At 45.0% G+C, this 274,922-nt stretch overlaps 5 protein-coding genes across 20 annotated transcripts; 3 read left to right on the forward strand and 2 right to left on the reverse strand.

The window, feature by feature from the left end:
• Window positions 1–2,347: 2,347 nt before the first annotated feature.
• PUSL1 (pseudouridine synthase like 1) lies at window positions 2,348–31,623 on the reverse strand. Of its 2 annotated transcripts, none has more exons than XM_075172366.1 (8): window positions 31,397–31,623; window positions 30,139–30,196; window positions 22,700–22,887; window positions 14,942–15,091; window positions 12,521–12,694; window positions 7,695–7,749; window positions 3,523–3,685; window positions 2,348–2,498 (listed from the first exon to the last, which is right to left on the reverse strand). In XM_075172366.1, exons 1-8 carry the CDS (start codon window positions 31,453–31,455, stop codon window positions 2,467–2,469), a joined length of 879 nt encoding a protein of 292 aa, XP_075028467.1. In that variant the 5' UTR covers window positions 31,456–31,623; the 3' UTR covers window positions 2,348–2,466. The 2 variants fall into 2 exon arrangements, with proteins under 2 accessions (XP_075028467.1, XP_075028468.1); XM_075172367.1 differs by lacking the exon at window positions 31,397–31,623 and adding an exon at window positions 31,264–31,338.
• Window positions 31,624–34,391: 2,768 nt separating this feature from the next.
• ACAP3 (ArfGAP with coiled-coil, ankyrin repeat and PH domains 3) lies at window positions 34,392–138,778 on the forward strand. The gene is made up of 26 exons (XM_075172370.1): window positions 34,392–34,477; window positions 79,131–79,188; window positions 82,960–83,079; window positions 83,592–83,645; window positions 96,523–96,581; window positions 99,674–99,857; window positions 104,581–104,625; window positions 105,081–105,176; window positions 105,519–105,593; window positions 106,926–106,937; window positions 115,109–115,221; window positions 119,426–119,477; window positions 119,930–120,030; window positions 120,440–120,551; window positions 121,131–121,339; window positions 121,646–121,715; window positions 121,849–121,943; window positions 122,484–122,698; window positions 123,304–123,408; window positions 123,820–123,921; window positions 126,076–126,168; window positions 126,328–126,548; window positions 126,689–126,798; window positions 127,183–127,293; window positions 127,409–127,470; window positions 137,429–138,778. Exons 1-26 carry the CDS (start codon window positions 34,431–34,433, stop codon window positions 137,533–137,535), a joined length of 2,628 nt encoding a protein of 875 aa, XP_075028471.1. The 5' UTR covers window positions 34,392–34,430; the 3' UTR covers window positions 137,536–138,778.
• Window positions 138,779–141,960: 3,182 nt separating this feature from the next.
• SCNN1D (sodium channel epithelial 1 subunit delta) lies at window positions 141,961–151,820 on the reverse strand. The gene is made up of 12 exons (XM_075172065.1): window positions 151,501–151,820; window positions 150,380–150,632; window positions 148,765–148,958; window positions 147,212–147,315; window positions 146,627–146,790; window positions 145,946–146,044; window positions 145,206–145,323; window positions 144,579–144,657; window positions 143,878–143,935; window positions 143,046–143,101; window positions 142,647–142,722; window positions 141,961–142,374 (listed from the first exon to the last, which is right to left on the reverse strand). Exons 1-12 carry the CDS (start codon window positions 151,818–151,820, stop codon window positions 141,961–141,963), a joined length of 1,935 nt encoding a protein of 644 aa, XP_075028166.1.
• A 17,858-nt stretch (window positions 151,821–169,678) lies between these two features.
• UBE2J2 (ubiquitin conjugating enzyme E2 J2) lies at window positions 169,679–179,341 on the forward strand. 6 transcript variants are annotated; one of them, XM_075172379.1, is made up of 8 exons: window positions 169,695–169,913; window positions 171,131–171,286; window positions 171,800–171,930; window positions 172,154–172,194; window positions 173,037–173,139; window positions 173,253–173,391; window positions 173,876–173,956; window positions 175,887–179,341. In XM_075172379.1, exons 3-8 carry the CDS (start codon window positions 171,800–171,802, stop codon window positions 176,169–176,171), a joined length of 780 nt encoding a protein of 259 aa, XP_075028480.1. In that variant the 5' UTR covers window positions 169,695–169,913; window positions 171,131–171,286; the 3' UTR covers window positions 176,172–179,341. The 6 variants fall into 6 exon arrangements, with proteins under 6 accessions (XP_075028484.1, XP_075028485.1, XP_075028480.1 ...); XM_075172381.1 differs by having other exon boundaries at window positions 171,134–171,298; XM_075172378.1 differs by having other exon boundaries at window positions 171,134–171,286.
• Window positions 179,342–179,496: 155 nt separating this feature from the next.
• On the forward strand, window positions 179,497–211,291 carry C1QTNF12 (C1q and TNF related 12). Of its 10 annotated transcripts, none has more exons than XM_075172373.1 (10): window positions 179,497–182,877; window positions 183,479–183,796; window positions 184,491–184,750; window positions 194,489–194,608; window positions 195,786–195,897; window positions 196,158–196,387; window positions 200,999–201,107; window positions 202,745–202,835; window positions 207,081–207,159; window positions 207,771–211,284. In XM_075172373.1, exons 3-10 carry the CDS (start codon window positions 184,580–184,582, stop codon window positions 207,867–207,869), a joined length of 1,011 nt encoding a protein of 336 aa, XP_075028474.1. In that variant the 5' UTR covers window positions 179,497–182,877; window positions 183,479–183,796; window positions 184,491–184,579; the 3' UTR covers window positions 207,870–211,284. The 10 variants fall into 10 exon arrangements, 6 of the variants coding, with proteins under 6 accessions (XP_075028474.1, XP_075028476.1, XP_075028475.1 ...); XM_075172375.1 differs by lacking the exon at window positions 179,497–182,877 and adding an exon at window positions 183,867–184,245 and having other exon boundaries at window positions 182,885–183,796; window positions 207,771–211,285; XR_012677050.1 differs by lacking the exon at window positions 179,497–182,877 and having other exon boundaries at window positions 182,884–183,796; window positions 202,745–202,859; window positions 207,771–211,291.
• Window positions 211,292–274,922: the final 63,631 nt, after the last annotated feature.

Below are 274,922 nucleotides of genomic sequence, written 5' to 3' on the forward strand. Positions count from 1 at the left end.
CATCTGGGTCGCCAAAACTGTCACCGAAATCGGGAAGGAACCTCGTAACACCAATGTAGTGTTAAAAGGCAGGCATTCTTTATTAGCAGCGCTGGGGACACGGGGGATCGCTCCACCACAGCGTGTCCAATTTGTTGCACCTTTCACCATAAATTTATACAACAAAATCATAAATATACATAGCATTACATCATTTACTAATACATATGCATGACTAGTCTTCGCTTCGTATTAAAATGAGCTCTCCTCCCATTTGCGCCTGCGCACTGTTGCTTGGTGGTGGTCGTCAGGGGTCTTGGAGATGAAGGCCAGTGACTCCTCTTCGTCACCGTTGGCTGACCCTTTTACTTTGCGCAGACTCAGTGGCCTTTTGGCTTCTATCCGACCTAGGTGATTTGCTTCAACTGGTTTCTTCTAAGCATCAGTTGCTTCTTACAATAGTATGCTAAATTATCTTCTAATATTTAACAAACCAACAGTCCCTCATGTTCCTAAATTTATTTGTACTGTACTGTACTATAGAAACATGAACAGAACACTCTACCTGAATTTATAATAACTATTTGTTTCAAACATCTACTCCTAGCAACTAGTGATTTCTTTTGATCATTAGTTTGATTGGAATTTAACCCAATCATGGTTTGGGGCTTTACAGAGAAATTTAAAGTAGCATAGCAGCACTGCTTTGTAACTGTGTGGTAACAGATGGACAAGCCCCACTGCTTGTGTTGAAAAAAGCACTGCAGCATGTTACAGCATCCCTGCCTCTGGGTACTTACCCAGCAAGGCTGTACCAGAAAAGCACAAACAGGTACCACACTAGCAACACAGCAGCTTCAGCTCTCCTTTTCCATGGCAGAGACGCAGGACTCCTCCAAAGTTCTGTCGTCTTCTTCGGGAATTAGTCCCTGAAGGAATAAAGCAGCTGGCAGGCAGCACAGGAAGGGAGAGAGTGACCAGAAGTATTTTGCCTTTCCTTCCCAAGCTGTCAAAAGTAGGTCTCTGGCAAAACTGCTACCTGGAATAGAGTGGAGAAGAGATGCATCACTTCTCATGAGGGGACACCTAGAAATGGGCTGTCCTATTCTCTATCAGGACCACTCACTAACTTGATCCCCACAGCCGAAGGCAAGGGTGGCCTCAAGAGAGGTCAAGAAGAACTGCTGCCTCCCCCTCTGCCCACCTTGTGGCTCTTCACCATGCAGAAACTCCATAGTCTCTTAAGGGGTTATCAAGATTCTTCCTTTATTTATCTGAACACAATAGTCAGTATCACTCTGAATTGCCACATAACAAAGAACATCCTCTTACCAGATCAAGTGGGCTGTCTGCTCTGACAAACTGGCTTTCTCTGTAATTCCTCTCCTCCTCTCATGGACAAAGGGGAGATTCATTATGGTGGTGCCAGGCATCTCAGCTGCACATTGCTTCCACTGCAGGAGAGTGTTTAAACCACTGTGAAGAAACTTCAGAAGTCAAAATTTTCATCCTGGCACTTTAACAGTCATTTTATAACCAAAACAGACAGAGATTCTGGTGTCATTCATGAGAAAAAAAACCCCAAGTTACCCAATGTGTATTTTATTGCTTGGGCAAGCAGGCAAAAAAAAAAAGAAAAAAAAAAAAAAAAAAAGAGTTCTCTCTGCCCCCTGCTCTGTACTCTGATTCACACTGCCTTAGATCACGCACGCCCTGCAGCACCGCCGCACCAACAACTATGGAAGAGCAGAAGTCGGCCACAAGCAAGGAGCGTGGCAGGCACCTTCTGGCTCGAGCCTCCACCGCCCAAGGTGCTTCGTTTCACGACTAGGCTGAGGCACGCCTATAGCTGCTCCTGTGCTACTGGCCCAGGTGCGACCACTGAAACAGGTTTTAAGTGACCTCAAAGGAACTTTGCTCTGTAGGTGCCACATCCTAAGTGCAACAGACATGACTTTGGAGCAGGGGACAGGAGAATGTAAAAGCCCCTACAGATCAGTAAGAGTGACTGGATGAGGAGAGGAAACGGCGAGTACTTTCAGAGGCTGTTTCTGTAAGTCCCTGCATCAAACAGCAACAGCTGTCCCTTGCGCTGTGCTGTACAGGGTTACAGAGGAGAGGGGCAGAGAGGAAATGCCACCTTCTCCTCCGTTCTGTGTCCCTCCCACACACACCACAGAAGGAAAAAAAAAGACAAAACACAAACCCCAAGCCCCGCTCCTTCCTCCTCCTGTTTGAGAGAGAGGCACCAGAATTTCAGAGGGGGAAAAAAAAAAAAAGCAGTTATCTGAAAGCAGCGTGGAGTTGTTCTTCCTCTCCCCTTGGCAGTCTCAGAGGGCAAGAACAAATGATAGGAAGATGCCTACAGTCACTGTCAATGATTTTTATTGAGACAAGACCGTGTATTGTGTAAAGAGCGCTTGGCAAACCTCCATCACATATCCACAACAACAGTCCTTTCAGACATGGCTGTATCTCACAGAGCTGCTATTCTCCTCGGGCAATTGTAGTGTCCAAATCTGAGAGGAAAAAAAGAAAACATTGATTTAAGGAAAAAGATGGCACTGAAACCACCTGAAAGCACTTAAAATCTGTGGTCATTTCCCGCCTGGGCTCCCTCCCCACTGGCACAGGCAGCTCCACAGCCAGCACTATGAGGAAAAGCACCATTGGAGAGGGCCAAAACCAGCAAGCAGCAGCAGCTGCCTTTTCAAGGCCAGGCCAAGTGCTCAGAACTACATTCAAGCTCCTTGCACAGCTCTTTGTGGCTTCCCTTTCCCTCCTGTCTTCTTTAAGCCCCGGTGTGTGCACTGCTGCTGCAGCAGAGAGCATGCTCTAAGCCCACCTGTAATAGGTCTGTGGTCTGGCTGAGACAAGGCAACCTGGAGAAGGTCTGCAGTATGGTGGAAAGTCCTTTATATCCACATTTCACAGGCACTGGATTAATCAGAGACAGATTAATCCTTGCAGCTGTAAATACTTTCTATCCCTAGCAGGGATGTCAAACTTCCATGACATCCATTTGCTATCTTCTGCAAATTTGTCCCCCTCCCTTTTTTTTTTTTTTAAAGCTAAAAAACTTAAGTAGTTTAGAGAGCCACCATATAAGCAAAAGGATGATCTGTCCTCCAGTCTGTACAATCCTCTCATAAATACCAAGGGAGAAGCGAGTGAACAGAAATGGATCTGTAGGCACCTGGATACCAGAGACGATTTGGTCTTTATACATGGTCAGGGACAGAACAAGAATTGATGAGAACTGAAAGTATCATTCATGTGAGATCTTAAAGTCATTGTCAACACAACTTCTCTTTTACTACCCTGCAAGTAAAAGCAAGAAGTCCACCAGGAAAAAAAAGACACAATTTTTCCTTAGCAACTGCTGTAAACACCTCTACAGTCCGGGGCATTCACTATGATGTGGGTGTCAATGAACAAAGCTGTGAGCCATAGGTCGGACAGCACATAAAGGAAGACTGTGGGTGTTAATGCTCCCTTCAGTATTGGGGGACAAAACCAATGCCATTCCCTGCATTCACCTACCTGCTTCATTATATTCCACTGATTTTAGAAAGAGTCCAGACGGCGGAGCCATGGCATTTGATGGAAAAGCCCGTGAATCTTTTATCTCCAGTAACTCCTTTATATGATGAGGTGTTAACTTTCCCTGGCCAACTGCAACGAGAGCCCCAACCATTCTTCGGACCTGGAAAAACAGAGAATACAGCTTAGGAGCTGCCCTGGTAAAACTTAAAGATATTAGGAAGTTCTGTCTGGAGTCCTGCACTCGTGCTATCAGCAGTGTTGCCCTGTAACAGCCCACAGTTACTACTGATGGCAAGTCAAGCTAGAAACCTAATCAGAGAGTTCAGTGCCTGTCACTCAGGAAAGAATGGTATCACCATGATTTCTTAATATGAGCCTGCTCCTGAATATAGGGACATCATTATTATTAAACCCATAGCTCCCAGAAAGCCTAATTCCTGGTGTCCCTAGTACTATCAGTTGATCCCAGTGCCATGCACTTTGCTTCTAGTCCAGCTGGGTGTTAAGAAAGAAGCAAGCATCTCCCCACATAAAGAACGCTTTGACCCTCGTTTCAGGTGCCACTGAAGTATCCCAAGTCATGCCCCAGACTCACCCATCAGGGTTCAAGCCAGTCCTGGCTGCCCCTTGTATGCCTTTGGTACCAGGGAGCACTTCCAGTGCTTGCTTTATTTCTTCAGAAAGATCATGCTCCCTTAGTCCCCGAGCACGCCCCAGCAGTCACAGTCACCCCACGGCCTACCGAGGAAAGGTGTTCTTTCCACTTTTAGCAGGGATTGCATGGGCTGCCTAGGTTCTGCACTGACGTGACAACATGGGGCAGCTAAGCTTGTCTGCAACGCACAGAATCTTCTAGTGACCAAAGCTGGCGGTAGGAAAGGGAAAAGAACTAGCAAAATTACCTTGCTTCCTTTAAGTCTTCCCTCCCTACAACTAAAGACATTCGTAAGAATGAAATGAGGACCTGTAACACAATGATCTCCAGCTACACAGCGCTGCCTTGGAGCAAGGCTTGTTCTCATCACGTGTGGGAAGAGAGCCGAGCAGAGGATGGTTTCTCTTTCAGAAACAACAGCGGCACCCACACATCTGTCTGTGGCAGGAAGCTTACATGCGTGCTGGGAAAGCTGAGCTCACAGGTGGTTCTTAATACATAACCAACTTAATACATAGTCCCACCACTGTTTCCAGGTGGGGGACTATGTAGGGGCTTGCTTCTCTCTCAGAAAGCCGAAAAAGTAAGAGGAAAAAAAACCAAGTAGGACAGCCCACAAGACAACATCCCCCCAGTGCAGCAAGCTGGTATTTCAAACACCTCTGCATGTCACAACTTCCCTTCCCTCCCTCCACACTCAGCCATTCCAGACTTAGTGGGTTAGCACAAATTTCACACCACAGTGCTCACCTCCTGCGTAAACACCCCTCACGCTTCAGCATCCTCTTTGCTAATGAACACCCTTTCCTTCTACATTTCTAGAAGACAGGCTGTTCTAGGAGCGCCAAGACTTGTATCTGCCAGTGCCACCTGCACACCAAATGCTGGTTCCCTATGACTAACTATCTATTACATCCCGGGGTGGTAGCTACATTTCTCTCCACCCCTTTCACGAGCTGAAGGCATCCTTCTGAAGGCAGAGTACCCACCACTAATCTTCCTGGTACCTCTTATGTCAAGGCAGCCTCATGAAGCTGCTGTCGAGGAATAACTGACAAGTAAGAGCCCCTCAACTGGTGCCAGAAGTACTCTCAGCACTCCTAGAGAGACTAGTATATAGGCAATTACCTGCTTCCCGTAGGCATCAAGAAAGCTTGTGCAAGAAACATCTGGGGATGGTTCAGGGAAACATCTGTTTCCCTGGGGAAACAAAGGATGAAGACAGAGAAGGGCAGTGCTTTTCAGGCTTTTGTTCAGCAGGAGATAGAGCTCAAGCAAAGCTAGGCCCTGTCCCAGGGCCGCTGGAGCAAACAGGCTGGTATGAACAGTCCCATCATGAGAAATGCCTCTCTGGGGGGAAAGAACTCACACGACGCTATGCACTTGCCCAGCCCGGTGGTGTCCAGCTAGGCAAGAGCTGAACCCCCTCCCAGCAGCTGCCGGCACTTCGCCTGGGCTTGCCCGTACTCATTTTCACAGGAGAGCTCACACAGCCTAAGGGAACGTGCCACAGATTTTCTGGGCCCGCGCCTTATTTGACAGAGGAGCCACACTGAAACTCAGCCCTTGCCACGGGCTGATCCCGAGCCACCGCACTTCCACCATTTCCTAGTCACTCTTCTCTGTCCACACGGGACAAACTGTCCTCCAGTCTCAAATTTTACAGGCAACAGCAGTACCAGCCCACGTGGAGGAAACTGGTCAAGCAGACACTGTCCTGTCCGATTCACCTTCTCACGCTGCTGCCAGAACACATCCCCACTTGCGCAGGCATGATCAGTCATTTGGCCTAAATAAACATTCATTCTATTCATGACCTTTCAAAGCATACCAAGCTCTCCAAAAACTTCAGTGTAGCGCTGTAATGAAGCATTGGTCTAAATGTCTGATCCATTAACATTTACAAAAGAATAAACCGAAGTCCACTAAGCAACCTGATCATGTTTGTCACCATTAAGGAGAAAGGTCCAACAAGCCAAGATATATTTATCCAAAGGCAAGCACTGTCTCTCCCTATGTGCTCTGATCTTAAACTGCACTGTGGAGTGCCAAGAGCCCGCCTTTAAGCAGATGGTGCAGAGAAGAAGCAGAGATTCTTGACATATGTTATTTTATCTATCCCTCACTAGAGGTCATTGTATGCTGTGACTTTAGCTCGGATGTCTCCACACTTGGAGTTAGCTAGTGTAAATGCAGATTAATGGTATGCATCTGAAATAGCCACGTGCTTGGTGTCTCCTGCCTTCTGCATGCTAGTCAGCAAAAGTATATACATACAGTTTCTGGGCCTGTTTAACCCTTTTCTCTAATAAAAATCTCCAGATGTCAATACCCATCATAGCAGCTATATGAGGTGAGGTATGAGGTCCACCTAATCTAGTCTCCTCTTTATGATGGAGGGCAGACGCAGATGCTCAGGTAGAAGATGCAAGTTCAGCGTGTACAGCCTGTTCCTGCTTCACTACAGCCCGCCAGCTCGCTGTAAGGCGGCTGCTGCAAACAAGGTTCAGAGAGGGCATTAGGCTGAGCTGAGTATTATGGGTAACTGTTCTCTCTGCACAACGTCACTAAGTAGCATTTCCGTTCTAATGCACTAAATGGGTTACCAGCATTTTCTCCTTGTCACAAGAGCATCTCATGAAGCAAATCCCTGCTGCATATCAAGCCCTTCTCAAGCATGTTGTTGTTCTTCCCTTGCTCATATCCAGACACCCACTGTCAGAGAGCCTACAGAGCATTGCTTGGCACAGGATAAAAACAAATTTGGTTTGTCAGAACAGAATAAAAAATAGCTGCTTGCTGTTCCCACAAAACACCCCCTCCCTCCTCCAGAAAACAAGCCCTCTCTTGCCTATTCTCTGTCTCCAGAGTGTGACCATGGCCAGGATAGGCAGACTGAGAACAGCCAACTCTTCCCTAACGAGGTGATCCATTAAGTTGTGGAGAGAGCCGTCTCCCCTGAGGATAGCAGCAAAAACCCCACTGGAGTCATTTCAAAGAAAAGCCAGTGGAGGCTAGACAGCATGGCAGAGGGAAAGATCCTGCAGTCATGCCGCGTAGCTGAATCAGGTCTTCCCATCTCTCCTTTGTGCAACACTGAGAATTACTTCATGCTCCAAAGCCAGAAAGTAAAATTCCAGGCAGTCTTTGCTGGGCCCAGTGCCATTCAGCAGAGCAAGAACATATGTCTGTTGGTTTTTACCACTTAGACTGCAAGGACAAAGATTGCGGAAAACAGAACTTTCCATCCTCCCACACGATTCTGTGACTTCGGACATTTATTTTAGAGACAAACTTAAGAGATTCTGGTTCTACCAGATCAAACAAAGAATACAGAACCTCACCTTCCTGATGCTAGGTCCCCGTGTGTGTCACACAGCTGTAACACCAGCTCTGCAAGAGGGATGGCACTACACAGGGATGCAACATCGCTAAACTGATCAATAGTTACAGTGATAGCAGCACTTTGATTCTTGGAGGCAAAGTGTGTGCTGAGTACAGCACCAAACAGTACCTGTCGGTAAAGAAATGATCTGCTCCGGAACTTCAACTCCCAGAACTCCAGTCTTCTAAAGAAAGGAACAAAAAAAGCATTTAAAAACATATTTCAGATGGCTCTTCTACCCACAAGAAAAGTATAAATCACAGGTGAACGCGAGTAGAATGAATAAGAAGCTGCACAGCCCCCAATTAACCTGAAACAGCATCATGAGCTTTCAAACACCAGACTGCTCATTTGCTACTCAGATGCAGACATTTTCTGGGGTGAAACAATTCCTGCCCCTTTTGTATGTACCCAGTTTTATGGCTTGATCTTCCTGCTGCCTTACACCTAAGTATATAACCATTCAAATAAAAGGGAAAGGGCAACATAAAACAAGGTGCAACTTAGCAGTCTGCTAAGGTACTACTGATTTGAGGAATGCAGTCTGATGCCTCCTGGAGAAAGAAACAACCAAGCATGGCAAAGCAACTCCACCATTTCATTTGGAGCTGGCTTGAGAGAATCACATGGTCCTTACAGGCTTTGCAGGATGAATTTCAACCCTCAGCAATGCCTGCTGTGACATCCACGTGCTACTGGAAAGGCCAGGACAAGCAAGTCAGGATACAGACATGCCTGAGGAATCCAGCTGCAGCTTCAGAACACAGGCAATGGCAGACAAGGAAGCACTCCAGGCTAAGACTGAGCAGAGCAGGAAGCGGCAGATGAATATTTGGGGATGGATGGATGGATGGATGGTACTACGCAAAAAGACATCCTTTCCCCTCACCAAATCTGTCTGTTCATACAGATACCATTTTCCAGAAAGTTTTACGGTAGTAACCGATATTCCTTATAAGAACTCTACTGACGCTAACTATTCCAATACTGCACCGACACTTGCATCCTCTGCTAAATCTTCACAAAATCTTTCTAAATATTTATGTGTTTTTGCTGATGTTCCAGTACCAGCTCTAACACTAAACCCCAATGCAAATCCATTCTCAGGAACAGTCTGCAGGGAAGAACCTGTACGCACATTTCCTTCCTACGAATAAAAAAAAAACAACCTGATATGCACATTAGATATATATAAAAACATATAGATACACGTGTATCATACATCAGATATGCCAACAGAGCCTCAAAACGAACAGGTTTTCACTTCAGTACCTGCATCCCCAAGCTTCCACGCTACCAAGCAATCCTAGAAGTCACTTTAGTAAAAGGAACAATAAAATAACAACAAAAACCAAATAAACTCACTAACAGTTTATAAGTGCTCCTTATATCCCATAACATTCCTACAGCAAAAAGAGACAAAGTTTACCTCGCATAATCCAGAACAGCAAATATTTACATGCAAACCCTCTCCTCTCCTCTCCTCCCTCGCAATGAGCCCAGTAAGGGGGTATCAGAGAGCTATGGAGATTTGAATCGGCTGTGAGAAGAGCACAGCTGCAACGTGTTTGTCTGGAGGGTTCAGACGGACAGGCTGGCTTTGCTGGAAACACCTGCGTATGAAGAAAGGGGCTGCCCCTTCCCTGGCAGGGGAGACAGCTCTTGCGAGCCATAGAAGAAAGGTGAAGCAGGGACAATGTGATTCACAGGCCCACACAGGGCATCAGGGCAGGGCTAGCAGGAAGAGAAACTGAAATAGTCACTGTAGGGAGCAGCCACAAGCTGTTTTCTCACTGGATTTACAGTGATTTATAAATTACTGCTTTTAGCCCGCCCTGCCGTGTATGTTGGCATATGCAACGGCAGCTCCTGCCCCCGGATTCCTCTTTATGTCAGGAAATGACAATGTTTCTATCACTTATGTACAGTCTGCTCTCCCCCCAGCTCGATGCGTGGCATACAGACACGTGCAAATACCCAGCACATCGAGGTCATAATTCAGCTCAGCTCCTTAGCAAAGCACAAGAGACAATTTTTTCAAATAGGGACAAACCATCCTCTCACCAAATTGCATGCGCCTTCTTTAGCCAGGATTCTCCTGTCTTGGTTGTCTTGACAAGATATATTAAGCTACAAAAGATGGGTCAAGATACTTAGGAAAAATATCTTGTAGACTTTGAAAGAGAACAAGGTATTTTTCTTTAAGAGAGAAACTTTGTTTTTCTTGTCAATCTCACAGATAATTTTGCCTACCAGCAAAAAATCCAGCTGCCTTTTTCCACTTGGCAGCAGAAGCTAGCACCTTGCAATGAATAATACATATTCAGCTAGAAAACAGGTGACAGAGCAATCACTCCCCAGAAATAAGTGATGGGGCTAAGTCACTGAACACATCCTTAGCATTCAAAAGCATTTTGTATGGATGGGACACTAGCTCCACTTCCACTGTTGCTGAGCAACTGAATTTGATGGAAGGAATCATTTTAACAGTTAACCTTTTAAACAGACAAGTGGTCAATTCAGAAGATTGGTTTAAGTTCAGAAAGAAAGGAAAGAATGAGAAAGAAAAGCTGCATTATTTAACTAAGAGACCATGGTTTATCACTCTATGGATTCCTCCTTCTGAAACAGAAAACAAACCTCCTTAGATTAGGCTAAAAAAAAAAAAAAAATCTATTTATAAGCTTTTACTGCTATCCCAGCCCTTTCACTGCAGGAACAGTTCATTCTGCTACTGAAGAAATACACATGCACTTCAGGCATATTTGCCGTCTTATTTGCAGAATGGGCAAACAAACACCAAGCTCCATGACTGCAACTGTTCCCATAGGGAGACTTTTACAGATTAAAAGTAACTAGGACACTGTAATTAAAAAAAACAGAACAAACAAAAAAAAAACCCCAGTAACACCTAGCCTGTCACAAAGACCCAAACCCCACAGCTTTTTTCTCTAGATCAGAAAACTTATGGTTGTGGTTATTACTAAGAAAGTATTCTAAGAGAGTTAAATGCCATTTAAATGCATTGAAACTAGGCTTCTCAAAGCCATCCCCTTCAGCCTAAACATTCATTAAATCAATTAATATCGACACATTATAAAAATGACTCACTATAAAACACAACTTTGGATGCATGTGTCACCAAAAGCAAAAATATTCCATCAGCAACTAGCTTGATGCTTTTGATCTAGTTTTTAGGTTTACCCTCTCTCTCGTGAGCTGTTTTTGGCCTCATGTGGGATGGGTTTATGCAGCGAGTTATGCAAGAAATGGCAAATTCCTTTTTAAAATTAAAATTTAAGACATAAAAAAAGAGCTGATCCGTATTAAATCTCAGAGATCAGTCAAGTGACAATAGCAGGTCTGGATTTGGAAGGTAACTCGGCCCATATGCACTCACAGGTGACCTAGACAAGCCTGTTAAGGGATATTTTCAGGTTAGCTCGGGTCCCTGCCAGTTACAAGGCTACTCATCATAAAGGACAAGAGAATCTTGTGGATGAAGCACTTCACTGTTACTTGTGTCCCTGAGCATAACCACACTTGACGGAGGGAGGCCAAGCTCTCCACTCAGCAATGGCAACCCAATAAAAAACAGCAGGAATGCAGCCACACGACAGCACCCATTTTCCTCTCCAACCTTCCTTTTCCCATCAGGACAGCGTTTCTTACCTGCAAGAAGGCGGGAAATAAGTGTTTCATCTGGCACTAACTGCCCGTGTCCTTGTGCTTACACAGCAGAGAGCAGCAGTGAAGTGCCATACCCAACTGGGTGGCTCTTTGTAACATGGCTGTGTACTGACAGGCACCAACGCTGAGCAGGAAAAGCAGGAATCAGAGAAGACGGGAGGAACTGGGAGGAACTGGGAGGAACTGAAAGACCAGGGTTACTCAGAGCATACAGATCTCCCTCTGTTTTTGCAGCTCCCTTTCGGTTTTTGTCTTACACTTCTGCTGGCAAAATATGCCATTCTAAGACATGGCGAAAGAAGCAGTGGGCTATTTGCAAACTGCAGTGAGGCTCCCAGGCTTGGAGCATGGCACTTACTGTTACAGACAGCTCAGTAGTATTCAAATCTAATGGAGGGTCGTTGGGGAAATCTTCAAAGAAAAGGGTTTTCTCCTAATCAGAAAGCAGGAAAACGTGGCTTGGAGACAAGAGGGTCTCCAAGAGACAAGACAAAACAACAAGGTTTGCTTTCAAGCTAAAACACAACAGCCTGGTAAAGAGGCAGCATGAAAGCAAAAGCCATGTTCAGATGATAAATACCCATGATCTTTCTGGGAAAAAACTTCAGTTTCTGCTGGAGAGAAAAATACATCCAGCCACTTAATTTCAATACTTGCAAGACCTGGTCCTGAAGGAACCTGACACTCAACAATCTTTTGTTTATGTAATGACTGAGGAATATTGGATTTTCCTTCATCAACATCCCCTGGGAAGACAGTAGAAATTACTGGTATGAACTGAGCAGATCTGCATAGCTACAGCAGTGACCTAGGTGGTGGGTGGGTTTTTTTCCTTCTATTTGCAGCCTTCAGGCAAAGCTAGGACAGCAGCGGAGTGGGGGAAAAATACCATCCCCTGGCAGAGCTGGCCTTTAGCAACCAAAATGAGTGTAAAAGCTGGAAGCACGTCATAGGAATTGCTCTGTTTCAGATTCCACACACCAGTTTGTAACATCCTGCCTTCTAACGTACAAACAACTGGACCAGTTTCCCTGCCCTTATTCCTGCTCATCTTTCTCCCTGAGGACATTGGGGAGGCGAGGGAAAGAAATGTCCTTTCCAAGCTGTCACTAGGCAGAACCCTGCCGACACCATCACAGGACTGTGAAGGCAATGCACAGCAAACAGGAGGTCAGGTCCCAAAGCAGTGCTGGAAAGCAGCTTTTCAGACAAGGCGAGCGCTAGCTGACCAGAGCAGCTCCTCAGCTGAGCATCTAGGCTCTCACCTGTGTTCATAGTGCTGGGACAGGAACCCAGAAGAGGGTCGGATGTCTGCCTGGAGGATGGTTCTGACTGGAGACTGAAACGGTGTTTCGGAGTTAAGTGAGCGAAAAGTGCTGAAGTCATGGGTTCCCAGCAGGAACTGTGCTGCATCCTGCATGGCAGGCACATTCAGGTAGCTGAAATTAAACACGCAGAGCAAAAGGAAAGGAGCATTAGGTGGGACCAAGTATGTTAGGTGGGTCAAAGTCCAATTAATTGATGAGAAGCTTAAACCTGGCACGCCGACTTAACATTGCAGCATTGTGGAAACACATTTTGCAAGATGGAGTTTGTCTTGTAACGGCCCAAACCACAAACCAAGATGCCAAGTGACCTGAGGTCTGAAGGTATTCAAAACCCCAGGCTAGATGAGGAGTTGACAGGCACACGCTTTTACACAAACCTTTATCCTGCTGTGCTTCTTATAACAGTTCAATTCAAATAACTCTGTTCAAATTGCTGGCTAGAGCACAGGGCAAAAGAACCAAAATCCTTCGCAGTATCTGGATCTTATAAACTGAAAAAGGTGTTGCCAGGTAAGAAAATATCAAACACTATGATGATTTTCCAAACCTTAGATTTGCAACAGCCAGAAGATGAAATTAGGAAGTAGCAGAAATGGAATGAGTGAGCAAACTGTCAGAGATGAAGCCAGCGTAAACCCAAGGTGGAGATGCAGAAGAAAGGGCCAAGGGTGAAACTCAGAATGTCAAGTGTCATTCAGATTTCTTCATCTAAAGTATCTAGGTCTGTCCAAAATAGTCTCAAGCAAAGGAATTTAGACAGATTTACTGATATATTTGCTGAATTATTTTTATTCTATTTTTGCGAATTTCTCCTAAGAAAAGCCTGAACAAATATGCATGATCTATGGCTTAAATCTTTCAGATCTTACCAGAAGTCAAAATGTTTCTGAAGAAAACAAAGAAAAAAAAAATCAAGATGACATTTTCCAACATCATTAAATTTTTTCACTGTGTTCAAGAAAAATGACTAGCACTTACAGAATCCTGGTCACATTGAGAAGCGCTGATGACACCTAGTTGGCAATTCAGACGCCTACAGAAGTTTAATGTGTATTATGTGTTTTATACACCAGATGTGCTCAGTAGCACACACACTATGAGTTTCTCCACCACTAGTAGTCCAAATATCCCACCTTTTAGTAAGACACTCCCAATCAGGATTTCTAATATGCTCACCCTATCCTTTATGTGGTATTGCCATTTGAGAAAATTAACTGCAGTGTCTGGACTAAATTAACTGCTATTTCATAAAGCCCGAGATTAAGGCACGTTGTACACATAATATCTAATTTTGCAATTTTGTATTTTTTTTTTCCCTTTCACAGCCCACAGAAAAGAAAGTCAGCAACTTAATATTAGGACAATGTCCTCTTCATTCCTCTGCGGGGACAGTTGCGATTACATTTTTTTCCACTACCCACAATTGTTATTCCAATAGTGGTGATGAAATACCACAACTGGCTACACACCTGTTTTTCTATAACGTTGTGGAAAACTCCAGTTTTCTTGAACGTATGTTTATCTCAGTACAATGTAAACTAAAGGACAATAACAAATTATCTTCTGGGTTTTGTTTGTTTTTTCCTCACCCACTGGTTATCATGCCCTAAATTTTTTTTTTTAAATGGCACTGAATTTGTTTTTCTTCCCTTGCATATACAAGCACTGATTTGTTATGACTCAGTGGCTACTCCAAGAACACAAATGAATACTGAGCTAGATACACTGGTTTGTTATTGTGGGGTTGCTCAGAGTCATTGGCTCTCACTATTCAAACATACAAGCACTCAGACAGGGAATGAGAAAGCAGATGTACATGCAGTCGCTACCAGAAATAGGACTAGGAAAAAAAAAAAAAAGAAGAATTCTCAGCCTTCATTCTTGACTGCCTGTATGGTCACACCTAAAACTCTGAGATCTGCTGTGCAACGCATTTCTGCCTGCCTGCATCACATCAGAGCACTCTTCCTTCAGCCAGCTGTCCGAACGGGTTTGCTGTGTGAATTGGCAAGGTCATCTGAGGAAATGCTCATCACTTCCACGGGGAGGACATACAAAGTTGTTGATGGACTCTACCTGGAGTCACTGAGTATTTCAGCAGTGCTAAGCATGTTTATCATGGGTACAACTGACAGTACAATTAAAAAGAGCTGTACGTCTCAGGTCTCAGTGAATATAACTCAGTGCAGTTGCACTGATTTCAACAGGGAAATCTTGTCAATACAAACAGGGAATCTGGTCTCACATGTAGAAATTATCCCCTCCCCACTTCCCTCAAAAGCCAAGCCTTTCCAGAGTGTTGATGAGGTAGCTCCCCAGGGAGGTTTAATGGAACAAGGTTTAATGGAACACACTTACCCTCCCACAGGAGCCCAGCAGAGATCCCTCTCGAACACTGGTATTTCAGAATAATGACTGCAGCCCATCAACAGCCGATAAATGTAGGTTCTTGACAGTGCAGAGAAGCGTGCGTGGAAGCTATTGGTCACTCGATAGGCATTCAAAATGCTGTTAGGACAGAAGAGAATAAAAGAGATGGAGAGAAATTTCATACACTAATTCAACAGCTTTTGCCTGGTCACCACATAGATAGGAACTGAAACACGCAATGGATTCTTTGAGAAACTGCACTTACAATTAATTAATTATCATTCTCTCCTGACAGCCAGTGACTAACAGGTGACCAAGGATTTGCACCTGTAGGCTGCCACAGCACCTGTCAACTAGAAGAAGGCAGGAGAACCTTGGCATCACCCCTCTCATCAAATACACAGTAAAACTGACTTTGGGTCATCTACCAACAAGTCTTGGGGACGCTTACACCATCACAAGAGGCTAAGACCAATCAGTCCTTCAGCTGACAAACGGCAACTGATAGCATGTGTTCTTTGTTGCATGTGAAACCAAATACCCCACCCAGCCCACCAAATTGTATTGCACCTGGCTGAGGGCACATGTGTTCCCAGCCATGCTTAAGGTGAGGGGCAGCAACTTCCCAAAGCAAGCTGACCCCCTCCATCTCCAGCTGAGGAGCATACCTTACAAACACTGTGCCCTTCTGCTTTTGCAGAACCATGGTCCCAAATGTGAGTCCCCCAACAAGAGATACCTCTGTGTTCCCTCTCAAAGGTGGCTACGCAGCTCGTTGTAGCAGATGGAGATAGTTGAAACTGGGCCACTTCCTTCCTTCCCACCTCCCCCCACAACCTCCAAGACAAATAGGACTTTGCTGCAGCAAGGAAAATAAAGATGCATCCCACCATCACCTAGATTGAGTCTATCTGAAAACAGCAGAATGCTGCATGCAGGAGACCTCCTGGGAACTCTCTCATTTCACGTGTGCAGAAAATGGCTTTTGGGAATGTTCACCTCTACTCATCATCCTCTGACTCTGGGCAGTTAACTCAAGAGGCAGCTTTCGAGGCAGCTGAACCCCCCTGTTTTCTTCTATAAGCAACAGGGAGAAATTGTCTTGTTTTTCTAAGCCAATGCCACCATAACCATCAGACAGTTTGGTAGCCAGAAGGGAGGGTACAAAGGCTGTCAGAGGGGAAAACACCCTTCTCTCTGGCAAGGGAGAAGGTAGAGCTTTCCTGTGTTTCTGCACCTCCCCCAAAGTGTTATCATTGATTTGAACATGTCGGCAGCAGTTTTTACTGGGTTTGAGTTTCCCTTATCCCAGAGTACTGGCTACTCACCATACTGCAGGGAGCATACAGCAAGGAGTCACTATCACACAGGCATAATCCCTCTGCAGGTGTTACTTTAGAGGATACTTCTCCTCAGAAGGTAGTTTTTCTCCTGCTGTGTGTCTTCCTGTCTTCGGAGTTTGGCATAGTGAGGAGAAGGGACCCAGGCCAGCCAAAAAAAAAATGACACCTTTTGGGACCAAGTAATAGATAAACCTATTTATTTACTTTAGAAAGGTTGGTGCTTCAGGGATTTTTGCCAGCTCAAGTGCGTCTGGCTCACATCCCTTGACTGCGAAGGCTCAGACCACAGAAGAAGAAATTGAAGCGGAGCCACAGGCCTCCAAGAAGATTTGCAATAACAAGCCCAGGAGATTGCTCCACTGCTATAAACTCTCAGCAGAAATGCAAACTACATCCTCCAGGCCTGCAATGGAGTTTGAACCTAGGACTTCCAGCCTCTTACAAACACAATAATATAATTATTACATTTATTTTTCTCTGTCTACATGTCTCCACAAGCATTTCATCTATCTTGAACTTCTCTTGTTAATGCTTATGGGATTTTTATAAATACCCATCCTTTTACTCCCTCTGATAGACTGATTCTTTCAGAAAAGCCTGTTTATGCTCACATGATTCTACAGCACAGGCATCCTTTCCTGCCTCCCCTAGCAGATGCAAGAACTAGGCTCTTTCTAGCTAGGAATGTCTTTCCAGCATTTATTCCAGCAGCTCTTCAAACATACTACATTTCAGGCCTTGTTAAGATCCCATTTTTTGAAAGACTGCTGGCAAATAAAGACTCATAGCATTCTTTAGCTTTTCAATAGAGCCTGAATTTCAGAGGAGGTTGAGGGGAAAAAAGCCTGAAGACATCTAACTAGCAATGGCAATATATGAGATACAAAGATCTCCTCCAGAAGTACATCCTTCTCTCTAATGAAAGGAAGTTTCTCTCTCAGAAACTAAATGCCAATTTGCAGGGGGTGGGAGGAATCCCAGCTCTGTCTTGTTGTCACCCAGATAGCTTTTATTATGTGCTTACAAAACTGAAACCAGAAATAGAAGGCTTGAGTCTACTGTATTACCATCCCTACTTAAGTGACAGCAAAGTCCTCCTAAAGTTACCCCATCTATGAAATACACTCTGATCTTTGTGGACAAGATCCTTTCAAATATGCTTTGCAAATCTAAAAGACATATCAGTTGATAGAAGAGACCCATCATGCTACAAAGGTTATTATTGCTGATGATACAGTCAGCCAGCTTGGAATCTCGTTTCCCTTCCAAGCTCTATCGACAATAATGTGTTCTCACACAGATCCCTCTCTCCATCACCCCCTGCTTGCAACCACATGAAAGTGCTGAGTTTTCTCTTCAGCATTAGGAGAGAATTCTTCTTGGCAAAGTAATATTTACAGAGGGAGGGGATGGTTGCTGAATACGCTTAGACTCATGCCCGTCACCAAGCTCCTTAATGGAAAGCAGCTGAACCATTTTTAAAAGGTTCAGCCCAAGGGAGGAAGGAGAAGGAGAGCTGACTGCATTCTGATAAACTCAAACTCTCTAACTGATCAGGACTGTATTGCATTCTATCAGAAGGTGTCACCGCCTGATACGTACCTGTCAGATCTTAGCGCGAGACAAAGAACTTCTCCCGTCTGTGAGATCCCACTGCTGCTGCCTTTTGGAGATGCTCTCTACTTAAAACTTTCTTCAGCAGCTATCCTGTCTGCTCTTGGACTGATCAGTCAAGGTATCACAAAGCTAGCTGTAACTAAGAAGCTGTATGACTACTAGTATTGAAAGCGGCAGGGTCACAACAGTACTTTTAGCTCTCTAGGACAACTTACTCCATTAAAGCTAGACAACACAACTGACAAGTTACAAGCCTAAACTCAGGGGAGAGAGACTGAGATTCAGTGGCTGATGGCACATAGAACAGATTGGTTATTGCACTGGTACATCCAGTATAAAATCAGCTACTTTTGACTCCCAAACAACTGCTTTAATCTTTTAAGGAAGGAAATCAAAACTATGACCTACTTCACGTTCCCTGTTACTGCTAGAACATCCAGAAAGGGTTTGACTTCCAGGGTGTATAGATTCTGACCTAGTTTTCAGTCTGAGCAAAAATAACAACCAAAACCCCACATAAGTCAAATTCTATTTCAGAATCTTTTTTTTTTTTTAATTGACACAGCAGTGTGAAAAGAAATCATCTCCAGCCCCACCCCACAGCAGCTGCATTGGACTCTTTACACATGTCAAAGAAGGTGAAAGCTGTCAAGGGACAGTAACTTAGCACGCAACTTAGCCAGTTTGAGAGATTTGCTTTGTGTTCTGGCCTCTCACTGCAGAGGAATCTAGTTCTAGTTTAAGAGGCCAATGGAAGAACTGGATTTGTAAGTGTAAAACTGTCAATCCTATATTATCATGCTAATATTCAATCTCAGGTTTGGGATGCATGATCTGACTTGTTACTGCATGGCTCTCCGTGGGCTGTGTAGTAAAAGCAGTGAAATCAGTATTTGCTTTTCTTTCAGGTACCCACTGTGAAACCTTTGCTTTCAGAGAAAGACCCAACCAACTCTGCAAACTGCTAAAACACATTTTTGCAAATAAGGGGGGTGGGTGGGGGAGAAGAGAAATTTCCCTTACGGATTTCTGGGGACCGACAGTCGTGCATTTCTAATGGCAGCCACATTCTGTATCAAGCCTAAGCAGCATAACAGTCACCTCGCGCTGCCTTTAGGTTGAGCTCACCCCACTCCAAGACATCACAAGAGGGTCTCATGGAGAAGGGACAGCAACAGCTAAGCTAACACGGACAGTCAGAAAACATAGGAACAAAGGGGAAAAGCGGTGTGGCCTTATGCTGTTCCCAAAACTGTCTGAGGGCTGTCAAAGGAACGGTAAACATCCAGGGAAAAAGGTCAGTTAAAACAACAAAATAAACAGCTACTAACAGGAACTATGTGCCGCTAGTAATAAGGCTCTCACAGGGCCTTCCTGCCCTCTTGCCTGAGCTCAGATTCCAAGGATTTTACTTCCTCTTCCCCTTAACCCTCTGATGGCTCCCCTGGTGCTTGTTCGGAGGTGAAAGAATGCAGCTGGCTCCGAGACAGCTGCTGCAGCTTCTGCTCCAGTCACTGACCGAGTTGAGAGGCTGCAGATAAAAGGTCCCACTGTATTTAAATAAATGCAAAGCATCACTGACATACAACTCCAGAAACACTGCAGGAAAACACCGCAAAACCCAATCCTGAGGCCGTGAGAGCTGCAGGTGCTAAACGCTTCTTTGGCATAGGCCTACAGAAGGGACATAGGTGGGATCCCAGTCTCAACTGACCTTGTTAGAGCAGCAAATGTCAAGTCGCCACTGTCTCACACACTCATGACTGTCAGCATAGGCTGGAATTTGTTCCCTGGAGTTAATATGCCCTCTAGACATGACATAGCAGAACTCTGGAGGCAGAGTCCCTCCACCTAATACTGCTCCTTGCACCAACACAGCACATGGTCTAGGGAATGGCCAGAAGCTGACCCCTTCAGTCCATCTCTGATTCACGCTGAGTCAGTACAAGGTCTGGAGCAAGTTGTGTCAGGGACTGCTAAACAACACAGCACTTACATTACTCCAGGTAAGCTAGTGGTGGAAAAACAAGCTAGTTAACCTGTGTTTCACAAAATGTTAATGCAGATGTAGAGTTTCTGCAGCCTAGCTAGACTCTGCCCAACACTGCAGCTGTCATTGGCATGTCCATGGCATGCTGGAACGTCTTACCGCCCAGTCACATCTGTGGATTAGCCACCTATCTCTACTGCCAACCAGAGGAAGACAATCTGCTTCGTTCCTCTAAAAATAGTGGCAGACACCTTGGAGAGTCTGATCCTGGGGGCCTGGTTTCCAGAGGTACTGAACACCCACCAGTGTAGTCAAAGCTAGAGAAGACTCTGCCACCTGGCACTGCTTTCTCAGGTTCCTTCCTTTGCTCGAGGTTTGAGTGTTTGCAATATGCTTTGAAAAAGTCAAACCAGCTGACTGAATTGCAGATCAAGACTTTCTGCAGAGCATGCCACAGCTTCAACCAACTCATACTAACTCACTCTTCCCTTTATATAGCACGGGGAACAGGCATGAAAGACCTCCTGGGAAAAAAGCAATACCACCATTCATCTCTCCCTCCCTAGACCCCAAACTACTTGAGCACCTGCACGTTTAGAGCTGGATTCACCATTCCCCAAGTCCTGGAGAACTAGAATCCTCCCTTGCAAAACCAAGAACAGATGCAAGTATGATGTCAGTCCTCAAATCCCAGGCCTTGCTATGTCAGCATTTGGGTCAGACCCTGTTTCACAAAGAGGAGATTAGAAAATAAAGCAGACTGGGTGAAGCGGGAAGGGGGAGTGTACTTCATAGTAATGTTGCTATTCTTAGAACCCCTTCATTGGGGTGGGGAGGGATGTGCTTTTTTGTCCTGGGCTCTTGCTCTGGCATCGGGAATTTGCCTCCATTATCTTCCTTTACGTTCACGCCACCAGACATCAGAAAGACTGCAGTTATGTGAAACAGAGCAACCTGGGCCTCTGAGTAATTACTAGCTGGCATCTTGCATCAAAGTTCTTTTGCTCACCTAAATACCTCCTATAAACTACCCATCTTCTTGCACAACACTCTGAATTGCTTTGACACACTCTTCAGCAGGGTACCGCACAGAGATTCGAGTCCTATCGTGCCAAATACTGTATAGACAAAGACAGTCTGTGCCTTGAAGAGTTTTTAGTTTATGCAAATCATAGAATCATAGAATCATTAAGGTTGGAAAAGACCTCTAAGATCATCGAGTCCAACCGTCAACCCAACACACCATGCCCACTACACCATGTCCCTAAGGGCCTCATCTACACGGCTTTTAAATACCCCCAGGGATGGTGACTCCACCACTTCCCTGGGCAGCCTGTTCCAAGGCCTGACCACTCTTTCAGTAAAGAAATTTCTCCTAATGTCCAATCTAAACCTCCCCTGGCGCAGCTTGAGGCCATTTCTTCTCGTCCTATCGCTGGTTACTTGGGAGAAGAGACCAACACCCACCTCGCTACAACCTCCTTTCAGGTAGTTGTAGAGCGCGATGAGGTCTGCCCTCAGCCTCCTCTTCTCCAGACTAAACACCCCCAGTTCCCTCAGCCGCTCCCCATCAGACTTGTGCTCCAGACCCTTCACCAGCTTCGTTGCCCTCCTCTGGACACGCTCCAGCACCTCCATGTCCTTCTTGTAGCGAGGGGCCCAAATAAGACAAAGTAACACAAGAGAGAATACAGTGCAGCAAAGCAGCTGCGGGCGAATGGCATGTTGATTCTATGACACAGCACAGATTTGGCTTTTAGTCTAAAAACCCCAATGTTTCATTCAATTTACACTTTAACCATAAAAATGCACCCATGTCTGGGGAAGAACACAGAAACTGACAGCTGACAGAGAAACTGCACAACAGCTTGGGAAGAAAAGCAAGGAACGTGAAATTCAATCCACTTTTTCAAAAATTCACAGGGCATAGTGATTTCTTGCGTAATTGATGCAAATTCTTAACAGAAACTGTTGGTTTTAATGACCATTTTTTTCTGCCTTTGGGGGTGGGCTTTTAGACCTAGGTGTCATGCAGAATAAGCTCACTCTGAAATTCTGCAAGAAGTAATAACTATTAGAAGAGAAGAAAACAGGAAGAAGAAATGGCTGTTCTGCTCTCTGTAGATTGTTGTATCAAGGTCCTCACTACATCCATATGCAACTCTGCCTAGTCGTTAACAGTTGGGTATAGCATGAAAAGGACTTTATCTTGCTACAAAAACACTGAACTGGAGCTTTTGATGTAACCTCTACAAAACATGTCAAGCAGCAGCCTTGGTCTAGCAGGGAAGAATAGAGGCTGATCACATGGGAAGGGCGGAGTAGACTATGCTAACACTAACAGCAATTTTGTTTGCTTGTTCTTTACCTTTTTGCACAGATACAGGTGAGAGGCAGTACTGCAGCCAAGTTTTTGCTAAGTGCTAATTCAATAAACAAAGAAAATTAGGGAGTCTGGGGAATAAAGCAGCACTGAAAGTTAACGTACTAATGTTCTGGCTCATGTGTGAAACTAGAGTACTCCCAGTGGATTCAATACTTACATGGTGACCCCAATCTCTCACAACAACTCTTGTTTTAGTGGTACTAGCATAGATGATCTTCTAACAACAACAATGGTGGAACAAGACTGATCTTTAATGTGCCAGGGGTCTGGTAGTAGCAGAAATACACATCTGCATGGGAGGGGTTTGCCAACACATATAACAGGGGAAAATATATCTTGTGGGTGAAGATGGGAGATCGTTGCTGCATTTCCTCCCTTCTCCAACAAGGGCAAAATAAAAGATAACTCACCGGATTGGCTCAGGCTTCAGGTGGTGATTAAGACTGTAGATGAGCTGTTTCTCATTAAACGCTGGCTTCCCCGGTGCCCTGTGGATGTCAAGGTGAGCAGAGTTGCAGAGTGCATGGACGCCAGCATCTGTTCGGCTGGAGATGTGGAACTTGATGGGAACAATGGGTTTTAGGTTCTGCGCTGCCTTCTGAAAGCCAACACGAGATGGATTCATGAATAGCGGACTCACTTCGAGCTAGCTAGGAAAAAACATCCTCGTCCTTGCTAACCACATATCTCTTTATTGCTCACAGAGAGAAGTAATTGGGAGTTTTACCATGGTATGCAAAGAAAGGGATGGAGAGGAGCCTATTTGGGCTTCTCCCAGCACCAGTGGCTTCTCACCTTTTGTCCTGAAATCACCTCAGACAGAGCATCCAAAATGCCATGTAAGCTTCCTTACAAGTACAAAATAAAGCAAAAAATGTTCATCTCCCTATCCTTTGCTTTATATCATTGGGTGAGTGGGAAAGAGGACAGAGAATTACCCATTTAAACCCAGACACCACCCTTGCAATTTATTGCTAAGAACTGGACTCAGATTGCTTCAGCAGCTCTTAAACAGCTGCAGAACCCAAGCCTTAAAGGGATGGAAGCAGCACACAGGGATATCTGAATGACATCAGCCAAGACGCCTGAAGGAGCTCGGGCTGCATCTTTTGCTTCCAGTGCAGGCCAGAACGGTGTAAAATACTATGGCCTATTGCTGCAGGCAGAAGTTCTTTTCTATCCACAATGGGAGCAGGGCTACAGAGGGCAACATGCTTCCATTAATTGTTGAGAGCAGAGGAGGAGCCAGGGGACCAGACGAGTAGTAGCATAGCACTGATGTAATGCATTTATTAGTCCCAGTGAGAAATATAAAGAGATCTAAGAATCAAGACACAGCTCATAAAACACACCAGTAGTCAAGGAGCTGACACTGAGCTACCCCAGCAGGTACAAATAACCACCAGACAAACGCACGCCACCAGCAGTCACAAGATGGAACTTCCTTATATTTGTCGCTTCCACAGTTGCGTTAATGCAGGACTTGGCTAATCCTCGAGACTACTGTTTTCTTCAGGAGCTAGAGTTGCCTTAATATTCAGGCGATGTCTCACTCATGCTAAGACCTCTGCCATAGCAAGACTAAAGCAGAAAACAAACATTATTTACACCATCACAGAGTTCAAGCGTATTGGAGCCAAAAGGTCCTAAAATTACACTGCAGCTGAGATGGACTTTAAAAATTAGTTAGCAAACTGTATTGCAACAAGTTGAAACTTACTATTCTTAATGCAAGGGGAAGGACAGCCATTGAGATCCTCTAGGTTCTGCATATGGATTTTGGCACGGATTTGCTGGAGAATCCATCTGTGGCTAGGATTGTCTTTTCCCTTTCCCAACTGTTCTTCTCCACACAACTGGTTTTTATCCCCACCCTGTTTCTGCCTTTCCATTCTGCCTACTAACAAAGGGCTGGAAAAACAACTGGGTGAATTACTACAGGTTCCTGCTGGGAAAGTAAATAAAACTCTGCTAAATGAGTCACTAATATGGTGTCTTTTAATCAAGATGTGCACACAAAAGAGAGAGAGCAAAAGAGATGCTAACACGGTTAATTAGATGCTATATATTTAAGGGTCTGTCTAGACTGACCTAAGATTAGCAAAGCCAGGGTGGGTTTTGATAAGGGCCAAACACGTGTAGGTCAGAAACCTTGGTATTCCAATAACTTGCTAATGCAATGTTAAAACCGTAGTAGGTCTTACCTACAGTAAGGTTTTAAAGTAGGTTGCTGGAGCACTACAAAATACAACTTTTTTCTTTGTGAAGACAAGCCCTTAAGACAGAAAATCCAATGTAATTTGTTACAGTGAATGAGTGAAGCATATCTGAAAGACTGAAAAACAACAAAAAAAAACCAGAAAACTAGATGAATTACTAGAAATTTCCTTCTCTTTCCCATCTCTACTCCTGAGTAGTGAGCCCAGCAATGGTCTTTATTAGATTTTAATTTGGTACCAAGAGTCAATAAAGTTTAAACTGCTGACTCACAAATGCCTTCCAGACTCCTACTATCTGAGCAGACAGGATTCTGGGCTCTCAGAAACACACTGTTAAAATGCAGAGGGAGACAAGGAAAAATGTAACTGAGCTGCAGGGGAAGGCCTGGGAAACAGAACAAAAATGACCCCAGCCTTTTCCCCTTCCTAATCCTTCTATTTGGAGTTCACATGTGGTTACAATTAACAATGAAAATCTTTATTTATCACTCAAGCAGAGAGAAGCAGACAGAAATTAAATAGTTTTCTGCAGTAGACCTTGGCTTGTGCCTCAGCAATTTGTCTTACAGCAGAAGCTGCATTTTAAGAGCAAACTTTCTGCAAAGATATGTTTGGGTTTTGCAGGCTCCTCCCTCCCTCCACCCTCTTCTCCCCCTCTTGTCGCATTCAGGCAAAAAACAGCCAGTGGGAACATAGTTGAGTGGGGGTAGAGGGAGAGAGAGAACAGGAGAGAGCATGGAAAACATCCTCCTTTCTTGTTATGGGCTTGGAGAAGTTTGGATGCAGCATTCCTTTGGATCCCACACTACATCCCATTTTAAGCACTGCATCTGAACAAAGCTGGATAATAGGAACAGCGTTTGGATCTCTTCTCCTCTGCCAGCGGCAGTTGAGCCCTACTGGAGAGCAAACTGGAGAGGAAGAGAGGCCTGCAGACTCCAAGGCAAATCTGGTTGTTTCCCCTGCGCAGGTCAGCCAATGAATCCACAAAGGTGCAGGGCTGAATGACAGGTTCAACAAGTAGTATTTTCACAGCTGCCCTTCTCCAGCACAATGTTCTCCCAGGCACACCTCTCTGGAGAGATGACTGAAGGATATATGTGCTGGGCATCCAAGGAGGAACGTGACCACCGTCAACAACAAATCCCAGTTTGTGAAAGCTGAAAGCTTTGTTTGTGGATTCTTCCTCCAGCCTAACAGGCATGCAGCTGATAATATACTATCAGCTGCTGCCTCCAGTTTCAATTTTAATATTTCATTTATATCCCATCCTAATTAATCTCCTTAAAGAGAGAATTTCTGAACTGCTGAACTTCTTTGCAGGCAATTCAGAAGCGACCCCTTCACCTATGCAAATGTCTCATATCTGTACCATTCAGATGTCCTCTGAGCCTATAGGCAGCTGATGGTTTCCTCCTCTTGTTCCTGTATACTTTAATCTGTTAAGATCACCCACACGGAATTTCAAAAAAGACGCATTATTTACATTTAGTAATTGCTTGAATAGCAACCAGTGTTTCCCACCCTTTCAGAAAAAACAAGCCCCTAAAACAAGCAGGCCTTTCATCTGAGGAACTCAAAAAGCTTTACTGCTATTAATCCAGATCCCTACCCTGTTGGTATCATCTATGGATTCCTATGGGGGAAACTGAGGCAGAAGTTAAGCACTTTACCCATGGGCACCCAGATAAAAAGCAATAGAGAAGATACAGGAATAAAGGAACTGGGCTGTCCTCCCAGCTCAGAGTTCACAGGTCTGTGCTCCCTTCCTTAAGCCACAGAGCATGCAAATGTTCTTCTCTTTAGCAGGTGTTACAAACACTGAAATCTTGGCTTGGCACCTGCTGAAGGCCGTTCATTGGGACAGATCTCATCCATTTTCATTTAGCCTTTACTTCCCGAGTCATAGTCCTTCCAGACGACCATATTCCTGGAGCAGCAACAAGCACCCTAGGGCATCAGTTTATACCTCGTAACACCCCGCATACCAGTGATGCAGGGGAAAGCATTACTTGCATTTAGTAGGTCTGTTCTGCTAACAGGTTTCATTCACTAAACGCTTCCATATTTTGAATCACACTGAAATTTCCACTGTTGTGTGCCAGAATGATATGGATCCACATTCCAGATCGCTATTATTACTCGCAGCTCTGTTCTCTTCTCACTCTGTACAAATGCTGGAGAGGCGAGATGAAGAACAGGCCCATTAATGTATATCACCTATGGCAGGGAAGCAAAAGTTCATCCACTTCTCCCCCTGAAGCCTAAATAAAAAATCCTCAAGATACTCAGCCATCAGAGCTCTACAGAGCATCTGGGAACCACAAAAGGAACCTGTGAAATCAGTTGTGGATGGGTGTGTTCAAGAGAAACTGTGCATTAGGAATGTTTTGGAAAAGTAAGTGTCTATTTCTCTTTCACAGCAGCTGGATTGCTTACTGGTTTCATCATGCACAATGGCGTGAGTTGCACAGACACAAGGGATTGCACTGCGTTGCCGGGGATGCTGCACGATTTATAAGTTGCTGTGTTCTAATAAATAATAATGTGCAAGCTTCTGGTTGCAAGTCATCACAGCCTCACTGACTCAATGGGTGCTGTGTCAACTGAAACTAATTAAAAACCTAACTCATTTTTAGTGGAATAGATAAAAGTTGAAGTGAAAGCCAGGAAGAAGCAGCTGAGAAAGTGGCTTCTGCTAGAAGAAAGGGTTTCCAAAGCAATCTCCTATGCCCCTGAAATTATTATCCAAACAGGGGTTGAAGATGACAGTTCTCTGGGTCCATTTTCCTCTCTCTCTTCCCTTTTTTTTTTTTTTTTTTTTTGGCAGGGGAAGGGGGGATGGTGCAGGAGGTTGTACCAAAGCTGCCTTGCATAATAAGGAGTTTGTGTATGTTCTCTTTCTCTCCTCTCCTACTTCCCCTTTTCCTTTCATGAGGAATAGTATCTGGCCTTAGCACAAGGCTGCTGGCCAAAGCAGAGCTTCATGCGGGGAAGATTAGTTTTGGGCAGCATTCACCAGCAAAATGGGCAACAGCACTCTCGGGAGATGGTTCAAACCAAACGTGAAAGGGAACTTAGTTCTGTAGATCCAAGCAGGCCTCGCATATGGTGCCTGTTAGCACCAGCTACTCACTTTAGCAAAAGGTGCTACACAGGGGATCTTCCTTTACAGTAGGAACATTTGTAAGAATTGAGACTAGAGCACGAAGTCCTGCATCTTGTAAGTGTTCACAAGGAACTGGAGGGAGCCAAGTCACAGGATTCAAACTTCCCCATCCGGGGAAGCAAGGTCTGGAATTTTGGTTTGGACCCATCCCTAGCAAGCTGGGCTTCCACGTGCTTCAAGACAAATACGTTGTCTCCAAGAAAGAAAGAAAGTGTTGTCTGCAAAGCTCATCCCCCGCAAAGATATTTTAAAAGCTCCTTCAAATATCTACATCTGTCCCTGAACTAAACCAAGTCTCCATTTCCTCCAGACAATCCCAGGGCTCTGTTACATAGCAGTAGTGAGGACTACAAAGGCTTCTGTCTCCTGTATGATACAGTGCTTTATGGTGACAAGGGGCTATAGACAGGCCTTCGGCTCAGCTCCAGTCCAGCAATTTTACTTTGTCACACAGAGGGCTGCAGTACACACTCACACACCAGTCCATTACACTTTAATGGCACAGTTGTTGAAACACAAGGTCTGCACCTCACAGGTTATTTGCTTGTCTGTAACTGCAAACAAATGTCTGAACATATTTAGAATACAATAAGGATCTCATTACAGATTTAATTTTGCCCTTCCCTTTGGTTGCCTTCCTGGCTTTGGAAAGTTGTGAAGTTCAAGGCTGCACAGAAATGGAGGAAGATAAATTCCTACAGGCCCCAGAAGTTTTCTATTAAAGTTGCTTTAAGACTTCCCATGTGGTTCTAATAGACACAGCCCTGCTCAGCAGTGCCCAGCATCAATACCACCACATGAAAGCAAAGCACATATCCCAGAACTGGCCTGCAAAGTGCTGATACTGTGAAAAGACAACACCAAATAAGTTTATCTTTTTTCTTTTTTTCTTCTTCTTTTCTCCTTTAATCACCCATCCTACCCATTCGCCTATTAAAACAAAGTTACTTGGATAATGCAAAACAACTGCTGGGCTCACCCAAAGTCCGGCGCCAGGGGCTGAGACACTGGATGCTTCAGAGGATTAGATAAATGAGATGGAAAGTCCTTTGGGGCTCTTCTTTCAAGATCTCCACAATATTTATACACTTTCTCCACAATGGTCTCAGGCAAGAAGCCATAAAAATACACCCTGAGAACTCTTATTCAAACCATAATTCATCACACTTTCCTTCTGCAGACTGCTTAGCAAGAGCATGCGAGAACTATCACCCTGACAAGGCACGGTGTGGAAATGTCTTGGCCATGGTCACGGAGTGGCTGGGTCCCAGACCAGCTCTTCAACAACGCTGCTCCTTCACAACACCGGGATTGTAGCTAATGCAGGCAGAGCACAGACCATCACAAACAACAACCTTCAAATTGCTGCAGTTTGTGATCTCAGGTTAAACAGTCTGACTGAAAATGAGAACCGAGTAACAAAAAGGCATGATCTGACCTAAAGCAATCAGCTTCAACTTCTTCAACAATCTCTTATCTTCTAAATGGGCACAAGCTTCGTTCCAAACTACACAATGCTTCTAAGAGAGAAAAATAATGCAGCTTCCTTTTGATTCCTGCCCTGCACAGGAACATGGGATTTACCAGCAAAATAAATTCACCTCTGCTCAAATAAATGCAGCTCAGCAGCAGCTTGTAATTAAATTACAGTTGGGTTACACAAACATCCAGGTGTGCTAAGCATTTACCCTATGCAAGTGACCCACTCTCTACCTGCTAGTGTAACGGTGGGTCTTTTGCACTCCTATTGCACACTCACTCCAAGCCCAAACAGCATTTTGGTCCTGAAAGCCCTTCTTACATCCTGGGAAATCCCTGGGAACAGCACAGGAACAACAGTGATGACAGGATCGTACCTTTTTTCCCCGACATATTAGAAGGACTCCAGAAGAATGGAAACTAAGCATTTTTTTTCTTTGGAACAATGGATATCCTGCTGTGCTTTGTTCTGTGTCTGAAAACATCTATCAGAGACATCCTCTCCCAGGAGGATGCAGCTTCTAGTTTCTACGAAGGACTTAGATATGAACTAGAAGCACAGCAGCTAAGCCTGCTCAGAACTGAGGCAGTTCTAAGAATAAGTGGAGGCAAAGCCACAAGTGCTAATGAAGCTCACATGATTAAGTACCTTCAGGTGGGCCAGCACCTGAGCTGGGGCTCTCAGAATCGTAGTTCTGGACTCAGATACCTCAATTTCAAGTCTTATTGAAGGGTTCACATCTTTTTCAGGATCAGGATCTTAACGTCTCTGACTTCACCCTGACCTATTTCTCCCATCCGTATACTGACATCATTTCTAAAGCACTTTGATTGTTTTGAATATTACAGTGTTTAGTATTATACAAGTGTCTTTTATTGAGTGTCAATCTAAAAATACTATTTATCCTTCGTAATATCTGTAGCTCAACGATGTGACCCTAGAAGTTTCATTTTAATGACAATATGATTAGCAAGGACCTACCTCCAAGTAATTCTGGACTCCAACCATTGACTGATCATTCGAAGTCTCCATAACCCCACTGCAGAGCAAAACAAATACAACAGTTATTGATATGTGTCAAGACCCAAGGACTTGACACAGAGTCCACCAACACATCCCGAAGTTAATGGGGGACAGTCATCTAACTGTTTGCTATTGAGTGACCTGGATCTTTTTACAGAACTTGCAGGGACCAAACACTTTGATGACTGCACAGGAAAACAGATGCAGCAGTTATTTGCAAGAAAGGAGGCTGGAAATAAAAATCATCCTTCAAATGTTACTGTCTGGACTAGCCCTTCAGATGGAGGCTGACGTGTTGGGAAGATAAGGCAGACAAATTACACCAGAAAAGAATTTGCAGATAAAACTATTTCAGGGCCAGGAGCTGGTTGCCAGTTGTAGGTCCCTTTCTTGCAGGCTCTGTGGATGTCATAAAGGGGCTAAAAGACCATGAAGACGGTTTGTGAAGAGCTTCCTTCTCTACTACAGAAGTCGCAGCCATTCACAAAAGCTGCTGAAGTGCAGAGAGATATGTCCTGAGGCTAAACCCAACCTACCTGTAACTACGCAGAGTAATTTAGGTCAGTACCCACAGCGACACAGACCGCGGCACTGCGAAAGAATTGTGGGTTTTGGCACACAATGGTATTATTCTGTAAAATCCTCATGAAGATAGGCACAATTCCATGTGCTGGAGCTGCACAAGTTCTCCCACACGCTTTTGTTTTTTGAATGTAAAAAAGCACAGCTACACATGTGGGATGTTTAAGGCCTGGGGAAACCCAACCTCAGCCATCCTCCTGCAGGACTCACAGATCCCTTCACCTGCACCTCCGGAGCAGTGCAGGTATCTGAACCACTGAGAACTGGCCACACCACCGGGTGCCCAGCAAACCACCACCACTGCAGGAAATGCCGTAACTTGCCCTCCCTCCCCAGCCTGACATCACAAGTTTGCCTTCTTCCCTGTCCTTTGATGTTTTCTCTTTGTCCATTTTACGCATTTCCTGCCCAAACCATCCCCTTACTTATACGCAACAGCAGAAAGCCGAGTCCAGCTCCCCGTCCGCGCTCACCTGCTCAGCAAAGGGATTTATCACTCACCAAAACCACTGCGCTCGCCCTTCTCCCTCCTTGCAGCTCTCCCACCACCACCCATGGCTAGCCCCCCCCGGCCCGCAACGGGCGCTGGTTCACTTCCCCCGCACGTGGCTGACGAGCCAGCTGAGGCACCTACCTATATTTAGTGCCAAAGTACTGAAAGAACACTAGGTATCGGCTCGGGGAAGAAACCATCTTTGCTGCCTACGGCCCAGGCTCTAGGTCCGGGGAGGCGGGCACCCCTGCGCTCCCCAACGCGCTGCTGGCAGCGGGGGGCGCCGGCGGAGCTCCCCCCTCGCGCACCCCCCCCCCCCCCGGGCAGCCCGGCGGCCTTCCCGCCCCTCTGCGCGGCGCAGCCGCCCCGCTTCCCTCAGCCGGCTTCCCGCCGGCGGCCCGCCCAGCACCGCCCGCTTCCGCCGCCGCGCTGGGTGGGCCCCGCCAAGGCCTGCTGAGGCGGTGCGGCGGCGGCCGCGGTGGCTGTGGCCGGGCGCAGTTGCGGGCCCGCCGGGGCCTGGCTCCGCTCGCCGGCAGGGCCTCAGGGCCCGGGGCTGGCCCGGGCCGCGGGGGAGGCGAACGACGGCGGTTCAGCTGGGCGGCGGCGGGAGCCCGGCCCGGGCCCAGGCGGCTCTGCCCTCCGTCCTCGGGTGCCTGTGACACCTCACCCCGGTCTCGGAGGTTTTCCTTCTGCCTGGAGGGAAGCCGAGTGACTGACTGAAGGTGACCCAGCCAGCGATCGCGAGGGAGCAAAGCCCTCTCGAATCCTGTGCTTTTTCTTCTCGGCTGCTCTTCGGCTCTTAAGTTTTACTGCAGGCAACCGTCGTTTGGCAAGTGGCTTTGTTTGCCTTACCGTTTGCCATTAGGAACCACCTGAGCTGGACTTCTTGTTTGGTTTTTTGTCCGTTTCTAATGGGAATTGATCCCTTGGGCTATTCCTAGCACGGTTCTGGGGGCTTCAGTTGCCCCAAGTCAGATAAGCATGCCAAAAAATTAAGACTTGGAGTCCTAGAGCAGGAATGTAACTCCCACAGAAAAAATGGTTTATGGGGCCAGAAGTTTACAGGGCGAAGACCAGAGCACGGCACTTACCGTGGTGAGTGGTCCTCCACGCTCTCCTGCGTTAAGGTTATTTGTGAGTTTGGGATTGTTGACTCAAAGGCTCTGATGTTCCCAACCTTCGGTGAACCTACCCCGCGTGAAACTGCTCCCGGCTCTGCCAACAGCCACGTCAAAGTCCCCGCAAAAACCAGCACAGGCAAGCCCGCGTTCATCTATTTCAGCCTGCCTGTGAAAAGATGTGTGCAGGCTACCACTTGCTGAGGGTAAATAACAGCTACAGGGACGAAAATAGGCTACGATAGCGATAAATTCTGCAGATGTTCTTTGTGACTATGTTCTGTATTTTAAAATCTTTATTCATCTTTCTAAAATACTGAACTGCAATATCGGTATGTACAATAGATAGCCTAAAATCAGTATAAACAATCACCCGACTCATTAGCAAAATGGAGAGCAACAGAAAAATCCCTGGCCCCGCCATACAAATCTGAGATCTGTTTTGAATGGAAAAATCCAACCAGCTTTGAATTCACACAATGGCATCCAGACTCTATTATAATGAAACTGATGAATCTCAGCTTTAAAGAGGATGGTAATTTCTAATCCCTGAGCTTGTGCATACACACGCAGGCAGAAACATCCACACGCTTTCATCTATGGTGGAAGAACCAAAGAAAATAAAAACTGTATTGATTTGACCTTTATGAAACCATATGAAGAGGCCACAAGAGGTCACCTTGCCCCTTCTTCTGGACCGAGGTGATTGGCGGGGCTAATTTCTTTTCCTGCGTTCCTCAGAACCCCTCAGCGTCTGATAATTGTGTTAAATAAGCTAGACTTTTGCTCACACAAAGATACTCTTGACTGTGCCTGACAAATCAAGCAGGTCTGGGAACTCGGATGGAAACAGGAGCCTGGCCTAGAGCTGAATCTTAGCTGTAGTTTGTGTATGGAAATGGCATTGAACATCTTATTTCGTCTCATTTCATCACAGTTCTGTCCATGGCTGAGGTAAGGCCTCATCGTGACATTTTGTCATGGATTCAGATGCCCCTGGCCCTAGTGTTTGTGTGACTCTTGGTTTTAGTTTAGGTCCATATTACACAGGATGCATTTTCTTAAAACGTGGCGATTTACACTCCAGGCCCTTCTCTCAGTCTTAAATTCATATAAAACTTGCAGTGAATGATGCTGGTTATACTGTTCTACTGTCTGTGGTGCTCGATGGGTGGAGGATCAGAACTAAGCCCCTAACTAGAACTAATTGTAATTAGCCTTATTCATGCCACATTACTGCTATGTCCTGCAGCAAACGTGATCTGTTCAGCTGGACCCACAGACCCAGATGTCTTTCTTCCTTGCGTGATTACATTGGCTGCAGAGGAGTTACCACAGATTTACTGCATGGCTGATGGCAGCAGCAAATCCACTGCATACCGAAAATTAAAAACTAGATTAAGTAGTAACAGGATTGATGCCGATCCTTTTGACACTGCCGGTATAGAATCGCACTCTGCACCCTGGACAGTTTGATTTTTTTCTACAGTGCACACAACCTGATGGCAATCCTACATGCAAATGACCGGCTGCACCTCCAGCTAATCGCTCAACCACGCAATTAGCGCGAGTTGGCGTACGAGGCGGTGCCCACTGTCACAGCCGGCTCAGCTCAGAAACGCACGCTTCAGACAGTGTCACGAGTGTCTGCTGAGAACCCATCCTCACCTACAACCAGCGAGGAGAAAGCAGAGGCGAGGAGAGGCGAGGGAACCGTGTTTCCCAGCCCACCGGCCCCGCGAGGCAGCCGGCAGCACGGACCCCGCCGCCGCCCGCTTGCTCGGCGACTCGGCGGCGGCCCGGGAGGGGGACCCGCGGCCCGGCGGCGCAGCGGCCCTGCCCGCCGGCGGCCCCGCGCTGGGCCCGGGCCAGCCCGGCCCTTGGCGCGGCGGGCGGCGTTGGGCTGCGCGGCGGCGGGCGGCGGGCGCGCTCATCCCCGCCGCGGCAGCGGGCGCGTGTGCGGCGGGCGCGGGGGGCGGGCGCTCGCCCGCGCGTCCTTGGCTGCCGGCGGGCGATGCGCTTCCTCCGCTGAGCGCGCCGCGGGCTGAGCCGGCAGGATGACGGTGGAGTTCGAGGAGTGCATCAAGGACTCGCCCCGGTTCCGGTAAGCGGCGGAGCAGCGGGGCGCGGGCGGGGGCGCGGGGCGCCGCCACGCTCCGCTCCGCTAATCGCTTTAGGCGGTGGGGGGCCGCGGTGAGCCGTGCGGGGACGGGCCGCGCCCGGGCAGCGCTGGGCCGGGGCCGTGGGAAGCGGGGAGCCCGCCCCGCCGACCCCCGGCCCCGCCAGCCGCTGCGGCTGGGGCCGGGGCTGCCGGCCCAGCGCTGCCCGCCGGCCGCTGGGGATGCCGCCGGGCTGCAGGCGTTGCCCTCTGGTGCGCTGCATCTGCCCTGCTCGCCTGGTTGCCCCGCTCGGTTCGGACGCTTTGCAGATGAAAAATTGCTAATGGTAGCAGGCGGCAGACAGCGCCGGATCCCATTCCTAACAGGGTAAACTGGCATCACCCTATGGGCATCAGCTGGACGGTGCTGATTTAAACGGCCCGAAGAGCCAGTGCTAAGAAATACAGTCATTTTCCATGCAGTCACATTCCCGTCTCTCGGAGGGTGGATTTTTTTAGCGGTCTTGAAGGAATCCGGGCTATGACAACAAAGACTCCGTCTTGGCTGTGCTGCATTTAAATCAGGCCGTTTCAGAAATGCCCAGGGCTGGAGAGGAGCCTCCAGATTCTGGGTACAGATGCTCCATTGTGCCAGGAGCATCCTGGCTAGGTGTCCAGATGGGCTCGGATGTCCTGATGCTGTAAAGGGAAGATCGGAGCTTCCATAGCTAATAATCTCCTGCTGCTTTCAATACTGTGCCTGGATGGGGACAGAGGGAAAGAAAGACAATAGCCTGCAGAAGCAAGTTGGTCGACTGTGTGTACAGGGAAAGGAGTTATCAAGGGGTCTCTCCTTCCCTGCAGACATTCCTTGTTGCTCCTTCTCAAAACCTTTTTGTTTATTAAATAGAAGAGTTTGCATTTTCCTTTAAGTGCATTTAAAAATAATTTCTTGGAATGCAAGATTCATAGGAAAGGCTGCAGTGGTCCGTTGCTGTGGCTACTCTGAACAATTGTCATTTTGTTTATATATGTATGTGGTTGTGTACAGCTGCAGGTAATGCGAATACCTGGGCAAGTGCATCTTCTTTATCCCTGCATATGGGAATATGTAGGGCTGTGGAAAGGGTCCTCCTCCACACATTTTAATTTTAGTTGCGTGGTAAGATCCTGCTCTTTCTTGTTCCAAAGCTGGTTCCGAAAGTGTAATGGACAGTATCGTGAGATGACAGGCTGGTCCTATTTGTGTGCCTGGTTGGAATCATGGGAGTTTTTAATCAGGAGAAAGTTAGATGCATGGACAGGTTTGCAGAAGATATGAAGCTCCTTCTTTAAACCTCTGCTCACTTAGCATCAATTAGCATCTACCCGCCCCCCCTTTTTCTTTTTTTGACTGTCATTTTATCCTATTGTGCTGCAGAGCATGTGAACGGTTCAGTGGCATCCTTCCAGAGCAGTGACTTCACTGTCCAGATGTCTCGTTCCACATGGCAGTGACCCTTTTCCTGGTGACGTCAAGATTGATTGATATGTTTATTTATTTATTTTGCCTTTGGTGTGTGTGGGCTTCAGGCCAAGTTTCTTAGTATGCAGGCAACATCATTCTGCTCTGTCTGCTCCATCCATAAAAACAAAACAGCTCTCAGAGCACTGTGTTGGACCTTTATCAAAAGCCAGTTATTTAAGCATGGAATTATGAACTATTTCCCAAATGGCCAGACACAGTCTGCCTGTTACAGGGAGAACAAGAGATTAGACTAGAGCAATAAGCCTGTATATTTCAGGAGGGCTGAAATATAAGTAGCAGGGGAATATGTAAACTACAAACACCTCAAACAGTAATACTAGCAGGCCTATGGCAAAAAAAAAAAGAACAAAATAGAATTCTTCAAACTTTCTCAAAGGGTACAGATTTTAGCCTCCTTTTCTTCCTCCCAGCTTTTTAATTAGTTCTTCCGTTACAATTATTTGTTTGTAATACAAGAGAATCCTTAGATGCCTGTAAGGGACAGGACTTCTTCTATAGTGCATGGCAGAGATGCTTACTAACATGTCCCTAAAATCTTACAACTATAAAAAAAGTAAAATACCATACAAGCTAAACTATATACAAAAATACAGATAAAAATGAGGTGAGAGAGGTAGCGTATAATCCACTTTCTCAACAGAGACTGAGATAGCAATAGGTAAAGTTCCTTGCCATAGGAAACATTTGTGGAAGAGGCAAAAATTTAATTCAGATTTCCCATAGCAGTCCCTTAGCTAGGGATCACCCTCCCTTTCCTGCTGGCACCCACTGCTGCACAGAGCCCCTTTGCACTTCCCAGCCAAGGGTTGTGCCGTGTTTTACAATTGGCTTATTCCCCTCAACAGCGAGCCTTCGAGAGAATCAAATTGTTTTCTGTTTGTAATACACAGGGAGAAAAAAAAACTCCAAAAAAATATTGCGCAGGCATAAACAAGCACTGTATTAAGCATCCCATAATAAGACTACAAAACTAGTCTACTTTAGCAATCAAATCCAATTACATGTTAAAACACTCCGAATCAATACTCAATATACACTCAATCCATCATTGCTTCCGACTTTATAGGGACCAGTTGCTACAAAGAAAACTTTTTTTAAAAAAATTTTTGTTACTTAAATATGTATAGATCTTTAGATTGGTAGATAAGCCTTATTTCTGTAAGGCATCTTGTAGAGACATGTATATTCAATTCCAGTAAACAAGTATAATTACCTTGAAAGACCAGTTCTAGCACATTTGAATGCAACCCCAATAGATATTGTGGCTTTCATCTCCCTGACATGCAGAGCCTTCTGTTTAACCAGCAGTAGTCTGGGAAATCTAGGAACACGTTTCTGACTTGTTCCACTCGGTCACGGAAGCCAGTGGTCTGGAGTGATGCAAAGAAGAACCCATTACTGCCCTTACCCTTGCAGATCTGTTAAGCAACAGTGCTAGATGAGTAAATTTGGCTCATTCTTGCAAAATGGAAGTCCTTGGGCATACTGCCAGCTCCCAAGGCTTACCCCCTACCTTTATTCCTTCCTCGCTGAGGGAAGATTCGCTTAGTACTAAGGGACGGGTAGGGACATGGTTCCTCATTCTGGGTGTGAATGCTCTCTAGGAACAATCAGGAGGACAAGGGAAGGGTAGGAACAAATTGCAGAGCTTGGACCTGGCTGTAGCACTCTGTGGGTCACAGAAAACCCCAAATGCCTCTGTGGTAATTCCCACAAGGGAGGGAAATAAGCGGTGATTTCCTTAACTAACATCGCTGTTGTAGTTGTTGTTGCTATTAACTAACGTTATTAATCAGACATGTTGTGAGGTCAGGGTTACCCACGGCAGAGCGGGCTGCACGTCAGTGGGGTGAGCCAGGAGGTGCTGTGCTCCGACTGTAGCACAATGACTCAGATGCTGGAATCTTCTCACGAGGAGCCCTTACAGCTACCATGACCTAAAGGAACAGACAGCTAACAGCATCCCTCCGTACACATCCAAGCCCCAGGCCACCGAGGGACCTCTGTGCTGCTTAGCAAGCAGGAAAAGGAGACCTGCAATTGAGGCATAGGCTACACAAGACCATGTACGTGCCCAGGTCTGAGGGGTGCCAGTCTTCACCTCCCCCATGCCTTGCAGCCTCTTGGCTGGCTGTAACGCAGTGGTTCAGAAACTCGCAGGACTCCCTGGAGCAGCACTGTCATCAGGCAGTGACCCAGGGACATAGGCAGAGATGTTTGTTCTAGCAGTGTGCAGCACTGTCTGCACATTACTGCGGCCTTCATTAGGCAGAGAAAAATGCAGGCATGTAATTCTAGCTCCATGAAAGATGCAAGAAAAAAATATTTGCCAGAGGAAAAGAAAGTGGAAAAACAAGTACATTTAGAAAATATTTTCTCTTACTAGGGTGTTTCAAACAGAATGGGAAGAATTAAAACCCTTAGTCAAACTGATCTTGCTAAGTCTGATAACAGATTGAATGAGACAAGTTTAAAGCTAGCTTAACCAGTTTTAATGCATCCATACTGTGTGAATGTGTGTTAGTGAAGGCCTCTGCAGAAAAAACTTTAGTGGCTTCTGTGTGATTTGTGTCAATTGACACTGCACACCATCGACATGCAGTTTGAGGTAAGCCAAACTTATTAGCTTAAGTTACTTAAAACCAAATTTAAATTACACCCAGAATGGCCAAAGAAAGAATCTTCATCTGTTTAACTAAATCAATTTAACAAAAAGAGCACATGCATTGATTCGAAATTGGTTTTTGTTACACAAGGCTTCTTATGTAAGCAAGATCCCTGATGCTGATTGCAGTTGCATGAAGATAACGCCTACACAGAGAGCTCCTTTTTGAATCAGAGACTAATGAGTACAATTGCCATCACTTGCTGGTTTAGTTGCACGAGAGAGAAGATATTATCACAAAAGCAGCATGATATTATCTATATCAATCATAATACCTCTCTTTATCTGTTTATTCTATTTCTTATCTCTTTATCATTGCACTTCTAAAGTCAAAGAGTCTGAAGTATGTAAAGGGAGAAGTCAAAGCAAAGATGTCGCCATATAGTTACTTCCTCTCACAGTACATGAGATGCTCTCCCAGTTACAGCAATCCATCCTGTCCATCCAGCCCCTGAATATCTGTACATCAGTGTGGTGCTTTCCGAATGCAGTGAGGCTTTGTTTCCCCTCCTGGCTTTCAGCCTCCCTTTTTCGGCATCACTTTACAGTGACCCCAAGGCAGTAATACAGGACCAAATCTGGTCTTTACTGGGGTTGTACTGGGGCGTGGTTTATGGTGGGGTCTATCCCTAATCTATATGCGTATTTGTGGCAGTTTGAACGTGAGGTGCCATACCGAGACTGTAGTTGTGACAACTTCACCCAAAGGGCCCTCCTTTGCAATCGAGGCTGCATTACATTTCAGCTGCTCTTGTGTCGGGTGAATCACATTCACAGCAGGACCCTCACGTGGCACAGGTTTTTTTTCCTCCATAAGTGGTATCACAAAAGTATATGGAAACAGAAGTCCCTTAATCTGAGGTTCCCTGTCATCAAAACTACCATGTGAATCCTGAAGGACTTAGGAAAAAGCTGCAGTCCTTCAGCCTGCATTACTGTGGGCAGATCTGAAAGTGTTTATTCAATGTGTAGTCAGGGAAGATCCCCTGGTATGAAAGAACTGACTGAGTGATAACTGACTTGAGATCTCTGGCTTGGTTTCATGAATGGTATTTTTTGCCAAATTTTTGGCAAGCAGTTTCCATAGTAACTTTGAACTGTGAGCTGCGTAAGCAGGGTACCCCAAAGGGCCAAGGTTCTGAAGCTAAACCCCCACTGATCCATCCCAACTCTCCAAATCAGAAAAGGATTTTTAAAATTTTTTTTTCCCCAAGATAAAACTGCCCAGACTTACAGGCTGAGTTTGCAGTGGATGATATTAAACTCTGAAACACAATCTCTCAGGCTGCTCATGGGAGCTATAGCTCATAAGTTTCATGGTGTAGCACACGGACAAGGGAAATTTTGATATTTCATAATTTGATGATTGACTTTGTTACTAGAGTAACACTCTTGTAACACACCTTGCTTTGTAACAGTATGTACCCTGTAAGAACATCTGCAAATTTTGGAATGTTTCTAGTTGTCTAACAGATCAGTTTCTGAGTTGGAAGTTGCTTGCTTTCATTTTCAGTGAAAATGAAAAGACAACAGTAGCTGTTCCTCTCTGTTGTCTTTCTGCTGGCTGGGACGTACGTGGCTACAGATGAAAATCATCTCTTTTGTCAGTGATAGTCTTCTGACATTTTTCTCTCTCCATGGCTCTCCTTCTGGTTGCCACGACATAAGTGCAAGGAGAAAGCTGTTCAACCTGAATGATTTTGCAGGAGAAGTTTTTGCAAAGTTTAAAACTCTGGCTGTCACATGCTAAGGGTGCGCGTCTGGACTGCTTTCCCTCAAAGCCTTCCAGAGGGCAACACCACAAGGAACCGTAGGCCTTGTCCTATTAGGATGGCCAAAAGCCATCCTGAGAAGGTCAAGATCAGGGTGTTGCTAGTTGCTAGTTTTCTAGCTGCAATAAAGAATGTAAGAGGGTTGGAAGTCAGATGACAAAGCTTGCTAAAAAGAAAAAAACCAAAAGAGCAATAACCCTGTGGTGGAAGAGGGTAATTAGACCCAGAGGTAATGTGGCTGAGAGATGCTGATGCTAGCTTATCTGTGCTATTGAAATTGTCTGTGGGAGAGTCATCCATTCCTCCTTGGAGAGTGCCACATGTCTTGATAATTGTGCTTTGCTGGTTGTCTTGGCACCGTGCAGTGTCTCTGGATTCTAACCCTGGTCCTCGAAGGACTGCAGCATGGCCAAGTGAGCACATAGAATAAGAGTTCAGTGAAACATTATTTGGCATAACCTCATTCATGTGGACTCTACACAGGCTCCTGTTGAAATGTGTGTTATTGCAAAGCCAGCGAGCTTTGCATTCTAGGGATAAGTCAGAGTCCGTTGTCATTCACACTGCTGAAGCTCAGGAAGCTGGAAAGGTGCCACAGAGCCAGTTTCGTGGTAATGGGAAACAGTGGTGTCAAGCCTTCATCTGAAGGGAACCCAGGCTCTTTGCTAGCTGGAGTGGAGAATGGGGAGTCCAGGGGCTGAGGGCTACTGCTTGCTTTGGCACTCGGCGATTCTGAGACTGAGGAAAGTCCTTTTTATTCATTTCAACAGCTCCTCTGTTTTATTTTCCTTAGCTTAGGGAGAGGGACAGGATGGAAGGGTCACACTGTGTATCTGAGTGAAGAGCCTGTGAAATAATTAATGTTTGTGATGACAAAGCACTTTCAGCACTGATTGATTAATCATTCATTTCTGGTGATCCCTTGGGTAGGAAAGTATGGCGTTCCAGCACTGGGCTCCAAGGGGAGGAGGGCTAGAAAGGGGGGCAATGTACTGCTGCCGCACGCACCAGGGACCTCTCCCAGCCTGCGTCAGAGAAGCCATCCATTCACCTTCATTTCTTTATGCCTCCCAGAGGCAGCAAGGCAATGCAGACTCCTGGGGTCAGGCTGGGTTTTTTTGGTCTCAGTGGCATCATCAAGGCTGCTCTCCAGTCTGGTAAGGGAGAAGGGATGCAACAGCGTGGTGGAGAATCCTTTGCCTGGAGGAGCTTGGACTGCGTGTCTGGCAGCTTTCTCTGGCTGGCTTCTCCTGTGCCAGACATCCCGAGATGGGAGCTTGTTGCACGTTACCGATGATATCAGTGACACAGCCTTTGAATCTGGGTGCTTTTGCAAAGTTTTGCACCGTCAGTAGGGCAGTTGAGCTTTGACCTATAATCACTGGATAAGGAATAAAGCACTGTCTCATCTGCTAATGCACAGATCAGGGCATTGTAAATTCCACTACAACTCCTGAGTTAGTTAAATACATGCTGGGGGATCTTGCAAGTCCCTTTCTCCAGTTGAACAGTATTTTCCGATTTGTAGGGCATATATCCTGGGGTTACTAACACATGTACAGGGAGTTGAGAGACCCTATTCAAGTCACGTGGTGGATATAAGGAGGCCAAAGACTTTCAGTTTGGCATTAGGGCTTAACAGGGTAACAGATGAACCCAGGATGGAAAGTGTGTGTGCTGGATTATTTGAGGTTAGGAACAGCATGAAGGCTGAGACCTGTAATCAGAGCTCCAAGAGTGACTTTGGGTCTGGATGCAGCTGTCTCTAGGCTGCGTCCGTACTGTCACGCATAGTTTGTCAGGGCAAACACGCATGCCTAGCCCCTGTTCAGATACATGGGGCTGGTGAGAGAGCCGGTTTCCCAACCACCGAGCAGTTTCCTGTAGCCATTGCAAAATAAGTTTATGTTAACTCCTGCACCTAGGAGCTATCTGAAACTGCTAACCCCATAAAGCCTCGACTCTCAGCGTCCTAAACTGCTCTGTTCTCAAGGGGCAGTGGAAGAGCAGGAATGGGAGGGAGGGATGAAAATCAAGCACAAGAGCTTTAGAATCCCAAGCTTTTCTGAAATGGCGACGGTCCCTTTAAAACCTGGTTTCATAACACTATGAAGTTTCAACCACAATATTAATTTTTTTGCAGCAGGAAGGCCAGTGGAACCATGAGTTTTTCTGGCTTCCTAAGCACTGGCTTTGCTTAAAAAAACAGGCTACTGCTAGCTTTGTAAGTTCGGTTATCTGGGATAAAGAAAAGAGCCCTAGAAACAGACCTGGAATCCAAGTTTGGTTGAATTTTGGGTACAGGACAGAATGCTTCCCTGGAGCCAAGAGTGCTTGCTTGCTTGTTTGCTTACAGTTCTCCTCTACATCAGGGCTGTATTCTGATTTCAGGCATTTACAGTCATTCCTGACTGCTATTTCCCAAGTGTTTGTTACACACACAGATTGTTAGCTCTTCCCATAATTAATGTGGTTCCTGTCTAATGTAAAGCTTGCTTTAAAGGAAGGGTGGAGGAAAGGAAGTGGAAAAAAAGAAAGTAGATTGGACTCTGTGCTAACACGATGCCATGCTAACTTTTCCTGTGGGGAAAGGAAGGGGAACCAAGCGCAGAATTTGTTCCCTCTTTGATCAGCAATTGCAGACTTGGAGGGAGAGGGGGAAGCAGGCATCATGGCCAGTATGGAAGGTTGAGATTTTTACCTGCCAGTAGCTTTCTAATTGCTGCTTTATCTTCTCTGAGGCACTGCAGAGCCTGCTCCGTTAAGATCTTGGAATGGGCAAGACGAGGAATTTAAGCTGCAGAATTCCCTGCATGGAGTATGTTGGAGCACTAGGGAGCTGTATGCCGCAGTCCCGGGCCAAGGGGATGGACTCCATGGCCTAACTGCGGCCCGAGGGAGATGGGTGTATCTTCCAGGCTGCGTGGAGGTGAAGTGTGTCTCTACTCCCCAGTACACAGCAGCTAGAATGTAAGCTGCCAGCCTTCCCCTCTGTAGGACCCCATAGGATAGCGAGCAGAACTAGGATAACGAACAATTATTCCTGCGGACTGCAAGGAGGGTGGAGGCTGATTTCCTGCAACTCCACTGCATCCATGCCTAGCTGCAGCCAGGCTGGCCCTCAGCCCAGAAGGAGCTGCCCACAACTGCAGTCACAACACCCATCGTGGCTGGCCATGTACCAACAAGGGAAAAGCATCATGCTTAATGTTCTGCCCATTGTTGTCTGAGCTGCTAGAAGAAAGGGAAAAGTGTTTCTACTTCTATTGCAACACATTAGAAAAGAGGACAGGGTATGCTGGAGACTCTATTCCTCTAGAAGGCTTAGAGAAGAGTCTTTATGTGTTTCCTCCCGCACATGCTTGGTGGTGAGGAAACTGGCTTTGCCACCAGTCCCGTGCATATGAACAGAGCCTAGGCATGCATGTATCTGCCCTGACGAACTAGGTGAGACAATACCAACACAGGTCAAAGAAGTAGCAAGTAAGCCACACGTTGCTGCAGGAGCTGATTACTCCTCTGAGCCTCTGCTCCCAAAAGAAGAAGATGAGGCAAGATAATTGCCCCTACACTAACCTCTTGGCAAAATGTTCCATTCTTTTCACTTGGTGGGGTACCTGTTTTGGCTTACTGGAGAGGGTTTGTTTTAAAGCAGTGCATCTACAGATCTTTTTATTTTTGCATGTTGCTGCCTCCTCTGGCCTCTCATTTGGTAAAGAAGGGAATTCAGTTCAGAGACTTTGATTTATAGGAAGGAAGAAAGGACCAGAAAAAAATAATAGAAAAGTTGTATGTGTTCTTAACAGCCCATACCAATGCACTGAATACCAGATTAACCAAATGCAGTGTGGTACATTTACAGCAGAGTGTGCCCACACACACGTTACATTCTTGTCTTTCTTCACCTTATCTGCAGGAGAAGTTTACTTTGCTTATGTGCCAGGTCTCTTCTTGAGGGAGGTGGAGAACATTCTGTTGCTCTGATATAGTTAACCATCACTCAATTCACTGTGGAATAACACACATACATGGTCTCTGAGAGGAATTGTTCTAGTACAGAACTTCTACTGGATATAGCGAGGGAATGGCTAAAAAGCAAAGCAGTATATTCATTACAGTGGATTAAAGGGATGATGTCAGAACTCATGGGTGGCACATCCCAGTGAAGTGCTCATTCATTCCTTAAATAAGCATAAAGTGGCACAGTCTAAACAGATTATATAATATCAGAGAGTGAGATAATCCGTTCTCTGCATACCCAGTCTGCTTCATCACACTTCAGCAGGGCTTAATAATTTCCATACTCTTTATTAAATGCTACTGCTAATAGAAACAGCACGTGTGAACATGTGTGTAAATGCATATATGCACGTGCAGTGTTTCCAAAGGTTCGATACATCTGCCTGTTGATAAGGTAAGAGGATGTTTTATGGGAATAAAATTTAGCTGTATGGCCTGCATGTACATGCATTCAGGTGCACAGAGATACAGACATACAGCTTGTAGTCCTTTCTCAGCATCCAAGTAGTTGTGCCAGTCTTTATTTAACGGTACATAGAAGAGACTGACGTGTGGTTTGATCTGCTAATTTTCTGGCCATCGGGCTGAAAATAGAGTATACTACATGTATAGATTTTACTTGTATAGATTTTACAGACGTGGTCTGCGTATATTGCTACAGTGAAGTATCTCCATGGTCATAGGGAGCAGCTAAAGGAGATTTATCTGTACTCCTACGACAAAGAAAAGTTAGGTTAAGCAAGTATACGCACTTGTGGCTTGCTTTGAGGCCATTTTATGCCCATGCACTTGATAAGAATACCAGCTTAAACATCAGCATTGTCCTGCTACATTTGCAATGTTGGGGTAATGCAGAAATCTCCGTGACTATTTTGAAGAACTGCTATTTAAGCATGTCAGTTTTCCTGCTCCATTCTAGCTCAGTGAAACACTGCTGTTTCCCACAGCTCAGTTTCTTTTCAGAATATCACCTCTTTGTTCTCTCTGATAAACCCAGTTTTTGGCAGGAAGTACGGATTTGTCCCCGCACCCTGACCTCGCCCCAGGATGTAGGAAACAGCCACTGTGATAGCACTGACGTAGCAGGAGGCCCCTTTCCCTTCCCTTCCCCACACTTCCCTTCCCCACACTTCCCTTCCCCACACTTCCCTTCCCCACACTTCCCTTCCCTTCCCCACACTTCCCTTCCCTTCCCCACACTTCCCTTCCCTTCCCCACACTTCCCTTCCCTTCCCCACACTTCCCCTCCCCACACGTCCCTTCCCCTCCCCACACGTCCCTTCCCCTCCCCACACGTCCCTTCCCCACCCCACACTTCCCACACGCTTCTCTTCCCACACGCTTCTCTTCCCACACGCTTCCCGGCTTTTCTTGCTTGCACCATCTGGAGGCTGGCACTTCAGATGGTGCTCTCAGATTTGCAGAGAACAGCCTACCTGAAGGTTGGAGGAAGAGAAGGCAGCAAGCTGACGTTTGTAGAAAGATGCCTGCCTTAAGTGTTCAAAGAGCGTAATAAAACCAGTTCTGCCAGATTGAGTTTAGGAGTTTGGAATAACACAAGCTCTTGATGTACCACTGACTCATCTGAATTCAGAGATAATGCATAAAACTATGGGACAATGCCAAACTAGTAAACAGGACTGAGACACTGGAAAACTCCAAGCTGATATATATGTTGATGGGATGGGAAAAGGCTTCTCTCAGAAGTCAAAATGCTATAGCTTCTAGCCTCATGGACTTTAATCTTTGCTTGTATTCACCACAATTATTCATAGTTTAGTACTCTATACCTTTCTTTTACCTGCAGTTCTGAACTGTGTGGGTTGAGATGAGCTGTGTGAGATGCCAAGAAATCAAGAAGAAGTGGAGGTTTCTAGCTACATTTTCAGTATGGAGGATGAATATCTGTGAATCCTACAGGCCTGAACCCTGTTGTTCTGACCCTTGACTTTGTGCTTCAATTCTTTTTCTGCTGCTGAGGCCCAGTTACTACAATGCCAACTTTGTTCTCCCTTGCCTGGGCCATATCATTCAGTACAGAGGACGCATTAATTTTTACTCCAAGCAGCACTGGTCCCTGTTTCCTGCCCAATGATTCCATCTACCCACAACGTTTTGGCTTTTTGTGTGAGCTTGGGAATTTCGTCCTTGTATGTGAGCCCAACCATCCTATCTCCAGAGCAGGGTCTGAGACAACATCGGGAATGCAGCAGGACATTAAGGTTCATCCTGCAAGGATGATTTACTAGCTCAAAGGGATGTGATAGTCCATCATATGGCCATAGAGAGCAGATAAGCAATCTGTAGCTGGTAAAAGTCCTGCTATCTGCACTCAAAAGAATGTTCTTTTCTAAAGCTTGATGACTGAGACACTAATCCTTTACATGAGCATTAATTCCCCAACCCCAGCCACATCACAACAGTTCTGTTCCCTCTGGAGAGGCGTAAGAGGAAGTCAGAGCTAGGAAAATGGGACCATACCCAACCCTTGAGAGTAATAAATAAAAGCAAGGGATGAGCAGTGTCTAGGACACTTATTCATATTTCCCCCAGCAAGCTTCCATGCAGCACCAGCTGAAGTAGCACAGCCATAAACTCTCATCCCTTTAGGAAAGGGTTGTGTTACTTGCTGGTATCAGTACTCTACAGGAAAAAAACAATTGTTTTGTGGCACTGGGACACAGCAAAAAACATTTGGCACCTCCGCGAGGGTGCAAGCAACACCCAACTCTCCCAGGGCAAAGGAAGGGGCAAGGACCCTCCCTTATTGCCCCCAAGTCAGTCAACACTTTCAGCACTTCTGCTGCCAGAGAGGGCAAGACCTTTGGCAGGACACAACACAGGAAAAGCCTTTCAGACAGAGACAAAGGGAGCACAGAGGTTGGGGAGCTCCAGTTCTGAGCCAAGGCCCAGGGGAGGGAGAGAAAAAAAGAAACAAGGAGCATTTAGTGCTGAAAGAGATCCCTGCTGGGGGAGGGTGGATTGAGCTAAACTATGGACTAGGGGAAGTCTCAACAAAGCCTGCTGGAACTTGTCCAGCCCTGTTGGTAAACGGATGCTGCTGAGTTCACTTGGGGAGAATACAGAACTATTTGATAGAAGTTTTTTGATAAATCCATTTTGCTTGAAAAAGAAAGCAAACAAATGTCATCTGAGGAGTCGCATGCCCATATAATATTTCTTTGTTCAGCCCAGAAAAGAATATTCCTGTATTCAGTCTTTGCTGTGCAGCTTCCATATTGCCACTGCAAAAGCTCAATCCGTGCGACCCAGGAAGGGAGATGCTTTCTGATGAGCAGACAAGCAATCTCTGCTCTAAAGTTGCTTAGCAAGCTGGATCAAAGTGTGTAGGAAAGAAAAAGTATCACTCACGGGAAAGTGCAAATGACCCACCTGATGAAGTCTTGAGGGTGGAAAATGTGTGGTCATTAGCATGCCTGTTTCTGGGCATGTGTGTCACTGGAGTCCTGTTTGTGGAACTTGTCAGATGGATGAACTAGCTCGAGAGGGTCAAACGAGGCAAGTTACCTCTCTCTGTGGGAGACACAGCAGGCCCAGGACAGCACAGAGCAAGAGCCAGAAATCTGGTTCAGGAGAAGTCATCTTCTGCCTGCACAGTGCAGTTGGACTGACAGGAATGTTGTGGTGTCTGCTGCCTCACCTAGGTTGCTCATGATGAGTCTCTGGATGATACTTTCTTCTCCAGAACTCTAAGCCCTCTCTTGCATCCTTCTTTTAAGTGACATTCCAGGAACTGAACTGCACAGTGTGACACTCAGAGAGGCCTGGAGAATACTGACCTGCAGGAGTGCGGTTGTCCATGCAGGTTTCAGATGCAGAGAACTGTATCTCTTCCTGGACTTTTCTCAAAGTGTATTAGAGATGTGGTGCTACGATCTATTGCATGTTGAACCAGAGAGGTTGAATCTGGCAGCTGTGTCATTCTTTTGCAAAACAGATATTCAGAATGGAAGGGAAGGCAGAGATCCATTCAGTTTGATTACCAGAAAAATTACTAGCTATCAGCAGAAATAGTGCTATGCTCTGATGAGCTAAAGATGGAAGTTGCTATGTGAAGTTACCAGATGATCTTTGTCAGTTGCTCTGCCAATTCATCAGCATTAGTACACATGGCTGGCCCATGAAATGGTCTGCATGGAGAATCCATCACTTTGAGGTGCTCAGCTCAGCATTTTAGCTGAGAAATTACTTTCAGTGAACTAAAGGGGTCAAGAACAACATTGAACAAGAAATGGGTAGTCCTGACTGCTTTGTCAAGCGGAGAACCCCCTTTGCCCTTAGGATGGTGCCTTTTTAAAGTCAACTGTCTGATTTACTGTCAGTCAGACTGTAGAGTCCCCGAGAGGTTGTTGTTCCTTACTGGTTTTACCATAGTTTGCATGGACATCTGTATACTGCTGATCTGAAACCACCAAAAGGGCTGTGTAGAGAAGAGACGCTACCCTAGGGAAGCAGTCTAGTTCAATACTATTTCCTGATCTGATCTGCCTATCCTCACCAAGTCAGTTTTCTAATGGGATTTTCCCTTCCACACACACACTGAAATAGCAGTATTGGAAGATTAACAGTACTATGACATTATTGGGCTGCTTCCCTTTTCTCTCAAGATTTGAGAAGCTGCTCAAGTACTATGGGCAGAAGTAGGAAATAGCTTGCTGCAACTTCTGTCAGAATTTCCCCCGTAGGCTGCAATGATGAGTGGTGAAAAGTAAACTGCTTGCTTTATAGCATTTCCTCTCTGCTTTATGTTTGCATTATGATCTGGAGATCAATCAAGGTTGGACGGTGAGAGATCCAGATGCTCAAGGTGCTATTGTCTCCTTGAACATTTGGCTGTGAGTTACAAAAGAGAAGCTGGAGGGAAACCTGTTATCATGAGATACATTACATAAGGAGTGCATTAAAAGAGCTAAGGAAGGATTTAATCTTTAAGCCATTAAATCCTAGAGTAATTTAGGTTGGAAGAGACCTCTGGAGGTCATCTAATCCAGTGCCTTTCTCAAAGCAGGTCCAACCAGATCAGGTTGCTTAGTGCCTTGATTCCACAGGAGCTCAGACTAGCTATCAGAAAGTAGTGATGGAGAATTCAGTGTATGGGAAAGTACTTGGTAAACTCAAATATTTTAACAAATTCTAGTGGGCCTTTTTATAATTTGAACATAAATAAGAAGCAATACTGGAAAAAGCCTGTACTTACGTATAATGTATATATAGCAGAGTGCATAAAAGCCATATCTGTCATTGTATGTCTCCTGAAGAGAGGTGTCAGTTTTTGCTAAATATTAATATACTGATTTAAAGTCAATGGAACACCGTGCAACCAAAATATGAAGTCTTATTCATCTTGCTTCAAAACTCTGTCTAAACATACACCTCCAGCCTCTCAGTAGAAGGATAAGAGCCATAAACTAACATTCAGCACGTTTCAGACAAAGACTTGGATATTTCTGTAGCTCTGCAAAACATGTGCAAAACATTATGAACGCTATTACCAAAGCTAGAGCTAAGCTAAGTGTAGGCACAGAATCTCTTCACCCATCAGAAGATGTACTGGAAATGGTTTTAGGGGTTGTATACCTACATCTAGCCTCCATGAAAAACATGAGAAAATAAACACCAAATACCAGCAAAACATCTGTATTCATGTACCAGTGAAAAACAGATTTGGGCAATCTGTTTTGCATGTCTTGATGTACTTTCCCCATTTTAATTGTTTATCTACTTGGAGGTAGCATTCAAAAGCTGTGCTGAGACCACCTCTGACTGCGCTTAACAGCCGAACAGCAAGCTGATGTCACCGGCTGGCTGTACTAGCTTGCTCTTAGCAAACCAGTAATCCAAACCCCATCTTGCAGCAAGACAAGCCAGCGATCTCTTAACTGTACGGCCCATTGGGACTTTATAAGGAGCAAAGATTTGAGTCTGCGAGCTACTTGTAGTTCCTGTAGCAGGAAAGGAGCTGAAGCTGATAGATTTGATGACAAGTTCAAGTGTTTGAGCAATCATTGGGCTCAAAAAGGTAAAAGAAATTTTTCAGTGGAGCCTTTGAACAAAACAACTGAGAATAAAACAATGAGGAGAGAGATGAGGACCCTGCGTCTCGGAATCACTTCAGCGTCACTTACATCGTCAGATCTTCTGCTGTTCTACCTCAGTTTTCTAGTGCAGAAAAGTCTCTCATGCTCTCAGGATCGAAAAGCATTGGCATGGCCTTCCACATCTGCATCATGCTTATAGCCATCTGTAGAGAGATTTTAGTCAAGATTAGAAATACAGCTTATTCCATTATCCTAGAACAAAAATAGGAGACCAAACCACTAAAAACAGCTCTTCTATTGCCATTTCTCCATTAAGCAATTGGTACAGTTTATCCCAAAGACAGATGTATTTTGATGATGAGTAAAATCCCCTCCACACTCCTTAGTTCACAAGAGCGACAGTAAATGAATTACTCTTTGCAAAGCATAACATAAACCTCAGCTAAGGTAATAAAAGCAATTCAATTTTTTAAAAAGTGCCTTAAATGTGAGTAGCTTTAAAACTACTTGCATAATCTGTTTTTACCTACTTCTCCCATTTACTCAAAACACAGCGTAGATTTCGGATTGAGCCAGCAATTTCCACAGGGAGGAGATCAGCAGGGCTGCTGGAAATGGAGTGCTATATGGTTCAATGGAAAGGGAAGCAAGGGGAAGAAGTACACATTTACCTTATAGTAGGAGCTGATGATCCGAGAACAAAATGGCCGCTGGCTGCACAAAAGTAGTGAAAAAGCACAGGTAGCAGAAAGCATTATTGCTCCCGTGAGCAGAAGTGGATCAGACTGGCGTATGGAATTAGCATACCGCTTGCTATAAATAGATTTATCTGGGCCAGAGTAAATCTCAGCCATTTTGACCAGAATGACGAGTCACCTCTAAATAAAGCTGATCCTTGCTGCATTCAACCATAAAGAACTGCTTCAGCCTAAACCACAGTCCGCAGGGTTGATGGGAGGAAGATAGAGCGGGATCTATCACAAAGCCAGAGAGCCTCCCCATTACCTGGCTGCAGTCGGGCTTGATCACGCTGAGGATGCAGAGCTGTAACAGACTCTTTGCAAGGGAAAACTGAACCAACCACAGTTCCCTGTGTCATCCAAGCTCCCAGGAGGGGTGCAAAGAAGCAAGCTTGGTTTCTTAGAGGCCAACGGCAACCGTGTTCTCGTGGCCAGGCAGGTCACACTGGCCTTGCAGGGTCGCTTCGGGGCACTCCGAACTGGAGGGTTCGAGAGCCAAACAAAGCTAGCACCTCACAGACCGAGCACTCCTCGCTCACTTCCCTCCAAACACAAATTCTTCTCAGCTTTTTCTCCCACCCCACAGCCAGCTTTCCCTCCTGCCGGTGGCCTGTCTCCTCGCAGGGTCATTAGGTGCAGCTGAAGCCAGCTGAGAGCTCTGCCCAGGGTGACACTTGGGGAGGTTTAACCCTCTCCTGCTAAAAGCTTTTTAATTATTATTATTTAATTACAGAAGAGGCAGTGGGGGAGTTGGAAGGAAATGAAGAATATAGATATACGTGTATATATGTATTCCCTTGAAAGAGGGGAAGACTTTTAGTTGCCCGGACCCTCAGTTTCCCTCCGTTCTTTGGAGCAGGACCTCTCCCAGCCAAGGTGGAGGTGTGGGTTAGTGCTCACCTTATGGCTGGTTTTACTGGTTCCCTGTTCCCTTCCCCCAGCCCCTCGGCCCATCCTAGTATTTGGCCTTTTGCAAGTTCTCTCTGGATGTTATGCTTTTCTTCTGATTTATGGTTTCCTGTGGGCTTGGAGGAATGTGAGGCAGGAGGTGCGTTCCGTTTTGTCACTTCTGAGCAGAAAGGGAAACAGAGATTAGTAGCAGCAGGTCTTGGTTTTTGAGGAGGTTTGCAGGCTGATAGCAAAGCTTCAGGAAGGATCAGAGCTACCCCGTGGTGACAGGCCGGAGATCGGCTGCCTTGCTGAAGTGCTGAAAGCGCAGTGAGCCACAGACCAGGCAGAAATCATTGCAGCCATTGCTCCCGTTTAGCAATAGCATAGACATGGGTGCTATCAAATACAAAGAGCAGCCATCTATTTCCTATTCCAGATGATTTTTATTTTAGATCATCTGAATGTGCAGAAACCCTCCACAAAGGCCATGGTTAAGACTTGGCCAGCAGAGTGAACCTTCCCTTCAGCTGCAGATCTGAGAATAAACTAGTCGCTGCACAAAGAGCGCCTTAGAAATGTGAAGATAAAGAACACGGAAACCAGGATACTGTGTGTTATTCCTGCATATCCTCCAGGAACATGTGGGGGTTTTGTAGTGCCGTTGGATCAAACCTATGTCTGGGATGGAGGCAAAGTCCTGTTAGACCACTGGCCTGTGAGATGGCTCAGGATACCAACTGCCAGATCAACCTTTGGTTCGGGGTTGGGTGGAAGGCTGAATGTAGTGCCTTTTGGGTTGGTTGGTGTGTCACAGTCACCAGTTCTGAGGAGGTTTTGTCAGTTGTTTTCCAAGTCAGGCTTGTGTGATCTCAGTGATCGAGAATCCAGGGCTGTGGCTTGGCCTTGACTCAGCCTCAAATCAAAACCAGGCACTCCTCCCCACATGAACTCTGTCTCCTTGGCCTCTTTCTTTCCAGGACATCTCATTCAGGGCTCCGCATTCTCATCTCCCCTTTGCAGTGAGAGGATGTCGGCTGCGTGGAGGACGCTGACAAGATTTCTGCTGTTACGTACCTCTGTCTGCCAGACCTGTTGGGCTCCCTGCCTTTTGGGCAAGCATGGGGAATACTTGCAAACAGGGGTCTTCGTAGACTTCTTGATGAGCTGTCCATGGCTCAGGGTCTCTAAACGCAACCTGCCTGCTATTAGAGGCCATAAACTCCTCCCTTGCCACCACTCACCATGCTAAGTACAGCCCAGACGTGCGGCAGGTAGCTGTGTCTGTTTGGGCAGCATCCTTGGCCTGGCGCATGGTGAGCCTGTGGATCACTGTTGGATGGCCATAACGGTTAGCTCTGCAGGTGGATATCCAGCTTGCAGTTACATCTTGCCAGCAGCTTGTATTAGCTGAACGCAGATGTGGTTTTATTTAACTCAGTGCAGTTACATGCCCTCTCTTTGAACAAGGGACATGGTAAAATATTTCCTTTGTTAATCTGCTGTGTGAGTCTTTAACAGAATTTTCATAATAGAAATGCTCATGTGTGGAAGAAAAGGCCTTTTTAAACAATGTACTGATAGGCAGCAGTCCTGCTTCCCAAAGCAAATGAGGCCTTCATTAATTAAATCAGAAGCAGTTGAATCTCCATTCCAGTGGACAGAGATGTTCACTGAAATCATGGCTGATATAAATAGCATTACTCTGCCCACCGTCTCTCCACTTATTAAGCTCTCTCTCTGATGGGAGAATGTGAGTGACTGTGCAGAGCATCTCAGAGGTGCTGTGAACTTGCTGCTTGGGGATGCCTGTCTGAAGGAGGCAGCTGCTCTGCCGGGGATGACATCCTTTCATTCCAGGTGCTCAGCCAGTTGAGAGCAGAATTGGGCCAAGATGTGTCACACAGTGAACTGGGAACCCCTGTCTGCAGGATTAGTGCCAACATCTGGAGTGGTTTGGCTCCAGTTGTTACTGTATCGGCAGAGAAGAGAGCTCAGTGGTCAGGAAGGACTTGCAAGCATGTAGTTAAATGCTATCTCATTTCCAAAGCGAGGACAATGCAGCGCTATCATCTGACTTTACGGAAGGGTTGACAATTCCTCCCACTTTTGGCTTTTCTCCTGTTCTCTTGTGTTCTTAGTTAAAGGCCAAAATCCAGATGTGCTAGGTGCAAGGTAGACAGGGAATGGGCTTCTTCCCAGCATTGCCTGAACCATTTCACCACAATGTGTGTGCATGCTTGGTGTTGGGTCCATTATGGACCAGCTGCAGGCTTGAGAACATCTGGCTTTCTTCCCAACTTCCAGTCTTGTTTCAAGACATATTACTTCCAGCTTGCTTTTGATGATTACCTTTCATTTTTTTAACAGAGATTTTGAGTTATATTTATCTGGCAGGCAGTGCGAAGTACTGGATGAGGGATCAGGCGGATCAATTCTAATCTTCGTTTGGGTGTTGTCCTTTTGTTTTGACTTCTTGGGTCACATTACCTCTCCCGTGCTTTTCTCTACTTCTCTTGCTCTTTACGTGCCTTATCTACTTGAATTCACTGGCAGTGTGACAGTCTCTTTATGTGACATTGTATAATATCAAATATATAGGGGTTTCAGTATGCTTGGAGAATGCAGTTGCTACTGCAAGTAATACCAACACCACCATCCTTTTCTCTCCTTATTTTTCTATGGATGTGGCTTCATATGTATTTTGTAAGCATTAAGTAGTAGCCAAAACGAGTACAGAAAAACATAGCCCCTGGCTTGACTAGTCATGTAAAGATATTAATAACCATGCACACAAAGGAAATGATTAAGGAATAGGCAGTGTTCCTAATTGAATGCTTCTTCCCCATTCATGGGAGGAAGGGTGTGAAATCTTTCTTATGCTTGCCAGCTCTTACTACAGAAATCAGTCATTAGCCATATTTGTGTGACAGGTTAGTCTGCAACACGGAGCCAATTCACAGGGCAGGGCTGGGCTTTCTTCGGAGCTGTGTGAGGAGCTAGGAGTGCAGGTTTGCAGGAATTTCTGTAATTTTTTTCCGATTTTTATTTCAGAAGCGGAATGGGCTGAAAAATTGGTCAAAGAAACTCCTGTGATATGAGATTCCAAAGTAATTTTTCATTTGAAAACTGTCATTCTGTTTCCAGCTGGGTTCAGATCTTATTGTGAAACTTAGAAGTCAAAGGAGCTCAGTTTCAAAGTGGTGGAAGCAGAACATACTGGTCTATCTTTTCCTTCCAGAATGGAATATTCCCAGACTCAGCACTGTCCCATGAAATGTTTCACTCTGATAAATCAGTACTTCCCAATGCCAAGGCATTCCTTCAGAAAATACTTTTTTCTCCAGAAAATTCCCAGGCAGCTCTACATTTAATGTAACACTTCACAAATTCTGTGCCATCCCAGGCTGCAGCGCAGGGAGTTAGCTCTTGGCCCTGATGATTGCATAAGCAAAGCCTTTGATGTGTAATCACTCCTACTCAGCCCTGAGCAGGAGAACCTGTTTCACAGGGAAAGGAAGCATTTGTTAAAACACATCAGTTATATCCAGTGCTTTTCAGAAGTTTCTTCAGCCCTTCCTGTCACATTAGCGCATCGCTGTATTATCCAGACCTTGTAAATGAGCATTAATAGAGTTCTCCCTACAATTCTTTGTCAGATAGGGAATTAATTAATTTTAGAGCTGATGATCCGAGGCTAGAATTTTAAAGGCACTTAAGTGCCTTTGGAAATACATGGGTGGCTTGTGAAGTTTTAAATCCCAATATGGAGTAGACACAGGCTGAAGTATATAAAATATCTTATAAAAACAACAACAAAGGGATTTTAGCTAGTTCTCCTGGATTTTGCACTGAAACAGAGTAGAGCCTTCTGATGACGTGGTGATGGCAAGATACAGAAGTGGAGGGTCGCATGGGTGTCTTGCGAGTTGCCTTTCAGAACAGGTATCTGGAGAGGCAGAGGGATGCGCTCCATGTACTGTGCAGCTAAAAGCACTGAGTAACTCTGGTCATGTAAGTCTGTCCTCACACAAAGGTCAGTGCGTTTAAAGAGTTTGAAAAGTTTATGTTAAACCAAATTAAACAGCATTGGACCAAATGAGAGCATTAAAATTTGCCTTTGTATATCAATGTAACTCCTAGTGGCTTCTGCAATGGTAATTAAATACCAGGCCAGATTTTGGTTGTGTTTACACTTGTGGAAGTTTGCTGAATTTATTGGGCTGGTATAAATGGAGGAGATTTAGGCTAGTGCGGGTGGAAGTGAATGTCCTAAAAGAAAGCCAGAACATTCACAAAAACAAGTCTCATTCAGTCTTAAGTTTGCTTTGTGGTTTCCTTGTGAATCAGAGAAGAAAAGGGAGTGGGAGGAGGGGAGAGAAAAGACATTCAGAACCCAGTCCAAAACCAACCCCCTTCTCTCCCCCCAGCCAATATCTCTCATATAAGACATTTGTTTCTTCTGGCAATAGGAGGAAACCTTTCCAGACATTGTCCTCTGAGAACTGCTCAGTATTTGCAGTTTAAAAGGGCAGTGCACATGTAAATATGTGTGCATTAAGAAAGAGAAAGAAGAAAGAATAACTGTTATTGTAACACAAAAGACAGGTTATTTTATTTTTTTGGCCACAAGAGTTCACACTGCATCACGTACAAAGTTTGATTTCATGGAGCACTTCCTGATCTGCAGAGCTTTAACTGCCTAAAGCGTCAGACCCCCTCAGTTAATTCCTGCAGTGACCCTGATTTCTCTGTCGATGGAGGACATGATGAGGACTCATTTCTTAATGCTTTAGGGCTGCACGTGTATCCCCAAGTCCCAAAAACATTGGATAAGAAGAGCAAATGTTTTCTTATCTGTCTTCATGAATCAGTAACAACATTTCTTCCCACTCTGCTATGAGAGGCCAAGCTAATTTCTTAATCCCCATCCTACTTCATCAGCCTGGACAGGGAGGATGGAGCTTCTGGCATTGAAATTATTTTCCTTGCAAAGGGTGCTGCCTGCAAGCTGTTCTTAGGTGCCAGCTTGGAATGTATCCAGGAAATACGTTGAGCCAGCCAGCCAGTGTATAGTGTTCCTATAGAGCACATCGCACTTGCGGAGAGGCTTGGCTAATTCAGTTGTTCTGAGTATGCACAGCGGGGCTTGGTGAGGGCTGAGGTGATGCAGCCTGAACATGTTCTCCAACAAATTCACATTAAAAGCAAAGTGTGGGCCAGTGGCAACATAGTGCCTGTGGAGCTAGTGATGTTGGATGTCTTGACAGCTTCATGTCAAGCCTGGGGACTACTCTGGAAAATGAGCTTTCAGCCAGCGTATTTTTTTAAATGGCCTATGTGGTCTTACGAGTTAGTCAAAAGAGCCTTATTGGCCTTTAAATCCAGCAAGCTATAATGTATTAAGCAAAGGCCCATTAGTGCTGTGGAAAGATCGGGAGGGTTGGGGCATAACCTGTTTTAGCAGATATAAGAGAAAGCTAATCAACTAATTCAAAGGCACCTAAGAATGACATACTGTCCATTACCCTGGGATCTGTGGCATGGCTTGTTTTAAACTGTGCTGTGTTAAACCGTTCAATAGGATTATTTTGGAGGCCACACTAATGAAGGGATTATCCAATGAAAGTGGTAGATGCTCTCTCTGCCTTAGATAATGGGACACTGCTCCTTCTGTGGCCAGGATAGAGATTCGAGGACTGTGTCTCTGACAGGAATTTGCTTTGAAACCGGTGGTTTTAACTGGAAGCCTGTATGCAAGGGGACTGGCGCATCGTGCAGAGTTGAAACATGGGTACTTTGGCTCTGCTGTGCAGCACTTCCCAGTCTGCAGAACCTCCCAGTGGGTTGTGTGTTTTTTAATGTCAGATTTACTGTTGGCTTCCATGCGCCATGGGCCCACTTCTTTCAATAAAAGCTGTTGTGCTGAGACAAGCTTGAAGTTTAGTTTAGTTTCAAAGGCAAAGGAGACATTGAAAGGGTGGTAATGCAGGGTGCACATAAAAAGGGCATCAGTCTTTGTTCCCAGGAGAGTGAAGTTCTGAATATTGCTGCCCTCAGGGGCAAAAGGGTTCCTTCCTTCTGGAAACAGAGAAACATTTGACACTGGCAAATGTTGGCAAGGTAGAATCAATGAACGGGATCTGCGTTTCGTGGCTTGAGACTGAGGAGGAGGAGGGTGCTCTGCTGCTGGCCTTGCGAGATGACAGTGTGACTTTCATCCCCACGCGATCCCCGTCTGCAGGCGGGAGGAATGCCCTGACCTCCTCTGCCATGTGCTTTAGACCTCCCTGTGCTCTAAGGGAGTGGGGACTGCCCCCCCATCTCCACGTGTAAGAGGTGTTCCCAGTGAGCTAGCACTGCTCTTGGAGTGACCAAGGTAATGCAAGTATGACTGGACAGTCCTAACTGTCCCTACTGCTTGCAGACCGCAAATCTGTGCATTCCCATGTTATTTTGCCATTGATTTTGATGGTTATGTTTATCCTAGAAGCTTTCTTCAGATTTCCCTGTTTTACTAGTATCGCAGCACTTCACCGGCGAGAGGGTTTGAGCAGCAGGGCCAAAGGCACTTGAACCTCTGGGAGGTAGATTTTCCAAATGAGTCAGCGTGATGAGCAAGAAGGACATCCAAAAGGCTGGTCACAAGTGTCACAGTGAGGAGTGCCAAATGTCAAATACCTCTCACAAACCGGACTCCTTTTGGGGTTCGCAAGGAGGAATTCTGGGGGTTCTGTGGGGGTCCGGGCCCCGTTCTTCCAGCAGAATGGGGCGACTCTGGGCTCAGGTGCCGGCGAGAGCTGGGAACGTCGTCCCTGCCAGCGGAGCTGCACCGACAGTGCCGTGCTGGGAAATGTAAAGCAGAACCCCGGCACTGAAAAGGCCACTGAAAAGGCTTTGGCAGAGGGTCGGGAAATCTCGCAGAGCAGGGAGAATCGTGGAGAGCCGGCCAAGGGGAACACAGCGCCAGTGTTGGGGCACACAATGGAGTTCCTGTGGCGGCGGCCACAAGGGAGGGCATTGTCTGCGGCCCCAAGTGTGCCTGGGCTCCACGTGCAGAACCATTAGCAGCTAAGCTAATGAGTTCAAAATTCACCGTCAAGGCAGGGGACAAGTAGCAATCAGTGCAAGATGATACTGTGCCCGTAGAATAGGCCCTGTGTGGTTGTCTGTTCCGGAGCTAATGGGAACAAGAGATGAAGTGTGCGTGAGTGTGTGTTTGTGTTTAGGAGGTCAGGGTGACATTTATCACTGCCATTGCAGCAAAGGGACACCTGCCACTGGTAAATTGGAACGTTTGCCTTGCTCTGCATTTGTGTATGGGACTTCCTCACCACAGTCCCTCTTTCTCTCTCGTTTGGCACTTCAGAGACTGTCAAAGGACAAGAAGGGTTCAGAGCCAGGCCAGGTGCAGGATCAGTGCCCACGGTTCTGAAACGCAAAGGCATAGGAAGCAAAGGCCTGATCTAGTGAAGCCTCATGGCAAAACTCTCTTTGGCTGCAAGGATGCAGAACCAATGCTGAAAGCTCGATTCCCAGCTGGTAGAAATCAGCAGTGCTTCACATCGACTTTGTATGAACTGAAACTCTGCCCCTGAGAGACAGCAAAAGCACTTTTCTCCTGCTTTCTTGCACTTCCCTTTGCTAACCTACCCTTGCCTCTCTGCATCGTTTTCCTGGCTCCCCTCCCTGACTTGCAGCATCTCCTGTTATTGCCAATGTGTCTTTTCCCCTTACCGTTCTCTGGCTCCCATCAATCTCTCTGAAATGCCTTTGTGTTCCAGCTCTAGGTTTCAAACAAGCAGGCTCTGCGTCTTCTGCCAAACTGTGTGTGTGTGCATTGTGGTCATGCATGTGTGTGGGAGAATGAATATTTAGGAGTAAAACAAAGTTTTTTCCGCAGCAATAACCATGATAGACTAAACAAAATCTTGCACACATCTGCAGTCCAGCTATTTCTGGTTCGAGGCAGAAGGCCTGTGCAGCATAGCAGAGTCCACCTAACATCTGCCAGTAGTGCTTTTTTTCCAAAACAACTTTTCTGTGGAATTCTAGTGGGTCATAGGGCCTGCGTCTACCTGTCACTCCACACCGTTACCAGCAAGGTGCAAGGCTGCACTATTTTGCATAAAACAGATTTGTTTTCTAACCAAAAACCTGTTTAATCCCTACTGATGTCAGAAGATTTTCCTCTATGAAATTACGTTATGAATTTGATGTAGATCAGTGACAAGGTATGCAGCCTTCATTTTCAGAGTCTAATTCATCACTTGTGCAGGTAAACATTTAGTATGTGATTTAAGGCCTCCATTTAATGGGTCCTGGCATTAGGCAGTACCAGAAATGGAAGAGACACAATGGTCACGCAGACCTCCAAAATACCTCATCCTCAGTTTTATGCCTGGCTTTACTGTTTGTTCGTTTGTTTGCATAGAAGCATAGTGAACGTATTTTTATTTAGAGAAATTGAGCAACCTGCAGTTTGACCTACTGTGGCTTGAGGCAACAGCTCTTTTCCTCACTTTGTCTAGGCTAGCCTGGGATGCTCTTGTGGGACTCCAGTTTGTTAGTGTGCACACCTCTTGTGCTCTGCACCAAATTGCTCTTGAATGCTAAGCAATGCAGATGGAGCAAGCCTACAAAAAGCTGAGTGCTTCGCATACCCAGCTTAGCGAGAGGCTCTCCATGTCTTTCATCTCATCCTTGGGACAGCAAGGCACCCAGGGGTTTAAGTGTAGCAGTATGTAACATTAACTCCCTAGTTTACTCCTTGCTGGGCATATCTCTGGATCTAGTTCATCCTACTAGCTATACCAGTGAAACTGGTTTTACAAAGACATTTCTTCACTCTGATTCCTGTTCCAATTTAGCAAGCTGGGTGAAGCATGTGCTTAGCACTAGGCACATATGTGAAATCCCATTGAATTTGCTGGGAGTGAGAGACAGGTTTAAAATCAAGTATCTGCTTGAGGACTTTGCATACGCAACGCTCTTTAAACCCTAGCTGGCTCCAGGACTTTCCTCTAAGCCTTTGCCAGTGAAGGCCTTGATATTAACCCACCTTTGGTAGCTTTCTCGCTGGCTAGCTATTGCCATCAGAGCATAAAACAGTGCCCCGGGAGTAAGTACTCTCACGCCTGTCATGAATTGCTGTGTAAGCACGTGTGATTATCTGTTCTCCCTGCCTTAGTCTTTCCTTGTGGAGCATGAGGCTATTGGGCCTTTACTGACCTGCGGTGAAGCCATGTGATGAGACCTCAAGCGTCAAAAGCAAACTTTCTCCTCAGCGAGTCTCTCTCCTCCAGGTATGATGGTGCTGTGCCAAGGATCCTGGCCAGGCGGTGTTTTTAATAAATAGCATTGCTGCTGATGATTTGTGTTGCAGCATTCAGCCAAGGCAAACCAGGCTCCAGGCTGGTGGGTGGTTCATGCACACATGCATGCTTTGGTAGGTCCTACGTAATGCTGGAGCTGCAGAGCTAGCGCGGCATGGCTGGGCAGAGGACGTTTGCTGTGCAGCAAACCGCAACTGCAGAAATGAGTCATTAGAAATATCTCTATCTAATGTCTTTCTCATCTGTCTCCATCCATCTCTCTGTTCAGCTTTGTTCTTCAGTTGCCACGCTTCTCTCTCAGCTTGAAATGCTGAATGGGACAAGCATGGAAATAGCCCCTTTCAAGACCCTTCAAGTCTGATGGCAATTTAATTAGTTTCTCATTCATAGGACCAAGTGTATTTCATCTGAGCATCTCAGAGTTCCTCCCTGACATCAGCACAGCCTCTTGGCTGCCTCGCAGAGGAGACAAGGGCTGTGAATTCTGGTTTCTCAGGAGCTGTGGAACAAGGACAAGCACTTAAGGGAGGCAGCTGTATTCACAGGCCAACAAGCCAGCGAATCCGGGCACTGAATCCCACCCTCCTGACACTTTCTGTGACTCCCTAAACCCACTAAGATGGTCCTGGTGTGTGCTCAAGCAGCCTTTTGTATTTAGCCTGAATTAGCTGGTTCCTGGGACGTTTATTGTTTGCCACTTTTGATAAAATCCCCCAGAATGACCCGGGCCCAGCGGAGTTGAAAGTACTACAGAGATGCCAGGTTCTGCCTATGGAAGCAGTAGCTGATTCATATTGTGCATGAATCTGGCAGAGAAGGGGACAGATCACGCTACTCCCCAGTGGGTTATAATGATCCTAATACAGCGCCAGGACTCTTTATGTTGGTGCAACAGACAACGGAGTGTGTTTGACTGTGTGCGTGTGCGTGAGTGCCTGTGATGAGAGAAAATACCTGTTGGAACAAAATGGTAGAGAAGTCTTTTTTCAAGCTTTTGGGATGGCAGATTTTATTTGTAAGCACTGAGTGGAGAGAGAGTGCTTAAGAGCAAAGCAAGAGGGCAGCAATGGACGGTGGGCAGAGCAAAGGGTAGGAGTCACTCCCGTGTGGTACTGCAGTTCCTCTCCTGCCCTACCTCCACGTGGGTGGGGAGAGTGACTAACCACAATTCTTGCTCTGAGGGTCTGCTCTTGCCTTTTAAAGACAAGGAGAAAGGCTTTTTAGAGCTGGTTAAATAAAACCACAATAAAATAGGAGTTAATTCCTGCAAAGCTTCTAATTCTTTCCTTAGTCTGGAGGGAGCTGCTTGCATCTTCATGGCCTTTCCATTCCTTCTGCGTTGGTCACTGCCCTGTCTTGGGGGTCTGCATCCATGCTGCTGCCAGGACGACAAGACTCAGTTCATCTATACGTGTGCCTGGAAGGAGCCCAGTAGGGTTAAGTTTTTAAAGAGATGCTCTTGTTTAAACTTCATCCTTTGGTTAGTCTCATGCAATTTCTAGTTGCAGAGAGCATTGTGAAGTGCATGCAGATATTATTGTCTCTCCCTCCCTGAAAAGATTCCGTTGGTCTAGCTTTGCTTGAGTCTGCAAGGTCAAGGACCCTCGAGAAATTTGCCATGAGGCTTCCAGCTGCCTGGGGAGCGTGGCAGACACAGCCTGTGTTCTTCCAGCATGGTGTCAGCTAGAGATGTTGGCCTGGCACAGTGGATACGGAGCATGCTGTCTGGGGCGTGGGGAAGGACAGGGCTGTCTGCACCTTTAGCATGCAGTTCGTTCGGTGAATGCATGTAATGGAAGCAGTATAATAACATGTGCCCTCCTGACAGGATGACAGCAGAGGCGTATGGGAGGCCAGCTGCTTTCTCCCACTTCAGTTACTCCTGGTGGTACCTGTGACGCTTCTGTACCCTTCTCAGGAAGGATAGCTCAGCTCAGCCGGGCTTATTACCTCAGTCTGTTGGTCAGGGATCTTCCCGTGCCTTGTATTTTTAAGTTTGCTGCTTTCTTCTTTTCTCGTGAGAGCTGGTGGCTTCTGTGTACCTGTGTCCCATCCACCCAAGGCCAGGTGAGAGAAGCTACTAAGATACCCTCCTTGTTTAGTCAGACTCACTCCATTGCAATCTATTCTGGCAGCAAAATGTGTAATTTTGTTCATATTGTGTGATCTTTGTATCTGGAGAGAATAACCCATAAATACAGTGCATGCACAGAATCACAGATTATTTTCTTTAGCAGACATAGTTTGTCTGATGCTGCAGACTAGCTCCTGTCACTTCTGATTGGCTTTTGCTGTGAGGATCATGTATTGATCTATGAAGAACTGACCTGGGATCAAATACTAGGCCCAGCTACTACAAAGGCTGCCTGCTTAGGAGTTGTTGACTTACCTGTTCAGGAGTGCTCTTTTCCATGGGAAAACTCCCACAGTGATTAATGGAATCCTCCTTTTTATTTCTCACCACTCCCTTTGATAAACCCAAGTTCCCCGAGGCTTACATGTTCAATGTGCCATCTTAAAACAGACTTGACTACTGAACTTTAGTATCACTGTCCTAAATTCAAACATGTGAAGGGAACAGGGAGTTTAATTCAGTGCCATGGAAACATCCCCTACTAACTCTGTATCAAACCTGTTACTTGCCTGTGCCTTGTGATTTTTATTAGTGCCAGAGCCAGCCTGCTGCAAGAACTGCACTGTCTGGGGCAATAGCTCCACGGATGCCCTAAGCGAGCCATGCAGACAAGGCAAGCAGAGTCCCAGTTCTGTGAAGACCAGTATCCCATGAGATTTCACCACCAGAAGCCAGTTCCTTATACAGACAGAAATCAGGAAGGAAATCAATGTTTTCTAGTAACATTGGACTTTTCTCCTTAACCTGATTAAGCAAGAGCAGTCCTGAATATGTCACTAGTGACTTGGCCAGATGAGCTTCTTTGGCATGCACTCTATGACTGAGTATAACAAGACCTAGATCTCAGCCCTTTGTACCTTTCAAGCCTGGCTATTGTCTGCAAGCCAGCAGCCTTGTCCCGGTCAGCACAACGGAGCAATATAGCCTGCATCCCATTCTGAAGCTGCTCCCTTGTGTGGTTCACACATGCGCTATCCATTCGGAATTGAGCTATGACTCCATGTTTTGACCCTTGAGAAGGACTAAGCTCCCTCTTGCTGCACTGTGCACTGCTATTTGGGGCTGTTGTACCAAAAAGACGAGAAACTGGAAGTTCACACATTTAGCAGGAATGGTGGACATATTAAACAATCCTGATTTAATGAGGGGATGGAAAATGGGTAAAAATTCTCACTGTTGAGATGATTAATAATATGTGAGTGTCCCTACACTCAGACACGGTAAGATGAGGTACACTAGCACCGTAGCTCATACCGCTGTTGGCTGTAAGGGTCAGGAAGGAGCTCTTTTCTCTTCTTCTCCATTGACAATCAAACTGATGTGTTACGGGAATTTCTTTCACTCGCAGACAGGTCACTGTTGGCATCACAAGACTCGTCTTGCCACCCTGTGTAGTGATCCCTATGTTCACCCTGTACCGCAGTGAGTCACCTAGGATTTGCAAGCAACACTGCCCTTTCCTGGATGGAAACTGAAGCGTCATGGGGTGTTTCAGACCTTGTTTTACACCTAGCAAACGTCTGCTTCCACTCAAGCAGCAGAGACCTCCGTTTGGGGATGGAAAAAGAGAGAATAATCTTTGGTCTGGTCTTGCTAACACTTTGAAACACTGAGTAGCAGTAGGAAAGAAACAGCTCTGAAACTAAAGGTAGCTATATATTCTCTACTTACAGAATGCTGCTGACTTGAAAGCCAGCGAGCAAAAGCATGACATGTGCCAGTTTCCAGCATAATTACTCAAAATCTAGGTCAGTGTTTGCACTGTGTCGAGCATTTATGCTTGGGAAGGCTATTGACTTGTCAGCACTGGGGGTGTGTTAATAAATCTCTGGCAATATTAACAGTAATCTGTTCACAGTATTTTTGATCTGAAGGTTTTTGAATGTGGTGCAGTTGTCATTAAGAGGAGTTTACAGTACAGCTTTCTGAAAACAGCTCCATTTTACAGATGGGGAAGCCAAGGCAGGGAGCGAGTATGAGTTATTTTTGATGACATGACTGAGTCATTGCCAGAGGTAAGGATACAACCCAGGAGCACTGGCTCCCAGACTCCTGCTCCAAGTCACTAGACAGCACTCTCCCCAGCCGAGTTAGACCCACCCTTGGAATATGGCATTCCAAGGCATTAACTCCAGCTGCAGCAAGACTCCTCTACTGAGCTGTAAGCACAGCAGTGATATACATACCAAAGAACCAGATAAACATTTACTTTTCCTTTGTGTGAGTGCTGCAGCCAGCAGGGACTGCGCGAACTCCCTCCCCCTCTGCACACAAACAGAAGGCAGGGAGCTTGCAGTGAGGGATAAAAGGGGATAAGTAACAAGGGGACAACGGAGCAAGCTGCGTTTCCCAAGAATCTGAAGGAAGCAAATGAACCTGCTCAGAAGCTTGATGAGGATGGGTGAGAGCAGGTAGCAGCAGGCTCAGGGGCTGATGGAGGGGCATTTTCCCTGATGTCACTTTCTCCTGATCCAGACCGCCACCAGTAAAACCAGGAACCCTCACAAGGATAAGAAAGATGGGATCTCATCCTCCTGGTGCTAATTGCAGAGTTTTGCCATTGATCCACAGAAAGAGGAATGAAGCTTGCACTTTGAGAACTTGCTGCTCTGAAATAGAATTTAAGCATTACAGAAGTCATTGGTCTTCTACCCAACTGCGTTTTAATCTAGTTTGTCCTGATCTTGCTGTTGATGAAAGAACAATAGACTCTAAGGCCCAAGGGAGTCAACATCAGCTGAACTGGTTCCTTGCTGGAAGGAAAGAGGGACCAGTAGGAGACAACTGAGGACAGTGCTGTTCAAGTGCTGTGACTAATTTGTGCACATCAGACTCAAGACCGTGAAGCCAGCTCCGTTCAGCAAACTTAAACCCAGGCAACAATTGAATAGTAATACATTGGATCTGACTTCCCTCAGTTGCATGCAGAGTTTTCAATTATCCAGGCTGCTCCTTTTTTCTGGTGCTCCCCGCACCATGTGGAGAGCCAGGTGTTCTGAAGAGAATGAATGGAGGTGTGGAAGAGCAAGGGCTCATGCACAGGTTTGGTGGAAAGGTGATGGGAAAGTCTGGTTTGATTAGAAATTGTTATACAACAGAGCTTGAAAGGAGTGGTGGCTGCTGATTTTTAAACGGACAGCATGATAGGGCTGTGCCTGGCCCACATGTGGGTAGTTGAGGTGAAGGGCTGGTTAGGAGATGTAATAAAGAAGCAAAGGAGAAGGAGATGGCGGCAGCACTTACTACCCCGGACATCAGCCAGGGAGCCACTAAAGCCTCAGGTGCAACTTAATCCCAAATTAACACTCCAGCTCTAGGCATCCCACTGCTGTGTGTGTAATTGGGAGAGGGCAGTGTTGTCTGGTGTGCATGGCAGGGATGGATTAGTGCTGGGTATCTAAGGGCCACGCTTAGCTGACAGAGCAACAGGATTTAGTGGGCTGGGGGTGGGAAGGTTTCCTGGAGGTGGAGTGTGTTTCCCACATATTCTTCCTGGCTCCTGGTTGGTTTCACTCCCCGCCATCCCTCTTCCCACTTTTAGGTTGACTCTTCTAACAGGAGTCCAGTTTAAGACTGGGACCAGGACTCAGGGGACTTTGTGCTTATTTGCTTTTTGAAGTTCCACAAGATAAGTCCCCTTTTTGTACCTCAATTTTCCCACCTAAGCTATATGACGTGTGTGAAGCATGTGAGCATGTAAGGCTCCATTCATGTTTTCAGAGAGCTTTTGGTTTCAGGAATGGCTGGCATTCATGGAGAGAGTATATGGTCTCATCCAGGGTCGCTCTTCAGCCCCTTCTCAGATCCCTCTGGGAGGTACTCCTGTAGGATTGTGCTTGCTGATCCTGGCAGAACCAGCACCAACAAAGTGATTGAAATCTCCAGTATTTTAACAAGTTGGTTTTTGTGTCTGAAATGGCAGTTTGCTGGCATGGCTGCTCTTCTGCCTCATGTTATGAGAACTACAAACTTGCTGCGGCTGTAGCCTTGAGAAGGCATCTCACCTAGCTGTCTTCGCTTTCCAGCCCACGCTCCAGCTGAGGTGGGATGCTGAGCTGGTATTTAATGACACTATCCAGTTTCATCACTCCTTAGAACTTACATCTCCGACACTACCCTGTATACTCTGCGCATTACCCTCAGAAACCTTTGGCTACACTTAACTATCTCGTAACCGGCCCCATGCGATTTCCATGAGCAAATGCAAAAAGCCATGCAAATCAAGCTCTCGTTTTGAACGGGAAGCCGTGGCAATTGCAGGATCTGGTTGTCATGGATACTGTCACCATGGAGCTGTTGCCATGGTGCTGTCTGCTCACAGTGACAGAGAGATGCAAAGTATACTTATTCTTTTGAAGAAAAGAGGAAGAACAGTGGATGCTAGAGGGCACAGAAGCTTTCAGATAGGTATTTAGGAGGTTAATAACTACTTTGTTTTAGAGTTTTGCTGACTCTGCTGTCTGTCTGTGTCAGGTTCCTTATTTTTTGCTTTTGTATACAGTAACAGCCAACAAAAGGAAGTGAGACGAATGTGATTGCTGTAGGGTCATCCACAGCCGTATTTCGCCATGCAATGAAAGCAGCACTTTGTTCTCTTGCAAAAAAAATCCAAAGAGTGACCTCTAGTAATCAGTTCTTGGCTTTTACCTCATCTCAATTTAAACCTCCAGAAATACAGTATCTTGCAGAAGACGAGGATATGGAGGTGGAACTTAAAATCTCATCTTCCCCTGCAGGCCCCCTTTCCTTGAAGGAATACAGTCACCTTATTCTAATTTCTAGAGAAAGCCTGTGCTCCTTTGGAAGGTAGTTTGGCAGCTGTTAGTGACCTTGTCAGGCTGCTGATGGTTCTGGAAGAAGGAGTTGAATGAGAAACGACTTGTGTCTGTGCCAAACGTCCTTGCCTAGTTAAGGGGAGAGCTAATCTCACCGAGGCAAAGCTGGTTTCACTCCATTTCTAATAGAACACAGTCAGATTTAATAAATAATAATAAATCCATTTTGCACACCTACAGCTTCTTACTCTCTGAACATTTTGCCGCTACTATTTATTAAATCCTCCAAACACTCCTGAGAGAGAGGGAAGGATCCATTTTTCTCAGTCTTTTAATAGCGATAATGGGGCACAGAGACTGTGGTAAGTGGCCTCCCATGGATGCTGTGGCCGTCAGGAATAGGATCCAGGAGTTATTGTTTCCTGTCCTGAGCTCTGGAAAGCCCATGTTTCATTCTGTCCACAGCATAAAACTAAGGGAGACCCTGAACATCACTGTAGTGACATGTGGTGTAGGGCCCTTAGCAGTCTGATTTGGAACTATATTAAACAGAGATCTGAATGCTCCGGGTGGCCAAATAACATTGTCTTTGATCTGGATATGCCAGTGGCTCACTTCCAAACACATTAGGCTCATGAGGCAGTACTTTTCCTGGCCACAGAAGATGTTTCTGTAGCGTTGTCACTGCAAGGTATGGATTAGCTATTTTGCTGGATTTCACAGTCATTTTTGTTGCTGCTAGCAAAGTGGGTTTTATGCACATGTGCATGCAGTTAATTCCTGGTGCAAAGTGGGTTTCTAGGAATTACCCAGACCACTCAACATGTTGATCAGGTATAGCACAAGGCACTACTTTGGATGTGGTGCTCCTGTTTCATGTATGACTCATCCAAAGTAAGAGAGATTTGAAACTAAGCAAGCCTGCATGTGTCCAAGCCAGCAGCTGGAAACAGCTGGCTTGCAGGTGGGGCTCTGTTTGGAGTTCAAGGGATACAGCTTCTCCTTCTCTCCAACTGGGGGAGAGTTTTATGCACAGCAATACAGACGGCTTGTAAGGGAGTGGTAACACGATGTAGCAGTTAGATCACATATGTAAGAGTCACAAATCAGCCCGAGTTAGAATTGGCACCAACGGAGGTAGAGGGAGGGAGGCAGGCTCTCCGGAAACATTCCTGCTCCTGCTGAGCTAAAGGAATATCTTCACGTTGACGGCAATGGGAGTTGGCTTGGACCCCACATGTCCTGCTGATACCGCTTGGAGCAGGATCAGCTCATGCAGTGCAGAGCTGTGTGGCCCCAAAGAGATGTACCTACATTTCGTGGGCACTTTTGAAGCAAGAACATCCGAAGCGCTTTTTACATGCTTGGCTGTAAAAATGCAGCTTTTTTGTAGATGGTGAATGAGTTAGCCTTTGTATATAAATGTGCCTTAGGGACAAATGAGCCCTTTACTTGACCAATTTAACAACCTGTAATCTGGTGACCGCATGCAGAAAATAGCCCTGTGTTTTTCCGAACTTCAATATTGAAAAAAAATCTTAGTCTTTATATTGTTATGCCTCAGTTTCCCTGCCAGAAAAGTGAGGAAAACCAAATGCACTTTCCAAGGAAAAAGAAGGGCATGTTTAATTAAGTCAGCTTTGTGAGTTGCTTTGACAGCTGCAAGTATAAGTAGTTGCTATTATAGCAGCTAATAATTTGGAATTACATTTTATGTTCTTTTGGTTCTCTTCTTCATATAGTTGCTAGATGTAACCAAGCATTTTTAGGTCATTTTATTACTTTTTAATACCTAGTTTGGTGTTGGATTTCTGCCATACTTGCCTTCATGTAGAACACGCGTGTCAAAGGCACTCAGTTAAAAAAAAATTTCAAGAAAACCATGACCACTATTCCACCATGAAGAACAAGAAACGTGAAAAATGCAGACAGGCCTCTCTGAGAAATGTCTGTTGATCACTTCATGCCTAAGCTGGTTAGTAATATGATATTGTTCAATGCTAAGGTTTATTAATCGAATACGTGACTGTTCTTTGCTGTAGTCAGCTTGTCACCTGAGGATCCCCCGGAGCTTGCCAAACATGGATTAATCACTGAATACTCACAGCGTCACTGTGAAGCAAATGTTTATCAATTTAGCGATGGGGAAGTCAAGGCTAAGTGATTACTTATGTGGCAGCTAATGACAGCTTTGTTACGCCTGCTCCTTGCTCCGGTCCTCATAAAGCATCTCTTTTGTAAGACTGTTACTCAGCAGTCAGAAGCAAAGGGTGACTGTGATAATCTAACTAAAAAAGGGGCCTTGTGGTTGACCTATCACAGCCAGTGCCCCTCAGTCAGGATGTCATTTAACCTCTGGTTTTGTCCGTCCTCCTCTACCAGTGCTGTCCTCCTAACTGCACCCCAAGCATAGCTTATAAAACGCAGTTCTAGGCACCCACATAATTACACTCAGCCTCAGCTTGTAGTGATGCCAACGACTTGATGTCTGCATCAGTTTGCCAGTGGGACTTTCTTGCTTTGATCACTTTTTGGATGTGGGCGATTATTCTCTTGGTGCTGGGCTAATGGAAGTTTGTAGAACCAAGTCACAAGAGGGGAAAGGCAAATGTGTTCTTGCCACAGACCCTGCTCTCTGATAGCAATATAGCTTATTATTCCTGTCCCCATGGGATACAAAAATGCTTCTGGGAAGATTTTTGTCACATACAAATCATCCTTCTGAATGGCTTCGTTAAAGAACAAAGAAAAATTCACAATGCAAAACCGTCTGGACTGTGGGGAATTGCTGATTTCTCTGAGCGAGGAAACTCAAGCCTCATCTCTTTAGTCGGAAGGGTTCCGCTTTGCATTGAACAACTGGCAGATGAGGTCGTGGATTGTTTTCTCTCCCCTCATGACGGAAATAGCCCAAGGCCTGGAAAAGCATTAGCAGGAAGAGCACAGCATCAGGAAACACGAAGGGCACCCAGCCAGGACATGACTACACAGCTTTTAGCTGCCCAGCAATTGGGACATTGCTTTTTTGGGTGAAGGGATTCAATTCCCTCTTGTCAGAATCACTTCCTTTCCTAGCCAGATGCCTCCAGCTGGGTGAGCGCGTGAGCCCTAAGTGCTGAGCATCCCTGCGTACACACTACAGCTGCTGCCTGTGCCTGGGGCTTTCGGTTTGTGTCAGGAGTCACAAGCGCTGTGGACATGGCAAGCATGTAGGTTCAGTAGGGATCATATGTGCCACTTGCCGTGCCTGCTCATCTCCCCTCTGTGTTCCTTCAGGGTGGAGCAGTGGAGCTCAGCAGTGCTGAGGTGGCATTACTCATCCCTGTGGAGTTATTCCAGGTTCTCAGCTTGCTTGTGTAACTGAAAGGGTTTTTTTGCCTTTTATCTATGACACATTGGTGGAACAGTGGGAGGATTTAAATTTGGGAATGAAATTGGCAGAGAATTTAGCCCAGTGCTTGTGTTCTGCAGTAAGCAGTTGCACTGAAACCTATTATTTCTCTAGGGAAGCGTGACCAGCGGACTCTGGAACTGCATCAGTGAGCAGGATAAGGACATTTTGAGCCCCAAAAGCCCAGGGATGGACTTAGGCATGTTGTACCCTTGAAGGATGGGAAATCAGGTGTTAAAGAATCTGGTATAATCTGTTTCCCCAAGCTTCCTACCTCTTTGGAGCAAACGTGTTGGGCCTGTCCTGGCTGTATGAAGCAGGGCCTGTCAAGAAGGATCTCGGTTAACACTGCTTTAGCTCATTACCAGCTTGTTTGCAATGTAGTGGAATAGCACAGATCATAATGAAGTTCGCTGGCATCCATGCACATCATTCTGGGGAGGGACAGTGGTGAGTTTGTGAGCAAGGGAGTCAGCATCGGTTAATTCTAGATTTTGCTCCCTGGTTTCTCCCTTGACGTGGCAGGCCCTGCATTGACATCATTTGGTCAGGGAGGAGGAGAAGGTGGGGAAGAGGGAGGAACTTGAACTGCTTCTCGTTTTGCACACTGCTGCTCTGCTCCAACCTTCTCCCAGCCCTTAGAGAACTTACTTACATTGCTTTCTAAGATGCAAAGGGCCAGAGCTGCAGAAAGAAAAATCCCTGGCCAACAAGACCAGGTGTATGGGAAAAGACACCGCAGGGTAGGCACTCCTAGGACTGCCCAAAGGACTGAGGTCCTTTTGTCTTCCACTTACAGCTTATCCAAGATGAATGCATGGCTGCACTACCCCTAACCACATCTCAGCCTCATAATTCATCTCCCCAAGGACTTCATTCAGATATAAAAGCACTATGTAACTGGAAAGGATGGATAAATGTTCACCCTTGCTTCCTGTAATGAATCTGGAACTCCATTATAGTCCTGGAACTGAATAGGTCCCTGAAATCACTGTCCTTGAAATCAAACACTTGGAACCTTTTATATCAAGTCCGTACACCAAATATAAAGCTCAAGTTTCGTGCTCTCCCAGCCATAGTCAGTTGTATTCATACCTTAGTGGATACCAGACCCAAAATGTCTTCCTCTTCCACACAGAGTCCAAATATATCAACTCCTTTTCTTAGGGTATGATAAAAATGGGGAGTAAATTATAGATGCTCTCTCCACCTTCTGGCAGGAAGTAAGCTGCTAGACCGCCTTGCTACACTAGCCTCTAGCTGATGTCTGCAGATTAAACAATGGCTGCTGTTGCTTTCCTGAAAAGAAAAGCAACCCCAGAAATCCCAGCTCTCTTTTTTTTAGCTGGATATTATGTCCAGCTATCAGAAGCATGAAGAAACCAAGTGGAAAAATTGAATCTGGCAGTAAGAGTGCGATGCATGAAGGCGCACAACTTCCAAACCCAGAGAACAAAAATAGCTGCAAGAGAAAAAATTCGCCTGAAAGAAGCTCTTTAATTATTCCATTTCTTTCAAAAGCTTTACCCCTGGCACAGCCAGGCTGCCTTTCGTATAGGGCAGCCATATGTGTTGCAGTAAAGCTTGAGCACTGCATTAGTAGAGAGAAAGAAGCTTCTTTTTGGCTGTGTTTTCAAAGAGCTGGTAGCCGATCGATTGTGGCCAGAGCCCTGGGCACAAGGGAGTCTGTACTTTCATAATGAGTCACAGGATTTCATTTTCAGTCCGGCTGATGTGAGGGTGAAGGAGCTTAGATTTCTAGAGGCTGCTCCCAGAGGGCTGCTCAAGGAAGAGGTTGGAAGAAGTGTTGGAGGAAAGCAGAGAAAGGACTACCCGGCACTTACTTTTTCAGTCTGCTGGAGAAAGTTCCTGGCCTGTTGTTGCTATGGCACAGAGGACTGAAATCTTTATGCTGGCGCTTTTTCCTGCTCCTACAGAAAGGCAAAGTCATTTAGCTGTGCTGACACCGCAGTAACCAGCAGCCCGGTGAATCTGTGTTTCAGGACACTGACAGAACACCCGGTCTTCTAGAAGCCACCCATTCCCTTCTGTGGTGTCTAAGTCTTTACATCTTTCTCCAACACTTGCAAATTGACACTTTTGAAGCTTATGAGGAACACTGAGAGTATTGCAAAGCTTTGAAATACTCTTGTGGGTGTTGTTTGTACTGAAGATGGCCATACTGACAGCTGAGTTTTCTCTAATTAGGGAGCAGATACTTGGTTATATATCTTTCTCTGGAATTAAGTCAATAGCAATTGTATGAAACCTCCCTGTTGGCTGAGCTGTTTTGCAAAGGAACACTGCAGCAGGACTGAAAAGTAAAGAAATTCCTAAACACTAATAACCAATCAAATGTAATTTGCAAGCCAATGAAAAGACCACTGTTAAATACACCTACTAAAATAACCTTTTCTGAACAAAGGGGCTTCACAGTAAGATCTGTTTCTTTAATTTTTCTCTGTGCAAGTCCCTTGCTGCCCAGTGGCATGGGTACCAGTTGTACACAGAACAGTCAGGAAGAAGAAGAGAGGGATGCCAGGTCAGGTGGGCACTGCAGCACAGTAAGGGAACAGTGTGACATTTCTTTTGCGCTGAAGCAGAGGCCCTCATTCTCTAATGGCATCAATCTGTTGTCTGACCCTTCTGTAGAGTTTGCAACGTCCCTTTTGGTTATATGGCTTGAGTGAGCAGGCGGGAGAAAAGGAAGTGCAATGGATCTTTCTCTAGTAGGTGCGTGGATAGTAGGACCTGAGCCACCATCTATCAGTAGTGTTGCAGCTTCACAATATAGGAGTCCCTGAGTCAAGCCAGAGCTTAGAAAGATAGTGGTGGCAATGCTGCTGGACATGGATCTGTGTTAGTAATGTTTCATAACGTCCTTCCTGCGTTTCCTTCTTTTCCGAGTGCCTGTGGTGGGATAGAGAGGTATTTGTAGAAAGCAAATGCTGGCATTACAGTGTCATCCCAAGGCAGAGCTTGTTCTTGAAAAACAAAAGTGCAAAAAAAGAAATAGATGCACTATACTTGGTGTTTCTGCTGTTATCACAGAAAATTATACTTGCTTGTAAACCCGCAGTGACCGGTTCCCTCCCTTTGTGTACGGGAAACTGAGAGCCCTGCAACTGCAGCAAAGTCAGGCCTTGGGACTCTGCACAAAAGTAGTCCTTGCTGGGGAGTTGTTTCGATGAATTCCTACGCAAATACGACCTACACACAAAGACTTTCTCCCACCATGGCGGGTGCAGATTTAGTCTCTAGCTATCTGCAGTTTTGAGGAACTACTGATGAAAAAGGCCATTTTGAACATGCATAGTTTCTTGCTTTCTCGCCTGCTCTGTCCTGGTTTCTTACCAGCTTCCTTAGAGATACAGGAGAAGGCCAGGGATCAAGTGCACCCCTGAGCAGCCATGCTGTGTTACTGCAACTTCAGAGAGCCCAGGGCTTGCTCCGTTCAGAAGCAGAGTGCGCGGTTGCCCTCCTGTTTTGCTTGCTCGGGGTGGCTCTAGATGGAGGGTGTCTGTGAAATCTGTGTCTGAAGTTCTGGCCTCACCTTTTTACATTGGGCGTCATGGCAGGGAAAGGGCTGTCTAGTTATCAAGGGCCTAGGAAGAGAGGAGTGATGTGTGGGGCGAGGGAAGGTGTAACAAATATGCTTCATTTAAAGTGCTCAGCAGGTAGCAAACTTTTTTAAAGTACATATTTCTCCTTGCATGGCAGGAAGTAAAGGAGCCAATTGTAGGCAGTAGTTGTATTTTCTTGCATCCGGTATTTTTGAATGAAAGCAAATTCCAGGCTGTCTTCTACGATATATAATGATGATTAATAACCTAGCCTGTTTCCTCTGGATTTGATGTTCGGCTTATGTTAAGATGTAGGGAGTATTGTTTGCTGAGATGACATCAAGAGGTCTTGGATGAAGGGAGTAGAGGCACATCCTTTCCTCACGCAGCATTGATAGGGTTTTGGTGCTTCTCGCTGCTCACAGAGCCAAAGAACATCGCAGCTCATTTAAGAACAGCAGACCTACTCCTTTTTCTCCTTCAGACTCACTTGTTAAAAGAAACCAGATGAGGAAAGGGCAGCAGTGGAGTCACAAGTGGCGTGTAAATGGCCAGCATCCCTCTTCTGCTCTCCCTGGCTGGGAGCAGCATGGTCAAACCACAGGCTAGAAGGAGTTTTTAATGGAAAGGGACATTGATGGAGGAGACACTCCTCTGCTTGTAAGTCATACCAGCTGGGAACAAGAGAGCAGTGGAAGGGGAGGACAGTAGTCTCTGAAGGAGAGTTACAGCTGTTACATCACAGTTCTTGAATATGCAGCCGATTTAGATTCAACAAGACAGTTATTAGACCCACAGTCTTTGAGGCCACTCAGATTCAGGGCTTTCTTTAACTCCCTTGAAGCAGTGATGGGCTGTTTAGAGCTGGGTCCCCAACCAGCAATACTGGACAGCATCTGCAAGGTGGGGATGGGGCCAGTGCATGGAGGCTTCTGCGCTGAGCCAGCTTTGCCCCGGGCTGAGGCAGCAGCCCTCGGCACATGAGGAACCAAGTGTTTCAGACCTCTTGTAGCACATGGTAACAGGTGACCACACCAGCAATGCATTAGGTTGTGTGACTGGGAACTCCCCGTGAGCGCCTCCAGGCAATTAAGAATTGCTTGCAAATGTTTTTTGAGGGTTTAGTGCCGCTACTAGGAGGATATGTCAAATGGACGAGGCATCCAGTGCTCCCGGTCTGCGAGTATCTGTGTGGATGTCAGTAAAAACATCTGAAGTCTCAAGGCAGCAGAAAGGACCTTCCTCTCACAAGTCAGCAAGTCATGAGCAAAGAAAGGATTAACCTTTTTATACTGACTTAACAGAGGCCCCAGGATGCATAGGGCACCGCTGTGCGAAGTGGTGTGCAGTCCTGAGAAGAGATAATCCCTGCCCCAGAGACCTTGTGCTCCTGGCTGCTCCTTTTCCAAAGCAACTTCATTACTTCCAAGTGTTTCCTCACACGCTACTGGGAAAAGGCAGCCAAAAGGGACTGGAGATTTCCAAACTGCCTAGGACTTGGAAAACCAACTCCCTAGGGGGAATTCTCCTTAAAAAGACACTAGGGAGAGAAGTCTTAATTCTCAGTGCAAATCTTAATCTGAACTGAGACGTAAAAGCTGCTTTATTGAACATTGTCAAGGACAAGGATCAGGCGACTCAACAGGAAAAACGTAGTTGATTTCCATGGCCTCCAGCAAAGTTAACAGCCAAGATTGAGGATCTGCTGGGGAAGGGTGCTAATCTGTCACTCTGCGTCACTGATTCTTCATGTGACGCCCAATGTGTTATTTAGCCTTCCCAGCCTTCCGGCTTGCAGGGTGGTGCGTCAATGTCTCCTAGCTCTCCTACCAACTCCAACTTCTTGGGCTTCAATGGTGTTAGAAGGGGCTTTGCTCTGCTCCACCTTGTTACCAGTTACGTGCCACCTTCTTGAAGTACAGATATGTGAAAGGCCAGGCGTGGCGTGCAGGGAGGGGAGTTCCCACGGTCATATGACATCACGTGGCCTTTGTTGTCATTAATCAAAGAGCGTGCACACAGGATGTGCAATCAGCTGGCTGCTCACAGCCCACATGAGGCTTTGGAGGGTGTGCGTGGGTAGAAAAGCTGCTCTCTCCTGCAGTGTTTGTATGAAGCTGCTGAAGATCTCCTGGATGCTAGGGACAGACCTGACAACATCTGGTCTTCTGTTTTACTCCAGTACTGTGTGAGGACAGACTCTCTCCTCTTTGCTCCACCTGGATTACAAAGGACTAGCAAATGTTGGCTATCTCATAGCTTACAGATGGGGACTGCACACACCTGTGTAAGGTATTATACATATTTCCCATTGAAGAATGCTTAGAATAGATGTTACTGAGCGTGCTGTGCTACTTTGGTTACGTGTAATCTTTGTAAGGTACATACAAGTACTATTCTGTTGGTCTGAATCCTTCCTCAGCTTGGCAGAAATTTAGATTTAGACCCCAGCTTTGAGACCTTTTGGGCTTTCTTCTTAAATTTATCCTTCCTTCTCTTAGAAACATGTCCCTTAGTGAAGACAGTCACTATCTTCATCATTCACTAATTCACTGAAGACACCAAGAGCCTCAGAGGCACAGAGTTACTACATACTCTAATGGTTTCTTCGGGACTTGTGCTGTTCCCTTTGGTTTGTGGGTGTCCTATCCTTTTGCTGAGATAGCAGTATTGATTCGTGTGGCTCTAAGTCACATCTCTCCCCTACTGTTCTTTCAGCTGGCACATGTTCAGTGCTGGATTTTTTAAAGCCTGAGTGTAATATTTCAGGAACCAACCTTTTAAATTACAAGCCCACAAACTTAAGAAGCTCTTTGCAGTGAAATTTGGATTGCATATTCTTGGTGCATAAGGGTGGCGTGAGGCTTACCACATTTCCAGGTGTGTGGTTAAAGAAACAACTGTCCAAGTACAGACATATAGCAGTGAGCAGCTCTGCAAGGGAACGCTGTCAGGTTTACAGTGCTTACTGATGGACTCTGGCCTCAGAAAAGTCATTTCATAGCACATGCCTCAGTCTGGGAATGCCTCTTGCAAATGGCTGATGTCATGTTAATATTTCACTTTGTGAGGGAGGCCTGGTGACCTTTGCAGCTGGATTCTACTAGCCTCTTACTGTCACATCTGTCCAGTGACGTGGAAAGAAAACAGATCCGATAATCATGGAGCAGATTTATCCGTATGCAAGCAAAGACCCACGTGTGTGAGAGACTTATGATGTTCAGCGACAAAAGGACCAATATGTGTTTCTGCTTGAGTGATGGTTCCAAAGGTTCAAAGGACATAATTCGCCATGTGGCTGCACTTCAGGAACAGTTATAGCCTAGAAAATGGGTTTTGGTGATACTGAAGCAAGCAGGTTGTGCCTGATGTGAATGGATGGCTAAGGTGTAACAATGGTTATTTCTGTGTCACTTAGCATTACTACCAATTAACAACATTGCCTGCAGAATCAGAACAAGGCCAGTAAATGAGTTTACTGTGTTTGACTACCACAGCACACCTGAATTTCTCCATGACACTGACAGAAAATAGCATAATCTCCACCTCTTTTCCCAGCCCTATGGAATTCATTCCTGATGAGGTGTGATCCTTCTCCTGAGTAAGTCAGTCCCAAGCTTACGTAGCAGCAGGAAGCTCCAAAGTGGGAAGTGTGAATCCCTCCTCCTGTCCACCACCAGCACACATACCGTAGTCCCTCTGATCTTTACTCATCTGGGACTTTCTGGCTTCTTTCCCAATCATCATAAGCAATCAACTAATTATTTCTTTTTGCTGTTGTCATTGCAGGGCAACCATTGATGAAGTGGAAACAGATGTGGTGGAGATAGAGGCGAAGCTTGACAAGGTAAGATGAGGCAGCTTAGTGCATTGGTTTGAAGAGGGACTGATGAGTTCCTGCTTAGGAATATGGCCCCACCAGTCTCCTCTAAAAAATGAGCCCATCTCAGGCTGTCAGGAAACTAATGTATAATACACTGGGCTTGTCAACAGGACCATGTCTCCCTCTACTGACAGGTACCTGTCAAGGCTCCTTTGTGACTGCCAAAGGAGTTAGGACAAGAGGTCCAGGCTTGGGCTGTAACGCTGAATGATGGCCTTCTTGTTCTGCTCCTGGATCTCAGGGGACTGACACTGCTTCTCCTGTTGTGGCAAGTTATTTCAGTGCTCTCTGTTTCTCCTCTCCACCACCTTGCTTGTGATATTAACCTGTGTGGAGTGGGAGTGTTACATGTCCACGCAACACAGGCACCACTGTGTCAGCTCGGGGATGTAAGGAGACACTTGCAGGTGAACAAGGGGCCGGATTCAGACTGATGATGGTGGTTGCTGTCTGATGTTCAGCCAGACGATGTGCCACAGCTCTAATCTGACACTGGAAATATCCTCTCAGGGACCACTTTGGCCATTTTGCATTTATGCTGGTGATTCTTTACATCCAGTTGGTAGTTTGGATGTAAGTCAAAGGCTTTATGATGGAAGGCGGCTTTTCCACCCCCACTCCTCCTGATGTCTGAGACATCAGCCAAGTTGTTTCTAAATGGGAACAGGGAGAAATGAAGAAGAGGAGCCAGAAGAGCCTTTGGCTTTTTATCTGCGAGATTTCCCAAAGCTAGCAAGGGATAAAACTCATGCGTCTGATGGAGAAATGGGCTTTGTTGAAGTCACAAGCCCTAGGCAAAACTATGTCCTATAAAACCTATTTGCTACTCAAGCTGCTTGAAATGGTTATCTGCACAAGCTAACTAGTCTCACTGGTGAAAGCTGCAAAGAGATTTAGGTTATCTGTTTTCCTCTACAGAAGAGGGGAAGGCACTAAAGACAAAGCATGGGGCAAAACTTGCTCTGAGTCTAGCACTACTTCTGTCAGTGCCCCCTGTAGTTAGATGATTTGGTGTGCCAGGAACAATCCTGGAGCGGGGAGGATGGGCTGGAAGTACAAGAGCTGTTCAGGGCTCTCAGCTTTTTATTGTTCAGTGCTTTGTTGCAAATTGATTTGAGCTCCTTTGGGCGAGGACTGCATTAAAACAAGAGTCTCGTGCGATTTTGGTCTTCCCCTGACAGCAGTTATGGGTGATATTCTGGTAGTACAAAGTGGGTGGATGTGTCATTCTGTTTGCGTGCATCATTTCCCCTGTCTGCTGCGGAGATGACCAGTCATGCAAAGTCAGCAGCAGGCTTATAAGGTCTGGGTCCAGGGCAAGTGAGGCTGGAGTCTGCATATGAAGAGCCACTGAAGTTCAAATTAGTTTCTCTGAGGGTAACTTTGGACAAGATTCAATCATCCCCATTCCTAATAAATCAGCCTTGGATGGCCCAGCTCCTCTCCTGTGTACCAGCTGGTGGATGCCCAGGGCAGCCTTTCTAGGGCTTGGTATAACTGTTGTTCAGCGGTACCCAAATAGCTGGCATGACTAGTTCTTTAAGAGCAGCAAGCTGGCAAGGACTGACTCTGTTTCTCTGCCTTTTGCTGTGCCCCTGAGCACTTAGTTTATAAATGATTAGCCTTTTAACACCTGTTTAAAATGGAGGTAAAAGGCAGTGTAAATGATTCATCCAAGGGAATACCAAAGATTTGGGCTGTTTCAAAGAGATTTCCTTCATTCTGTCCTGTGCTCCATCTGCAAAGCCATCCTTGCTCCCCTTGGGAGTGTGCTTGTGCTGAATGGCCCTCAGCTACCAGTAACACAGCCTTGGCCACAAGTGTTTGCACAGAGGTATGCTAGAAACCGCCACGTTGCAGAATAGGCTGGATTTCCTTTCCAGAGGATCTGTCCAAACCCTCAGCGTACGTCTGGGCTCCAGATGTGACAGGAACTGCATCTGTTTGCTTTTCTTCTCTGGGCTTGGATGGGATAGTACAAGTCTGCTAGCATCCAATGCTGTTCTGTCAAATTGTGTGGACAGGAGGGGATGTGAGTGAAAGAGTGAAGACTGTATATACTATGTGTACACAGATATACCACGTGTGACTATATATATATTTGTACGTTCAGATATACTCAGATATATTTTTACAGAACTGCAGACAGAGGCAAGCAAGCTTGTTCTGCAATGCATGCATATAGATTAGACCCCAAAGCCTTGTGGCTGCATAAATAGAACAAGCACCAAGCCTCAAACCAGCACACCATGCTTCTGGGGCTTTGGCATCAAGCCAGACTTGAGAGCTACTCGTTCCCAGCCTGTAGGTGAGGCTGGTTGACAGGCATAGATTTCTAAAGCCAGTTGTCATTAGTAAGATTAATATCCCTAAAAGGCTCCTGGATTTTGAGAATGGAAAACTTCAGTTCTAAGTGTTGTTCATTATCAGCAGCTAAAGTTTTTCACTTAGTTAAAAAGCCTAGAACAGTGGTGATTTAAAAAAAACCAAAAACCAACCAGCCAAACAAAAAATTTTAAAATTGTGCTCAGTGGCCAGCCGTTACTGTTGCAAATCTCTTGGGCCTTTGGTTTATGGATTTATCTTAAGCTGTTTACGATAACCTTTTACAAGGAGCTTTGGATGCAAGAAGATAGGCTAATGGCCAGGAGTTCTAGCTAAGCTAATGCTCCAGTCTTTACATTCAGTTCCAGGCATGCTAAGGCAGTTTGCTGTGGCTATGAAGTCTGGGAATGTTCCCTGCAGCTGTTAAATTATCAAAAGTTAATAAAGGCTGTCTGGAGATGTATACCTGTGCTGCGGCAAACTAATTCCAAAGTGAGGAAGCCAACCCATTTTGCTGCAAGTTCCAGCTAACTTCACTGGTAGCTTCACTATAACAAGGCTGGTGATGAGAATCGGAGCATGTGTAGCTTGCTTAAAGTTGTTAATGTTTCTCCGAACAAAACTCCTTCCAGGTCCATCAGAAAGACTGTACTAGGTCACAGGCAGTCCAGAGATGTATGCTGTAATCCCTCACAGTGCACCAGCAAAGTTTCCTTGGGCTGCAGAATTGTGGGAATTGATTCATAGTTATCTACAATCTTGGCGATTTAACCTGCGTATGAGGGAACATAGGTTTTCACTGGCTGCTCACAGCAGACATGGCTCAAGCAGTCCTCCTCAGTTGGTTTAAGGAAAACATGATACAAAAACATCATGCTGCTGAATGCTGGCTCCCCTTCATGTCAAGGTTGTTACCTTGCAAGAGAAGTCTCCACAAGTATACAGAACAGCCAGCTGGGCTCGACAACCCCAAAGAGCAGCATACTGCCAGCAGGGAGATTCTAGACAGCTTATCACTTCCACCCAGCACCAAGGAGTCTTGCCTCTCCCCAGTCAATCTGTGTGATCAGGTTCCTTTTATTGCAGCCTGATGCCTCAGGGTAGAATGAAAAGTAGAAACCCACTGGAAAAAATGGGCTACTCTGATTCATCTGTCCTCAGGGGGTAGCCTGGAACTGCTATTCTTAAGTGACAAGTGAAATGTTGACAGCATGTCGTACCCTTAGAAGTGCGATTTGCATCCCTGTTTCTGCCACAGTAAGGGTTGCTAGTGTAGCCACACCAGGAACGTGAATGGCATCCTGCTCTAAAGTCGTGGGCTGTGGTGTTGTGCAGATTAAAGCCAGCCTGGCTGCAGTTCAGTTGGATGTGATCAGCTGCCTGTCCGCTCACACCTCTCTCCTTGTGCAGCTGGTAAAGCTATGCAGTGGGATGATTGAAGCCGGCAAAGTCTACATCACCACGAACAAGCACTTTGTCAGCGGAGTCCGGGACTTGTCGCAGCAGTGCAAGAAGGATGAAATGATTTCGGTAAGTCATCCTGAGGGATGGAGCATGGGACACAGTGAGGGCTGGGGAGTGTCAAACTTCTGATGCTGCTTCCTGACCGTATGTCCAAGACCCTTATACTGTTTAAGAAGCCATTTAGTATGAGATTTTATTTTTGGAGGAATGTAGAGACCATTTGATAATGCAATGCTGAAAGGTCAGAGTGAGATTCATTGTTTGCAGGGAGAACTGGACTTCTAAGAAGCCACAGTGCTGGCAAGGTTGTTGGAATCCAGGTCAGTAAGCATCAGTTATTTAGGAAACACAAGTAACCAGCCTACACAAGCGACAACTGACATGATGATTTCAGCACTAAACTGGAAAGAACAGGGAGCCTGTGGCTTCAATGTCAGACGTTTTTGAAACGCCCTCTTACCAAATGGCAGAGTGGCTCTTCAGTGGCTTCAATGAGCATCTCTCTCAGTCGTTGAACCCCTGGGAATGAAGGGCAGCTGCTTCTATTCACTGCCAGTTCTCTTTACCTTTTTTTGCAGGAGTGCCTCGATAAATTTGGAGACAGTCTGCAGGAAATGATTAACTATCACATGGTAAGATGCCGCTGCTTCTTGTCTTTTTGTGTGCTGATGGCAACCTCTTTCTCGAAGCACTGATTAATGGTCTTCTCCGTTTGGTTTACTTGACACTGTGCAAAGGTGGGGTCCACGAAGGGAGTGTCTTTCAGGTTCCAGCAAAGGGCTGGGAGTTATTGTTGCCTCTTGCAACAATATTGACTTGGATGAGCTGTGAGTCTGTGTACTCACAATGATTGGTCCTGATGCATCGTGAACTCCAGGAAATGGGATTTCCACAGGCTTGCAGAGGAGGTGCCACTTAGTGAAAGGGTATGTACTGTTGCATGGGTGCCTTTTGGCTCATTTCAGATCAGAGATGTACAACAAATATGTAGAAGGGTGAGGTTAAAAATCCCTTTGTCAAAGGAAGAGGAGAGCTCACAAAGGTCCCGCACTCCAGATGCCTTGTTCTTCTTTTTGAATAGCACAGGATTTTGTAGTGAGGACAGACAAGGTCCTGAGGAGCTCTGACAACTCAGGACTCTGGCTTGCATGTATAACCTTGTTGCTGCAGCTTTGGAATACACACTGAAGCTTGGCATTCAAATTTGTGACACTAGGACATGGGCAAGGCTGTGAATGGATCAAACCGAAAGGACTGCATTGTTCAGTTGATGCTGGGAGCAGACTCAGTGAGTTGTGTGCAGCTCTGTGTTTAAGGATAACACAGGACATATTAATGCTACACTGAGATGAAAGGAGGGAAATGCCCAGACCATGGCTATTCCCCTGAGCTGACTGTATCTCACTAACAGAGCCCAAGGAGATAGAATTTGCCCTTTCTCCACCCCAAACATCCAGCCATGGCATCTGTAAATCTCGTAGAAGAGGAAGGTGCTTCATGCTTGGTGGCTCCATGCCAGACTCACAATTTTAAGTCTGTAATTCAGTAGAAGCTTAAAGCACAAGTGCTTTAAAGTGAAGGAAGCTTCAGGGTGTCAGAACTGGACTGACCCACTTTTATACCACGATGTCCCTGTCAAAGTACATTAGGCACGATGTTTGCTTTTGGGATGCAAGTTAACCACATGCAGCTGGAGAAGAAGCTGCATCAAGTCCATTTAATTATTTAATGAAGCAGGTGGGAAGACTTGTTTCCTAGTAAAAAATTACAGGGAAAAGTGCTGCAACCGCAGCTCTCCTAGGACTGTTAGTATTTGGGAACAGTCAAACAGCTGTACAGCAACGTTGTTGGTGGGGAGAGAGTGAATAAACCAGTGTGAGCATCAGAGGAAAGGCGAGTTTGTGTCAAAGCAGAGAAATTCAAACCCTGATTTTCTGATGCTGCTCAAATTTCCTCTGAAAACGTAAGGCCTTTCTGCCAAGGAGCATATGAACCCCTGAGAAGCTACCCCTTCATTCCAGGGATCACGTCCCAGCTGCGCTGATAGGGGCTGGGCTGGGGAGTGCGTGCAGCCCAGCCATGAGGAAGCAGTCCCAGCCAGAAACCTCTAGATGCAGAATGCTGTCTGCAGGCTCCGCTACGCCAGCTGTGCAGCTTCCCCTGGATCCCTGGTCTCTGCCAAAAGTGGCACTTCTGGGATTGCTCTTGCCTCAGCCAACTAATAGGCAGAAGGACCCTTCCCAGAGCTGTCAAATCCCCAGCTGATGTGGTGTCACCCTTCCCAAGCACCCCACCCTGTTCAGGAGGGGTGAGCTCCCCACTACATGTGACTCGGGGGTTGTAAAAGGCAGTATTTCCCTACCACCAGCTGCATGCACAAGGGGAAACGTGCTTAAATCCTCCCTCCCCACAGCCTTTGGAGAGCACCCTCCTCCCTTAGTGCAGAGCAGTGTGCGTCTCTCTCCAGGAAATGGCTTCGGAATGACTACTGGATCTTGAGCCCTCTCCGACGGCTGTTCAATTAGCTGAGTTATTTTTAGTGCCTTCTGTTGTCTCCTTTGTGTGTGCCTGTGCGTGTGTGTGTATGTGTATCTTGGCTCATCCATGTCTGAGGATCTCAGCTATGAAACAGTTGTCAGTGCTTACTCTAGGAATGTGGCCAGGACAGTATGTACAACTGGAACAAGTTAAAAAGAAGGGAAAATAGCCCCAAAAAATCAGTTGGAAAAGCTTGTTCTATAATTTTATTGCTAGAGCACGGGGCCTGGAGATGTCTTGATTCTAGTTCAGCAAAATCCAAGCATAAAACCCGCTTGAATGTAGAAGATGAACACACTGAGCTCGAGAGCATTCCCATCTTCCTTTTAATGCACAAGGAGGAAAAAACATCAAAGCAACCTTAGAGGACAGATGACGAGAGAGCTGAGTTCAGAAGAGCTGGAGTCACTGTCCTCTGCCTTTTTTTGTGCTTTTAGCCACATGCATTTGGGCTAAGGCCTTACTCATGTCAAAGCATGCATAGAAGTTAAAAACCTCAATACCTTTATGGATCTGGACTATTGTACATTTATGTCTCAGCTTCCATATCTGCAAAAAGCATTTCAAGTGCTTTCCTGTCTCTGAAGGGCTATTGGGAGGACACGCAGACTTAACGACTAACAGAAGCTCTGCTAATTCATGCCAAGTAAATACAAGGATTGTCAGAAAGATGAATCAATACCTTGGGTAATAGAATTTTTGCCCAAGTTGTAGAAAGGGATGAAACCGAGGAAGGGTAGACAGATAGCAGGAAGAGGGTAGGTTTAATACTGAGACTAAAGATGCTGGGATTCAAATTCTGTGCAGCCACACAGACTTCTAGGAGGTTACACTGACATAACTGGAAACAGTGCTGGGCCCCTGTCTGATAATCAAATTTGAGTAAGAGGGACTGTGGGAGAGCAGCAGTGCTCCAAGGGAACAGTGTCTGTGGAGGATTTCGACCACAGTCAACAGGCTGCTTAGCAAACAGTGCACAGAGCAATTCTGCGTTGTCCCTTCCCCATTCAGATCTGTGTGTCTTGTTTTGGCCTGGTGAGAGAAAGCAAAGCAACCAAATTATAAAGCTGTTTGACCCTTGCAGAACCAAGTGCAGCAGTGCAGAAAGCACTCACACCTTCTGGGTTAGTTCCCAGCTAGGAGACTGGCTTCGCTCAGGAGTTGCTTTAGTCTAAGCAGTTTCCTGACCTCTTCCAGCCAGCACAGCCTAGCCGTACCACAGAGAGAGGCAGTCCTGCCACCTCTCTTGCCTTCTCTCCCTTATTAACTTTTTCCAGCACCTTTGTCATCCCTCCCTAGTGCTGGCTCGGGGGATCACACAGCTGCAGAGGGCACTGGTGTGTGTCCAAACTAGCCGGGTTTTTAGCTGGTTAAAGCCATTTCACAATGCTTCACAAACACAGTGAACTCTTGACTGCAGTGCTAGCTTGTGCTGGCTGAAAAGGTTCATGAAGCTATGGTCCAGGGCTTCCCAGAACTGTGCTCTGGAGGTGACTGCCTCTCCCCATTAAGTTTTAAGTTTTTTGGGCTCCTGGCTTTGGCTGGTCGTGTTGACTGCCTAACATGGCTTGCTTGGGCAGCTGTTTTACCGGGGATGGCTTTGTAGGGGAGACAGGAAAGCTTAGATGGCTCAGACAAACTGATGTAGGTAATGATGATTGAGTAAGAGGTCAAGGAACTAATGTCTCTATCTGGTTGCGTTTGATTTGACTAGTGAGCTGGAGAATGGCACTGCCCTAGCAGCCCCAGAGGACGTGTTTCTGTAACATGCCAACTACTGAGCTGGGAGACTGATTTTGCTTGCTGCTCTAGGGAAAATGGCCTTCTAACTTGGCAATTTTCTTGGGCAATTGGCTTCCTAGGATGTTCTGTTCAGAAACGTATGCTTAGTGGCTTGAAAAAGAGCTTCCTACTGATGTTACAGTGCTGACCTCTTGAGGCATCACTGCAGATGTCGGTAGCAGCATCAGCAGAAAAGCCAAAGGTCCTGCTGGCTGCCATGTCGCCTGGGACTCAGATTCAAGGCAGGGTGCTGTGCATGTATTTCTCTTGGTGGCTGTACTGTGATGAATATTGCATTTTGCTTTAGGGGGCTGTCATTTCCCTCTCCTAAGAATCACGGCAGTGTGTAGGTCCGCTGAATTCCTGTACTCATCTTTTCAGCAATTCAGTAGTCTGATTCTCAGTTGTACTAACGCTACATTACATATCTAAGGGAATAAGGGTCCCCAGCCTCAGGCATCCTAGACCCAAAATTTCAGTTCGTGCAGGAGGAAAATATCTGATGAGGAATGACTGTGACTCTTCCCCATGTTCCAAAAGCAAAATGCCCCACCTTTCCCTATTGACTCTACGAGTCCTGCAGTTGTTAGTTGTCCTAAGGATTTAAAAGCATCAGCTATTACCTCCAGTACTTGTAAAAACAGTGTTTAGGGTAACTGGCTCTTTACCAAACACAAGCAGGGCAGAGGTGCAGGGTCTCAGAGCTATTTAGTTCTCCAAGTACTGCTGGACTCGGTGAAACTGAGGCACTTGGACACCTTTGCAGTGTTAGCTTGTGCTTCCTACCCCTGAAAATGAAATCTTATGCTGAAAAATTCCTTGTACATGAGATCTGAGGGAGTGAGGGGTCTTCCCTCACTGTGTAAACACTTCGATATCCCAGAGCACTTCCCTCCAATAAATGATATGGTCTGTCTGTCCCATTTTTTTTACTGTTCTGTTCTATCACTCCACGACCTGCCAGGAGCCTTTGCCTCAACACAGAACGAGCTGACATTCTGCAGAAGCTCCCCTGCCCATTCTCTGGCAAGTGCAGTCTTTGCAGTGTGGGGCACAGCTGAACTCTCTGAAGGATGCTGTAGCACATGGCCTCATCAGGCAAGCTTCCATGCGCTGGTTAGAGGTGCATGATCCATGACAGGGAACAAGTTTCCAGCTACCTCTGTGAGACCTCTGAGCAGTGGGTGGCAGACAGGGATGCCAGAGCCTTGCAGCAGCCTTCCTGCGCAGCTGCCAGAGTGAACCATTTCCTTTTGTGTGAGCCTGAGTGGCATGAACTGGAATTTTGCTCGAGGGCCTGAAGTCTCCCCTGTGACCCTTCCTCCTCACTGCATACCACACTGGAGCGAATAAATTTTGACTGTGGCTTGCCAAGCTCTTCTGTACTGGAAATGCTCTTTGCTTGTCTGCAGACAGATGCTGTGCTGTCAGCTCCAAAACCTGTTTGTTTGCTTGCCTCCTTCCTTCCTCCTTATCACCCTCCCTAAAACACAAAACAGGTTGAAAGGCATAGTAATCTGCCAGACCATTACATGTGAGACAACATCCTTTCCCTCTTTTTACAGAATCTGATGAATGTAATTAAGTACAGGAGTGTAACAAGGTATCCCCACAGGTAAAGGAGCATAAAGGTGCCATCAGTTCTAGAGCGGTAGCTGATAATTATGGGTATTGGATTTATACTATGAGGCTAGGCAACGGTGTTTGGAATTACAGCAGTGCAGAAGCTTGCATGTTTTTTTCGCCCCATTGCCAAAGACTGTTAAACCCTAGACTTGAAGTGGATTTTGTTCCCCCAAAACTTCTGATTTGGTCAGAGTTCCCTGCGCTGCTTTTAGATGCAGTTCTTTCTAGTGCAGTCACGTACCTAATCAGCACTTGTGAAGGCAGGGTAATCCTCTCCATAGACTTTTAAAGCAGACACGACTGGCTATGCTCCATGCCAACCTCTTGGTGCTGACTAGCTGTCCAGATTAAGAGTTGTACAACTTACAGATAGTTGAAAACTGTCAGCATCCACTTCCAAGGAACTAGGGAAGGGGAGGCTCCAGGTTATACAAGGGCAAGAGGCAGTGAATGTGGGGATGCAATAATCCCTGGCTCTGTCAAAGAACGGAAGGCAGTTTTCCCACCAGCCTATTGCCCTACGCATGCCTTGGAAGGAAATACCAGCATCTGCGGCACCACCTTGTCACACTTGCACATCAAGGCTCTTTCCCATGCAGTTCCCTCTCTCTGTGTCATGAGAGAGATAAGAAAAGTGAAAGGATGCAAGTGAAAGTGCTGTTGTGATAGGATTAGTCTGGCTGAGCCCCTTAAGTACATTTTCAGCAGCACCAGGTATTTTCCAGCTCAGAAGATGTAACATTAACGTTGCCCTCATCAGTACTACTCCAGACAGAGCTGTGTTGAGCTTCATTAAGTCCTAAGCTTTCCTGTCTGCCATAAATCACTGCAGCTACGTCACAGGAATCCTCCAGCAGGAGCAGTAGCAGCTTGCAGGGGAGATTTAGCTGTGCGAGCGAGCCAGGAGGCATTTCCTGCTGACAAGAAGAAAAGCCACCCAGGCTGTGATGAGTCAGTGAGGCAGATGGCAGATGTCATGGGTGGAGGGTAGCGGTGGAGTTCAGGGGGAAGGAAGAAGGAAATGAAAGTGGAGGGTGCTTCCAAGCTGCCTATTCTCCACAGGGTTGGGTGGACCACCTGCGTTTTCTGACAGCACTTGGGAAGGGTCCAGGTGCATCAAGCTACCACAGTAAGGGATATCATTTGTGGATGCAGGATTACCATCTGACAGGGGAGAGGCCTTCTGTCATCTCATGGCTTCACAGTTTTTGCCATTGTGTCCTAGTGCAATGGCATTACACTAGTCCAAAAGACTTCAGTGAGCTGCTGCCCTTGAAGTTTGATACCAGTCTAGCAGTTAACACGAGCTCAGTGCTGCATTCTGAGTTTCAGAAAGACTAGGTTTTTTTCAGTTTCTAGAATATCTTAGGATGTCCGCTTTCTAGTTAGGGGAGAGAAGGAGCTTCAATAATATGTAAGGGGCAGGAACAAACGTCCTTTGACCTAAGCACAAACTGGAGGTCTTGAGCTTTTTGTGAGAGAGACTCAACTTCAGCCTGGTTCAGAAGTTAGGCTTAGGCTGTGTTAACATCCGACATGTAATAGAAGTAGTGTTGTTGGCTTGTTTTGCAGAGCACAAATCCTCAAGTGAGCTGTATTACAAAGGCATCACAGATGGAATGCTGTTCATGGGTGGCATTTATCTGGTGGGCCATCGCTCAAGAGATGTAGGACCAAATCATATAGCCAGACAGGAACAAAAGTCATTCAAGCATCCCCTGCCAAACAAAGGATGCTTGAATTCTGCCTGGCCCCCCTGCCCCTTAGGTTACTATATTCAGCTGCTAGAAGCTGCAATGAAAGAGAAGTAAACTGTAGGAATATGAAATCAGGGGAAAATGTACAGTGTGCTGTCATTGTTGAGTTTTGTTATTTGAGCAGCTGCAGTGGTATCCACATGCTCTTTCCAAAGCTCTGTGAGGCACACCCTGACCTCAGCTTGGATAGACATGCCATAGAACGAAAAAGCACCCAGGTCTTGGAAAACCTCTTTGCAACTCTGCAGCAGGACAGGGAGTTGAAGAGAAGAGGAAGAGGTGGAGAGGCCAGGACAGACTGCCAAAGCCACTGCAGTCCTAACGGTGCCGTGTTTGATCAGCACAAGGGGCTTATCGGCAGAATGGGCCATCTTCGGGGAGCAGGGTGTCTGACAGGAAGGCTGACATAAGGACTGGGGATGATCACCTTCTGCAGGCTGGGGAACGTGGTCACTTTTGTTCCCCAGCAGATGCTCGGAGAGAGCCGACAGAATCGCGTCGGGGCAGCCCTGTAGCCGACCGGCCGGCCTGGCTGTAGCGGCCTCCCTCTCTCAGACACACTGCAGTGCCCCCGGTTTGGGAGACTGCCGCGGGACAGGGTTCCCGAGACCGGATAAAGGATCAGGCTCTGATTCCCAGGCCCCAGACAACCGACCCTCATTTAAATGCAACATAAACCAGTCCCCAGACTGTTTCTGGGGACGTCGGTGAGAAGGAGGCCTCCAGACTGGCCACGAGAGAGAGACGCGCAGAGAAGTGACTCATCCAGCTCACGACTGCCGTGGCTGGGGCGGTGAAGTGGCGGAGCTGGGGAGGGGAGAGCTGCCTTTGTCCACATGTCAGGCAGCTGCAGGGGAAGCTCCACACCCTCCATCTCATCAGCTGGGGCCAGTTGTTGCAGGAGAGTGGCTGATTCTCTTAGTAACCTTGGTCTCATCTGGGCTATGGCTCTCAGTGCACTAGTAGACCTTAATGGCCCTGACCAGCTTCACCTGGGGCCTCCACCCACACCCTCCACCCGTGGGCCCAGGGATTCCATTTAAGCTCTGCCTGAGGTCTTTAGTCTTAGTCTGAGCTGTGCTGTAGGAGCACAGGTCTCCAGCTCAGCTACAGCCATACCCAGCTATGGACCCTGGTGATCCCAACTTCCAGGCTGATTTTTCTAGCTTGATGCTGGACCAGCTTTGTCACCGTGGATCTGCCTGGCAGTCTCTGGGCCTGACTCTGATACGTGGACTGACATCCCAGCTTGGCCTCGGACCTGCCTCATCACCACAAACTTACCTGACGATCTGGGTTCTTGGTTGAATCTGGCCACCATCTCTGGACCTGCCCTGCTTTCTTGGTGTGGTGGTGTGAAGCCTTGGCTGGTGAGGCCCCTGCTCTGCCAGCTGCGTTACAGCTCCTGGTCCAATGGCTTCTGCTGCTCCTTGACAAATTCCCACCGCAAATGCCATTGCCTACCTTTAGTCTCTACTCAAGCGCTATTCCCATGTGCAGCTGCGATGTCCTACTTCTGAACTTCATGCATGTAAGTGCTGAGAGAAGCAGTCCACAGCCAGGCAATCTCACTTCTTTTTTGCTTCTGCTTTGCTTTGGAGCCTGGTGGGATCGCCTCTTCTCTTGTAAGCTCTGCAGGGAGTTGTGTGGGAGTGCTGTAGCAGTGGCATCCCTTTGGATCTCGGATGACCTCTATCCTGATTTTTAGGCTTGCAGTTCCAGGAATAACATCCTCCACCACTGAACTTGCATTCATTTCTTGGGGGTGTGAAATTCCTAAGCCCCCTGTCAAACACAGGTTTGGATTTATCCCATTTCCTTAGAAGCCCATGCTGGGAAAGTGGAATGTAGGATCTAGCCTTTTGCTGCTGTTGGGGGAGAGCTGTGTTAACTCCCTTCTTTCGTGCTGACCCTCCTCAGGCACAGATGTGTGTGAGTCATAAGCTGGACTTCTCATGTCTTGGTGGAAGCTGAGAGAGAGGGTGGGGTGGTATTTGGTCTGGAAAATCTTAAAACAAATTATTTGTTCCAAGTATTTCTGGGAAAGGAGAAAAAGCCAAGGGATGATTTTATATTTGAAACTGTAGCTCTTAAAAATTCTATTTATTTTGCGTTGAAAATTGAATGGAAGACCCACTTGAAAAAATTCCCCTGGTGATCTTGCGTGGCAAAATTAATGAAGAAGCAATAAAAGTAATGCTGGCATTATAGGATGCCTCTCAGCAGAGGTGCTGCTGGCAGGCAAGGCATATTCATTACCTGGTATCCCCTCACAAACCACTTGGCAAACCACTGTATGAATCAGTGCAGACTGGAAGGAAGGGCACCATCACAGTGGTGTGGGGCTCAGTGCATGAATAACAGGAGCAGGGGAGAGGAGTATTGACAGAGCAGGAGATGGATATATATGGCCTGTCTTCCTCGTGTGTGCAGTTCTCCTGTTCTAATACAGATATATTTGAATTAAAATTCCACATAGAAATGTCCCTGTACCACAGGCATAGGAATACTGCTTACGTGGTCACCGCGAGTTCAATTCTCTCTCAGTAAACAGCTTCAGGAAGGAGCAGTTTTATGAGCTCTGATTTTTAAACCTGGAATGAATCCTTAGTTAATTCTTCTTCCTAGGCAGCCTGAGGACAAGCCCGTGCTGTGGCAGGAGAAGAGCATTGCACATAGGCCTGGAAGCGCCCTGCTGGGAGAGTGCCTCCCTGTTACAGGCAGAGACCTTCTTTAAATGCTTCACTTGTGCTGTTCAAAGCGTCTGTCCTTTTTCCAGCCAGACACTGGTGTGCAGAGCCTTTCTGACTACCACAGAAGGGCGAGGGCAGTATCCTACTTCCAGGGTTATCTGCCTGGCTTGGGACCTTGCTTGGTTTGTCCTGCGTACTGAGTGCTCAGCAGATTTTTTGCTTGCTTCTTTCAGTGCAGTACCCTAGGGCACCAGCTAGGAGCTGATTTTTCCAGGCAGGAGTGGTAAGGTGGATGTAGTGTTCCACACTAGCACTGCCTAGTGTGGTGTCTGCTTGTCGTCACACAACAGGGGACAGCCTGCATTTCTGTGAAGCCCTTCAGGCACACTGGTTCCCGTCCGTATCATAGCTTTGTGTAGCCCAGATTTGCTATATATCAAGCTGAGGAAGCCCTGTTCATTAGCTGTGTGGTTTGATTTTTATGTACCCTGGAATCCTTTCTTCCCTGGAATGTCCCAGGGTACTTGTCTGCAGTCCTGAGGATGACATAAGAGTGTCCCTTCCTTTCCCTGATCCTAAGCAAATGTGTCATCTTGGCGGAAACCGATGATGGAAACTTTCCAGATGTAGGTGCAGGTGGGAACCAGATGGCTTTCTTGCTGCTTGCCTATCCCTGCATGGTATCGTGAGTGGAGGGAAGCATTGTCAATGCCCAAACATTACTTGGGGAAGCTGCTTCATGGGAAAAGTTGCAGGCCAATGCGTCTTGGAATGCCGTTGGAGAGAGCGAATGGATGCCAAGAGCAGTAAATAATTTACATTGGTAAAAACACAACGCTGGGTGGTCTTGGGGTTTTCTTTCTTTCCCCCTTGCTTTGCATCTGTTCATATTTAGAGGCCGTTCATGGCTGTTTATACTCAGCTAGTCCTGGCATGTTTCTCGCTTTGTCCTTGGCTGCAGCAATACACATAATGAATGTGTTTGAGGCTCTGCAGCCAATGCTGCCGCTTCTACGCGGAGTGCTTTGCATTCTGTTTGGAGCACCATACCTGTGTAGTGTCAAAAGCATGGCTTGCTTATCTCCTCGTGGGAGATGTTGGGTAGGGAGGACATCGGTGTCTGTATGAGTCTGTTGGCACTGGAAGGAAGGGTCAGGAAGGAACCAGAGTGGTTTTGCTAGGAGATTACTATGGGGCATGAGAAGGTTAAAGCTTGTGACCACCTCAGAGTGTGTCACATGTCAGATCTCTGCAATGCCTGCCAAGATCTTAGTGTTGTAGACAGAGTACTGCTCAGGCTGGGAATCGTGCATTTAGTTTTGTTCTTGTGTCTCACTATCCTCTCTTTTTAATTGGCAATTAATTAAATCAATCTTCCCCAAGTCAAGTCTGTTTTGCCTGTGATGGTAACTGGTGAGCGATCTCCCTGTACTTATCTCAACCCATGAACTTTTTCATCTTATTTTCTCCCCTTGTCTTGCTGAGGAGGGGTAGTGCCCAGGCTTGGTGGGCACCTGGCAGTCAGACAAGGTTAACCCACCACCTCCTCACAAAAAGCTGCTGCTTTAGGCAATGCCGCCTCTTTTTTACTGTAAATGGTCTGATATAAGGTGACTGTTCCTGCCTCTTGGAAAAAGCCAGGTGTAGTGAACTTTGTAGTGAAGCAGAGAAGGTGGCCAGAAAAGGAGAGGAGAGATGGTGGGTGGGGTGTCAAGGGAAGCTGCCCAAAAAACTCCCACTGGAAATCCAAGCTTGCCACAAAGAGGAAGGGGGAGGAAAAAGCAAACTGGAAAAAGCTGTTTGTTTTAATCTGAAGGGCTTCATACAGTCTGCTTGCTGAGAGAAGGTGCCTTGATGAAGTCCTGTGTCAGCCTCACACTCCCTGGTTGAGAACAGTCCCTCACACTGTGGGCTCAGGCAGCCTCCCCTGAAAGGGCTTTGGTCATTTCAGGAGAGAAAGCAAGGCCAAATGCTGGATTGGGAAATGCTGCTCCTGGTGACTCTATCCTCAGGAAGACAGACACAGCTACCATTGTGTGTTCCAGGACCCCTCTGGGTTAAGTTGGCTGCTCGGGACCCAGCGTTGGAGCAAATGAGCCAGGGTTGCTCATGCCAAACAGCTGTAATGATGCCAGATCCCAGCACTGTGATGTTTCAGGGTATCATTAAGTTTTGGGCCAGTGCCCAGGCCTTGTGTTCCTGATGGTGGAGTGAAGTGGGGTCCCTGTCCATTCTTTGTGGGCCACTCTCGCTAGCTGCAGCGTGGCCAACAGCTTTTCTCTGTAACCCCGGGACGATGTGTACTTCCTGCTGCAGTTGCTATGTGGTCTGGGAGCCTCTGCCCATCTGGTCCCGATCAGCCAAAATGCTGTGTCATCCCAAGGCATGTCTGAAATACGGAGTATTTGTAATCGTGCCTGTCGGAGATGATGGGAGGGAGCTGAGCAGACACTACTGTTCGGCATCTAGCAGGGGGTAGGGGGAGAACCTTTCTTAAAGGACGATGAGGAGGGCTGGAGATGAGATGGGCAGAGGGTGTAGAATAATGGGCTTGGGACCATTTTTTTGTGAGGGACAGACAGAAGAGTAAAAGTTAAAAGACTTGTAGGAACTAAGTCTCTTTATATCGTACGCCTGGACCTCTCACCCATGTTCATCAGCGTGTGGCTGGCTGTGATGTACCTTCAGCGATTGTTCCTGTCTCCTTCCCTAAGTGGTGTAGTGTTGAGGTGACAGTGCCCTCCTCTGGCAAAATGAGAAATTCGAGGCTCGGGAGAGAGAGTTCAAAGTGGGGACTATGAAGGCAACTGCTCCTACAAACACTCCTCTTATGAAGGTATGTTGGTGGTATAGGTCTCTCTGAGATATTCAGAGCCCTGGCACAGGCTGTGGAACCTGCAGTGCAGGAATTCTGCACTTGTAAGGGAGTGGTGCAGCTACAGAAAAAAATTATCCGTTAGGACAGCCATCAGGTAATGGACACCACTAAGCCCTGGAGTAATGCTGAGTCTGTCACATCGAAGGTCCTAGAGAGCATTCATGGATTTTCTGACTCCTCAATGTTTCCATGTTTCAAAAATATTTGATATTCTTTTCCCTCTCTCTTCTTTCAGATCCTGTTTGACCAGGCTCAGAGGTCAGTCCGGCAGCAGCTGCACAATTTTGTGAAAGAGTGAGTACTTGTCTTATCAGTTTGGTCTTCAGATTCTTGAACTTCCATTGCACCTGTCTTTTGTGCACTGGAAACAGAACTACAACCTCCACACAACTACTGAAGGCTCTGCTTGGAGCAGAAGAGATGCTGAAGGGCAGAGGAAAGGATCTGGTTTGTGAGATGGCTGTTGCTGTCATCTTGCTACACTATCATTTGGTTGCTCTCTTGTCAACCAGATGTCTTCATCCTGTTCCCAGCTCATAGCTAAAGCTGGACAAGAAGCATACTTCCAGATCAGAGCACCATCCCGAAGTCTGGTAAAAGTTCCTCTGCAGAGCCCATCTTTGCTGCTTCTCACTGATTCCCGAGGTTAAATGCATCCTGGAGTTCAGATCCCTGCAGAGCAGGGCCAGCTCTACATCTCATGTTGTCTTATGTTCAGTGCAGGGTTTCATTAGTGGTTTAAACTAGTGCATGCTTGCAGAAGGGAGGAACTTTGCTGCCAAATGACTTTGGGGTCCAGCAGAATCATTGTTTTCTTAGCTCCCCGCGCATCATGCTTAGTCACTCAAAATTACAGCAGCCCTGCTCTTCTGGAGTAACCTGAGCATCTGTCTGGAAGATGAGACTTACAGACAGGAGGCCCCTTCTTGTGTGGAGGGAGCAGCTAATCATCACTGTGCCTTCAGCTTGGAGCTTGACCACTGAGTTCTTTGCTAATGGAAAGCAAATTTACAATGCCCTGGTGTGAGCAATGCAGAATATTGCATATTAAGGATGTTAACTTGCACATGGCAGGCCTGAGGTGCAGAAGAACTGGGCCCAGGAAGTTAATTGAATGGGACAGTCTGTACCTTTGATCAAGTCTCCCAGCAGGCTGTCCCTGCCATTGCTGCATTAACGTCTTTCCTCCAAGTGCCTCTTCCCCAGGGCAGGTACCTGGTGCAGCACGGGCTCCCGAGTCAGCTGAATGTAGGTCAGGGAGGGAACCCAGGCCTTCAGCTAAGCAGGACTGGTTGCCATGAGAACTGGTAGTTGTGAATCCCTCAGCAGCTGTGTGGTTTGATGGAGGGAGGGGGTCCCTAGCTGACCCCCCAATTCCTCATCCCCATCTTCTTGCCTAGCACTCACCCTACCTCTGCTTTCTCTGTAACCATTTCTCTGATGAGCTCAGGTTTAATCTGCTTAAGACTGGCAGTCGGAAGGGGGAATTTCACCTTCATTTTGCGTCTGTCATCCTTTCAGCATCTTTGCAACTTACTCTTGGGTTTTTTTTACATTCGTACTGCTCAACCCCTGCGCTTGCAGGCCCTGGTGCTTTGATCTTTGCATTGCTCCTGCCCTTGGTTGGGAAATAATTTCTATGCTTGGGACCATTTTGAATAATCCAACTAGGGCCAATCTGCAACTTCCTGGCTGACAATGGGAGCAAAGGAACAACGGGAACTGTACCCTTGCACGGTGATTCATATGTATCTGAAAGGGCAATATTATACCCTCTAACCTGCCCTCCCTGTCCCCAAGCCCTGAAGGTCTTTGCCTGCTTTATTTACGTGGTACACACAGGAGAAGTCAGCTTGCCCTGCCCATGCTGTCACTAGCCAAATGCTCTGTGACTGCCTTAGCATGTTACCAAGCCACAGACCTTGCTGAGTAGGAGGGTTTTATTAGCTAAGTCTTAAGGTTGCAGTCATGCTGCTGCAGCCTGAATTAGAGCTAGCTGAGAATTTCCAGCAGTATCACACGCCTCCAAACTCCTGCGCCTTTCCACTGGGGATATGCACAGATGAGGAAGCTGGATCAAAAGTTATGTAAAATCCCCACAGCCCTTTGCTGCAAGTGACCCAAAAATGCAAAGAGCGTCCCTGTTATTTTCCTGTGAATGGAGCTGATGGCCATGTAACGCAGCAGCCCTGAGCATTGAGGGCAATGTGAAGAAGCAACAACCACCAGAACAGTAATCCAGTCACCTCTATTTTCACTTATCCTTACTGTGCTGGCCCATGGTAGACTCTCTTGGCCAGAGGCTGATCCATACATAAGCATATGCTACTTCAAACAACTTGCCACAGGGCAGAGTTCAGCATTTGCTGTCTGTCATGTTCAACGGAAGCTCATCGTCTTCCCTAGGGCAAAGAATAAGTGGATGCTACTTATTTACTAACAGCTTTTAAGTACTTTAAGTTATAACAATTTATAATTGAGGTAAACAGAGCTCCCCTGGCCAGAAAATAAGTGTTTGTGTTACAGCTGTAAATCGGCATTGCTGCTTTCAACTCTGAGGAACCAGGACCGCTTGTAAGAGCTGATCTTCAGGAATTGCTGTCCTCACTTCTTTGTGGTCATGCAACTCAAATCAAATCCTGCCTGAATGGTACCTGCTATTTAATTAAGAAAACAACCAAACAAACTAACAAAACCTGCCTGTTGCTATGCCTTTATAGCCTCCCCCCTGCCTCTGCAAAGGAGACCCCTGATCCCATGTGAGGTCTCTAGGCGTAAATAAAATTGTGGATTGGGTACTTCCAAATGCAAATGTTAATAAATGTGCCTATTATAAAAGGGGAAAAGAGAGTCAAATGTCTGGATTTTACAGTCAGACAAGACAGAATCAGCTGGAGATGCACATGAACGGCCTGGCTGCCCTAGTTGAATGCCCTGTCCTGAATTTGAAAAGTAGCTGGTTTTATTCCTTTCACAAAGTGAAATATGAAGCATGTGTTTTCAGAGGTAGGTTCTGAAATGTTCTGCTCACCACTTATTCTGAGGGCAATTGTGGACTGTCTTTAGGGCTGGATGCCATCTGGTGTGGCTTTCTGGATGCTGTCCTTAGAGAATTTCCTTAAGGCTTTGAAGGCAATATGTAAGGTCCAGTATCTTTCCTTGCCAACTGTCTCTAAAGGAAGACTATCTAGAGTTAATCTGGAGTCAGTCCAGCTGGACACAGTGGAGCTTGGTGGGGTGGGTTAGGAGCCCAATGGCATCTGGAGCAGGATCTCTGAGAGATCTTAGTGTACCTGGTTGCACTTCTCCCTGCTCTGCTGGTATGAGCAATATTCTGGCTGCTTTGTAGCAATGATTCTCACCATCTCATCTTCTTTGGGTTCCAGTGACGTCCGGAAGTTCAAGGAAACCAAGAAGCAGTTTGACAAGGTGCGAGAGGACATGGAGATTTCGCTGGTGAAGAATGCCCAGGCACCTCGGCACAAGCCCCATGAAGTGGAGGAGGCAACAGGCACCTTGACCATAACCAGAAAGTGTTTCCGGCATCTGGCCCTAGACTATGTGTTGCAGGTTGGTGTCTGTGCCCCCAGCTCTGACTGCATTTCCCAGTACAGAACAAGACATCACCGGCAAATTGCTAAATAATCTACTGTAGGGAATGAAGAAGTTGAGGGATGAGAGAGGGCAAGGGTCTTAGAACTGGGTTCAAAAGGGTACTGGATTACTAATGCATTGGACACTTTGCCCTCTGCCCCCTGAGGCAGGGAGTCCTTAGGACTGGTGAGTGATGGAGCATGAAACCACCGCGGTTTGCCCTAGTTCCAGGCACTGGTGTAGTTGTACCACTATGAACCCATGCATGGCTTTGCAAAGCCCTGTACTGCCGTAGGTGCCAGGGTCCTTTGAGCTGCCTTTTGACATAATCCAACCTGTCTATATGAGACAGTAGGCTGTGCTGGGATCAGAGGACCTTCACTGGTGGGGCTGTGAGTTCTGTAGCTGATCACATCTGCTTGAAATAGTCACAGGATGGTGGTATAAGTGGTGTAAGAGAGGGGAGGCTCTTCCCCAAATCCTTAGCTGCTTTGATCTTTATAACTCTCCAGAGAGTCTGGCAAAACAGTGTCATGAAACTACTGAAAGTGAGGGACTGAACACAACGCTGTCAAGTATTCTCGGCAAATCATTGTCTGCTTCTATGTGTAGAACATGTCCTTAAGGGCAAATGTCTGGATCTGTGTGCACATGTAAACATCCATGTGTGCATACTTGTGTTCATGCCTGAAACTCCAGATGGATGTGTCTGCATGTGCAAATATGCATCTGGATGTATGTATGTGTGTCCATATATGTATGTGCATGGTGCATACCTGCGTACGTTGCAACAGTGGAAATTCCAGTTGAATATAAGGCAGAAAAGTTTTCAGAGTTATGCAGCACCGGAACAGGGACCCAAAGAGATTCACAGTCAACGTGACCAGGCTCTGAGCAACTTCATCTAACTTTGAAGTTAGTCTTGCTTTGCCCAGGCAATTGGACAGATAACTTCTGGAGGTCCCTTCCAACCTGTATTATGCTATATGTCTGTGTGGGAATGTGTGTTTACCTTTGTTTATGCCTTTGCATGGCATTGACATGACTTTTCATGTCTGTGACATGTTCTCCTTCCTAAAAATGCTACCGGAGTGTACCTGAGAAGGGAAATCTTAATCATTTTTTCAGTAAGAGGAATTAAACATGCTGCCTTAGACTGAATTTCTCTTCCCAGTGGGAGATTTCCCGCAGGAACACTCACTTACTGCACCCAGAATGGTCAAGGATTTTTCTTTGAATGGTTCATAGGCTACATGCCAAGTCTGTTCTTTCAGGCAGTGGGTATATTAAGCAGACAAATTCAGTGTTAATATTGATCCATGTGTGTCTCCACTAGCTGTCACTCCTGCAGCACCGAGCTAAGACCATCTGCCAACACGTTCTGTCTGATCATGAGGTAGTCTCTGCCGTCACGTGCTCTGGCAGCTGCGGATAGAAAGGCAATGCTTTCCCCTTAAAGCATAAGTCATGCCTATCGTTGATCCTCCTTTAGGATTGCAATTTTTTGCATCTAGGATTTTAAACATGAATGTAAGCTGTATTTGCTGGCAAGGTCACACTATAGTAGGCTCCCTCCATTTCTCTCACTGACAAAGAGGAGGAGTTCCTTTAATGTGCTGATCCAATACTGGGGAGGTTTCCCTGTTGGTCCACTGCAAGGTACCACTCTAAATCCATCAGTTTTGAAATTAATAGACATGAACTTGTCCAGGCGTACTTTGGTGTTTAATAGAGGATGTAGCGAGGAGAGTTATTTTATTCTTCTATATCTGAAAGGAGGTCTTTTCCTGACCCTGAATGTCCACACAACTGAAGGGCACCCCCTCATAATGAATTAAAACTATATCCTAATTGCAGTAAGTTAAGCTCTCCCACCACAAATCCCAACTCTCATACCTGGGAAAAGGGATAACTTGGCTCACAGCAAAAATCAAGTCCCAGAATTTGTCATGGCGGAATCAGCTGTGGAGGGCACTGTATTGGCCGAGAAGTCCCAGTTGGTCCTCCTGCAAATTTTAAATGCAGAAAATCTTCCAACGAGCATCCTCCATTTTCTCTCCAGCCTCCACAGACCCTGATTTGTGGATCTGTTGCACCTTTCACACCTTACAGAACTCATCTTCATCATCTTTGACTTTGTCAACAGGCCTAAAATTGGCATGGTCAAACTTTAAGGATTACTCGCACACCTTGAAGAGAGCCAAAAGGACCAGGACCCAGTAAAGCACGGTTCAGGGCAAGACTTTTCACTGTAATGTAGCACTTTTCCATTATTATAGTGGCTGTTTTATGACTGTAAATGGCTAGGAGGAGTTACTGCTGTGGAGTGAAACTGTCTGTTGGTATAAAGCAGGGTTACTAGTTCCAGGTTTTTTGGGGGTTTTTTTGTTTGTTTTTTTTTCTTCCTAGTATACTGGGTGTGGAAATGAGGGATCTGGGAGGTGGGGGATATACTTGAACTTCTTTGTCTCCCCTCCTGTGTTGCTGGAGCTGATGACCAGGTTGCCTAGTACAGAATCGGGAGGCGGATCGTGGTGTGCCTCACGGATACCGTTCCAAGCAAAACTGTGACAGGCGCCAGCAAGCTGCCCTTTGGTAACTTCTACCTTGTTCTAGGTTCAGTTACTGCAAGCATAGTGCTTCTAAGCAAACTGATGCTGCATTTATAAATGAGTTATTAACACACTGGAACTGATCGTCTGTCATGGTAACACATTATTCATGACGCTGACAGCTGAAGCCCCATCGAAACCTTCTGCTACGTTTGACAGTTTCTTCAGGGCTAATTTCAGCGCTTGTAAGACTTCCCAGTGTAGCTCCTGGGGTCTGCGGGCAAGCTATTATGTAACTATGTGCTATTCATCTTTTACTTTGAAATTACATTCTCCTGGATTAGCTCTTAGCCTCTTATATTTATTTTTGTAATTTTTAAATCTCAAGGATATTTTTCACTTCCAGATCCTTGGCCCAGTATCAGAGAAATGTACTAGGTCTCAGAGTTTGCCTTTGTCCCCAGTTAAAGGAAATTTGCAATAGTTTTATCTTCATTTCCAAGAGATGCTGATGGTTGTGGTCTCACTGGTAGAGTGATGAACATTAGAATCAGGTACTACCTTTCTTCTTTCTACATACCTCATATTTCTGGGTTATTCAGTCTTCCTGTTCTTCCTTTCAGGGTAAAGATTGTGTTCACTCCAGAACATGCTGTAACTGTGCAATTGCATGGAGTACGGGTTAGCGCTCATTTTCCCAATGGCATAGGACAATACTGGAGAGAGAGAAGGAATCAGGGCATAGCACCTTGCTGCATCGTGCCCGACGTTTTATGGTAGGAATTTTAGGTGGGACTTTCCTGATCAAAGATGCAGGTAGCAAACTGTGAGGTGTCAAAGATGAGCTTCTACAACCAAAAGATGAAAGATGAGATGATAGAGAAGACCGGCCTGGCTGAACAGAGAGCTTGGCTGGAACTCAGGAAAAAAAGGAGAGTTTATGACCCCTGGAAGAAGGGGCAGGCAACTCAAGAGGACTACAAAGATGTCGTGAAGTTATGCAGGGAGAAAATTAGAAGGACCAAAGCCCAACTAGAACTTAATCTGGCTACTGCTGTAAAAGACAATAAAAAATGTTTCTATAAATACTCTAGCAACAAAAGGAGGGCTAAGGAGACTCTCCATCCTTTATTGGATATGGGGGGAAACAGAGTGACAAAGGATGAGGAAAAGACTGAGGAAAAATTTCTTTACCGAAAGGGTTGTCAAGCATTGGAACAGGCTGCCCGGGGAAGTGGTTGAGTCACCATCCCTGGAGGTATTTAAGAGGAGTAGATGTGGTGCTTAGGGACTTGGCAGTGCTAACGGTTGGACTTGATGATCTTAAAGGTCTTTTCCAACCTAAATGATTCTATGATTCTATAACCACTCTGCTAAGCACCTGCTGGAGGACTCAAGAAATGGCCAGGCCCTCCTGTCCTCAAGTAAATGCTCCAGACTGGTTCTTTTGCAGTAGCAGGGTGCATTTCCAAAGCAATGCTATTTTGCTATTACTGTAGTTCTTCCCTGGCCAGAGAAGAACTGTAAGCCTGAATGTGCTGGAAGGCCCCTTCTTCCACCCCAGGAGCTCAAGCACATCAGGGTTGGCACGGGAAATCCTGAGCTACTGCTGCTTCTGTGTGGAAGGGATGTGACGGTCTCTGGGGCAGTCAGCCATGCACTTTTCCCCAAGAAAAATGAGTGTGCAAAGGGTGTGCCCACTGAGAACATAGGCCCCCCACGGGTACCCACAATTTCCTGGCTGGCTTCACTATGATTACTGAAAAACCCCGTAACACTATACTGGTACCTCTCAGCCTGCTAAGAGAAATCAAAGCAGTGACCTGATAGATTAAACATCTCCTTCACGTGATACCAAATTGCACTCTGGGGTCACTGTTTGTTGTCAGCTATGTACAGACATACACCTAGCCGTGACCTTAATCAGTAGCAGCCCAGATGCAGATGCCAAAATGCATCTATGCTGTTTCCCTTTTTTATTCCACCTGGAACTCGCCAGAACTGTCTCTTCAGAAACTGACTTTCTGGAACTGTCCTTGAATAATTTGTGGTTTGCTGCTAGGGGTATTGCAGCAAGTTGCTCATACTTAGACCTCCATGCCAAGCTGCTTAATGCTGCTGATGGTCTTATCTTGATTCCTTCACAGATCAACGTCCTGCAGGCCAAGAAGAAGTTTGAAATACTGGATGCGGTAAGGGCTCTCTGTGTTTTCTGTGGCTGCTCTCAGTGACTCAATGAAAGGCAGCCCTCTCCATTTCAGGTTGCATGGGTCGACATACCGACTCCTCGGTCTGCCCTGGAGATACTGTCTGGGACTGCTCTGGGGGCTGCAGGTATGCTAACAAGAGGGGAGAATGAAGGACCAGCAAGATACTCGGCAGGCCAGAACTGGAGGGGACTTACAGGGGTGAAGGACACTGCTTTTACTGCTCCGTGCTCACAACAGGGGTTGCCCAATAGTGTGGAAGGATTTGTGAGAGGAAGAAAGGAGAAGAGGGAGAGGCATCTAATGGATAGATTGCTTTGGGAAGGGAAAGGGAAGGGAAACTTTGAAGAGACTTGTTTGTGGGTAATAAGGGATAAGGACTTTTCACACTGATTTTGTCCCAGAACCTGTTCTGACCTTGCTATTGTTTCTCTCCCCAGATGCTGTCCTTCATGCATGCCCAGTACACCTTTTTCCAGCAGGGCTACAGTCTTCTCCATGAACTGGATCCCTACATGAAGAAACTAGCCACAGAGGTGAGGGGATAGAGAATATGTTTGACTCAATGTACCTGTTTGTACCCCTTCACCCTGAAAGGACATCCTCTTTCCTATTCAGCTACCACACTTGGTAATCAGGGAGTGGTCAGAGCATCATGCTTGTTGGATGTTTGATAAGTGATGCTGCACTATGGGGTGGCAGCCAAGAGCTATGGTTACCTTCAGTGCACACCCAAACACAGCCCTTTTCTGCTCTTGTGGGGACTTCTCATGTTAGGGAGGGCTGGTGTAAGCGTAGAGCAGGGAAGCAGAGATGGACAGTGGCTCATAAACCTCCTTCCTGACTTTTATACCTGGTGTTCTCCTCCCTGCCTTTAGCTGGACCAGCTGGTGATTGATTCTGCAGTGGAGAAGAGGGAGATGGAGCACAAGCATGCGCTGATACAGCAGAGGGTGAGTCCTGGGGCTGCAGCGTGGTGCAAGCAGCACTTCTTTCCATCAGCGTGGTTGTCTGGATCACACAATGGGAACTGCCGTCTGATGAGGGGCCTTGCTGGGTTAGTCCTTCACAGCCTGGAGCAGTAGCAGCAGAAATTGTTGAGATGAGAGTAATAACCTTGTGGATGCTGGGAGGTCTAGCTAGTAGGTAGGCCAGATCAAATGCAGGGCATTCTGACCCATCTGAGTACACAAGGGAAAGGGACACAGGGAGGACCCCATGGGTTAGGGCACCTGGGTTGTTTTCGTAGCGCTGCCATTGACCTGCTCTGCCTCTGAGCAAGCCTTCCTTCTATGCTTTGTCTCCCTCTTTGCTACTGAGGATGTGGGAAGATTGAAAGATTCATGTTGTGTAAATGGTTCTGAGATAGAGGAGTGGATGTAGTTGTTTGTAATCGCCTGCAATTGACTGCATAGAAGAGCTGCTTTTGGAGAGAGGTTAGAGCACTTTTCTCCCACCTCCTCTCTCTCTCTCCCTCTCCCCCCCCCTGCCCAGTCTCGCATCCTTCCTCTGGCTGAGCAAGCTGGCTTTTGTCTGGCAAGCCCTATGATCTCCAGCTACAGCAGTTTTAGCATGTCCCTTCTGACACTTCTCCCTGCCTCTCACTGCCTTGCCCCATGGTGAGGCAGCAGCATGGCAGCATGCCTGAGTGCCCAGCCCAACCAGATGGCCAGAGTCCCTGTTAAATCATCCAGCAGACGAAGGAGTGGGTGCACTCCTTTGGTACCCAGAGACAGGACTTGCTGCAGGGCCTTTTCGTCATTCATAGGGAACTCACACTGCACTGAAGTGATGTTAATGGGTTGTGGGGAGAAAGAGCAGCACTCTGTACTGCTATTGAGAGAGGAGTATGCTGCAGTGAACTTTTTTCATGCAAGTCTGCTCCGAACAGCAGTTCAGATGATTCTTGCTCAGCTCCTGTGATATGACACGGCTACAGCCTTGAGCAGCATCACTTTGGAAAGGTCCATGGGGACCCAAGCAATAGAGCTGCCGTGGCGGAGCGAGCTGCTGTTTTCATAGCTGAGCTATGGTGACCCACTATGTGTGTGCTCTCACCTGCTGTAATTGGGAGTAACCACCAGAACTGGTGAGATAATAGGATTTATTATCAAACAAGTCTGAGCCTTCAGTAGGGAGGCATCTTTGGTTAATGTGGGCTCTGATTTTCCAGACCATTCATCTGGGAATGATTCCAAATCCGAGGCTTGTAGAAACATCAACAAATATTTTTTTGTTTTTCTTTTCCTTGTCTTCTTCATGGATTGCTGACCTGCCCCCTGCAGACCCTCCTGCAGGTGAGTACCCACATGTATTTCCTTCTTCTGGCATCTTCATTGCTCAGAATTAGCACTTTGCCGCTCTGGATATTTACTAAATTCTGCTTTTGAAAGCAAAACAAAGAAACCTTGCCATGGAATTAGTACTGTATCCTGAACACTGGAGATGTAATTTTAAAGCCCAGTTTCAAGTGAGTTTGGTTTCATCCTCATCAAAGTTGTTTTCAGTCCTGTGCTAAAATAAGATTTCAGTTCCCTCTACTCTGGATGGTGGTCAATAAGATTTCAGTGCCCGTTACTCTGCAGGTGGTCAGTCTTGACTCGGAGTTCAGTACTGCAGTGGCAGCAGTACTTGGCGGGCACTTACTGCAGGTTTGGTGCCTAGGAGCTTTGAGGACCACGGGTCTGGTGGGTGGTGAACTGGCTGCACAGGCTCATAACAGGGGGTGTTGGTGGACTTCTAACATCCACACACAGACACACACACGCTCTCACGCTCTGTGGGCACAGTAAGAGGGGATTTCAGAGAGCCCTGAGAAACAGCTGTTCTTGAACCAAGCCCTGAGTAGGATTCGCTAAGGAGTCCATATCTGGCAGGCACTTGTGTGGATCAATACTTCTCAACAGGAGTAATCTAAATGGCCGTTGTTTTCTTTCTAATGCTCTCTCTCAAAAATGTCACAACCCATGAAATGGAAACGTAACCAGATTTGAAAGCTAATGACAGACATTCCCTGTGAATCGGCCTGTACATATGCTCCCTTTGGTTGAGTGTTCTGGGGGAGGGGTAAATCCATTTGTGAACTCTCAGTTCCCCTGGGACTCTGCTGGAGTGATGACTTCATTCGAGGGAACATGGAAAATTTCTGTAGTGCAGTGCATTTCAGTTAAATCTCATTACGTGGCTTTGCTGACTGGAGTAGCAGGGAATGAAGGAGAGGTCAGGTTCCAAGAGGGAGAACGAGCAATTACTCTTCATCAGGATACATATGCATAGAGCCATGGCATTCTGTGTGCATAAGCTTGTAAGAGAGCTGGACATCCCTACTGCAATTCAGGATTTAAAGCTTCCTGCCTGGAAATGTTATGAGACTGCTTTTAGCTACTCTGAGTGTTGCTCCTCCCTTTGCAATGGAGCATGGCACTCTGCATCTGGTGAGCATCTCGCCATCTCCAAAGGGAGCACAGCATGTATTTGAATATATGTCTTCATGCTGAGCCCAGAATTCCCTCTGGTCTCTTGAAAAATTCGGAGATTTAGTTGCGCTTAATTAGAGAGGAGTGGCAGACGTATCCTTTTTTCCTCAACACAGCGTCTTCCCAAAGAGCCTGCTAAGGCATGACAGAAAGGGAGGGAATCCAGTTTAAATAATACATTTTGAAGTGTTCTTGGAGTGGGGGAGCTGTGCAGATTCTGAAGGTAGGGCCTTGCTCACTGAATTGTCTTCGGGCAGCTTTGTGAGGCCTGGAGGGCAGCCGTCTAAGAGCCAAGTTCATAAGGAAGTGGTCTGTGGCATTTTGTTTCATTATTGTTTTAATTAAAATAAATTTGGTAGGAGAGAAAAACTCAGCACAAATCTTGACTATTTTCTTTGATACTGGGATTCAGGTGCCTTTTTCCTATGCCACCCTGTCCCCATCTTCCCTCACGGAACATCTGCCACCTCTGGGGCAGATGCCTAGGGCAGCTATCATTTCAAGCTGTCATTTTAACCGCTGCCCTCTCTGCCTTCCTAGCTCCAAAGCCCTAAAGAGCTCCATTTGCAGCTTCACACTTAATATGAAAATAATGCTCACTTATACAAAAAGGATTCCAATAAAATCAGCAAGAGGAGAGGAAGTGTCTCAATTTTTATGGGCTACAATAAATATTTGAGTTCTCCTCCTCTTGTGCAAAGAGAGAGGAGAGCTTCAGCGTGAAGGCTGGGGGTGCCTTTCTGCTGACTGTGTGTGGGATGCGTGCGTGCAAGGACTGCAGTATGGAATACATTTCTGCAAAGGCTGAGGAGATAGTCTTGTTGCTTCCCACGTTTCTCTTGTGTGTTGAACTAAAATGTCTTAAACCGCACATGTAATGAGTTTGTAAGTTTTTCTGTGGGCTCTGTTGCTTCAGATGGATGCACAAAGACACACAGGGCCTGGTGTAGGTTGGACCACTTAGAAGAAAAATTTTGGAGAACTTAGCACTTGAACGCACAGGCCTAGGAATTTTTCCCAATGGGAAATGAGGAGAGAAACGGTAACGTTTAAACCAGTCCTCCCTCGCAGATCCTGACCTTCCTGAATCCTTCCACTGCACCAAAACTGACAGGCCAGTCTCTGAAAGAATACAGGGCTGTGGAGGAGCTCCTTCGCAGCCCCGGTCCGGAGTGGTGGGGCATGCAATTGTGCTTCTGTTGCCTGTTTGCACGGGAAGGGAGGATGGAGTGCCAAGGCAGAGCTCTCTGGCTCGTTTCGTTCAGCTGGTAGATAACGAGCGAGGGGCCATATGGCACTTCAACACCCTGATTTCTGTGGCTGCAGTGGAGCAGGGGTGGAATTACTGGCCCGGGGGTGGCTCTGCTCCAGGAAGCTGGGGGAAGCAGACCCTGCTAAAGACAGACAAGCCTGGCTCTGTTAAGGTCAGGGAAGCATTCGGTGACCATCTTCCTGTCAACTTTGCTCTGTGTTGCCTGGCTTCTCCCACTCCCTTCTGTGCCTCCATGACAGCTGTATGATAATTAGTCCTTGCTCTAAGCTGATTGACTGTGAATAGGAGGCACGGGGAGGGGGTAAGCAGGTGGTCCCCAGAGGCCAGCAGACTTCCTTCGCCTAGTGCCCCTTGCTTTGACAGGAGCCAAAGGCAGAGCTTATAGCTTCCCAAAAAGGAGTAGGAGGGGTAAAGGAGAAGGGGTTGAAAAAGAAATCCCTCCTTCCCTGCCAGCCCACGGTGCTTAGCAGAGATGCTACTCTAGAGAGCGAACAGAGAGAGAGAGAGGACACACAGAGCTGCTCCCTGCTCTCCAGGCAAGAGCAGCAACACCTCCCTTGCAGCTGGCGTCATGAAGATTTTCGGCAGGCTTGAATACCTCCTGGTAAGGAGACTCCTGCAGGGTTGGTTTGACTTGGGGAGAAAGTTTAGAGGGCACTTTTCCCTGGGGGAGCAAGGATTATGCCAGTAGGACCTTGCTTGCTGATGTGACCCAAAAGCAAATACAGCTTTATTACTGCAGGAGAGCAAATGTGTTTGGTTCTGTTTCTGGGATGGAAAAGCTTTGGGGCAGGGCACAGATCTCTGTGCATCATCTGCTGGCAAGCTGCAGAGCAGGGAGATCATTTGGCATTAGGAAATTCAAGAAACAAAAGGTCTGTAAATGGGATTTGGCCGGAATGAATGAAAGCTGCGCAGAATGGGAATGTAGGTGGGGGAGCCCTCCTCCAAATTCCATCTGCCTCTGAGGGTCTTGGATCGTACACAGTATATACACAGAGGTAAAAATAGCCAGATAGAGAAAAGCTTGAAATATATTCAGGCACCAGAAGAGAACAGAATGTGCATGCACCAGTGTTTGTGTGGAAGGGGTGTGTGTGCATCTTTAGGGAATTTGAATATTCCTCTGAATTATGTTCTCTTTAGAATCGAATAGCCAAACTAGTCACGTACAATTTTTAACTCACCTCCAGAAGAAGTTCTTTTCAATGCATGGATGTATACATAATGTTGTTAGAGTGTACATAATATTGTTAAATACTGAGCATCACTGGTTACTTAAGTAAAGAGGGCACTTTTGGATAAAGCCTTTGTCTTCTATGAGGGAAAGCATGTATTGCATGTGGTGTTGCTTATCCTAAATGGTATCGATTGAAAATAAAATAACATGGAGGTTTGGTAGTAAGATATGTTTCTCTGAATATCTAAAAACACCTGGACTGAAATGATTCACTGGTCATGATTGCCTAGTTTTGATAGTGTTTTCTATCAGTAGAAATCAAAACATTGTACCAAAAAGGACAGTATTGTTATTGCCACGTTGAATTGATACACTGAGGGAGTAATGCTATGGCTTTTCAGGGAGGGCCATTGCCATAGTGATTGTATTTTAAGAATTTTAAGGAAGTCGGTATTTTACAGAAAGGTTCTATCTGTTCTTAGCCAGGTGTTGTGCCCTTTGGGATAGGAGTGAACCTATAAACAAGACCTTCCTGCTTCGGTGGGTATGCTCTTAGGCAGGGCTCCTTACTTAGAAGCCTTCCCCCCCGCCAAGGATTCCAGGCTGATGAGGGGCATCTTCACTCTTCATATTAAGTCTGTTCACTGAAGCTGGAGGTTTATTTAATTTCATCAGCCATTTACTCTGCATGAAATTCTGGCTTCACAGGAGCGGTTAGAAGAGCTTGTCTGGCCTCTGCAATGCAAGCAGTCTCTGTGCATGCTGTGTGGAGATGGGCAAGGGAGTTCTTCACTGAGTGGTCATGAGGCAACCTTCAAATAGGGTTTTTTCTTTTCTTTTTTTCTTTTCTTTTTTTCTTCTTTCACAGGTCTGTTTGTGCCTGTGCTGGGTTTTTGCTTTCCATTTGCTGGTCTGAAAGTGTCCGCATTAATGTCCTTTTTCACATCCCTATGGATGTGTCTCTTGGAATGTGTTACTTCATTGTTGCTTCAGCAGCATTCAGTGTGCTCCCATGGAAACCATTGTGATGTCATTTCTAAAAGAATATCAGTTACCAGGCAGCCTCGTGTGTAAACTCAGAGTGACAGGAGTGAGAAGGGGATTGGTGTGATTTACTGAAAGTCGGTGAAGGAAAGGGAAGCAGATGATGGCAGAGATCTGGTTTCTTATTTTGGAAGACGTCTGATTTATTTTACCAATGTGTGATCCAACATGTCACTGCTGTTGCTAATCACGATTGCATATGCAGTTGTAGCCAAAGCCATTCAGATCCCAGTCCTAGGAAGCCTTTTCCATGTCAAGCATTTTTTCACATTACAGAGACAATGAGGTGCTAAATGCAGACTTAATAAATCAGTCCAAACTCATTTGGAGCAGACTTGCCTACTCCATGTACATTGCAATGATGGGAAGAATTCAGTAAAAGGTAGTTTATTAAAATCATGTATTAAAATCTCATGTATAGCAGGAAATGGAAAAAGAGGGAACAAGAGAAAGCATATGTGTGCACTCTCTTACCCTGCTTTGTCAAGGGTAAGATTTGAATCAAGAAAGTTACTTTGAGTGTTGCAGAATGACACATTCCTTCTCCACCAGCACCTCCCCGACATGGCGGCTTGGCTTACAAGGTTGGAAGGTTTTTATTTCCTAGTTCTATGTGGAGTCAGTCCACAGATGCACGGCATCCCTTGTAAGAGTCAGACTTACTGATGGCGCAGTCGATGACGTGCTTGGCAGGAGCTGTGTCCATCAGCCAGGACCCTTCGACTTATTTCCCAGAACTAACAGGATCGAAATCTTTTTGTGTCAGTGAATAGAACAGATACAGGGATGCATTAAGGGCAGGTCTGCCAGTTAAGGGGATTCATTGTCACACATCTGTGTGTATCCAGCTGTGGCCGCACACTACCGTGATGTTTCAACACCATTGGCAAGATGATCTCCTCAGTTTCTAAGCTAGCTTTGATCTGGAATCAGGTTTTATGAGAACATCTGTTAACTCTTTTTCCAGAAAGTGGTCCTCTCTTTTCAATGGCTGTGGTAAGAAAGTTCCCTGTATGGGCTACAGCAAGAAGATGTGCCTAGGAATTCGTTGTTTAAGCCCATAGTTTAAGCTCGCTCTAGTGTGCTGGAAGTTTCGCAATAGCACTTGCCATGATTTTGCCTTTCAGCTACCCGAGCCATTTCTGTACATTCCCCTTTTGGCCTTTGCCTGGCACTGAAAGGAAAAATGATAGTGATCAAGGGGATAATTTCTGGATTTTTTTCACCCTCCCCTTTCCCTTACTTCGTTTGTCTCCCAACACTCTCAATAACTTTGTAGCTTCGGGTGCTTCCAAGCAGAGTGCAATGGAATGGAATGAAGTGCCCCTGAGGATCAGACTGCCGCCTGCCCTGGGGATAAGAGGCAGACTGGTCCTCATCCCTCGGATCTCTCCCTTGATTTGAACTTTACAAATCCAGCTTACAGCTCTGATCGACATATTCTGCCCTCAACTGCCCTACAGTAGTTCTGCTGATAGCAGCGAAGTTGCTCAGGAATTACACCAGCAGAAATATGAGCAGAATTTGGCCTGGGGATGTTTCTTAACCAATGAGAGAACAAGGAAGAGAAATATCTTCAAAGTAATGCAAACACAAGCCATTCTTCCCAACAATGTGTTTTTATGTTTGGACGTCATCCAGATGGCTCTTAGCTGTATATGCGCTTGGTGTTTTTGTGTATAATTCTCTCTTTCTGAAACTGGCTTGGTGCAGGTTAGAATTCTTTCAAAGGCAAGGAACAACTCCACGTGCCTTCCGCTGTTCTGCTTTAGCCATGCAGTTTGTAGAGAGGTGTAATATATACAGACTCAATGAGGTTAAATTCACACCTGGCTTGACTCCACTGATTTTTAGTGGATTTACTCTAGTGACGCATATGGCCCATCTGTTCCTCCTGCACTCATCAGCAATATATCCTTCTTACCATCAGGCTGCTCGATTCTATAAGGACAGCTGAAGAAGTCAGGTGATTATATTTAGACCCTCCCCCTTATTTTTACCTCTTCTACAAAGTGAGGCACAGCTAAGTGTTCATTTTTAAGATGTGCTTGGAAGGGTTTTGCCCTACGCTTGCTGTGCACTTTTCAACAAAGTCCAGATTTTTGGATGTTTGCATTATTTATTATAAAACAGTGCAGATGCTCATCAGATTTATAGAATTGTCACTTTGGAGCAGCTCTACAAAAATCACACGTTCAAATATCTACGAGTTAGAGGAAAATTCCTTCTAGCCTTTGTTTGCAATATGTACATGAAAGACATCTGCAGAAGAGGACCCCCATGGGATTCACCCTCTGATGGCAAGAAAATTCGGGGCTGAGCAGACCTCTCTTAATTGGGTGCCTTACAGCAGTTTCTAGTGCCTAATTGGGCATCATGCTGTCTTTCCCAGGAATGACTCAGTCCTGTCCCATTATATCTCCTCCTTCTGTATCAGTATTATTCTTATTATGACACCTCCCAGGCAAGCTTGCATCTCTGAACATGAAAATAACTCATCTTAATGAGAGTGAAGTGCATGTTGCCTAGCAACACAGCATCACAAGGGTCTTCATATGCTGAGCTAGGAAAGGCACTTAAGTTAATGGGGCTGTTTTCACTGCACTGTGGTGTCTTTAAACCAAGTAGTACAGGGAGAAATATTTGCGCTCAGGAGAGAGGGAGGTGTGGGTAGAATGCATCATTAGAGTGGAATCAGTGTTCAAAGAGACAACATGCCTTAGTTCCCCAGGTTAGAGGGGAAAGTCATTTAGGTTTCATGACCTAGTTTCTCTTGGGAAGGAGGCAGACCACTGCCCAGGGAGAAGGATCCCGTGTTCTGTGAGAGCAGATGCTATTCTCTCTGCTCTGTGTCTTGCTCACCAGCTGTCAGAATCCATGAGATCTATCTGGTGAATCGGTGCCAAACCTGACAAATCGGCTCTGACCGGTAGCATAGCATAGAGAATTGGCTGAGCGCAGATTGGAGATGGCATATGATGATAGCTAATGAAAATGGAATTGATGGCTTCCCCTCTAGAAATCGTCATGCCTGTTTTCCTTGTGTGAAAAGGCTGGGGTTTGTTCTGTTCCTGGCCCCTTGCAGAGCAGAGGGGTGGCAGCAGCACTGCTAATTCACTTGGCCGGTGGAAAGCACTTCTGTTGCTTTATTTCCTATTGCAGGCGGCCCCAAATGTTGGGGTTTTTTAGCCCTCACGATGGCAAGCTACTTGCCTTTCTCCTTATCAGCTATCAGAGGGGGGAAATACAGCATGTATAGTACTTTCCTCCAAACAATAGGGACAGATAAGCTTACTGGAATGAGGATAATTCATGACTGCTATTCGTGGCTGCAGCCCACTAAGCATAGGGATATGCTGTGACAGACAGCTCTGCCTGAATCTTAGGATCTTGACATAGATATTTTTCTCTTCTTGACGCTTTGGTTAGGCTCATCTCCATCTTGGTCCTGGAGAGTGCAGTCATGTTAGAGTCTCAGTCTCTTTTTATTTGCAGGACTTCTCCTATGATGACTCAAAGGTGGAGTTTAATGTTGATGCCCCGAATGGAGTGGTGATGGAAGGCTACCTCTTCAAGAGAGCTAGCAATGCTTTCAAAACATGGAATCGGTGAGTAATAACTTGTATTCCATTTGATATTTGGGCTAAGACTCTGAACACAGCTAATACTGCCTACACAGGAACACACTTTTAGTGAGATCTTAGCAACTGTTATCATCACTGGAAGGATTCTGAGCTAAGTAGTTAAAAGCTAAATAGTTAAAATAGTTGAAATGAGTTGGTTTGATAGTTTCTGCATACAGAGACTTTTCTTTTAGGAGCATTTTGCATGCAGGTTGAGGGAGGTGATCCTAGATTACTGTGTCCAGTTATGGGCTCCGCAGCGCAAAAAAGATACGGACTTACTGGAGGTGGTCCAGTGAAGGGCCATGAAGATGATTAAGGGGCTGGAACATCTCTCATATGAGGAAAGGCTGAGAGAGCTGGAACTGTTCAGCCTGGAGAAGAGAAGATTCAGGGGGGAGTCTTATCAACGTGTACAAATTCCTGATGGGAGGGAATCAAGAAGAGGGAGCCAGACCTCCCAGCAGTGCCTAGTGACAGGACAAGAGGCAATGGGCACATATTAAAAATGTGAAATTTCATCTGAACACAAGAAACCACTTTTTTACTGTGAGGACAGTCAGGCAATGGAGCAGGTTGCCCAGAGAGGTTGTGAACATCTATGGAGATGTTAAAAAAACCACCTGGGTACATCCTGGGCAACCTGCTCTAGCTGGCCCTGCTTGAGCAGGAGGGTTGGACTAGATATCTGAAGAGGTCCTTTTCAACCCAGGTGATTCTGTGATTCTGCTCAGAACCTGTTGGCTGCAAGTAAGATCAGAACCTGAAGCCACATTAGCATAACACTGCATCTGAGTGAGTCCTCCCGAGAGAAAGAGTATCTTAAAAGATATTAATGTAGCCTTATCAACACACTAGCCTGGCTGTATGGCACCAAGTCAGCTCAGAGCAAAAGAGGAGTAAGCATCTGCTTGATTGCAATGGTGTTTTAAGACCACGTAAATTTTCTACTAGCATGTTATAACTCATGTGCTGAGCTTGCAAAGCCACTTGCTTTGCAGGTCTTTGATATTGGTGTGTTGGAGACGTACTTTAATCAGTAAAAGAGCTAGATGCTGTGTAGTTTATGTAAGTGATTATTATTTTCCTGGTCAAAAAAAAGTATGCTTCTTTTTGTGAAGCTGTACATTCCTCTTAGGCTGCATCATGGAATGAGCCAGCTCATGTTTTGCTGCACCTTAGTAAATGCTGGGGGAAAAAAAGGAGTGCCTTCCACAATGGAAGAATGACCAGGTTCCATGCAGGAAAGATAGGGCACAATGCAGCTCAAGTATTGCCCTAGGAAAGCTGTAAATTCATAACAGTTAAGAGAAATACCCTAACACAGCAGGACATGCCATGAGTATCAAACCTGTCTATTCTGGGACGGGGAAATATGTGAGAGTGGAAATATCAGCTGTGCTGCTGGGAGCTGAGAAATTACTTTCTGTGTGCTGACCCTGCTCTTAATAATTTATAAATATTTCATCGGATAGGTCACTGGGAATGCCAGGCTCATATACCTCCTGTACTAATCAGGAGTCTCCACAGCTGCCAGAGACCTTGGGAAAGTGGAAGGTTTCATGTTCTAGCCTTGCTCGATATTTGTGTGTTTAGTTTCCCTTGAGATAGTCAATAGGTTTCATACACGGTTGTGCAAAAGGATTCAAACCCTTCCGGTGAGTTTCTAATGCAACGAAATCGATGCCTTTTTGACCTACATTTCCTCCTCTCACATAATGGGGAAACGATACAATATTAAGGTATCTTTTACTTGGCTATGGGATACATTCAAAGTATACATCACAGCAAGGCTGAAATGTGCTGCTGTTAGACTTTGGAATAAATAAACGCTAAATGGTTCAGTGAGCAGTTTGTAGTATGCACAGAAACTGCCTGTGTTTGCATGGAAAAAAGACTTGAAATTATTAGAGATCTCTGAATTGGTTAGATAGGCGATTCCTTCTCTCCGAAGCTTCCTCTAGTACTAAGGAGATTCTAGGCAAATTTGGTATAATTTTGCTACCTCTTAGGCTCTCTGGTCCCCTGACAGTTAAGTTTGCACGTGGAGGAACCAAAAACCAAAACAGCAGCTACAACACAGTGCATCACACTGTTTGGTTTCAGTGCTCACAAGCTGTTGCACTGGGAAGGTCTCTTGCTGCATTTTTATCAACCTTTTAGGATTTCCTGCTTGGTGTTTCCTAAGCAAGGTATAACCTCGGTCCATAGTCTGTCCCATGGCTGCTTTCACTGACACCGCATGTCTTTGCGGAGCAGAAGGTCGTTCCAAAATGCGTCAGGCTAAGGTCAAGACCTGTGCTTGACTCTGTGATAGAAATGAACGATTCCAGGCAACTCCATTCTCCTGGCAACTCCCTTGGCTGTGAATTCAAGGATCAGTCCAAAGGGCACTTATCCTGGAGGGAATGTGACCCTCTGGGACTTCCTGGTTTTCCTGATGTCTAAAGTAATGTTAGTGTGAAGGGTTCCAAGTTTTCCCTGTCCCCAAATCCCAGCTATCCTCCCTGTATCCTACATCCCAGTCATAGACAGTCTGTATCCTCCCCACAGCCATCTCTGTCTCCTCAGGCCCACCCACTCTTAGCCATATCTACCCGCATCTTCGCTATTCACAGCTTCTGTAGCCTACTCATCGCCTTCTCGCTGTCACTCAGCTATGCACTGTTAGTGCCTCCCCCTCGTGAGCGGGAGGGGGCAGGCAGAGAGAACAGCAAAATCCACAGTTCACGGTAGCAGGCTAAGAGCCAGCACCAGGCAGAAATGCACGCTCTGGGGTGGTGAGCGGGAGCAGGGACCAGAATCTGAGAGACAAACTTTCTGCTCAGCTTCATGTGACAGCAGAGCTCCTTAAGCATAGACGCTGCTGTCACAGCAGCTCAGAATGATGCACAACCATATCAGCTCATCAAAATGGGCTCCCACATAGATGGGATGTCCTCCAGTTACCTGTATTTTCCCATTTCTCCACAGACATGTCAAATCCTGTTGTTGACTTTTACCTCTGTTTCATATTTCAGCAATGACAAAAGAAAGAGAATCCTATCTCATCTCATTTTCTCGGGAACCTAGTTCTTTTGCAAACAGAGTATCTAATACATGCTCTAAATAAAAGCTTGCTGCAAGCCTCTTTGACTCTTTAGGCTCAGGTATTCTAGTACCACCTTTGTGAAGCTTAGTGATGGTCATGGCTTCCGTTGCCCTCCATGAAGATGATCAGGTTCCTAAATCTTAGGCTGTATCTTGGGATGAGGAAGTGACTTGGGGGTTTGGATTTAGGACCGAAGATTAAGACACCAGGGAGTTACCTCTGCTTGCAGCATCACATGGACCTTCTGTAACTTGTATTTTAATGGGAAGCTGCTAGCTGGTGATTTGTTGCCTCCTAAGAAGGTAGACTCCCTTCACACACATCTGTCCTTACTGTAGCCATAGGAAACAGGAGCTTTGGCATTGTTTGGCCTCCCATAGGCTGTAGTGGGTACAGAGAAATCAGCCTGGTGGATAGCATAGCCTATATAAACAGCAAGATGTGCAACCCATTCGTATTGTTTTCTCCAACACTGTAGAGCTGCCAGTTAGCAGGGTTTTCTGAGGTGGGCTTTTCTTTTTCTCACCTGGAAGTTTCTTCATGATGTCAAGGAATTTCTGGCTTGCCTTATGACAGCCTGCTTGGAGAGGCAGCAGGCACATTGCATCTGGCATGGCATGTGCAAGGAATCCAACTTTCCCAGTAAATGTCAAGTATGCCCACTGTGCGCATATGCAAGTAGAGGTATGCCCTACCCAGTGCAACATGTCCCACAGGCACTGGATTTACTGCCTGCACCAGGGCCAGTGTGCACACAGACTTCTGCCCCAGAAATCCTAGGCAGTAGGAGGGACTGCCCTACTCCTTTGTTTCTTCCCTTCTTTCCTTCCTTCTTGCTATACATTGACATACCCAGAACACTGGCCATCACAGCCTCTCAATGCCAGGAGTCATTCCCTAAGGCTGTAAATCCTTCGTTTGGTCTCTCAGGGAGGGCACTGGAGAAGTGTGAGCTTTTCTTATGACATTACTTTCCAGCTTCTTGGAATAAATCACACTCTTAAATGCAGAGATATCCTGCTCTGCCGCAGAACAAACTGCCTCTCTGTAGCTCAGCTGTTCACTTGTTCGGATGTCTGTCTGTCTGTCTTCCCTCAGGAGGTGGTTCTCCATACAGAACAGTCAGCTGGTGTACCAGAAAAAGCTAAAGGTCAGTGAGACGGGTGGATGAGCCAACTTGTCGGGTATCCTGCTTTGCTGGGGACTTCTGTACCATGGCGGGGGAGTGGGGTGGAAGGAGTGAGGAGGGGAATTGGATCAGAGGGACAGCAAGCCCATTCAGGCATTATTGTGCTCCAAAGGTAGACTGTACTGAGAACTAAGTGGCAGCGGATGGTGTTTGTGGTCATCTAAATATTCCTGTTCAACAGGGGAAGTTGGTGAAGTCCCCAGGAAGCCTGCCACTTCATGTGCATGTTGTCCATGCTTCGATTCTGTATAACCCTTTCCGATTGCCCTAGAGTTACCCGGTGGTGGGCTGGCTCTGCTCTTTCTGGACTCAGCATATGCTAACCAGCAGGGCTGGGGAAGGAGTTTTCTGAGAGGTCTGATCATGACACAGCTTCAGGGAGCCAACAAAGCCACCTGTTCTCACCCTTTCAGGACGTCCTCACGGTAGTGGTGGAAGACCTGCGGCTCTGTACTGTCAAGCCTTGTGAAGACATAGAGAGGAGGTTTTGCTTTGAGGTCGTCTCACCTACTAAGTAAGTTTGGTGGCTTCCCTAGGCCAACCTCATGGTAGCCGAACTGCATGGAACTGCAAGAGATTAGATTTGAGCAGATGCTGCCCTGGGCTATTAAATGTCGACTGGGAGATACCATTGCCTGTACCCCAGAGTCCCTATGAAGTTCATCAGACATCAGCATAAGCCAGATCTAGGCCACACATACCTAATACACATATAGACAGTGAAACTGGAAATGGTCAGCTTTTCAAACAGCTAGCAGACCTGCCTGGAGTTTTTGAAGAGGGAACACCTCTGACAGTGAAAGCTCGTAGGATTAAGTTTTGCCCCTTTTGGAATGTCTATGCTGAGGATGAAGTGGAACAATTTTGACCAAAACGTGCACCCTGTCCTTTTGCTCTTTCCAACTCATGTCCGTCCTTCACAGGAGCTGCATGCTGCAGGCTGACTCGGAGAAGCTGCGTCAGGCCTGGATTCAGGCTGTTCAAGCTAGCATTGCTTCTGCATACCGGGAGAGTCCTGACAGCTACTATATTGAAGTGAGTGCGGGGTCATGAAAGATCCATAATTGTGTCTCACGGCCCTGATAGCGGGCTTCTGGGCTGTGGCAGGTCCAGTGTGTATGGGTGGACCATTTGGAAATACTCTTCTGCCCTCAAGGAAGGGAGCTGATGTCAGTACTAACTCAAAGGCAACAATGGTTCACCAACCAAAGCCGCGCTTACAAAGCTGGGCTGGGGGAAAGGCAAGACTTTAAATCAGCGTTGTTCTGACATCTTCGCTTTCTTGCCATCACTCTCTGGACTGATGTTCCCCTAGGAATTATGTTCCCCTGGGAAGAGCTTGCTTCCTGGCTGGGACAAGCGCAAGCAAGGCATCATGATAGCAAGTAGTTTGCCAGATGATGCTCTGCGTGCTGCCTGCACCCCCAGAGCAGGGATGGGGTGCAGCGCCGTCTTGTGGCAACAATAGAGATTAATGAGGCTTTACCCGTTCCCTTCTTGACTGGCCCTAGTTTATTCTTCGTCAGGTAATGCTTCCTGTCAATGCCTCTGCTCTGCAAAGCTCTGGTTCATTCCACAGTGCTTTGCAGAATCCTAAACCCTTTTTTCCTGCAGAGACTGGACCGGACTGCTTCCCCATCAACTAGCAGCATTGATTCTGCCACCGACTCCCGGGAGCGCAGTGTGAAAGGAGAGACCATCTTGCAGAGAGTGCAGAGCATCCCTGGGAATGACCAGTGCTGTGACTGTGGTCAGCCAGATCCTCGCTGGGCCAGTATCAACCTGGGCATTCTGCTGTGCATTGAGTGCTCCGGTATCCACAGGTACTGCGTGCATGTGTGCTCTGTGCTGCCAGCCAGGGTGGATTGCAAGCTCCTGGAAAAAATGGTGGAGCCTGAATTACAACTGACTATAACGTTTGTACGGATAGATTCAAAAGTAATTGCTTGCTGCAGTACCTGTGTGGGGGGGTACATCTGTGTATGCATATGCATAAAACTCTCTGCTATAGCTATGTCTGTATAGATAAATACGTAAGAACTGGATAGATCTTGTTCATCTTATGATGCATGAGCAGTTCTGTTTTGAGGCATGTAACCATTTCAGTTTTCTTCCTTTTGGATAAATAGGAGTCTGGGTGTTCACTGCTCCAAAGTCCGATCTCTCACACTGGACTCCTGGGAGCCAGAGTTACTGAAAGTGAGTGTTGGCTTTTAACGGCAAGAGATAGACAAATGGTGGACATGGAGGGAGACTTACTTGGTGGCAAGCGAGACTAGAGGGAAGGTAGCTCCTCAGCTGAGGATTTCATTCTTCCCCTGTTGTATTGCAGCTGATGTGCGAGCTGGGGAACAGTACCATGAATCAGATTTATGAGGCACAGTGTGAAGAGTTGGGACTTAAGAAACCAACAGCAGGGAGCTCCAGGTGAGTCTGAGTGCACGCGCTGGTCCTCGCAGTCCTGTGGAAAGCTATCCATCTACACGGTAAACCCAATACCCTAAGCTCTTTGGAAAGTCAGATCAAGAGCACGACTGGCCCTTCACTGAGGGCCCAAACTACCTCAGGTACACCTACCTCTGCAGCTACCTGAGCATGACTCTCAGAAAGGTCAGTGGGGCATTACCAGTCAGCAAACTGGTGAAACGTGCTTGGGACCCAGGGCTTGCTGGGTTTACACCTGCTCTGAGACCTTACAAATACACGTAACTGAAGCACATGGTGTTGCGTAGGGCTGAACACCACATTTTCCACTCTCGGCTATACACCGCCCTCCTTAGTTTTGCTCTGAAACGGGAGATATTTTTAGGTTTGAGAAACTCTCCCTTCTTAATCCAGACCTCAGTGATTTTTAGGACTCAAAGCCAGTTTGATAAAATGACCCAGAGCAGTTTCATCTCCTTATGGCTGTTTGCTTTAGGTGAATCATGTGACCCTGTGCACGGCTTTATCCTGTTCTTCTCTTAGGCAGGACAAGGAAGCCTGGATCAAGGTGAAGTATGTGGAGAAGAAATTCCTGAAGAAGCTGCCAAATGGGGAGACTCTAACAGAGAACGAGCGGAAACCTCGACGCTGGTGTGTGAAGAAGTGCCAGAGGCACAACAGCACCACGAAAGCACCCACGGCTCGTAGAAAGTACCGCCATGAAGCAGGCAATGCATCACCAGCCATGTTGTCATCAGGTGGGAACCTCCCTTGCCCCACTGCCCGTGCAGAGCTGTGTTGGCCTGCCCACCACTCTTTGTAGGTGTGTACACAACTGTCCTAACAACATGTGTGGCCCTGTCTTTCTCTAGGACCTGCAGCCTGCCAGAGGTATAAGCAAAAATGCTGTTGCTCAAACCGTGTTAACATAGGTCTTTAGAGCCGTTTCCTAACACTTCCCATCTGTTTAAGGAGGTTCTTGTGGCTAAAGGAGGAGATCATTACGCTAGGGTGATCCAGCAACTTATAAGCTCGCTTTGTGCATTTTCTTTTGTATTCCAGCTTCCTGCTTTTTAAAAAGTTTCAAATCCTTTTATTTTTACCTTCCCGGTCTGTAAGAGAGGCCATGCTTATGAAGGGTTCTGGCTGCTCAAAATGCTCTGGGATGACTTGGTCTGCAGTGTATCCCCGCCTCTTTGTTATATTTTGATGGTGTACGTGGGCATGAGTATGGCACTGGACACATCTGGGGTGCATTGGACATGCAAGCTCAGCCTGTGTAAATACAGCTGTAGAACTGTGTCCCATTTGTTCATTTGCATGTTATTAACTATGTAATTCAAAATGTCTCTGTGTAAAATAGCAGCTACGCTGGAGAGGAAATTCCGTCGAGATTCCCTCTTCTGCCCTGATGAGCTGGACTCTCTCTTCTCCTACTTTGACACCGGTGCTGGCTCCGGCCCACGCAGTAAGTACAAAGAAAGAAAAGTGTCTTTGCTTCTGGCACGCTTTACCTCCCAGCTCTTCTAGGGCATGTGCATTGCACCAGACCTAAGGCAAGGTATCGGCCTCGCTGGAGAGGGGGTAAATATTTCAGAAGAGTGATGGGGAGTTAGTTGCACAAACTCCAGCCCATTGCTTTTTTATTGCACTTATTATTTTAATATCCTATCCAGTCAGTCCCTGGTGTTTGCATTCTGGTGGATGGGATTTTTTCCCAACATCTTTTACTCCCAGACTATGCATTCCATTGGCTTTTTTCTGGTTTTCGTTTTGGCTTTTAATTTTTTTCCTTTTTTAGCAAGTCTTACTGCGGACAATTTTTCTTTTTGTGTTTGTGACGATGAACTCCCCTCATATTCCGTCCACCTTCCTCTAGGTGCCAGCCACATCTCTATGCAGCATCCGCTAACAGGTGGCCCATGGAGTGGCAGTGGCTTTGGTCCCGGTGGGAGCGGTACGCCGTTCCTCCTGGACGGAGGTAAGGTGACGCTCTGGCAGCTAGCAGCAAAAGAGACACCCAAATTTCACTTGTGCCAAACCAAGCTTCAGAGGCAGTTATGTATTTTCTTTCAGCCAAATGATTGGAACCCATACATTACCAGTCCCTTGTGGGAAAGGCAGACCAGCAGGCTTTCAAAAGGCAAAAAGCTTCCTAGGGTTTCCAGCAGTCAAGTTATGACATCTTAAAGGAACAACTGTCCCTCAGATGAGATAAAGGATCCAATCCTGTACATGTGGGATCTCACGGCAAATAGTAAGCAGTGTTTACTTCAAGTGCTCCACATCTGTCACAGGCTAGTCCTGGTCCGTTATCATACTCAGCTGAGGAGTGATAACTTTTTAAAACTTAGCTCAGTTGCTTGTTATTTTATGAACTTATGAGAAATATTTAAGGACCTGAGTCAGCACAGCAGAAAATCACAGGCTTTCCTACAAGTACATGTTGTCTCTTGAAATCAGTGAAGAAGGTGCTTTAGTGCTTGTCTGAATCGGTGCCTTAAGGGCTATCCCAGTTTCAAGGAATTTGGCATTATTGGTCAACAGCAACAATACTTGGGAGATGCAGGACCTCAGAGTTGCTCAACAGCCTTGTCTTGCTCCTGTGGAAGAAAATAGGAATTTTATCACTGATTCAGTGGGAACAGAACTGGGAATTTTATGTGATATGAGCCAGATCCTTCTTTTTTGCTTTGATGTAAATCTGGACTAGCGCCATGCGGCCTCATTAGAGTCACTCTTTCCTTGTACTGACATAATGGAGAGCATAGTCTCACGAAGCAGTATGTTTGCTTTCTATAAAAAACAGCAATGATTTTTGTGACAGCAAATCCAAAAAAAGATACGCATGATATGTGCCACTTTAAATCTTTCCTATTGTAGCTTCATTTTCTCCTTTGGCTGTTGAACAGTGCTGAAGGATTGCTTGTGAGCCATGATTTCAGGACCACTGATTTAGAGACTGTTCTTTATCTGGAACCTAGCTGTAGCTGCTCTGAAGGTTTCAACAGACAGTCTTTAAGGTTAAGGTGTCTTGTTCTGCTATGGTTTTCAAGGCTCAGATCTTTAGTTCTTGCAGGCTTTCCTGCTATTACTCTTTGCAAAGGCTACTCAGCTCATATTTTAGAAACACTTTATCAGCTACAACCTGGCTTGTTTTTCTTTCTAGTCACAGTGGTTTGAATGTAGGTCTTGAGGTAGATCATGGGGTCTTAACCTCTTGAGTTCTGGGACGACAGATACTCCCAGCCCTTACAGTCATTGGGAAGTTAAAAGCAGCAAGAAGCTGAGTCCAGCCAGAGTTCCCAAGGGGGCCGGGCATCCCTCAGGACAAAGGTGATGGGCCACGCATGTGCTTCTTCCTTTCTGTCATTTTCTTGACTGCTTTCGGGTGCAAGCTGGAAAAGGTAGAAAGTTCCTCTGCCACTGGCACATTGTATGTCCTCGGACAAGTTGCTTCTGCTCTTCATGACTCCATTTCTTGTATGTAGTCAGCTGTCTTGTAACATTCACCAGCTAAGCAGGGAAGGTGGGAAGCACTGTGGGGAAAGGGAAGGTGAATGAGCCAATGGACAATGCTTTAAGAGTTTGGCTTGAGATACACACTATTGATATTATTTGGCTCAGTCACGGTCAATAATCTGTCACAAGAGCAATGCATTGGCAAGTGCCCCAGTGGCAACTGAAAAACTCTGGGGAGAGCATGGATAGAGTGGAAACTGAGATTATTACTGGTAAAAGCAGAGGGGTGTCTTTATTTTCTTAGACACTGCATAAACCTGCTGCAAAGCTGTCTCTGCTGCTGCTCTGCTCCAGTCTACGTCACGGCGTCCCTCATGGATTGCAGCAAGGGCTGTCCTCAACAGTCCAAAGTGCCATGGCAATGTTGGAGCATCCCTGCATGAAGGGCAGCGTGGGGACATGGACACCATAAAGCTTTGCAGTTTTTCCTTGGGCAGTTTTATTGAGTGGGGCTAAATGGGATGGCAGTCCCCCTCTCCCTTGCCAGCAGTGCCCGGTGCAATGTGTGTGTGACATTCTGCGCAGCCCTTTTCCCCTGTGGTCTCAGCTGTGCCGGGTACTGGAATGCCTGTGTATTAAAATGGGCTTGGTTTGTCTTCTGTTGGCCCTGCAGGTCTGAGCAGTGACAGTGGGCTTGGAGGAAGCACGGATGGCAGCACTGATATCCTGGTGTTTGGCTCTGTGGTGGACAGCGTGACAGAGGAAGGTGGGTGTCACAGGCTGTTGATGGAGGGGTGGGGAGGCAGCTAGTGCTAAGGCAGGATGGATGGTTGGGACTGTCTGGTGCCAAGAACAACAGGGAACGTAAGAAATTGGAAATGCGAAGCTTTGGGGTCATCTCTCTCCATCCTTTTCTGCCTCTTAGAGTGCGAGGTGTCAGAGGAGTCAAGTGGTGAAGCGGAGATTGAACAAGAAGCATCAGATTTGGAGGACCTGAGGGAGCTGCATCCTGGCTTGTTAATCTACAAGGCAGCGCAAGCCCGAAACCTGCCTCTGATGGCAGAAGCACTGGCACATGGTGCTGAGATCAACTGGGTGAATGATGAAGATGAAAACAAAACTCCTCTGATTCAAGCTGTGATGGGGGTATGTTGTGCTAGTGGCTGGGAGTCTTGACTCTAGTTCAGAGTGCACCGACACGGGCAGCTTACGGCCTGGTATGTGCTCATGCATCCTTTCAGTACTGCTGGCTGAATTTATTTAGAAATTCCCCTTTACCTTGCCAGGGCTCCTTGATAGCCTGTGAATTCCTGCTGCAGAATGGGGCAGATGTTAACCAAAGAGATATCCGAGGCCGGGCTCCCTTGCATCACGCCACATACCTAGGGCATACTGGGTAAGTTCTTTGCACATCGCTCTGACATGCTCCGTCACCCTTGGATTGAGATTCAGCGTTAACACTGAGAGCCAGGGGGTGAGGTGGGCGAGGGAGCTGGGTTTTGGTGAATTGGTTATTTGCAAAACATGCCTTTTTATCTCACATCAACAACTTGATTGTCTTAAGGATAATTGCCCCCATGGCAATAGATAGGGGGTAATTGGGCCCCTGTACACCCATTCCTTCCTCCATGCCACTGCAGCATTTCCTGATTTTTTTTTCTTAGACCAATTTAAGTGAAGCTGTGCCTGCCTGTGGAAGGACAGTGCCCTCTGCCCACCTCAGTGTGGGGTGGGGGAGCTGGAATTTCTGCTCTGATGGTCTTTTCTTTCTCTTCTGCAGTCAGGTCTGCCTGTTCCTCAAGCGAGGGGCAAATCAGCACGCGGTGGATGGCGACGGGCAGGACCCACTCAGTATTGCTGTCCAGGCAGCCAACGCAGACATAGTTACCTTGTAAGTGCAGCCAGGACTTCCCAGTGCCTACGCACAGGAGCACTGCCTGTAAATAGCCGTCAGGGAAGGAAATAACCAAACCTCTCTCCCTTGTGCTTTCTCTCTTTCACTCTAGGCTGCGTCTGGCTCGAATGAATGAAGAAATGCGAGAAGCAGAGGGCCCCTTTGGACAACCAGGTCAATATCCCAGCAACAGCCCTACTGAGCTGCAGTACAGGAAGTGTATACAGGAGTTCATCAGCCTTAACATAGATGAGTGTTAGTGACAACTCCCCCACCTCCCTTTTGCTGTCTTGAAGTTGGGCTGAATTTCTAGAAGCCCTGAGAGCCCCATCCTTGGTATATTGGTGTTTCTTGCAGATTGGTCTGTTTTTGATGCCTGTACATGTAGGTTGAGATGCACACAGGAAGGAAAAGGGAAAAGGGGTCTTTCCTGTTAGCGTTAAGTTCTCATGCTTGACTACTGGATGGTTGATTTTGTGTAGGAGACTCCTAGGGCATAACCACAGACCATGGCGTGTGGACTTGAGTGTGTGAAAAGTATGGGAGACGAGTTTAGCATTAAAAAAAAAAAAAAAAAAAGAGAGAGAAGAAAAGGAAACCCTCTATCACCAGGAGAAACCCACCAACAATACGGTCAGACGAACCTGTCTCTGCTTCAGTGTAGTTGCCGTGCACTGAGTTCTCGTCTGAACAGTTTGTTTGGAGGGATTCTGACGCGGAGCCCTCTCTCCTGGCAGTGTGACCAGCAGCCTGCTTTCTCATGGGACTGCTGCAGCGTCTGGGAGCTGCTGGGACCAGTTCAGAAAACTAAAAGATGACCTCTAAGTCAGGAACAGGCTGTTTTGTGGGGCAGAGATATTTTGCTCCAGAAGGCACAACAGAAGAGGTAGGATTGAGAGCGATGGCTACTCCCCTTAATTGCTCTCAGGACTATACCAGCCACGCTCCCCTTTTTTTGCCCTTGGTGGTTAGCTGGTCAAAGCCATAGCTCGCCTGCTTCCTGGGCCAAGATGCAATCTCCACAGTGTTATGGAAGCAGCAGTGCTAATTTGTTGAGGCTGGGAGAAGCTTGTCGCTGGCGACAGGCTTTGTGTCAGGGAAGAAAAGCCACGTCCAACTCCCACTGCCTAAATGGCTGGCTGCACGATGCAATTTGACGTTGGTTCAGTTTGTTTCTTGGTCACTTCAGATTTCTGACTTAGCATCTCTGTGAAGGAGACTTCTGCTTGCATGTGTATCCCTCTGTGCTCTCCCCCCGCATGCGGAAGCATGTGAGTAGGGCATCTCAGCAGCTGGCCCAGGGGCTTTTGAGTTCCCCAATTCCAATGACCGGCAGAATCTTCTTTTTGTTTCTTTCCTTTTTCTTGTATTATTCTTTGCTGGAGTGGGGGAATGTGTTTCTACTTAGAGCACTTTGTTGCTATGTTTATGGACTGTGTTACAGGGATCATGCCACAGTAGCTCTGCAGAGATGCTGCAGCCACGTAATCCTGTCTCAGGAGGGCTTACAGAGCACGCACACCGCTGGCAGATTATCCTCTGGAGGGAATTTGGATGCCAAGCTGAGATGTGCTCCTGTGAGAGCCTCTTCAGAATGCCCTCAACTGCAGTTGATATCAGAGTTTTTTCTCGTGGGTGGCAGTCCAGAACTGGTATTTGGCCTGCCTGGGCACCTAGGCTGCTGGTCTGGGGTTGGGCCATAGTGCCTTACAGATAGCGCTGGGATCTTGAGGGGATCAAGGTCTCGCAAGGAATGCAAGAATACCAGGCAGAGTTCCCCATCCTCCTGCGTTACATCTGCAGTGATACACAATCATATTATTTTTCACCCAATACATGTTTGACTTCTTTTTTTGTATACTGGCTGCTGTCACACTGCAGCCCTTAGTGGATTAAACCTTTGCAGGTTTGTTTCTGTTGACGTAATTGTGTCCTCAGATACTGAAGCAACAGTGATCCAGCTCTTCACTCAAGATACTGCCCTCAGAGACTGAACCAACAGCACTCAGTGTCCACCCACACACTTAAAAGTGGAACAATAAAGAAACCCCACTTAGACTCTCGTAGGGTGTCCTCTCAGTTCACGGGAGAGTGCCTGCTTCCTTAGGAACGTGCTGTCCCGTATTTTGCTGCAGCCAGACCACAGTTTTCTGTCTGTGCAGTCTGGGTATTGAAGCCCATCTCTGTCTTGTGGCTTTCTCATTCCTGTTCCCTTTGGAGCTTTGGGATGCACAGTACCAAGTGCTGAGTTCTGATCTCAGTCCCAACTGTCCGTTGTGAATCTGAAATGGTCCTAGTGACTGTGCTGAAACTGCTGCAGATCCATGGCCATGCAAAATCTGGCCCCAGGGCCTTTCATGCTTCCCTAAATAATAAATAATCTCCTTCCATCAGTCTTGGAAAATGAAAATTAATGAGCTTGGCCCCATCAGCCTTTTTATCATTGGCAATGCCTTTCAAGGCTTTTTCTCCATCTCCCCACTCTTTCTGTCCCAGGAGGCCAGTGCTCTGCACGGAGCACGCTGCTGCTGAACCTGCGCTGTGTAACTCCTGCCTTGCGCGAACCTGCCGATGCACAGCGTGCCGATGGGTTGGGGGGGAGTGCACCTTGCATTCTCCCTTCCTAGCTGTTCAGTGCCTGGGCTGAAACTACCCTGTAGTCTTTGACCAGGCAGTGCTCCCGCTGGACTCTCCTCCGAGTAGAAGCTGTAGGACGTGCCCTTAAGAGTTGGCAGAGGGCAGATCGCTTGGTCTGTATTCGTATTCTGTTCAGCTGTGGCACCCTCAGGAGTGATTCAGGACTGCACGTGGGATGCAGCAGTGTGGCATAAAATGCTATCATTGCTGCAATGCAGTTTCAGAGGAATGCTAGGATGTATAAATCCTTAGTTCAGAGGACAATTCCTTTGTGAGTAGGGACCGTGTTCTGATTCTAGCTCCCACATGTGACTCTGGAGTCGTATCACTGAATGAAGAGGCTGACTCCAGGCGTACACCCGTGTAAGTGATACCAAATGTAGGCAGATGTCCACCGTGCAGAGCTGTTGCTGCAGAGCTGCTACATGGTCTCCTTCAGTTTGCGTTTAATATGCCCTGGGTTAAATACCTTTCTTCCTGATATGCATGTGAAGGTATAGCCAGCGTCACTGCCCACTCAGCATTTCTTGTGCGGGATTACAGGTTACCACTTTACGTTCCCATGGCTCTGCACCGAACTTTGTCTTCTTTCTGGTAAAAGTCACCCTAAATTTAAATGGGCTTCCCCACTGAGCAGGGTGGTGCCTTCACTTGTGTGTCGCTGCCCCATTTGACACCCCTTCCTTGTCAGATGAGCCCGTTTGCAACTGGTGCTAGTGCTACTGTCAGTCTCGGTGGGGTCAGGAGCAAATCCGTAGTCTTGCAAATCATCTGTGTGAAATGCCCTGCAGACCTCGCTGCTGTGCAGAGCTCAGGTGGGGTTGGATGGCGTTGTCCAGTGAAATGAGTTGTGGTGCTGAGCCTGCTAGCAATACAGCAGAGCCCTCGGGCGTGTGTCTGCCTTCAGCAGGGCTGTGCTATGCTTGTGGTTGGACCACGCAGATCACCCTGCGGCATCCAGAACAGCACTTAGAGTGCTCAGTGCAGGACCAATATCCAGCCAAGAACTCGCTCTTCTTCCTGGGTTAGGAACCGAGAGATTCTCTGTAATGAATTCTCTTTGATAATCCTATCCCATTTTATACTGATCTGCATCCATTTAGACGTTTGTCAGTGCTGATGGCCCCTCAAGTTGTGCCCTTTCCTAGAAAAAGGCCGCACTGAATCAATGCTGGCATCTTTCAGGGTACTTCAAAGATCTCGAAAGTGAAATAGATGTTTCACCACTGCCATGGTCCTACTCTGTTAATGAAGTTCAGCATGATCATTGTCTAGCAATGTTTTTTTACATGTACAGCAACTTAAAACACCCCAATTGGTTTTCCAGCTTTTTATGAGAAGTTAGAAATATGACTGATCCTTTCTGTAAGCCCAGGGGAACTGGAGACATGGCTTCCACTTTGGGTCATTTTATTTCACAGTCAGCATTAGTGGCTCATGAGAACAATACAAAAATCATGTACAGTTAGGTCCATTGAAGCTCAGACTCACTGCTGAAGTACATGAAGTTAAAGCATATGTAAATACTGATGCAAAAAGCAGTGTCTTGCAAGACAATTTATCTATTTAACATGTATTGGTACTTTATTTAGATTCAATGTATAAAGCAACTTTGTGCACTTTTCCTACATACAGTATTGGGGGGTTTTATGTTCTTTTGTTATGGATTTTGTGCTGTCTTTTTTAATCAGTGAAATTGTTAAGTATTTAATTTATTATTGATGTGCCCAGAGGACTAGTGCAATTTTTATTCAATACAGTTTGTATTTAATGTCAGGATTTTTTTTGTAGCATTGTTAGGGAATATTTTTCAAAACCTGCCTTTTTTCCCCCCCTCAATTTTCCTTTCTTGCCCCCCCCCCTTCTCTTCTATTTTCATTATACAGATCATGAGGCATTAAATGCCTCTAGTTTGAAATATAATCAAACACTTTAGTACATCCTGCAGTTTCTAAAACAAAAAGGTTCTCCAGGAAAAAAATGCTAAGGAGGCACTTCTCAATGTTTTCTGTGTTTGTTTGATTTTTTTTGATTGGGGTGTATGTGTGTGTGCACGTGGGTGCTTAGAAGTTTGGAGGGGAGAGTGGGGAAGTTGTGCAGAAAGTTTGTTTTGAGCAAAGTAAATGGCCAACCAGGCTCCAGGGGAGACTCGATATGAACACTTTCTTTTTTTCCTTCTTCAAATACAGCTGTATTTGTGTTGTACAATCTTGTTTGAAATATCTAATGCCAAAACCACTCTCTTTTCATTCTTCCTTTCTTTTCAAAGTGTGCGTATGTTATCCATATGACAGTAACTTGGTTGCAACCACAGTTAACGAGGAGATTTGCCTTTGTCTAGAAAGCAACATGCCAGGCATTGTCAAAACACAAATGGGCCCAAACCATTGCCTCAGCCATGCAGATGCTGTCACCTTTTGAGTTTTTGAGATCTGGGTTGAATATTTATACACCTGTCCTAGCTTTTGTTTGCCTCTACCCAAACCCTGTAACCAAGTGCCTGGACAGGTAGTCTAGGTTTGAATCTTTGGGGTCTGCCACACGTCTCCGATTCCAAATGGGATGACTCCAGGTTGCTGGCAAGTTGAAATGATACCCTCTGTGTTCCCTCTCCACATGTCATCCAGGGAAGCCTCAGGTTATTTTAATGCTGTTGTCTCTGAGATGGTCTCGGCAATGTGAAATTTCTTTGAGCAGTCTAGAGGGAAAACATGGAATTGGAAGAATTTGTCTTTAAAGAAAAAGATTTGGCAAGCCGAGACTGTGATCAGCATAAAATAGATCAGTAACATCTCAGACCAGCAAAAACGGCCATTATTTATGCAAGAGAAAACCAGGACCTCCTAAAGAAATGCACTGATTAACTTACTGTCCAGTGGCCACAACACAGCTGCTGTCTACTGCTAAACCGCTGGGGTGGTCCTGCGCGGCTTGACTGTCCTGAACCCACGTCTCTCTCCTCACTGCCCGAGCATTATTGCTTTCAACCAAAGACAAAACAGGAAGAACGGATTAAATGTGATATTAAGCCGTTGGTTAGCGGATGACAAACGTCTGTGTGAGTGCGCACGTGTGTGAGTGTGTGGTGCTGTTGTATGGAGAAGGGGCGTGGGGGAGGAGGGACTGGGCGGGGGAAGGGAGAGTGAGAATTCTGAAGAAACAGGATTTTTTTTGAGGTTCCAAAATATAGAGTGCTGTTTCCATAGGAATGTGATTCATATCAGCCTGCCTGCTGGTTCCTCAGCCTTGCAGGGAATTTGGGCTGGGGCACATCCCTTCTGAGCGGTATACCCAGCACTGTGTTAGTGGGACGACAGGGCAGCTGAATAGTTACGGGGAGGGAATGAGGGATGGAGGTGGGGGTGGCAGCCGAGATAGCTTCCAAGGCACAAGGAGGCCCGTCTGTGTTTCTAGGGCAGCGGCTGGGGTGGCTAGAGAGGCTAGCTGAAGTAGGAGCGTTTGCTCCACAAGCGCGTCTGGGCACTCAGCCCTGCCCTGGCAGGGAGGGCCACGGAGGAGCGTGTTCGGTTTGTACGTCCCTGTGCTCCCGCAGGTGACGCTGGGAGCGGCCAGGCCCTTGCCTTCAGGGTGCCAGCGGATCTGTAGACCTGTCTCAGCTGACTTCCATCCGTCACGTCCCTCCAACAGCGCACGACTGTTAGTGCGGACTCCCCATCCTGGGAGCTCTCTGTGTGCGATCACAGAAGTAGGGAAAACCTTTCTTACTGTAGGGTTACGCAGGCTGGCAGCCTGGAGTGAAAGCCTTTGAGACGAGAAAGCCCAGCCAGCCTTTTCCTGGCTAAGGCTCCCGAACCTTCCTATCCAAACAGCACAGAGAGAAAGAAGTCCTTTAGCCAAGTCAAAGCTGCTAAGTGTGGTTGATCGATACGGCTCTGTCACACACGGAATGGCTGGGCTGCTCTACCAGGGGCTGACACTTGCTGTAAATACGCTATAACCTATTAACCTCCTTCACTTGCCTGCTTTCAGTACAACTTTGTAACACGTTTTTTAATTCCCCCTTTCCCTACACAGCCTGTACTGACTGTAACTATGGAACCAGATATTCTGTATGTTATTATCTTTGTACAATTTTAAAACTGTTGCTGTGGTGTCTGCCTTTTTTTCCCTCCCTTCTCTTCTATTGTCTCTTGAAACACTGTTAATAAAAATCTAGATAAACTCCTTCCCTTCTCCTTCTTTGGCTTGATTTATTTATGTAGAGTTTCTTGCCTTGTTGCCTGTATTAACTGGATCTAGAAAACCATCTCCTTTTAACCTGTTTTCCTTCTCCTCTGCAACCCACAGCTTGATTTTTAGGGCAGTGAATAGATTGGAATGCCACATAAATACTCTGCGGTTTTGTTTGGGTTTCTGTGACGCTGTCTTGTGATAATGTGATTTCAGGGTGCTTTGGAAGAAGGCTGGGGTAAAGGTGACAGGCTCAGGTCACCCCCCCGCCCCACCCATTCATGTTTCTTCAGAGTACCTGAATCAGTTAATGCTTGATATGTTACGAGCTCCGCTGATGGCTATCCTGTAAAGGGAGACCTTGCACTAGATGAAAATCTCAATCTTCTGCACATGGGCCACCATTTCCAAATATCACAGTGCAATCCTTCCCCCGTTGGTTTCTTTCATACTGTGTGTCTGTGGCAGAAAAATAAAAGAAGAAGAAGAAAAGAAAGACTGGCCTGGCCTCATGATTTCTATCACACTTAGCATGGAAAACAAATGCAGAAAAACAAAATTGTGGGATAACCTCTGTTTTCCCCTGGAGGGACAAACAGATCCCAATTAATGAATCGGGGTAGGCTCCTGAACTCAGAGGAGGAGTTAAATAGGAAGGATACTTTGAAATCAGGAGCATTACAGTCACTTAAGGCATTTATGGAAGGAGAGCTGCATGGTCTTACAGTAAATTTATAAGCACAGCGCTTGGGAGAGACGTGGCTCGCTCCCCACCCTGTTACTGACTCCCACTGCCACCCCTTTATTTTACTCCCTTTCTTTTTTCTGTCAAAAATGGAGACCCTAGTCTCACCCAGCCTCACAAGGATAAATACACTGAAGACCGGAATGCGATTACAGAAACACAGATCTCCAAAAGACTGTTTCTTTCTTTCCTTAGTTAATGAGGATTAAATGCTCAAATACCTTCAAAAGTCTGGGACTAATACTTTACTACAACAGTAGGATTCTTCTAATTGGAGTTACATCTGAGTGTTGCCAGAACAAATATTTTACCAGTATGCAGGAGCATTAGTGATCTCTCTGAACAGGGATATATTAATGATTTTACCAACGTGGTCAGGCTACTGCAGGAGGTAACAGCAATTCTGTCCCACGACCACCATCCCGCTGGTGTCAAAACTAAGTCAGGATCAAAGAGGAGAAGTAGCAGCCGTTACCTGGTCTCTATACCAGAACTCAACCAGTTCAGCGCTTACTTACCTGTTGCTGCCAGGTATGCTTAACCATTCAACAGCAGACTCAGTCTAAATAAGCCCTGGAAGATGAGTCTTTATTGTCCTCATAGAAAAGCTACCTGTTTTCTATATAGCATGTAAGTGTGGGGTTTTTTTCTTCTCCCAGAAAAGGAGTCCGTTTTATTTCGGGAAGGTGGGAGGAATAGGTGGCAGGGGAGCAGGTGGAAACGCTGGGAAGCTGGGGTGATGCACGCAGAGAATGAAGGGCAGTGTGGGTCGTGGAGGGTCTGTCGCTGGTGGGAGGGGACGGTGGTCTAAGAGGCTGCAAGGCAGATGTCACCGTAAGGTTAGGGTATATTTGTATGCGCAGGACAGCACTGGCGGGGGCACTGGAAACAGGCTCAGCCCCACCAGTTAAGGAGGGGCTCAAGGGACTATAACTGGAAGCTGACAGGTAGGTCAAGTTGGTTTTGTGGCAGGTACAAAACCATACATTGCCCGAGCGTTGCTGTGCCTGAAAATGAACAGATCCCGATTAACGCCTGCCTGACGATAAGGCTCGTGTTAGAAGCCTTTGCCACGTGGATAACGCTGAAGACTGTTCTCAAGACCTTCTGGGCTGGACACTTCATATGCTGAGAAGAGACAATTCTCACATCCCATGGCGCTCACCCATGAGCTGGGGTGGAAGGGGACACCACGTTCACAGAGGGACCCGTCCTGCGAGCTCGCAGCACAGGAGCGAGGAGGAATGCTCCTTGCAGGAGGCCTCCGGGGCCGGGAGCGCTGCCAGGCGAGCGAGGGGCAGCCGCAAGCCTTCTCTGTCCACTCCCAGCCAGCTGGACACGCGCACGCTCGGACCGGCTGAGCCTGTGAGGCAACATGAAGTTACACTGGATCCTGCTACCGACGCGGCTTTGTGGAACCCAGTTCTTGTCTTAGCTTTTCTCTCCCCTCAGCACTGCGCCAGTATTGACAGATGATGTGCCTTGGAGCTCTGCCGCTCCGAGCAGCCGTGATCTGCCCTCCCGGTGACTCTCCAGGACACGTCTGCTGTCAAACGAAGGGCACAGGAGCTCTGCATGAAAGACCAAAGGTAGCTGCACCTCTGTAGGTGAATACCTGGGATCTTTGCCTTATCTTTTCCCCTCTGGCTACATGGGTTCATCACCGGGTAAAAATGAGCTCAGTAGCCCAGTCCGTGGCAGAAATTGCCCTAGAACATCAAGCAGCAAATGTACAAGCAGAGGTATCGTTAATGGGATGCGGGTGCCTAATTATCTCTAGAATTGCAGCATAAATCTGAAACCGTTCCTGCATCAAGGGAGATTCCATCATAGAACCAGTGCTGGGACACCTGAACTCTTTGCCTTCACTTGTGGTTTGAGGCAGCTGTCACGGAGAATCGTTGTTATCTGATAGTGCCCTTCAGCAGGTTGTTGTTTTGTTCCAGTACAGGGGGACTTCTGTTGCGCCTGCCACAACCAGCTCCGAAAAGCCTGGCTGCCAGAAGAGAAGTATTAAACCACTCGTAAATCACCTTATCCCTGCTCCTGGCTGAACGCTGTCTGCAGCAAACTAACGCCAAGCCCTACGGCCCCGGCCGCACCAAGCTCTGCTGCTGCACAAGCAGCACAACAAAAGACCTTTGCGTTTCAGAGCACTCAGCTTCCAGAATAGCTCTCTCCTTCAAGTCTTAAAAGTCTCTCTACTGTCTCTTGGGCTTTGGAAAAAAGTTCCAATAATATTAAAAGGGAGGAATTATCCCAAATCTGATTGCAGAGCGAGAGTCCTGGGAGCATGTTTACATGTGCAAGCTCGTGAATAATCCTGTTCTTATTAACAAAGAACGGGAAGCCAAAACAGAACCCTCTGAGGCAGTGCAAGGCTAAAGAGCTGGGCCCTGTCTTTGTGTCACATGTAGAGCTGCCTCTTACATCCAGATGAAAGTCGTGAGTTCCGAGTGAAAATGGCCTGATGCACCATCATCTCCATGGGTGGGAAGTATCAAAGCAAGGCAAAGCAAAAATATTGGGACTAATGCCTCTTCCTGTGTATTTTTGCAGGAGATGCTACCTACCTGGACATCTTCCGGGAGTTCTCTCACATGGCTTCGAACAACCCTGAGAAACTCAAAAGGAGGAGCCTACATTTCAGCCACTCCTGCAGATAGCCCCCTCCCCTGCCAGGGCCTTCTGCTGGAAGGTCAAGCTCTGGGCTGCCTCAGCTCCATCAGCGCAGAACGGCTGAGCCCTCTGAGCGGGGGTAACGGGCAAGCTGAGCTCAGCCTCTGAAGAAAGATGTTCTCTGTTCAGACACGCTTCTACTAGAAACCTGGATTTTCCCTGGGGGCTGCTTTTGTGCCCTGACCGGGAAGGTGACAGACGTTCCAGGGTAGTTCCACAATAGGTGTGCCTTCAGCCTGCAGGTCCCATGCCTTGCAGTACCTGAATGCAGTTTAACAGGAGTTAAGTGATCTTTTAGCTCTCAGTGCCCTTTCTAAATTGCTATTTCTGGGAAAATCTCCCCTTTCTGGGTGTATGCAAACATTTATGATAGTGCCACAGTGCCTGCCCCTGAAATGAAGTTCAGGTAAGTGGTCCTGACCCCGAGTACGGCAGGAGGAGACCGAGTCCTAAAACTGAGGAAAAGTGAATGTCGCAGACTTTTAGCTGTGCTGCTTTGTGGCGGTGTCGCTGGAGCCAGTCGGCTCAGCCCATTAACAGAGAGCACCGGCCGCTTGCCCTGCTCTGGGGAAGCACCAGCCTCCCGCAGCGGCGACAGAACGCAATTCCCCGCGGCACGAGGCCCCCCACACGCAGACCTCCCGTCCTCTCGGAGGAGAAAGGCCGCCCAGGACCAGCACCAGACTACCATTACGCCACAGTGGTCCCAGTCCCAACCAGTCCACTGCAAAACCTTTGGCAAACCCCTTGGTTTTGCTGTGCGACCCACCTCTTAGGATACCTCTGCCACCGAGTGCTTTGAGACCTTTGGTTTAGCACGGACCGGGAAATATAATCCCGATTCCATGGAGACTTTACAAGCAATATTGCAAACAGAATCTAGCTATTGCCCTCAGGGGCTCCCCACCTCCTGCTAGTTGTGCATCTCACTGTTAGGAGAGTTGTACTCTTCTGTAAGGCACCGCTTTCAGTATTGGTTTTGTCGGTTGTGTTATTGTATGTCATAGTTATCAAAAATAATAAAAGGTTATGTGTGGACTATACAGGTATAGGCACCATGACATAATAAAATGCATTGTCAGGATGATATATATAAACTATGACATGCTGAAATGTAATATATCTTATGGCAGAAGAAATGTATTTTTTTGAAAAGGTGGGGTGAAAAAATCTCACATGCAAACAGTATCTATGAACTGAGAATAAAGACAGGAGGTTTTTTTAAAATTCACACACATTTCCTCATTCTTTCTGCTTCTAGATCTTTACAAGCCAGGGAAGCACTTTAGTATGCGAAGATTTAAAATACGAAATTTATCTGGCACAGGTTTATGGCTTGAAGAGAGGAAGCTAAATGAACTTTTCTCCAAAGAGACACAAGATTCCAACTCTCTTGGTAGCCCTTCTGTTTTATCTGATTAAGACACGCTCTAATTTCATTAATGCTATTAATGAAACACACTAGCAATGTGGCAGCTTAATAAACACCTCAGCCCTTCTGACGAGATGTTTTGCCTAAGAGACAAGCCTCCAAGCCTCTCCAGACAACAGAATGCAGCTCTCAGGCCGTCACAGACACAGGGACCCAAGGAGAGATGCTACGAGGTGTGCACGGAGCTGCACGTGGGACGTGCCCGGGGCTGGGCAGTGGTTCAGTGATGGGCTTGCAGGAGAGCAGCTGCTTCTTGGGCCGCCACCAGCCTTCTGCTCACATTTGCAGAAGAGCTTGCCCTGCAGCCTGCAGCAGGAAAGGGACGTGAAAGCCTGCTGCAATTCCTGCCGCTCAGCTTGAATTTCTCTCACAGATATCGGAGGAGCTCCCCATCAGGGAAGAACAATAGCCTGGCAGCTGGAGTAGCCAGCGGGGTCTCTGGATTTATACCTTTCTGTGGCATTGCTGTGTGATCCTGAGTGCAACAGTGACTCCCACCTGTGCCTCAGTTTTTGCTCCGCACTGGCAATGCACAGCTCAGATACAAGGAGCTCCAAACAGGACAGATATTTCAGGGATGATATCACAGGCACTAAGGCATGACCCTAATGAAGAATTTGTATGGCTGATTTCTCAACTACAGCAGGCTACGGGAATGTTCTGTAATGAAAAGGCAGCTACTAAACTGAAAATTAGTCCACACCCTCGCAGAAGATTGCTCTAAGCTACCTTCAAACTGGATACCTATTACTTAGGCCTCCACTAGCTTAGAAATCATTATTTTATTCTACTGAAGGTGGCACGAGCAGGTGTGAAGCAAATTTTCCCCATGTCCCTCTCCCATAGTGAACCCCCCCTTTGCCCTTCCAGTCTCATCTCTCCGTACAACCGACAGACGTTCCCTGCCCACTCGCATACCGCGCTGCCAAGGCATCTCCCTCCTGGCTTGCGACACCCCTTGCTCTTCTGGGTCTGCACACGTACGAACCGAAGCACGCGCCCCTGCTAACAGATCCCTGTCCTTACCCCCGCATACCTCGTGTTCCAAAGCTGACGGCGAGACGAGGTGTTGCCGCTTGATCCTCGGTCCTGCACTCCTCTGTCCCCAAATTTGCCCCTTCTGGAAATTCTATTACATGATGCAGAATTCTGCAGTGATTTTTTTTGTGCATCGGGACAGGTATAAAGGTTCTTTCATCAATTTCCTTTTAGCCTCCCCATTTAGTCCCAGTGGTAACAAGTCTGGGAGTTCTGAGAGGGGCTTTCTTTTGCGAGCGAGGTGTATGTGCGGGCACACGTACAGACGTGTGTGTACCTCAGGCATTGTCATCCTGGAGTGATGACCGCATGGCACCACTTACGTGTTGCATTCCCAGGGCATGCCCAGACGTTCTGCTTAGAAGTCTAATTCCTTTTCTCTCTTTCTTGTCCTTAGTGCTTTTTTTCTTCATGGTATCCTTTCTCAACAGGGTCACTGGCAGTACAGTTTTGCATAAAATCACGCTTGCCAGTCAACAAAGAAGCTGTATTTCCCAGTGCAGAAGACCCAGAGAAAAGGCTGAATCACCCACTGCAATGCAGCCCGCGTGTTCCTATTCATTGTAACTTGGCTGGCGTATTACAGCACAATTAATTTGGGTTTGGTCTCCACCTCCGTAGATTCTCCTTGCAAATGAAAAAAAAAGCAGAAGAGGGGCAGGGGTAGGCCCAGGGATCCAGCGAGAAGCGCTGCAGGGAGGATGTCTGGGCTGTGAAAAGGTTCTCAAGCAAAAAAGTGAGACTTTCAAAAGTATCTTGGCGCTTGGCTTCCAATGATGTCAGCAGCAAACCGAAGGCTACGAGGATCCCATCTCCGTGTCTGGAACCCAAACTCTTTTCGTGATTTGGCCCTACGCATTTAGGCTTCTGCAAGTAAGGTCTGGGCATTTTGAGGAAGACTCTTCCAGAGCCAACACTTAGAAGTAAAAATTGACAAATATTGGTTGAAGAGAAAATTAAAGTCAAATTAAACCCCCAGTCATAGTCTGTATTCAGAGCATTTTATTATTTAAAAAAGTTACAAAACAAAGCTCATTGATTTCTTGTTAACTCTGGTTTTCTACAGAAAGTCATAAACAAGATTATAACAGAGTAAAATGCTCCTGTGCAAACATCATCATCATTAAAAATAAATGTGTTATTTTATGTACACGTAAGATACTGTCAAATATTAACATTAAAACATCTCTATTTATAAATGGACTGCAACAAAAACGCAGCATGGTTTTAATCTTCTAAATAAATCAGATGCTTCATCTGTGACATAAAAAAGTGATCATCAACCCCATTTCTTCTCTTTCCTTTCCTCTAAGATAGTGAGTCTCATTTTAAATAATCTGGGTTAAGTCTAAAAGCATCTCAGCAGCAGCATTCTGTGCATTGTCCTCAAAACGCAACGTTAATAGGTTAAGGACAGAGAGGTGGCTTACCAGCAAAGCTGGAATCAGAGCCACCTCTTGTTATTACATTCTCCGTCACCCTCAAGCCAACGCTGACTGACACGAGCACACACTCCTTCGCCTCCATTGGAAATCTTCCCATTAACAGCCAGGCTGGCTTTTCTCTTGCGTACATTTGTGAAATGTAGATGGGCCTGTCTGAAGCCACAGGCTGATTTCCTCACAAGGGTTTAGAAGCTAAAAGCTATGAATAGGCTTTTACGAGGACTCCACGACTGTCCCAGAGAGTAGAAGTGCAGTTCTTCCCTCCCCAGATACTCATTAGGAACAAAAGAACATTGCATGAAGCCTGAATCCAGGACAGACGGATGGTTTAATAACGAACTGGTAATAGCTGAGGAGGATTGCCAAGCTCAGCAGTGTGGTGTTTAGGTGCTCACAGATTGTGGAACGAGAACGTTTCTGCTTGCAATCTTTCTGACAGCACCTGAGCGTCAGGGGAGTTTCAAGTCTCCCTCTTCTCTGCGCACACAACCATATCCTTAGCTATTCAGTTCCCCTTCCAAAGCGCTGTCCTTCGTGTACCTAAATCCATTGAGCACCACACCTGGGCAAAGCTCTGGCATTTCCACCTTGCTGGAGAGAGGGTGAAGATGCAGGTCACTGTTGCTGCCCATGGCAATAGTCACTCCAGAAGGGTGAGTATGAGCAGAATCATCATCTTTTCCAGCTTCTTCTTGCACAACTCGGTAGTTTTCCAGGGTCAAGCTCACGCTGGGGATGGTAGGAGCGTGAGCTACCTTCAACGTCTTCTTTGACCTGAACCTTTGGTAGCAGAAGAGGAGAGACAGGACTAGTGTATCTATAAGCAGCTCAAACATTTCAACTACAGACAACACTGAGGATCCAAACCAGAGACTCCATTGGCTTCCCATGCTGGACAGAAGCAGATTCTCCTGTGGAAAGAATCAAAGGGTTGTGTTTATCAAACACAGCAGAGCTCTGGGAACGTGAAATTATTGCATATTGCCAGCAGGTCAGTTAGCTGCTTGCCATTTGGGGAGTAATTTTGTGTGACTGTGTAAAATGTGAAATTTCCAAGTCTCTTCCTTAAGAAGAATAATCCCACCCCATCTTGGGGGCTGTAAATAATCCTCCCTCCAACCAGGCAGAGCACGCCATAACTACGGAAGGTAACAATGTTCAGAGCTGATGTAGTGCAACCTACCGAGAGTAAAGGAGACTCGTTCACAGACTCGTAGTTCAGTTGCTGGTAGAAGATAGTCACCTTGGCAATATCCTTCCTGTATTGGAGAAAGGGAGCAGTTAGCAACGGAGGGATGTCCACGTGTCATTCACCTGGTGGAAGGTCCTGCTGGCATTCTGGTCTCAATTCTACATGCTGATGGCTAGGCCATAGGTTCCACCACTCACTCAAGCTTTCTTCCTGAGGGTGTTTGACATGAGCTTGGAAAAAGGTTACAGAAGCGACTGTCTTACGGTGTTGTGAGGAAAGATGGAAAATTTATCGGATGACCCTGTACATTTTTCTCTTGTCCTCCCTTTCCAGTCTAACATCTACAAATTCTGCAAGTTTTAACAGGAGTACCTTCTCGCAGTGACTAACCTGTTGCTGGTAGAGTTATATCCATTCTGATGCCTTAGAGCTTGGCGGATCCAGTCCTGCAGCAGAGTATATGTATGTTATTGGCAATCCTGTCTTCTGAGTTTTTGTATGTTTAATACTTTGTAAATGTAGATTTCATAAGCAATAAAATGTCTACTGCACATAATGAAAAAGGATGTATCGGATTGGTTTATAACATATAGTGATAGCTATCTTGTAGTAGCTATTTCGCCAGAGTAGCAAGGAAATACACACTGATATTTTAGGTGTGTATAGTATTCTGGTCTTAAATTCTGCCTTTAATGGCAACGCCACCAAATAATTTCCTCTTTTAAAATGTATTGGTCGTATTTACATCTACATTATCACCTATTTCACATGAATTAATTACCTGGTCACACAGCCTGAATGCCCATTTAATATTAGAACATAGGAAATGGCAAGAGGTCATCTATTGACTCAGAGAGTTTCCACTGCAGCCCTGCAGCACCCCACAAACAGTAATAAGTGAGTTGTTACACCACAACACCCACTGGAAGCAGAAAGTCATTAATGCCATTTTGTAGGTGGGAACTAAGGCAGTGGGGTGAATTGCTTAAAGTCAGAAGGAAGTTTGGATAAGAACTGGAACTGAATGTACCTCTCTAGCATCTTAGTCTGGCATCTTAACTACAGGGTCATTGCCTTGGGCCCAGGTTTTGGACCAGTTTGCTTTATTTGCCACTTCCATTGCTGCTGCCTGAGTCATTGTTTTCACCCTTAACTTTAGTGTTCCAACAGCCACAGTAAATACAGTATCCCTCTAAACACAGCAGTTGTCTGTATGGACTACCTGAGACTTCGCTGATGGCCATTTAGCTGTCCCGGCAGACACCTTGTACAGTGATTCCCTGATAAGATAAAAATGGAGATTATGATCACTATGACTCTTGGCATTTGAAAGTGAATACAGGAAGGAGTTTAACAATGCTAACTACTTGCCCAAAGCAGAAGTTCTGGGGGCAGCTCCTGAGAACTTTGGAAAAAGCTTTGTAAGTCAGCTTAGAAAACGAAACCAGAGGTTGCCTGAAAACTGTTCAGGTCAGGAGGAAAACTAGAATGATTTCAAAATCCTGAAAACTTTTCTTTGATGCATTCAAAACCAAAATAATTTGGTATTTTGCTTTAAAATTATGTCTTTCCATTTGGAAATTGACCCACAATAAAAAAGGTGAACCAAGAAAAGTAATATAGCTTGAAAAATGACACATACAATTTGGTTTGGGCTTAATAGAACATTTCAGTGTGATTAAAACAATTTCCCGTCTCTGCTGTCATGCACACATTAAGTTTTTATTTAATTTCTCTAATGTTGTCATCTTTTTCCTTTCTCAGCATTGGGGTTCAAACATCAGACTGAAATCTCTGGTTCAGAAAATGCCAAAATTCAGTCGGCCAGTTGGTCCATAAATTTTCCACTAAGTTGCCTACTTTCCACTGGTGTAATTTTCCTCTGCAAGCTGACATTTATTGTGCTCTGCTTTTGTGACCTACCGGCAAGGCTTGGGGCACTGATCAAAACAATTCAGGTGATGATTTCTGAGCCTGTTGTACAGCTGGTAAAAGCAGTGACCTGGTGAAAAAAATGGGAGGAACACAGTCAGACACTTCCTCAGGAAATGGAAGGCTACCAAATGGAAGGCTACCAAAACCTCTGCCCTCACTTGGCCTTCCCAAGCATACAGCACTTTCTCAGAGAGACCTGGTTTTGCCTCACTCGCGCTTTGGGATGTTCCACGTGGCCGAGCTAATCACCTGCGTGCAATGCAGGTGCCTTCCCTGTAAGGATCTGCTGAGGATAGGCCAACCAGAAAACCAAGAGAAGTTATTCAAAGCTTTGTCTTGCACCAGCACAGCCACCAATATTGGTAACATGAAAGAGCTTGACCCTATGTTAATGTCCTTAACAAAGGGATGCTTGATAGCATCAAGATTTTTTATGCGTTAACTTGACATCCATGCAAATACACAGAAAGGTGTCTGCCATGTGGCTGGACTCAGTGATGTGAGGAAATAGGCACAACGTAGAAGGGCAGTAGTCCAAGCAGTCATGTAACCAGTGACTACTGCAGGACGGTGTTCCCTTCCCACAGGGACAAGACAGCAGTCTTCTGCTCTTACCCCATGCAGGCTGCTTATTGTAGTTACAGTATTCGGCACCGGGAGGCAGTGGGTAGTAGTAATAACCACAGCCACATTTTCGAACCATTATGTGCTGAAAGCAGGAATGCAAACAAGCCTGGAAAATAAAGAAGGCATAACAGATTGGATAAGCCAGAAATTCTCAAGTGCCCAAATCTTCAGTCTGTAGCATGCAGCTGCTAGGAGACAATGCACAGATTTTGTTGCTGCAAAAAGACACCAGCCATTACTAGAGCATGGTGATGCAAAAGGTTTTCACTTTTCGTTCCCTGGCTTTACCTCTGAAAACAGTATTGAACAGTGAGATAGATAGAATTTTCCCAAGCTCCCTGTTTCATTATGCCCAGTAACATCTCAGTTAAACAGGCCAAGCATCTAGAGCCAGGAGCAACTACTTCCACAAATAAAGACCTGGTGGCCCAAGAATGTCCTGCTAGAACAGTCCAGCTGCCTCGACTGGCTCGCTGTCTGATCTCTCTTGTGTTACAAGGAGGGAAGAGCCCCAGTGCCTGGGACTGAGTATCCCCCACTCAGTAAAACACATTCCAAGTTACAACACCCTGTTTGTGAGCTTCTTTTCAGAGGGACATGGATCTCTCTGTTATCTCCAGCAATGAACCTGCTGATTTGTAAAAGCTCTCTGGAGAGTAAGGAATGACTTGTTTGCTATTCATCCACTCTGAATAAGCTGGGGCCTCAGCCAGCCACTCTGACAATACCTGCAGGGTGTAGGAGTTGTTGTACAGGAGTTTAACATTCACATCATTGCCATTAGTCGTGCATTTCCCATAATTGCCACCCAGGCGATTCACCTCATCCTGTGGACACAGAAAAGAGGCCTGAGTGATTAGGAGCTTTAATTGGACCTAGCCATCACCATCTAAACTTAACTGGATGGAGCATCATATGAAGGACAGGAAGTGTAGTAATAGATGTGAGCAGCCAAGCTATACCTTGCTAATAAAACATATACAGTAACAGGGTAAAGGTAGGTGAGTGCACATGGGCAGTCACTGGTTCAGGTGACAAGCAGCAACTCATCATGTCAAAATAACTAAATCACTTCTGAATGTTTGTTCTCATCCTAATGCAGACATGCAGCCCCCTGTGTAGAGCTGGAACAAGATGTAAGAGGTGTAAGAGCCTCAGTGTAAAACAAATCAGGCCCCAATGTATTGAGGACCAAAAGGGCGCTTGCACATTTGGAATAATTTTGTTTTACCCATGGGAACCTGAGCACAGTGAAGAGAGAAAAGGGGCTTGCATAAATATACATGCAGAGTCAAGAAGTGAACAGGAGTCCCACAAGTCCGTTGTATGAGTCAGTCACAGCGTTCAGCTCCCCACAACTTTCTGCAATCAGAAGGAAAAGAAACAATGCTCTCGAGGAAGTGGCTAACCTGCTGAATGCCTATGGTGGTTGCAATGCCCGGTCTGATGTCAAAGCCTTCATGCTCAAGGAATGGTGTCTGGTTGTGGTTGTGTATCATCACTTTCACACCTGCTACTGTAGACAAGAGTGGGATGTGATCCTTCTGCTCTGCTCTCAGGATAAGGGAAAGTCCTGTAAACCAAAGAAAAGGGAAGCATATAACGACTTATTTTGGGCCAAAATAGGAACACCACCACCTCTTGAATTCTCAGCATGATCAAATTGCTGTCTTAGCTCACAGAAGAGCCATTCTTTTTCCTTAGAGACCCGGTGAGCAGGCAGGTAGCAACTGCACCAGCCTATTCCAAAACTGTAATAATATTCTGCTTGAAAACTAAAATAATATTCTGCTTGCTGTAAGTTAAGAGATGGCTGATATGGCTATTATATACATGTGCATAGTGAAGCAAGCAAACACAGTATATAATTTGTGCCACCGGACTAGAAGAGAGGGCTGTATGTCGGTAAGTCATATACAGAAGACATATATTTAATCCATAGCCAAATTATATTAACTTTAGCTCTTCTTCCCACCCTTTGCCAAATAACATACCGTAAGGAATTCCTGGTTTTGTAGCTGTCCAAAAAGGGTCTGTTCCCTTGCTGTTAAAAGTATAGCAGCTTCCAAAGACTGGGTGGTGAAAGTGAATATAGTCACTGAAATCAAGAGAGATTTTGATGGGTTTTAATTATGAGGGTAGCAATATCTTTACTTCTATGTAGGATGTGTTTTGTGTGTGTGTATGTACAGGAGTGCCTATGGCAAATAGTTGTTAACTCACCGGAGACAAGGAAAAAAATCAGGTGCACAGGGATTCACTGCTCACCCAAGGTTACAGCCAGAGTGGCAAACACAGGAGTCAAATTCAGAGTTCTGACTTGCTTTTCCTTCCACCAAGTAGACTAAATTTTTCCCTGCTTGTTCCAACAACCAGGCAGGTTGAAGTTCTGTGCTCTAATCAATAGGAGAAACACCAATTCTGTGCTCTAATCAATAGGAGAAATAGATTCTCTCCTTCCTTGTTTTCTTAAAAGTTATACCACTTATTATGATCATGCTGAACTTCTCTGGCAAAGTCTACCTCCACATTCCATCAGTTTATAAGGGTTCTTAAGAAGAGTTGGATGAACACACGTACCAAAATGATGATGCTCACCATCAAGTGCACAGAGAGAGATATATTACATGAAAGCATCAGAAACACTAAGTGCAGAAGAATGTAAGAGTCAATTGCCTCCAGAAAAGGTAAGATAGGACCTTATCTCATTAAATGATCTACAACAAACTTTGTAAACCTCTCCTCTTTGCTGAAAGTGCTCAGAAAAACACTTAAGTTTGCCTTCTGCTTATTCTATGTTATAGATGAGTGCATTGCTGTTAACTTTGTTCAAGTCATCAGCTGAAAACAAGTAGGCCAGCAAATGGCTCATGTGTGCCTGAGGCACAGCGTTGTCTTGGGTGGTGTATGTCAGTTGTATTTGGAAGAGCTTCCAACAGTGGAGTCCACAGGCATGCAGGACAAAGAAGATACGCCTTTGCCTTGGTGCGTGCAGCAGGCTCACTTCTTTGCCTCTAGGGACAATAGGATGCCAAAAGACCATCTGACCCTTTTGGCATTAACTGAGTCCTCCTGGCATAATAGTTGAGAACAATCCTTGTGCTCAGGGGCCAAGTGCTACAGTAGAGTTATGAGAGCCTTCTTCCCCTTTTAATTGTTACAGCTTTTATCCCGCTTTTATCCATTGGATATCTGAGGATTCCTGCTCCTTTCCTCCCATGCATATAGACAGTCATCATTTACCATTGAATACAGTCAATGCATCTTTGTACCAGCAAAGGTTTAATTCCTGCTGAATTTCTCTTGGGCTTCTTTGACACTCTAAGACACTAACTCATAGTCACAGAGGTAAGTCATGGCAGAATGCTAATTTCTAGGTTCCTAGCCCCATGCTCTGATCACGAAAGGCTGTTCTTTCTTTCAGTCAGATCTCCAACAAGGGCTCAGCCTGGCAGCATGCCGTGAGGTGCAGTGTAGGCTCAGTTTCAGTCTCCCAAGTCTTTGAGTTCTGCTGAAATCACAATTAGCGTCTCAAGAAGTAACATACCTGGGTCTGCAGGGCTCCCCATCATACTGACAGGAGTAGACCATATCTTCTATTTGCTCCTCATGATCAGAAATGTTGATTATAACCGGTAGCTGGGACATGATATTCATGTAGTGAAACCTGTACCATTCAAGAATTGCATCCATCCCAGATGAATAGGTCTTGTAGAAGCAATTCCCACCTGTGGCATTGCACTGGAAGAAAAGAAGAGAGGGAGCCATTCAGCACAGCCAGGACACAACAGCCAAAGGGTAACAGAGATCAGGGGGTAAAGGCAATACTGGATACAGGGACAAGGGGAGACTCTATTTTTCCAGAAAGTGAAGTCTCTGATCGTTTTAGTTATCAGAGAATCACAGAATGGCTGAGGTTGGAAGGGACCTCTTGTCATGTGCTAAGCACCTTCTCTCCTTGAAGCTGAATTAGCTGTGTTACTTCATCTCAGGAGAATGAGCGCAGGGGAAAAGAGGTGGGAGAAGAGAGCAGACAAGCAAACTCAGGTTCCTTGGGAGAAGGAAGGACAGGGCTGGTGGGAATCCTCTACAACCCATGAATCATGAACCAAGTCCTGAGACGGTTTCTTTGTTCTTCCTCAGGCCTTAGAGAGGTGAACACCCACAGGTTCTGGTGAAAGCGTGCCTGGTGAAGGACTTCAGGATAGGGCAGGACAATAACAATCAGGCAAAAATTGCTGGCCTTTCAAGCCACATCAATCTCCCTCTCATAGCTTCTGCTCTTCGGTCTGTGCTAACCCTGGTTTTGATATGAAGAATCTGAAGCGTTTGCATTCTTCTCCAAAGTCACCGATACACATTTATTGTGTTCATCCTCTTGATTTGTTATCGCCATCTTTCATTTTATCTGCAACATTTCTAGTGCCCCCAGTACCACAGCATGTATTCAGCCAGGGAAGCCTCCCATGTTGTTTCTCCGTTACTTCTAGGCTCACCTGCCAAGTCTAGATGTTTTGTATATTTTTAGAAAGGGGCACAATGGTTCCCATAGCCTGCTGCCACCATTCTCTCCTGAATTTGTCACTACCAGAAGGACCTTACAGCCGTGTAAGACCATTGATGTTGCTATTGTTTCACTTCGCAAGAATCCTGGCCATAAAACTGTTAGAGGCAGGGATGGACTCTCCCGAAACGTCCTCCAAGCCGTCATTACACAGCACTGAAACTGTCTATTTTTTCACCCATATTTTTGAATGTACCTTGTGAGATCTTTGCCTTAAGGCCTTAAGGGCCTTAAGGGCCCTGAGCGGCCTCACCTGGGGCCTGCACCCACACCCTCCGCCCGTGGGCCCCGCAGCCCATTTAAGCTCAGCTCGGGGCCTTCAGCCCCGTTTTGGGCTGCTGCCTTCCAGCCAGGTCCTGCCTCCCCGCGGACCCTGTCGATCCAGCGGGCTGGCTTCACGGCCTGACCTTGAACCTGCCTCACGGCCACGAACTTGCCCGCTGAGCTGGACCCTCGGTCGGACCTGGCCACCCTCGGTGAGCTTCCCCTGCTCGCTGGCTCAGGTACTGCGGGATGGGCCCTGCCCCTCGGGGAGCGGCCGGTCCTCGCTGCTCCCCTCGGCAGCCAGGTCAAAGTCTCCAGGAGGACACGCACTTACCAGCCTGAAGCCCACGCTGGAATGTTTCTTCCCTGACCTGTTGTTGTGGTCAGGCATTCTCAAGAGTGAGAAGTTTTGGCTCAGCTTGAAGCTAGATCTGCTGAGATTTCCTATGCTTGGCAAGTCTTTTACGTGGACGTTTTTCTCATTCATGTGGAAAAAGCTGGCTGATGTGTTGATGCCATACAAAAAAGTGATAGATTCCTCTGCCATGTGATCCAATTGAACCAAATGCTCGCTAACCAGTCCAAATCTGCAGGGAACAGAAGTATTAGCTATTTGTGAATATCCATGTTTCTATTAGGCAAAAGCACTTTATTTTATGTACCCTCACAGTATCTATGGAAAGGCTACTCTCCTGGTCTCTGCAGACCTTGATGTCTGTGTGAGAAAAGCCAGCAGTTATGGTTCCTATGCTTAGCATACCTAACTTCAATAAATTAATATATTAGGAGCTCCGGTAGCTGAATTTCCAGTTGCTGGATCTTCCACTGAAAACCTCAGAACTTGTAGCTGTGCAACATCAGCTGCACGAACTGGCCTTCCTGTCAGCCAATTAGATAATTAATCCAAAGAAATTACATAATTCCTTTACTACGTAATTTGAAACTTCTCGATAACTTGCCACTACTGCGTGAGCCTTGTTTGACAAGCAGGACCACACAGACTTCCATAGAACTTATATTGTTTCCTTAAAGCCACTCTGCGGTACGAAAACCCAAGCAGAATCAGCTCTAGCATGCGTATTCCAGAGACTGGTAGTTTAGTTACAGATGAATACACACAGTAACCATGTTTTTCAGGGAAAGGCTGTTTTTATCAGAGCACAAAATCAGTTAGCAGCTTGAACCAAGTCACAAGGTAGAGTTCCCTCTATCCTGACTCAGTGCATGAAATAAACTGCTACATGCTGTTGCACAATTCCCAGCAAGATCTTATCCTAAAACCAGTTTGGAAATAACAATAGTCCCTTTCCACCTCTGTAAGGCAGAGAGACCTCCCTCTGCTGGCCTCCCTCGAGCTTCAGCCTCCTCCGGGCTGCAGTCATAAGGTTGCTGACCCTTCCCGAACCCTTGTGACTGTAAAGACGTGACTACAGCCAAGGGGAAAGCACCAGTTACCTGTATGGGTCCAGATTGCAGATGGTAATTGCTGGAAACATCTTGGGCTCTGAGTGCATTGACATGGTCAGGACAACAGGGTAGGCCCAGTACTGGCTGAACATCAGTGCAAATTGCCAGTATAACATGCCAAAGCTGGCAAGTAAAAGCAGAGTCCAAAAAGCTGTTTTCATCCTGTTGCTGTCTGAGCATACCAGGCGGATGGTGCCGTGGATTGTTGTGTTCTTACAGAAGAACTCAAACATATCCTTGAAGGAATCATAAAACTCAATCAAGCCTTCTTTCTTCTCTTCTTCTTCTCTTGCCACTTCCTGCTCCATCCTCTAAGTCTGTTTCTGTTCAATAAAAAAGAAAAAAAATCTTCTTAGCTTGTTACAAAGACCATGGCCAATCTATGGACTCTTTCAAACAGGGCGCCTACGAGTTTGTTATTAGCAAAAGCTGAAAATAACTGTGAGCTGAGACTCATCTGTCTGTCCAGAGTTTGGACATCAGGAAGTAGCAAAGAGGTCAAACGTTCTGCATGCTGCTGCCGAATAACTTGAGGCATTCTACCACACTCACACTACGACTTCTCTGTTATATGGATACGCAAAGTTGACGTTACTAACACACAAGCTGCTGAGAAGTCTGCAGCCAAAGGGGTGTGTAGTTTTCTTCTTTCTAAGAACACTAAGGACCAACATTTCATTCTGAAACATTGTGTCACTGTGCATTAATACACACCTGAAACTAATCCATTATTATGAGTATATTGCTAGTAGGCCTGAAACAAGACTGTCTCAGAACTAGCACTATGGCTGCATCCTTATGTCAAGGAATCAGTATAAATCCAACTTCCAAGTGAATGAAAGGACAAATTAGAATTTGGTTTTAATTTTTGCTGAATGATCTCTCATTCTGCAGAATGGAGGTAAACAGGATTAATTTCTGCCGTCCCTGAAATAGAGCCACTTCCAAGATGAACTATAGTAGGTATTTCATAGTTCAGATGAGCAGAATCAGGTACTTAGGAAATGAAGTGGAGAAAAACACCACCTCAACTGAAACCACAGAGGGGATTAACCAAATTAGGATATGGATAAAGCATAGCAGATACTACTTAAAATAAAATGCTCTTGGATTATTTCTGAAGACCACAGAAATATTAATTGCTGCTATTAACAGAAATTTTGCCACCTATCTCTTACATAAATAGTTTCTTCCAGGAATCTAAAAATCTTCTCGTTCTCTCTATTTTACAGAAGTGAAAAGGAAGCGCAGAAACTGAAAATCACCCAAGAAGAGTGGCATAACTGGAAATCAAAATCCATATCTCCTTTGTCACAGTAAGTAAAACATCTACTATGCTACCCTAGATAATTTCAGACTTTATGCTGATGAAAGTGGGAACATTATTTCTGCTCATGTTTTAGCCAGCACAGACTGAAGACATCTTCCTAGGTTTTAGTACCGGTTTGGGACATTGGACTAATGCTGACACACTTCCACTAGCTGAACATGACATCAAGTCCTGTAGTATGTGAGTTTCCAACATTACAGCACTCCGTGAATCACCCTACCTATTATGCTATTAAGAGAAGTTTACTGAGTACAACACTTTGGTCCAACCTTAACTCCAAATAAAAATCTTATAAATACAGTAACAGAGCTTGAAGACAAGACAAGGAGCGCACAAATAACTAAAGAATTGTTGCAAGTGGGCTACGTGATAACGAAACGAAAGGTCAGGCCCTTTACTGAGTTATGGGCCTTGCAGTGTTTGGTGGTGGCTCAGTCTGAGGTGCCGTGAGGTTACCAGAGCTCAGCTGATGCACACTAGTGCCCTGACCTGCAATGCCTTCATCCTCAACTAGACCTCTCCACTTTAAAACGTGGCTTTATTTCAGAGGTCCTTGGAACAGGAGACTTCATATGAAATGATATCTTAGAGTTACACGCTGCTAAGACAGTCTTTTCAGTGTACCTATTCGTGTCAGAAAGATTAGGAATAATCCTTAAACAGCAAAGAGCACTCCAAAAGATGTACACCAGATTAGCTTTAAAATAGCCCACAAAAGTGCATTATCTGTAAAGGAAATCCAGTTTATCACAAGTTATTTTCCCCAAAGACCATAACACATACCATGTTTGTATTTTCTAAGATATTGTTTAACAATAATACAAAATTAACTCAAAGGTGTATGTGCCTCCTTTATACTTCTAAAATTGAACATGACAAATGATTTTTCAAATTTCTTAGATATACTTGCCATTGAACAAGTACAGGAAGCCCAAGCAAAGTGAAATATTAAAAAAAGGGCATGAACAATTAGAAGAAAACATGTGTGATGCAGAAGAGAAACGAGCAATTCCACTTTTGCTACAAGGAAACACTGTTTTTCTGCAGTGCATATATAGTTAAACTGTTACTCCCACACAGACTACACGGAGCAATAGTACTCTGAACCATGGGTTACAAATTTTATCAGCCAACCTTACAGCTGAAGGCAACAGAACATCCTTTCTCCACTGGTTTCCCAGATCAGCCTACCACTAATTTATTTACCATAGCAATTGCAGTCAGGGACGTAACAAAACATGTAGCAGCAACAGCGACCAGTTGCCTGGCTTGCCTGTGGTAAGTGCCTGGAGAGAGGCTGCAGGTTATAAGAAAGTCAGTGGCAGTTATACAGCAGTGGCAAACAAGCACATGTTCGTGTATTATCACAGCAACGCAATGCTCAACACCTGCTAAACACTTCCACATGAATGTCATGTAGTCAAATGTTTAGCCAGGTGTATAGGTGTCTATATCTATATATCAATCAGACATATATACAGAAATACACAGTAAAACAACTAAGACCAAATTGCAAACCACCCCACTGTACCTTGGCAGAAAGTCTATCTTTGAGTGTTTAGAGTATCCACTAAACTCAGCCTTCGGCTTTATCCTGAACAGGAGACAAGTCTTGGTCCAAAGCTTTCAGATTTCCTTTTCTAACTGAAGATACATTGGGAGCTGTCCAGCCTATATGGATCAAATTGATGACATCAAAAGGGGCAGGACTTCAGAAACAGATCATGGAAATTATTCAAAGCATGATCCAGGGAATAATAGGAAGTGAATGAACTGGACAAACAAGTTAACATTAAGGTTACGCTTGAGTTAAAGTTGGTTTGAGTGGTGGTGGTGTGTTCATTTTTGGTTTCCAACGGCTAGAATAGCTTTTTAGCCATAATTTCTACAAATACCTAGGGAAGTAACCATGGATCCTGTAAGTTCTTTCCGCTCTGAACTTTCCCATCAAGGAACTAGCTTTCTGCCTTCTTTTCGTGGTTTCCGGAGGCTTGCATGATCACTAGTAATTGAAGCCATTAAGATTTCCACAGGTGTGCTTGAGGAATTACATACCTCAGTGTAATCTGAAATGATCAGCTACTCAGTCTAAGGCACACGTGGCAGTGGATTTCTTCCTGCTTCTCCAAGAATATTGCTCATCCATAGTGGGCTATCTCATACCCATTAAGAATTTAATTCTTCAGATGTTGACTTGAATAGACTAAATCAACCCTGATACTCAATTTAAATCAGAACGCCCTGGTTTTGTAATACTGCTTAGTTAAGGCTTGCAAAAGTCTGCGTAAGTAATGCAGAAGTAGATTCAGAATTCTGGGACTGCTAAAACACAAGCACCTCAGACTGCTTGCATAATTAGTACTGACATCTGCCCAGTTGGAAAACAGCTCTGCAGTGGTTTTGCAAGAAGCTTGTTATACGAAAATATTAATACTCTGGATATGGATAATGTTTAGAGCTCCAAATCAGACCAGCAGAGCTCCTGCCTGCCTTTTAAAATTGGCTGGAACCAGATTTTCTATTACATTGGAAGTTGCGAAATACTGTCATTTGCAAAGACAATTGAAATTTCTTGTGAAATTGAATTCAAAAAGAAGGGAGAAAGGACAAAGATCAGGGGAAAGACACTCTTCTGATTTTGATTGACTTCAATCCTGTTTACATTTTTAACTATTGCTTTGTGCTGGATTTTGTTTTAGAAAAAAAACCATGTAGAACGTTCATCTCAAATTTTAAAACAATTATTCTAAAAGATGCAAATCCTATTAAACAGCTGCTATTAATGTGTTTTACCCCTCTTTGTCTTTAGTATTAAAAGGAAATGTCACAAAAAATATTTGGAAAATGTTTCACATTTTTAAAAAAGCCAGTATTTTGTGGTGTAAAAATTAAACTTTTGATGAAAAAAAAAAATCCTGTTGGCTCTTGAATGAACAGCTACAGCAGAGCCACTTGTCACTGATCGATGAAGAGGTAAGTAGTTAAACTCTCATTAGAAAACTCAGAACACTGAAAACCTAATTCTGTCACGTCCATTTATTTGTCCCCCACCCTTCTTTCTCTCTTCATTTTATATTGTGCAATAGAAAATGGCAACAATAAATCCTTGACAATGAAATTCTTGCACAATTAACATACACAAGACAAATTCTGTTGCTTCATTATGGCTGCAGGCCTCAGTGTAGAGATTCTCTGGCAACACATCACAACAATACCTTCTGAGCCAGCCATGAATTTTTCCTGCAGGAAATAGAGAAGAACTGGATATGCAGACAACGCTGTCCCTCAAGCAAGATGCCATTTCTGTTTGCACTTGCTCATTTGTCATCCTGTATCCTGAACTGGGAGGAGAGGGGAAGAGAACTCTTTTGCTGGTTAAAAGGTAAGTTGGTGTTTCTTTCAAAATACAGAAACAGATTATGGAGATAACATTCATAAGAAAGTCCTTCTGGGTTGCAAAAAGGCTATGCTATAATTATTTTCAGTGGGGCAGAAAATGATTATTAGCGCTCGTAGTACTGTAGTAGAGGGAAGGGGTAAGTATATTGCATGCCCCATATAGCAGCAGCAAATGTCAATGGTTGAATACACCCTCTGGACCTGTTATGCTTTACACAGAAGGATGCCTCCCACACTGTAAGTTTTCAAACCCCTTTCCCTAAACTGCAATTTTTCCCCCAGTTGAGATTAATGGAATCACATCCCATTTAGTTGACAAAGACAGTACAGGTAAACAAAATAAAGAAGTTTTGTCATTTTGCTTTTAAGCTTTTACACTGCTGTCACATATTGAAGGAACTGTCCAAATTCCACTCCTGACCCTTGGCTCTACACTAACCTCCATTATTGTGCATACTCAGCATGGCTGATAATACAATTCTCACCTATTTGATAGACTGCTGAAACAGAAATGAAAATCAGACTGTACAAATATGCCTTTGAATATGTGCCTGTCTTAGTACCAGCACCAGCTCAGAGTAACAGGAGAGGTACAAAGAGTATCCTGCAGGCAGAGAGAAAAGACTTTAGCTACTTCTCATGGACAAAAGGGTTACTCAGTGAATTAATGTTCCTTGTGGAACGGACTCAGGCACTTAGGGAAGTCTACTACCAGACAATAATCTTTTTTTACCCTTGAATATTTCCTTACAGCTGGTGCACGTGAAAATAGTTTTGCTGTCTATAGAGCAAACCTCTCACAACACTGACTTTGGCTGTTATTAGATACTAAGCAGATGAACAGCACAGAGAACGTTCAGCATGGAGAACATTCAGTGTGCCTGCCCCTTATTACATTTGCTGTTGTTACAGGCTTGAGTGAAAAAGTCAGAGATTAAACTGGAGAAGCTTAGTGATGAACTCTAGCTAGTCCCTCTTGCTGTGACTGGCTAGTCCTCTAGAGCTCAAATATTAATATTTTGTCCAATATCATTTTAAATCTCCAAAACAAGAGGTGCCACAGTGTCTGGACTTCTTGTGAGAACACTGAATTGCAGTGAGGTGAGTCTGACTAGACGGATAAGAGTGCTTTTCCTAATCATGTAAATCACACTCTTTTTGGCTTACACAGGAACAAGAAAGGACACTTTAGCTGCTCATTCATGAAGACTTTCCCAGTTGGTTGAAAATTGCTTGCACTGAGAGGCCTAAAACAAATAGCAAACTGAAATGACACATCAAAATCCCCCCACTTCTAGCAGCTTTCCCTGCTGCCATACCACACTGTAAACTTCACTGTAATTTGCTGTCCACTAACCACCCAAACTGTCTTTCAGTTATTAACTTTCTCCCTTGTTGCATTTGTTTCACATTATTGCACTCTCTCACACTTAAGTGTTTCATTATTTTCTATTATTCCTCAACTCGCCTGTGTCTTCTGGAGATTCCCCTCTTTTTTCTCTATATTGTTCTTCAGTCTGAGAGCTGAGAAAAGCAGCCTTTGGCATCCGCTTCCTCTAGCAGTGGAAGGGATATGGAGCAGATCCTGTACCCTCCTGCCTTCAGCAGGCTTTGTAGATCTACAGTTTAATCTTGATTTTTAGCAAATCTTGCTTTACTCACGTCACTTGTTCCTGCATGAATGGCGTTTATTCTCCTGGAATCCTCCAGGTTACTCTGTCAAACCATCTTCCCACATTTTCTCTCATTACACAGGACACAGCATACCAACCCAGTTTTCCTCTCTCTGAAATCAGTGTGACTTGACTCCTCTGGTTTTGTGGAAACTCCCTCACAGTGCTTTCTTCATGGCCACTGGATGAGCCAGTCTATTCCTCCTCCCACTCAAAGGCAGACAAACTTCTGTGGGCAACTATAGAAAAAGGAAACTCCCAGTGTTTCCTCTTTGCATTTGCTGGTTGGCTGTGTTGTGTATGGACTTGAACTGGCATGCATCAGGCTCTGCCTCCTGTATTTTTTCCCAGTTCTTACTAGCCAGAATCACTTTGTCATCTTTTCAAAGCAGAACACAAAATTGTTTCTCTGCTGTCCTACTGGAGAAAGGAGCAGTACTCAGAGGTATTATGGAAGTGCTGACAGCTTGTTCAGTCCTATGCAAGAGGCAGAACAAAGGCAGTCCCTGCCCTGGAGAGCTTTCAAACATTGCTTAATGTCTCCTTTTGATCCTGTCCCAAATGTTCCTGAACTGACTCTCATTTTCAGGTGTTTTCCTCATCTCCTGGAATCTCTGTGTTGAAGCCCTGTTCACCAAAATTTCTTCTGGGAATCCCAACATTCATTGCTTTGCTTGCGCGATGCTTTGAGCCATGGCTGAGGGGATCTATATCTTGAAACCACAGTGAGCTATGCCTGCAGAAATAGGATAGCATTGGTGTACCTCGGCATCCCTTTTGCACTGGTTTGCATCTAGCCAAAGCAGCTTCAAATGCTGCTGAGGCTGCCAAACCTGCTCAAGGAAGTAGGTAAACACTCCGTAACTTGTGCTGAGCTCCCTACTGCTCTGGTTTTGTCACCAGCAGTGCCTGAGTTAGCAAGGCTAAAGCTAGCTGGCACATCCTTACAAAACCCAGAAATCGCAGCAATGAGCACATGCATATTCTGCTAGTCACCAGCCATTTAAATATTCCTTAATTACACCCTTTGTTATGAAGAGGCCCCACATAACCCCTGCTTTTCATTAAGCCTCCACCAGAGGCGCAGAGGGTTAAAAACGCAGCCTCAGTAGCAAAATCCTGCTCGCTTCCAGTATGACCAAGCATTCATTTCCACTCACTCACCTTTCTGAGTAAGATGTCTGTAGCTGCTCCTGTCATCCCTCTGGGATAACACCTGCTTCTTTGTTTATCTTCCTGTTCTCTGTTCTTGTTTCTTTAGTCACAGGCCTTCATAGATGCTGTTCTACCTGTTCAGACCTGTCAACCCCTCAGCCAATTTCAAAGATTCACAGGCTGGTGAAATCCTGCTTGCTAGTGGAATTTTTTTTTTATCCTACTCCAGCTCAGACGCAGTATCTGTAGGAATGCTGACGCAATTAGGACAGGCAGAGGTTGGAGAACATCAGTAAAAGCTTCTTGTTCTGTGGACATGCAAGATGCAACCATCCTGGAATCACAGATACCATAAGTCCATCATAAATGAAGCCCAAATCTCCCCAGGCAGTTGTCCAAGCTCCTGGAGAAAGTGGTAGGTAGTACTTCTGGCTGCTGTCTTCTGGCAATCGGCAAGCAGATCTCCCCTGGTGATCCCTACTCCTCTTGGTACCAAGGAGAGAGGTTGCAGTGCAATGCTTGGTAGCAATTCACTGGGGTTAATCAATCCAGTAACTTCAGGCTTTCCTATTGGGAACTAGAACAGATGTCAACAAGAGGAAGAGGTACTACAGTATGGCAACTAGGAAGGAGGGGAATGAAGAAACCGGGAACAAACTGCGCAAGGGCAAAACAGTCATTAGCAAATCAGTAACTGAAACTAGCTATTACATAAGTGGCTGTGTCAGCTGTCATACCTCTTTAGATGGATGCTTTTTGGGTTAAATTCAGGTGCAATACTATATTTTCCATCAGCAACCTCTGAAGGATTCCTTCACTTTCTCATAGAAGAGCTCTATCCATGCCTGAGTCAGTAATTGCAAAGTCATAGCCCCGATGCCCATGCATGCAAACAGCTCTATACAGGCTACTAGTGCTGAAAACTTTAAAAAGCATAGTAATAATCCTCTGAATGCAGGTAAACCCTCAGGGAGGCATTGTGGCTGAAGAGAAGACCTGGCTTTAAAAAACAGATAATTTTGTAACCTTTAAATGATGCCAAAGGCGATCCAAAATGCTAGGCCAATGTAAGGATTGCATAGATGACTTATTTTTGATTCATTCAAACTTGCAGAAGATTATCTGGGAGACCCATGAATGTCCCTGTGCTCTGGGTCTGTTTGCTCTGATGTTTGGGGTGTGCTTCTTCACATGGAAAGCACCGTACTTAGCCGGTAAGCCCTAAGATTTGTTATTAATCACTTGTTTTTCATTTTTTTCATGCCTGGGAAAGCTTTACTAGCCAATCAAAGAGTAGAAACGCTGCCACGTGACTTCTACGACCCGCACCTCACCATGAGTAATGTGGAGTCAATAGTCCACCTGAACAGCACAAATATTCCTGGTCTGACCTGTCTGTTCAGCACTAACAGAAACCCTCCACAGAAGTCCCCAAGCAACCCCCAAAAGTAGATCAGGAATGGCTGTAACCCAAAGGAGCTAAACTGGCCTGTTTTGTCACTATTTTCTCACTGAATTTACTCCATCAGCACCATGTAAACCTAAATAAAGGCAGAAGTCTACAAACTCTTCACAACTGTTTGTTCAAAATCTACGTCCTGGTCGCTGGTGGGTCCCTGCTTGCCAAGGAGATTTTGTCCAGTCTCTAGCACATTTAAAACAAACAAACAAACAAAAAACTCAAGCAAAACGAAATGCAACAAGAAGATATTCAATTTTCCCTATCCACCAGAACTGCAAAAGCAATGGCAATAAATACGAAACTCCACCCGCAGACAAGGGTAGAGTCTGCCACAACATGGACAAAGAAATACCAACTTGAAAGCCTTCAACTCTTGAAGTTTTTTCTTCTCTTCCTGTACAATCTCGGGCAAATCTTTCTGCCTCTCTCTCTCTCTGTGTTGCTTCATCTCTGAAACAGACATAATGACACTCTGCAGCATTGTTGAGAGGGTTAATTGGTGTTTGTATAAAGCTTTGGTGATGTAAGCTGCCATGTAAGCACGATGATGACTATTGCTTTGATACTGCTTGTTAATTGCAACAGGATGGGTTGTAGTCATGCTACAGCATTTAAAAGTATGTTTTTAACAGATATTCCTAGATCTCATCTGATATTTTAAGATGATCCGTACTTACTCCTGTATTAGGCAAACAGGTGACAGAATTCTTTGTGCGTTTAACAACCCTGCAGGTACTTTCCAACAACGTGCGAGGGGCGCTGCCTACATCAGATCCCATATATTTCAGCCTTTAGCTTTCAGCCTCATCAAATGAGCTCCTTGCAGTGCCCATTGCTTAACATAATAGACTTTCTTCTCACTTCATCAGCATGAGAGGATAAGATCTTGAGATTATTTTCACTTCTAGACCTATTTGTCATAAAGAGGTCTATAGATCAAGAACACTTGTAATTTTCATTTGCACGCAAGCCATTTAATATGCCTCCAGAAGTGAATGTAGATCATGAGGGCTTATATCCTTTACCTGATATTTTTTCTGAAATTCTCTCCTCTTTGAGAGAATGCATTCACTCGTCACACAAGGACTGACAGTTAGGCCTACAATGCAAGTAATGTATTTTGTATTACTTAATTTTGAAAAGTGTTTTAACATAAAATATCCGTGTTTTCCTCATTATCCCTGGCATTTTTGACTGGAGTCTTCCAGCAGGTTTTGGCAGCAAACATCAACTTCATATTTTATTCCATTAAAAACCTGAACATTGACTTTGACTTGATAGATCAGCAGCAATTACCTGTGAAACTCTGTTCAAGACATTCCCTGCTTCCCTGTGCCCTGCTTTGCCACTGCAGCTAGGTTAGTTCTTTGTCAAAGAATACTGTATACTACACATATCTGTGTACTAAAGATTAAACACAATGGTGGAGCTACAAAGAGGGTAAGATTGGGTTTTTTTGCTGTTGGGATGAGCAAAAGCAGATTACCTTTTATCTGTCATAGACTTCAGAATATGCCCTGAGCACCCCTCAGGAGAAGACTCTCTAGGACACATTGTCATGAATATTCAGTGTAAATTGTGAGATGCAACATCATTCTTTTAGTCTGGGTGCCACAGGAAATTATGCTGCCTTGCTCTTATTTCTGATAATCTGTCTGGCATATATTTATCATTAAGTTGCCCAGAGACTATGCTGGCAGACACAAATTCTGGTGGCATTCAGTGCATGCCCATTTCTCTTCATGGACGTAAAGGAAAAATACAGATCAGAAGGTGGAGTGGGAGAGCAAGGATTTACAGCTCAGGCTAAATTTAGCAGGTACTCTGTGTTGCTTAGTAAGCTCTATAAAGGAAACATTTTATCACTGAAAGGCTCAATTCCTCCTGGCAGTACTGGAGACAATTCCTCTAGGTCAAGACAGAGGCATATTTGTCAAAGAAATTTAGCAAAGCAGCCCATTTGTGCTGAGGCTCATTTTGTGTCTAACCAGAGGAAAACAAACCACTGATCAGCTCAGCCAGGACCTTCCTGTAGTACTAAATTAATATTTTAAGCAAGTAAGAAAAAATATTTGTCATAAGAACTTGCTATGAAATTGCAAATGATCTCTGTGAAGAATGATTATCTGTAGAGATCTGTGTAGAGATTACCTGGCTTTAAAGGAAGTGCAGCAGTAACAAAACCACAGCCATTATAATGGCTTTTGAAGGCATACATCCATCTTGCAAGGTAATAGCTTAATAACGTTCTAATGCTAGGCATGCCGTACTTCGGATATAAAGAGCAATGTAATCATACAAATGTTAAATACTAAAGAAGAGCATGCGGAAGCAGTGAAACGCTCTGAGTGAAAGTGAAGAACAGTAAGGAGAAACTGGTATGTCATACTATTTGTCTTTGCATCTTAAGGTGATGTCATCAGAAGGCCACTTATGGCCACTGATGGTTGTGTAGCAATTATTGTTTGGGAAACACAGGATGGAGAGGTAAATGGGAAGTGGATCCTGGTGATGGAGCTCCTTACCTGGTACCCGTGGAATAAATAAGGAAGAGGACTGACCTTTCCTCTTTCTGACTCAGAAACACGCCAGAATTATTTTCTCAGTAATACTATCTCCTTGTCAATCATCATAAAGGAGGTCACGCCCAACCTTAGCCAGGCAGGAGAGGAAATCAAAGGGAAAAAACCCTCTGGTTTCAGCAAGTTTATCAGGGATTTATCAGTGCTTAAGTTAAATTGCCTGTCATTTTATTTGGGTCATCTAAGGCTGTCTGATTGCCTGCTGCCTCTCCAATTCAGAGAGTAGAAAATGAAGTAAATCACAAAAAGCATGATGCCTGGAAATATTAATCTAGCCTACAAATGAACAACATTGATCATTATCATAACAGCAGTGATTATGGAAAACAAAGATTATGATTCATGTTTGGCACTTGCTGATGTGGAACATTTAGTCCAGAGAGCTCAAAATAGGTGACATTCACCAAATGATTAAGTGTGCAAGCTTCCAGTAAAGCTAGATAAATAGTATTATCCTTTCTTTATACAAGAAGAAAAATGGAGCTTCAAACAATTGAATGATTTCCTCATGATCAACAATGAATCAGTGAGACTCGGGAATCATTATAGCCCTTCTCTAAAACTCCAGATAATCACCCATGTTGAAGCTATTTATGAACAAATTATCAGTTTCCATTAAAAAAAAAAAGATGAGGATCAGTTTCCTAGGGAATCCAAGGGTTTGGGGGATTCTACAAAATAATATAGTTCTGCTAGATAATAATGTACTATACTTCTGTAATACTATGAAACAAACATGCGCTATAGTGACAAAACATTCACTGAAGGCAAGTTACTCAAAGCCAGTATGGTAGTTAAAGCAATAAAACCCCTCAGAAGGACAAGAACCAAAAATAAGAAAAACAAATAAACACACAATATCTCTAAATTGCCTTTTGGCCAAAGATTAAGAAAGCACCAGCTTGGCAGCACTTTATGAGAAAACCAAAACAAAAACCCCTACATTGTTTCACCCATCAATGAAATGGAACTACTTTTAGATGGGAAAGCAGCAAGATGTTTTAATGCAAATGACATTGCTCAGAGTTTAGACCTGGAAGTGATGCATCTCACATGCACTTGAAATTGGAAGGGAATTCAGGAAGGCAGGATATAATTACTTGAACTAAAACTGGCCAAGACTTTAGCATTAATATCCTGTATTCTTATAAAGAGATCTCTGAAGGATTATTGGTCAAGGATATCTCTTGGTTTGAATGCAAGCTCAGACAGCGGAAAACGTGTGATCAGTTAGTGCTTTGTTACAAATATGACTCTGGGACAGCGATTTACTTTTTCAGTGTCACCGTTCTCATCTGCACACAGGTAGCTACAATTGCAGCACATTCAGATATCAGTGATGGAGATTCACTATAGATTGAACAGCAGATATCCTTCTGCCTTTAATAAGGTTCAGAACTGCAAATTTCTTTTGTTAAAAGCCCCTCGCAAAAAAAGAAAAAAACCCCAAACCTCATAAAAGTTTTGCATTCCCCCAAAATGAAGAAATACACTTTAGAGTAAATACAGTTCAGTGATATTTATTAATGCTTAAACACAGTACAAACCCAAAATCCTAACTAAGGCCTTTCAGATAACAGTGTCTGGAACACGTATTTTACCTAGCATAAATGAAAAATGGCTTCACCAGCATCACTGAGCTCCCTGCAACTGTGCCTCGTCTTTGGCAAACACTGACAATAGCCATGCTAATAAATGGTGCTCCCTTGCTCAATAAGAGAAGATGTCTCTGTGGTTTCATGAGCTAAATCACCTGTTACTCATGGAATGAATTCTTCAAGGTGATTGTTCAGCTTCTACTTCTTCCTTAACAACATCCTAAAGATTCATTCTTTCCTTCCCCATGGCTTTGCAAAGGTTCAGCCCCATGCCTGACTTACTTCTTCCAGCCCATTCAGATCAAGGTTGTCACAGTCCCCTTTGTTCTGAGGCCCCCGAGTATTTTTTCCCCATTTGTTCTCTCTTTCTGCGTTCCATCCAAGCTCCTTACCCCTCTGTCCACTCCACCCTCACCTTTACTGTGTTTGGTAATCTCCACCACATCTCTCCTACTTGGGTGTAACGCTACCAAGCCTCCTCCTTTACTGATCCCTGTGGCTTTTGCTTGCTCTGAATCTTGGTTTTATCTTTGGTAATGGAAGAAGCTGCCAGGCAGGATTTGCCCGGCACCTTCAGTTCCCTGAGGCCCCCTGTTCTAGGAGGTAGTTAGGCATGAGAGGCCACATGAGTGTCTTGCATTTATTCACTGGGCAATGATTTCTTTAATGCATCTTGTGCTTGCAGGCAGTAAGCTCTTCCCAATTAGCAAATTATGCCTTTGTACATCCAAATTATTTACACGGTGCCAGTTAGCAGTGGCTTTACACAGCAAACAAAATGAATAGATCAGTAGTCTCGCTATGATACAAGTCAGGGAACACATTATACGGACGTGTAAAGTAAGAGAGCGCATTATAACTGACTGATCTTCCAATTCCACAGGCTATCGAGACTGAAAAACTAGTAAAGGGCCTAGGGGGTAGTTCTCTGTATTCAGGGCAGAAGTAAAGATTCCTGGTTTTTTCACTACTTAAGCTGAGAGACCTATCTTGGTTATCTGAAGCAGCAATGGGTTCAATGGTCAACCCATGAGGTAACTAAAGAAAAAAACCTGCCCATTGAGTACATACGAGTTATGCACTTAGGCCCTCTCCTGATCCCACTGTAACATGGCTTTTGGTAGCAGGACTTGGGGAAATTGCTTCCCCAAGGATATATCAAATGTCTGTCTTGGATCCCAGAACTTTCTGTTTCATCAGCATTCTCAGTTCTGAGCAGCCTTGAGGCATGGCTGTTCTTCCAAGCGTTCTCTGTTTTTCTGGACAATCTAAACAGAGATGCTCAGCAGCCACAGCACTGCCACATTTACTGGGCAAGATTACATTTGAGTACATGTGAACACTAATTAATCCTCACTACCTTCCTCGGGGTACGTTTTCTTTCTCAAATTATTTCTTCATCCACCAAGGTCAGCCTCAAAATACTCATTTGAGTATTGCATGCATGGAGTAGTGCATAAAGTACTACTTTCATTCGATGGAGAAACTGAAGCAAAGGACTTGCCCAAAGGCACCCACAAATAGAACAAATTCTGATTCCTGTTATCTGTATCTGAAAATTTGCAATGCTTTTCTTAAGGTTACAATTAAAGGAAAATTTTCTGCAGTGTGAAAGTCACAGTGTGATGTATTTTAAAAGAATAATACAAAAGGTCTGTGTTCTCAAGCAGATAAAGATGTTTTCATGTCCTGTGACCACCCACATGATCCTGCTGAGCGGCCCATATCAAATTAAAAAACAACTCCAACAATAACTCACTATGAGATAGTGAACTGTCTCATTTGTCTCTCTCCTGGAATTAATCACTTCCCAAGTTAATTTAGCAGTATGTACTTATTTACTTGGTATACTTAATGATTTAAGAACATAAATTTGGAACTTCTAGTGACTTCCCAAGCCCAGGTTTAAAATATGCCTTCAAGACATGATAGCAGTACACCAAAGATACTTTACAGAGAGAGGAAATTCTATAGTGTGATTCATTTGCATGTTGGAAAACAACTGGGAAGAAAGAAACTACTCTGAGAGAGAAGTCTCGTTCTACGCTATCATTAGTGTTGAGAATAACATACCAGAGAGATGAATGGAATGTTAATGACAACACACTTATGCATGAAATACTTTGGGGTTGGGGAACATTAGAGAGAATGACAGAGGTGTAAATACGAGCTCTGGAATCCCTTCAGCATTCTGGGGCCTATATTACAGTCTCCAGGTTCACAGGTTTCTCACATTTCTAGACTTAGATGACTTAGTAGGAATTCCAGTGTAAACACAAAAAAAGGCAAAATGGTGTGGCAGAGGGGGAAAAAAGGTAATTGTCCTCAGGTCAAAGGGTATAAAACTAGGTATGTATTACACTGCATGAGTTGCCACGGGGAATTTATTAGGTGAAATACATGTGGGCTAATACAGCATTCTAATAATACCTTGTGTTTATATAGTGCTTTTCATCTTGAAGTGTAATAATAATTTATTATAAAGAGTTCCTTCTGTTCTGCAAAACCTTCAAGCATTTGTAAACTGTGAGCTCAAATTAGATACAAGGATGAGCGAGTGTAAGAGATTAAACAACTGATCGACTATTACTTCTTTTTGAAGCAAACCATTTTTCCTGGAAGCATTTAATGGCACCAAAACCAAAACAGTTCAAAGAAAAGGATACAGTTTGATAAACTTCACTAACTCAAAAAATTTTGATGTGGCCACAGGTGGGACATGTGAACACTTTGGTTCTGGTTGTAGCGCTCTCTGGGTTCTAATACAACAGGTTGCATCCACAACCCTGCCTCAGTGCTTAGGACGTAAGTGAAAACTACCTACCCCCACTAAAAATGACATGCTTGAGTGAGATATTCTATGAGGACACAATATTTTGCAATCCCCAGTTTGTAGAAACAAAGTGAAATTTAAAACGTACAGGTGGTTCCAAGTTTGGTTTTCGCCCATAGGTACGGACATCACGGCCGTTTTTTTTTCCCCTTCTTGCCGTTGATTAACCTCCACAAACCCATGACCCGGAGTGCAAGCCTGGACGACAGCCTATGCTGCTCTGGCAAGACGACAGAACTAAGAGCTTAAAAAGTATGTGGGCTACCACTGCCCTCTATTGGGTACCGGGGCAGGGGTGCTCAAGCGCAGAGGAGAATCCTGGTAATTGCAGGAACTATTCACATGGAAGATCCTGCGTCTTTTGGAACAGTAAGAAAAATTCTGGCCTTTATTGCAGTCATGCAGTCCCGTCTACGAGTCTGTTGCAAACTCTTTGGGCAACTCAATCCTTTTCTTTCCTGCCTTTTCGTTTCACCTTAGGCAATAAAGGCAGATTATTAGCCCAGCGACAGAGGTACACTTTTCCTTAAACCAGTACATACGCTAATAGTTAATGAATACAATACAGCAGCTATGCTCTACACCTAGAGCGCTAAACACAGATGTATAAATCAGGAGCCAACCTCTTCCTTATGTTTGTTTTTTAATTAAATCTTGGATAATCAAACTGCATGAATTCCCTTTCACAAACATTATCTGAGTTGCAAATTTCAAAAGCCCTGAAAGAAAAGCATTGGAAGGGAGCGAGCAAAAAATTCCTCTCAACTGGGATACAATTCCGTATACAGGTGATAGCCGAAATGTCAAAGCATTAAATGTTAACCACAAATAGGTTATTTCTTCATCTTCTGAAGAGGGATTTTTAATTGGTTGGTGATTTTTATGTGTGAATAAATACAATAGGAAATACAAGTATTCAGATTCAATATAGCTGAAACTCAGTCTTGCGCTGGACTCGAATCACCAAAGAGAACAGATTAGCATCACCCTGACAACAAAGGCTGAGGCAAAATCTTTAGGAAAGGACCATCGTGACTGATGTCTGCTAAATCCTATCTTGCACAAAGTGGCATGTAAATATGATTTCAGTGTAACTTATTCAACGTGTTTACTGTGCCAAGAATGATGTCAAGGCTAGGTGGAATTTTGTGTTTTACAAAACACTTCACAATACCCATGTTGTTAAAATGTTTAATCTTCTAAGCGTAGGCATCTCACGTAATCCCTTAAGGGAAAGGGCTGTGTGCGATTGTGCTAGATGGTGAGCTAAGGACCTAAGACATAGAACTCTCTGTTCACCTCAATGGAGCGAGATTTTGCAGCACTTTCTCATCAGATGGTCTGGATATGCGATCTTAAATTAAGAGTGAATAGACAGTACATCTCCCTGTCACATTTGGCCTCCTAACTATAAGGGAGTAACTTGCTTTACTCTTCTTAAACATTACTGAAGCAACAAATGCACGAATATGATACAAAATGACTTGCTGTATTTTTATGGGCCTACCGGCGGAACCCTGCAAAAAAAATATTGCCCGTGCACTAAATAACTGAAAAGGAGTTGGTATTCGTCCGTGTTATGAACGCTGGGTATTTGAAGATTCAGGAGACTTACAGTAAAAACCCACATACAAACCAATTCTTTCTCAGGACAGAAATCAATCAGACAACGCCGAGATCCCTCCCAGATACAATCCTCTATAAAGTCGTAATAATCGAACGGTGATGTCAAAGCACACCGGACTTCCGCTATCACTATTTCTTTCCTGGCGGTTGACCTTCTGCCTGGACAACGTGACGGTTCACAGGCGCTTTCATGACGGCCCGGCCGGCCCGGCACCCTCCCGGCGCCTGGAGCCAGCCTCACCCACGGCAAAGGCCTCGCCGCAGCCCGGGGGGCCGCTCGCAGCCCCGGGGCTCTGCAGCACAGCGGACACGGCAGCTTTAGGCCACCAGGCCCCGAGAGCACCGAGGCGGGGCCACCCCCTGCCCCTGCCCCTGCCCCTGCTCCGGAGGCGCCGGGGCGGACCGGGCCCCTCTGCAGCCCGCCGGCCGCCATCGCGGGGCCCGGAAGCGGTAGTCAGCTGAGCTGGGGGTGACGCACTCGCGCCCCGGAAACGGGGCGGTTCCTTCCCGGAAGGAGACGCCAGCACTGCGTTGGCCCCGCCTCGCCGGGCCGCCATCTTGGCTGGGAGCCGCGGTCGCGCCGCAGCGGGGAGGCGTGGGGGTCGCGGCCCTGCCCTGCCCGCTTTCTCTTGTGGCGCTCCCTTCCTTTCTCCTTCCCTCCCTCCTTCCCTCCCTCGCTTGGCCTCCGGCTGCAGGCAGGTGGGGCGTCCCGGCGGTGGAGGGGCCTGCTCCAGCAGGGAGAGGTGAGTGGGGCCTGGGCCGGCGGGGCGAGCCCGTGAGGGAGCTCAAGGAGCGGGGCGGGGGGGGGGGGGGGGGGGGGCTTGACTGGCTGTCTCCCTCCCTCTGTCTCTCCCTTCCCCGGCCTGGTGGGGCCCGTGCCGGGCAGCCGGCTCGCTGTAGGCCGTGAGCTCCCCGGTTGTCCTCTTGCTCCTTCTTCGGTTCTTCCACTCGCTGCCCGTCTCCTCAGGCAGGGAGCGGCCACCGGCAGGGCCGGGCTGACGCTTACCCGCGGAAAGAGGCGCTGGCTGGGCGCCATTTCGTGCACCGTTCCACGAGGCAGTTGGGGGCCGGGGACCGGTGGTGCCCTTGCCTTAGTTCCCTCATCCGCCCTGCTGGGCTGGGAGCAGGGCCTGGGCGCATCGTGCTGCTGCTGCCTGGCTGTCTGAAGACTGGCGGGTTGCTTTCTTGCTTTGCTTCTGGTAAATTGTATTGTCGAGATGGGAAAATCGGTTTGCGATCATAGCTTCTGTAAATGTTGCCGTTTATTTTCTGCCTTTCAGATACGAGTGTTTTTTCAGATAGGGCTTGGAGGGGTGTTAAAATCCCAATAACTATACTTGGTGCTGTGAAGTATTTCAGTGTATTTTTGCAGTCCATAGTGAGGGGCGCTATTACAAGACTTCAGAACAAATAATTGTGTTAAATTAAAAAGATATGATTTAATCTATGTTTTAAAATAAAAACTGACTTCTTTAGAGAAAAATTCTTAATTTTATTATTTCAAAGAGGTGTGACTTAAAAACATGTGTGACTTCCTTCAAGAAAAAATACTGTATGTTTCAAACAATGATTTACAGTAATTCTGACAAACGCCAGGTTAAACGCGTTTATTTTGAATAGGGTTTGAATATTTGACCACATACAATTGTTGTTTGGGGTTTAAATATTATTTCTTTATAAATTGTGCTAGGCTATCCATTTGAATTAAAGGAATAGAAAGGGTTATAGACATTTAACATACTTTTCGTGTCAAATGCTGCTATCGTATTGTGAGCATTGTTTTATCTTTTTATACAAGCTGTTTGTAAAATCTTTCCTTTTTCTTCTTGCTTGAATTTTCATGCATAAAGCAAAGTAACTGGCTAAATTTCTCAGGCGAAAGTGAGTTAAATAGCAGTTGTTGATTAGTATGTATTCTGTAGGTGCATTGTAAGGGCTAATGCTCTCTTTGTCTTGTAAGCAGCATGGAATTTCCTTTCTTCACACTGACTTGTCTCATTTTGGATGAGGTCTTTGTTTATCTGGAAGAGAATAAGCTGGCTCAGAAGTTCCCTTCTGTAAATTCAACTGAGTCTTAAGCAGGCCGCAGATTTAATTTAAAGTCCTTCACCTCAAAGTCAGTAATAAGGTTATTGTGTTTTTTTGTTTGTTATTTATTTCAAATAACTGGCTGTGTAGAAACAGCAAACAAATTTGAATCATGGGCAAATTTACATAATAGATTTTCAAACTCGATAGGGACGTGAATTACTCAAAAAAGCCCTTTAAAACGGTGTCACAATGATGTGTGTTCAGCCTAAATACAGGACTGGTTAAGAGTTCAAGTGGGTTCTATAGTGCAGCATATTTTCATGATAGCAATTCACTGTGGTATTTAAACAGCAGTGTTCTGGAAGGAGTATTTTCCCATTTTGGCAATATACAGAGTCTCTTGGGAGTATGTTAGTTGGTTAAGATTTTGCATGCTTCTTGCCACTTAAAAGTTATGGTAATTTAATTTATGTTTAAAAAAAATACTATGTAAAGTAGATTTTGCTAAAACCTGGAGCTGTGTTCAATGAAGCGTAGTAGCTCTGCATCTATTAAGATTGTATTGAGATTGTGTTTATATATATTTTTTAAAAACTAGATGAGCAACAACAGTAATAAGAGAGCACCAACGACAGCAACACAGAGACTTAAACAAGACTACCTTCGAATTAAGAAAGATCCAGTGCCTTATATCTGTGCAGAGCCCCTCCCATCTAATATCCTTGAATGGTAAGAATTAGAATGAACTGTTCACGCACTTCCAGAGAGAACAAGATTTTCCAGGTCATCAAGTCCGACTCCCTCACTCCTACAGATTGTAAGGGAATCTTGGTTTTGGGAGGTGGAGAATGAAACTTTTGCTGAAGTGATATTGATCTTCATTTTTCTGGAGAAATTGATGTCTGATTGTGTGATGGCTTTCATACTGTTTAAATTTCCTTCTTTGTCTTAGGCACTATGTTGTACGGGGACCTGAAATGACTCCCTATGAAGGTAAAAGTTAGCATGTAGCAAAAGCGTGCATGTACTTTATGTTGTGATTGGCATGCCTGAGTAATTGCATGCCTGTTTGAATGGGCAAAATATAACTACTGTAAATAGCTCTAAAAACTGTTAGTGCAGTTTCAAAGCTGTCCGTGACTTGTGTGATAGCTTGTTGAAAAGAAGTAGTGGTACCGCTGTCTATTAGTAATTTTTCTGTTATCAAGGATTCTAACAAAACCACATTTAGGTTAAACTGAAGACAGATAACTTCATATTAAGTAATTGCTAAAGGTCTTGGAGCAGGTAACTCACTTTAGATAGTATGTGACAGTCAAAGATAATTTGAAAAATCCGCTTTTGTTACCACGTAAATGGGCTTAGTGAGACATATATTCTCTTTACGAATTTCTCTGGAGAAAGTGAGGAATGTAAAAGCCTTGTTAATTTGTGATAGTCACATATTTCACAATGTCCTCTGGAGCCTCTCACAAAAAGCTTTTTGAAATCGGATTCTTCATAGGATTGTATTTGCAGTTACCTCTGTTTCTGGAAAACTAGCCCATTTGTATTGTATTAAATACATTTAAGGAAAACCAGCCAAAGTGTATTGCAGACTTGACAACAGAAAGTACTGTTTGTAATATGCATGTAAGAGAATTGCCTCCAAAGTAAATCTACTGCAGGTGTGGATCATTATTCCTGTGTTTTAGAGCACAAGATGATGAGCTTGATCTCTTTAGTATGAGGGGGAAAAGGAGACAAGTAAAGGGTTTTATTTAGCCCATTTTGAGTAGCAGCTTAGGACTTCATCTTCATGCAAAATAAGTAATTCATCTCTTTATGTAATGCAGGTGGCTATTATCATGGGAAACTAATATTCCCCAGAGAATTTCCTTTTAAACCTCCTAGTATTTATATGATTACACCTAATGGAAGGTTTAAGTGTAATACAAGGTAAGGATTTTCTTCTAACGCTTAAGCAATTAACACCATTTTAGCAATATGTATAATGTGTAATAATTTTAATGGCAAAAATAAACCACACTGACTGTCTTATCCTTTTGAAGGTTGTGTCTTTCAATCACTGATTTCCACCCGGATACGTGGAATCCAGCTTGGTCAGTCTCGACGATCTTGACGGGCCTTCTTAGTTTTATGGTGGAAAAGGGCCCCACACTGGGCAGCATAGAGACGTCCGAGTTCACAGTAAGCTTCAGACGGCGTGATGTACCTTTTGTCAGCTTAGGGAATGTTGAACATGACCTCAAAGTTAAAACCACAGGAGCAGGTGTCATTTAGATATCTCAGGATGAATATGTTGTTGCCTACTATATGATGGGCAGATGAATCAAGGCAATTTTAGGTAGTGTGAGGATGGGCAGAGGATTTCTTAGAGAACTTAAAACCCCTTTTATTAAACAGTACGGTTAGGACTTACTTTCTCCTTCCTTGCTTCCTCTTGGAAGTGTCTGCCAAGCAGGCATACTAGTACAGAACACTAATCCCATAAGATGAAGAATTGAGAACATGTCTGTTGTAGTGGGTAATATTCGCAAGTATGAAGTTGTAAATGTTAGAAACTAGTTGGCTAGTGGTTTGCACCATTCTTGTGGGAAATAATCAGATGTTGAATTAAACTATATTAACTTTGTTTATATGCAACTGCTGATAATTTTTTTTTCCTCCACAGAAAAGACAGCTCGCTGCACAAAGCTTAGCATTTAATTTAAAAGATAAAGTCTTCTGCGAGCTCTTCCCTGAAGTGGTGGAGGTAAGGGAATTAATCTGTGCAATAATTTGATTTTCTGTAGTTTTTCAACTTCTCTGTGTAGATCTGTAAACTGTTTAGGACTTTTCCCAGGCAGTAGCTACTTTTGTCAATCTTGGAAGCCTTTTAAAAGGCACTTTTGCTATGTGTAAAAGTTAAGAACTTGAATCTTGAAATGGAATTGTTCTTCTGCTGCACAAAGATCCATTGTACAGAGAATCAAATATGTGTATTTAGGAGTGGTATCATAGCCTTGACTGAGCTGCACATGCAGTAGACGTGGTTGCGGTCCCAATATTTTAGAATTGTATACTGTGTTTTCCTGAGTTTGGGTAGGACTAATCTTTGTATATCTGGACTTGGTCCGTCAATATCCTAGATTTTTTTTCTTAATTCTCCTTTAAGATCAGAGACTGTTATATTCTTCCTGCTTAACTTCTGAGAATGGGTGATATCTTTTTAGGGTATGTATCTTCCTTGCACAATGCTAACCTTGTAGGTGTGTTGATACACAGTTTATAGCATCGTGTATAGGTAACAACTGAAGGATATAGAAATTTGCTTTGTGTAAGGTTCTGAAAATGATTACCCTTCAGCCAGACAACAGTTATATAGACGGTATAGGTTTAAGGAAGAAAGAAAGAAAAAAAAAATCTCACTTCATTCAGACCTGTGGGATTCTCTAGCCAATTTCCCCTGATGGTACTTTGTTCTAAAAGATCTTGCCTGTTACGAATGAAGGATGCTCCTTCCTTCACTCCTGTCTCAAGATGGTTCCTTCCCTGTAACTTCTTTGGTTCTTTCAGCCTGCTCTTGAGACTTTGAGAGTTAATTTTCTGCATACCATATGAATGGGAACAGTTTTCTGTTACGGACTCTGTTTCATGACTCTGTTTCATGACTCTGGAGATACAATGTTATAATGCTGATGCTCATTGTAATTTGGAATTCTAAGCATAAAATTTGTCAAGCAAACTGTTTTGGGTTGTACAAATTTCACCAAATTGCAAGTCTTAATTATTGCACAAAAAATATACGCTGTAGAAGAGTAGGGAAAAGATATAGAAGAGCCTTTTTCCAGCTGTTTTCTGAAGCATGAGAGATGGGTGTTTTTGTTAGAGATAACCTGAGGTCATTAACATACGAGCCCAGCTAGTAAACATTGTCCACAGACAGAAATGGCCTTTCTGGGCAGAGTGGTGAGTGCTTATGGAACTTCAGGTTTGATTCATCTATTATTATTCTTAAAGGTATTTACAAAGCTTTAGTTTAAAAGCCATTCTCCCTCTCTGTCTCCTTTTGGGACAGCCTTTTGGGGAGAGAAAAGTTTTGTCTCCATTTCCTTTCTTCCTCACGCAGATATAAATCTGAATTGAAGGTTTTAATTCCATTTTCTTACCAGTCACAAGAATGCCAGAGAATTGGAAATACTTTCTGCAGTACTGTTTTGCCAGTACCTAAATCATGGGGAAACTCTGACGACAATAATAGATAACTGCTGTTGTGTTCCAAGTACAGGCAGATTTTTAACATGTAATTATAGTCCTAACCCTTCTAAGCTTCTATGACTGCTTTCTTCATTTTTTCATGTCTTGCGTGTCCAGCTTGTTTTGAACACAAGACTTTTGATGCAAAAATTTCTCATTTCTGAAAAAAGACTTCTTGGAAAATGTACATGTGAACTAAAGATAAACTTGGCCAAATGATTGTTAGTGTCAACTACTGAAGTAGGTTAGTTTGGAAGAAGTTGGGGAGACTGCACAAATACACGTAATGCAGTTAATTTAGTTTGAAAGACCTACAGTATAAAGAAGTGTACCATATTCTTTTCTTAAAGTTATGTAAGAACTTGGGTTCTGTAATCTTTTCAAAACTCCCGATAGCGTCACTGCTTTCACTTCCAGCTATTCAGTTTTCTTTTTTCTTTCTCCAGGAGATTAAACAAAAACAGAAAGCACAAGAAGAGCTCAATAACAGACCTCCATCCCTCCCTTTACCAGATGTTGTCCCTGATGGGGAAGCACATTACGGTCAGAATGGAATACCCCTTCTTAATGGGCATGTACCACTGGCACCTGCCAATCATCCAGGTCTCCAACAGGCCAATCGTAACCATGGACTTTTAGGCGGAGCTTTGGCGAACTTGTTCGTTATAGTTGGTTTTGCAGCCTTTGCCTACACAGTCAAGTATGTACTGAGAAGCATAGCGCAAGAATGAGGATGATAAAAGAAATCCAAGACCAAATTAGTCGTAGTTGCAGAATGAGTGGGACTCTTTGGGCATCTGACTCTGACACTGGGGTAAATATTTGTTTTACCAAGTTGCAGGTAAAACATTGGTTGGCTCATGGGTTATGTTTGGGAAGTGGAGTAGTTTCGGTTAGTCAGAAAACTAAAAGAAGTTCTGCTCACAGATCCTCTTGTCCTTGCTACTATCTAGTAGTGGCTCACAAACAAGTCAAAGCATTATTGATGAGACGTTAACATTTCTAGTGCTTTGATTTTTATAGCAGCTCTCCAGCTATTATTTGAAATTTGAAAATCTTAAGCAAATAAGGCTTTTTACTTCATTGAACAATTTTTAAGATTTCACAATTTATGCATATCGTATTTTATTTTCATTAGGGAAAAGTCTGTACAGGTGTTGAAATGATTCAAGTAGAGATTTCATGTGGACTTGGTAAGGGTTTGGTTAATGTGAACATTGATGCTACAGAAGATTGCTGGTTTCTTTTTTAAAATAGAATGAACATCATTGCATATCTAGTCAGTAGTGATTAGATGAGTGGGAAAATAACACCGTGTGTGTTGAATGTGTTGTCTAAATTGTCACAATGTAATTGAAGGTTTTATTTGGGCTACAAGAAGTGCAGTTGTTGGCCTTCAGGAATGATTAGCAAGAAAAAGCATTTGAATCAGTCTTTAGTGGGAATACCCATATCCAGTATTGTTTTGGATTTGTTCACTTACAGATTTCCATTTTGGGAGATGTTGTATTTGAAAGCTGTAATACCTAATTTTTATCACAAGGTGCCACTGTTGGAAAAAATAATAAAACTGCACACACCAATGGAGAGTTGATTGTGTATTCAGAAAATCTTCTCTGGATTTCTTGGGCTCTGGTAAATGAAGTAGCTGTAGCCCTTGTGAAGATAAAAAGACAAAAGAGTCTGAATAACAAACCAGCTTCTTCAGAGTCAACTGAATTAATCTGAAGTGTCACTAGCTGAAGTAAACACTTAAAATTAGTTCCGCTCTTTTACTTGAAGATTTGCATAAACTCTTAAAAAAACTACGACCACCACCAAAAGCCAAAACCCAAACCCTTCTAATTCATCTGAGATTCTAGAAGCTTTTTGCTTTAGGTATAAATTTATCAATGTTCCCCTTCAGATGACTGATGACTGAAATACTGATGCTTGTCCATGAGATTACGGGACTGTGGATAAACACTAAAGCTCCTAGGGTAGTTCAAAAGTCTGAAATTACTTCTTTAACTGAGTTTGCTTCGTTTCCCCCCTCCACTTAATTTTATCCAAATGCTTTGTTTCATAGAGGCAAACATACTGTGCCTTTCATAATTGACAGTGATGCCTAGTCCGCTGGGGAAGAACGCGCTCACTGTTAATGGTACAACAAACTGTCAAAGGTGATAGCAGGATAAAAAGCTCTGCATCTAACTGCATAGTCTTATTTCAAGTATTGTGAAGAGCCCAAATAAATATTACCTCATGTATCTAAGAATTTTTTTGAAACTCTCTTATTTTCCCTTTCAGATTTCTCTCTCTCTGCTTCTCCTTGCTATCTTGAATTGTAAGCAAAAATGTATTGTTAACCCATGAGCCATGCAGCTTAGAGCATCAATAAATGTGACCAATTCTCTGCAATAGGTAGGAATTATCAAAACTAGCAGAACAGCTCTATACTAAAGAAATCTTAAAGCAGTTCTTACTGAGGTAAGGAAGGGAAGGAGGAGATGGGGTGTGTGTGGGTGGAATTTGGAAAAGGCTGGATTTTAAAATGTATTTATAAATCTTTGATTTTTTTTTTTTTTTTTTTAAATCTTGTGGTTTTACCAAATCTTATTTATAACTATTTTTTCATTTACCTCTTGTATGTGCTTAAACAGCTCTTGTAAAAAGAGAAGCACCAGTTTGTATCTATTTAGAAACAATTACGTTCTGTCGATCTGGGGGTGTGCTGGAAAGGAAGAGGGAGTGTCATGTCTTTCCTGCAGCAATAGGATTATCAAGATGGCTTGTCAAACTGATACTTTTTTCTCAAAGCATATGGACCTGTAGCTGAGGCTGTTCTGCCTCATAGATCTTAGTATCATTCAAACATGTTTGTGTTCTCGCAATGCCTTTTATTACCGTTGACATCGCCTACAGACAGAAGCTTATAATTGGTATCTATGTTTATCTTCCTATCTTACGGAAGTTCTTTTGTCCACGTAAATGAAGACAAAGGCAAGGAGACCTTGGGCATGGTGTGTTTGCATTTTTTGTGAAATGTACCTAACCAAAGTAAAAGAACTAGTAAAATCTGGAGATGTTGAATAAAAGGCATTTTATTGTGACAAGAAGTTGGCCTTAAGCTACACCCAGGTATTTGAAGGTGGGTCTCTTGTTTTTAGTAAGTGCCACAATTGGAAACAAAACAGCTTTGGTTAAACCCTGGACATGCTGCATTTTTTCTGAGGATTGGTTGTATTTAAAAAAACAAAACAAAACTTCCAATTGCTGTTTCTCTTCAGTACCCTGGTTTCAGAGAAAGACTTGACAGTCGTTTCAGGTGCCATTTGTTGAAAGCTAGGAGCAATAGCTGACTGAACCCTTGCACCTATGGCTTTACAAGATTTTGATACATCTCCTTGCTCCTTGCCTTTGGTAACGGAAGATTTATTCCCTTTTGTGTCAGTTTTACTGTTTTGTGTTTTTTAAAAGCATTTATAATAGTATGCAGTATCTGATCTTTTTGTTACCAAAGTCATTAGATGGAGTAAACCATTCTTTGCCATGCAAAAATATTATCATGCCCTGAAGTGGTGCATTACTTAATGTAATAAAACTAAAAGCTGTCCCTCAGTATATGATATTGGAACAAACGTCTGGCCCATCACTTTCACGCTGCAATTTCATAGATTTCTGTAAGATTGTTATATACAGGTGGTAGGGAGTTTTTGCAGCTTGAATCAAAAGACATCTCAGTGGTCGCCTTTAAAGATCTCTTGATTTTTAAAATCCGGGATTTGTGTGTAGTTGTAACTTTTCTCCCCCTGAGATTTCAAGGTCACGGAAGTTACCTTATTTCAAGCATGTACTGAGGAGTAGAAGTGACTGCATTGTAAAATTGTTTGTTCATAATAAACATTCATGATAAAAATTATACTTTCTGTGGGACTGTTTTTGGGAAAGGAATCACTGGGAAGAAATCAGCTGCATATATATGGACTAGAAAACAAAAACTGCATCTCTCCCACCTCTGGATTTTTTTTTTTTATTTATATTCCTCAAGTTAGTTTGGTATCCCTTACATCTGTGGTAAAACACCTCCAGGAAGACCTACAGGTAGTAACTTCTTTTAGATCTTTTGTTTGATAATGCAGATCCTTTACAGAGAGGTATTCTTTCTATAATGACATAAACGTCACAGCTGTCATTGTAGTGCAGCGGCTGTTCTCAGTACCTACTCTGAGACATGTAGGAGCCACTCTTAAGATGCTGTTCCACTGTTTCTGCCAACAGTGATGGTGTCTCTGAAGAAAAAAGTAGATTGGAACCTTGCTACTAACTCAGCAGCTGCTGTTTGAGTACAGTTTGACGACTTTCTGCTGGTATTCCCTTAGAAACTGAATAGCTAGTTTGTGATATCTGGACAGCTTCATTTCTGTGTAAAGCAGTAAATGTTACTCAGAGGCCGTCTTCACTTGTGACTTTTAGAATTTGATTTTGGCCTGGCATTCCAGTTGTGTGTATGTGTCCAAAACAGAAGTTTCTAATAGCAGTTTCTTTATGACTGGATGGAAGTGAGGTTTTTTGCTTGCCTGACACAGGGCTGAGCTGTGTCCTAATTTGTTTTATGAAATTATGCATTTTCCTTAACGCTGGTATTTCTGCCCTTTTTCCTTATTCACAACAGTTCTTGTGCTTGGAGTTCTTTTGCACTCCATTGTTTAGACTTGGTGCTTTTCATGATGCCAGTTGCCTTGCTTCAGGTTTTTTCAGTGCTTGTGTTAGTAAGGAACTAGTCAGATGAGGATAGCCATGTTGCTGTATTTTGGATCCATGTAGTCATACAGGATTCTTGCTGTGAGGACAGGCATTGTTCTGCCCCTACCCTAGCCAAATTCTGTAAGGAAAAACCCTCCTAGTGCGTTTGCACGAGTACTCGGATTTGAAACTGATCACGGGTGTTGATAGTGTCTACCTAGCCAAGAATTAAATGGGAAACTCTCCCATACACAGAAGGCCAAAGAAGTGAGATGCTGCTTGCCCATCTCATGGATTCTCTAACTTGCCTTGAATGCGTAAGCAGTCAGCAAGTGACAAGCTGTCTTCTCTTCAGAAGAGCAAAATCATAATTTGTAGTTAGAGTTACTGCCTTATGCCCTATGTTTCAAAAGGTATTTTTTGAATGTCTTGGAATAATTTCTGCTACTGATTTGTTGCTATTGGGTGCTTATATTGCACCCAGTCACAGGAAGACAAATAGTATACAAGATGATACTCTTTTTGCTGCCCAGCAAAGGCCAGATCTTAAAGCAGAAAAATCATGTTTTCAGTTGAAAAATTGCCCACACACACCCACACAAAAGGGAGGCTATTGAACATAAATTCAAAGGATTCACATCTCATGTTATTGAAAAGACTTTTCTGGGCAACGATTGAGGATGATTTATTAGGGTTTACTAGGAACCTTTCATTAGCAGGAAAAGCTTTGAGCCGACAACGTTATTTCACACCTCGGTAACTCTGAAGAGCCCACTGCAAGAGAAACCTTACGAGTCGCAGCAAATGTTTCTCTGTTTTGCCAAGGTCTCGGTGTTTCTGTCGGTTTGCCACGAGATGGCGTAGTGATCCCGCGTGGGTCGTGAGCGAGTGGCCGGGTGGCTGGGTGGGGAATGCGGGAAGCAGCCGAACGGAGGGGGTCTCTGAAACGGGGGGTACGGGCAGCTCTGCGGGGGGATTTTGCAGAAGGCGACGGAAGTGACCATAAGCTCTTGGTCTGTCTTCCCAAAGCTGCTCTTTTTGTCTGCTGGTGTGTTTAGATTTGTTCTAACAGCTTTTGTATGTTAACCCCCCCAACAGTGGGTTGAGTTTATATTGGATTAGCACTGGGAAATTTTAGATTTAAACCTAAGGAATTTATCATAGGAGTACTCTACACCTTTATCTGCTATGAAGCAGGGGTGGGTGCATGTGTCAGTGAATGGTAATGTGCCTTCTTCTGTATTGGCTTAAAAAAATCACTATCTCTGCACCAAGGCTTAGGAGTTGTTCAATATATCTACAATGGGCAACTCTGAAAATCCTAGCTTTTGCCCTTTGGATATTACTCATAGCATAGTTAGGTAAGGTCTACCTTGAGTAAAAGGCGAATTGGATAAGTAGAGATTGAAAGACCAAATTACAAGTTTCTTGCCTGACTATTCAGTTTCCTCTCCAGCTTTACACACACTTCTTACAGTGTTTGCAAACACTGTATTTGGGTTCTTGCACACAATTTTGAAATGTAAATGTGGCTTCTTACAATATCTTCCCTACTTCAAAACTTTCCTCATGCAGAATTGGTATTATTACATTCTTAACTATTCCCGTTATTGCTGCGATGGTGCTGAGCTCAGAGAAGAAACTATTTGTCTTTTCAGTCATTTTGAGATCCTTGGTTTGTTGGACTATTAAGTGCAACATCGGCCTATTCCTATTTTTTTGCAATGTTCATGCATTGTCAAGACTCAGGTGCTTTGGAACTGCTGCAACTAGGATGTGAGAGCGGCAGCAGCCAGGTGTGCAATTTTCTACAGATAATACAAATGCTGAATTGAAGTTTGGAGGTGGGGTAACAACTATGCTGACGCTTGTTTCAGCCCAACGCAGAGAAAAGTACACAGTCGGGAGTTAGCTACAGTCAGTTTGTCCTACTGGACCATCAAGTAACTTTGCCGTGCGATTGCAAATGTAGTTAGAATTCATTTCCCCCAAATCTGAGGATATAGTCTTGGCGTTTGGCTCTTGGGATAGGAAGAGAGATGTTGCAGGCAGGCAGATGCAGCCTGCACCAGCAGACCAAAAAAGCAATTGCCCCATTCCAGCCTTGAATGTCATTTCTTGCCATGGTGTGCGGATCTGTCAAGCTGTTTAGCTGCAATATGACAGATTGTCCTATTAATGTGTCATCAAGTGCACTTTTACAAATTCATGGCTTGTCTACAACTAACCTGAAAAAAGAGGCTTAAGTATGAGAAGGCGCCAAAGAAAGTTAAATATTATTAACAAATAAAGTCTGCCACGTAGTTTTGATGGAATGTGAGCTAGTTGGGGGAGGGGTGATATGCTGTTAACTATTTAGCTTCTGTGTAACTTCCCTTCTTACTCTCTTCTCTTTCCCAAACTCCATTTCTCTCAAAAGATGCTTTTAAAAAAAAAAAAATCTGTATTCTACTTCTTGATTTTGCGCTCAGATTGTTCATGACTCAGTTTCCCTGAGCCACAGATAATAGAGCTGTTGCTCCTGATCCAGCCTGGCTGCCTTTAAAGTCCAATGAAGAACTGTGCTGGCATTATTATTTGGATTACAGAAGGCATGGTAAAGGGATTGTTAAAAGAAAGTAAATCTGTTGCTTGCTGACTGCATAAGGGACTTCAAATTACGTGATCTTCAACCTTTTATCATTCTTGGACTTTCTCATGGTACAATCTCAGGTAAATTTTTGCATCACTATCCGTATTTGTAGAAAGAATAGGAATATTTGTTCTAGGTGGTGGGGAACTGACAAGGATTTGCAGACTGTCCAAGTACTTCAAGATCTCACTTATGAAATGCTCGTAGGAGATGTGTAACCTTTGGTTTTCTGTTATTTTTAATAAACAGCCCACCCTCCTGTAAAGAAATCAGAAAGCCCTCACTGAGCCAGCCTCTAATGAGAGCTAGGGGAAAACGTTGTATGGAACACAGCTAACTAGAGCATAAAGCAAGAGTTCTGATGTATCAATGTGTGGTGTGATGCTGAGTGCCTATTCCAAGCCACATATTTTTAGCTCTACCACACACTCATGTACAATTTTACAAACTTCCCAGAAAAATGGTGATTTCTCTGAGATAATGAAGGGGAGGTACAGAATAGGGCTTAGGGGAGGGAGCAGGGAACGGGCATTGATTTAAATCTGCCTGGCACACGGGCCAGCTCGACTTATCAGTGAGTCTAATAGGAATGTGAAGAGAATAGGCTTGACAGCTCATTAGAATGTGATCCCTCCTCCTTTTTTCTTTTTTTTTTTTTTTTTTTTTTCCCCTTTCTTGAAGTTGGTGGAAACTCATTCAGGAAAGAAGTACTTATTTGCTGAGGTAAAGCAAAAGCTGAGGAGGGTTTTGCCAGTGTGCAGCTGAGGAAAGGAGCAGCAAGAAAAATCAGACGTGATCTACACTCAGAGGTACCTGAAATCTTGCCTAGTATGAGGGGAGATGCGATGAAAAAGACACGAGATTCTACATCCTGACAGCTGTTTGCGGCATCGGTACTTACTGCTCATCGTCTCATTAAAGAAAAGTGAAGATAAACCCAGCTAAAGAGGGAGAGAAGCTAGACTTGGGAAAAGTTTTATCTGCTCCTAATGGACCTAGGTACATCCTCAGATTCTTTGCTTCTCCCTGTTTTAACTTTTATGATATGAGAAATTTATTTTCTCCTTAGAAGGCTGAGCACTTGGCTGAGCTGTGATGCTTTCAGCCTCTTCAGAAGAGCAGTGGCTGTAGCAACCTTGGGTTACAGTTCCCCAGCATCTTGAAAGGAAAGGATGAGGACTTGTCACTGAGGAAAGGGAAGTATCATTCAAGAGAGAATGGATGGAACGTATTCAAGCCTGCTTTGAACTGAACACAATGCTTCAAATGACAGAAAGTGAAATCTGTTGAAGAGGAACAACCTAACAACCCCCTTAATGAGTTTGTGTTGTCAGCTCCGGCCTGAGCAACTGTTGCCCTGAGCAATTTGACTTCTCTAGGTTTCATAGTTGAGTGCATTTTAAACGAGTCTGAAGACTTATTGGGGGGGGGGAGAGCGACACTTCAAGGTGGGTGGCAGGACTTTCCAGGGCCTCTTGTATTTATGTAAGCTTCAAGAGGCTGAATGGACTTACCTCTTTCTTCGAGTGAATCCAGATTTTCAAACAAGTTTACATATACCGTTTCCATGTGTCCTGCTTGAACAGAGATCTCTCCAGCAACCAGCGCATCCGTGCATGCTGCTCATTTGACATTGCATAGCCCAGAGGATCATCTTTAATAGTTCTAACCTTTTTATTTTTTATTTTTTTAGAGAGAAGTCTGTGTCTATTCCTATTATTGGTGGTGAAGGTTTTTGTGCTTGGAGAGTGCCCTTCCTGACTTGGCCCCTCCCTTTTCAAAATGAAGGGGTGCACCTGGGTATTTGTGGCAACTTTACTTTGTCAGCAGTTTTGCCTCTTCAGAGTTACGGCAGCAAAGAGAGAGAGAAAGATGAAGAAAGAACCTAATCAGTATACAGAGCCTTTCAATGCTACCCTCTCAAACAGTGAAGAACTGCACGGGCATCCCAAGGTAGGTGTTTATGTGTTGTCAGTGCTTGGTAGAACTGATTTTGGGCAGTAATGCGATGCTGGTTCCTTTTTCCAATGATTGAGGCAATCTTGCCAAATTCTATTTGATTTTAAAGAGAAATGTTCTCTGTTTTGCCTTTGCATGATTGATTTTCTAGCTTGCTGAAGCAAACAGTGGGATACTACAATTTATTATTATAATTTATTTTAGAATGTGCATGACTGAAGTTCCAGTCCTATAGTGGCTGATTAAGTGTAAAGACATTTTGGAGTTCTAGTTTCTGAACAGGATAGTGTTCCTACACAACTGATTAAAAAAAGGGAAGTGGGCTATTGCAGTAAAATAATGATACTGGAATATTAATGTATCTCTTGCAGGCAAACCTTTTACTCTCTGGAACGTTACTTCAAAACTGTCTTAGGCAACAGTATAAACACCTGAGCATGCCTGAGCTTTCTTTGCACTGCACCTTCCACCAGAGAGGCTGTGGTGATTGAAAATTACAGATGAGAAAAATTTTGGTGTAGTCGGATGATCTGTTGAAGGTGATTGTGGCTCTTGTAGGAGAGGGTTCAGGATGGTAGTAATTGTGCATAAGTGGCAAGTGTAAGACTGTGTGTGTGATACCTCAATGGCTGTAGCTGATGACTTGCTAGGCTTAGTGAGTAAATTTTACAAGGTAGGTTCCTTCCAGTTACGTGTTTGGGAGAATCACCCCAGGTTGAAAGCTGCAAAAAATTTCCAGTCAATAGATCATAGTCCCCCAGAATCCTTTAAGATGAAAACTTGCATAGAATGCTTGGGAGTAGGAGAGGGGGTTAGGGAATTAAAAGCAGGTCCTAGGATTAGGAGCAGGGTGAAATGGAATGGAGACTACAGCACTGAGAAAGGAGGGAATCTCCCCTATCACACAGCTCCCTACTCTCTCTCTCTCTCTGCCCCCCTCTCCCCTGCTCACACAAAAATGTCTCTTGTTTCAAATGGAGGTGACCTCTAAAACATGACTTTGATCACAAGCATTAGGGATGGCAGTGTCACTATAGCAATAGAGGAACAAACCTGTCAAAAATTGGGGCATGGCAGAGGGGGCAAGTTAGAACAATTGGGCTGACATTCTAAATATCCTATTCAATGCTATTGTGAGAGTAATTGGTTAAGGCTGGGCAAGTCTGGGAAACAGTCCTCTATATAAAAAGCTGGCTGCTGCACTTAAAATTATCATTAGGGGACTGTAATCAGCATTTCTTCAGCTAATTTTTTGTTGTGTATTGCAGGGCTCTGTCAGGACAGGTTGTATACATGCTAAATTCTTGAGGTGCTTATAATCAATCACTTTTTTCTACTCTCTCTAGAACTGCTTCGTTCTGCTTTTGCAGAAGGGGCCAGATACATATCTGCTGCAACTAAATTTCGGTCTATTCTGGAATTAATTTGGCTTCATGTGAAATGTATTGGACCACAAGCAGAATATATTCTGATTGCAAAAGCAAGCAGAAACTGGTCCTGGTTAATTCTGATATAGTCATACATAGGTTATTGCTAGAAGAAACACAGTACTCATTCGGAGGCTAGTAGGCATTCATTAAAGCAGACATTGTTTGGAAGCTGCAGTTTCTGTGTTGAAATACTTTGCTTTAAAATATCCATGGCAAAGGTTTGGCTGCAGTAAGAGCTGGCGAGTTCAGTGAAGGCAGGTTCTGTTTAATAAGGATAGGACGAAACCAAATCTTTGATGTAAATGCTTATGAGCTCTGCTTGATATCCACTCCCAAATTTTGCAATGTGAACTTTTCTCCTTGGAATCTATTTGAGGTTGAAGTCCAGGCTCTAGTTAAGTATTGCTTCTAAATGTCTGTATTGTATTTTATATTCATGTAGCACCTGCCCAAGCTAAGGGACTATTTTACACATACTATAAATGCAGTGCTTAAGAATTGCCACCATTTCTGGGGTAAACGACAATTGCCAGTTACAGCAAAGCATCACAATTTGTGTTCACTAAGGGAAGAAGTAAAGTAATAGTGAAGCTATCCTTACCTAACCTATCAAGCTAAAGAAAGGTTGAAAGCAGTTCTCTATGGAAGACTGATCTCTTTGAGCCTTGAAGGTACTGCTGTGAGCAGTTTTGTTTCATGAAAGGATGCCCTGCACAGGAAAGTGAAACAACAGCAGTGTCCCATTTCATTTCTCTACAGCACGTAACAGGAAAGATGGAATTTTTTTTGGCCTTGTACAGTAAAAATTAAGGCTGTGTTTACCTTGGAAGACTGTGGCCAGCTGGTAGGTTTATCAAAACAGAAGGAGCAGGGAATGAAATATTAGCTGAGAGTAGTGACTTTTATTCATACTGTTGAAAAGGTAGATGTGTTTTCCTTCTAATTAAGCAAAACAATTTGGGACAAATTTCTCTTGGGAATTCTTTTCAAATAGGAGTGGAGAAAGCTCCCCTTTAACATTCACAGTGCATGAGTCATGTGGTGAAACCTCTACCTAAAACAGGGAGGCAGAAGTCTCAAATCTCCTGATAAACCTGGTATTTCCAAGGAAATAGTAAGGTTTTTCGGGTTTTTTTAAAGTTTTTCTGCAGTCTTGTCCTTGCTGAGTTGCAGTCAATGTGATGTGCTTGCCAAGCACCTGAGAGTTTTCTTCTCTGAGACAGATGGACTAAAAGAGCGAGCAGAACATGACTGATGGATACAGAGGTGGTGATCTACTGGACCTTCTTTCTTTGACTGTGCGTGGCTGAGTATCTGCAGCTGCCACTTGCCAGGCTTGCCTTCCCCTTTCCAGGCATAGATCTTGTCTTGCAAGATGTGACATAATACTAACAGGGGTTCAGCAGTAATAGATTGTCCAGTCGTTATATCGGGTTGACACTGATCGGGAGTTACCGTTTGATACCTGAGTAGAGGGAATAAAGATGGAGTCAGACTCTTAGTGCCCAGTGAAAGGACGAGAGGCAGTGGGTACAAGTTGAAATACAGAAAATTCCACTTAAACATAAGAAAAAAAAGCTTCTTTACTGTGAGGATGGTCAGACACTGCAAAAGGCTGGACAGAGAGGCTGTGGAGCCTGCATCCTTGGAGACAGTCAAAACCTGACTGCCCCTGGCCCAGAGTAACCTGCTGTAGTTCATCTGCGTAGAGCGGGGGGTGTTGAGCTAGACAATCTGTGGATGTCCCTTCCAACTTCAGCTATTCTGTGAGCTGCTTTTAGGGGTAGTTCAGCTAAGCAACTCAAAGGCAGCATCCTAACCTGGGGAAAATTATTGACTCAGCGTTCCAGTGAAATTTCGGGATGATTTGAGGTCAACAGGATTTTACCTTCAGTGAAATTTCTGCAAGAAATAGTGTAATGTTTTTAATTTAGTGAGCTGCTACATAACCAAGGAGTCCTTGAAATTTTATTTCCCTTGTGATCCTTCTCTCTCTGTCAAATATCTAGGGCTAGGTCTACCTGGTTTGTTACTTAAATCTCTCTGAATTCAAAACAGCAGCAGGTTCAATGACATTGCACAGATTGCATTCCTGCTCTGTAAAGAGATTTCAGTCTTGGCCTGAAGTGTGTCATTGCATGTGTAATTGAGAAAAGCATTTTTGGGCCTGACAAGTGTTAAAGCCATGGGAGAAACTGGACTGTGACCTACCTGTAGTAGATGATGTTACCTTTCGTGTTTTGTATCTGTCATCATTGTCAGTCTTGCTCTGGCATATTATGAATAAGAAGGGCTATAGCAAATAACACACTTCCTAGCAATTCTTTGTGGCCCATGTAAAATAATGTTGGATTCATACATCTGTCTCAGCATATCAAGTAATTCAGTGCTTGGTCTCATTTCTCAGAGCTGTATGTAAGATTTTTAAAGCTCATTATTAAAGTATGTAGTCCTGCACCAGGTGTGGTTTTGTGCGCTCGGTGCACTGCGCTATACCTGTTCTGTTGGTGCTGTTCAGTTCCTTGCCTTTTTGTGGCGTCCCTAAAGATGGAACTCTACTGGTACATCCAGGGGTGGCACTGGTTAACGCTGCAGTGCAGCTCTCACAGCAACAAACACGTCGTTTTCTCACCCGGAGTAGCTCTTGCTCCCATGAACTGTTCCGTTAGATTCATTAAATTCATTATGGGTGTGACCACTGAAGGCAGTTTGTGTTTAAGTGGAGGGGAGAAGCTTTTTGAAATAGCCATTTAGAGGAGTGAAGAATAATTTTTCAATCACAAAATGTAGTGGCAATTTAGGTAGGAATTCCATTTTGGATTTGGCTAAGATACCAAACCTAACACTTCTGCTCTAGGGGAAACTCTTGAGAGATCCGTAAAAACCACAAGTGGTCAGGACCTTGGTTTTACATCTCATTAATAACCAAGAGCGTGTATAACCATAAGTTATTAGCAGCTGACATAGGATTTTTCATGCTAAAAAAAAAAAAAAAGTGGTCTGTCACTTTTTAACCTGTTCCAAGTAAAATACACTACTGAAATAAAGAATTTGCTCCTAATTTCATAATGAAGCTGACAATACTCTTGCTGGTGTAAATCAGGTGTAACAACATAGAAATTTGTGGATTAAGATAATTGAAATGCTTAGTCAGGTCCATTTTGTGTCTGGCAACTGCTTAACTATTAAGCAAAGAATTCTTTAATATAATTCCATCCATCACAGATGGACAAATATGTAGATGACTGAGCAAAACTTGCAGGGCAGTAACTTCAGGCATAAAGACTGTGGACTGGAATGGTTAGGTCTATGTTCTTGGACACACATCTCTGACTAATTACAGGTGGAAAGGATGCTGTCCTCTCACGAAATTGTAACTTTTGCATGCTTTCTTTCCATCCTGTCCCACCATGAGAAATGCTTAGATGTGCCTGAGATCACTTTGAGATGCTTTTAGGTGTACAGACTTGCTCACAGGTAGTGTTGACTTTTTTTCTTTTATTCATCCAGACTCTGAAACTACTTTTGTCCATGTCACTTTGGTTTTTAGCATAGATGCAGACTGGATCCCAGAATCCTTGAATTTCAGGAAAGTTCAGATACAGTTCAGAAATTTCTCAGGATCCAAACTCTGCTACTTGACTGTAGATTTCTGCTAGTAGTTTCTTCCATGCTGGCTGAATCTTGGCCAGAGACTGTGTGTGTCTGTGGGCAGTGCGTGCTGTTCTGGGAGTTAGAGCCAGAAAGAACCGCAGGTTCTGCCTGTGTGCAGCAGTCTGAATTACAGCTCAACTTGTCTTTTATTGTGAGGGAAGTTAGGGAGAGAGTGGGCTAATTTCTTATCAGTGTCATGAACTGGTTCTGCAGTGATAGGTGCCATTGTATTCGGATTCCAAAGTAATGTTAAAAGACCTGATTGAAAGTTTATTAAAAATTGCTGGCAAGGCTTCTGTTGATTTTGGAGGTACTGTTTCAAGTGTTAAGGAGTAAACCTGATTTCACTGTAGTTAACGTGAGGATTTCTCCCGACTCCTGTAGGTTAGCTTTGCTCTGTAAACAGCACCCCAGGAGGGACAAGTCCCCTTTGCTGGGATTCCAAGGCTGTTCTCAGCCCTGACTGATACCTGAGTTGGCTGCAAGGTCTCTCTGGCTGCTGGAGGCTGCTGCTGCCAAGAAAAATAGAGGCTTGCATGCTTATTGCTGGGATTGCTCATGCATGCCATAGTAATTAAATAATAATACCACAAGGATGGAACATTCATTTTAACTGTCAATCATCCTTGTGCTGGAGAAATTGGGGAGTGCCATGACTGTCTTGTAGAGGGATTTGTAATTTAAGCAAGCCACTGGAGAGTACGGGATTTTTTTATTATTTTTTTTAAACTTCAGGAGTTTTTCATTTACTTTTCTGGGACGTGCCATCTGGATTTCTTTTTTCTCCCTGACAAGATGTCTGCTCTGGCCTGTTTCTTCACAGCTGGAGCTCCAGAAGGGCTGAGGACATCTGTTTGTCTTCACAGTTAATGGTCAGAGTCTGCCCATGATTGCTGGCTTCTGCTTCTAGCTGGCCTGTTTCCTCATTTTTGCAGTGGAGGGGAGTTTATGCCTGTCTTGCAGCCTGGTGGAAACCAGGAATATTTGAATAGTCTCTTCCACATCTGCAGCAAATGCTGCATCCCAGTTCCGAAGACTCTGGTCTTGTTTGCTGTGTTCTGGAGACTGCACTTCTGAGTTCCTGCCACATGAGCCAGCCCTTTTTGAAGGATGAACTGGTTTGATTTTCCTTTTCTCTGCAACCCAACTGGTCTTTTGCTGGCTTCTGTTACAGCACTGAGGGAATACCCCATCCTGCCCGAGTTGGGTGCTTCTATTAATAAGTTGCTTCCTTCCGTTTTGTGAACTGCACTGCAGTTTTACCACAGACCTGTCAATCCCAGTCACTGGGACAAAAAGACATCTGCTTTCTTTGGGCAAAGCACGGGTAGGCTTTTACCTGCTTTACATTTATGAGTTTGTAAACTTAAATGCTCATAAACACAGTCCGCCGCAGGTATGACCTTGTGTGTGGTGATGCTGCACCCATCCATTTTCAGATGAAGTAGGGTAGGAAAGAACTAGCTTCCCCCATCAGAAATCATTGAATCTCCATGAAACTCCGATAAATATATTTCATGTTTGTTGTAGAAATAAGCTGCACCTCGTGTGCTGTTCTAAGGACTTTTGCAAACTTTATGAACGTTTGCCTCTGGACTTGATGTTTACATGTTACAATAGATGGAGAGGTTTGCACCAAAGGACCTTCTCGGCCTGTCTTTGACTTCTTTCTTATGCTTCGCAAAAATCTGCAGTCAAGCAATCTGTTGGAAGGTGATAATGTTTTAGTGAGGTGACTAATCTCACAATACCCGGGATTTCCTATGATACTCCATCTACATTAATTTCCAATGGAATTTCAGAAAGCTGTTTAAGTCCTGGGTGTGGTAAGTAAAAAAGACAAATAATAATTTAGCTAAAACAACCTACTATAACCCCTTGACTAAACACGCAATTTAAATGTGGTTATAAACATAAAAAGTCTGTTGAAGACTGATTTGGGTACAGAACTAATGAACTAGATTGTTATGAATAGTTTGTCTTGCTCTTGTTTGCGATACATGCTAAATTTGAGCATCAGGGGAGTGTGCATAACCATAACTCTGGCTCTGATTAATTACAGTAGAATGCATGAACGATACGGTGAAACGTCTCGGATATCCTTGCTTTGGCTTAGAGCACAGATGCCAGCTACTCTGCAGCCATCTAGCTGGAGGGGAGGATAAGGGGACTACCTGAATAGAGCAATTCAATGGGAGTAGATCTTTCTGTGGGTTGTGTCTGAGTGGTAAATCACCTAAGATTATTTGCTGAATTGAGAAGATAGAGTTGGCTTCACAGAGTTTGAGATGCATAACAAATATCCTTGCTCAGCTCTCAACACATCTGATTTCTGGGGAGCTGCTCATATTCTGCTGGTTTGTAAATCATTTGTTGACCCAATTTGTTTGAAATAAATAATTGTGATCGCATCAGCTTAGAAATCTATGGACAAGTGCCTTGTACTACACCCATGTGCCTGGATGCATGCCGGAGAGAGAGCTTTCCAGGCTCTGCATCAGCTTAGAAGCACTGACATTCCTTATAACCTCAAGCTGGAACTCCAGCAGACTTCTAAGATTTAACTTTGAAACAATTTATGCTACATGGATTTTTCAGAGCAGATCACACAGACTATGGTCTTTTCGCCTCAAAATCGGCTTGCCCTGATATTTCTAGTTAAAATTTGCAATCTTCTGTCCAATTCCTATTGCTCTTAGACAGTGACATATATTGCAGTTATTGGGACCTCAGCTCTACCTGCGTTCTAAAGGTTAATTGTTTCTACACGCTTCTGCAGACTATTTGATGAAAGGGAATCTATACTTATAAGTGGTACTAGAAACGTTGTTAAATTCAGTATGGTTCTCTGAGAAGTGGGAAGTGCTTTAGGGAGCCAAGTGAGACAGGTAATGAGCAAACATAGATGTGTTTGCTAACTTGGCTGCATTGGAAGCACCTTACAAGGTCACTGTTACTGTTAAGGCCACTAAGGGTAGAGCTGCAGTGCCTGTGCTGTGGCAGAACGTCTAGTGCTGTCGGACTAGTAGGAGCTTAACACCCAGGTTTAACACTTGTGTTAGATCTGAAAAATGCACTGTTGACTGACTTTGCTTCTATGCTTTTTCCACAGGCATCTTGTTTTCTTCCTCCTGATTGATGATAGATAAATATTGATTTACCTAAACTTGTAATGGGCTAGGAATCATTTCAAATGTCATTGAACCCACTACTGCTTTGTATTGCTTTCCTGCTGGAATTCTGATCTGTACCTGTGCTGTATCACCAGGAGAAGAAAACCCGGGTTTCTTAAATGAATTCCAAAAGTTTACAATAGGCATAGGGTGGGGTTGTTGTTTGTTTGTTTTAAATATTTTAAGTGTTCATTGCATTCTGGCTTTTTCATTAATGGCTCTGAATACTTAAGCATGGTTCATGAAACTTTGGGAGGGCTGGTGCTTTTATCCTCACTGTGATGGACATTTGGGAGGCTGATGTGTCAGCAGATTGGAACCTCCATAGTCAACCGTTAATTGCTCTTCACAAGAGCTTGGCAGGGTATTGGTAACCATTGGTTTGTGGTGCCTTTTTTAAATTTAAAATTAGAAGTTCATTCCCAGCCTAGGATAAAAACAACAGGTATGGCTATTCGATCACTTACTTCTGGTTGTCTCTGGGAGGTGAGTTATGGGAACCCGGGAGTCCAATAGGAAGTGGACCCAAATTCGTAAAGACAGATCCTCTCTTCTGTCCAGACTTTGTTTAGAAGGGATCCAGAACTAGGCACTGTAATGTCAAAGCTTCTCTAGATAATTTCTCTATGGCTGTGATATACTTGCAGAACATAGGAGTGGGCAAGGTAGTTAAATGTGCCAACGGACATCTTTTCTGCGGTCAGACGTGGACTTGGTTTTTCGTTGTGAATTGTTTTTTTCTATGTGCACATTTGTCACTCTACAGCCTGTGATTTGAAAGTTATGGAGCATTTCAAGGTTTTCTGTACGTTTTAATCTCCCGTATTGCTTGATAGATCCCACTGATAAATGTCAGATGCCAGTGGTGGTGAACAATCTCTGGCATCTGGGCAGGTTTTCTTTGTGGGCACGTATTAGGACTGTCAGAGGGCTGGGAGTCTCAGCAGCTTGAGAAAGGTCTCTGAGGTACGCTGGCTCCCAGCTCTTGGCTCTTACTGATTTCTTAAGCAAAGGGAGCTGGGAGGCCCTGCAGGTGGTAGCATATTAAGTTATGAGAAGGCATTTTGATGTTTTCAAAGCAGCATCTTCTGGCTTTTTGGACATTTCTGCTGGCAGGCTTAGCCTGTAACTTATTGAAGAAAAAAAATCCCACTCTAATAGGACTCTTTGAAAGGCTGGTGTCTTCCATACACTGTGTCAGAACTCAGATTGAAGTATTATCCTGCATTTGCAATGCTCCTGTAAATGAAGACCAAAACTGGCATGGTACTGGATAATCCACACTGAATTGCTTGTTACAGAAGTGTGAAATCCCATTTTATCCCACCTTCAATGTCCTCCCAAATGCAGTGCGTTTGGATCAAGGATGTGGTTTAGGCACACAACAGTCTGGTCTGGAAAGTTAGCATTCTCTGAATCCATGTAGTGACCAAAGAGATACAGCGATATCAGTCTTTGTTCTTGCTTCTCTTTAGATCCTAGAATCTCCAGATCCTCGAATCACAGATCCACGGCGGACCTGGATCTCCTTTGTTCACCGCCCAGATGATGGCAATACCTCTAAAAGGAGATGCAAAGGGAAAGACAAGAAATTAGTAGGTTATTGCTAGATTGCCATCAGCTAATAAACGTGCACCGTGGCTTCCCTTCCTACTGCTCATACGCAAGGTGTTTTGTATGCTCCAGCTTTTGCCTTCCCACCCCAGAGTGTGCTGCATTTTCATTTGTTTGTGTTTAATTTCTCAAAGTATTTTGGAGAAGTTTGAGACAGTAAGTGCTATATGTTTTGCAAGATAAGGTATGTGAATTCCACTGTCAAAATTCATTTTTGTTTAAACCAGCGATCTGTTGGACTGAGCCTTTTTTGTTTTGTTTTATTTTTTTTCTGCTCAGTAGAAATAAAATTAACATTCTTTTTCTTCCACTAGATAAAGTCCAAAGGATGTATTAATCAAGATGTGGACAAGTAGTTTATTTCAAATTAATGAATTACTGATTATCCGCTAAGTGATGCTTGATCGTGTGTGCACTTTTAATCTGATGCTTAGACAATCTTGAATGCTTTTAATGATTTCCTTTTATTTCTCAGTGAGCTGATAGGCAGGAGTGCTTCCATGCAGGTTTACTGCAGTTTAGTTGAGGAAACAGGAGCTCCCTGGGAACAGTATACATCAAAATAGCATTGAACTGTTGCGTGTTCGTGCTACTAGTTTAAAGCTCTAATGTGTGTGGCTAACCTTTACAGGTGTTTTGAATAAACTGTTCCATTTTTTTCTGAGAGTTCTACTGTGGCACCAAACATTCATGTATGTGATCATTATGTCTGAGCAATATATATTAATAAACTAAAGTGTGGCAATATATATTAATAAACTAAAGTGTATTAACTACATTAATAAACTAGTTAGCGAATAGGCAGAATAAAGAGCTTAAAAGCTAGTATATTACTTTGGTGATATGAGAAGATACAGAAGCGGCAAACTTAGTCTTGTGCCTGTTGTGCTTCACGCTGTATATATGTACTTGAAGAACCAGTTAGTGTTTACCTGAGCAAATAAAGATGTGAGTAAATTCCAAGTGCTGGAATTCACAGCTGGCTGGAGAGTCAGTTTAAGATTTACTGCATCGGGCCTGTAGTTGAACTGATAGTGGAGGGGGCTGCTCACGTGGCTGACAGCCCTGTAGAACTGGCTCATGGCTGAGAGAATTTTTGGTCTGTCAGTGCTATTGCCTGGTTCTAATTCACATGTTTTTCTTTGGTTACTTCCTTAGCGTGGCCTTGTTGGGCCCCCAGGACCTCCTGGCCCCCAGGGACCTCCAGGAGCACCTGGTGCTGAAGTCACCCGGGAAGTCCTTCTGCAGGAGTTTAAGGAGATATTAAAAGGTAAAGACTGTAAGAGCTTTGAGCTTTTGTGAGCCGCTTCTTTTGGTAAGCGTGATGGCAAATAAAGAACTGGCTTTGCAAATGTTTACCTTAAAGCATTCCCCTATCTGGCAATCAAAAATGTGAAAAAATGTTTCCCAGTGCTGCTTAGTTTGAGTTGAAGAGCTGAGTGCAGAAGTCTAATTGCACAACTAATGGCTTCATAGAGCAGGCTCTTAAACTAAGCCTTTATTTTCCCATATTTTTTCTTTTCTTCTCAGAAGCCATTGAGCGTCGAGCATCCCTGGCTATTTCAGCCCATCCTAGCCAGCTGCCTCCACTCCTGCTCTCCTTGGAGGAAGCTTCACCCCACAGACGTGTAGAGGAGGCATTCCATTGCAAGCTAAAAGGACAAGTCATTGTAGATAAGAAGACCCTGGTAGAACTTCAGAACTTCCAGTCGGTGAGAAGGGATTACAGACTGAACCTGTGCAACTCCACAACAGCCATTGTGCGTAGATCAGCTATAGTTCCCCTAGTCTGCAAAGCTGTAGGTGGCTCTGTAGATAAAGGTGTTTCCTGAAAGGGCAGACTAATCCCAGAAGCTCCTCTCAGGCTGGGATGCTATGAATATAGCACTACCTTTTTTGTGATTGACAGAAGTAGGGTCTCATATGGTGACTTCAGCACTGAACTCAACTGCAGTAAGACGGACTTTGAGTCCACTTTAGCTCTGAGTCCTCTCCTTCCTGACAAGCCCAAGAGGCAGGCTTTCTTCCTCTCTTGCAGCCCAGCTGAATCTCATTACAGTTCTTACTGAAGTTCTAACAGGTCTGTGCAAGAGAGGGCTGTCTCACAGGTCCAAACAACAGTCTTTTTATTTCAGTTAATGATGGAGAAAGACTTGTCCATGTTTGGCATTAGTCTGAAGGATCTGTTCTTTTTTTCAGTGCACACCCTGTTTGATTCCAGAGTAATGTTCAGATGTAGAAAAATGTCAGAGGCAGACAGAAGCCGTTGGTTATAGGTTTGTGAGCCCAAATGAGAGCCATCATTTTATTAGATGGGCCCCTCCTGATGCTCAAATTCTTGACATAATGTTTTATAGAAGACTAATAAAAATTACCTATATAATTTCATTATAGTCATGTTATAATGACAAGCACATCATCATGGGATGCTGTAGGTCATTATAAGCAACAAGCAAGCTGTTGAATTTGATATTAAAACTTCTACTAACCATTTCTGAACCAGTTGCAAATCTGAAACTTTGAAACCAGGATCTGAATTTGAAATATAAATGTTACGCAAAGTAATAGCTAAAAACAAATAGTTAATTGGTAATTAAGGAGATTTATTTTAGACTTTGGAGTCACAAAGACTGTCTAGTAGCACAAGGCCTTCAGATACATGGTTGCTTTCGTGATGTGACAAGAAGAGTTTGAAGAGTATGAACAGGGAATATGGCTTTCCGTCAGCAGGGTTTGCTAACACTGTCCATGTAGTAAGGTGCTGAGCTTTCTTCCCAGCTGCACTGAGTCCCATTTCTGAAGAATCCTGTCCAGCAGATCCTTTCCTATGGGTAGTTTTGCTGCTAGTAGTTTAGCTGCAGGACTAGAGGCAGTGGTTATGTTCTAAATAGGGTGCTTTCCTGGATCTTTCCCAAATACACTTGTGGAAGCCTGGTTTGACAGCACTGTGGGTGCTGGCACAGAGGCAAGATTGTACTTGAAGTGTGGGCAGGGCTAGAGAGATCTGCTGCCTCATTAATTAGGAGGGAAAATGTGAATAAAGACATCTCAGCAATCAGTGCGTAGGCTGATGCTTCCCATGCTTTGTTATCATATGCCTAGCTTCTTTCTAATTGCTTCTGGCCCTGAAGCTGATGTGGGAGGGCTGGCAGGCCTCTGGATGCCAGCCTTTCATTTCAGCTTTGGGACAAGAAGTGTCTGGTTTTAGCTTGTGCTCTGATATAGGGGAATTTAGCAGGGAGGGAGACAGTGGATGCTCTTGCGAAGATGAAAACTTTGTTTTTAAACAGTCCAAGGGGGAGAGAGAGTGAGAATTCCCCTCCCTCCATTCTGTCAGTTTAATAGTGTGAAGAAGCCAACAGTTTGATACTTCTCAGTGAGATAATAGGGATTGACTCTAATTCCTGGATTTGGACCTTGCCCAAAGCATTTTGAGATAGTGGAAAGAACCTGTGCCGAGAAACGGCCTATCACTTCTATACTCTGCCATTTGAGTATGATGTCTAAGTTACTCTGACCTTGAGTATTGAGAAAGCGTGATGGTTTTCTCATCCTTCCGTGCTAAATTTCCTCCAAGAACATTCCCTCCTCCTCTTCCTCTTGGTCTCACAAGTTCCTTGGTATCTGGAATGGAACATGTGATACTCCTTTCCCCACACCTCTTCCTCCTGTATCTTACCTTTGAGGCTTCTAACAATTGCCTCTTGCAAAAGCTTTAGGAAAGGTGGTTTACACAGCAAGACTTGAAGTAACTGCAGCCTCTGACAGGCCATGGAAGTGGGATTTATCTGGGGCCCAGGAATATCACTGGAATCAGATCACTTGTGGCTAAGGTGGCCCACATGCTTTTCATGGTGAAAGATCCCAGAAGGAGTGCTGGTGTCTCTAGTGCCCTGAGTTGAGCTAAATGTCTACCTATGGCAGATGAATTTTACTGCTGCTTCAGGAGATTGGTGTATCCCCTCTGTGTGTTGGTTCCTCTGCAGGCTGGGTTATCCTTTTCTTTAATAACAGATAAGTCAATGCATTGCTTTCCACAGTCTTTATCACTGAAAAGCTAAACTGGCAGTTCACATCTCAATCCTCTCTGTGCATGGTTCCTGTTTTCCACCCAGAAGTAAACTATGGAGCGTATGAGGGAGACGCGGGGATAGGAGATGAGCTGAGGAAGAGAAGCTGACCCTGGTTTGTACAGAGTGGCTGGACACTAACTTGTTTGTTTGCTTTTGGTCTGCTAACTGAAATAACTGTGTGCAAGTAGTTAGTTTCTCAGATATAAATCCCTGGAGTGTTTGAAGCAGCTAGGTGAGTATGCTGCTGTGAGGCAGCAAATGCAGCAGGGAGCTCTAATTGGTATGGGGTTTAATGGAATATTTTGCCCAGAGAACCTCTCCCTGCATTGTCTATTTCTATGAGCAAAAGAATAACAAAGCCACAGAGGGCATGAAGAAACAGGAATGTTTTATCAGTGATAATTTACTGGTGCCTAAAATTGCCTTCCATGCCAGTGGTTTTGGAATTATGTTGCTGATTCTGCTAATAGCTGTAACAAGAAAGGAATGAATTAACTATGCAGGATAGTTTTGCACATACAGGGCTTGGATCTGCTCTTTCAGTGAGGTAAATCAAAAATAGCATTATCAAAAATGATGGCGTGGTGATAGCATAAGAATGGAATCAATCTCCTTCCATAGTCTTTGTTGTTAGGTTAGCTGTTATATTGTCCGTGTTTGTATACATAAAGAAAATAAAGCTCCTTTTGTGTGTATGTATCTGTACATAGGCACACATCAGTGCACATATAGAGACCTAGAAATCATTGTATGAAATGTAGTTGTTCTGCAGTTCATTATTACTGTTTTCCCATTATACATATGTAATCTTATGAGAAATGCCACTGCTGTTGCACATGGGTATATTTTCACCACTATATATGCATACATAAAATATTTCTAGTAAAGTTCTGTGAAATTTAAGACTACAGCTAGATCTTGGTAAATAAGGACTGGGAATTACTCTCTTGTGAGCCTTGCCTGGGATTTGCTGAATGAAGGCAGGTTAGTCATTTCATTCCTTCTACCAGGTAGTAACTCTCTAGACAAACACAACTGGACACAAATATTTGCAGCCTTACTTCCTTTGAAAGAGAAAGCTAAATAAATTATTCCCACCCTGCACTGTGAAAGCTGGCAATTTCTGGCTGTGATGAACCAGAATGGGGAGGCAATTAACTTCCTTCTGGTACTTGAACAGAGGTATTCCACTACCTTTTTTCTAGTGTAATAGCACCTGTGGCCACACTGCTACAAATTTGTTCACCATGTCTCAGGCCCCTTTCACCATCTAGTATTGGAAAGCATACGCAAATGTTGGGTTGTTGAGATCACTCAGTTATGCATTTGTGCATGTTTTAGGGATATAGCAGTGTGCGTGCCTTTACAGAGTCAGATTTGAACAGCTCTTCTGTCCCGTAAGACCAATGCGGGGCAAATCTGTCAGGACAGCATTCAAGGGAATGCGTTCACGTTGCACAGAATGCCCTTGTGGTGGAAGCAGAGTCTGACTAATGTGCTTTCTTGGCCCACTGAAGCCACTCCTGCTTCTCCCCAGCTCTAGCCAAATTCATACAAGGCAGGCCAAAACAAACAATAAACATTTCTCGCAGAGTTTATTTTAGTCTGAGTCAGATAATCTGCTGCGAGTTTGACTTAAGACTGCTTCCTTGCCACGAGGAGAAGCTGCATGCTATTTTACTAGGGTTTTGCCTATTCTGTAGAATCCAAGGCTAGAACAAAATGAAACTAAATATGGAATCTGTAAGAATCCAAACAGTTGTTCTTTAACACCATCAAAGCTGTCTGACTTAGACCTAAAGTGGGTAGAAAACCTCTGGAGACCCATATGACTGTTTCCTCTGTCCTTGTATCACAAAAACAGTGTATAAGGTTCCAGGTTTTTAAGCCTGGGGACACTGCTTGGCCCCATCTAGGAAGTCTTTGGGAGTAGGAGGGACCTCTTGACTCAAACAATGGGAGATCTTGTGTATCAGAACATCAGCGGAGCTAGAGGCCACTCGGACCAGCAGAGCATAGGGATGCAGTAAGCACAGTCCGAGTCAAGATGAGTTAGAAGAGTTCGCCAGTGAGCAAAAAGGGCATCTTCATGTCTCATACTGATCATTTTGCCTTTTGTGGGCATCAAATGCTGAGAGCGAGCCCATCTGGAAGGTGTGTTCTGGGGAGATAAGGCAGTAGCCTTGCAAATTTTTTCAGCTTTGTCCTCATGCACGTAAGCTTGTTCTTTGTCACGGGCAGAGGTAATTGTTGAGAGTGCTAGGGACTTGTTCAGGGTCTGCTTTTCTTATCTTACAGCCTCTGGCCAAAGGAGCTTTTCTCCGGGGGACAGGATTAAATCTGGCAACAGGACGTTTCACAGCACCTGTGTCTGGCATCTACCAGTTTTCAGCCAATGTCCACATTGGTGAGTGTTGTCCACAGCACCCTTTTCTGTACTGCTTGGAGGGAGTCCTGGAGAACTCTCTGGGTCCTGTTTGATTTGAAGCATGTGCAATGGCAGCCCTTTGCAGTGAGCTCTCTCTTTGGTACCATGACCCAAACCCCTGTCCTTAGAGCTGGGTGCTTTCACAGACTGATAGCCACAGCAGGCTGCTCCATGCAAACCAAACAAATCAACACTCCTTATGGAGGATGAGTTTAGGGACTAAATATATTCATGTGCGGAAGTTATGGCTTCCATAAAAGACTTTAGAAGAAATGAGCGTGATGATATAGAACTGCATCAAGGCAGTTTTGACTGTGTTTTGTCACCAATGCATTCGTTCAATGGTTTTAAGCATTCAGTGGTGAAGTATTTTATAATCCAACACCAGAAGGGTGCTTTCCTAAGAAGTTGTTATGGGTTGACCCTGACTGGACGCTAAGTGCCCCCCAAAGCCACTCTATCACTCCCCTCCTCAGCTGGACCAGGGAGAGAAAATATAACAAAAGGCTCGTAGGTCAAGATAAGGACAGGGAGAGATCACTCACCGATTACTGTCATGGGCAAAACAGACTCTATTTGGGAGAAAAATTATTTTAATTTATTGCCAATCAAATCAGAGTAGGATAATGAGAAATTAAACTAAAATCTTAAAACACCTTCCCCCACCCCTCACTTCTTCCTGGGCATAACTTTACTCATGATTTTCTCTACCTTCTCCCCCCAGCGGCACAGGGGGACGGGGAATGGGAGTTGCAGTCAGTCCATCACACGCTGTCTCTGCCACTCCTTCCTCCTCAGCGGGAGGACTTCTCACACTCTTACCCTGCTCCAGCGTGGGGTCCCTCCCACAGGAGACAGTCCTCCACAAACTTCTCCAACGTGAGTCCTTCCCATGGACGGCAGTTCTTCACGATCTGCTCCAGCATGGGTCCTTTCCACGGGGTACAGTCCTTCAGGAACAGACTGCTCCAGCCTGGGTCCCCCGCGGGGTCACAAGTCCTGCCAGCGTGGGCTTCTCTCTCCGTGGGTCCTGCCAGGAGCCTGCTTCAGCGCGGGCTTTCCACAGGGTCACAGCCTTCAGGCATCCCCCTGCTCCAGCGTGGGGTCCTCCACGGGCTGCAGGTGGATATCTGCTCCACCGTTAACCTCCATGGGCTGCAGGGGGACAGCCTGCCTCACCATAATCTTCACCACGGGCTGCAGGGGAATCTCTGCTCCGGCGCCTGGAGCACCTCTCCCGCTCCTTCTTCACTGACCTTGCTCTCTGCAGGGCTGTTTCTCTCACATATTCTCTCTCCTTTCTCCAGCTGCAGTTGTGCAGGCTTTTTTTCCCCCTTCTTAAATATGTTATCATAGAGGCGCTACCACCGTTGCTGCTGGGCTCGTCCTTGGCCAGCGGCGGGTCTGTCTTGGAGCTGGCTCTATCAGACATAGGGGAAGCTTCTAGCACCTTCTCACAGAAGCCACCCTTGTACCCTCCCTGCTACCAGAACCTTGCCACACAAACCCAATAGAGAAGTCGCAAGGTTACTGGTGTCTCTGTTAAACCAAACACCAGCAACGGGTGGTCTGCTATGTTGTGAAAGTGCTTATATTTCTTCCACTGCTTTCCCCAGACCACAGTGAGTTGAAGAGTAAAGTCCAACTCCGAGCCAGAGATAACGTCCGAGTGTTGATCTGCATTGAATCCCTGTGCCACCGATACACGTGAGTTACTGCAATGCTGTCTTGGCAAGTATTTTTCTCAGATGGGCCAATGTTTCAGCCAACTGTGGCTCATCGACAGTGAAATTTATATGATAAATGCTTGTAGAACTTTTCTGAAGAGAGTGATTCCATCCAGCCCTTAGGTTTTATGTGTTTTTTTTAATTCTGATTTTTAACCTTTCAGTGCTAATTACTCTAAATAGCTAAATATTGCATATGTTGAGAGAATTGTGAATGAAGTTGGCTGAAACTGGATGTAGCTAAAGGTGCTGAATGCTCAGCTATCATCATAAACATACAGAGTGGGAGAAACACTTTAATTTTGTGCCAGAGGTTGTTAGCTCAATTTTTATAATTTCAGCTGCATCCTGAATGGATCACAGCATCTCACTCATGTTGCCATGGAAGTGTCGGAGTGATGAGAATGAATAGGTGGAAAATAGAGGTGAATGGGTCCTGAGGCAGAAAGTGCAGGGCTTGTATACAGGTATATGATACCTTCCCACAGCCCTCAGCTGCCTTGTGGAGCTCGCTCAGATAACCACGCTGAATTTTCCTCTGCTGGGATCCATTAGCAAAACTCTGCTAAAGAAATGCTTTTGTTAGGGCATGGCAACCTTGGGTGTGGTGCCTTATGCAGTGGGCCACGGCATCAGCATACTGTTGGCTGCTCTTGTTTGCTGTGCTTCTGTCGTCCTTCCAGCTGCAGCATATAGATGCCCTGCGTCTCAGAGAAGGCCAGCTTGCTCGGGAGGAGTTTGGCAAGCTTTGCTTGGAGGAAGGGGCTGGGGAGCCCCTGGGCTGGGCTGAATTGCACCCAGCAGAGGGCAATGCTGCTTGCACAGAGTGGCCTCCGCTTCTGCTTGCAGCTCGGCCCTTGTCACGGGAGGAAAGATGCCTGTACAGGGCCGTGCAGATTTGCTCTGCCCTGCCTCCAGCTCTTCCAGTGCAGCTGTAGCAACGCCCTTGCAATAGCACCACTGAAATATATCCATAAAACGACTCCACAGGTGCAACTTGAAACCCACAAAACCATAAATTTGCTGCTGGACTGGCTGCTTCAGCTCTCGCCTTCCCTGCTCCATGAGTCGGAGTGCTGCAAATAGGACTGACCTCTCCACAGGCATTTCAATTTAGAAGCTTTATTGGCGGGTGAATTTGACATGAAGCTTCATGTAATAAATAAACGTCTCTTAGGTTTCATTGGTCTGTGGAAAAGACTTGATTGGTATCTGAGTACCCATTAGTAACTGGGGTAAAAGGGAGCTGTGCGCCCACTGACCTGGTGGGAAGTCAAGGAGCTTGCTGTCTGGAGCAACTGGCACCTCCTCAGCCTTGTAGACTGTTTTATAACAGTTCTTTTACGATTGCAGCACGTAAAGTGAGGCAGTGACAGACTGGCTGCAGTCACAATGTCAGCAGAAGAAGCGAGGTGTAACTCTTGCCCCTTGAAGGTTTGCCTGTAAGCTGCAGAACTTTAAGGACATTTCATTTCTGGCACTTGTGGTGAGAATTCCTTTAGATCTTGCTAAGAATGGACCTCAGCCTGATCTTGAAATCTGGGATGCGTGTTGACAGTAGTGATTTTGGGACAGCCCAGGCCTTTAATCACAGGGGTGGAACAGGTATAAGTAGGGTAGAATGTTACTGTCCTTTTTACGAGTAGCTCTCACAAATTGCCTTTGCAGAGTGCAGGTTCCTATTCCTGTCCTTTACTCTGCATAGCAAAGACCAGGCAGGTTCAAGTAATCGGGTTTTTTTTCTTCAGCGTTGGTGCTTTTTTCTTTTCACCTACAACAATCTCCTCTTATCTTAGAAATTTCATCAAGAACAGGTCTCATGCCCCTAGCCCTTGGATTCCCCATGAACAGAGACTGCAAGTTCCACAGAACCTTTTTCTACATGCTTTTGGGATGTGGAAAAATATTGCCCGTTGCTGGTGTTGACCTGATGATATTTCAATAAAGATTTGAGTCAATGAGTGGGTGAGATTTATGAAGCCACCTAAGAGGATTTAAAAGTGAAATTGATCCTGCAGATCTCCAAGAGTGAAAAGCTGTTCTCCCATCCTGATCTCCACTCTACATTGTCTTCAGTTTCAGAATCATACTGAAAATCTAAATTCCATTTAAACCATTTTGCAAAATAAATGGAAGTGACAGTGGTGAGTTTTTCTTCCTAATGATTCCACAAGCTCCCCACTGATTTGATGAAGGCACCTGAGAGAGAACAAAGTGTTTTTCTTCTGGAAGGCTCACTTCTGTCTCCAAGGATAGAGTCTGTCTGTGTCTCCTTCTCTCCTCTGCTGTCAACCTTACAGTAATATTACTAAAGAACGGATGTCAGTCTCTGATAGCTTTCAACATGACTTTTTAGTCTTGCTTCCTTGTTCTGGTAAATGCAAGCGCAAGACTTATCTGGATAGGAAGCTTCCCCGTGGGCCATGGAGACCACTGTGCCTTCCTCATTGCAGGCCTTTTTAGCTGAAAGCTCCTAGAAGACTGTTCTGGTTCTAGCTGGGATGTGTGAACCACCTCTTTGTCACATACAGACCAGGCAGGTTTACTGGGGTGTTTTGAGATTAACTTGCCATCTGAAGAATTTATAGCTACATTCTCCAAAGAACAGTAACCGTAAAAACTTTTTGTTCTTAGACAGAACTGACCCAGATGTTAATCGTTTAGGTAAAGCTGTCTGATGTCTGACTCGGAGTTTTCATCAGTTGTCCAGGGTTGCAATTTATGATTGCTGTCCTGCAAGGCTGACCTGAGTTGAGTGAGTTAGACAGCATGGGAGTAAAGCAGAGTCAGCCCTGGCTCTACGAGGGGCATCTCTCTCTCCTGTGGTGGGTGAGAGTATGACTGGTCTGTGGCATGGAAGGAAGATGGGTGGAGGGATGGGAACCTGTCTGGACAGACATTCTGCTGGCACAGGCTGAGCTGCTACCCGTGCTTGTGGAATTTCCTTGGGGATGTCAGCGTACACAGTCTTTCATTTGAGGGAGCTGAAAGAGCCCTAAGGGCTTTCGGCTGAGAGAGATGGAAACTCAGAGGCAAGGAGACAGTTGGAGTAGAAGAGATTAATGGTGGGAAGTTCCCACCCAAGTTAGGCTTTTGGCAGGATATGACACACAGACTGAGCTCTTCAATCAAGGTGGTGCCAAGTGGCTTGCTCTCTCTGGGCCAAATTGCCCCTACCTTTTATGCATATTATTTCCTTGCAAGGGGGCTGGAAACAGCACGTTTGCACTTGCTAGGTTTCGTCACCACCACTTCATGGAAAAAAAGGGAGGAAAGGGGTTGGTTTTCTTGGGAAAACAACTAGCTCTGCTACCACTGGCTGGGCAGATTTCAGAATAACCAGCCAAGCATGGAGCTCTGTGCTTTCATATTGCTTTGGAACTGAGCTTACATGGGTTGTTCTGATTGTTGATGTCTCGGGCACCTCCTTCCACCCTGAATCCTGTACAAAGGAGCTGAGTTAGAGTTCTGTAAACAGAGGATGCCACAGAGAGGAACTGTCCTACATCTTGGTACTGCGAGGAATATGATGGCTATTTAGAACATGGTGTTAGAAAAGAACGGTGCTTGAGGGGTGATCTGGAGCTCTCCCTTGAATTTTAACTGAAGTGCAATTTTTTTTTTTTTGGCTTGTATGTGACCCCTGATCCAAATGTCCTCCCAAAACAGCTTTCAGCTGCAGAGTATGTTCTTTCTTGCATAGGCTGAGTACATATGTTGTTAAGGTGAAATAGGCCTTTCATACCTTGAAAATGAATGAACTGTTATTGGCAGAATGCACATAGCTAGCTCTTTGCAGAATAACAAGAATATAAACTATTGTGGTGGTCAACAAACTGGGATAACTGGTATGTAAATAAATCTGAAGGCTTGTTTAGCACCTGTTCAAGGGTGGGGGATAGAGACCACAGGACCTTGAGAAAGGCCTCTGTGAGAGAAGGTGCCTCCCAGTTCCTGCCTCCAGCTGAGTTTTGCATTCACAATCCTGTATGCTCTGTGGGTCTTCCATTAATCACTACAGTGAGGACAAGGTTCCACTGTTCTCTTTTCAAGGCAGCTGATTCCTGCTAGAATCAGGTCAACAGACCATCTGTTTAGTACAGATTGGCACTAGAACCACCAGGTCCCATTTCTAGGGAGGTCATGAGACTATTGTCGTTCCACATACATAGTTGTGACTGCCTTAGGTGTTTAACCTGTTTATTTTTCTTTTGCTACTGTTTAGGTCTTTGGAAGTCATTGCTGGTCTGGAAAGTAACAGCAAAATCTTCACTATCTATGTGCATGGCTTACTGCAGCTGCAGGTAAGCCCATGCAGACTGGGAATCACTCTACTAGTTTCTTGGCAGGCTGTGCAGTTATCTACTGGCAAGGCTGAATTCTCACCAGGAGGTGGGGAAGTTTTTATTAACCTTCTTTCTAAGGTTAATGAAGTTAAATGCCTTACCTGGGGTGACTAGAGAGAATCTGTGGCAGGAACAGGAACAAAAGCCAGACTTGTGTTGCACGTTCTGATCTTAAGCCACAGAAGTAACCTTCCCTCTAAGAAATGACAGTAAATATTTTTCTTTCTCAGATCTCCTCTTGCATTGTCAAGATGGCAGTTGTATTTCCATTTCATAGAAGGGAATCTGAAGCACAGGTGGCCACTTGACTAGTCACCCCAAAAGATGCTAGCGCAGTAAGGATCTAATTAAGTAATAAACCTATAGCACAGTTTCACTACAGAAAATTTCCACCAAGTCAAAGCTGTAGTGCTGCAGTAAAAATGTTTGGTCAGATCCTGTTCCCAGAAGCCACAGAGAAGGGCAGGAGGCTTCTGTGCTTAGTTCATGGTAGTGAAATGCTTTTTTTCCTCCTTTTACACTGGGATGAAGTGTCAGATATTTTCCTTTCCCTTTTGTTCTCTCTGCAGGCTGGCCAGTACACCTCCATATTTGTGGACAACAGTGCTGGAGCTCCCATCACCATTCAGAATGGATCAGATTTCATGGGCATGTTAATGGGCGCGTAACAACATCTGCAGCAGTGAGGCAGGGAAGGATACGAATTAGAGCCTTGCAGTGTACATTTGACTGAAGAAACCTTCACTTTGACTCTTGAAGACTGCTTCCTGTAACTGTTGGCATCTTTTCAAACAAGCGAAGAGCCTTTCCTTTCACAGATACTTCAGCTTGCTTTCAGAGGCTACTGCTTTTCAAGGTCCACACCAGTTCATTCATCATAAAAAATATACTTTTGTAATTCAGAAACAAACTCTGTAATATTTAATTTGTGCTTCACCAGATGCTCACTGAACAATACGCTGAGATTTGGAATTTGTTACCTTATAACTTTATTTCACAATAGCACTTGTAATCAGCATGTCTTTTGGGATTGGTTGCGGGGTGTTTGAGTTTGTAAATGAAGGATTGAGAGGGTAAGTAAAATAGTGACTATATTCTATGTGTTGTGGAGGAAGGAGATGAGGATTTGCCAGCAAAACTGCTTTTTTCATACAATTGTAAATGGTATAGGCCCTCTCTCATGTTCAGAATTGGATATATTTGACAAGAAGTATGTTGAATTCTCAGACAATGCCTGCTTCATAGATGGGAATCCCGGGTCTGAACTCTTGAATTGTGGTTCTTTATATCTAAGTATTTCCTTGATCTTATTGATGAAGCCGAATACCTCGCTGCCTGCGCAGTTTTGTTTTTATGAAAAGGTAAGGCCAATGGCACCAGTTCTAGCATGAACTCCCTTCCTTGTATTCTTACGTTTTAGTAAGATATACATGTGGTTTTGGACTGCATCACGTAAACAGCATCCTCTCAGGTGCCATAATCACTTGTAAATGTGTCAAATGCATTACACAGGTCATCGAAAGCCTGGCAAAGACAGTGAGCATAGCAGCCTCGGATCGGATACGTCACCTATTTGGTGCTTGTTGAACTGCAGCGAAATGATGAAAGAAAACATGGGGCAAGGCTTACTTCCATCAGGTGGCCAGGGTCATAGGGAGTCTATCTGAGCTCTACTTGGAGGTTGAAAGTGCTGTCAAAGACCTTTCAAAAGACCGTCCAGTGAATGTTTTCTGGATTTCTACAAATCTGTTTGCAAATGTAAGCATGTGAGATTGAGCCCCCAAAGCAGCTTTGCATATAGCTCCAGGCTATAAACTCATTTTAACAAGTATAAAAGGGTGTTGACATTTCATGGGGTTAAGGTGTTACCCAAGATGTGGTAACATCCTTGTGATTAAAAAAAACCACACTCATTTAATGTACCTCTGTAGCTTTCCCTTTCACAGACACCTGGCCCTTTTGTTGATTCAACTTAGCTAAGGAAATGGTTGTATAAGTGTGTCATAAATAGATGGTAGCAAGGCCCAAAATGGAGTCCAGATACTTGTTCTTGAATGTTTGCAGTGAATGGAAAATACCCCTTTTACAGCGTTGCAATTTTTGATCAACTACAGTATCTGCGTGTAATGAAAACAAAGACTGCTGGGGACAGCAGACGGCATGAAAAAAATGTCATCCGTTGCTGGGTCTGTTGTTCAGGTTGATCAAAAATGTTTCTACAAGCTCCAGTAACGCTGCTGTTGAGGTGTTATGCAAAGATGTCTTATTTCAAGAGCTGTGGAAAAATCTGCTGTAAAACAGGCATGGCTGAAATTGTTTTTTCATCTCCGTTATAAATACCTTGAGACAGATCTGTAAGGGTACTAAATGGTATTTTTTCTTTTGTGAAGAACATATTAAAGTGATACTGTTGGAGGAGGAAGGAGAGGTACAGGGAATAGTCAAGTAGTTACACAGGTAAATTCCACTTTCTAGTCAGTGGAATGCAGTTGTTCTAGACAGTCACACAGATCCAGTTAGAAATATAGCAACTGTCAATGTTTATATGTTAATTCTTGCTCCACAATATATGCCAGAATTCCTATGGATTTTTTTGTAGTATACTTTGGGGAGAGAATGTACTTTTAAGCATAAACTGGGTGCTCCGCTAGCAGAGGGGAGTCCAAGGCTATTGAAAGGCATAGCAAGTAGCAACGGTAGTAATTTCTGGAGCTTCAGAAAGCATATAACACACATGAATATCACTAAACCCTATCAATAAAGGTTGGCTGTTTACATTGGGGTCTGATGGAGTAAGTGTAGTCAGGGCAAGTGGCCTATATCCCAGCATGTATTACTATACTGTACTTTGTACTGTGTGAATATTTGTAATAAATTGGGCTGTTTCATGCATGACTTACAGCAACATAATCAAAGTGTTGTGACATTCAGCATATGTTGTTATATCTGTAGGTTTTTGGAACCAAGTCTCACTGTTCTTGGTAAATCAGAGTTAAAATATTTATTTTGTGTAGAACTAAAAAAGTTTGTCAGACTTTGTTTTGGGATTTGTGACTTTTTTTCCCCTTCTTTGCTGTGTTTTACTCTCATGACCTTCTTAGTAGGAGATGAATTGTTCTGCCTTTATCCCTGTTCTCCCGTATTTATGTAAGGAGTGCTGTCCTGGCAGGTGTTTCCCCAGCGTGCCAGAAGCCGTCCAAATGCACAGTCAGACGGTCCTGAGGAACACCCAGCCTAAACAGCGAAGGCTTAGATCTCCCTCGGCAGGAGTGATTTGCCTGTGGACAGCGTCAGAGAGAAGGAAGCCTCTCTGGTGTCTGTCTGGAAGCCACGTTGCCTTTCTGCTCCAGCCGGCAGGGAAAGCTTGTGCCAGGCTCGGCGCTGGGGAAAGGAGCCAAATGAGCAGAGGAGACGGACACCGTGTCTCTGGATTTGTCCTGAGTTCGCTGTCGCCACTGGAAAGCTTGTGGGGTTTTGAGCAGCTCTTTTTATCCTCAGGATAGAGGGTTGTCCCTTAAGGAGCTTTCCTATGCATCACCAAGGTCTTTTAGCCAAAAGACTGTCTCTAGTGTTTTGTTTTGTTTTGTTTTTAAAAGTCTTTTAGCTCTGAACGCTACCAGGCTGCAGTTCTCTTGTATCCTGGGGCTTCAGCCAGCGATCAGTGCGAGCAGGAGATTGTCCGTCCCGCAGTAAGATGGGGCAGAATGGGTTGAAACAGCCAAGGAGCGAGCTGCGCCTGGGCCTCCAGTGTTGGGGCGCGTGTACAAAACTCATGACTAATATGGACACGAGCCTCCTGGCTGGGCTGCGGCCGAGACAAATACTCTGCAAGGCTTCCGTGCTGTTTGGAGAGTGAGGAGATTAATGGTGTGCGAAGCAAAGTTTCAATGCTCCTCTGTAGTCGTAAAATTTATAGTCCAAGAAAATTTAAGAACTCGGGAGGACTGAGTTCAGTATGAAGTTGTTTATAACAAAATAAAAACCCATGTGCTTGAGCCTATGGTTTAATGGCCAAGTGTGTTAATCCCACCCAGTGGCAATGGCTATTTGTGGCATGCAAGGGGAGAAGTCTAAAAGAGGCACAAATTAAATGGCCGGTTTTTTTCCTGGGCCCTTCCAGCGTGCTCCGTGCACTACCTGTACGAGCTGAGGCAGGGGGGTATGATGGGGGCACCGCACTACTGAGATCCTAGCAGAAAAAAATGCTGCATTTTTTTTCTTTAACATTTCTAAGTTGTTTAGGGTTTTAGGGAACCTGGAGGTGAGGAAAAGTACATCTCTTCTTACCGGAACAAGTTTCTTTCCTACCCTCATCTTTGAGTTCTTCACAGAAGCGTTTGCCACAGAATCACCTTTAAAAAGTTTCGAACATTACTAACTTGTACTTCCAGTCATAACTTTGTCCAGGTACTACATACTAGCTCAGGAACACTTGCAAATGTTATTGTGACACCCCACGTTGATCAGTTAATGTTAAAACTTTGCTGTCGTCACCATGCCCTTGCTCACTCATCTTCCTCCCAGCCCCTTCCTCTGCAAGGGCCTCACTCCATCTTTGCAACAATCTACATCAAACTTATTGCTGCATATACAGTTCAGATTCAGACAAAACTAATGCAAATCAGCATGGTTTTGTTAGGTTTAATGCTCTATGCAGATCTCTCTCAAATGAGGGAGATGTGTTCACTATCCAGGGTTTTGAGATCTCTCACGTGAATTTTTCCTAACCTGAGAGCTTCTTGCTTCTAGGATACTGGCTCTGAATTTGATGCTCCAGTCCCATACGACTCTCTGAGCTCAATATTTTCATTGTTGGGCCCTGCATCGCTCTGGTTGCTACGCTTCCCTCTTACACGGGCTGCGATGTAAACAGACTGCTTTGCTGTTTAGCTTACATTTCAGGAGCAATAAACCAAACCATCCTAGGACGAGCATTGACTGCTAATTTCAATGTCTATTAAAGTGATTATCTTCACTCATAATTCCTTATTCTAAACAGAGTCCGGCTGTAAGTTTCCAGCTTCAGGCTAAAGTTACTTGCTTAGCAAGATGGTAAAAACCATCGCCTCCAGCTTCTGGAACGCGCCTCTGCCCTTGTCTCAAAGGTCTAGGCTAGGTAGTGTCGCTAGCAGGTTTTTTAGCTCCTTCTGTGTTGGGTGCCCTCACAAAACGTGCTGATAACTGCGGTTTATGAGCCTGACGGAGAGCCCACTGAGACTGGTGGAAAATCTGGCAAAACTGCTAGCGATTCATCGCAGAGTATAGGCATTTGGTCTAGTTCAGGGCTTAACTCCAGAACTGCCTTTCAGGCGTGTTTCTGCTGGCATGCCCACTCTAAATTTTGTCCTGTAAGCTATATTGACAAAAGATTGCTGGATTGCCCTGATCCTGCTACTTTTCACTGCTCCCGTGTTTACCAGCATGCTAGCTGGCTCAGAAGGGCACAGTGCAGTGCTGGATCAGCCCTTCACATGTGGAACCTGCAGTGAATTCTTCCTATTTAATCCACACAGGGCCTTGAAGCAGCCCTTGGACAGGCTGTGTGAGAGTTAGGAGCTGAGCAAAGCTACCTCGCTAATGCCAGGGTTGTCCAGTTTGCACCCTTGCTCTCTCTGCTAACAGCTTCAGACAAATAAAAGCAATCTTCCAGGCACTGAGATTCCAGTTGCAGGCACCCTGTGAATAATTTCCCTGGCTGGGAGCTGACAGGTTATGAGGCTTTAAGTTCTATTCAAATTTCACGTTTTGTAAATGATTTCGATGCCACGCTCCAGACTGACTCCAGGGGTATTTATGTTGGATTAGCAGCAGATCGCCTGCCTTTCCTCACTCGATAGAAGCGAGCCCAGCACATGTAAACTCCCCTTGAATGGCAGGCTATTAACCGTCAAGCAAAATGATTAGCTTGTCATATAAAACTCTTGTTATAAATAGGCGCAGGTTATAAATCAGTCCTGAGGACAATGATGAAATCAAATGGAAAGAGAGACCCTTTCCAAGCCTCTTCTCTGAGAGAAGCCTGCAAAGAGAAGTGAGCAACAGAATGTTAATTAAATGCTTAGTCTTTAGGGAAAACTCAAGGGTAATTTGAAAACCATTCTGAATTGGTGACTGTAGTGAAAAAAGCAGAGTAGAATTAGCCCTATATAGGCATTAATACTATATGATATTTAGAAATTAATACCACATACTTCGGCATTGTAACTACTGTGATAGAGAGCGCCTTAACAGCAGACTCCAAAGAGCTGAATCTGTTAAGGTTCCACCGAAAGTTAGGGAGCTGGTGACCCTGTAAAAGTAGAACTGAGTACCAAGAAGACCTTGAGTCTTTATTGCTTTGTGTCCTGGCTCATATCTATGGAGAGAAAGTATCAAAATCCCATTGATTACAGAGCTGATTCTCACTCAGCAACTTTATCTAATGCTCAGGTTTGGCTGGGATCAAAGACGACTAAAAGGCCATGACATTAGGGATTCAGGTGTACCAAATTTCCTGCAGAATAGCTAATTTCCTGCAGAGCTTCTAGGACTCAGTGTTCCCCTAATAAATAACCAGTGAGGACGGGATAGACAGGCATTTATAATAATAGTGTTGATGAGCGAGTATTGGATCCCTGTGGAGAGGAGGAGTTGCATCTGCTGGTTAGTCATAATTCTACTGTTTGTTTGGGGCGAAGAAAAGTGTTTCTGTGTTACTACTTAGATGACCTTTATCTCCAGGCTTAGAAAGGGTATAGTGTTTTTATTTCCTCTGTGGCAAGCAGTTCTGATTTAAAATAGCCTCTTGGCTCCCAGGTAGTCCTGAGAACAGACAGGTCAGGCCATAAGAGCTGGAAATGCCTCCTTCCTATGGCTCTTTGGAAAGTTTGAAATGTCTAGGAGAGCTGCGAGGCTATGCTTTATGATCTTGCATTCTTAACAGTGGAAATGTTTTAGCTCCCTTTACCCTGAAATACAAGATGGGAAAGCTGGGCTGCCAGCTAGGGCAATGATCTTACGCGTGTGTTGCTGAGGCCGTAATGTTCCAGAATAACTGACCTAGCTGTTAATGTAGCTCCAGTTCGGGTTGGGGCTGATTTTGTTGCATCTTGCAGGGGCTCGCTCTGCAGGGACCAAACACACGTCCTCTTATTATGTCTTATATTGAAATTCCAAATCTGAACCCCAGTGTTGAGGCACCTGAGCTGGGTTTGCCTCCAGCACAGACTCAATTAAGAGGTGTCCACAGACACAAGACCCTGGGCTACGTCCTGGCCCTAATTCTCCCTGGACTCCTCTGCGCCAGGGGCTTGGTGCTAATTGTCTGGGGTCTGGGTGTTCCCATGCTGTGCTTTAAGGCGACTTACTTTTCTTTAAAGTGAGATTGCATGTAGGGAGACTTGCCTTGCTGTAGGTTGTGTGCAGGCCTGCTGCAGGGTGTGCTGTGTCAGGATGGGCTTTGAACGTATAGATGAGAAGGGGGAAGGTAGCCAGGAGTACGGGGCTGGGGAGGTGGGATGTGTGCTGGAGGGGAGCTTGGCACCCTGGTTTGAGGAAAGGATTGGAGTTAAAATGGAGCAGTGAACACAGCTCACCTGGCTGCCCTGCGCCTTCACGATAAAACACCACAAAGTTATCCTACAGCTCGGCAAGTCCCCTGTTCCGGCTCCCTGCAGACACTGGCAGGGCCACGTTGTCCGAGGACGCCCCCCCTGCTCCCCCTGGGGACAAGGGGAGGGTTTACAGAAATCCCCCTGGGGCATTTCAGACCTGCCGTGTGGTTTTAGGCTCTTACGACTGGAAAGAGCTATATCCCCCTTCAGCCCACACCAGGGTGAAGCAGACATGCATCGCGGCAATACCGTAACCACGTAATAAACAGCTTTCTCATACATACGCTTAAACTTCCCTGCACAGATCCATGGTTCTGTAATTGCCTAGACAAATACATCCACTTGGAGGGGATGGGGATGGAAGAAACAGCTGCGAAATGCCTGTTGTGCCTTTTTCTTGGTTGTATGATCGGTGAATCAATTCATACGGAGGCTCCGAATGGAGATAAGGAGGGAAACATCAGCTTGAAAATCACGCAGCACGGAATGGGAGCGCATAGCTCCGCGCTGGGGGGACAGCTCGGGGAGGACTGACCAGCGCAGATTCATATAGGTGCTTTCGTGTGGCTGTCTCTGCAGTGTCCCCTGCCTGCGCTGAGTTTCAAGACAGCTCAGGTGTCCCCACACGCGGTGCTAGCATGTTGGGAAATGTTTTCTTTATCCTTAGGACTTTTGGGAAATACTTGACCTACTCTGATGAAAAACAAGAGAGAAACCCGGCATCGCATGGAGAATAGCGTGTTGCGTTTCCATAAATCTTCCTGCAGGTTTTGTGGATTTTAAAGTTGGGATCTTAAATCTCATTTGAGGCACTTGCTTCTTCGTTAGATCCACTTTGTACTTTGGTTCTTTACTGCAGCTTGGTTTTCTGGCAAAGGAAGTGTTGTGTTTGCTGTTTGTTTGGCATAAACAAAGTTTGCATGTTTGTCTTGCCACTGGTTTCAGTGTTTGTTTCTCTTTCTGCCTGCTGTTTGCTCTCCCTCTAGCTGTGGCTGGCTTGCAGAGCACTGAAAGAGGAGATGCAGTTTTCACAGCGCTCTGGAAAGGAGCCTGGACCGCGGTGCTTTCCTGTGAAAGTGGCCCTGGCTGATGGGGTGAGACATCGTGGCACTTGGAGCTCTACCTGGCAGGAGGAAACTGGATAAGAGTTTGTTGTCTTGCTCTATTTAAGGAATGCTCCTCTTCGCCACGTGCTCTTTCAGAGCTTGTTTTCCTGAAGGAGCTGTGAGAAGAGGTGTTAAGGAGAGGCTGACGCGGGGAGCGGGATCAGTGCGGGGTCAATGGGGGGCAGGAAAACAAAGTGCTCTGAACTCGGGGTAGAACAGGAGCAAGACTCATCCCGGGTGTTCCTGTTGTCTCCCACTCAGGCACTCGTGGCTTATTTATAAATGCCTGACAACCTTTCCTAGTCTTGTTCTTTAGGCAAAACACAGGGGATCTCTTAACTGAGACACACGGCTAAGAGCGGGAGCATCCCTCCGTTGGGCGTTACAAACCCGCAGGTCCTGCAGGTGGGCAAAGGCAGCCCGTTCCCTTGGGTACAGGCTAGGTTTAAAGGTAGGCACAGGTTCCTGGCAGTGCTAGCTGCAATACTGGTTAGCTGGGATGCTAGCGTGGACGGGAAACCAAGTTTCAGGAGATGGGAGAATACTCTTCGGTGTAGCTCTAGTTGCTGAGCTAATTTAAAGCTGAAAACTGTCCTTAAAGCCATCTCAGGTGTCTCCTCTGACAGGTACTGGATGTTTGCTCCGTGTGTGTATTACACTTGGAATCTAATAAAACTTTACAGGATGATGAAGTTGGGGTTTGATTGCTTGGTTTTGTTTTGTTTTTGTTTAAAGCAAAGTTCTCAAGGGCTGTTGTAATTATCAAACCCTCTTTTTCCCAGCAAAGGGTGCTGGGAGTTGCCAGTAATCTATAAAACAGGAATGACAGTCAGTCTGGGGGAAATGATCTCAAACATATAAATATCTCCAACCAGGTTTTGGTTTTAAAGTTTTATGAAGTGACAGAGATTCTGGGGATGTTTTTGCAAGAGGCTGGGCAGTGAGGAACGGGGCAGCTCACAGGGGTAGCTGTGGTGTTGCCCTTAGGGTTGAAGCCTGGATGCTGTTAGAACTGGTTGAGCCCATGGCCGTTGTATCCCGAGGGGACACACACTTGCCTGTGGGAGCAAATATGTCTCAGAGCAAGAGAATAGAAAACCTGGCTTCTGTTCCCAGCACTCCCATCGACCTGCTCGTGGACCTTGGGCAAGTTCCCTCATGCTTTCTGTGTCTTACCCAGTTCAGCCACTGGCTCTTCAGGAAAGGCTCCTTGGTGGGTTACAGCAGCATGTTAGGCTCGCACAAGGTTAGTGAGTGCTTGAGTTCTAGAGCTCTCTTAAGTTGACCTTAGGTATCACCTGGTGACCAGTAAGAACATCGTCTTTGTGAAGAGTGCTAGTGCTTTACAGCGTGAATAACTCCTGTAACGCTGCCACAAGTCGTCAGAGCATTAATTTCCTCCTACTGCTGAGGACAGGGGTGTTAAATGAATTCAGGGCTCCTGCGTAAGGGTACTACCACTGAAGGATCGTATCTTCCACTCAGGGAAAGTCATCAGCCTTCCTGAAACCTCCTGATGAAAATGAAATGGAAATTTCCCTGGGAGTGGGGGGAGCGTCTCCTCTGAAACCTTTCTGGGTACACCCCCCCCTTATGCTGCTGCCTGTGCATTGCCAGAGGTGTTCTGCAGTCAGAGGTGAGGAAATGCTGACCTCTGAAGATGATATTTCCAGTTTCAACCACAGGCAGGAGCTACTGGAAATATCATCCCTTTGAAGGTTCCAGTCTTGCTATGCTGTTTTCTGTGGTTTGGATAAATCCATGCAACTAGATCTTCACCTGGGCTAAACCAGTGAAATTAGGGGCCCATACAGAAGTTCTGGTTCCTGCAGCGGTGGATGCCCAGCTAGATCAAACCACTTAGCGATCACTTGTTGCTGGTTCCTAACCTTGTCATTACCTTTAACTGCAGGGAATCTGAAACTGGAATTTCAGACTTCTACTTCTTTGATCTCATTCTCACTCTCTTGTGTTGTCATGATTAATGACAGACTATTTTAAAAATGCTGCGGTGTCTGATTAACGCAATCTGAGGGGTGTGCAGAGCTCCTTATTTCCTCCCATTGCAGACCTGCTAAGTGACTGGAGAAGAGTTTATTTTCCACTTCAGTTTGTCAGAGCTTTTGAGTGCCGGGGGCAAGGAGGGGGTTAATACTCTCTGCTATGTTAAAAGTAACTTCTTTTTTACCAATTAACTACATAACTTGCTTGGTCAGAAAAAGAAACTAAAGTATGCATGACATCCAAATTCTGCACATAAAAATCCCATTTTGTAATAATGAAATGTATCAGGTTACTTATCTGGAGGCTATTCATCCTGCAGGAACATGGGTGTATCAGTTAGCAAGGGCCTCCGTGTCCCTCACATCTTGTCACCGCGGAGGGGATCTTGTGAGGCTGTACCCGTCACGTGTGATCTACCAGGCTTCTTCACACCACAAGTGAACAGGGCCATACGGAGTGCTCGGAAGACATTCATTCGTGTCCCCTTGGATCTCTGCACCAGGACAAATGTCCCCTTTTCAAAAAAAGATCACTGCCACGAGGCCACTGGCAGCAGCTGGAGCGTGCTGGGTAGCCAAGAGCAACGGGCGAGGGAGCAAACTACAGTCAGTCTGACTCCTGCAGATCTGCTCTTTTGTGGAATTGGTCTGCACTTACATATTTACTCTTTCCTTTAAAGAAAAATGCCAGGGAAAGAGGGAGAGAATGTCAGACAGCGGTGCTAGACATCTCAGTGCTGGATCTCCAGCCACTGCCCCTTGCCTTGCTAGGGCTCAATGGGTTACATTCTTCTTGCTTTCCCCCCTGTTTTAAACAAATAGGAGCTGGAGCCTTAGGGTATATTAGAGAGTGATAGGGATCTTCTCCGATAATACCATTCTGGGCTATACCTGAGGAAGCCATTAGCTTAAAACTCACAAGGAACAGGATCTGATAACAGGGGAGGTAGAAGGTGGGCGAGGGGGAGAGGAAGACTATTTGCAACCGTGCCAGGTAACGCTCCCCTTCACCAGCCAGAGTGACTGTCTCGGGACTGAACGAGAAGGGAAGGAAACGGAAAGCTCTCCACAGGCTCGGCAGGCGTGTGGGAACCGCTGTCTACGCTGCTGGTGGCGGCAGCCTGCGTGGGGGTGTATGAGAAAACCGCGGTCAGATGTAGGTGCACACACGCATGCCCGCTAGATCCTCTCTTCAAACTACGGCTACCTGTCCAGAGAACCCAGTCCTCCTCCCGTGCTGCCCCACGCTCCCCCGCCTCATTTTCCAGCCATCATTAATGATGTTAAAGCTATCTAGATGTCTGTGTTTTAATGTTAGCTTTCATTGCTCGGAGTAAACATAGTAAGAGCCCAGAATTACGGTGTAAGGCCTGAGGAACTCTAGCCATGTGAAAACAAGGTGCCATCCGAAGTCTCCCCCCCTCTGCACACCGCCGATCAGCAGCACTTCAACACAGCGCACTGGCTGCTCCGGGACGGGGCTGCTCGTTCACCAGGGATGCCTGTGGATCTGCTGCCTTTCCTGGTCCGGCTCTGCTGCCGTACAGTGAGACTCGGCCACCATGCAGCAGAAGCTGGGCTGAGGCTCGTGTTTCCAGCCCTGAGGGCTTGGAACCACTGTCGTGCTCATCTCCAGAAGGGGCAGTTCCAAACTAGCTCTGTCTCCACTGGACCACTGAGACCACCTTCTTCCTTCCAGCTGGCCCAGCTAACCTCAAGGATTACTCTTGCTTCCCCCTCTCCAATCATGCCCAGTGGAATCACACAGGCATTTGGGGTCACAAGGAATGTGCTGTTTTGACTCTGAAAACTCAGTGGGAGCATTCGCTAAAGACACAGTGTAGTTGTATCGGGACCAAAAAAAGGAGGTGTGGGGGAATGGAAAAAATTACTGGTTCCAACTGCAGCCAGGTTCCTGCTTCCCGTGTCCTTGTACTGCCAGCAGCCTTGCCCAGGGACTGCTGCCACAGCTTAATGACCTTAATGAAACGGCAGCGCGTGGCGTGGAGCCTGCGCTGCTCACATTGAGTCTCCCTCGTTTCGTGTCACAGGCTCTCTGCTGCTGCTGAGTCACTGGTTCTGCTTTTGCTGAAGTGGCCAAAAGGAGCTGCCGTGTCCTGTCCCTCCTGTTGTGAGCCCCTGAGTGGAAGTCGCCATGCACTGGCCTTGTTCTTGGCATCTGCTTTTGGTCACTCGTGGAGGCACGGAGGCCTTGCTCTGACCTGGCACGGCTATTTTCATGCTGGGGTTCTTACTATGGCCTCGGTAGAGCTATGCCAGAATGGCTTTTTTTGGGTATGTGGCTTTGTTCCATGCTGTGTGGGCTCCAGTTTTGACTAGGGGTTTCAGTAACTGCCTCCCCTGCTTCCCTGCATAAAAATCCAGCCTCATCCCATCAGTGAGTGTGGGAGGTCGGATGCCTGAGGTCAGCTCCGTTTGTTTGATGACTTCAGGCAGACCATTTCGCTCCTTTCTAGATGGCTGCTTTTTCGGAGGATATTCACAGATTGCCTGCTTCTACCTGGATGCCTTTTTTCATGAAATCTGTAGGAACTTAGATATATCTGAGACCTTCTCATTGCTGCCAGGTCTAGTTAATGTGTCACATACAGATGTCAGAGGCACGATCTTATTTCACTGAGAAACCAGGAAATCACTGCTCAAAGCTGTGAGTGACTGTTGTCTCTTATCACTGTATCCACAGTCAAACTGTGTGGAAAAGGATAACATGCTGTCTGACTTCCAGGTAACATTTTCATCCGAACATGCCTCGCACCCTCTGGGAAGGATTTTTAAAAAAATTTATTTATTTAATCCCAGACAAAACCCTGATCCTCAAAGTGCTGAGTGCTTCCTTTTGTACGCTTTAGGATCTCGACTGCCTTGGGAACTAAGGCCCTTTGGAGTAAAAAGGAAGGCTGGGACAGAGACTGGACCAGGATTTGAGTGTATCTGTGCAAGCGTAGGCCAATTTACAAATGAGTCAGCCCTTACCTCACATGACAAATCCCATCGGTTTTTCCCAGACTAGATGAGTTGATTAAAAGGACTGGAAAAGCAAAACAACCCCCCAAAGTAACTCTCTCAGATTATTCAAAGGTGAAGTGATAATGTGGTAACAACTAGAAATGATCTTCGTCTCTGCCAATAGTGCCAGACAGTGCTCTGACCTCTGGAGAGAAATGTTACCAGCATCCCACGCTTTTTTGGACGCGCTACTTCATCACTGCCAGCTAAAGACCAAGAGTTCCAGTTCCATTCCTGCAGCACACAGATAGGAGATGGCGATAGGGACAAACATTTGAAAAGGATGAGGCGCTCCTAGATATGTGGAAATAAAAATGCAAACCAAATGGAAAGGGCTTTTCTGAAGCACCTCAAATGCCAAAGGGCAGTGAACTGGTTGCTGGTAAGACTGGAAGGCTGCTGCCAGCCTGGCCGGGCGTTGGTGCAGCTGGTTCTGCACTACGCATTTCCATGCACTATGTGTTTACTATTAGTGCTGCTCGCTTTACTGTGGGTCAAATCTCCAACTCGGGCAATGCGGATCAGCTTCTAACCAAGTTTAATGAAGCTATGCAATTTGCTACAAGGAACAAATCCGGGCCCTTGACTCTAAAGGAGTCAAGTTTTCTGCAAAGGTTCTCACTTTTATTAGAGAGGTGAGACAAAACAGCACGTAGATGAAATAACTCTGGGTGTAAACGCCAGTGCAAAGGATTTGCCTCTCTGTCTCACCAGACTCCAGAACTCCCTTTCCAGTCATGCCGAAGGTTAGCTACAGGGAAGCACAGCCTGTGTGAGCCGGGGGGTTGCTAATGCGTAAGTACGAGAGGTGCTGGTGTGAACCAGACGTGCGGGATAGCGTGTGCTTCAAATGGCTTGGGCTTATACAGAGACACGTTTTTGTGCGAGTCTAACAGTAGATCAACACCTTCCTTTGACAAGCTTCCCTTAACATAATTAGATGTTTCTTTTTGATACATGCATTGAGCACTTGAGATTTGTCCTAAGGCTGTATTTTTTTCTCCACCAAGGTTATTGCAACACATGCAAATCCTTTTTTTTTAATTTGTGAGCACTTATGGGGGCAATCTAAGATGTGCTGGAATTATAGCTCTGAGCTGTAGAGGAAAAAGTCCGACAACAACCTATGTAAGAGTATGGAGAAGTCAATCAATGGAAAATGGGTGGAAGAGTCTGAAGAGATTTTTGGCATGCAGGTGAAAGGGAGGACAAGAGAGAGAAAAGAGCATCCAGTTTTCCGTATCTGGAGTGCCTTGTTTAAAACATCCCACCCGTGAAAATCTGAGCCATACCAGCCAGAAAGCACCAGGAATATGCATAGGTGTTGCCTGGAAATGCTGCACAGCTGAAGACTCTGCTCTGCATGTACCCCTTGTCTCCTCCTTGTCCCTCTGTGGCCCTTTCTGAGGGACAGCTCTTGACCTTTACTTGTCTACCCATCTGTATAGGAAGTGAGCAAGAGCTTGGGTGAGACAATGCCCCCAGCTAGCAGGACAAACGTGGGGAGGAGCAAGAAGAGAGCATGGCACAAACTAGGGCCAGGAGTAGGACTGCAGAGCGCTGTGACAGGGACAGGGAAGAACAGGGTCAGGCTGGCTTTGTGGGACCCTCCAGAATGGGTTCTTTCCCAGTGGGAATCTGGACAGCGGGTGATGCAATGCACCGGCGATGCTGGCAAAGTGGCAGCCGGGGCCGGGGGGAATCAAGTGAGGAAATGAAATGTCATTATTTAACCAGCCCTCAGCCCAAGGGAATTATTGCACCTTCCTTGATCTTTGAACTCGCTAGCATGAATTTTAGTGAAGTTTGTGCAGATTGACAGTTCTTCTCCCACATTGATAAAGACAAAAAGGCTTGAAACAAGATATTGTACCTCCCCTGCAAGGTCATGCAATGGGCACTGATGTCTGGGGCTGCAATAAAGAGTCAGGGAGTTTGAGAACAACTTATTTTACTGGAGCAAGACACGCTCTGGAGGGAATTAAAGGCTGCCTTTTGGCCAAATAGGCAGCCTCTGTAAATCTCCTGCTGAAAGATGCTAGCTCTGGTAGCCTGAAAGGGGGCTGGAGGAGGCTGCTGGGATCACAAAGTTGAGGATAAGGACATATGAGTGGGACAGGCTGACTCTAGGAAAGTGCTGGAGACGTGGATGGAGGCAACAGGGAACTTACCTCTCGTTGCTAGTATCTAAATTATTGGTGACCCAGGAAAGTTTGGGATTGCTCAGAGAAAACATATGTAAAGTGATCCCTCCTGCCAGATCTCTTCTGATAAGGCTTTGCTAGAGGAGGCTGGGGGTAGAAAGAAAAAGCAAAGCTCCAAATCTGATCTTATACTTCCAAGCCTGATTTTACTCTCAGCTATACCCTCTTTTTTTTTTTTTCCGGTGGCTGTCTGCTGATTTCCTGCAAACACATCCCTCCTAGAAAGAAATAGCCTAAATTTCTCCCATTGGCTATTTGTCTTGGATTGTCTCATATGGCAAGCAGTCTGTTATGATTAGATATGAATATAAAGAAAGCTGTGGAGAGAGGAGTGTAGGGAAAGCTTCTCTTGGAGAAATAACCCCACAGGAGGCTGTTCCCCCTCTTTGTTTACAAATGAAATGAGAAGAAAGAAAACACCAGGTCTTTGAAGAGGAAAAATAAATATATTTTCCTATTCTAGACAGAGTTTGGGATAGGAAAATGGGAGTCCTTTCCCAAAGTGCCTGTGAAACTGAGGCAGGAATGGACTAGGGAGGTGTATGGGCAGGGAATGGAAAGACTTTGCTGCAGGATAGGGCCAGTGATCACACCAGCAACCAACTGCCACACACCGTAAGTGGTTGCCCATGCGGCTTTTGTCAAATCTGGCTATCTAAGCACAAGGAGTACTTGCTGCTTCTTCGATGCAGTCAATCCCCACAGCTGTCTTGGACTGTAGGAGTCAGGGAGCACAGGCATAACAGAAACTCCTGTTAAGCCCCGTGGTTACAGTGCTGCAGCACAGAGCAGTTTTTCTGCCATGTTTGTTCATTCTGCAGGGTTGTTGAACTGCTACTCCAGACGGCCAGTTGGGTTTTTTAAACAGTTTCTAACCAGAAGAAAGGAGTGGCAATTCTGAATCTCCTGGGCTGACGCAGGAGCAGCAATAGCTTCTCCTTGCATTGTATTTTTCATTTTGATGTTTTAGCATCTCTTCCCTATATATCTGCTTTAAACGGTTAAGTGCAGTTGTCAGAAACAAATACTAAACCCACCTCAATGTTGCCCTCCTTCCAGATGCCTTAACAAGGCATTTAGGAAATGAAACTGTACAGGAGGGTCTGCCGAAGGAAGGAATAGCACCTCCTGGAAATGCTTGTCCCACCCAACACTCTACCCGTTTGCACACAGCTGGGTCAAGAGGTATTGTCTGCACCAAAAAACTCTCGTCTTCAGAGCGGTTGTGCTTTTACCTCCAGGTGTCCATCTCTGTGGGACTGTGCTACACATTAGGCAGCACAGCTCGGAGAAAGTTGGGCAGTGGCACTGGAGCGATCGGGGTCCTCCAAAGCCTTCCCACCGTTCATATGCGCATGTACACAGACACACGTTCAGTAACCAGGAAGATGAGCAATCTCCGAGCTGTGTGGGGAAGAGCTCAAGAGTGACAGGATTTACTGCAGCAGAAGGAACCAGCGGATGTATACCCAAAGGGCTAGTGCCTCTCACGAGTGAGGCAGGACTGCGTTTGGCTGCCTTGAGAAAAGCAATCCATGCGTAGAGAAGCTGCGTTGTTTTTAGAGCGAGGAGAATTAACAAGATTACTTTTAATCATAAACCCTCATTAGCAACCAAGACTTGAAACGTTCCTGCCCAGAAAAGAAAATTACAAGAGAAACACTGAAAATAAAACTCTGCCCCAAGTGGCGTTTGGGCGTCCCCAACTCGGAGGGGACTAGGAAATCTTCTGAATCGACTTACTGCTGCTTTTCGTTGCCAGTGGAAGCTGCCTAACACAAACCCATAACAAAGATGGAATAACAGCCAATGAAAGGAGACCTGCTTACTCACTGACAGGTTTGCAAATTTATATTTCATTATTTAGCTGGCACAAAAGGCCCTCCATTCCTGCAAATAATTAGCTGCCTGGCACTCCTCAGGGGCTTCAATTACGCACCTGTATAAGTATTTGCCAAATCAGCACCTCAGAGAAGAGAATCAATAAAGACTACATAAAACATGTTTCTTTAAATAATCAGTTCAGTGGCATTTTTCTGTTGCCTTACTCATAAAGGTGAAGCCTTTATACTCTAATGAGTATTACCTTCATTTCAGCCAAGCCTTATAGCCTGAGCATATTTGCTTTGGGTAGAAACTGCAGAGGCCAAGGGGGAGTTTTTGAAAAACTTAACTTCGTATAATTCTGGCTGCTTTTGGCTTTTATGGACTCCAATAAAAACAGAAGGCTGATTTCTTAAGTACCTTTCTTAAAAGCTTGTACTTCTCTCAAAGAGCATAACAGGTTAATATTACGATGCTATGGGCTGTCTGAAACTTCTCCGAAGCTGTAAGAGCAAGACCTGCTCTTCATTCAGGAGAAATGTAAGAAGCTACCAAGCTCCTCTAGAAAATCAAGTCACTGAAACTGCAGGAGCCACCAAATCACAGGGCCTGTGTAAGACATGCCAGCGCTGAGCGGTGTCCACACAGTTCAGATGCAGAAGGACGGGGCTGTGGAGTGGGGGGAGAGACAGCAAAGGAGGAAGGATGGTCAGAAGGACCAGAGAGGCAGAAAGCAGGCAGCAACAGCATATCAGACACAGGCAGTTAAGTCTGAGAAGAACTAAGTATGAGTATTTGGGCAGAATGTGAGCCGAGAAGCAGAAAGAAACTGTCAGCAAAGAACCTGCGTGCTCCTGGTGATGTCTGCTAGCGTGTAGGAATGCTACAGAAGGCAGAGTGAACAGACAAAACTGGAAAACCAAAGTCCTCATCCTGCACCTCAGTAAGTGCACTAGCAGTGACTTGCCGAACACGCGCATAAGTGTTTGCCAGGTCTGAATGAGAAGCCTAAACAACAAGAAATATGTTTATTGTTAAAATAACTCGTGTGTTAATGCAGAGTTACATTAAGATGGTGCCTTCATGAAACAAGCGGGCAAAAGACAAAACAAGTGGGCAAATGAATAAATTGCATTATAATATACATCAGTAATATCCTATGTTATTTTATATTATTACATCAGTAATATAATAGTATTATATCAGTAATATAATTATAAATCAGTATTATTTTATATGAAAACAGGGTTATTAATTTATGCTTTATATTGGGAATGGAGGTGGTGGGGCACCAGGCTGTTATCTATTAGCATAAGAAAAGAATGGATTTTGGATGCTCAAGCCACATACTTGTCTGAGACTGTGAAGCTGAAGGACCAAGACAAAGCCAGGCTGTGTCCACTGCGCTGGGTCAGTCACCCTTGGGCAGGGCATGTGTAGCAAGCTGCTGAAGCCCTTGCAGTAGAAGGGGCTTCTCAAACTGGCTTTGTAAAGGTACAAGCAGTAACTCGTAGTATAATGTGAGGGAGATTCAAGACCAGAAAATGCAGATTACCCAACTTCATGTTTTCTGTGAGCAGCCAACAGAGTCGATTTGGTAACAACAAACCTTCAAGTATTGTTTGATGCTTCTTCATGTCTGGGGTAGGAGCTCTAGGGCTGTGAATCTGCTGATGTCCCTTGCTGAGAATCCTGGTGCTACAGGGAAGAGTGTGCAATGCAGGAGGGAGGGAAGGAGGGATCACATGGACTGTGTGTCAGGAGGGTGGAAAAAAAGGAGTCTCTTTTCCAAACCAACATCATTAAGAAAAAAAGCAAATCACAGTGTCTGCAAAGAAGCCCTTGAGGACAAAGATGGGAACAGGGTTGGGCAATGCAACAAATAGACCATTTTTCATCACAATCTCATAATTGCTGTCTTGTTCCCAGTCTGCTCTTATGATAGACTTTGCAATACCCACTGGGGACTCTTCTAGGACACAGCACTGTGAGCCAGAACCTCATTTTAGCATTATACCGGGGAAACTATGCTAGGCAAACTGGAGCCACGGAGTCAAGTTTGGATCCAAAGTACATTTTCTTTTTTTTCCTTTTTTTCTTTTTTTTTTTTTTTTTTTTTTGGCTCCAGAAGCCCAGAGCAAGGAATGTAAATTGGCTTTGCAGAAGTATGTCAATTTTGGTGCCAAAGTTTCATTCGATATCATCTCTGTCTGGCACCTACACAGCAGGTGCTTCCCGAGATGACCTGAGGCACATAGGCGCAACACAAACACTGGGCTGAGCTCTGCTAACCACACAGCTCATGTGTCTTGCACAATGTTACGTGCCACTGCCTCCCTGCAGCCACGGAGACTGTCTCCTGACACTGTGCCCCAGCCACAGCTACAAATGGATTTTGCAGGAAGGCTGGCTGCTCCTGCCTCCTCTCCCCCTACCCGAACCAACCGTGCCTCACATGAGTGATAAACCTTCATTGCTCATTAGGAGTTGCTCTTGCAAACTGTGTCTTCTGAGCCTTGCTGAAGCTGATCAAGCTACTTGCTTGAGGAAAAAGTGCTCAGAGGAATCTAGGATGCAGATCCCCTTTTGGGAGGAGCGTGCCCCTCTCTGGGTACCTTACTGAAATCACTGGGGACGTACTGTGGTGGTGTGCCTCAGAACCTTGGGCAGAGCTTGGCAGGGGATTAAATGAGGCAATCGTGTCCCAGTGTCTGTGATCGGGGTCTCCTGTAGTTGCGAGATCAGCAGTATCATCGGCAGTCACGGTCATTGGAAGGGGGGAAGTTCCTGCCTGAACCTCAGTCGTGGTGTTGCAGAGGCAGAGTCCGTGACTGAATGCTCCCCGAGTCGTGTGCTAGCTACTGTGCTGGTTTGTACCTTGGTCTCTGCTAGTTCGTAATCACAGAGGGTATTTGGATGGTCATTTCAAGAGGAAGCAGAAATCAGGTGAATCAGATAAGCTTTCTTCAGGCCTTGGGTTCGTTGTCGTATTTGTCTGGATGCAGAAAAAGGAAGCATGTTGGAGCAAGAGCAGTTTGGAGGATCAACCATAGTCAGAGGCAGGCCAGGAAGATCTACATGCTTTCATGGATTTGTAGTAAGACAAGACTCTAAGTATCTTTCTGTTCATTCAGCTGTGGTGTCAGATTTGTCACACTGAGTTGGGAAGCTACGGAAGGGACTCGGTTCAGCTAAAGCCAGCCTGCTTTTGTGGATGGTTTTTCTGATCTGGAAGTGTTTGAATCCACTAGGATTTAAAATAAGCTAGGATCGAATCACTGAGTGCCCCAAAGCTCCCCAAAATTTTCAAGGTGAAAAAGGAGTTTCAGATTCCCAACCAGAGGAGTGTGTTCCTGCCCTGTCTTTAATTGTTAATGTTTGAGAGAGTAGATTAAATTGTTTTCATGATGGGACAAGGATCCTCCTTTTCTCACGCACTTCCAGGCTCACATTTGATAGCAAACTCCCATGGAAAGATTGCAAAAAATTCCTTGCTGGGAGATATGATTAAACAATAGCCTTCTGGTAATTTAACAGGCAGATCACTAACCTGATTCCAACCTCTCTGAGCTAATGCATGCTGACAGGCGATTGTTTCAATTAATTCAAGGTGACAGTAACTGACAACCTTTTATGTGAAAGGCTGATCTGTCCCTGCAGCAGATGTCCTCTAATGTACCTTTGCAAATAAAGCAGCAAGAAGGTAGTTTAAACAAGAGGGTGAGACATCTTGTGTAAGGCGTCTTCTTCCATCCTCAGCACTCTGCAAAGTGAAGCCCTCTGCACACTTTGCTCTGCTCTTCCATCCCCAAACCTCCTGGATTATCTCACCTTTGTAACGGCTCTAGCCTGTTCTTGTTCCAGGTTAACAAATCCCAGTGAGAATAGAACTGAGATTTCTAGCAGAGGCAGCTGTATTTCATTTCCTAAACCCTGCATGAACAGCCTGACGATTGAATTTCACCTGGGAGATGTGGTGCTTTCCTGACTGAAGTCAAGTGAAGCTGGGTGAAGTAACCGTTCCCATTTGGTGATTCGGAGCGATGGGCCAGTGTGTCAAGGGAAAGCTGCTGCATTTCCACCTGAACTCATCTTTCCCGTCCCGATTAAAGCGGAAATTCCGCCCCCCTTCCCTACCATGGGTGTCTATGAACTCATGGGAAATCAGGATTACCCATCTTCTACTTACAGGTAAAATGTGCTCTCATTCAGTGCCTTGGAATCAGAATGTGAGATGTGATGGAAAGGAATGGTGATATAATATTGAAAGAATGTTTCTTTTAGCTAGAAGCAATTTTTGCTGTGCTTTGTTTTGTTTTAACCAGACACGGCCCCGAGTGAAACCTTTTAATGTGATGCGAAGTCATGTGGAGAATTAGTCACTTATATTAAAAAAGCAGGATGTAGCTTGGCAGAAAGGCACGAGGATGGCGTGGCTAAAGCTGCAGGATTTACGAGGAGACAGGTGAATTGTTGCACTGTAATAACATTTGGCTGGAGGAATTTTCAAGGAAGCAGAGTGTCACAGCTATCCCCCATGTGCCCATAATAGCTACATGGGGTTTCATGCTGCCGGTAGGAAGCAGAATAAAAGTGCCTCACTCTAAATGTCTTAATTACCACACGCTAGATAAAAGTGCGTTTAACCATGCTAAGCAGAAGACTGTTTATAGAGTAGGTGCAAAGCCAGGAGTTGCAAAAAGAGATTAAGGAGTTCAGAGAGAGGAGACAGAACTGTGCATGGAGACAGAGGGGCCCGTGTTTAACCCGTAAGATTGCGGGGGGGACAGGGAGAGGGTAGGGGAAGAAGAGGCTATTTGTTGCTGTAGCTTCTGTATCTTCCTCCTTGGGTCCCACAGCTTTTGCCTCAAGTGCTGAGCTCTTTTTCAGGACGCATCCTGCAACACGTCCCTGGCTTCTCCTCCCTTGCAGCCAGACAAATTGGACCTCGTTAAGCATCCTCCCACAGTTGCCTAGGCGCCAGGGCTGACAGTGTTGTGATGGCTGAAGAGCATGCTGACAGGGAATCTGCCTTATGCTGAGTGACAGCGCTGGCCTCGGGCCAGCAGCGCGAGGAGCAGCGCGGGGCAGAGCCGAAGAGGGCTGCGGCGGTAGGCAGGACGGGCTGTTGCAGAAGAGACGATCTTTAATGTTTTGCAAATGATGTGCCTGGTAAATGAATAGTCACTGCTCAGAACCCATACCGGGAGAATTGCTGTGTTCCTGTTCTCGTTCTGGGAAGACAGAAAATCCTCTTGAGTCTGGGACAGGGGAAGTGATACGGAAGAGAGTTTGTCATGAAGAGTCTCGAGAAGCGTTATGACACCATGTCTTTGCTCTCTGCAGAGAGGTCCACATTGCTGCTCTGTGTTATTTCTCATTGCTAAAACACGAATGCATGATAGAAATACCACAGAGAAACCTCAGGGCTACTGCTCTGGCCTCTCTTTGGCATTGCTGGAGGACAATGTTTTAGCTTTGTGAGACATCGGGGAGTTTAATAGCAGGCTTATTCCAGCGAGACTGAGTATAATAATTAGCCTGTTGATTCTGTGGGGCATGCTGTGGCCTGACCATTTGCTTTCCTGTGATGAGTGACCAATTGATTAAGATCAGTGCTGACAGCCGTAGCGAGTTAACAATCCATGGGGATGTTGGGTTTAGCCTTTGTTTTGCAGTAGGCAATGTCCACTCCCCCGCCATTTATTTTGCCCTTTTTTGTAATTGCTAGGCAATTCTCACAAAAAAAGGGCGTGGGCTATTTTCCTGGCAGACCAAGACTATCCTTTTCATCATAGAAACTGAGCCTGAACAGCAAAATGGTATGCTTTGCTCTGCACCTATACTTACTGTGGCGAAGGACGTCAGGGGCTCGGATGACTGTAGTTGCTCGTACAGGCTGTCCTTGCCCTGCTCTTGAATCAGACAACTGCGATAGTGGGCCACGGATAAGTGTCTATGGAATATTGGAAATTAGGTTCCTGGTCTAATACATGTAAGGCATCACAGCCACCAGAAAAAAAAATGCATTTTAGTCATCGATTTTAAAGCTGCTGTGGAGCACCTAGGCTGTGTCAGAGTAAGGTCCTGCTTGTATTTCTCAGCTAAGCAGATTCTGATTCAGAACTGAAAAGGAAGTTTTCTAAGGGTAAAACCCAAGGACTTAGAGAGGGGCTTTTGGTGGTTTATCCTGTGGCACTCCTGCTCTCTAGGCAGCCCTGATCCACTAAGCCAGTGCAGGATGGGTGCTATGGGACTTGATTTTCCTCTGCCATGAGGAGCAGCTGATTCAGTAACCCTGTGATGTGCTTTGATACTGCAGAAGTGGAGAAAAATGATAGAACTGGAGCCTTGCAGCAGACATCAGTTGAACTAATTGTAAGAAAAACATACATTTTTGGATGGTAGTCCACAATTGGGGGTTCCCAAATTATTGTAAAAAGTGTGCATTGGTCAGTCAGGGACATTTGTCAGACTTTTATGACAAGTTCAGAGAATCAAGGAAGAGAGCTGCTTGTGGGGGCCATCACAAGTGGAGGAATAGATACTGCTATTCCTCTTTGTAAGTAGGTGTTTTCTTTTTCTCTACATGTGTGTAGATTTTCTTACTGTCACCAGCTCGTGCTCTTTTCTCACTTTGATCTTCAGATCAAAGAGCAGAAGGGGATGGGAGGTGGGGGGGACAGGCAAGGGCGGGGGGCAAGTTGGTCACAGAATATTAGATTTCCCAACAAACAACCCAGGAAGAAAAAAAGAGAAAGGAGGAGAAAGGAAAAGTGAAAAGCGAAAACAGAAGCAGAGGAGAAAGAGTCAAGATGTTCTAGAGAATTATTATGCTTATTGTCCTGCCACGGTGTGTCTGTGCTCAGCTCAAACCACAAGGACTAACACAGTCACTGAACTGGTGCTGGTTCCAGTCTGCTGAGTGTAATTCATACAGAGCCTCCCAGCCCTGCCTGCTCACCTCTAGAGCCGCAGCAGGGTGACGAGGTGTCAAGCCTGTCCCAGACAGGACTGCTGTCGCTCACACGGCAGGCAGCACCCGTCCCACCACGAGACACGAGTCGCTTGTGGAAACTTGAGGCAAGATCTGTGCCTCAGCTGGGCAGTAGTGCGGTGAGCAGACGGGGCAGAAGTGTCAGCTGGTTTATAGCCAGTGACGGCACACAATAACTGGAAGGCACACAAAAAGTGGTGGGAAAGGCACCTTTCTAAGACTCCAAAAGAGGAGTCTTAACAGGCTGCCCAGGGAAGTGGTGGAGTCACCATCCCTGGAAGTATTTAAAAGACGTGTAGATGAGGCGCTTAGGGGCACGGTGTAGTGGGCATGGTGTGCTGGGTTGACGGTTGGACTCGATCATCTTAGAGGTCTTTTCCAACCTTAATGATTCTATGTGTGTCCAGTTCCTTCAGAAGGAGTATTCCCCCTTTGGTTTTCCTGCTGGATAACCAGTGTCTGGAGAACCCGGGAGCTTTACGCTGGTACAGGACAGTGCGGTGGCTACTGTCGCTCTGGAGGTCCCAGCCCACCTTTTCCACCTGGAGTGACTGTGCCCCTTCTCTGCCTTTGGGCTGACAGTCAAACGAGGAGAGGATGGTACACTGCTGCAGGGGGGTGCACTGGGCTTTAACAGCCCAGTTCGTACTCTAAGAAATTAAGCCTTGGAAAGAGTTAGAAAGAGTCAACTCCGTCAGTTCCAAACGTCTCATGATCTTTCAGCATTTTGGCAGGTTCTGCAGTCTGTCCCCCAGGCATACCCAGTACTGAAGCACTGATCACCTGTGAGGCACCTTTCCAGCTCAAATGGGAGATGGCTGAAACCTCGCAAGAGCATTTGCCTTTCTGGAGCTCCCGGTTTGGCTTTGACTGGGAGGGATCTACTGAAGCGTCTGCACCAAGGTCTTTCTGGACGAGAGAGGCGTTTGTCTTTCCGACAGGGGCCCTGAACACGCCAGTCCTTTCACATCCGCGTCCTGGTACTCCCAGGTATGTCTGAGAGCGTGTGTGCAAATGCACGGGGCTCTTGGGAATTTACAGCGCTGGTTCTTTCCACCTCCAGCCTGAAGGAACAGCTTTCTGGCGATGGTCCGTAGAATGAAAGCAAAGCGTGTGAGCTGGGTCGTTGTGAAATGGAGGGGTGTTAGAAATATTGTTCATTTTTGCCATTATGTCTACTAAAGACGGTGCCTTTCCAACCCTGGCCGTGGGCACAGGGCCAGGACGTAACATGCATTACAATAATAAAACCAATTTTCACTGGGAGAGTTGGTTCCCTTCAAGTTCTGTAAATCCCTCCCTCTCTTCTCTTGTAAATAGCTTTAATACACCGCAGGCGCCAAATCACTTGACCTAGGTTAGCCTGCGAGCTGGGATGCTTTCTGCTCGGCTGAGTAGGCCGGAGCCCGGATTTTTCCTCCCATTCTCTGGCTGTCAATCCAGGTAATAGTCAAAGGCCTTATCTGAAATGCATTAGACTTCCAGCGAATTGTCTGGGCTCCGGGCCCTGGGTGCTGAAGGCACTCGTGCGTGTAATGTGTAGAAGAGGCGAGACGGTAGCTTTTAACACCCCTTGCCTCATCTATTTTCTTGGCTCAGGTTCAGCAAGTCTCCAGAGCCTGCCAGCGAGAAACATATCCCTTTTGGTTCAAATATGTAGGCAGCGGTAACCGATCGGCCGCGAGATGCTTCTTTGAGGGCTGTGAACGCACGGCACCCAGTTTTGAGGCTATTTTACCTCATAAAGTAAGTTATTTCAGAGGCATGGGTGGCTTCCTCAGAGGCGAGGAAAGCAGGGGGAAAGGAGAGAGTGCGTGGCCTGGGAGCTCGAAGTGGCGGTGCTGGGAAGTCTGAGGATTTTGAGGGAGGCGTCGGGGGTCTGAAGCAGCCTGATGTAGAAATATTCTCAACTGAAGAGCGGATATAAGGCTTCATTCTAAATTGCTAAGGCCAGACCATCTGTTTTGACCTCTTGCATAAAACAGACAAAGCTTTCTTATAGCAATGGCCAGCCTGCAGCTCAAGATTTGACTGGAGTGCATATCCCAGAGAATTCACATTCTCTTGAGCTAGCAACTTTGAGGGTTTCTGTCCTCTCCCCTTGTACCTTGTGCCAAAAAACTTTTAGGTGATGAGTACGGACAGTAAATATTTAAGCACTTTCCCCCAGCAGATATCACAGCATGATAGTTATATTTTTTTTGCTAATTGACATGACCCTTCTTGAGTACACTTAGGAGGGAAACACTTTTCAGTAGTCCCAATATCTTTTATTTATGTAAATGTTCAAGGGTCAATTTTGCTTAAAAAAATGCACTGAACATCTTTGGAGCTATGTAAATCTTTTTAATTAAAAAAAATGGAAGAAAATGTTAACAATCTAGTAGCTTTGACATTAATGTCTGTTAGCATCCATTTCAATTTTACCGTGCAAACTCTTTCTTGTCTTCTTGTTGATTTGTGATATGGAAAACCAGTAATGATCTGCACGTTTAAATGCTTATTCAGTCTGGGAGAAGAGGTAGTAACATCTAATCAATGTTATTTACCTGACTATAAATCACAAGTAGGCAAGGCAGACGGAGTATCCTCGGTTATCTGTAGATGGCACCCAGTGAACTGGTATGTTAGCAACCTTTTCCTGACTACCTGCAGGACCATATTTGTTCTTCCCAAGTGGAAGAGAACGACCAAAATATCTCCTATCTCAGCCTGATGTTGCTAAACATTAAAGCACTTCCATGGCTATTTCGGGCAGTTCACTTCACCAGGGTTCTTGTAGTCTGCATGATCTTGGTCCATGTAGACTCACATACAGTTGTCAGTGAGGATGGGACGAGTGGCGAGAGAAAGAAAGAAAGACAGATCATCCATCATCTGTGTACTTACAAGCATTGCAAAAGTGTTCCTCGTCAGCTCTGAAAAATATCAGTCACTCTAAAATAAAGTGACCATCATAAAGATTATCAGCATGTGAACAAGGAGCACTATTCCGGTCAGGCCAATTAAGAGAAAGCATAAACAGCAGCAGAGCATGTTCCTTATCACCTTCTCTTGCAGCAAGAGGATGATTCAACGTTCATGGCCTATTGCTTCCTTGACCTTTCTGATTATGAGAGACAAACCCAGTTATGAAGGGTGGTCTTTTGGCACGGTGTGGAAACTCATGGAGGGACTGCTCAGAGTACCATTTTCAGACAACCACTGAACAAACACGTAAGTGAATTCAAGAACCTCCCACTGCTCTGTGTAAGAAGGAACAGACATGTCTAATTCTATTGATGACTCTGTGAGGCAAGGTCTGTCATCTTCTAGATTTTTGCGCAATGTCTAGCAAAATAGGCTGACTATAATGCGAATAATGCTGTTATTAGTGGGTCAGCCTCGATGACTAGGAAGTCATGATTCACAGATGTGTAACAATTGTAGTTGGCCAAAGGGAATGAAATGGAGGGAAAGGAAAACACATCAGAATGTCAGTGCAGCAGGATCACGGCCAGTTCAATATATGTGGTTTGGACAGCAAATTCCTAATTTGCCATGGCATACAGAGGAACTTTACAGGAATTTAGAGGTTTGTCACTTGAATCCCATTTCAGGCTTCTGGAAAATGCTGTAAAGAAGCTGTCAAAATCGCTTGTGCCTTTTTCTCAACGTATTAAAAGAACCTAAAGGAACATGAAGGATCAAGAAGAGCTGACTGCTTGCCTGTACCATCTCCTGTTCAGACTTACTCCACCCAGCCAGAACCCATGGAGCCCTCTCAGAAAAACTGCTGTGAGGGCAGCATGGAGATATTAATAGAATCATAGAATGATTCCTCGTGGTATTCCACAGGTACAAGCTCCCTTCTATGTGAAGAGCTAGGGCTTTTTGTCCTGCCAGCAAAATGGACCTGATGTTTATTTTGTATTAGCAGCTAGACACGTTGCTGTAAGGAGCAATGTTCTAAACAGGGCTGGGGAGGGGCAGGGAGGGGAAGGGGAGGTTATCCTGCGGCTCTGCCACACACTTACTACTTTTTTGGGCAAGCAGAAATTATTTTTTGTGACACAGTTTGTCAAAGAACTGGAAAATGTGGTAATTTCGGATCAAGTTGTGATGAGACTGTTTGTCTAATGTTAACACATTTGACCCTCTCAAATGGGCAGAGGTTGTCTTCGTCCAGTTAACTGAGATGGTACCAGCTGGATTAGTTTTCTTCTGGGTGTGATTTAAGCACAATAGTAAGGAAAGAGCTGGGAATTGTAGTGTTAGCCTGAAGTAAGTGTAGCCCGTAGCCTGAAAAAGGTTGGAAAGGCATGGAGCTGGAAGGACTTGCTGGTATTGCAATTGGTTGAGTGCTAGAATTGTTCAGCAGCAGATGCCACAGCACTGTGGAACAAGAGCCAGCCTGCCTTTCCCTTTTCCCCTTCCTCTGCATTGTTTTGTTTTTCCTTTCAGATTCTAATGATCCTCATCAGAGGTTATTAACCACTTAACTGTAATCCTGTTGGAATGTCTCTGTTTCCAGAGCTATTCTTCTCACAAGCTACAAGATCTGAAACGGAAGTAATTAATTTATTATTATATATTGTTATATTTATCCAGTGATATGAAGTGCAGTGAGAAAACCGTAGAAAACTCTGACGCTTTTTCCAATAAGTCTGAGCCAGCAAGGGAAGTTGGAGGCATATGTTGTCTAGAGTCAGGATATGACAACAGGCATGCTCAGTACTGCCTACAGAGTGGGCTTCTGCAGATGTATCTTTTAATTTAAGCCTGTCACAGAAAGGTTCTCAGGAGGGGAAACAGACCCTAAGCTGTGATGGGAGAATCCACATCTTTGGCATGAACCGAGATTTCCTATACAGAAACATTTACCTTTCCCGCTATCTGTTCCTCTTAGCTCTTTGCTATGCAGATAAATATGTCATGATTTCAGCCAGTACTCCAACCAGAGGACTTCAGTGGCCCAGAGAACCAAGGGCCAACATGTAGGTAACTCACTGCAGGCCTCAGGAAGCACCTCGGCCACCACTCAGCCACATATTGCCCAACCTTGGAAGGGCAGAGCAAATGATCAAAAGGAGCTGGAGAGTATGACTAGAAAAGACCTACATTACTGCTGGGAAGACATAGTCTCGTCATACTCCTGTTGGCCAAAGCTAAAATAATTAGAATACTGTGTGTGTGAGTTTTGCAGCAGGTTTATTCATTCTATTTTCACAGCTACCTTGGCAGTGGTGAGGTGATCTGAGTCAAATGTGGGAAGAATAATGCCTTAGCATGGGATGAACATGTTTTCCTCCAGTTTTAACCCTTGCTCCCTACATCAAATACTCCCTCATCCTCCTGAAAAGAGTAGATGAACTATCTGCAAACACAAAATGAGCAGGAGTGTTTGGTTCTGACATTTGAAAGGAGAAACCGTTGTGGTAATGTTGCTTGGAAAGTTGATGTGTAAGGCTAGCCAGCAAAAGAACCTTTAAGGTTCTTTAAATTTTTTTTTTTTTTTTAAGGAGAGAGAAAACAGGAAAGTCAGAGTTTCACAATGTCTGTGCTGAAAGAAACAAGAGACTAGGTCAGCAAGTCCAAGCCCTTGACTGGAAATCCAGAAGCAGGACTAATTTATGGTTTGCTAGGTAATCTGTATGGAATTCCAGGAGTGAAAAGGCATTCACTGACCCATTCTGAGACTGCTTCTAGTCCTTGGGCTTGATGAGGAAGGAAGTGAGAGCCCTTATACTTACAGAGATCTTGCCTGGGGGCCAAGGCTGAGGTCCAGGCCACAACCACATCCTGGAGTCCCAGCCTGGGCAATAACCGTCATGTGCTCACCCCAAAGCTCTCCTGTAATCGGTGCAGCCGCACCTCGGCAGTGAAACAGGAGAGGGTGCTGGGTGCCACAGGGAAGGTGTAGGCTTGGATGTGCTAATGCACCTGGTGTGCTGGCAGAGATGCCCGCAGGAAGCTCGCCAAAGCCTTGCCAGCATGATGCCTGCCTAGGTCCAGTGCTGTGGGTCCCAGAAACAGCCCCTCTACATTTTTGCATGTATAACAATGTGGAAATTTGCTCTCTTGGGCTTTTCCAGGTATAACCAGAGCTAACATTCTGTGCTTTAGATAGTCAGCTTAGCACTTAGGACTTGTGCAGGGCTGTGACAAGTTTCAAGGTCTGGTAGGCTCTGCTGCTCCTATTGATGAGTTTAAACATCTCAGCCATGTTTTACTCTGGAATTTCTGGTCTGTTGTCTGAGTGGACAGGGCAATGTGAAGCATGGAGCTATGTCCTCTGTCCATTTGGATGTCCTGCTTCCCATGAAGTGCTGAGAAATGCTGAGAAGTGGGTGGTCAGTCTGTGAGCTCAGAATTGGAGAGAAGGGCAGGTTATTGGGTGTTTTCAGCAGTTCCAGAAGGAATTCCCTGCATGCTCATCTGCATTAGCACTTCTTCCTTCCCTGCTAAAGACAATCAGTAGGTAATTCTGGATCTTATAGGAAGCTCATGAACTGCTGCATTGCATAGTACAAAAAGACTAGCTTTCTGTTTGTTTATTTCTCCGATTGTTTTGTTCTTAGCGAGGAAGGCCATTTCATAAAATTTAAGGTCTATGGAAATACTCCACTATTCAAGAAGGCATATAGCTGGAGGCTGGATATCGCATGTGTGAACTGATTTGCTGGTGAAGTAGATGTACAGGAGGTGTATCACTTCTAAGGGTTGGAAGAGTTACGGCATTAAGGCATGCACTTACCAGGCTGGAACCATCTTCCTTCTGACTTCCAACTATATTCCAGTTTTCAGAAGAATTCCACCCATTGCCAATAGATGGTGGGTGAGGAGCAAAAGACAATGCATGCAGTAAAAATTGATGCAATGCTCTAATGGGATAGAGAGTGACAATTCTGGGCAACAACTAGCAGGGAAAAGCAAAGCTGCTAATGACCCTTTCAAGTGATCAGAATTGTGACAAACCTGTGTATTAAGTCAATGTTTATTAATGGACTTACTGGAGCCAAGTCTCTTGAGTTCCCATGCTGGCTCTGCTGTGAAATCTTTAATTTTTGGATGGCATCAGACAAGACACTTTCCTTCTACACACTTTTGTTTACCTGCTGGTAAAATAAGGAGGAAAAAAAGGCTTCATTCATTTTCTAGAGGTGAAATCCTGAAGATAAATTGGTGAAAATCTTCACAGCCCCCAAAGAACTGAAACAAAAGAAAAGCCCCCTTCACAAACTTCCAGTCCATTTTCTTTAACAGCCCCTTCTTTCTTTGGAAGTCTGCTGCTGCCCCTTGCTGCAAGATAGAAAGAAACCTTAAAGGCATGGGTGAGAGCACAGCTTTTGCTCAGACTGCAAATCTTCCAAAGGATTAGGGTTTTACTTCAAATAGAGGAATGTAAATGTGTCTGGCTCCATAGTGGCTGGAAATTTCTTGCTGGAGCCAATGTTGGGCCATACTTGGCGGTGATGAGACGTTTGTTTGCCCACCCTGGTTGGACTACAGCTCTCGGGCTGGAAAATGTTAAAATGGGCTGTGCGTGCTTTCAGTGTCAGAAAGCAGAGTTGGGTGGGGGAGGGCTTAGGAGGAGGAACTGGATATAGGTGATTATTCTCCAGTGCTCACAGTTGTATGTGCTAAGGATGGAAAGCTGGGGGAAGAAGCTGGGTTCGTTTAGTCTGACTGCAAGACTGGGAGTTTGAGCTCATCTATTTCCCCCCCTGTCTCTTAGCTATCACTGGTTCCTGGCATTTTGTCCACTTATAGATTCACAAAAGTATTTGGGGCTCTAAATCCCACTGAGGCCAGTGGGGATTTGGCATTTAAATGCCTTTGTGGTTTCAGGTTCCATTTACAAATGCAGAAAGGTATCATGCTAGTGAGCAGGCAAAAGAGAAACGTTAGCAGCAAAAATAGCACGTTGGCCTGCGTGTAATAGAGGTAAGCGGTATCCCTGCTCGGAACCTGGCAACCTGCGTATGCTGCGAGCGGACCCTAGGGAAAGGTTTGAGCACACATAACGTGCAGTGCATGCAGAATGAGTTCAACAAACCTGGATGCCTGTTCATACGTGCAGGCTGACCAGCTGCGGCACCACGTTAGCACACTGCTTTTGTGAAAGGCAGCAATATAAAAGGCCTTGAATGTCTCCTAGGTCCCCACCCAGGAGGCTATACCTGCCAAGTAGGACTTGGCTTTTTCTGAATGTCCTCTAGTGTTTCCATGGGGTGTGTTTTAATGCCACTCTCCCACATCTGGACAATGGGGGATCAGAAGATAACAGCTCTGTAAAAGGGTAAACAGCTGATTACTTCTGTGCTACCTACAATACAAACATCTGATAGAAAGACAAATCTTGTCTGCAGGAACCTGAAGGCAGAGATGCACAGCATATTTTGATTTCTTCTCTTGTTGTCAGCAATATTCAGAAACCTTCTTTTGACAAAGCTCTGTTCTGAAATCTAATGTCTATATCAAAGTTACGGCAGTTATGAAACAAGCAGAGTTTTGGCTCAGAGCGGCGGAATTATAAAAGGGCAGAAGACAAAAAAAAGGGTCTGAAATTAATGCATAGAGAAAGTAATGATGGGGCAAATGCAGCCGGGTTCCAAGTGTAGAATGTCTCTAACGCTTTAAAGACTAATGAAAAATTGACAGAATTAATCTGTTCAGTAATAGGATCCAGCCTTCCCTCCTGTCCTGCTCTGCCAGGGGGAGAAGGGATTATAGAAAAGCACAGGACCAGAGACCGAAAGGTGCAGGTTCTACTTGCAGCTCTGAGTCCTTGGCTGTCTTCAGGCATGTTGCTTTATTTTCCTCCAAGTTAGGGTCTCTTGAATACAATGGGAAGAATAACAGTGCCTTCTTCAGACTATGACTCAGTCATTAGCGTAGATGAAATGCTTTGATCTCCATGAAGGACTAGCTATTCATGATAGGTGATGGGAATCCTTGGGCCAAGGGATGTTTGGCTTTGATCAGCAGAGTTTCTGTGTTATCCCTTACTGGCAAATGTTTCCTTGGAGCTAGACATACCTCTTAACTTAGTTGGAAATAAGATGTTATGTGTTGTCCCCATGATTACAGATTCAAGTCGTCATCAGTAATTTACAGCCCTAAGTGCTTTTGTGTTTGATTATCCACTCTGTGATGTGCAACGGGAGGTACAATGGATAACTTACCAGAAATATCCATATGCAGCTGATAAAGTGCAGGTGTGAAAATAAAAAGGTCAGGCTGTGTTAGATAAATATCATACTGAACTTAATGGGTGGGATAGATCCAAGATGCTGTAGGAAATCATGGGGAAATGATTGGTTAAGGGCTTGAACCGGGGATGGGTCTATGGTCAAATTAGCTGTGCAAGTCCTTTATCTGTAATGGGACTTGAAGCAGACCTTCTGAAGAGCCAACGCCCAACAGCAGTAGAGAAGCTGATAGACTGTTGGGTGGCTTTTGCCCTTTACCTCCACCTCTTGGTTATAAACTATGAGAATAAGGGACCACTCTACTCGATGAAAGTAGAGAGCCTGGGGCTGGGAGCTGGATATCAGCACCAGGAGATGGTGAAACCATAACGCTGTCTGAAGAGGTGCAATAATGCTTCACACAATGAGATCCATTTTTCACACTGACAAGTGCTCGTCTTAGTGAAGTTACAGTTTCAAAGGGCTACAGAAACAGTGCCAGATCTTTTTGAAAATGCCCTACACTTCTTTCCACCCAGGAGGTGGAAATTTGCTGCACTTGGCCAAAGTGAAAGAAAAGAAGAATACAAAGGCAGTGTGGTCACTGTCGGGTTGTGAAGGGATCTGATACGGCTGGAGGGTTTCGAAACATTACATTCACTAATGAAAAGTGGAATGCTCTGAAAATCTTTTATGATTATTAAGCATGGGTGCCCTTAAAACCTAAAGATTTGGCACTCCCAGAATATCTAGTTCTGTTAAAATTTGTGAGCAGCAGCTGATCCAAATGCTAATTTGGTAAACAGCACAGTGTCTCTTCCTGCTACCTCCTCAGTTATCTGCAGCATATATCTGTACTACAGAGTGGAAGGGAAAGGAAAAATACCTCTCCTAGCTCAGGTACAGGCGGCAATGTTGTCTATAACGTGGCAAGCTGAACGAGAGATGTTTTGGCAGTGGCTACTATGACATCGTCCTCTTCTTCTCAGAGCTGGAGTGGCTGCGAAGGGCGAGGACACTGTTCTCATTTCATCAGTCACCTTTGTCCTAAACCAATTTCTTATATATCCCTGCCCAGCAGGCAGCAAGAAATGGGGTAAAATGGCAAGCAGGAGATATTTATTCAGGAGTATATCAAGAAAACCTTACTCTAAGCAGTGTCTCTTTTCCCTTTTTTCCAAGAGCTCTAGGATGAAGTTATTACTTGGCCCATTCTCTTTCCAGCAGATCTCCTCCCCTAACTCATAGTGAACACCAAAGTATCTTTCACTCCTGACCCTTACTGTCCTTTCCAAAGAAATATGTTCAGTCTGGGGTTTTGACAGGCTCAGTGCTTTAGCCCTCAATGGCAGTTTGTATTTACGTAAGTGGAACACTAATATTTACTTAAGATTATACTGTATTTTTCATGACTGAAGGGAAGATTATGCTGCATGCTTTTTATATTTAAGAGGTGGGGAAGAGGGAATGGTCCCATGCCTTGCCTGAAGGACCAGAGACTGTTCTGCTTTGCATTAAGTATGAAAATTAGAGCAGAAGGGTAACTGGAACTAGAAACAAAGTTGTCCAAAAGCAGTGGAAATGCATGCTAACATTATTTCTCAGGAAAAGCAACATGAATGGGGGAGGAGGGGAAACCTCTGGTTAGCTTAGACTTACTGATTTGGTACAGGGAGCTAGTTTAGTTTAGCATTAATAGATACTTCTGCATAAATAAGGTTCTGCTTATTCTTACCTGTGTTCTTCCACCTACTGCTCTCTGGCTGGGCGGGGACTGAGCTGGGGCATTGAGCTATCATCTGTCCACGCTTGTTCCTCCCAGTACTTTTCTCGCATGGTTTTAAGCAACTGTCAGATTTATCTGTTCTTCATGGAGGCAGGGAGTCTGAGCCATACCCCACTGGCGTCAGGGGGATTCTTACGTCTGACACTGATTTCAGCAGTTTTGGAGAAGGGGACTCAGGAAGGTCCCAGGTGGCTGGAGGGGAGCAATCTCATCACAGCACCGGAGGCACAAACCTGGGTGAGAAGCGTGAGCCAGCTACTTTCAGCTCTCACCTTCACCTTACACCTGCCTTGTAGACGGCACTGCTTAGTCACCAATCTCAGATGAAGCTGGTTTGCGGGGCAGTCTATTCTGTCAGTATCTGAGCATTTATATTAGTATTATTGTTTGATAACAATATACTATATATTTGTTATCTATTGATATATAATTTTAATATATCAGCAAAAAAGAGGTATAGAAATATTAGAATAGTAAGGACTTGTAACTCAGAGACAAACATCTGTAACCCAAACATCACCAATAAATGCAACATTTTGAATAAATTGATAGCAAACATTCCTTCCCAAAGTTAAAATATGTTTTAAAATCTATTCAGTACCTTTTTAAATAACATTTATATAACCTAAGAAAGGAAATTCCCATATACTGAATGACGCAGATATAATTTTCTTCCAGGCAAAGGCAGTAAATCCAATGGTAAGCCTGAAATTCTACACTTAGCCATTTCTGTTGTGCCTCAGCAGTGGCGTGTATTGTACAAGTAACAGCTACCCAGATATAGCCCTCTATGAGACGCATCTGTGCCTCATCTGCAGAGGTTAGGAGTCTCTCTTAAGACTGAAATGAATGGGAGACTGCAATGAAGTTGACCGGCGATCAGTGCCTTGCATTTTTTTTTTTAACATCTGAGCCTTGGCTCTTCACTTCAGGCTGTTCTGAGCATGGACCTTTTGTCACTTGCTGGCACCAGATGATGACTGTTGCAAAAGGTCTCTCTTTGCTCTGTTGTGCAAAAGCTACCAAAGGAATATCCTTCTTCCAGGCCTGTAAAAGTACAAGCTGTATTTTAATTGTTCCCACCATCCAGCAGACAAGATTAGTTGCCGGGCAAGTGCTGGCATTACCACAGTCAACTGCTCTGCAGGTCTCACCAGCCAGGGAGCTGGCCCTTCCCGAGCTAGTATTGCCATCTGCAAATTTAACCACTGGCACAAAGAAATATGCTGGCAATAACAGAAAAAGAGAGGCTGGGCAGCTGTCCCTGCAGGAGAGAGGCCCTACTGTCATTCCATGTGAAGTATTTTCCTTGCCCACACAAATACACTAATGACATTACCACCAGGTATTAGCAGTGCCTTAAAACGGTTGGGAAGAGACTAGGGATAGGAAAGCCCAGGCTGGTTTCTCTGGAGACCACACACGTGCTGTATTTATGAAGCAAAGAAACAAAAACTAAGTTGTCTCCCTTTTATAAAAAAAATACCTGAATAACAGAACTGTGTGGTCTGGCAGTGCCTCCCTATCCTTTGCTTAACTTACTGGAGAAACAAACACAACCTTCTTTAATTTTTATCACTTGCTCACATTTCTCTCCTGGTTAAGCTTTTGAGACAAATCCTTGGAGTAAGCCTTCAAAAGCAGCACTGCCTTCTGACTAGTGATCGCAACAGTCCAGGTTCAAGTTGGACTGATAAAGGACAGTATATGGTTTCAGTGCTTCACAGGTGGCCCTTGGCTTCTGAAGAAGTTAGGTTAGCTTCACGTGGTTTACCCTGCCCTGGCAATGTGTTGAAATAGATGACCCCTCGCAGTCACTTCCTTCCTAACCTGCTACGAGCCTAAGGAACCCTTTGGAATACAACTTGTGTGTTTCTACAGGCCAGACAGCCTGCAAGAATTCTTCTGAAAGTGGTTTGAATTCCTCCAACGTGTCTTTCACCTCCCTAGGGCATTAACTTGCAGTGCGATTATGGGTGCTTGATCGCTGTAGTTAACTAACTTCCTTCTGGCAATCTTTAACAGGAAATACCATACGGTTCTAAAAGGTCAGCAGGCAGAGTGTTCGGGTATTCAGCAGCCTTTACCAAAGTTTGTGGTACAAATCAGCCCTAAGCAGGGCAATGAAAAATTGGCTCTTCTACCTCATTCCTGCAGACTTGACATTTCAACAGTGTGGATGCATCTGAAGCCGAGGAAAGAAAGGTTCCAGACTTCATGATGGTTTTGGTGCTGGTTCTTTGTGGGTCAGCCTCTAGGGTATCTACTTTGGCTTTTCATCTGGGGAAAACAGGTGTCCATACCTGCTGCTTTTCATTTTTAATCTTACATTAGCATCCTCAGATGAGGCCTTTAGGATAGACAGTCGCTTCCTTGACAAACTCCTACTATGAAGAGAGAAACGGAGAGTTGTGTGACATGTTCAGCATCACTCAGGTGGTGAGTGACAACTGCAGGTTTGTCTTCACTCAATTATGTATTGATCTCTACACCATCACTTAACTAGTCCCATTCAGAATATGTTAAGAAAACGGAGTCCGCCTGCCTGCCCAGCCTTTTGTCATGATCGTGTCTGACTAGCGGTAAGCCCCATAATATTAGGTGCCAGCCAGCAGAGCACCAGCAATCCACAGCTGGCAGCCTGACTAACGTTTCTTTAAACAGCTTGTGCTTCGTTGTTGCACATGCTTTTCTTCTCAGTTTGCTTCAGCAGACAGGGTGCATCCTTGCCAATAAGGTGGGTGATCTATCCAGCTTCAGCCTGGGGAAGAAAGCCAAACTTAAGGTCATCTCAAAGTGACTGGTATACCTCCTGCCAAGCTGTCTTTTCTCATGGCATGGGGAGTACTAAAGCAGCTTCCCCAGCTTCCAGCACAGCATAGGGTACTGGGAGGATTCATCCATAGGCTCTGTCAGAGCTCCAGAGGGACAATCATTAATATGTTTTTTTTAATTGGCCTTGGTCAGTTTTTGCAAGGGTGGTTTTAATTAGCCCTGCTCAGCTATTAAGCACCTGTCTGGCTGTGGAAAAGTGAGTTAAATAATTTGGGAAGGTCTGTGCAGTGCCAGGCAACTCGCTGCTCATGAAATGAGCTGCTTAGGCCAGCACTGGCACTTCTATAAAGGAAAGCTGGTCCCTTTGAGGTCCAGGTCTATCTGCTTTTATCGCTCTGCAGGCTCTTGGATCTAACTCCCTGGCATTTACTTACAGCTGTTTGATACTTCCCCAAACAAATGATTTGAGCTCAAGAGAAGGGCCGTTCTTTTCTCAGACCATCTGCAGACAAATGAACGTGTTTAGAGCTTGGGGTTTGGAGAAGCTCCCCAAAATCTGGAGACTTTTCTGACCTGAGTTGTATGTGTCTGCAAAAATAAACCAGAAAGCTTGTGAAAGCTAGAAGGCTTCCTGCAACATATCCAGTATTTCTCCTTTCATTCCATCTGTAAAATACCTTAGGAAGAACATTTCCAGAGCTCAGGCCTCCAGTGTGAAGGTCTTAAGAAAAATTAGAACAAAAAACTGTGGCTGGAAGTACCTCACTTCAGAGAGGTTCTAAAAATGTCCAGAGATAAAAGACTAATAGAGGAAGAAAAATCTCTGAAATTCATTGTCACTCCCAGAAAGTGTCCCAATGAGGCTCATCTTATTCCTTCTTGCTCCATTTTAAATCTTTCGTGTTTGGTTGGCTTCTGACACTGAGTTATGCTGAGAACAACTCTTCTGAATTTATCAAGTTGAAGTCAGTATAAACAAAAGTGAAATTAAATCTATCACGTGCAAATCCCAGTCCAGTGCAACGCCAAGATATACTCCAAAAGACCTCTGTCACGCAGGCACATGCAAATTAGTAAAGTGAGCCCACGCAAAAATATGTGTGCAAAATCAGACCAACAGTATCTGTGTGTGCAACACTGAGCTGGAAAGTTTGCCTGGGATGTGAGATACCATTGGGGTGACATGAGAAGAAGACAGAGAGTTGATTCCTTGGTGACTGTCTGGGGCCAGCCACAATTCCCAGTGAAATAAGATTAAGAGTGCACAGAGATACTGTCGTGTTTGGCCCATGGCTCGTGATTCCAAGAGTGCTGAAGTCAAACTGCCAGAAATCTGATAGTCTGGAATGTGCACTAAAATAAATATTTCCTCATAGGTATTTCTTTTGTCTGGGGGTTACTACTCAGGTTGACAGGCCTACAAACCAGCTCCCTGCTTCGGGTTTATCTAGATTCTAACTGCCAGTCTTCTACAATGGATTTTGTGGCTTATCTGCTGAAGTCTTGGTCTCTCATTCCTTGCCTAGCAAGAAAGGATGAGTGATAGAACTTGTGCTGCTCATGGCACATTGTAGACCATTGTCTCCAACAGACAGGACCATTGTAGAACCACAGAATGATGCAGGTCGGAAGGAACTCCAGAGTTTGTCAGTCCAGCCCACACACAAAGCAGGGCCAGCTTCTCCTATGCAGAACTCAGCTCAACATGAGCCGGATTTTTCTATGCTCTGTACGCTTTTTGCACTAAAAGTCATAGCTAAGTAGCTTTTCACTTTTTTGGTTTGAAAGCAACTTCTTACAGCTTGTAGTTCCTGTTTGGTGGGAAGAATATAGGACTCTAATGTGACAGCCACATGTGCAGCAGAGACAAAACTGTAGGCTACAATGTTTAAGACCATTACCGTACAATTCTTTGATACGTGTTTTTGTTCTGATAATGTGAGTTAACTTATGTAAAACTGATGGTTTAATTTTTGGCCCATGATTGTGGATTCTGTAATCAGTACTGTCCCTAACTGAACTTTAAGGTTAATTGCAACTCATATCTCTTTTTATATTACCAAATGACCATATAAGACTTTTCTGCTAGATGCTGTAACCACCTTCTAGGCATTCCTGATTACTCTATGCTGGATATATGTATAGCCTTCCGTTTCAGAAACAGGCTGTCCCTTGAGCTAAGGGACTGTCAGATTTAGCTAGCAGCATTTTAGGGCTTATGGATCATGATGGGCAGTTCTGACATGTGCATAGTTAGCTTAGTGTTCAATCAATTCCTCTATTGACATTTCCACCACTAAATGAAATGCATGTTCTGTGTTAATGGCCTTGATTGGGATTTCTTCAAGGAAAATGACTTGTTGGGATATGAGGTTTTAGATCTGCGATAAGAGAGCCAGTCACTAGCCCTGCAACGTGTTTGGAAAGGATCCACTTGGCCTTGTCCTCCAAGTTGTGGAATGAGTGTGTCACAGCTTTCATTTTTCAGAAATATGTCATGATTGGCAAAGGAGACGGATCAGCGGATCTTGCTAAATGAATCTGGTATGAAATCCACAGACATCTTGCAAGCTTGGACAATGAAAAGGGAGCTCTCTGCACGAAGATGCCCTGACCAAGCAGTTGCACTGAAAAATTGGACTGGGAGGAGGAATAGAAGGCCTAGAAACAAATGTAATGGGGAAAATGGGCAAATGCAGTGATGGACTATAGTAGGAACTGCATTGTGTCTATAATCTATGGCCTCTATACATGGTCCATGTCTTTTGTACATGGTCCGTGGCTGTGCTCTGTGCTGGCTAGCTCTGCTGTGATTATTGCTTGATAAGGTTAGGTGGACCTGAGATAGATTCCTCCTCCATGCGCTACCATCTACTTTCCAACAGCAGTGCTGACACACCCCATGAGGCAAGATCTTTTGGTTAGTGGTTTTTTTCCAGAATTTTTTGTGCTTTTTTTAGCTCCTTGTAATCAATGAACGCTGCGATATTAATGAATCTCAGCAAGTGCTTACTTCTGAAGAACACAAATTCCAGAAATATGTTGGTTTATAAAATAAAGTGGCTTGCTATGCTTGGAAGCCTTTGATTTGTTTTGTATTCAAAGATCCAAAGTATAGAAAAATGACTTGCATTCCTAGAGCTCCTTTCACAGCAAAAAAAAAAAAAAATGCCCAATGCTGGGAAGTGTACCTCTTTGCAGTATAGTAGCTGAAAAAGCTGGCCACAGCTGGGACTCAGCCCTTTGTGTGAGCACAGCATGTCTCCTCTATGCTTAGGTCCAAGTACATGTCCAGGTGCTTTATCGGCTCAGGGCTCATCATCCTGCAGGATGAAGCCTTAAAGGAAGGGTTGATTAGTCTGGGAATTTCAGTGGTATGTGCGTAATTAATGGAAACAAAGGGGAAAACTCTATTCTTTCTTGTCAGAAGCTCTGAAACAACGCTAGTTATTGTTTGTGTCTGTAGCAGAACCCAGTGGATCTGGGCAGTTAATGGCAGCCTCTGTCACGTGGGACAGAGGGTTATCGTCTTTTCTTGGCAATGCTGGAATTGTGAACTCCCACAAAGTAGACTACCGATTTTTAAAATAAAAAATAATTAAAAAAAAGGTTTCTGTGTTTGTCCAGCTCTTGGTCTAAATATTCAGCTGAGAGCGGGGTCTTTTTTTCACCCATTCCTGCCTGGAGTGCTGCGGTGTTTGTTCACCCACCGCAGCCTCATCCTTCACTTCCTGATGGCATTTTTGTACTATTGCTTGTGCTGGCCAAAAGCGAGGACGGAGGCAGGTGTGACTCTTACCACACAGTGGCAGCCACAGATTTATCATGTGCTGGGTTTCTTTCTTAAACAAACAAGAAAAGCCTCAGGCAGCCTGCGGTCATGATGAACACGTGACCTGTGGCAGGGGCTACTCTTCCTTTGCAAGCTGATGTATTAGTAATATGGCTTTTAAAGCCATGACTGTCTTTTCTATAGAAATGGTTTCATATCCTGGAGCAGAAAGGAGATGTAGAAGATGAACTGGTCCCAATCCTTAAGACGGAGATAAAGTTATTTTCCCAGCTCTAATATTAACTAGAGACTAGCTCCAATTCTTCTTGGTGCTTTTGTAGCTGTATCAGACTTCTCGCTGTCCCTGAGACCTGTACAGGCTCCTTTCCTCCAGAGATTTCTGTGAGGTCTTAGTACAAGCTGATGTCTTGAAAAGAGCAGAGAAAGCCTTCATCAGATTTTGCGATTCTTGCAGCTAAATCCCAGACAAACAGATAATTTCTTCTTGGTAAACACCAATGGGTTGCTTTTATTTGGTGGGGTTTTTTTCCAGTCATGAAAGAAAAATGAGTGACGCATGCTATTCCTAGCTCACAGTCCCATCTATAGAAGTGTCTTCAGGGAAGCAACTGAGCCTTTATGAATGATATCTGGATCTAATTTATACAGGACTAAGAAAGGCTAATCATGAGGAAAGAAAAGATTTGTCCGTAGCAGCTCTTTAAAAATTGTATAGTTCTGTTAGTGACAGTCCTTTACTAGCCTACAGGTGCTCTCAGCTTGGCAAACAGAACAGATGGAATATGACCAAATTTTGAACAAACTTGTGGTTTTATACAAGTTTTCTTTGGCAGACCTTTTGCAGAAAGTAAATAGTTGATATTCAAGTTAGATTGTTACCGCTCTTTGAAACAAGCAGGTTAGGAAGAAATGCTTGTTAAGTTTTGAGATGTGAACGCAATCAACTTCAGTCAGTCCATCATCTGAACTGTGTGAAGTATGTGAATCTTCAATGGAATAGCAGATAACTCTTCCCCCCAGTTCCAGATCTGGTTTGCATCAAGAGCCAGAAAATCTTGAATCTCTGAAGCTCATTAGACATTTCCAAGTTAAATTGTGAGGAAAAGAAAATCTGATGAATATAACCTTTCTCCACTTTGTGGGCATCAGCTTTTATTCTGAGACCAAGAAAAAAACCTGTGAAACAGAAAATAAATTGGGAGAAAGGAGCGTTCAGTAAACTTTTTGAAACTGCTAAAAAAAAAAATTCTAGAAGTCTTTTTTGGAAAACATTACGCATACACTGATATGTGTCTGTCTTCATCCCTGCTTTGTGGGGTGTGACCACGTTTCCTAATATTTACTTGCATCTGTGGATTCACTGAATGGCAGGCACTGAGAAATGGTAACGTTTTCTTATTAACACTGGCTGCTGTATGCAGCTCTGAGTAGTATTCCGTGGCAGCTAACTGGCTGCGGAGCTCCGCTTTCCCTCTTGCAATGGCATCCAGTCTTCAGTACTGCAGAGTTCAGGTCCAAAACCGAGGCCGCCAGGCACTGCTGCTTGTCGACATGCAGAATGGTGTTTGAAGCTTGGAGCGCTCTCTGATAACAGGAGGCTTGTCATCACTGTTGGGAAGTGTAGGGGAGGCCGGTATGGTCTGCTGATATCTCAAAGGAAGCAATAACAGATACCTTTATTCCATCTAGAAGTGGTGCTCATGTTTGCCACTCTGCTGCTTTGTGCAAGCAGGTGACGTTATTGAAAGGAGCCTGAAACACAGTGCAGAAAGTTCCACTAGAGCGCGGAGGCATTTCAGGGCCTGCCTCTTGGCACCTTGAGAACAAAGAGGAATGAAAAAGTGCCCATTTACCGAGGGCTTCTATTTCATTTGGGAAGTGAATTTAGGGTTGGGACTGGTGGTGCAGACATCGGGGATGGTCAGAGAAGTATAAACACATTCTCTGAGGATACATCTCAGATTGCCAACGTGAGAATAAGAACAGACAAACCTGCTGGCTGATTTTGAAGGCAGGGATGCAGCACCAACCACAGCAGTAAGGCAAAGCGTGTAGAAATGAAATCATCCTTCCATCTTGGTAGAAGCTTGCTGGAGGAGGCACTGTGCTTGGGGGCTTAGAGTTCCAGTCTAGGAGCATATCAGACATGGCTTCTATCCTTCGACTGTCTTAAGGGGTCAAGTCACGTAATTTCCTTGTACCTGGTTTTCTGAATTCTGAGATATGCATAATCCTCACTTCACGATGTGCTTTGAGAAAAAGTATCCTCGGAAAAAAGGAACCATTGAAGTACCTGTAGTTCTTACAAAGTAAAGATGAAGTATACAGCTAATCAACTGCTAGAAGGGATAACTCTTCCTACCATTCTTCTGGTAGTAATTTCCAGCTTTCATGAGCTCAGTCCAATTTGGACTTAGCGCTAACGCAGCTGAGGCTGGAGTCAAACCAGGTCAGAGCCAAAGCTACAAGCCAGCAAATACTGTTTGGGAGCTTGTGTGCTGAAGTGAGCTTGTGCCTTTGCCCATGAGTTTGCATGCTGCCTGTGTGGTTCTGTGGTGGCCTGAGTTATGACTTCAGAAAGGACAGAGAATAAGTAGCTGAGAATGAATAGTGTTATTTTTCCACAGCTCATTAAGTCGCTAATAAGTGACTTGCTGTGTTGCTTTTGGGAGGATGTTCTGTGGTTGCTGAGGAGAAGATGGCTAATGTGTTTATTTGTATGTTGCAGTTTGGAAAATTGCTTAAGTTTGTATTTCAGTCGGGGCCTCAGTTGGAGCTGACTCTGTGGAGCTTGCCAGAGCTGGTGAAAGGGAAGGCAGGCAGCAGGGGGGAGAGGGCTTTCCCCTCTCTGTTATCATGGATACAATCCCACCTCACCTTGCACAGATTCTTTATGCTTCACACACCAGAGGCCTCAGCCTTGTCTTCTGACAAGGGAGATATGAGGGAAACAGCCTGGCCGGGTTGAAGCCAGCTTCCCTTACGTGTGTTTCTGGCTGAACTGTTTGACTCCCTTTCTGCTAGGAGTGCTCCCTATACGCCATTGAGAGGGGAATCCTGTCACGGGGCAGTCGCTGCACGTATGGGTGGGGCAAACCCTGCTTTCCTCACAGATTTACAAAATTGCTATTGAGATCCAGAACGCGGCACTTGTGATTTGGGTCTGATAGTGTTAAATCTGCCCTCAGGGAAGGAAATAGTCTAGAATGCTCTTGAAGTACTGCTCAGGCCTTGTCCGCTTGCCACTGATAAGGTCTATGCATAGCAAACCTAGAGCAACATTGCATCCGAAGAAGTAGTCTACATTGATCTCTCTGCAAACACAGGAGAATAGCTACCCAACAGACTGCATCTGGGTGGATGGGGGGTTGTAGTGAAAGGATGAGCTGCAAGGTCATCGTACCACTCCCATGTGTTTTCTGGATGTCAGTGGGGTAAGCAGGTATGAATCTATTGCTTTCAAAGAATCTGCACCCTCTTGAAGTGTGAATTTGGGTCCCCATAGGGTCAACTTCCAAGTAGTATTCCTACTCAATCCCTGTCCTGCACAAGAAGTGTAGCCAAGGAATGGAATGTTGTTTTGTGATGAAGTTAATATAGAGGTGTCGTCCTGCTGACTTGTCACAGGAGGTGAGCAAGTTGCTGAGGGTGTTGTGGTCGCACGCTGTGGTCTTACTATGAAGGCGCTTTATACAGGTTGTCTTGTTGAGTGGAAGAGACCAAGACCACATAGCTGTTTCGCAGGACAATCCCATATCAATCCTGAGCTGCAATGCTGCTCTGAGTCTCTGCAGAGCCTTCAGTGTTACCCTTTCCTTACCTCCCCTGGCTCCACTCATCACAACATGGGTGGCATATCCAATCGAAGTAGACTATGCTTTCCCGTTGTTAGATTATTCTTGGCAGTCTATAGGTTCTTTCTAACTGGTTCTCTGAGAGAGCTAAGAAAGATCAACACACACTATGTCATTTTGTCTGGGAGGCAAAGGAGGCAATGTGGGGAGAGGGTGAGGTGTCAGGAAAAAGGGGAAACCTAGCTCTCATGTCAGCCTGCCTTGGGAAGCATTTTGCCCAGAGAACTTACTAAGGTTTAGAACAGCACAGCTGTGTGGAGGGTTGCTGGAGTCACTGGGATTATGCTATTTTACGGCTCCTGAGAATCTCAGTTGACAAAATCTTTGTGGAAGACGCAAACCCAATCAAAAGCTGTGACCTCTCAAACTCAAATAGGGGCAAATATGATGTGTTTGTCCTCCAAGAATGGGACTGACTTCACGATGCACTACCTCTAAAACTGCATAGATGAGGTACCAATGCCAGTGTAGAGGTTAAATCTGCTTGAGTACACCCTCAGTATTCTGTCTGGCTTTTATATGGTAGGAGAGGTAGATACAGTCCTTGCTCCATCCCTCCCAACCCATGGTTACAGACAGCACATCCAACTGCTATCTTTGACATTGTAGGATCCATGGCATGTAAAAAAAACATGGTTCTTTTCCCCCTGCATAGGTATTATCCAAGTCACATTCTTGCCTAATGAAATTTAAGAGTTGCAAGTGTGTTCCACCACACGCATACCTCTACTAGGAAAATCACAGACTACCTCCAGAAACCAAGCAGTGTCTGCTTCTGTGGCACTTTTCTCTTCCAAAATATTCTGCAGATGTTAATTGTTACCCCATTACAGAGAGGTTGGTCCCCCCATTTTGCAGAGACTGAAGGTAAGCTATTGAGTGAGTCAAATGATGGCTGCCAGTAGACTTGCCATCTTCTCATCCTTAGTCTTTCTGCATCCTGCATTTGAGCAGACACACAAGCTAACTTCTTGGCAACATAAGGCAATGTATGAAATCAGCCTTTTACTGTCTAATTTGCCAATATTTCATGGCATAATGAAGTTAATTGACTCAGTAGACCTGCAATTTCACACATAACAACTCACACGTTACTAAGCAAACAACAGCAATTCAGGAACTGCAGTTCTTACAAAATGAGATCATGTCCATTCCATTTCTAACACAGCATTTCTATTCTGTACTGGCCTGACACATAGGTGAAAACAGTCTACTTGTTTTACACCGTTTTAGCAAAGAGCTGGGAATAACGAGTGCTCAGTTTGTAAGGGAAATGTTTCCAAGAACAGAAAAAGACAAGGCTTTTAGTCCTAAAACTTAATCCAAAAACCTGTGCAGCATACTTAGAATTGTCCGCAATAAACTAAGATTGTGCACAAAGCCTAGGAAACAGTTTTATCTTCAAAGCAGAATTGATGTGGAACTATAGTGCTAACAACTCCCAGGGCTTTTATCCTAAAATACTGGCTTTTCCTCAAAGCTCCAAACTCTGGAATCCTGTGATGATGTGGGACATTCAATGTTCATTTAAAACATAAGTATATTCCGTGTAATTGGTTGAAACTGAACTGCACAGCTTCCAATCTCAGAAGTTGTATAAAAACTAGCCAGAATGCTTGAGTCCTAAAAGTCTCATGATTTAAGATAACTTTGTGGGTAGAGTAGGAACTGTATAATTAGTAAATGAACCACTGCCAAAATGCAAGTAGTTCTTGGGCAGAAGGCTGCAAACACAGCCCTTGTGGCAAGGGCGGCTAATGGTATCCTGGGCTGCGTTAGACCAAGTATTGCCAGCAGGTCAAGGGAGGTGAGCCTGCCCTTCTACTCAGCACTGGTGAGGCCACACCTGGAGTACTGAGTCCAGTTCTGGGCTCCTCAGTACGAGAGAGACATGGACATACTGGAGAGAGTCCAGCAAAGGGCCACAAAGATGATTAAGGGAGTGAAGCATCTCTCCTGCGAGGAAAGGCTGAGAGAGCTGAGAACGTTTAGCCTGGAGAAGAGAAGGCTGGATCTTATTAAGGTACATAAATATCTGAAGGGAGACTGCAAAGAGGACCAAGCCAGGCTCTTTTCAGTGGTGCCCAATGACAGGACCGGAGGCAAAGGGCGCAAACTGAAACACAGGAGGATCTGTCTGAACATCAGGAAATACTTTTTTTTACTGTGAGAGTGATTGAGCACTGGAACAGGTTGGCCAGGGAGGTTGTAGAGTCTCCATCCTTGGAGATATTCAAAAGCTGTCTGGACAGAGTCCTGGGCAGCTGGCTCTGGGTGGCCCTGCTTGAGCAGGGGGGTTGCACTCCAGAGGTCCCTTCCAACCTCAACCATTCTGTGATTCTGTGATCTTTTTGTGGAGCAGATCAGCCTAGGTCCTGGAGAACACCCACCATCAGTCACTGCAGCACAGAAGAGGAATGATATCTCATTCCACAGAAATGCAACCATCAACTAGCTGACCATAGCCTGAACATCCAGGTAAAATAGTTACGTGCTAAAACAGCTGAGTTCATATACCCAAGCTAACAAACTGTCATAGTAGTTGTAGAGAAAGTAGACAAAGAATGTCCTCTGAGGCCACGTTCTAGAAAAACTTGCTTCTGTTCAACTGTGAAGTGGCACCTTGCCTCTGTCTTATTATTCAGTGCATGGTCCAAATCTCCTTTCTGACAGGACAATGGAAGTTGGGTGATAGAACGATAAAATGTAAGTTTGTCTGGAGAATGAAGTTTTCCAGCACATAAGGGAATGTGATGGTGTTTACCATCAAGAGATGATTGGAGGCCAATTGGACACAAAGTTCAGTGTCAAAAGATGATGGAGAACCGAGCACCATTTATGGAGGCTTTGAAAGGAATAAACAGGAAAGCAAACGTCAGAGAGGGAAGGAATTTGCCGTCAAAATGGATGGCCTCCAAAGGCATCTGATCACAGTCTAACCATGATAATGATTTATTGTCTCCTTTGGGCTGACTTTAACCTCACTTGACTGCCAAATGCAGAGTATAGGCCTGCCTTGCCCCAGGGAACACGCAGTACAAAATACAGACTCACAGGGGAGATGACAACCAGGGAACAAGCATAGGAAAGGAGCTGATTTTGCCAGGTACGGATCTTTGTCTGCCCTGGGAGGAATCTTCCCCACTTCAATCCAAAGTGGCTTGTAAACTGATTCTTGGTGGCCTTCAGCAAGTTATGAGCAAATTGCTCTCAAAACCGAATGAGTGTGATCATGCAAAAGGCTGCATCCCTCCATCATTGGGAACTTAAAACCACATTTAAAGGTAAAACAGTGCCATTTTCTTGAGCGGTTATTGGTGGGAATTTGGGCACTAAAGATAACTCATTAACTTACTCGCTGTAACTAATGTCTAAGTTCTAGGAATTTCTCCCATACATGTGGCTGTATCAGCAGTAAAAATCAACTGCTGTGCACTCATAAACCCTGTAAGCACTTCTGGTAGGTACTTGGGTACGTTCCTTGGAAGGGAAATGTGGCAGAATAGCAAGGTATTGGGAATTCAGTTTTGTCAGAACAATATTTCCGACTTATTATTTCACTTTGTGCTTACTACCAGAGACGACTTCTTAATGGGGAGACAGAAGTGTGTAGAAATGTCTAAGTAAGGAGGCAAGCCACGCAGTGAACTGGCAGCTTGAGTTCTGTAAATAAGAAAAGGGTTCTTATTTCTACCATATATATCCTAGTGTACTCACATAACTGTGGTAGTCAGCCAGTATCTCATGCTTAAAAGCATTTAGTAGAAAGAGAAAAAAAGGTCCAGCAAAGACTAAGAGGTATAGTCAGAAGTATAGAACCATATTGTATAAAGAGAGGTTAAATGGACTATGACTGTTCCGCTTGGAAAAAATGTTAATGAAGGGGACCATAAAAGTCTATAAAGTCACATAAAGCAGAGAAGAGGAATAAGGTAGACACAATTTCTTGTAATCTGTGGCAAAGGAGTATGCAGACCCCAGTACCAGACTACTTCCCTGCATTGTCATGTGTTGACAAGAAGATTTCAGAAATGTAGCCAACACCCTCAGAGAACAGAGCGGGAGAAGCACGTAAGCCTGGCTTTGCCCAAAGTGAATCAAGATGATATTCATTCCAGGAAATTTGTTTTCATTCACTGGAGAATTTAATTAGCCGTGGAAGGAACTCTAATTACGCTTAAGAAAAAAGTCTTGGGATACATGTGACTGAGAGCCAGTCATTTTCTATTGTTTCGAAAGTAAACACTGGAGGCCTAGGCAATTTTTAGATCATCTGAGTTACAACGAAAATAACAAAGATGGATAAAGTTGATTCAAACTTTAAAAAAAGGCAACAAAGTATTTCCCATGAGCACGGTGCCTGCATCTCCTAGCAAGGACACACTTACTGGCCAAACTACAACTTCACCGTGCTTGAAAGAAACTGCGATCTGATCGTACACTAGTGATTTCCCTGGGACAATCCCTCAGGAATGTGGGTCAAACTTGTACTTTGTATCTCTTTTTATTTGAAAGCAGGTATTCCTTGGCTAGCAAATGGGCTAGACCCACAAAATAAGCAGGCAGTAGAGACTTGAGGATGCTGGAGACAGTGCAGCTTGCTACATGTTAAAATGCTTATTTCAAGTCTTTATAATGAGATTAGAATGAATTTACTTTAAATAGAAAAATCAAAGTCTAGGTTCCTCATTTGTTTTCCTGGCCTCACAATGGACTTGCCTCATTGTCTACTATAACCCTTCAAAAATTAAGACTTGAGACCCCAGAAGGATGATATTGCATTAATAATATATCACAACATTCAAGCTAACACCATAAGGCTCAACAACCCTGCCCAGGGCAAGTCGCTTTGCTTTCCAGTGCCTCGGTGTTTTCTTCTGTGACTGAGGCAGAAGAAATCCTTACTTGCCTTACAGATGTGCATGTGAGGCTTAATGAGGCTTGATTAGTGTTATCAAAGCACTTTGAGATTTTTGATAGGATAAGAAGCTTCCCAAATGCCAAACAGTGCTCTTTCCAGATGAGTTAGGTCTAACTCAATCCCTGTGAGAGCACACAGATGGTATTTCCCTCGGTAATATTGTTGAATTTTGGCTATGAGGAGAGCTCTTTGGTTCTTGGCTACAGAATTGTGTAGGACAAACATCCTGAGGCTGGTGACCATCTGGAAGACTCTGATTAGTGGTAACATCTGCCTTTAGTCTCTGGACACCAGATGGCAGAAAACAACTTAGTATATTGTCCAGGAAAGATTCTGGGGTTTCGGCTAACCCAGATGATCTGTTCTTCTGCTAGTAGTTAAAGCAACATTTAAAAGTATATTGCCTGTAGTGTATGCTACAGCGTCCTGCGAATGGCTGTAATATCATCCAAGGTGAATAGACTTAGTATACGAGAGATGGAATCTAACCTACGGGAAACACTACATAACCCAGAGGGTGGTCCAGTACCAGTTATTCTCCGTGATGTCTGTATCATCATCGCTGCGCTCCGAGTGGAATGGCATAGTGCAAAGAGAAGGGACCAGGCCAATGAATTCACCGGGAGCAGTGAAATATGTTAGGAAATGTGCGAACACTGCAGGAGACGAGCATCTATTCAAACATCTTTTTCTCTCCAGCTTTCTGAGTTTCCAGATAGAGGTTTATAAAGCGATGCATGCATTAACCTCTGGAGCAAGAGAACATTTGAAAAGCTCTGATGAATTAAGAACAAAGAACATTGCTTAACAAATTTGGTGGCTTTTTTAAACAGATAAAAAACAAATGGGAGTGGCTGGGGAAAGTCAAGGTTCGGGTAGAAAGCAAAGGTGCTGAGGAGTTATGCAAGTAGATAAATTATATTAAACTCAGGTGCTAGTTTTTGTGTCCTGGCTACATTACGGTTTATTTTACAGTCTATATTCCCTTTGGATTCATCTTTTTTTTTTTTTTTTAATCCAAATGACTGAATGTCTGTACGAGGTAAAGCAATTTCTCTCTTAGGCGTGGATTTACCAGGCAATGTGTTATTTATAGCCTCCTAAACGATTTTTTTTTAGAGTCCGGGTAGTTTTATATTGTATTGCGGTATGTTGGTAGTGCTGAAATTGTTTGTTTTTGAGAGAACTATTACCAACAGCCAGAGAGCAGAGCTTGGCTTCTACGACTGGCTCCGGAGCAGCTCAGGTAGGTGTGCACGGGGCAGCGCGTGCTCTGTACGGTGCACTCGGACAACCCACAGCTCTGGCTCTTGCCCTGTCTGTCTGGTACCGCTTAAGAGCATTGCAAAATCAAATCCAACCTTTCCTGTTTATGGATTCTCACACTGAACAGATGCCTCTTTCGGGGGCTAGATTTCTTCCTAGCTTGATGTGACTTGTCATGAATTTCTGGGCTGTTGTTTTTGAAGTGGCCTGAAGGTTTGCTCATTTGTTTGAAATCTGCTCAGACTGAAGAGCTCAATTGCTGCAGAAGAAAGGAAAGCTTTGCTGATTTTTTCAAATTCTCCATTAAAACACTGCTTAGCAGAGATGCTTAAATCTTAGCTGCAGTTTAGGGACATGGTGTGCTGAGATCACTTCTTGGCATGCTGACCAAAACTGTTGGATTGTTTGATTAGTTTTTCTTTTCTGTATCTGTGTGTTACTTTTATCTTACCTTAGTTTGCAGATTTTGGGTAGGAAGAGACTATTTTTTTCTCTGGATCTGTTCAGCACCTAACACATCAGTGGCCATTGTAATAATAGACAATACTAAAGAAAGACAGAGTGAACAAGTTAATGGAATTCTATTAAAATTGTGAGATGAAATTTAGCTATTTACAGTCTATCTTCACAAAGCCCTTTCTTCTGTATCCTACGCTGCGTTCATCAGGTGCCACCTTCCTTTAATGGGCTTTGGATCAATTAATGAATGGTCAGTTCTGTTAATTATCAATTTCATTGGATCAGGCCTTTCGGAAGCAGGTGACAACAAATGCAAAGAGAAATCCTTGGTGTCTGTTGAAAGCGGGGATGTGGGGTGGCAGTTATGTATTAGCTGCACAGCTAGCAGTTCTCAGATCAGGCCAACAAGGCTGGAGTTTTTCCAGGCCCAGAAAATTGATGCTTTATAGCAGATTGGATGGGAGCTGACCACCCACTCTTCACTAGGCTTTATTTACACAGGAACAGTAATCCGGATTGCCTCAGCGAGGGTATGTGGAGAGATACATACGTTGGCCTCCGTCTGTGCTTAGTTAACCTCTTCACGGCCACTGATGGACTAGTCCCGCATCTTCGCATTGGAAACCCAGGGGAATAATTCTGCTACAGCCGTGCTGAGAGGGGGGAGAAATGCCACAGGTATGGAGGTTTCATTCTGTCGGACATGGGCAGCCAGAGCTGGGGATACTGGGACGTTCTGCACAGCCTAGTTTTAGGCCATTCAGTATGGCAGAAGTCTCGCTATCTCAGAACACTATTTGAAATTCTCCTTCAATATGAGGCCTGTAAGATTTCAGTGCCGCTGGCTTTGGACCCTGAACCAGATTGGAACACGACCCCAAACCCTGACACCAACCTCAGAATCTGTCCGGCTCTCAGTCAAGAGGAGCATATTTTTTGGCCAATTTCTGCTTAGCACAGTGACCTAAATTCAGTTCTCAACAACCTTGGTGTGAATTCTGAAATAACACCACTGAGTTTGCAAGTCTGACTCCAGGTATACATGGCAGAGACTGAAATCAGAATCTGATTTAGCTCCTCCTTGGTGTTTAATCACAATCCTTCCTCTTTGAAAAGCCTTTCTGCCATACCTAGTGGGAGCTCATTAAGGGATGTCTTTGCAAACAGAATTGTTGTACTGTGGCCAGATATAAACCTCCGTATTTTTTCTTCCTTCGCATCTGCTTATGAGCTGGAACCGAGAGTAAACCTGTTCCCAATTAAAAAGACACTAGTGCCCTCATACGTGAGAAGTGTGCACTACTGGCTGCACAGGGGAACCTCCTGCAAGATTTTATGGGGTCCTCTTTCTCAGCATGGCCTTGGTTGTTCAGGCTTCTTGTTCAGTGCTCAAATTCCTGTCCCTTACATTCCTCTTTCTTTTGTATTTTGAAATGAGAAGAGTTTATTTCTGTGCTCACTGCAGAGATTAATTCTAACATGAAGGACCTGAATGCTTTATGGTTTAACTTTGGGAAACTCTTCATCCGCAGCCTTGGGCTTCCACTGTTTTGCTGTGGCTGGGCAGATGTTATCTTGTCCCCTCTTTGACTATAACTCTTGCAACTGCAACAACACCGAAAAAGTGGTTGTTCTTGAGTTGTGTGTTTTGTTGTGGCTTTGGGTTTTTTTGTGGGCTCTTAAAAAACAGCTTGCACACATCACTGTTATTCCATCCTTCCTCTGTGAGCCTATGTCCCTGTGCAGAGCACGCTGCTGCAGAGCTGGGGGCTCAAAACCACAGAGGAGAGTAGGAAATGAATGTATAAATCAGAGCATTACCACGGCGCCCGCTAGCAGTGCCATACCAGACAGAGGACACTGCCTGTCATTGTCTCACCCATAAACCCCACTGGAAGGGGTTTAGATTACTGCTGGAAGGTTCTCTGGCTTGGCCTCTCAATCCACCTCTGTAGAAGGTTTGGCTCAGTGGCACTGTAGAATTTGAGAGGGAAAAAGCATAGTAGGTTTGATGACTGCAAGATGATATTCTTTCTGTTGTTTTACTGCTCTTGCAAGTAAGTACACAGGAGAAAAAAATCAATTGGTTTCATTTACTATAATGGACTTTCTCAAAAAATTAGTCAGACTGCAAAGCAGATCAATCACTTCTGCTTTTTGGCAGAGGAAATACTGAATCAAATACTGATCTATTCCCGCAGCACTAAAACTCCCTTTGTTAACAAATTATTTCTTATCAAAGATAGGTCCCTGGACTAAGCACACACATGCTTGCAAAATCAATTTTTGCCCAGCATGTGACAAAATTTCTCTTCTTTTACTCCTGATTACAAAATTTCATGCATCTCCAGTAGGGTTTGGCTCAGCTAAGAAAGCCCCATGTGTCAGCTGTAGTGAGTGGAGTGAGCACGGCGTGCGTTTGGCACACAATTTAATGGACCGTGAAGCCTCTTCTACCACTAAGTAGTGAGTTCATATCCATGCTGGGCCAGTACAGGAGTACTGGGCAGCCATTGGGAAAGGAGTGAGCGGGTTCAGTCCAGCCTGCAAAGCGCGGATGTTTTTTGCATGCTGGTGGCCCTGGCAAAGCTATCCTGTTTTGAATGGGCTCTAAGCAGCGGATTGTGTCGGCATTCTTGCAGAGGGCCCCTTCCAGCCCTACACGGAGAACAGGGCACATAGAAGGAGCTTTGTTAAAGGGTGCCATGTCTCAGCACGTTGCTGGGGAAAGGGACAGAGGAGAGAAAGCAAACGGCATCTGCTCCTTTGCTAGCCTGTGCCCTGAGCCAGCAGGACACGAGCCTTTTTCCCCCTGAGAAAAAGAGCGATGGGTCAGTTTACCAGCAGTGGTCGGCAAGTGCTAAGCCATGCTGTTGTGGCCGGTGTTGTGATGTTCATTGTGCTGGGGGGGCTCCGTCCTGCAGAGAGCAGAGCGAGATCCTAAGCACCATCACATTCACTGAAGCCTTTCGACCTGGAGAGTGCTCAGCCCATGGCAGGATTAGGCCCAGTACGCACCATCTAGGCTGACCTCGGATGCAATTCCCGGCTCTGTGATGAGTGTCCCAGCACTCTGCGGGTTGGGCTCAGTCTGAACATTGCTGTAACGTTGTCTTTGTTGCTTTAATTTTCTAATAACATATTTCACCGAGCAATGCAGCCAGACTGGAGCCATAACCCAGAACAGCAGTTGGCATGAAAAACTCTACTGTATTTCTGACACTAGGGTCTTTTATAGCCAGGGTATGATGGTTTCAGCACCAGTGCAATTGCAACCAAGTATTAAATATCCCAATTAGTGCAATTCACAGTTATCGACAACACTGTTTTCTTTCCAACATTCCCCAAGGACAAGAAAATGTTCTGTGTGAATCTGAAAGCTTCGGAAAGAGGCGGCGTTCGTCAGTAGGATGCTGCAGTGTTTAACATTCGGATCTCCAGAGCTGATTTGGGGCTGGGCAGAGGTTACACATCAGTTTTCTTAGGCAGCCAAGGCAAAATAGACTCAACAGCCCTAATCCACCCTCTAATGGGGGCATCCGTGTAGCAATAGGCATTGTAGCAAATGGCATTTGTTGGACTCTGCAAACAGCAGAGCTGAGAAATGAGAAGACAGAAGGCCTGAACTAGAATGCATTTGCCCAGCAGAAGTCTGCATTGCTTCAGCATCTGCACAAGCCTCCAAACACAGGCATTTATTTTGCATTTCCACCTGCTTTGTGGAAATGAGAAGAAGAAAGCTCTGAAAGATAGTCTTTGTAGTCACGAAATGTTCAAGGGAAAAGCACAATAATATTAAAACAGTTTCTCCAGTTTAGACTGGAAATCCAGGTGCGTTTCTGGCTGTGCTCTTGAGGGCTCTAGTCCCTGTCAAGCCTGCGCTACCGTCTTCAGTTTGTGATTGTTACCTAAGGTTTGCCCAAGCTCATTTCACCAGTTTGTTCTAGATTTGCCTGGGGAAGAAAATTCCTCACATTTCCTTCCCTCTAATCTGGCTGTCTAATGTCATTCACGAATAAGGGCATGATCCTCCCAAGGCAAGTGTGCGCACTCATTATTAAGCACACAATGCCAGTGAAATGCAGGATTGACTTCTGCAGGATTGACTCCCAAGGATTAATGATTACTAAATGATCATTTTATCCCAATTTCTATCTTTAAATTTTTTTTGTATTCTCCTCCTTCCGTTTCTTGCTCTGTAAAGCCAGAGAGGGAAACAAGACAGCTGCAGAAAGGTGCTGGATTTCAAGAGTTAAAAAATGGCAGTAAAAAAAAATCATAACTGCCTTTTAAATAAACATCAGTGTTACTGATCCAGTTGTTTATGACTCTCTGTTCCAGCCCATTTCACCGACAAAAGCCAAGCGAAATTAGCATTTGATGCCTAAAAGAAATGGAAAGCCATAGGCCTCACATGAAAGGGGAAGCAGTGGAATAAACAAACTCTGATTACATGGAAGAGGTTGCGTGTTTGCTTAGAAAGAAATCAGTGAATCACAGGTTGTTTTCAGTCAGGAGAAGAAAGAACACATTCTGAATAATTCAAGGAATGGGACACTGAGACACTTCAAGACCTCGGTGCTGCTGCTGTGAGAGATGCCACAGCATCGGGTGGGACCGCAAAAACACGGCTCAGTTCTTTGATTTTGCTCCTGACCAGCAATGTCAGCAAGTCCCTTGTGGTCTGTTAACTTTTGGGGCTGGGAGTCTGAGCTGATTATCTTGAGTTCAGCATCGTGCTAACGTGGTTATAATGTCTTGTGAGACAGCTGGCTTGTGTCATGCTTGTAGAGTAGGAGACCAGGCTTGGATCTGTGGGATGATGTATAGTTGTCACCTTGGTCTCCCTGTGCCCTGAAATTACTCCATAGCTCTAACCTTTTTAGTAGAGATATTGTGAGGATAGGTCGAGCTTGGGAAGTTCTCTGGTAATGGGAGCCCCATTTAGTACCTGAGCTAAATGGAAGTAGCTGCCTTTAGCTCCTAGTGTTCATGGAAGAACTGGCCTAGCACTTCTAATCCTGTCTGCAAGGACAGGACCTTCCAACTACCTTCGTACCTGTTTAGCAATATCTCTGAACCTGTCTTTTTTCTTGACTCTGAATAATCCTACTTCCAACTGCTGCTAACTCAGCCTCTTACAATTCCCCAATCAAGGAATCTGCAGCCACTTCCAACCTGCTCCTGGCTTGTGCCTGTTCTTTTGCTAGGAGTTCTTCAAAACTGCACTTCCCATGCCATGAAGAAATCCCTGGTCAATATGAACCCTAGCCTGAATGTGGAAGGGGAATGCAGTGGGAGGAAAGGAAATTAGGGCCTTTGATCTCTTATTTCATCTGCAAGGCATTGAGAGCCAAATGCTTTGGAATAAACAAGCTGTCAGAGGTAGGGAGTGAACAGATCCACATGGATTGGGTGGGGTGCTCTCTGCACAAGCCGACGTGGAACTGATGGGATGTTTCCCAAGCATTCCTCTGCCTGGTGATGTAATCTCCCATTTGTCATGTGCCCTGGCTAAGGCTGATCCCTACGCATGCCAAGGATGAGTGGAGGCAGACTTGCTGTCAATCCTAGGATAATTAACATTGGAAGAGATCTCTGGAGGTCTCTAGTCCAACCTAGTGCTCAAAGTGGGGTCAGCTTCGGGGGCAGACGAGGTTACTCAGGGCTTTATCCAGTTGGGTTTTGTAAACCTCTGTTGGAGACTGCACAAACTCTCTGGGCAAGATGTTCCAATAATTGACTCTTCACGTGATGAAAAAAATTTCTCTTAATCCAGTTTGAACCTCTCTCATTTCAACATGCCCATTGTCTCTTGTCCTCCTGCCGTACACCAGTGTGAAGATCTTGGATCTGTCTTCCTGCTAACTTCTCACAGGTACTGTAAGCTTGCTGTTAGCCTCCCCCCAACTTTTCTTCTCCAGGCTAAACAAGCCCAGCTCCCTGGGCCCTTGACCATATTGCTTCTCAGTAGCTTGTGTTTGGAAAGAGGCAGCTGAAGGCACGCCTCACTTCCTTGGTAGTGCAGGGAGTGTGTTCTGGGGTCCTCAGACAAGGATTTACAGGCCTATGGGCAGGTTGAGGCAACCACAATGAGTGATCAATGCAGCAAACAAGAAGTAGAGGAAGGAATTCTCAAACCAGGGCACCCGTTGGCATGACCCGCAGGAGTCTGGGTGCTGTGTAGCACCCAGGAATTGCACTGCTCATAACATAGGAGGTGGGCTTCTGAGATCACATTGCCTTTAGTCACTAGCCTTCCTTTTTCTTCCCAGGGTAAGTACCTCCTTCCAGCCAAACAAACAAACTTCTCCCCCACTCCCAATCACGCCACCTCCCTGCTATGATCATGCAAAATTTACCCCTAGTAGTCTCGCTACTCTTCATCCTGGTGATCTTCGAAGTTATCTGTATAGCTCATTTGGAACCACTGCCTGGTGAGCAGCTCCCCAGCTGGGAGACACTGACTTCACTCAGGCATTGCCCACTTCTACAGACTCCCACCCATCACCGCAGAGCAACTCCCTGGGCTAAACATGGCGCTGGGTCTTCTGTGATTGTGCCCTGCTCTTTTCCAAAAGCAAATGGAGCAGAGAGCTATTGCTGGTGCACTTTAATGCAGATAAAGTTCCTCTTGTCACAACTGGAATTAAAATCAAGGTCATTTTACCCCTTCAGGTTCCTCCTCTTCATCTGTCCTTCCCCAAACAAGCACCTGTCTCTTCTTCAGTGACTCCAGCACTTAGGACAACTGGGACAGGACATCCCTGCCTAGTGGCTGATTCCACCCAGTTGCAATATTTATGTATTTCTTGCTGTCTCTTGCTCTTTGGGACCCTGCAGCTTCCAGATCACTGCATTTCATTTGTCTCAGGTTTTAGAATTTATTTCGGTGACTCCAGTCCTGATGTCTGAGACTGACTGAAAATAGTAACTCAGTCTGATCTTATCTGCAGCTATTAGAGACTTCAATTATATCCTCCCGGGACTATCTGTTACTCCTAAGAAATTAGATCTCGGTTATTGTTTTCTTACCCCTCTCCCTGTCCTCATAAACCTTCCAGCTACGGGTTTTGCTTTGATGAAGCTTTTCAGGAGCCAAATTGGACTTTTACAAAGTGTAAGATAATCAGGCACTTCCCTGAGTCCAGCCATGCCTGGATCCCAAAGGCCTTTGATAGCTTTGCTTCACAGTGCCCTGAGAAGAGGTAATGTTGTTATCAATTTACTGAGGGAGAAACTGAGGCATGGAGTAGTTATAGTTTCATTTTAAGAACTCTTTCCACAGGATTCTGTTGGAATAATGGATACACAGCATTGCAAACCATGGTTTGGCAGACCTGCCCGTGGCTACAGACTAATCCAGGAGTCCAGGCTGCAATAACCAATGTTCAGCACCAATATCTTACTGCTCCAGCACTCCAGAGTAGATGTTACTTTGCACTTCCAGGAGCAACTGCATCTTCCAGCACCTGGTTAAGGAGCTGGCTAACCTGCCTCTCTAAATCTGAAGTCACGGAGAGCAGGCTGTCCTCTCACAGTGCATCGCCAGGAGCTCTTCTCCCTTTTGCCAGTGCCTCTTGCTAGGGCACCCTTTTGCCATTCAGTCACGTCTCCTTGAGGGAATCTCTCCTCTCTGTCTCCCTACAGCCTTCCACTGCCCTGGAGAGCCACCCGTTACTCTCTGCCACAGGGCAAGAAGAAGCAGCTGAGCGACCCCCACCCTGAAAAACTTCGCAGAATAGCATCCTAGAAGGCAAGTCAGAGAAAGAAAGATAAAACCCCACCAACCATCTTACTAGCCAGGAGCCCCTATGAAACCAGGGATTAGGAATGGTAAAGAAAGCCAGAATAGCTATAACTTTTCTAACTTCTTGTGCACAGCACCTCATATTTGGGAAGGTCCCTGTATGGCTGAAGATTTCCCTACCGTTCTTTTCAGCCAAACTCAGCAAGACTTGTTTTTAGGAAGGGACAGAGTGTAGCATTCGCAGAGAAGCCACTTGCCAGGGACTACGAGAGACTAGCTGCAAATCAGGGCAGAGACAGCTGAGAAAATTGCACAAGCAAGCGTGCACTGTGTAAACATCTCAGGAACTACAAAAGGTACCGAAATTAATCTAAGTCTGGGTTAGCTCCTGGCCTCCTTGGTCTTAGCAGAGCCAGAGATTCAGGCCTGGAGCTCAGCATGGCACATTTATAGGGGTGGTTTTCCAGTGCATAGAACTCTTGTTTTATTGAGGTCAAGGCATGGAAAGAAAGATAAATATATTAGACAAGATAAGATCAGAAAGATTAGACCCAAAACTCCAGTTCTTAGCACCTCAATTGCTGGTATGTTTGCAATCAAGATCTACTATCTCTGGCTTGAGGCTTTCCCTAAAGTAAATATATAAAGTAAATATTTGTAACTCTTGTGGCTAGGATCTGTTCTGGATAAATGTTTTTGCAGTGTCTTGTGCTATGATGCTTCAAAGCCAACTGGAGCCATTTGGCACTATCCCAAATCAATTGATCACTGGCAACAACAACCACCTTTTCCTTTATTTAAAAAAGACAGTGTTATTAATTTTCCAGTCCCCTCTGCTGCTTATGCATGGTGCACTTTGCACTAGAGGCTCTTTGTGTGGAACTTCTCTACTTGTCCAATACTTCAGATTTCAATACTGCACATCAGCCGGCTGCCTGGAAAATAAACAGATGCTGTAACAGGACTCACATTCCCTGGATCTTGGCTGTCAAGCAAAGCCGGGAATGACAGGGACCACCAGAAGGTGGGGCTTGTGGCCTTAAATGACTAGACGTTCTTCAGCCTCCCTGCCGACTTGCTAAGGCACGCTGCTGTGCCGGGCAGGGGTGATTGCCTTGGCGTCTCCAGAAACCAGGGCCAGAGTGATCATCGAACAGTGGGCAGCAGGGGGTGGATGTGCGGGCTTGTGGCTTTTTGAGTTTTCATCAAAACATGAATCAGTGTCTAGATTTTTCCACATTTTTTTCCATGTTTTCATTGAAACCGATAATAAAAAAAAGAGAAAGAGGAGAGGATGTGGAAAGTACAGCTGAAGTTTGGATTTTATGCTATGTTTGTGACCTGGGTATAAAAGCATAAGGCTATGACAGCTCGAAACCAGAGCAGGAGCGAGGCCAGAGCTGTACCACTCCATACCCCTAAGACATAAATAAGTATTCCTGCGTTACGGCCTGCATGGACAGAAACGCTGGCTGATCTGAGCGGGTCCCTGGGCAGCGCTAGAACCATGATGGGACACTGGTGTGGAACCCCACCATGGCTCGGCTTGCCTGGCGTGCTCTAGAGTTCACGTACCTAGGCAGTGGTAAGGGCAAGCCAGGAGACAGGGCCTGGTTCTCAGAGTTGCTCAGCATTTCCCTGGAAGTGCTCTTGCACTCACAGGGCAATTGTTTTACTGAGGGGGTGGTGTTCAGAATTAACAAGGACTTTGGCATCTGACTCAGAACAAATATTTATTTCCCCTGCAATAACACGTAAGTATTGATAACTCATTCCTTAACTCTGCTTTTTCAAAATTCTTTTTACACTCCCTAAATTTCGGCATCAAATCAATCTTTAATTAAAGATAATGCATAATTAGTCCCCTATCCCAGAAAAGACTTACCCGAGAAGCTCCTAGATTCGATCAGTGTATTGATAATTTTTAATAGGTCTCATTTCTGCATACTCTTTAATCAACCCAAAAGTTCAAGGAGTCATACGTTGGAACTGAATTCTTCTTGAATATTCTGGGGGAGGGCTTCCCTTAAGAAAACTAAATTTGACAACTCAAATCAATTGTATTTTCAGCTGATGAAACCACAGAAAAACTTGATTGAAGGGGAGGGGCACGGGGCTGGGGGTTTTGGGTTGTTTTGGCTTGTTCTGTAAAAAATGTCCACTTCATTGAAAAGCTATTTCTCTTCCACCTGCCAACCCTCCCCCAACAACAACAAAGTCCTTTGATGTAAAATTTTTGGCCAGTTTTGCCACAAACATACATAGACAAGAAAAAGCCATCCAAAGATTTTGGCAAATCATAGCTGCATTTTTTTCCATAACAGGCACAGTTGGTGTTCTTTCCATAATCCCAAGTTATCCCAAATGATGTCTAAACTTCACTATCATACATTTTTTTCATAAGTAATTCAAAATAACTTTCAAATTTGTTATTGGAGCAGACCTTTGAAGCAAAGTAATCTATTTGGAACTCACCAAATGTGGCTCACCATTTTTAGTTAATTTGCTTTCTCCATTTTGGGGGGCTTTGTGGGCTTCTACAAAGGGTTGTCTTTAAAATCTTGGTATGCATTACCAATCATTAATGACATGGAACAATATGTTGGCTCCATCCTCAGTAATTCCTTCAGAATTCCATTTCTGAATTGGAAAACTTTTTTCCTTTTCTCCCCGATCATCCATTTGAGTCCGTGTTGAACAGCAGATACTTATTAGAGAACATAGCTGGATTTTTGCCATAAGCAATTCTCCGTCGACACTGCTTAGGCTCCTGCTTTGAGTCTTTTTTAACCAAGGAGAGCATCCCATTATGCGCTCTTAAAGGCACGTGGTGACATCTAGTGACTGAATCGTATAGGGCAAGTAAACAGGAAAACTATGGAGACTTCCAAATAGATTACTTGGCTTCAAAGGTCTGCTTCAATAACAGATTTGAAAGTTATTTTGAATTACTTATGAACAAAATGGAAGAAAAGTCTTATTTTAAATCTTTGTAGCAAAGATGCAAAAAGAAGCGAGCTCATTATATGTACGCGAAAGATTTTAGTTTGGATCAAAATGCATTTTAAAAAAATTGGAATACGCATTTTAATTGTGTCAGGGAAAACAGATGGACAGTACTCACGTGGGGATGTCCCTTTAAAATAGTTGGGCCTAATCCTCACCTGTAGCTGATGTGTGGCTTCCCAGCTGGTTCCCTGAGGTCAGTAATAAGGTGAGGACCAACTGGTCTTCATAAAAGCAGCAAGAATAGCTCTGTGAGATTTTTTTTGGTGTGGAGTGCTTGGGCTGTGATAATGGACATCCTCCTGTGGAAGTCACGTTGGGTAAATGGCTTTTATTTGCAATCCTCCTGGAAAAAAGGTAAGGTAGATGAGTTGAAAGGCTTGTTTTGGCTCTCAGGCAGATGGTCTTTGAACAGTGCTCCTCCAACAATAGTTGGGCTGTTGCAAAAGAGGCCGGGTTTGGATTTAGAGGAGAGGTAATGTATTGCTTGTCTATTCCGGAGTCCTGTGTTAGGGGGGGAAAAAAAAGCTTTCGCACTTCTCTGAAAACCTATATCGAATATCTGGTGTTGTGCATTAACTGCAAACCTTCAGCTGATGTGACCAATTTAGCCCTATCTTGCTTGCTTCTCTTTTGCTATGTAAGAACTTGCTTTGGGGTTAATACCCCCAGCACTTGATGAAAAGCCGTCTGAAGGGCTAATTTTTTTAGACTTAAAGGCTGGCAATTGCCATTGTAGCTCATCGACAATCTGCCAAGAGTGCCTCCATATCCGTGACTTGGGGAAGTCACAGATGGAAACAAAACAGTATAAAAACAAGGGACAGTTAGTTGTTCTGTTGTCACAAACAGGATGAAAATCTGTTGGATTTGTATGGTTCTGGCATGTTTCTTTTGAAAGGAAGAACTTGTGATTAGCTTGTGTGTAAGATTTGGAATGCTATCATCATTAGTAAGAGGAGGGCATTCGCCTAACAGCACCCACGACTAGTTTCTAGCTTAGTATCTGTTGCCAGCTTTCTACGCGACCTTGGACACTTCACCTCTGAGCTGACTTGTTTTCACTGTAAAACTGAAACACTGGGTGCCCTCGGACACTGATTGTCTCTGTATTTTTCTATAATCCATGAATTCTATTTTTAGGCATCTTGCTTGGTTACTGGCAGAAATCTTTATATATAATCTTCTTTCGTTGATGACCTGGGCAGCCTGTTCTGAATTAGCTCCCTTGACTTGCATTATTTGTCAGTTCTCTCCTCCTTATGTTCGCTTCAATAGCAGTTTGATCATTTGTGTTGGAACTAAAACATCTAACATGTAGCAAAACAACTCATCTTAGATTCAAGGTCTTACACATGCGCCTTTATTTACTTTAGATTGCTCCGCCTTGGAATAATTTCTGAACTAGCTTTCTTTGCAATTAGGTGACTGAGTTTGAAACAACCTTCGAGCAATGAAAACTTGCTGTGTCCCAGGGACAGTAATTTAAAGGTATAGGGTGGCTAGGTCCTAAGTAGAGCAAATAATGCATAATTCATGGTGCCCCCCAGCAAACTTGGGTGTGGGGAGAAAAGGAACAAAACCAACAAATCTGGTCCAATCCACTTGCTCCTGGTTTCCTCAGAAACTTGTAGGAATTGATAGAGACTGATAATGAAAGATAATTCTTTTACTATGACTCTAGGCACCAAGCGGGGCAAATAAATATCTCAGAAAAGGAGAATAAAAATGTTTGTCCTGACCTTAAGTTGGGGTCAAAGGCTCATTTCCCTGTTCTTGCACTGATGTGGCTGTCTCCTTGCTACTTGAGAAGCGGCAGAAGAAATACTGACGACTTGAAGTCTAGACTGTTTCTGAGGTACGCGACCCCTTCATGCCCGTGCGGTGGCAAAGCAAGGGTGAAGGGTGTTGTAGTGCCCTCCCTCCTGAAGACACTTTTACCTCCATTGGGAACACCTTCCTCAGTACTGCGCTCTGCTCTCCCTCTGTCACGATTACCTGAGAAACCGCTGAGGTAGAGGAATGACAAGAGTTTCCCTCTGAATGATTTTTAGTTTTGCCCAAGAGGACGCGTGGGCACTTCGTGATGGTAGTGCTTAGCTGGATGGGATTATTGCAAAGACCCCGAATAGTGTGCAGTATTGCTGCAGTCAAATTTCCTTATCCCCTCTTAGCGATACATAAGCTGCTTTTTGTCCAAATGTAGATTAAAGCTGAGTTTGTATTGTGACCTGGACATTCCAAACCATGTACAGATTAAGAGTAAACTGGGAGGAGAATCCAGCGTCATTTTTGTGGCTCTGGCTTTCCCCTACCTGAGGTACTGCTGGGGAGCAGAAGCACTATTGGTGATGGAGCCTTTAAAATGATACTGCATCTGATTAGATAGATGTAGGACGGGACTATTTTACTGTGGTAGCCCAGGAAAATAGGGGAAACCCTGAGGTATGTGACGAGCCGGATTGAAATAGTTGTCTTGTTGACTCTTTTAAAAGAGATTCTTCTCTTCTCTGTACTCTGATAATTAGCAGACCAATACCCCTGCCATGGCTAGAGCAGAACCAACACACTGAAATTGCTTCTCTGGCTGCACATGGAAGTATTAACTATGTTAACTCCTTCGGTGTTTTCAGTATCTTGCATATAACCAGAAAATAACTTTTCTTTATATTGTAACAGGCTACATGGTTATAATCTCTTGCAAGCTATTAGTGATGTCTTGTTTGTCAAATGCCCTAAGGAATTGCAAAAAGGATTGAAACAACCTCAGTACAAAGTTTCTGCATGAATAAAAGTAATAAGGGATCTGCTGACTTATACTTGTTGGCCCCTAAGTCTACACAGTGTACCCAAGGTTACTAATGAGGACAGGTCAGAACTCTGTTCAAGTGTGTTTTTAATGTTTAACAACGACAAGGGTCCTTTAACTTGATTTACCATTGGACTTACTATTTCAGTAAAAGAGGAGACTGCATGTATTATTTGACAATCATAGTGCTTTATGAATTTTAATTAAAGCTCAATACTACTACTGCTGCTGGAATGAGGCGAGTACGAAATTTTGAATTTAATTATGGCCTATGGGCCAGGGTGCAAGCATGGAATCCAAACCCCCTGTTGCGTATGGTCACTTGCCTTGTCTTAAAAATTCCAGAGCATTGAAATACTTCCTTGTTCCAGCCTCTGTAGATGAGGAATTTCAGACTTGCGCTTTTCTTCTTAAAATGAACATGCACGTGTTTACCTAGCACCATATCTATAATTATCTTACAAGACACAAATCTTACTATTTGGCTTACCACAGTTCTGAATTATACTACGTGCATAAAACGGAATACCTGTTACTCTAAATGAGAATGCTGCTACTGCCTGCAACTTCAATGCTCTATTTCAAGGGAATGGTACTCTGGACACTTCCTCTCCTCACTTAAACTACTTAGACATGGCTTTCCAGGTATGCTGTATCTTCTTCTACCTTCTGCAGAAAGAACATCAGGTATGACACCCAGACACTTGAAAAAGGCTGGTGTTTCTCATGGGCTTCTGCATAGTGGAAGGTCAGGTTGGACGGGGCTCTGAGCAACCTGATCTAGGTGAAGATGTCCCTGCCCATGGCAGTGGGGTTGGACTAGGTGACCTTTAAAGTCCCTTCCAACCCAAACTATTCTATGAAATGTCACTGAGCAGATGAGTTAAATGCTCACAATGGGCTAGGAAGAAGCGTACCTTTTGCTCTCCACTTAGGAACTACTCAATATGGCTAGCAGCGTATTAAATTTGCCAAAGCTTTCCATGCGTCAGAGGTGACTGTGATACTTTGAGATCATAATATTAAAAGGGAAAATGACTGTTGGTTTTCTGGTCAGGGTGTACTTTATTACAAACACCTCCAAGAAAAATCTCAACAGGTAATTGAAGAATTGCTAGTGAGAACCAGGACACTTCTGATCAAAAGTAACAACTTGGTCTTACCCAGAGTCATCCTGTGCTTCTGGGTTCAAATAGATTGGTTTATTTAGCTAAAACCAGAGGTGTTGCTCTGGGCTAGAACCCAAAATCTGCTTCCAAGGCTTTGGCAGAAGAAGAAGTAGCAAGAACACACTCATTTCAAAGAGAATGGACTAGCTACTTCATCAGCAGAGAGTTAGTGCTATTTGAACTGCTTGAGGTGTTGGAATGATTTGA

Source organism: Calonectris borealis, chromosome 23 (assembly GCF_964195595.1).
Source record: "Calonectris borealis chromosome 23, bCalBor7.hap1.2, whole genome shotgun sequence".
Taxonomy (NCBI): domain Eukaryota; kingdom Metazoa; phylum Chordata; class Aves; order Procellariiformes; family Procellariidae; genus Calonectris; species Calonectris borealis.

What these genes read in the sequence shown, in the direction of transcription:
- PUSL1 (XM_075172366.1), bottom strand. Translation starts at nt 31,455, where the DNA reads ATGGTTTCTTCCCCGAGCCGATACCTAGTGTTCTTTCAGTACTTTGGC. An exon ending in TGCTGGGCTCCTGTGGGAGG is followed by an intron (nt 12,695 to 14,941) that starts GTAAGTGTGTTC and finishes GTTTAATTTCAG; the next exon opens with CTACCTGAATGTGCCTGCCA. An exon ending in AGTGGAATATAATGAAGCAG is followed by an intron (nt 2,499 to 3,522) that starts GTAGGTGAATGC and finishes TTTTCCTCTCAG; the next exon opens with ATTTGGACACTACAATTGCC.
- ACAP3 (XM_075172370.1), top strand. Translation starts at nt 34,431, where the DNA reads ATGACGGTGGAGTTCGAGGAGTGCATCAAGGACTCGCCCCGGTTCCG. An exon ending in AAATGATTAACTATCACATG is followed by an intron (nt 83,646 to 96,522) that starts GTAAGATGCCGC and finishes CTCTTCTTTCAG; the next exon opens with ATCCTGTTTGACCAGGCTCA. An exon ending in CTGCACAATTTTGTGAAAGA is followed by an intron (nt 96,582 to 99,673) that starts GTGAGTACTTGT and finishes TTTGGGTTCCAG; the next exon opens with TGACGTCCGGAAGTTCAAGG.
- SCNN1D (XM_075172065.1), bottom strand. Translation starts at nt 151,820, where the DNA reads ATGGAGCAGGAAGTGGCAAGAGAAGAAGAAGAGAAGAAAGAAGGCTTG. An exon ending in CAGTGCCCCAAGCCTTGCCG is followed by an intron (nt 143,936 to 144,578) that starts GTAGGTCACAAA and finishes TTATCTTATCAG; the next exon opens with GGAATCACTGTACAAGGTGT. An exon ending in ACGAGTCTCCTTTACTCTCG is followed by an intron (nt 142,375 to 142,646) that starts GTAGGTTGCACT and finishes TTCTTTCCACAG; the next exon opens with GAGAATCTGCTTCTGTCCAG.
- UBE2J2 (XM_075172384.1), top strand. Translation starts at nt 171,800, where the DNA reads ATGAGCAACAACAGTAATAAGAGAGCACCAACGACAGCAACACAGAGA. An exon ending in TGAAATGACTCCCTATGAAG is followed by an intron (nt 172,195 to 173,036) that starts GTAAAAGTTAGC and finishes TATGTAATGCAG; the next exon opens with GTGGCTATTATCATGGGAAA. An exon ending in TAGAGACGTCCGAGTTCACA is followed by an intron (nt 173,392 to 173,875) that starts GTAAGCTTCAGA and finishes TTTCCTCCACAG; the next exon opens with AAAAGACAGCTCGCTGCACA.
- C1QTNF12 (XM_075172373.1), top strand. Translation starts at nt 184,580, where the DNA reads ATGAAGGGGTGCACCTGGGTATTTGTGGCAACTTTACTTTGTCAGCAG. An exon ending in AAGGGAAAGACAAGAAATTA is followed by an intron (nt 194,609 to 195,785) that starts GTAGGTTATTGC and finishes TTACTTCCTTAG; the next exon opens with CGTGGCCTTGTTGGGCCCCC. An exon ending in GTTTAAGGAGATATTAAAAG is followed by an intron (nt 195,898 to 196,157) that starts GTAAAGACTGTA and finishes TTTTCTTCTCAG; the next exon opens with AAGCCATTGAGCGTCGAGCA.